The following is a 288,358-nucleotide window of genomic DNA, read 5'->3' as shown; positions in this document are numbered from 1 at the left end:
GACAACAAGAAACTAATAGACCATTGACTGCCCAGCAGCAGCAAGCTACTGCACGACAACAAGAAACCAGTAGGCTGTTGGTTTCCACATCAGAAGAAACCAGTAGACTGCTGCCTGCTCAGCTGGTTGAACACTGAGTCAGCAGAGAGAGACCAACAGGGACCATTAGGTCCACACAGGCCTTAGCAAAAGTGCAGAAGCAGCTGTCAGCCCGGACCACAAATGTTTCCACTATTTCCCCTGGTGACACCATTTTAGGCACTTTTGAGAGGACTGCTGAAGGGCAAGCCTGGCCTAAGGACCACTGGGCTGCACTTGTTGCTCCACTGTTTGTCGGAGATGCCCAAAAGTTGACTTGACCTCTGATGATGCCAAAGACTATGACAAATTAAAAGATGAGATCTTGTGACATCTAGGAGTCACAACCTCAGTGAGGACTCCATTTTTATTAACCAACTTTTTCTTTTTCACAAATATACAAATACCAGTATCCAAAAATTAATACAAAATACATTCATTCCCCGCTCCCAAAAAAAGAAACCCCCCAACCCCAGGTTATAATACACTAATATCATACCAGACACTTATTACCATTTTTCCCACAAAAACCAAGGAAAGAAAAAGATTACATTATCTAAAGTTTGCAGAACCAGATATCAGTCTATGGGCCTCCACCCATAATTCCATATCTTTTCAAATTTACCCCCCCCCCCATCCTTTCCTTACATAAGTAAGCTTTTCCCTAATTAGAACATTGCTTATCGCTCTCAGCCAATCTGCATGCGAAGGCTAGAGGGAAGCCATCCATTTCTAGGCAATTAGCTTTCTGGCATGATACAAACACCAAGATACTGCTTTCTGTATTGAAGGAGGGACCATGCACCCAAACACACACAACTTAAGCTCTGCCAGTAAAGTTGCTCAAAAGACTGTGTTTATCGTATCTACCACCTCCTCCAAATATCTATATAATTTGGGGCATCTCTAAATCATATGGCTAAAGCTTCCAAATGGATCCCCACACCTAGGGCATGATGTATATGAAACGTCTCTCAAACAGGAATGATTTCCTGGAGCGTGTAATATATCATGTGGATAATAAATATCTGTGTCAATTTTTGTGATGGTGACAAAGATGTTAAATCCACTGATTTTAAAACACAGCTCCAATGATCATCCGTAAGCTTTCCCACATCTTCTTCCCACTTTATATTACATGGAAGATCCAAGTATTTTTCCAATGCCACTAAGTATATATTGGTAAGCATTTTTATATGAACCCGTTAGTGGTTTTTACTATCATTTTTAATAAAGGGGTGCTACTACATTCTACCCTGCTACTTTGAACTGAGCTGTCAGTGCATGTCTAATTTGTAAATATTGATAAAACCACTTGTTCAAAAGTGCAAATTCTTTTCTCTGGAAAGTTTTCATTACTCTAGAAGAGTATAGTTGTAATAAACGTGCAACTCTCTTGTTTCCAGTTGTTAGTTTTTCAGCTCCTGAAGCTCCGGTAGATTTTTATTATCCCATATAGGGGCATATTCCGTAAACCCTGTGTGGCCAAGTAATGAACGTATTGTATGCCACAGTTTTGATATTAGGTGAATTGTGTGGCACTGCCCCTCAACCTTCAATAACCCTGCCTTCAGTGCTTCAACTAATGTGGAGTACGGTGTGCAGGACAGTAATGCACATGTATTATAGTAAATAATATCATCCTACATTGCCCTGCCTCGCAAATGCCGTAACTGTACTGCCAAGAAATAACTCCAAGGGTGTGGTACAGCCAGACCGCCGCTGTCTCTTGGCAACTGTACCACATGGATAATGGACACCCCTGCCTTGTTCCCCGAGCCAAAGAAAAATAATCTGACAAGCCATTGTTAATCTTCACTCTTGCCTTAGGGGCAGTCACTAATATCATACCAGACACTTATTACATTTTTCTCACAAAAACAAAGGAAAGAAAAAAAGATGACATTATCTAAAGTTTACAGAACCAGATACCAGTTTAAGTTCCATTTATTTTTCCAATACCACTAAGTGTATATTGGTAAACATTTTATGTTAACCCTTTAGTGGAGGTGGCTTTTACTGTCATTTTTAATAGAAGGGTGCTACTCCATTCTACTCTGCTACTTTCAACTGAGTTGTCAGTGCGTGTCTAATCTGTAAATATTGATAAAACCCCTTTAAACATAATGTTAAAGATAATGCTGTTGGGTGATCACTGTTGAAAATGTATCTCTTTCCCTAGCTGTCTTTGCAGGTGAACTGGAGGTGGCCCCAAAGACGCTTGAGATCCCTGTTGTGCCAGAGCTAGAGGTCTCTTGGGACAACTTTGGAACTACTCAGTTACATACCCTACTCCTGCTAAAGCCTGTGAAAATCTAAAGCCAAGCAATAGGAGCCTGGTAGCTCCATGGCTTGAGAATGTGTTCCCTCATATTGCCACCTGTTGTGTTGTAAACAAGGAGTTCACAATCAAGAAATTGACAGTAGAATATCAGCACTCTGCACCATTTTTTCACTTATTGGACTGAATTTATTTAATTTGTTTTATTTCATTCTGTTTATTACTTTATACAATTTATGTTAATTTTTGCACTTATTATGCATGGTCCATATGGTTATTTATTTATTAGTTTGTGTTTATAAGTTCACAATTCAGGACTGCTGCAAGTGATTATTGGGAATATTTGATACATCCACAAGCACATTATCACCTTTTTTTTCACTGGGTAGCATAGACCATAACCACTAGGATGTACTGATGGTCTCTAGCATACTTAACTACTAGCCCTATCAAATCCATTGCTATTCATTTAAAAGGGACCACAATCACAGGTAATGGATCCAGCAGGCTATGGAAATGGGCATAGGGGCTGACTTTTGATGCTTTGGACAAGGTGCACAGTAGTTTTTCAAATCTGTACATACAGCAGGCCAAAAGAAACTGTGTAATATACATTCTTTGGACTTTTCATATGCCAGGTGACCCCTCCCCGGGGGATGCGTATGGGCCAAATCCAACACCATCCTCCTATAAGGGTCTGGCACCACAAGTTGTTCCAAAACTTCACTCCGAATTTTGTGAATCTAATACAACAGGTTATGATGAACTGCAATATGAGAGTAACAGATACAGCTCACTTGGAGGAAAAGTGGTTACCATTAGCAACACTGTTTCACTGGGATAGTCCCAAAAGCGCAAATGACCATCCTAGAGATAGGTGGTCATTAGATGATGGTGAGTGTCAGTCCATGTGGGGCACTATTCTGACCACAGTGGTGCACCTGTTGTGCTGTAAAAGGAGTTCACAATCAAGAAATTGACAGTAGAATATTAGCACTCTGCACCATTTTCACATATTAGGACTGAATTTATATCATTCAATTTATTTCATTCTGTTTATTACTTTATACAATTTATGTTGATTTTTGCACTTATTATGCGTGAACCATATGGTTATTTATTTATGGTCTATGCTACCCAATATCCCAAGTCTGTTCCTTTAAAGGGTAAGTTCACCTTTAAAGAAAAAAAAAATGCACTTTTTTTTGCAGGTAAAAAAATGTGTATTTAATATATATATATATTTTTTTTTAGGAGCCTGGAAAGCATTGCACCACCATACGGTCAGGTAGTTACACAGTTATGGGAAGAATCAATTAACTACTAGAGCGCTCAACAGCACTGTTGTAGTTCATTAGGAACTACAAGCTGACAGCTACAATGGATGTTTTTGTGAATGAGTGACGTGTGTCCATGCGGGCCACGCTAAAAAATGGAACATATCACCTGTTCCCAAAGGTGAACATATCCTTTAAGAAACATTTTCTTGAAAACCATCGAGAGAGTAGAAAGTTATTCCACATGTGTACCCGCACAGGAATCCCATGAGAAGTCATAACAGACCAAGGGACTCCCTTTATGTTGAGGGTAATGAACAAATTGTGCAAATTGTTGAACATTAAGCGCTTGCATACCTTAGTTTACCACCCTCAGACAGATAGTTTAGTAGTATGGTTTAACAAAACCCTCAAATTGTCTTCTTCTGCCCTTTTTTTGTTTGCAGTTAAAGAGTTCCCACAGTCTTTCACCCTTTGAAGGCATCCCCAAGGATTGCTAGATATTGAAAAGAAACCTGGGAGACTGAAACCACTTCCTACTGAAGTGTCTTAGAGCATATCTCATTTTATTTCCCACAGTGAAAAGTAAGTTCTTAGTTAAGTGGCAAGGACCCTATCAGGGGCGGACTTACAACTCATGGGGCCCCCCGAGCAATAGGGGATCATGGGGCCCCTGTGTCCTTGCCCAAACTCAAAAAAGCCTATGAAAAATGTACCAGGGGCATCTCATGGGGCCCCCTACTGACCCTGGGCCCTCGGGCAGTGCCCGAGTTTCCAAATGGTCAGTCCGCCCCTGGACCATATACATTACTAGAAAAGGTTGAGGGGGTGAAGTATAATGTTTACCAACCAAAGAAGTGGAAACAGTAACAGATCTATTATGTAAATGTAATCAAAGCCCAGAAAGATAAACAAATCCCCTGTAGGCCTGGGTTGGTAAGCCCCAAAGAAAGAAGAAGGCATAAGGAAAGTTTTTATACCTGAGTCTGTAGTGCAACGGCAAGCTGTAAGAAAATTTCTACAGTGAAATAAAGATTTCTTTTCAGAGTTGCCAGGTTGCAGAAATATAATTAAACATAATATTGTCACCAGCCCCAAGGTTTTGAGTTCAGCTTAAGCCTTATCGTATTCTAGAGGCCCAAAGACAGGCAGTAGCTGAAGAAGTACAGAGGATGTTAGGCTTTGGGGTTATAGAGAAGTCTAAGAAGGAAAGTCTTATAGTCTTGGTTCCAAAGCCAGATGGTTCTTTAAGATTTTGTAATGATATCCAGAAACTGATTGAAGTGTTACAACTTGACACTTACCCATGCCCGAGGTTGATGAACTAATTGAGAGGTTGGATCCAGCCAGGTATATAACCACTATTGATCTCACTAAAGGATATTGACAGGCTCCATGACAGATGAAGCAAAGTAAAAGACAGCCTTGGCGGAACCCAGCCAGTTTGTGGCAGTATGTCCGGATGCTCTTTGGGCTAAACTATGCCCCTACAGAAAAACAGTGAAAACAATTTGCACAGTTAATAATGAAGGTCCATAAACACATGAAAAAAAGTATAAAATAAACGCATGAAAATAAAATAAAGCTAAAAAATCTAAAATGATTTCTGCTAACACATCAATTTGTGCTTTTCACCACACTTCAACACAATATATAACGTCCTCCCTGATGCAGCGCTATCCCATCAAATAATGTGACAGTCCTTAATTGAAAAAATATAATAGTTCTTCGATATCCAATAAAGCTGTATTTCCTCCACCACCCTGATGTGATTTATCCTTGCTCTTTTCACAAGCTATGTGATATATGCAAACACCCAGTGATAATATGCGCTCACCTGGTGCAATGAACCTCAATACAGATCAAGGTCATAACACACTTGTTGCCCCACCTTGAGCATATGTGGCATCAGCTATTCCTCTTGAATAAAAATAATATTGGTGCAGTGCAATTCAAAAACCAACACTTATGATCTCACAATACAAATTTGAAAGTGAATACAAAAAATAATGTGAGTAATACATGTGACTGATAAATAGTACCATTAATTCCAATCAGGGTATTAACACCAAAAGCTCAGTGTTCTCAAAAAATATTTGTATGTCCCTTATAACAACTCGAATACAAAAATATATCAAATATAAATGATAATAAATATTTAATTAAAAAAAGTAATGTAAATAACATTCAGGCTGAGATCAGTTCTTCATATTAAAACCTCCACCGCTGTGAATCAAAATGCATATCCTTCTCCACCACCTGTGTGAAGTAGCTGCTTACCTAAAGGATAGACCCATACTCTCATATAGGTCAAAAATGCATGAATGTCAGACACCTCAGACTGTTAGGATGATGTCACTCCATATTTCTCCTGCAGGGTCCTTCTGTACTTTCCCTTGATGTTAGGACATGCTCATTAGGGAGAAACAGGGAAACCGCCCATAGTGTAGTAATTTAAATAATTTATTCAAATGAAAAAGAATACCGCTTACATTAAAAAATAACAAAGACAGCTTATCAGTGATCCAGTCGCGGTATAACACCGTACTTCTGGTTTCGGCAGTAACTGGAACTGACACTGGCTCCATCCTCTGACACGTTGCGTCACAGATAATGTGACTTGCTTATCCCTTCCTCATTCTGGGAAGCATCACTTGAGAGATAACGAACAGGAGGAAGGAGATCCTAATTCCACTATGTAGGTCTTTAGAATAAACATTTAGAATCCAGAGACTGGCAACAAAAATGGATTGAATACAGAGATGGACAACAAAAATGGTGGAAGGTCTGAGGAACAAAACATATCAGGAAAGACTTCTAGGACCACTTAAGGACTAGGCCTATTCTGACACTTCTTTCCTACATTGGGGTTTTTTGCTAGAAAATTACTTAGATCCCCAAACATTATATATTTTTTGTAGCAGAGGCCCTAGAGAATAAAATGGCTGTCATTGCAATTTTTTATGTCAAACGGTATTTGCCCAGTAGTTTTTCAAACACAATTTAAAGAAAAAATAAAAAACACTATAATGAATTTTAAAAAAAGACAATATATAACCCAATTTTTTGTAAAATATGAAAGATGATGTTACACTGCGTATATAGATACCTAAAATATTATGCTTTAAAACTGTGCACTCTCATGTAATGCTGCCAAACTACAGTACTTAAAAATCTCCATAGGTGACAATTTAACATTTTTTACAAGTTACCAGTTTAGAATCACAGAGGAGGTCAAGTGATAGAATTATTGCTCTCAGTCTGACGGTCACTGCGATATGTCACATGTGTGATGTGAACACAGTTTACATATGTGGGCATGACCTACGTACGTATGAATTCACCCCTGCGCATGAGCATGGGTGGATGAAGGAGCTTTACATATTTTTTTTAATTATTATTTATTTTATTACTTTTTTATTTTTACACTGTCCCTTTAAAAAAAAATTTTGATCACTTTTATTCCTATCACAAGGAATGTAAACATCTCTTGTGATAGAAATAAGTAGTGAGAGGTCCTCTTTATGGAGAGATCTAGGGTCAATGAGACTCCACTTCTCTCTTCTACAATATAAAGCATTAGATTAGAATAATTGATCTAGTGCTTTAAAAAAAATGGCCTCCGATCCCCCTAGGCCATAGAGATGAGCAGAGGCCATCTTTCCTCAGCTCATCTCTATGACCAGCCACATCCAGCGCCGGATCAGTTCTTGGGCTCACCAATCATCCAGGTAAGCGCAAGAACCATCCCACTGCTTCTAAAAGAGATCCAGCAGATAATCAGCCTCTTGGATCACTTTTATCCAAAAAACCGGCACCTGAGGTAAAATTTAATACCAGAATTATAGCATCTAGCTGCTGCCATAATCCCAGTATTAAACATCAAAATCATGATGTAGTTTACCTTTTAGGCAGTCGGTAAGTGGTTTAATATGTACAGCCTCCAGACAAGGAGGAAAAAGCGGGACGTGACTGAAACCTGTATATAAGATATTTACAGTATATACCTCCATATAAGATGTTTACGGTTCAGGAGAGCCATATTTTCATTACAACATTGAGATAAAGCAGGGGTCCTCAAACTGCGGCCCGCCAAGGACATTTATCCAGCCCGCTGGCAGGGGCGTATTTGCCACAAGGAAGGGACACTAAGTGTCAGGAATGGACTGGCCAGCAATGGTGGGACTCACCTGCCTTATGGGCTGCAGTACCAGGGCTGGCCAGCAGGTGCTCCCAGCAATCAGAGACTCAACCCTGCAGCCAGCCAACACCTGAAACTGCTTATGCAGGTGTATTTAAGGGATGGCCAGACCTGCAGACTCTGCCTTGGTGTGTGTTTTTCCTGGGCTCTGTATCTTGTTCCTGCATCCTGTTCCTGTTCCTGTCTTGTTGCTGACCCTGCTTGATCTGGACCTCTGCTGACTTCTCCTGTTCTGATCCCTGGCTTGTGACCCCGACCATTCTCTGCCTGACCCCCTGTACCTAGCTGCCTGTTAGTTGCTGTACCCGGCTCGTGACCTGACTACTCTTTGCCTGCTCCTCCTGTTCCTACCTGCCCATTTGTTATTGACCCGGCCTGCCTGACGACGCTTGCATTGTATGTATTGTTATCTGTGGGTGGTTTGGTTCGTTTGCACTGTGTTATGTTTTAGTATTGCACTGCGTTTATGTTTGTATTGTTAGTCTTTAATAAATTATATTGTTTATAACTTATCTGAAGCCTGCGTTTCCCTGCGTCAGTCACATACCTCTGGTCATACCCTGGAGCCCTGACACTAAGTACAGGGGTGGGCAGGGGGCTGCTGTATCTTATCTGGCTCCGTGTCCCAGTCCCACATCGATCCAGTCCAGGAAACGCTGCTCCTTCATTCACTCCGGCCACTCCCTCACTCGATGTTCACGCTGCCGCTCGGCTCTGCCTCCTCACTGGTGATTTGGCGCCAGAACTGTAGCTCAGGGAAGGCACACAGGCGGCCAATCACCTGCGAGTAAGGCAGAGCTGAGCGGCCCCGCAAACATCGAGTGAGGGAGAGGCCGGAGTGAAGAAGGACAGCTGACAGGTAAGTGTGCCGTGCAGATGGTGCTGCTGCAACCAGGTATGCTGGCTGCAGCAGCACCATGCTGGAGCAGGGGTCTGCAAATGAAGTGTCATTGGGAGGAATCCCATCCCCATCATTGGTGTCACTGATACTAATGATGGGGCATTATTCCTCCCACTGACACCAATGATGGGGCACTATTCCTCCCCCCACTGACACCAACGATGGGGCACTATTCCTCCCCCCCACTGAAACCAATGATGGGGCACTATTCCTCCCCCCCAATGACACCAACGATGGGGCACTATTCCACCCCCCACTGACACCAACAATGGAACACTATTCCTTCCCCCACTGACACCAATGATGGGGTGCTATTCCTCCCACTGACACCAATGTTGGAACACTATCCCCCCCGCACTGACAGCAATGATGGGGCATTATTCCCCCCCACTGACACCAATGACGTACTATTCCTCCCATTGACAACAAAGACGGGGCACTATTCCCATTGACACCATTGTTGGGACACTATCCCCTTCCCCCAATGACACCAATGACGGGGCACTATCCCCCCCCACACTGACACCAATGATGGGGCAGTATTCCTCCCCCCACTGACACCAACAATGGGGCACTATTCCTCCCACTGACACCAATGATGGGGCACTATTCCTCCCACTGACACCAATGATGGGGCACGTTTCTTCCCACTGACACCAATGATGGGGCATGTTTCTTCCCACTGACACCAATGATGGGGCATTATTCCTCCCACTGACACTAATGATGGGGCACGATTCTTCCCACTGACACCAATGATGGGGCACTATTTTGCTCCATAAGACACATTTGGGGGGAAATGTCTGTGCGTCTTATGGAGCGGCCGGCCCAGTATTCTCGCCGCTGTTGCATGTCCGCAGTCTCTGGAAATCTCCTGTACTGTGTCCGCAGTCTCTGGTCATCTCCTGTACTGTGTCCGCAGTCTATGATCATCTCCTGTACTGTGTCCGCAGTCTATGATCATCTCCTGTACTGTGTCCGCAGTCTCTGGTCATTTCCTGTACTGTGTCCGCAGTCTATGATCATCTCCTGTACTGTGTCCACAGTCTCTGGTCATCTCCTGTACTGTCTGCAGTCTCTGGTCATCCCCTGTACTGTGTCCGCAGTCTCTGGTCATCTCCTGTACTGTGTCCGCAGTCTCTGGTCATCTCCTGTACTATGTCTGCAGTCTCTGGTCATCTCCTGTACTGTCCGCAGTCTCTGGTCATCTCCTGTACTGTGTCCACAGTCTCCGGTCATCTCCTGTACTGTGTCCGCAGTCTCCGGTCATCTCCTGTACTATGTCCGCAGTCTCTGGTCATCTCCTGTACTGTCCGCAGTCTCTGGTCATCTCCTATACTGTGTCCGCAGTCTCCGGTCATCTCCTGTACTGTGTCCGCAGTCTCTGGTCATCTCCTGTACTATGTCCGCAGTCTCTGGTCATCTCCTGTACTGTGTCCGCAGTCTCTGGTCATCTCCTGTACTGTGTCCGCAGTCTCTGGTCATCTCCTGTACTGTGTCCGCATTTGTTCATAGTTTTTTTTTTAAAACTATAGTCCGGCCCTCCAACGGTCTGAGGGACAGTGAACTGGCCCCCTGTTTAAAAAGTTTGAGGACCCCTGAGATAAAGAATATGGGACATGACTTCAGGCTAGCAGGTGCAAGGTTTATAGAATTATCTTAACTGTTAGGCTCCTTTCACACAGGCCGGATCCATTTTTCTTCTGTCCACTAATCCTGTGCTGAGCTGAGCGGAGCGGCCAGATGACAGGTCCATGTCCACTCTGCTTATACAGAGCGGATAGAGTCTGCTCTGTTTTATGGCAGTCGGATGTACTGTAAATGGACAGGCTGTCTGTTTACACCCGACTGCCCTCTAATTCGGTCCAACCAGACAGGGATTTGTACTATGAGGGGGGATTTAGTAAAGGATTTATGCTAGGAGTGGAGATTTGGAAGGAAAGAGGATGTGTGCTAGGAGGTGTGATTTTTGGGGTGTGGAAGATTTGTTAAGGATTGGGGGGATTTGAGCTGGAAGGTGAGATTGGGGAGCAAAGATTTGTGCTGGAAGGGGGGTTTGACTGTGAGGATGGGACATTTTTGCATTTTTGTTTGGGTAGAATTTGGGCTTGCAGAAGGGATTTATACTTAGGGGTGAGCGTGTTGATTAGTGTTGTTTATTTTTGTTTGTTTTTTGTCACCTTCACCTTGAATGCTGGATGACCTTGTCCTGGCACTGCCCACAAGACACTCAACAGATCTTTTCCTCATCACACAACAAATATAGCTGCTGCAAAGAGAGCCATACAGGGGATCAGTTCCAGTAATTGCCCCATGCTGCACCCATCACCCTCCCTATGCACCATACATTTCCCCCTGCTGCCCCGGCCCCTCTGTGTTCCCATACCTCTGCAGTGCTGCTGGCTTCCCTCCTCTCCTTCCCACTGCCAGTTTCAAGAACACAATAGGATCCTTCAGGATGGAGAATGGGGGTAGGGCATGGTAAATATGTTGTGGTTTCTAGTAGCAGCCCTGGATCCACCTCAGCAATGAAGGAGTAATTTGGATGGACCTCTTACCACTTCCATGGTGTGCCATTTTTCCAGGCCTCCTTAGTGCAATAGGAAAATTCCCTCACTTTCATTCATAATGAAATACATTATCTAATGGGAAACATTGTAGCTAATACACTGTATTTCCTATTGCCTAATTCAGCGTTTTTCAACCACTGTGCCGCGGCACACTAGTGTGCCGTGAGATATTGTCTGGTGTGCCGTGGGAAAAATTCCAATTTCATCTGTAACATGTGGCTTCGGCTCACAAATAGACCAATCATTAGAATCTAATGATTCAGTGGTCGGCAAGCCGCGGCTCGCGAGCCACATGCGGCTCTTTACCCAGTCTAATGCGGCTCTTCTGTGTGCCGGGCGCCTGCTCCCCTCCCTCCTCTCGGTCGGCCGCTCCCCTGCCTCCTCTCGGTTGGCAGCCCCAAAAGTCCGCGCGGACCTTTTAATCCGGCTTGCGGATGTGGCTGTCAGGATGTGTGTAGGCGGGGCAGCGTGCCGAACGTGAGGGGAGGGGAGCTAGGCTCCTCTCACAGTCCGCCCTGAAGACCCGAACGGCGCGGGAAGACAGCGAGAGGAACGCAAAAGGTAAGTGAATTGACACGGGGGACTTGGCTTACTAGAAGGGGGGGGGGGGAATAGTACTGTGGGGGATGAAATACTATATGAGGGATGAATTACTTTATGAGGGATGAAATACTATATGGGGGGATGAAATACTATATGGGGGATGAATTACTATATCAGGGATGAATTACTATATGAGGGATGAAATACTATATGGGGGGATGAAATACTATATGGGGGGATGAAATACTATATGGGGGGATGAATTACTATATGAGGGATGAAATACTATATGGGGGGATGAAATACTATATGAGGGATGAAATACTATATGGGGGATGAATTACTATATGAGGGATGAATTACTGTATGAGGGATGAAATACTATATGGGGGGATGAAATACTATATGAGGGATGAAATACTATATGAGGGGATGAAATACTATATGGGGGGATGAAATACTATATGGGGGATGAAATACTATATGAGGGATGAAATACTATATGAGGGATGAATTACTATATGAGGGATGAAATACTATATGGGGGGATGAAATACTATATGGGGGGATGAAATACTATATGGGGGGATGAAATACTATATGAGGGATGAATTACTATGGGGGATGAATTACTATATGGAGGATGAATTACTATATGGGGGATTAATTACTATGCTTACTATGGGGGAATATTACTATACTTACTATGGATGACACATACACATCATTCATCTACTCTTGGTCCGGCCCCCGGGTCCAATTATAAAATACTTTATTATTTCATAATAAAGTAATTATAAAATAATTTCTTTGTGTTTGATTCCTATTCAAGAGAATTACTTTATATATAGTCAATATAGGCACAGAGGTAAATTTTTTTAACATTTTCTAATGGTGGTGTGCCTCGTGATTTTTTTCATGAAAAAAGTGTGCCTTTGCACAAAAAAGGTTGAAAAACACTGGCCTAATTCATGTTCCTATGAATCCCAAATGAGCACTCTTGAAACAGAAAGTTTATCACAAATCCCATAAATAAAGTATGTAACCATTACCTTAGGATAATGGGTGGAACCATGCAAATAATTCCTTTTTGCTCTCAGGTTAGCTGTACATTGACAACTGCTGGTTTGTAGCACATATAAAGCATGCATAGAGTTTAATATAATTGTTAACCATCCCTGGTGCAGTGCATTAAAATAATTGCTTCTTTGAGGTATGAAAAAGAATCACTGGGCAGGTCATGGTATGCTTTGCACTGGTTCAGTAAAGGGTCCAACTCACTTAACCTTTCTTATTATACTTTCTCATGATTGTTAATAATAGCATGGAAATCCCTCAGGATGTTTTGCTGATAAAAGGTTGGCAATGTATGTTCTCTTCTATATCATGCAGCATTTGAAAAGAAACACAATCATTTTAAAGTGTATATGTAGACTTTGAGTCTTGGGTAGTTTGGGGAAGAATTAGAATCTTTGTCAAGTTTTTGTTTCTTTTTGTGTTCCCACTAGGTAAATCCACCCTTCTGTTTAGTCCAGGCTATCACTGTCACAGAGACCAATAGTAATAGGAAATCCAATATTTAAGGCTGGCCCTACATGAGTAATTGTTTTTCGTTCAACCAGCGGGTTGAATGAAAGAAAATTACTTGATTTCCCCACTAATGCAGTGTGAGACTTGTAATTCGCACAGGAATTTCTGTGCGAATTACATGCAATGTCTATGCTGTGCAATTTGAGCCATACATTTTGTATGTCTGAAAATGCATTGCATCCACACCAAAATGGTGCAGGACCCTTTTTTTAATCCGCACCCGAATCACATCATATGGGTGTTCTCGCCCATGTGATCTGATTTCTGCCAATCATTTTGCGATCTGTTTCGGGGTGTCATTAATTTATCATTCACACCTGCACCAGATCGCATGAATGCCATGCAATTGCAGTGCAGTATGGGAAACGCACAGGGTTCACATTGTTTCCCACACCACATTAGTGTGAACCCGGGTTCAATGTGGATAGGGGAATTCTTCCTACTGAGCTATTGTTTTCTGACAGTGGAGACACTTCCCCTCCCTCAGAATACACTGATCAATAACGCAAGCTATAGCCTTTGGCGCTGATTGAAAGAACAATTTCCAACAGGTTGGTTGTATACAAGTCGATCAACAGATCGACTTGTGTACAACCAGCCTACCCAAACACAGATCAAAATTCAGCCAGTTGCTGCTGAACCAGCTGAATTTCGATTCACGTATGGCAGGCTTTGGAGTTTTCACCAGAACAATAAGAAAAGGCAAATATTTCAATAGGGCCACCTTTTCCAGTGAAAACTGAGAAGGAAAATCCTCTCCTTTCTTAAGATTTCACTTTCTGTTGCATCTTCATAACAGAAAGTAAATAGGAATCTTCCCAATTGGAAATAGTCAGAAGAAAATAGACCGACTGGTGTTTTAACCCTTCCTTACTATATCAAAACCAAAAAAAAAAAAAAGTTTGGGCTACACATAAAATGTAGTTAAATAATTTATTGGGCTAAAAATAACAATTATGCTGAATACACATAATTCTTTACATAGCCCCCAAACTCCCAACAGGGTGTTTTACCTTGGTTAAGAACAATTCTGTTTTTAACTATTGAAGTTACTACTGACTTAGAAAGCTCCTGTCTACTGTATTGGGCAGGATTGATGTTACCATCTGTGCTTGTTGACCTAGGTTATTCTATCAGTCCGTGTACTTTCTCATACAGTATGTAACTGTTTGCTGGAATAATTTTCATGTTGCGTTTCTTTGAACTTCACAGAATTTACATGGTGGGAATGACAATATTTGTTCTTAAGGCATGAAATATTCAAATAGTTAAACATAGGAACATTTTAGCTTTCAAACACAGCAGAACTGTTTTATTTGTTTTCTCGATGATGCAGAGAGGTGAACATTGCCTCTTTGTTGTTGAGGTGAGGAGAGTGGAATTAAAAGTGTAAGTCCTTGGAATTTTCCATTTCTCTTTGTCTAACATAAACATTACATGTGCAGATTTCAACAAAGACCATCAAACATGAATGAATTTTATATTTGTTTAACAGACTTGAAGGGGATCTTATTTCATATTTATGAAGTCAATTAAAATTGATTGTCTTTGGTCTCACTAGTTGCCCCAAATAACCACCTTGGGCTAGATGCTCTAGACTAGGGTTTCTCAATCAGGGTTCCCCCAGTGGTTACAAGGGGTTCCTTGAGAAATGAGCAATTTCTGCCTCACAGATAAGTTCCCACTGACACTATTGATCTTTTTAGATATCTGTAAGGGGGTAATTCTTCCTAATGACCACAAGTATGAGCAGCATTCTTCCCACTGTCAATCACACTAATGTATTATGTAGCTACAGTCCTTTTTAGCAGGGATTCCATGAGATTGGAAAGTTCTTTCAAGGGTTCCTTTGTGTTAAAAAGGTTGAGAAAGGCTGCTTTAGACTGATATGTAAAGGTCTCCCTACAAACATTTTATTCACATTGGTTCACTACTTAATGGAAACCCATACTAAGAAAATATGGAAGTCACCTTTGCTCCTCCTGTGGATCAATCCATCTGATCTAGAAGGAATTGCTCTTAGGGTTTTCTCTTTAGTTAAGAATTCAGAAATGATATTGAAGTTTAGGAGCAGAGGTCACAGCTTTCGTACCTAATGTATGACTAACCGCAGGACAGTTAAAAAACAAACCAAAAAAAAAACACAACTCTGAAGAACTTTTAGCAAGATATCACAGTTAGCTTAATACTAAGAAAAAGGATAACCATAGTACAAGGAGAACAAAGAGGTTCAATCATGCATTGTAAGAGGACTGTCTGGAGATCCCCATTAGGAACTACTGAGACATTAAGGGTATTCCTTACAGCATCTTATTTGGTATGCTGTTTTTTGCCTGTTTAAGTGACTTTTGTTAGTATTTACTTTGCACACCTTTGCTGAAGCTGCTAATGTGAATACAATAAAAGAACTTACTGAGACTGTAAAATCTTATAGTCTGACTCTAACCAATGTGGACATGTTAAACAGTTGTGCTCAAAAGTCTGCATACCCTTGCAGAAATCATGACATGTTTGCATTGATATTGAAAATATCACTAGCCATGCCAAAAAACTGTCTGTTATTTAACCACTTGCCTATCGGGCACTTTTACCCTCTTCCTTCCCAGGCCAATTTTCACCTTTCATTGCTGTTGCACTTTAAATGACAATTGCGCGATCATGCAACACTGTACCCATTTGAAATTTTTCAAATTTTTTTCACACACATAGGTTTATTTTGGTGGTATAAACAAAAAAAGACTGCAAATGTTGAAAAATGGTTATCTTTCTTTCTGTTGTAACATTTTGTAAATAAATAATCTTTCTACACAAATTTAAGCCAAAATGTATTCTGCTACAAATCAAGTAACCCAAAAAACTCAAAGCAGTGTTTATTATTTAGTTGATAGGAAAGTTATAGAGTCCACAAACTATGGTAGATATCTAAAAATTGATAAATCCTGATGTACTAATGGCTGATCTTGTTTCTTGAGGCCCAAAAACACCAGGAAAGTACAAATACCCTCCAAATCACCGCGTTTCAGAAAGTAGACAGTTTGAGGTATTTAGTAAGAGTCATGGTGAGTTTTTTTAAAGTTGTCATTTTTTTGTCATAATTTTGTGCAAAATGAAGAAATGAAAACATTTTTCACAATTTTTTTTTTATTTACATATTGTCGCCAATGCAGTACAGCATCATCAAATAACTGGTGAGGTGGTGATCAGGGACACTGACTGGTGTCAGTATGTAATAAATAAATAAATATTTTTCTAATTTTTAAAAAAAATTTCTTTCAATATTTTTAAAACTTGTATTACATTTTTAAATAAAAAAAAGTTTTTGTTTTCCAACTCCTGTGACCAGAGTAATACAATGTTACTATAGTCTATTTGTCTCTATGACAAAATCTCAGCCCTGTCCTGACCCAGCCTGGCCACTTCTGTATACAACAGTTCACGGTCATCCACCGTGGACACATTGGCCCCCCTCACTACACACAAAATTAGGCCCTGACTGCTACAGCCTTGGCAAACAGACAATACCAGATGCCACAAAAAACGTAGCCATGCTCTTTAGTGACACACTGCCAAACAGACCTATTTTATCACTCTCAATAACAATCTTTCACGCAATCCCTGTCAACTCATTTCTACCTTTAACTCTCTACTTCGTCCTTCTTTACCTCCACCCACTAACTCACTCACTGCCCAGGAGATCGCTAATCACTTCAAAAATAAGATTGATGCTATCCGTTAAGAGATCTTCACTGTACAGATATCTCCTTCACCCTGCACTCTATGTCCACCTGCACAATCTATACTTCCCCTTTTTAACCCAGCTACTATAGAGGAGGTTGGTAAACTTTTTTCTAAAGCCCACCTAACCACCTGTCCCCTGGACCCTGTTCCCTCGCAAGTACTATGATCACCCTCTGGCTCTATTCTTCACTCTTTAACTCATATCTTCAATCTCTCCCTTTTACTGGCATCTTCCCCAACTCTCTAAATCATGCGTTAGTCACCCCAATACTTAAAAAGGCCTCACTGGACCCCGCCAATCTTAGTAACCTAAGACACATCTCCTTACTCCATTTTGCCTCCAAACTCCTTGAATGTCTAGACTACAACTGGCTGAGCTGCCACCTTATTGAGAATAACCTTTTTGATCCCCTTCAGTCTGGATTTCGCCCACAACACTCTGCAGAAACTGCTGTCCTAAAACTCACAAACAACTTACTAACCACTAAAACCAATAGTCACTATTCTATACTCTTACTCTTGTCCGCTGCCTTTGACACAGTTGACCAGCCCTTCCTTCTCAAAAAACTCTTTACTTGGTCTCCATGACTGTACTCTCCATTGGTTCAAATCTCACTGCACCTTCAGTGTCATGGGGAACAGAAATGAACTGTCAAAAGACCTGTGTAACAAGGTAATGGAACTTTATAAACATGCAAAAGGATATAAAAAGATGTCCAAAGACTTGAATATGCCAGTCAGTACTGTTCTATTGCCTACTGTATTAAGAAATGAAAAATTTGGGGATCTCTTGATACCAACCCAAGGTCAGGCAGACCAAGAAAGATTGCAGCCACGACTGCCAGAAGAATTGTTCGGGATACAAAGAAAAAAACACAGGTAACCTCAGCAGAAATACAGGCTGCTTTGAGAAAAAGTAACATAAAAAGCCCTGTTACAATATACCCAACAACACTTTGACACGCCTCACAGCTTCTGGCACACTGTAATCTGCAGTGACGAGACCAAAATAGAGCTTTATGGTCAGAACCATAAGTGCTATGTTTGGAGAGAAAAGAATACTATCCTCACTGTGAAGGATTGTGGTAGCTTACTGATGTTTTTGGGGTGTGTAAGCTCTTGTGAAAATAGATTGTAAGATGAATGCAGCATATTGTCATAAAATACTGGCAGACAATTTGCATTCTTCTGCATGAAAGCTGTGCATGGGATGCTCTTGGATATTGCTGGAATATGACATTGACCCAAAGCACAAGGCCAAGTTGAACCTCCAGTGGGTACAGCTGAAAATGTGAAGGTTCTGGAGTGGCCATCACAGTCTTCTGACCTCTCAAACACATGGTTCATGCAAGTCAACCAAAGACTTTGCACGACTTAGAGGCATTTTGCCAAGATGATTGGGCAGCTATACCACCTGCAAGAATTCAGGGCCTCATAGACAACTATTACAAAAGACTGCATGCTGTCATTGATGCTAAAGGGGGCAATTAACAGTATTAAGAACTAAGCACAACTGTTTAACATGTCCACATTGGTTAGAGTCAGACTATAAGATTTTACAGTCTCAGTAAGTTCTTTTATTGTATTCACATTAGCAGCTTCAGCAAAGGTGTGCAAACTTTTGAACAAGAATAATTTCATTTGTTTACTTGTTGCCATGTTTGCTACAGTTGAATATGAATCCCGTAAGAAATGAAAGAAATGTAATTTGCCTGCTAACTCATATTTTCTTTGGTTAATAATGTAAGCATTCTCCAAGCATATGCAACCTTTTGAGCACAACTGTAAGTGTCTACAGGGGTTGTGTCGACTCTCATGTGTCAGACTTAGCTAAGAAAAAAGTGACAGGTTTAAGTGAATTGTTACTTTTCTTTTGAATAAATGCTACATAACAGCCAGATAATTTGTGAATGTTCTTCAGAACTGGCAACATATCCATACTTAGTAGTAGCACACTAATTTATTTTGTAATAAGACACTTGGTTTCAGTCTCACACCATCAGAGCACTCATTTGTTAACTTGTATAGACCAGTTTAACTGCTCATCCTTTGCATGTCATTGCCATTACAATTATGCTTTGTAGGACATTTCTTTATTTTTGGATGCACTTTTAGCTCATGGTTATTAACAATAGCATGGAAATCCCTCAGGATTGTCTGCTGTTAAAGTGTTTCTAAAGACTCAAGGTTTTTTTACCTTAACCCTTTGAGGACCAAGGGACGTATTTTTCCCATGTTTTTAATTGCATGTATCATCTGATTAAGAACTTAAAACTCTTTTTTTTTTTTGGTTTGAGTATTAGTTCTTATCAACAAACAACAAATGGATCTACCTTTTTGCCAATTATTTCATGAAATGGCTCAGTTACAGCAACTGAAGTGTACGAACTTTAAAAACAAAAAAATTGATTCTTTTGGCATTCCAAAATCTTACTGTCCTCAAAGGGTTAATGCAGAGAAAACCTATGCCACAAGATCCCCCCACCCAAACACTACCCAGCGCTGTGCTCAAGAGCAGCAGCACTCTCTGCAGCAGCACTCTCTTCCTACTTACAGGACAGATTAAAAGCAGCGTGAGCTTTTGACTCCTGCTGCTGCCAGTCAAATCCTGTAACAAGGAAGCAAGGGGTTGGGCCAAGCCATGCTTTCTGTGCCTATAGACACAGATTGATCAAGTGGCTTCCTATGGTGGCACATACACAAGAGGGGGTGGTGGGGGCAGAAGAGGAGGATCAAAACCTTTGCACAGAGCAGGTAAATAGGATGTGTTAAAAAAAATGAAGGTTTAGACTCACTTTAAAGGTTAGTAGAGTATGCCAATGGTTATATTACATCCATGTTCTCTTCTATATCATGCAGCATTTGAAAAGAAACAAAATACATTTAAAGTGTATTTAGGGAATTTTTTCTTGCTTTTAGTTTTGGATAGCTTTGCGACTAAGTAAATTCACCCCTGCTCTTTTGTCCAGGTGATCACTGTCACAGAAACAGAAAGTAAAAGGAAATTCAATATTTTAGAGTTGTCACCAGAACAATATGTGAGAGCAAATATTTGAAAAGGATCACCTGCTCCAGTGACAACTGTCGGAGAGATATTCCCTTCCTTTTTTTTCCGATTTCCCCTCATTTTCTGCATCTTCATCACATAAAGAAAATAGAATTCTCCCAAACAGGACATAGTCAGTAAAACAAACTGACTAGGGTTTTAACCCTTCCCTACTCTATCAAACTTAAAAAAGTTTTGGCTACACAGAAAATACATTTAATTTTTTTCGCTTGGGCTAAGAATAACAGTTATGTTATTCTTTACATGGCCTCCAAACTCCCATATTAAAGTTTGGGAACAGAGCTCACAGCTATTGTACCTGTATTGTATGCTTTGTAGGACATTTCTTTGTTTATTGGTGCACATATAGATCATGATTATGTAGTTTATACTTGTATCATGCTTCTTCTTTTGCACTTCAGTTTTTGGTTAATGTCTATGGTGAAACTAATGGGCATTGGGTGCAAATCACTTCAATGGTGTTTTTGCATACATTATTATTACCTACCACAATACCCATATATTTGTAAAGCTATAAAGTTACTACTAGGTGTATTTCCCCCTCCATGTCTCCCCATGACTCTAGCCATATCAAAATATAAAGAGAAATGCTAATGAAGATTTATGATATTTACCATTGCAGTGGGAGATGACTCTTATCTTTGCTGTCTTGCAAAGATAAGTCATCCCAAAAAATTGTCTGCATTTGACAAACTTCTGTTGTATGTGAATGTCCTTTCTCTGCTCCATGTGATTCCAGCCCCTGGCCATTATGTTACTACTGTGTTCTCTAGTGATATAGTGCCCAGTAGATGGAACAAAAGTGTGCACTGTTGGACCAGGCATTCAAGACAACAAGAAAGGTGTCAGTTGTAGAGGATTCCTGAACTGTTTTATTTTCGCAAGAGAGTGAAGACAGGAGTCAATGCCCACCATTCTGGTATGTTTTATTAACCTTTTGCGTGGTACTTTTTATAGTTTTCCAGGAACTTACTTTTGCTTAATGGATGGTGGATGAATTACCTGTTGGGTAAACATGGTTCCAAGGTGTGTGCTCCTAGGTGTTCTCCTACCACGTATTTTAGAACATTCATGATCACATATTACTATGCAATTTTTAACAATTATTCCACCTTCTAAGCATAGTGACCTGGGTTATGGTAAATTACTTTCAAAGATGGTGCAATTTGTGCCTAGGAAAGGTCTCCCCTTTAATCTTTTCATTTCCTTGGTCTTCATTCTCACTTTATTCCACCAGACAAATACAGATTTACTTTCTGCTGTAGGAGAGCCATTTGTCCTTTAAGACTATATATGAGACCCCTCCCAGTAGCATACCAGACCCAGTCTCATAGACTGATGGAGTATATGAACAAACATTTAGGATGCTGACAGCTGCATTTAAAAAAAAAAAAAAGTAACAAATTGCTGAAAAAAGCAACAAATGTGACTGACTGGGAGGGGACTAAATTGCCCTACTACATGCTCAGTTCCTAGCAAAGATTAGGAAAATTATTCCCACAGAGGACTTCCTGTAAAGGAATGATTACACCTCATATCTCAGGTGGTAGCTCCCCTTCATCACCTCCCACAAATACCGAAGTGCTGACTAGGCAGGATGATGTATGGTTAATTTAAAATGTGGATAATGCAAAAGGTAAAGCAGATTTGCATGGTCAATTTTTAACTTGGAATTTCAGAGTTCTTGGATTAAACAAGCAATTTTAGTTCTGCTTTAAAGCGTATTTCCACTTTTGCAGTCAAATTTGAGAAAACCCCACTATATGTTTAAAGTGTTCTCATTTACACATCATACTTAAAAAAAATTCTTTGCCATTAGATGTTTATCAGGAGTAGGTGTCATGGCTGACTGCAAGGTTTTTTGAAATGTTAGAGTGAGCAAGTCCTAAATCTGTTCTCATTAACATAAAATGCAAAAAAGTCCAGCCACACTTTTAATTCTTTGTCAGGACAGACAGTGTTCACATCTAGTAAAAAGTTATAATGAAGTGATCTACCTGCACAGTACAGACAGGAATAAAGTTCACCTTTTGGAACAAAACAGCCTTTTACGTGACTCCGCTTTTGTTAAGAAAAAACTATCTCCTCTGGGTGATCAATGTATATTGCAAGGATTTAGAAAAAAAACTTTGTTGGAGATTCCTGTTTCTCCTCTGAAAAAAGGCTGTTTGTTCTTTATGTTTTTTGAATACTGATTCTTAGTGCAGACTTCTGGGAAAATCAGCTAGCCAATGACACAAGCAGGAAATAACATTTCTGCGGGCAATATGTACACCAACTGTGAACTGAACACCTTCACGTTGCCATATTGCATTGAATTTTACAGAAAACTACTGCACTGCAGATTGAAAAGGAAAAAAATGCAAATTTTTCCAGTGAAAGTGAAGTTACCCGTAAAGCAAACAATAACCGGAGACTACATACCAACCATGTGGTGTGCTACCCCTTTAACCACCTCAATACCGGGCACTTTTACCCCCTTCCTGCCCAGACCAATTTTCAGCTTTCACTGCTCTCACACTTTGAATGATAATTACTCAGTCATGCAGCACTATATCCAAAGGAAATGTTTGTCCTTTTTTTTCCACAAATAGAGCTTTCTTTTTTTTAATCAGCAGTGGTTTTTTTATTTTTTGCGCTGTAAATTAAAAAAAGACAGAAAAAAAAATTCTTTGATTCTGTTATAAAATTTTGCAAATAAGTAATTTTTCTTCATAAATTTGGGCCAAAATGTATACTGCTACATTGCTTTGGTAAAAATAATCCCAATCAGTGCATATTACTTGGTCTGTGTGGAAGTTATAGAGTCTACAAGCCATGGTACCAATCGTTGAAAATTGAACACACCTGATCAAACCTGATGTACTGACGGCGTATCTAATTTCCTGAGACACTAACAAGCCAGGACAGTACAAATACCCCCCAAATGACCCCTTTTTGGAAAGTAGACATTCCAAGGTATTTAGTAAGATGCATGGTGAGTTTTTTTAACCTGTAATTTGTTTCCTACAATTCTTTGGAAAATGAAGAAAGTAAATAAACTTTGTTTTTTTTCCACACAACTGTTATATTAACAGGTTGTTCCTCTCACACAGCATATGCATACTTGCAACTTCACCCCAAAATACATTCTGCTACTCCTTCTGAGTATGGGGATACCATATGTGTAAGACTTTTCCACAGCCTGGCCACATACAGAGGCCCAACATCCAAGTAGGACCTACAGGCATTCTGGAGGCATAAATTACACATCTCAATTCCTAACTACCTATCACAATTTTGAAGGCCCCACCAGGACAATGGATTTACCCTTGGATGCCTGCCTGATGTCTTCTGGGAGTCCTGAGCTGCTTGTATTCACCACAGCGCTGCTGGTGGATGCCTGCTCCTCCTCAGATCTCCTGAACACTTTGTTTGGACTCTCTCCTCCTCAGAATCTGTTGCTGACTTACTGCTTTCAATTGGCTCATAGTCAAAATCTGAGTCTGACAAAGAGTTCCCCACTACTCCCGTCCGTCATACTCAGTGTCTGGAAAGCCTCCTCGCTGGTATATAATTTTTTAGACATTTTGATGTTCACTGGTACAGATGTTTATCACTGGTATAGATGTTGATTTGACACTGGTACACTGTTACAGAAGTGGATGAGCACTGGTACACTGTGACAGATGTGGATCACTGGTACAGATGTTAATTTTACACTGGTACACCATGACAGATGTGGATCACTGGTACAGATGTGGATGACCACTGGTACACTGTGATGGATGTGGATCACTGATATTGTGTGACAGATGTTGATCACTGGTACTGTGACAGATGTGGATCACGGGTACTGTGACAGATGTGAATCATTGGCACTGTGACAGATGTGGATCACAGATGTGGATCACGGGTACGGTGACAGATGTGGATCACGGGTATGGTGACAGATGTAGATCACGGGTACAGTGACAGATGTGGATCACTGGCACCGTGACAGATGTGGATCACTGATACTGTGACAGATGTGGATAATGGGTACTGTGACAGATGTGGATCACAGATGTGGATAACGGGTACTGTGACAGATGTGGATAAAGGGTGCTGTGACAGATGTGAACAATGGGTACAGTGACAGATGTGGATCACTGGCACTGTCACAGATGTGGATAACAGGTACTGTGACAGAGTGGATCACTGGCACTGTGACAGATGTGGATAACGGGTACAGTGACAGATGTGGATCACTGGCACTGTCACAGATGTGGATAACAGGTACTGTGACAGAGTGGATCACTGGCACTGTGACAGATGTGGATAACGGGTACAGTGACAGATGTGGTTTATGAGTACTGTGACAGATGTGGATCACGGGTATGGTGACAGATGTGGATAATGGGTACGGTGACAGATGTGGCTCATGGGCACTGTGACAGATGGGGATCACTGGCACTGTAACAGATGTGGATCTCAGATGTGGTTCACGGGTACTGTAACAGATGTGGATCATGAGTTTTGTGACAGATGTGGATCACGGGTAATGTGACAGATGTGGATCACAAGTACTGTGAGAGATGTGGATGACTGGCACTGTAACAGATGTGGATCACTGGCACTGTAGCAGATGTGGATCACTTGCACTGGGACAGATGTGGATCACAGGCACTGGGACAGATGTGGATCATATATGTGGATTACTGGCAATGGTACCGTGACAAATGTGGATCACTGGTACTGTGACAGATGTGGATCACGGGCACTGTGACATATGTGAAACACGGGCACTGGGACAGATGTGGATCACAGATGTGGATCACTGGTAATGGTACAGTGACAGATGTGGATCACTGGTACTGTGACAGATGTGGATCATGAGTACTGTGACAGATGTGGATCACGGGTACGGTGACAGATGTGGATCACGGGCACTGTGACATATGTGGATCACAGATGTGGATCACTGGCAATGGTACAGTGACAAATGTGGATCACGGGCACTGTGACAGATGTGAAACACTGGCACTGGGACAGATGTGAAACACGGGAACTGAGACAGATGTGGATCACTGGCACTGTGACAGATGTGGATCACTAGAAATGGTACAGTGACAGATGTGGATCACTGGTACTGTGACAGATGTGGATCACTGGTACTATGACAGATGTGGATCACGGGCACTGTGACAGATGTGGATCACATATGTGGATCACTGGCACTGTGACAGATGTGGATCACTGGTATTGTGACAGATGTGGATTAGAGATGATCCACATCTGTCACAGTACCAGTGATCCACATCTTTCACAGTACCAGTGATCCACATCTGTCACAGTACCAGTGATCCACATCTTTCACAGTACCAGTGATCCACATCTGTCACAGTACCAGTGACAGATACTGGTACTGTAATAGGGTGATGTGTGTGCAATGTGCTTGTGTGTACTCGCTGATCAGCTTTGCTTCTCGTCACTCACGGGCTCTGTGTGAGGAGAGGCAGAGCCATTCAACTGAATGGCGGCTTTGTTGTCATCACATGATGGCTGTGATTGGACACAGCCATTATGTGATCAGAAGGGCCAATCAGAAGGCCCTTCTGCAAAGCTCTGTTGCGCTGTGTGGCACACCAAGAGCGTGTAGCTGTGTGGCCACAAAGCCGCACTTGTGCGCATGTTCTGAAGCACGTTCCTGAACGACGAAGCTCCCACCTCGCCATTTATGTGCAGTGGCCAGGTGGGAAGCTGTTAAATCTCTCGATTAAAAAAAAAAAAAATAATAATAATAATAATATATATCTATAAAAAAAACTTAAGTGATTACATATGTCCATTAGTAAATACTAAAAAAGTCCATATTGGTTTATATAGTCCATAATCACAAATTTGGCAAATAACGTGATGTCCCTCGTTGGGTGAAAAATGTTCTCACCTTGTGATTAAACCTACAAATCAATATACTGTAGGCAGTGGTGTATTTAGGTTTTGTGCTGCCCTAGGCAACACAAAAATCTGCGCTCCCCCCCGCAGAGAGAGCCTGACACTGACCAACAACACCCCTGCGCCCCACCAGAGAGAGCCTATCACTACCACTGCCCCCCAACACCAGCCACCACCCTCATAGCGAGAGAGAGACACTCACTTTCACAGCTCTGGACATCCCCAGGAACGAGAGTCAGGCTGTGCATACACCGTCATGAAACCTGCAGCCTCTCTCGGAACCCACCAGGTCCCCATGTTGTGTGTGTCCCTTCTTTCGTCCTTTCTTCCAAGGGGCAGTGCTGCCCCCCCCCCCTGAAAAATGCCACCCTAGGCAAATGCCTTGTTTGCCTTGTGGTAAATACACCCCTGATTGTAGGTCTAATGCACTGTGTTAATCAGTAATATTAATTCAGATGAGTATAGGCTAAAAAGGAGAAAGGATAATTCATAGTGCAACCCTCTATACACATAAAATCATTTATTAAAGTAAAATATCACACTCACAGAGTAAAAACCAAAAGGAAAGCTGATTCCCTTTATGGAAGTGGCTCCTGCAGTACCACTTCCAGTTTCCGCGGTACTGGAAGTGATGTCACTAGGCTCCTCCTGGCGCATTGCATCACTGGTCACGTGACTTTCTCCCTTTGAGCCTATACTCATCTGGGTGGATACAGCAAGATATCGGTCCCTTAAAAGGGACAGGAGGAGAGAAGTAGCTGCAAAGAGGTGGAAACTAATACACCAAGAGGGATGAATTTCAAGTAATTGTGACCTATGATTATATGGGTCTAATGAGAAGGTGAGCGTGCATTGCACCTAGTGGTGACGGGGTATTGAGCAGGCTTTGTTGTTTGAGAAACGCCACCATTCACAAGAGAGGATATTTTGGCTGGATGAGCACATTTTTACTACATTTTTATGTGAGTGCACTTATTAAGGTTATTCATATTATAGTAGTCATACGGTGTTGCATTACGAAATATATGTTTTTTGCGTGAGCGCATTCTCCACATGTTTGGAGCCATCAAGGAGAGTCCAGATAGAAGAGTTGGTCTGAATTAATATCACTGATTAACACAGCGCATTTGACCTATATTGATTTGTAGGTGATTTGTCTAATCACAAGGTGAGCAAGTTTTTTACTCAAAACGGGGATAGCACATTATTTGTTTGCACAGCACCGAATTTAAACTCTTTTAGTATTTACTAACGGACATATTAATCACTTAAGGTTTATATTATATATATATATATATTTTTTTTTTTTTCTTGATCAAGAGATTTAAAGGGGTAGCGCACCACATGGCTGGTATGTATTCATGTTAGGTGTGTTAGATGACACATTATTAGTGGTAGCAGCATCCCTGGTTTTGTTATTTATCACTTTTTTGTATATTTTGTTTTATTTTTTATATTCTCCTCACATTATTCCATATATAGGAATTGGGTGGGGACCATAGTTGCACACCAAGCACTGATACCCCTACTACGTACTACAATAATGGCAGACTCACACCCAACTTCTGCTGGCAGATGTTCAGTATTGTAGCAGTTCAGCATATTGATATGAGCAAGGCTTCACTGTGTTTGGGAAGCCACTTTTACTACTACTGTGATCTGTGATTCTGGTTTTAAATTGACTTATCTGTTGCTGTCCTCCTGCTCCTACCACTTGTTATATTTCCCAAAGCCCCGTACACACGATGAGAAGATCAGACGAATGATTGTCCATTCTATTTTTCATGCTTGTCTCATACTGAAAGTGTAGAGGTGACTAAAGCCTAGTACACATGATCAGAAAATCATACAAAAAATACACTTTTTGAACTAATTGTAGGATAATCTAATTGTTCGTACACAGCTTTTGTCTGAAATTATTAGCAGGGACAAGCACGAAAATTTTTCTCATGCAAAAGCAGATTGTATGATTTTCGTTTAATCAGTACATATTTCGTCCAAAAATACAATACAAATACATTACATCACTTTCAAATTTTTATTCTGTCATACAAGAATTTTCGGAGCTTTAGTAACCTCTTCACTTTCGCTTTGAGACTAGCATGCAAAAAAAAAAATGGCCGATCATTCGTCCAATATTTTCATCACATACAGGGCTTTAAGTTACAAAAAATGCTTGTACAACAGAATAAAATTTTGAAAGTGATGTAATGTATTTGTATTATATTTTTGAATGAAAACTGTATTGATTAAATGAAAATCATACAATCTGGTATCATACGGCAACATTTTTGTGCTTGTCTCTTTGAATAATTTTGGATGAAAGCTTTGCTGTAACAATCAGATTATCGTATGATCACTTTGAAAGCGGTAATTTTCATATGATTTTCTGACTGTGTGTACTAGGCTTTAGGGCTGATTGATAGGCTGCTCGGGCTTTTGCCTTGGTGCTCCACTAGGTACTCCACTAATGGTCTTCTGTTACTTTATATCCTGTGGTCCACAGTCTAAGTTGTCCTTCAGTAAATTCCATCACCACCATCGGGAGTTCTGTTGTGTGTCAGGCAATGCTAGAGCATGTGTGTTGGTGGGAAACTTTCACAACCCACAAAAAGTTAACTTCACCCATATGTTTTGTTAACACTGTCCTGGAATGGGGGAAGCAAGTCAGATGAAAAATATGACATGCTGCATTTACCAGAACATAGTAAAAGCAAGTAAACAGTGGTCTATATGTCAAATCAAATTAATTTTCAAACACTGTGTTCTACATTAATCCGAACTGAAACTTGAAGACACTAAAAAATGATAGTGTCAAATTCTCAATAAGTTGCATTTAAACAAAATGTATTGTATTGTACAGGACCTCCTACTCTCTAGCTCCCTGGTCTCCTCCTCCCACGCTTGATTGCAGGACTTCTCCAGGACTTCCCCCATCCTCTGGAACTCCCTACCCCAATCCATGAGACTGTCGCCTACCCTCCTCACCTTCAGGCGCACCCTGAAAACCCTCCTCCTCAGGGAAGCCTACCCCAACCTCACCTAACACCCGACCTCACCTAACAACTAACCTCCTCCACTCCTCCCGCCACTCCATCCCCCACAGCCATCCCCTCCTGTGCCACCTTCCCCTCCCTCCTAGATTGTAAGCTCGAAAGAGCAGGGCCCTCGAACCCCTCGTGTATTGTATTGTTACTGTCTTGTCTCATGTTCTGTCCCCCCTGCTACTGTACAGCGCTGAGCATACCCATTGGCGCTATATAAATACTGTATAATAATAATAATAATAATAATAATAATATTGTACTCAGAAAATTACTTGATGCATATCTCATAAAATGCATAAAAATGGAGGCTCCTCAAATAAGCCCATCCAGTCATGACCTGGCGGAACCTCACAGCCCACCTAGATGCTGCCTCAGTTGAAAATGTTACACTATGCTGTTGCGCTCATTTTTAGAGTACTCTCACACTATAAAATTAACCTGGAAGGCTGTTCTAGTTAAAAACACATATTAATAATACATTTGTTATTGGAAAGAGAATGCTTAAGGCATGCATGTGTTTTTCTTTGAGAAATTGTTGTTTTTAATATCTTGTTAAATCTTTGTGTATCAGTAAGAAATAGGGAGATCTCATGTGCTGCCAAAAACTCAAATAAAGGGGCAATTCATTTGTTTGGGGCAGAATTGTACTGATTAAACTGAAAATGAAAGGCAGGCTGCAGGATAATGTTTCATCCAAAAAGGGTATGAGAAGACCTTTATTGAAAATGGGATTAAGGAAATTGGAAAATATTATAAAACTGATTGAGGATAGAGCGGGAGACAAAGAATTTAGAGATTAATTACTCATCATTCTGGATTACAGCACACAACACAGAAATGTTAAGATTTTTAAAAATCATTGGCCAATTTTAAAATCAGATAGGCATAATCTGCAAACGCTGCTACCTTATGTTCCACTTCGCCTATCTTATTTATTATTTTATTTTATTTCAGGTACTTATACAGCGCCGTCAATTTACGCAGTGCTTTACATACATATATATTGTACATTGACATCAGTCCCTAACCCTCAAGGGGTGTACAATCTAAGGTCCCTAACTTACATTCATACATACACATACTAGGGCCAATTTAGACAGGAGCCAATTAACCTACCAGCATGTCTTTGGAGTGTGGGAGGAAACCAGAGTACCCGGAGGAAACCCACGCAGGCACAGGGAGAACATGCAAACTCCAGGCAGGTGGTGCCGTGGCTGGGATTCGAACCAATGACCCTAGTACTGCCAGGCGGAAGTGCTAACCATTTAGCCACTGTGCTGCCTTAATTCCTATTATATTTACACTCTCTTACCATCATTAGTAATGGTTCCACAAATATTACAAATAACAAAGGGGAGAGTGAATATTCCTATCTTGTACCGTTATGCATTTTTAAAAAAACATGAAAGGAACCTGTTAACCTTTACAGCAGCTATTATACAGTTCTTTTATCCACTTTAACATTTTGGGCCCTAATCCTAAAGCCTCTAACGTATCTATCATAAATCCCCAGTCTACCCTGTCAAAAGCTTTTTCAGCATCAAATCGATAGGATTATTGTCGGCAACTTCTCTCTCCTTGCTTTTTGTAGAAAGAGCAATGATCTTAGACCATTGTCCTTCCCTTCTCTACCAGGAATGAATCCCAGTTGATCCAAGTATATCCATTCCAGCATCAGCTCTTTCAATGATTCTTCTCTCATTTCCATTCCCTCTCCTAACGCATTCATATATATGCATATTTTAGGAACCAATAATTATTTAAATTTCTTATAATAACCCACATTATATCCGTCAGGGCCTGGACTCTTTCCTGCTGCCATACTCTTCAATACCAATCTAATTTCCTCCTGGGATATAGCTCTCTCTAGGGTCTCTATTTTTTCTTCTGATATTCTTGGCAAACCAATCTCATTTAAGTATTTCTGCCTTTCCCTTTTTTTTATCCTCTGTTTCTTTCTGGTTCCTAGAATTTACATCATACAACCTGCTAGAATATTTTTGAAACGTATTAGCGATGTCAGTGGTGCAGTACACCATTTCTCCTCTTTCATCTTTAATTTTTTCTATAAAATTCTTTGATTTCTTTTCCCTTAATCTTTTCATTAAATATTTTCCTGGTCTATTCCCCCACTGATATCTTTCTTTTGAGACCCTATTAAAGATCCTCCTCATTTGCTGTTCCATAAAATCTTTTAGCTCTTCTTTTTTGAGAGTTATCTTCTGATGTGTGTCTAAATCCAGTTTCTTTTTATGTAACTGTTCTAATTTATATAACTCCTCCATCACAAGCCTTAATTTTTTCTCCCGATCTTTCTTTTTTCCGCCCCTATCGAAATCAGGATTCCCCTGATATATGCCTTATGTGCCTCCCATACTGTAGCAACAGATACCTCCTCAGTCTCGTTAGATACAAAAAATTACTCTATTTCCTTCCTTAGCATTTTGTCAGGGCAGGGGCCGAGGAACGGACAGGCAGGCCTAACAATGTAACGCACTGGCTGACGACAACCACTACCCACAGACCAAAGTCCCTCAGGGCGCGGAGTCTAAGCCCCAGGCTGCCCTTCACCAGGGCCCCTGATGGTGGGGATGGACTTGACGCAGCCAGGAACCAGGTCGTGGCCCCCGAGACACCTCAGCTGCGGTAATGGTCGCCGCCAATGGCGTGTAGCTGGTGGAAGAGACAAAAGAGTAGTCAGACAAGCCGGGTCAACAACAACAGGACAAAACAGTACAGGACAGCAGACGAGAATCACAGGTCACGAGCCGGGTTCAGCAACAGAGGGTCAGATCAAGGGAGAATACAAAGAATAGTCAAGTCACAAGCCGAATCAGATACCAGGAGAGTCACGAGAGTCAGAACAGAGTAATAGCAACACAAAGACACAAGACACAAGTGCAAAGAGCCTGTGCGGGCCACAGGCTTATATGTCATCAGCCACACCCCTCTGGGGGATGGACCACAGAGACCTGAAGGCATAAAAGGATTCCCATCATGCACAGCAGAATCCAAGATGGACGCCAGCACATGGAGTAACATAACCTCAGGGAAAAGGTAGGACCTTGACACATTTTCTCTATGTCAGGGTCTTGTATAAGCATCTCATTTAATCTCCACATAGTTATTTTTTTCCACACCCCTCCTACACATAGTCTCATTGTGACAGGTGCATGACCAGATATAGATATAACTTCTATGTTAGATTTAACCAACTATTCCAATTGTCTATGCTCGATAATGATATAATCCAGTCGTGAATACATTCTATGCTCTGGAGAGAAGAAGGTATAATCTCTTTCTCTTGGATGTTTCACTCTCCACATGTCAATCAACTGACATTGATATAGCATCTTTTTCACTGATTTGAATTTTCTACCACCCTCTCTGTGCATACTTGATGACGTATCCATCCATTGATTAAAACAAAAATTAAAATCTCCTGCCACAATCAGACTGCCCCTTTTGAAATCAGTGAGTTTTCTAACACGCCCTCAACTGGGTTTTTATTCAGGCAGTAAATGTTAACTAATGTACATTCAAGTCCTTGTAATTTTCCTCCCAGAAATAGAAACCGACCTTCGAAGTCCACCAGTCTACTCCTTTGGCCCTTTTTATTGGTGAGTCAGCATAATACCAGGTTGGATAATACCTCGAGTATAACTTAGCATTTGCATCGTGGGATATATATGTCTCTTGTAAAAACACTACATCTATAGAGTATTGGTGAATTCCCCTAAGTATCTTGTGTCTTTTGGTTGGAGAGTTTAATCCTTTCACGTTATAAGTAATAAAATTGATCAAACTAATTTCTAATACGATTTCACTTCTCCTGTGGATTTCCATTCAGAGGGATAGAAATATAGATGATTTAGAACATGGACATACCCCAACATCTAACCCTCCCCCACTCTTCCCACCCTCCCTTCCTCTTTCCTATGTTACAGAAGTCACTTAATTCTTCTGGGAATCTCAGCCTTGACGATTTCCCAACTTTCCACCCAAACATGCTGGAAAACTCCAGTTGTATCGAACTTTTTTCTCCCTCATCTTTTCCAACAACGGTTTCAAGGATCTTCTTCTGGCTAATGTCACAGGTGCAATGTCAGCAAAAATTAGCAACTTTATTTCTCCATATTTTATTTCAGTGGTCTCACTGAATTTTTTTCATATTCTTTCTTTATCCTCATAATGATAGAATCGAACTATCACATCTCTGGGGGTTTCTGGAGTCACTACTTGCAGATGCCTAGACCTATATACTCTCTCAATTTTCAAGTGTTCTGTTGCTGGTGTGCTTATCATTGGGTTGAACACTCTCTTTATTTTATCCCATAAGTCTTCTCCTTAAAATTTTTCTGGTAGACCCTGAATCCTTAAATTATTTCTTCTATCCCTATTTTCTTGATCTTCCAGTTTAAATGAGAGCTTTCTCTGCTCTCTTTACATCTCTTCCATCTGCGTTTTTAATTTATAATCAAATGAGCATGTGTCTCCATTTTCCCCTCTACTTCTTCCACTCGTGTTAACATTTGTCTTAGGTTATTGCATATTACCACCATTTAATTTTTCATGGACATCTCCAATTTCACAAACATTTCTGACATCTCACTTTTTGTAGGTATTTGTGACTCCCTGTTGTTCAGTGATACTTTGTTCTATTACACTGTCCACACTAATCGATTCATTAGTCTGGTTTCCTTCCCGTGTCCCAAATGACAATCTAGATTGATCTCCATCATATTTTCTATTTCCTTCCTGTTGTTTCTCCAGGGTTTGGTTCTCCGGGCTTTTCTCCTGCAGGGGCATATAGTTTTTTTATTGTGCTGGTGTTTGCGTTTGATTGGGGGGTTTTGATGCCCCCTTAAGCCGATCTGCTCTTCATACCTTTAGGTTTTGACGCTGATTTTCTATTAGTGCGCAAGTGCAATTTTATCGTCCCCAAGAAAGTCCCTTTTCCTTTACTTCTAGTGACCTTTAAGACCCCTACTACTATGTTACATTGGGAGCAAGAGTGATTTAACAGTTCCACCAACCTCTGAGATCACCCAGCAATATAATCTTCCATCCCCCCCAATGCTCAGGTACAGTATACAGTGATTTACATTGGATACAACAGAAACGTAAGTGTCTTGCTGTTACCCACGGCAACTCACCATCGCCTTCTGTGCCCGAAGTACGGGACCCCTCCGTTCCTGCCTGTTCACTCTTCTGTCCCAGCCAGGACCTCAGATCCAGGTTTCCAGGTGTACCAGTGGGGGGGGGGGGTCTCTAGATGTCCAGTGTCTCACGAGATTGGTGCCTCACTAAGGGGAGAAACACCTCCACCTGCACTGCCTCCTCTACATCCGCAGAGCCTCCCCACTCTCCTGGACCTGTTGGACTTCTGATTACCGTCACATGGGCATTCACCTGAGTATTCCCTGTGTCCCTCTATGCTTGGATGCCACCGCCTCTTGCTCCAGGTCTGCCAGGGTCTTGGGACTCCACCGCCAACCACCAGCGCGCCGAGGGCTCTGCTCTGGCACAAATATGCCTCCTCCTCCTGCCTGATTCTCCCACTACTGCCATCCGCCACGAGGGCCCTCAATACACGGAGGTACCACAGGCACACACCACTTCACAAGTCAGAGTTTCAGATGGGAGTCTAGGCAACTCTCATCTAAATCCAATGGCGGGAGTCTGGAGCTCCTACTACATGCAGCCTAATGTTCAGGCCTTTCCCCCTAATTTATTTAGTTCCTGATGCATTATCTTCTATTGGTGAGAATTTATTTTATTTTTATAGCTAGCTTTTGAGTTATAATGTGGCTATTTTAGTATCTACAGTACATGTATTAATTCACATTTTAGTATTTTTGATAGATTTTGTTTTTGTGCCCTATGATTGGATCTTTTGATTCCTTTTTAATGGTAGTCTTAAAAATAATATTCTTACATTGTAATTTGTATTTCTGATCTTTGTGATTTGCAGCTATATCTTTTAGTAATTTATGATCACTTGCGATTTCTTGTCCATTTATTTATTTCTTTTCTTTTTTATTTATGATTATTTTATATGTAAAATGATTATCTGTCTGTTCTATAAATATGGTGGCCGTTATGCTTTAGATTGGGTTAGTAATTGGATTCAGCAGGGCGTTTTATCATTCATTTTGCCATGGTTGAGCGGTGAGCTGGTCTCCATTAAAATGGCTGCCATTAGTTCATTAGTCTCCATGGAAACAAGCATACAAACCTTTTGATATAAGCCTGCCTATCGCCACCTGCGTCCTATCCCTGAGGAAGTCATATGATGCGAGAAGTAATGCATTTGACGGAAGTGTGGTGATGTCACTTCTGGAAACCACCATCTTGGTACACCCTATCTCGGTTTACATGCTGTTTATGGGCTTTTTGAGCCCTGTTCTTATGTGAGTGTAATTTTATTGCTTCTGTATGATTTATTAGACATTCTTTACTATGGAAAGCATCTTGTTTTTCATTCCTTGAGTTACATCTGCCTGGATACATAGTGAAGTGAACCTGTATCTTACTCCATTGGGATCAGCATGTCACCATAGAAATAATTGTGGACACTGACAGAGCACATATTGACCTGTAGACTATATAGGTCAACACAAGGAGGTGAGCGTGCATGCCTGGTGGTGGTTGACATGGTGGTACATCCAGCTGAAGATTCACAGGCATATTTACAGATTCATTTTATATTTCTGGATGAAGAGGGATTGTGTTGGAAGTTCACAATCATCAATTGGACTGGTCTTGAAGTTCACATTCTTTGATTATGACTTTAACGACTAACGTCCGGGTATTTATTTCTGTTGGATTTTCATTATTTGATGTTTTATTAGTATTGGTATTTTTTGTTTAATACATTTCATTGTGTGTCTCGTGTATTACTATATTCACTAGTGGGTGTTTACACATCCTTTTTATTGATAAACAATCTAGATTTTTGGGTAGACCTGTTTGTATTTATTACTAGATATATTTACATATTTAATTGACTTGTGTATTAGATATTATTTGTTTTTTTTTAATTTGTTTATTACACTTGATTTATTGATTATTTATTTTTATTATGATATTAACACTATATTTTCTTTTACTTTTGTGTATCAGTACTGCTTGGACCTTGAAGAAAAGAGATATATCCTGTTTAAGTGTGTTCATGCAAATTAAAAAAAATGTATCACAGATAGTTCTCAACTGTGTTGTTGCAAACAGGAAGAAAGAGAATTGGATTCTTGACTCTTAGGCTGAGGTGGGACCTTCCAAACCCGGTGTAATCTGCTAGGGCACTTTTAGGCTGCACACGGGCTGACTGGGAGAACACCAAAATACATTATTGGTTCGATTCACCAAGGGTTTAGCAAATCCTGTTGTAAATTTGGCAAACCTGAACTTTGCGGCAAAATCCGTTAAAGTCTACAGAGGCAGTTCCTGGTAATAAATTCTGGCCATTTTAAAGAATGATAGGCAAAATAGTATCATTAAGGCATGGGAAGCTGGCCACTGCCATGTGGGATATGTACAAATGTATAAAACAAAAAAAAAATTCTATACAGCAGTGAGTGGAATGCAGTGCATGAGAGTACACCTAGAAACTGCATTGAAACACACATGACTGGTAAGTATTCCAGACATCATCTTCTCAGCATGGCTATTTCACATAGAATAATTACCTGAGTTTGCCATCTAGTGGAAATTGAAGAATATACAGTTTAAATTTTAAATCACACATAGTAAAAATATTTGCACAAAATGTCTCAGTGATCTAATAGAGGCCAAGTGCAACATAATCCTTTTTTTCATAGATAAAGAGCCATCACAAAAAATTTTATATAATTAAATTAACACATTTTGACGAATCCCATAATCAGATAATGCAGATACACAATTTAATACACTAACAGATGGTTCTATTTTTATTACACTGTGTTACAGCTCCCCATTGTGGGCATTTGATGTCTGTGTACTTATTAAAACATTAATTAAATATATCTGGCATGGTAAATTGAAGTCAGACAACCAGCCACTTATTTTGTATGATTTCCTTTTATCAAGTGTAATCCATATAAGAGAGAGTACTGCCTACATTGCAACAATGTTATGCATTGCTCTACCTGGAACTAAAATGTGGCCTATGTATGGAACACAGGTTAGGAGAATAAAATGTAATATCAGATTCCAAACAAACAAAAAAAGTGAAAATCTAATCCGTTCCTTTTAAATGTTATTCATTTCCTTAAGAATTATTTCACTAAATTAATGTTTTCTCTCTAGCTGTGCATGAGACAGCTACATTCATGGATTACAACAGAAAAATAAGCAAAAGAAAGTCTTTGTGTCAATGGAATTACCTCCATGTTCAAAGCTTTGCTCCAAAACAAATTCTTTGCAAATTTGGAGTGCTAGTTGGGAAAGAGGGGTGGGGTGGAATTCTTGATGTTACCATCAGATGTGGGTGTTTTACTCTCTGCTGTCACCATTGGCGGGGTCTGTATGGAGTGCATGGATTTTGATACAATTCCAGAACCAGTGATTCTGAAGGCCAGCTTTGATGCTGATTTGGAAAGAGTATTCCAATCCCAGCCCCTATTACACCAAAGGAACCATTGTCAGAGGTGGTTATCATTTAGAAGCATACTCACACATAAATCCATTTCTACGTGTTAGCCTAGTACAGACAACTGAACTCTGAAGAAGTTAGATTTTTTTTTCTGCCATTGTAGGTTATAGAAAGAAACAATCAGTTTTTAACGCTATTGGTACAGCTCACAGAATTGTTAATAAAATCTGCAAGGGCAATAGGGCCATTGAATAAAAGCAAACCTTTCCTTTGCAAATGTTTCCAGAAACCACAACCTCAACCAATTTATAGGTTTTTAAGTATCTACCTAATCCGCACATGTTGGGGAAATAAGGCGTGTTTGGCTGATGGAGCAGATGTACCATTATGTTTACACAGTGGAAACAAAAGATAGCAGATGACAAACCAATACAGTGTAAGAAAACAAATATTATTGCCCCAGTATACAGTATTCCCCATTGTAGAACTTCTCCACAAGTCTGCAGAAATGATGCGCAATGACTAGACACTTTTCTTTTCTAAACTTTTTTTAATAAAAAAAAGAAAAACTTGGTACTGTTAGAAAATCAGTAACTTGAACCAAACATGGAAAAACTGAATGGCAGATACTTACCGTAATTTTCCTTTCCTGACAAGTTCCATGTCACAGCTGGGTATGGGCCTTGCCCCCCTCCCCCCATGCTTCCAAGACCTAATTCATAAATTTGAGCCCACCTGTAGCCTCAGCGTTCTGTAACTAGCCTTACCAAGTTGGGTGAGAATTGTGCTGACATGGAGCTAGTCAGGAAAGGAAAATTATGGTAGGTATTTGTCATTCAATTTTCTGTTTTCCTGACAGCTCCAAGTCAGCACAGCTGAGAACTAGCTAGCTACACAGGGGAGGGATAATGCTACACACTCCTCTATTCTGACTAAAAGCAGAAGCCAGGATGCCTCTGCCAAACTCAACTGTAATTAAGACTGCTTCTATACAGTAAGGAGCCATGAACATATATTTATTGACCCCCACGTAGCTGCCTTGCAGATAGTGCCCGGGATACACTCAGCCTCCTGCCGCTCACAAGGTCGAGACCTTTCAGGTGGACAGTGATGTGATCCCCCTGACACAGCCAACCCTTTCAATTTGTGGGCCAAGGAGATGAGCTTCACCAACCAGGAGGCAACATTTTGTTGGAAGCCGTGAAATCATTACACGCTCTACCTGGAATGACAAACATGTGCTCCAACTTTGTGATGCCAGATGTCACCTTGAAATATTTTAGAGCTTGGCCTACATCTAATGGGCTAACTTCTTGGGTACTCCCCAAGAGGGACGTAGGAAGGACAACTTTTTGTGTGATATGGACTCTGAAGGCCACTTAAGCACGATCTTGAGCATCAACATGAATAGCACCCCATCCGGGATGAATGCAAGAAAAGGTTCTTTAAACCCCAGGGCTGCTGGTTGATGGAACTGCCCCCAGGAAAGCAGTTTTTAGCGAGAGGTACCACAGGGGACAATTTTGATTGGAGGCATCTGATACAAACAAGTCCAACACCAATGGGAGATTTCACTTCATAAACAACAATCCCTTAGGTAGGTTTCAACCAAGTTGAAGAACAGTATAATTGAATTTTGGATGCTCACTGCGTGCCGGTGAAGGCAGAGATAGCTGAAATGTGGGCCCATAGCATACTTACGCATAAATCTAAATCAAGCCTCACTCGCAGAAACTTCAGAATGTGACAGATTTGTGGAGATCCCAGTGTAAATGTTTATCAGCAGCAATTCTACTGTAGGCACTGTTAGTGCTGTTCTTCTTTGCTTTCATAAGAGTATTCACAACCTTTACAGAGCACATGAGATCTATTAGGCTCCGCCTCTCAAGACCCAAGCCATGAGTTTGAGCTTGTCAGGTGTTGGATGAATGGGATTTTGGAGAAGATCCAATCTTACCAGCAGAGGGAGTGGATCCTTGACACTCATTAGGAGGGGCAAAGGCCACCAAGGCCCCTTCTACAATCTGGCATCACCACCAGAACTATCACCTTCCCTTGCCACAGCCTCAGCAGGAAGCTGAGAATCAGAGGGAGAGGCAGAAAGGCATAAGCTGTTCTGGAAATCCACTCTGCAATCAGCACCTCCACCCTGATTGCTTTTAGTTGCTGGACCCTGGAATAGAACATCAGCAACTTGGTGCTGATTGGGGATGTGAACAGGTCTACCTCTGGAAGAGATTACAAGCCTGTTTGTTCTCAAAAGACTTACAGGAGTCTGGACCATTCATTTTCATCCAGGGTTGACCTGGACAAATTGTTTGCCTAAAGATTCTTCGACTGGGCACAAGGCCACAGATAACTGCAGGATATTGACTTGGGCCAACTCTAGAATTGGAGAAACCTCCTTAAGGAAGGAGACACTGAGGGGTTTATTTACTAAACCTGGTTGACTCAGAATCTTGGGCACCTGTGCATGGCAGCCAATCAGCTTCTAACCTCAGCATGTTCAGTTAAGCTTCAGCAATAAAACCTGGAAGCTGATTGGTTTTTATGCAGAAGTGGACAAGATTCTGAGTCAACCAGGTTTAGTAAATAAACCCCTGAGTGTCCCCTTGTTTCCAGATGTAGGCCACAGTTGACATGCTGTCTGACTTCACCAGGACAAGTCCACATTGGATGAGGTATCTGAAGGCTAGGAGAGCCTGAAATTCCGTTCTTAACTCCAGGATGTTGGACACGATCTTGGACCTTTAAAAAAGGCAATTGGTCCTGAGCCCATTGCTCCTGAATTAGGGCTCTTCAAGTATTTTGCTGGTGTCTTTCTGCATCACCAGCCACTAGGTCATCAGATGGGAATGACACCGCAGAAAATTCTGCTTCTCCAATCACAAGTTTAGGCTCACTTTCATACAGGGCATAATCCATATCTTCTGACCTAGGCCCCCTGACTGCTAGCAGTCCAGAAACCCGACTTGAAATGGGATGAGAGTTCAGCCCAATCTGAGACATGAAGGATAAAAGATCTCCCAAATATTTCCTGAAATGCATGCCTTGAGTGACCATGTGTCCATCACCAAAGCTGTACCTATGTCCAAAGAGGAGCCACTAAGTGCCCATAATACGTGTATAGATAGCACAATGCACAAAATACCAGAAAGCATACTGACATTGTCACGTACCTGGATAGTGAACCTGACTTGATAAAGAATGAGAGTGCAGCGCTAACCCAAATAGCGATTAAACATATGATAGACCACATATGATAGTGGATCAGTAAAATGTCAGTGTAAGTTCATCAGATGTGCTGAAAATGCATACAGTCTCCAATATGTAAAAAACCAAAAGTAGTGACTTTCAGAAATGATAATAGCCAAATAATGCACTAACCAGATAGCGCATATTAAAGCGCATGGAGCATTTAAGACCTGCCCCTGGTGCTCAGCCACTGTATCACTGGAGCCAGGAGATGTCATCTATAGGGTGACCACTAGATGTCATCTATCCGGATGGAAGCTGAGTCCAGCCACTGTATTAGAGGATCAGGCGGATGTCATCTATAGGGCGACCACTAGATGTCATCCGTTCCAGGAGGAGCTGTGTCATGGATCCAGGGATGTCACTTGCAGATGTGTCCTTTGCTCAGCACAGCCCCAGGACCTTCAGAATTACAGGCTCCCCAGGAATAAAGAGCCCGTGGAAAAAGGTCTCAAATAGTGTGATATCGTTTATTAAAGTAGGTAAATAATCAGAAAAGAACTTACTTAACAACGGTTCAGCTGCTCATAAACGGCCAGACCAGAGGTACATGTACACAGTGGCTGAGCACCAGGGGCAGGTCTTAAATGCTCCATGCGCTTTAATATGCGCTATCTGGTTAGTGCATTATTTGGCTATTATCATTTCTGAAAGTCACTACTTTTGTTTTTTTACATATTGGAGACTGTATGCATTTTCAGCACATCTGATGAACTTACACTGACATTTTACTGATCCACTATCATATGTGGTCTATCATATGTTTAATCGCTATTTGGGTTAGCGCTGCAGTCTCATTCTTTATCAATTACTTTGGAGGTTCCCGAGGTGCCTTTTTGTGCAAGCAGCTACCGTACTTACACCTATACACTGCGCTCGATTTTATATATAGATTTTATATATAAGTTTATTTTATTAGTGAACCTGACTTGAAGAGGCAGACCTCCCATACAACTCTGGCTCAAGGACCGCTGATGGTGGGACAGCGGTCGCAGGGGCACGATGGGGTATGAGTGCCTGTGATCAGTCCAGTAATAGCGGATGAGCTGATGAGTTGTAGGCAGGGAGCAGGGTTCTGATGTAGCTGTGCTGGATGGATACTCGAGAGCAGCATGCTGAGGATGCAGGGTCAGACGAGCCAGGTTCGGTATTGGTCAGGCAGATCAGGCTTAAAGTGGCAGGAGGAAGAGTAGTCAGGTCACAGGCCAGGTCAGCAATGGAAGATCAATCAGACAGGAGCAGAGACAGAAGAATAATCCAAGACAAGCCAGAGGTCAGGGCAGGAAGCGATCAAGTGGAGGTCAGGAACAAGCTGGTTCGGTATCAGGGGACAATCACAGGAGTCAGGGAACACGAGCAGGGATAAGACCATACGGCAATGTGACAACTACTGCAGCCAATTTAAATAGTCCTTTTGGCGCCACCATTAGTGACAGGCGCACACCCGTATGTGCCTATGTCCAAGTGCCTGCACATCTGTTCAGCTCTTAAGGACTCTGCGCATGCGCATATTTATGCGCCGTGGAACTTCACCTGCACTATGGGCAGGCCTTTCCTGACATTGCCTCCTCCCTATGGGCAGCCTCCGGATGCCCAATTGGCTCCTTTTTTGTGGGTGACTGAGAAAAAACTCACAAACGAAGTTCGTAGCATGCACGTTCTGTGCAGGTTCTCATGAATTTTTAGCAAAAAATGGAGATTTTTTGGTGGCAGAATGGCTGGAGTTATTGTATGCGAACTCTGCCAGTGGCAGGAGCGACACCCAATCATCTTGGACAAAAGAAGTATAACACCGGATGTACTGCTCCAATGGTCTGATTAGTCCATTCAGTCTGTCCGTTGGTTTGTGGGTGATAGGCTGAAGAAAAAGACAGTTTGATTTTCAAGGTTTCACATAGTGCCCTCCAGAATCTTGATGTGAACTGCACCCCTCTGTCTGAAACAATGTTTACAGGAATTCCATGGAGCCTGACAATTTCTTTAATAAAGACCCGAGCAGTTTCAAAAGCGGAGGGTGTATTTTTCAGGTGCAAAAAATGGGCCATCTTTGATAGTCGGTCTACTACCACGAAGATGGCGGTACATCCTTCTGAAGGTGGGAGCTCCACTACAAAATCCATCAATATCATCTTCCATGGTCTATCAGGTACAGGCAGAGGTCTGAACAATCCCCAGGCTTTATTTCGGGTACTCTTATTTTGGGTACAGATGGTACATGCCTTTACATAAGCTTTACAGTCCTTTCCCATATCTGGCCACCAGAATGTGCATTGTGCTAGCTCTACTGTCTTGGAGACCCCGAAGTGACCCGCTAAAGGGTGGTCATGGCAATACCCAAGAACAAGGGTCTGCATTTCTTTGGGTACCAAAATTTGTTCACCTCTCAATAGAAGTCCATCCTTGCTTTTTACTGTAACTCCGGGTGGGCTAGATGCTCCTACTGATGCCTGCTGTAGTTGGGTTAATAGGCTGGTCTGTAGTAGCAGAAAGTTCCCTGCTGGCAAGATGGTGTCTGGTATTGGGGTTTCTTTTGGATCCTCAAACATGCGTGATAGTGCGTCGGGTTTTTTGTTCTTACACCCAGGCCTATAGGTAATGTGAAAGGTAAATCTCAAAAAGAATAATGCCCATCGGGCCTGACGTGGTTTAAGGCATTTAGCAGTCCTTAAGTACTCAAGATTTTTGTGATCAGTATATATTAAAATCGGATGTGTGGCTCCTTCTAGCAGGTATCTCCATTCTTCCAGGGCTACTATAATTGCCAGAAGCTCCTGGTCCCCTACGTCGTAGTTCCGTTCAGCCGAAGAGAGCTTCTGTGAGAAAAATGCTATTGGATGCATTAATTCCTTGAGTCCTTTCTGTTGGGAAAGAACTGCCCCAACTGCGTTTTCTGATGCATCTACCTCTAGGATATAAGGCAGTGTAGCGTCTGGATGGCTTAGAATAGAAGCAGTTGTGAATAGTTCCTTCAGGGTTTCGAAGGTGGCATGTGCTTCAGGGGTCCAGTGGAAACGGACCCCTAGTTTGGTGAGCTGGGTAATGGGTGAGATGAGGGCTGAGAAGTTTTTAATAAATTTTCTGTAAAAGTTGGCGAAGCCTACGAACCGTTAGATTCCCTTTTTATCTGAGGGGACTGGCCAGTCCAGGATTGCTGAGACGTTTTGTGGATCCATTTTAATTCCAGCTGTGGAAATGATCAGTCTGAGAAATGGAATACTTTGTTGTTCGAAATTGCATTTCTCGGCCTTGGCGTACAGTCCGTGCTGACAAAGTCATCCTAAGACATTCTTGACATGTCCTCGATGGATCTCCAAGGATGTGGAAAATATTAGGATGTCATCTAGATAGACTATGACAAAGATGTCAAGATAATTTTTGAAAATATCATTGATGAAATGCTGGAAGGTAGCAGGTGCGTTGCACAATCCGAATGGCATGACCAAATACTCGGAGTGGCCAAATCGGGTACGAAAAGCAGTTTTCCCGGATGCGGATCAAGTTATAGGCTCCTCTTAAGTCTAATTTCGTAAAGATGACTGCCGTTTTGAGTCTTTGAAAAAGTATGGGAACCAAGGGAAGGGGGTAACGGTTCTTTACCGTAATTTTGTTTAGTTCCCGATAATCCACACAAGGCCGTAAGGATTGGTCCTTCTTTTCCACAAAGAATATTCCCACCCCTGCCATGGATGTAGAGGGGCGAATGAATTCCTTTTGAAGGTTCTCCTCAATATATCCCTTCAATACCCCTAATTCATGTTCAGATAAGGGAAAGATGCGCCCAAAGGAAATTTCAGATCTTGGAAGTAGATCAATCGGGCAATCGTAAGGTCGGTGAGGAGGAAGGGTATCTGCTCCTCATTTGCTAAAGACATCCAAGTATCCATGGTAGGCTTGTGGGACTACTTGGGCAAGTTCAGCATCAGAGTCCATGCAAAGTAGTGTGGAGGTGGGTGAAGGTGCTATGGGTAGGCAGTGTTTTTTGCAGTATGGGGATGAAAACTGAATTTTCTCGGCCTTCCAGTCAATCTGTGGGTTGTGAGCCTGTAGCCATGGTAGGCCCAGAATGACAGGAAAGAAGGGAGAGGCAATTGCGTCTAGGCGTAATAGTTCCTGATGGTGAGTGGTTATGGTAGTCAGAAGTGGTGGGGTCTCTTTATTTACCAGTCCGGATTTAATACAAGACCCATCAGATAGAAATATGTTAAGCCCTTGTTCCTTTAGCTGCAGTGGGATGTGTTGCCGGGCTGCAAAGGATAGATCAATGAAGCAGCTGCAAGCTCCAGAATCAATAATTGCGGTCACCGATACGATTCTTCCGAGAAGCTGGAAGGAAATAGGGACAGCCATGTGAGTTGAGCTGGTAGGTAATGATGAATGATTGGCTGAAGAGAAGGAGATGCACTTACGCAGCTTGGCTGGGCAGGAATGCACATAATTGCCAGTTTCTCCACAGTACAGGCAGAAATTGTTTACTCGGCAGAGTTGGCGTTCCTCAGGAGTTAATGATGGACGAATCAAACAAAGCTGCATGGGTTCAGGTGCGTCTGATGTCTCAGGATCAGAATTTCTAGATAGCGGACTAGGCTGGACCGAAATCTTGGGTAGCATCCATGTAGGCCAAGGAACTTGGTTGGACCTTTCTAACCTGCGTTCACGTAGGCGACAATCAATCTGAATAGATAGGGTGATCAAATCCTCCAGAGAATTTGGTATGCCAACTCGGGCAAGTTAGTCTTTGAGGCCCTCAGCCAGACCGAAGCGGAACTGGTGACGCAGGGCAGCGTCGTTCCAATTAGTGTCTGCACTCCAACGTCTAGAGTCCGTGATGTAGTCCTCGGCTGCTCGGCGACCCTGTTGGAGTGCATGTAATGCTGCTTCTGCTGTGGCGGTCTGTTAAGGATCATCATACAGCTGGGCCATTGAGTCAAAGAAAGTGGACATAGTATTCAGATGTGCGTGACGATTTTCTAGCAGATGATGGGCCCAAGCTTGTGGTTCACCTTGAAGCAGAGAAATAATAAACCCCACTTTAACAGTTTCTGTGGAGAAGGTTCTTGGCTGGAGGATGAAGTAAAGCTGGCATGCGTTGCGGAACGCTCTAAACTTGCTTCAGACTCCAGTGAATCACTCAGGAGTGGGTACACAGGGTTCAGGAGGCGGAATCATGCCAACAGCATTAGCGAGAGATTCCGTGGGAGCCCCGGCTGTGGCTGGGGCAGCGGGAGTCACAGACACAGGAGCAGGTGTAGCCAGGGTTTGCATGCGTTCCTCCAGATGCACATATCCTTCCTGCAGAGTCTTGACTGCTTGGGTGAGTGCTGTCAGGTGTTGACATATTTCATCTAGAGGCAAATGTCCTCTTGCAGGTTCAGACATGGCCATATGGTACTGTCACGTACCTGGATAGTGAGCCTGACGTGAAGAGGCAGGCCTCCTGTACAACTCCGGCTCAAGGACCGCTGATGGTGGGACAGCGGTTGCAGGGTGGGGTATGAGTGCCTGTGATCAGTCCAGTAATAACGGATGAGCTGATGAGTTGTAGGCAGGGAGCAGGGTTCTGATGTAGCTGTGCTGGATGGATGGATACTCGAGAGCAGCGTGCTGAGGATGCAGGGTCAGACGAGCCGGGTTCCGTATCGGTCAGGCAGATCAGGCTTAAAGCAGCAGGAGGAAGAGTAGTCAGGTCACAGGCCAGGTCAGCAATGGAAGATCAATCAGACAGGAGCAGAGACAGAAGGGTAAATCCAAGGCAAGCCAGAGGTCAGGGCAGGAAGCGATCAAGCGGAGGTCAGGAACAAGCTGGTTCGGTATCAGAAGACAATCACAGGAATCAGGGAACATGAGCAGGGATAAGACCATACAGCAATGGGACAACTACTGCAGCCAGTTTAAATAGCCCTTTTGGCGCCATCATTAGTGACAGGCATGCTCCCGTATGCACGAGTGCGCATGTGTGCCTATGTCCAAGTGCCTGCACATCTGTTCGGCTCATAAGGACTCTGCGCATGTGCATATTTGTGCGCCGTGGAACTTCACCTGCACTATGGGCAGGCCTTTCCTGACAGACACGAAGCTCTTTGCTGAATTCTTGGATTATGTGCTTTTTTCTTTGACTCCCAGCCAGAAATGAAGAAGCTACCCTCTCTGGAGTGAGAGTGGAAACTGACTCTTTAACTTCAGTCTCATTTAATTCAACAGATGTTCACCTTGAGGCAGGAAGCCAAACTGACCACTAATTATTTAGGCTTCACCTTTTAAGATCAAGAACAAATGGTAAAGTGATGTATCTGGCCAGTCCCATAAGGGACACACCTACTAATAGGGTGATTGAAACCCCTTGACATTCTTCTGTGACAACATGCTCCAATCTTAAAGAATGAGCACTTGATTCAGGCACCATAAGAGAATTGTCAAGCAGTCCTCTGGAGGCACTTGAAATAATTCCACAGCTATGCTTCTATTTAAAGGCATTTCATTAACCTTAAAAAAGGAGGAATCAAAAACCTGGACAAAGGTCACCCTAATCTTCTTGTTCAGAAGGGACTGAAGATAATTGATTGGCTTGAGAAGGCTCTGAGACCAGTTATAATGGCCCTAAAAGGAAGTCTGGACATTTCCAGAATAGATGTCCCTTGCAGGAGATGAATTTAGCAATTCCTTTAGAGTGTCTTGATCGCATGAATAATTAATTGTGACAACTTTGTAACTATCATCCTAATCACGGTCTATTTGAACAAAGCAGGAATCATACAGTCATGTTCATCCACATGTTCTTAGGATGAATCTGGCAAGGGTTGATTTAACTGAGAAGGTCCTGAGACTACTGATTGGCAGAATAGTTGACCTCTTCACAAGGTGAGTGGAAGCAACTCTTTTAAAATGTTTTGATCACATGGTCAGTGAATGTGATAACTTGTTAGGTGTCAACTTCTTTATCCTGGCTGCTTGAACCAGCAGGGCTCATACAGTCATGCTCATCCAATTCTCCTTTTGGAAAAGTCTGAAGATGATTGTTTGCCAATGTTCATTGATAACATAGATAACCCCTTCACAGTGTGAGTGGAAACACTCCTTTAGAGTGTATTATCCTCAAGTGACAACCTGTTAGGTGTCATCATCTTTATCTTTGGTTGCTTGAACAAATCAGTATTCATGCAGTCATGTCCAACAGCATCATCCTCTTTGGAAACTCTTAAGAGGGCTGTTTTGCCTGGGAAGGCTAGGTCACTTCTCATTGCCAAAGCAGATAACCCTTTAAAAGGGTAAGTGGAAACCACTCCTTTAGAGTGTATTGACAATATGTTTATTTAATGTGACATCCTGTTAGGTGCGATATCTAGTGATGGGCTGAACACCCCCCTGTTCAGTTCACAGTCGAACATTTGAACCTACAGAATGTTCGACCGTGAACTTCAAACACAAGCAATTTACTGAGCGGTATCTTACCATCATCTGAGTATGCGTTAAGATACCGCTCAGTTACTAAAATACCGCATGAGTTATATTATTAAGTCATGTGGTATTTAAGTAGTGAAACATTCATTAATGTTTCAGCTGTTAGCAGGGTTCCTTGCTGATAGCTGATTGTAAAAAGAATTGTCGGCATTACCTGACAATTAAAAACATTTTTAAAAAATGGCATGGGGTCCCCCTACCATCCATACCAAGCCCTTTGGGTCTGTTATGGATTTTGGGGGGATCCCCATGCCATTTTGAATTTTGGTGTGGGGGTCCCCCCAAAATCCATACCAGACCTTTATCTGAGCATGCAGCCTAGCAGGTCAGGAAAGGGGAGGGGGATGAGAGAGTGCCCCCCCCCTCCTGAACCATACCAGACCACATGCCTTCAACATGGGGGGGTGCTTTGGGGCAGGAGGGCTCTCCTCCAAAGCACCTTGTCCCCTATTGATGGAGACAAGGGCCTCCTCCCCACAACCCTGGGCTGTGGTTGTGGGGGTCTGCGGTCGTTGGGCTTATTGGAATCTGGAAGCCTTCTTTCACAAGGGGTCCCCCAGATTCCGGTCCCCCCATGTGAATGAGTATGCAGTACATAGTATCGCTACCCATTCACAATAAAAAGTGTAGTGTAAAAAACACAGGAAACAGTCTTTGACAAGCAGGGGCGGACTGACAACTCATGGGGCCCCCGGGCAATAGGGGATCATGGGGCCCCTGTGTCCTTGCCCAAACAAAAAAGCCAATGAAAAAGGGCCCCCTACTCACTCTGGGCCCTCGGGCAGTGCCCTAGTTTCCAAATGGACAGTCTGCCCCTGTTGACAAGTCCTTTATTAAAAATAAAAGTAAAAAAAAAATGTCTCCTGAAGTAGATTACGATGCCTGCTGCCACCTGAAAAAAGAAAGAGAAAAAAACCCGCTCCGCTCGCAACGCCTGCTCCCAGCTGTCTGACAGTTGCGCCCTGATGACAGTTCTTCAATACTGTCATGATGCCACAAGGGGATGGGTTCACCCTGCCTCCTTGTGACATCATCCTGTGCTGTGATTGGCCAAAGCATTGCACCTGACCTGTGGTCAGGTGCATTGCTTTGACCAATCATAATGCACGGTCAGGGCGCAGTGCATTATGGGGCACTGTAGGTGAACAGCCCGCCGAATGCCCATGCCATTCATGTGTTCAGTAAACGGTCTATGTTCGAGTTGAACTTAGGTTCAACTTGAACATAGAGCCCAACACCAGTCATCTCTAGTCACGGCTGCTTAAACCATGCCTGTCCACATCTTCCTGTTCATAGTGTCGAGGAGGCTGTCTTGCCTGGCACAGCTATCAGACTTCTAATTGCCAGAACAGTCATATTTATCTGTGTCTTCTTTCTGAAAAGACTGAAGAGGGTTGCTTTGCTTGGGAAAGCTCTGAGACTGCTCATTGCCAGACTAGATAATCCTTCCACAGGGTTTTGTCTGCCACTTAACTAGCAGCTAAAGAAAAATAATAATACAGTCATGAAGTAGAAAATAGTTTGCTTAGTAACCAACCCTAAAGGGTTAACAACTGCTAGATGGAGGTTTATACTACAGCTTCCAACCACAGCCAGATTTCACCAGGTGGTTAATGAACCAAACTTTGCCCTGCCAGAGTGTAGGCTGTGTACCGGGGTGGGCTCCCCAGAATACAGTAAAATCACAAACGAGGAAAGCAACCCCAACACCAGCTTTTGTCACAACAGAATTTTACTTAGATGTGGCAAATAAACACAACCACAAATGCTGGAAACATACAATAAATTTACATACACCCAGCCCAAAGGCTGAGACCCTTGTGCTGCACAGCACGGCGCCTTCTGATGGATGAAGGTAGAAAGTGAAGTAATTTACCTACTGGCGGGCACAACTAAGCTGCCACACCTTACCTGTTATTACAAGAGATGAGCGAATCGAAGTATCCGAAGTGGAATTCGAGTCGAATCCGAAAAATAGCCTAATTCGGACGCGCGAATCGAAATTTTTCAGAAAATGGCGGCTGACATGTGCGGCGACGGAGCGGGGATGTCTGGGAAGGCGCGCAGACAAGGCGCGCTGACCCATAATGCATTCCTCAACTACATGTGATCGCATCAGCCTATCAGCAGCCAGCCAGCCAGCACTGTGTAATGGTCGAGCTATAAATAGCGGCCATTTTGGAATTCTTCATTTGCCTGCAGTTATTGAACAGAGGCAGACCGCTCTGTACTAGGGACAGGGACAGAGTTAGGGCCACAGAAACGATAATTGGGGACAGAGAAAAGTTACTTAGGGACAGAGAACCATTACTCAGGGACACAGACTTGTTAATGAGGGCCACAGAATCGTTATTTAGGGACAAAGAAACGCTAGTTAGGGCCACAGAATTCATAATCAGGGACAGACAGAATTGTTACTCAGTGCCAGAGAATTGTTACTTAGGGCCACAGAAACGTTATTAGGGCCACAGAATTGTTACTCAGGGACAGACAGAATTGTTACTGAGTGCCAGAGAATTGTTACTCAGGGACAGACAGAATTGTTACTGAGTGCCAGAGAATTGTTACTTAGGGCCACAGAAACTTTAATTAGGGCCACAGAATTTTTACTCAGGGACAGACAGAATTGTTACTGAGTGCCAGAGAATTGTTACTCAGGGACAGACAGAATTGTTACTGAGTGCCAGAGAATTGTTACTCAGGGCCACAGAAACTTTACTTAGGGCCACAGAATTTTTACTCAGGGACAGACAGAATTGTTACTGAGTGCCAGAGAATTGTTACTCAGGGACAGACAGAATTGTTACTGAGTGCCAGAGAATTGTTACTTAGGGCCACAGAAACTTTACTTAGGGCCACAGAATTGTTACTCGCACAGACACAGAATTGTTACTCGCACAGACACAGAATTGTTACTGAAGGCCACAGAACTGTTACTTAGGGCCACAGAATTGTTACTCGCACAGACACAGAATTGTTACTCACACAGACACAGAACTGTTACTGAGGGCCACAGAACTGTTACTTAGGGACAAAGAAACGCTAGTTAGGGCCACAGAATTCATACTCAGGGACAGACAGAATTGTTACGGAGTGCCAGAGAATTGTTACTCAGGGACAGACAGAATTGTTACGGAGTGCCAGAGAATTGTTACTCAGGGACAGACAGAATTGTTACTGAGTGCCAGAGAATTGTTACTTAGGGCCACAGAAACTTTAATTAGGGCCACAGAATTTTTACTCAGGGACAGACAGAATTGTTACTGAGTGCCAGAGAATTGTTACTCAGGGACAGACAGAATTGTTACCGAGTGCCAGAGAATTGTTACTCAGGGACAGACAGAATTGTTACTGAGTGCCAGAGAATTGTTACTTAGGGCCACAGAAACTTTAATTAGGGCCACAGAATTTTTACTCAGGGACAGACAGAATTGTTACTGAGTGCCAGAGAATTGTTACTCAGGGACAGACAGAATTGTTACCGAGTGCCAGAGAATTGTTACTCAGGGACAGACAGAATTGTTACTGAGTGCCAGAGAATTGTTACTTAGGGCCACAGAAACTTTAATTAGGGCCACAGAATTTTTACTCAGGGACAGACAGAATTGTTACTGAGTGCCAGAGAATTGTTACTCAGGGACAGACAGAATTGTTACTGAGTGCCAGAGAATTGTTACTTAGGGCCACAGAAACTTTAATTAGGGCCACAGAATTTTTACTCAGGGACAGACAGAATTGTTACTGAGTGCCAGAGAATTGTTACTCAGGGACAGACAGAATTGTTATTGAGTGCCAGAGAATTGTTACTCAGGGACAGACAGAATTGTTACTGAGTGCCAGAGAATTGTTACTTAGGGCCACAGAAACTTTAATTAGGGCCACAGAATTTTTACTCAGGGACAGACAGAATTGTTACTGAGTGCCAGAGAATTGTTACTCAGGGACAGACAGAATTGTTACCGAGTGCCAGAGAATTGTTACTCAGGGACAGACAGAATTGTTACTGAGTGCCAGAGAATTGTTACTTAGGGCCACAGAAACTTTAATTAGGGCCACAGAATTGTTACTCGCACAGACACAGAATTGTTACTCGCACAGACACAGAACTGTTACTGAGGGCCACAGAACTGTTACTTAGGGACAAAGAAACGCTAGTTAGGGCCACAGAATTCATACTCAGGGACAGACAGAATTGTTACGGAGTGCCAGAGAATTGTTACTCAGGGACAGACAGAATTGTTACGGAGTGCCAGAGAATTGTTACTCAGGGACAGACAGAATTGTTACCGAGTGCCAGAGAATTGTTACTCAGGGACAGACAGAATTGTTACTGAGTGCCAGAGAATTGTTACTTAGGGCCACAGAAACTTTAATTAGGGCCACAGAATTTTTACTCAGGGACAGACAGAATTGTTACTGAGTGCCAGAGAATTGTTACTCAGGGACAGACAGAATTGTTACCGAGTGCCAGAGAATTGTTACTCAGGGACAGACAGAATTGTTACTGAGTGCCAGAGAATTGTTACTTAGGGCCACAGAAACTTTAATTAGGGCCACAGAATTGTTACTCGCACAGACACAGAATTGTTACTCGCACAGACACAGAACTGTTACTGAGGGCCACAGAACTGTTACTTAGGGACAAAGAAACGCTAGTTAGGGCCACAGAATTCATACTCAGGGACAGACAGAATTGTTACGGAGTGCCAGAGAATTGTTACTCAGGGACAGACAGAATTGTTACGGAGTGCCAGAGAATTGTTACTCAGGGACAGACAGAATTGTTACTGAGTGCCAGAGAATTGTTACTTAGGGCCACAGAAACTTTAATTAGGGCCACAGAATTTTTACTCAGGGACAGACAGAATTGTTACTGAGTGCCAGAGAATTGTTACTCAGGGACAGACAGAATTGTTACCGAGTGCCAGAGAATTGTTACTCAGGGACAGACAGAATTGTTACTGAGTGCCAGAGAATTGTTACTTAGGGCCACAGAAACTTTAATTAGGGCCACAGAATTTTTACTCAGGGACAGACAGAATTGTTACTGAGTGCCAGAGAATTGTTACTCAGGGACAGACAGAATTGTTACCGAGTGCCAGAGAATTGTTACTCAGGGACAGACAGAATTGTTACTGAGTGCCAGAGAATTGTTACTTAGGGCCACAGAAACTTTAATTAGGGCCACAGAATTTTTACTCAGGGACAGACAGAATTGTTACTGAGTGCCAGAGAATTGTTACTCAGGGACAGACAGAATTGTTACTGAGTGCCAGAGAATTGTTACTTAGGGCCACAGAAACTTTAATTAGGGCCACAGAATTTTTACTCAGGGACAGACAGAATTGTTACTGAGTGCCAGAGAATTGTTACTCAGGGACAGACAGAATTGTTACGGAGTGCCAGAGAATTGTTACTCAGGGCCACAGAAACTTTACTTAGGGCCACAGAATTTTTACTCAGGGACAGACAGAATTGTTACTGAGTGCCAGAGAATTGTTACTCAGGGACAGACAGAATTGTTACTGAGTGCCAGAGAATTGTTACTCAGGGACAGACAGAATTGTTACTGAGTGCCAGATAATTGTTACTCAGGGCCCCAGAAACTTTACTTAGGGCCACAGAATTTTTACTCAGGGACAGACAGAATTGTTACTGAGTGCCAGAGAATTGTTACTCAGGGACAGACAGAATTGTTACTGAGTGCCAGAGAATTGTTACTTAGGGCCACAGAAACTTTAATTAGGGCCACAGAATTTTTACTCAGGGACAGACAGAATTGTTACTGAGTGCCAGAGAATTGTTACTCAGGGACAGACAGAATTGTTACGGAGTGCCAGAGAATTGTTACTCAGGGACAGACAGAATTGTTACTGAGTGCCAGAGAATTGTTACTTAGGGCCACAGAAACTTTAATTAGGGCCACAGAATTTTTACTCAGGGACAGACAGAATTGTTACTGAGTGCCAGAGAATTGTTACTCAGGGACAGACAGAATTGTTACCGAGTGCCAGAGAATTGTTACTCAGGGACAGACAGAATTGTTACTGAGTGCCAGAGAATTGTTACTTAGGGCCACAGAAACTTTAATTAGGGCCACAGAATTTTTACTCAGGGACAGACAGAATTGTTACTGAGTGCCAGAGAATTGTTACTCAGGGACAGACAGAATTGTTACGGAGTGCCAGAGAATTGTTACTCAGGGCCACAGAAACTTTACTTAGGGCCACAGAATTTTTACTCAGGGACAGACAGAATTGTTACTGAGTGCCAGAGAATTGTTACTCAGGGACAGACAGAATTGTTACGGAGTGCCAGAGAATTGTTACTCAGGGACAGACAGAATTGTTACTGAGTGCCAGAGAATTGTTACTTAGGGCCACAGAAACTTTAATTAGGGCCACAGAATTTTTACTCAGGGACAGACAGAATTGTTACTGAGTGCCAGAGAATTGTTACTCAGGGACAGACAGAATTGTTACCGAGTGCCAGAGAATTGTTACTCAAGGACAGACAGAATTGTTACTGAGTGCCAGAGAATTGTTACTTAGGGCCACAGAAACTTTAATTAGGGCCACAGAATTTTTACTCAGGGACAGACAGAATTGTTACTGAGTGCCAGAGAATTGTTACTCAGGGACAGACAGAATTGTTACGGAGTGCCAGAGAATTGTTACTCAGGGCCACAGAAACTTTACTTAGGGCCAGAGAATTTTTACTCAGGGACAGACAGAATTGTTACTGAGTGCCAGAGAATTGTTACTCAGGGACAGACAGAATTGTTACGGAGTGCCAGATAATTGTTACTCAGGGCCCCAGAAACTTTACTTAGGGCCACAGAATTTTTACTCAGGGACAGACAGAATTGTTACTGAGTGCCAGAGAATTGTTACTCAGGGACAGACAGAATTGTTACTGAGTGCCAGAGAATTGTTACTTAGGGCCACAGAAACTTTACTTAGGGCCACAGAATTGTTACTCGCACAGACACAGAATTGTTACTCGCACAGACACAGAATTGTTACTGAGGGCCACAGAACTGTTACTTGGGGCCACAGAAACGTTAATCAGGGACACAGAATTGTTACTGAGGGCCACAGAACTGTTACTTAGGGCCACAGAATTGTTACTCGCACAGACACAGAATTGTTACTCAGGGACACAGAATTGTTACTCAGGGACACATAATCGTTTAATTAAAGAGTATGTCAGACAACATGCAGAGGAGTGGCAGAGGAGGCAATGTTTTAGGAGCGAGCAGACGTGGCAGCAGAGGAAGGGGTCGAGGCAGCACTATTCGCAGCCAGAGGCCAGTGCTCCCGGTGTCATCCAGCGGTCGTGTCTCCACCGACAACCCTGCCGTCGTCGATTGGTTGGCTCGGTCGTCTTCCTCTTCCCAGGTCACCTCTGACACCTACAGCCAACGGTCGGTGGGTACGTCAGACACAACCGTTAGTTGGCATGGCCCGGGACCAAGCCCACTGAAATCACGTGTCCTCTACCTGCCCCTGTCCTTTGGTGTTCCCTCACCAAGCGAAGTATCGCATGCTGTGGGCTCAGCCCCACTGTACAGTGAGGAAGAGCTAACAGAGGGCGGTCAGGAACGGGGGGAGACATCCGCCTTTTCAGCAGCCAGGCGAAGAAGTAGTGGCGAGGAGAGTGGCTCGGTAGCCGGTCTAGAGACAGGTCTGTCTCCTGACCCAGACGCAGCCGAGGGGGCTAGTAGTGAGGCGGAGACCCTACTTGATGATGAGGAGGTTGATCGCACTTGGCAGCCTCGTCGTCATCAGGCAATTTCTTCCGCATCATCAGGAGAAGAGGGTGGCAGCTTGGCAGCGAGCAAAACAGTCGGTGGGTTGCCCAGGAGACAGCAGCAGGGTCGCAGCAGTGTCAGTGGAGCCAAACGTCCACGGAGTAGAGCACCAGCTCCACTGCAGCCTACCACCACGGCCAGTAGTGGTGCCGGTGTGCACGGAGGAAGCAGCAGTCAGCCAGTGAGGAGTATCGGGGGCAAAGTTTCCTACTCGGCGGTGTGGCAATTTTTCGTCAAGCCGCCCGAGGAAGTAAACGTAGCCGTATGTCGACTATGTGGCCAGAAAGTCAAGCGTGGCCAGGGGGCCCATGTTGGGACTACAGCGTTGCGGCAGCATATGCAGCGTCGCCATTTGGTGGCCTGGGAAAACCGTGATAAAGATACGGCGGTTCTGCCCGCCCCAGCCCCCGCTCCATCACCCGCTCCGTTACTTGCTCCGTCACCCGACGTCAATCGCCCTCCATCAGCCAGTCAAGGCTCCAACACCTCTGCTGAGGGGAGTTGTCGCTCGTTGGCATCTTCCGCTCGTTCAGATGCTCCTTCTCCTGCTACTCCTCTTCACGGATTCCGTCAGCAGTCTTTCTTGGAATCCGTTTCCAAGAGACAACAGTTTGCGAGCACGCACCCGACGGTGCAAAAGCTGAACGTCCTCCTGTCCAAGTTGCTGGTGCTGCAGTCCCTCCCTTTCCAAGTGGTGGACTCAGCACCTTTCAGAGAAATGATGGCTTGTGCCGCGCCGCGGTGGAGAGTGCCAAGCCGTCATTTCTTCGCCAAAAAGGCAGTGCCAGCCCTGCATTCACATGTAGAAGACATGGTGGGCCAGTCTTTGAGCATGTCGGTCTCTGCCAAAGTGCACGGCAGCGCCGACGTGTGGAGCTGTAACTACGGTCAGGGACAGTACATGTCATTTACGGCCCACTGGGTGAACGTGGTGCCGTCACAGCCGCACCAGCAACTTGGACAGGTCACGCCGCTTTTGCCTCCACGTTTGCACGTCCTTGGTCCGGCAAAGATGTCCGCCTCTACCACCTCTTCTTCCGCCGTGTCCTCAGCCGCCACCCCCGTGCCAAGTCCCATTACCCGACCGGCATATCACATGTGCAGGGCGCAACGGTGTCACGCTGTTCTGCACCTGGTATGCCTTGGCGAACGTAGTCACACAGGGGAGGAACTTCTGAGTGTAATGAACAGAGAAATCGACAGATGGCTGTCTCCGCGCAAACTGAAAATCGGAACCATGTTGACCGACAACGGAAAGAACATGGTGTCTGCTCTGCGTCAAGGAAGGTTGTGCCATGCGCCATGCATGGCTCACGTGTTCAATCTGGTTGTCAAGCGGTTCTTAAAATCCACCATCCCACTGCAAGACATCCTTAAAATGTCACGTAAACATTGCATGCATTTCAGCCATTCCTACACCGCAAAGCACACCCTCCTTGAGCTGCAGCGGCAGAACGGAATTCCACAGCATCGCCTGATCTGCGACGTTGCAACAAGGTGGAATTCAACCCTACACATGTTAGACCGCCTTTACGAACAGCGAAAGGCCATCACCGATTTCCTGATGTTACAAGCGGATAAAGGTACTCCCCTGTGTAACTTCGATGTCAGCCATTGGCAGCTCATGCGTGACACCTGCCGCTTGCTCAGGCCCTTTGAGGAGGCCACGCTATTCGTGAGTCGGCAGGACTATGGGATGAACGACGTCATTCCTCTGTTGCACGTCCTTGAACAAATGCTGTTAACAATGGCTGGTCAGGGTGCGGTAGACGTGGCGCACAGATCTCAACGCCACATGACCCCTGTGGGGGCAGGACAGGAAGAAGAGGAGGAGGTAGAGGAGGACATTTGTGCTCAGGAATTATTGAGTGAAATGGGTGGTTTTTCCACTCAGCGGACAGGAGTGGAGGAGCAGGAGCATCTGGTAGAGGAGGAGGAGGAGGAGACAGAGGACCCAGACGCACCGTGGCAGTATGCTGTGGAGATGGAGGCAGGGAGTCCCTCGCATTCCTTGGCACAAATGGCCCATAGCATGCTCGGTTGCTTGCGTAGCGACAGCCGAATAATAACCATCAGACAGAGGGATGACTTTTGGCTGTCCACCTTGTTGGACCCTCGCTACCGTTCCAAAATGGTGGCCTTTTTCACACCTGCTGAGAGGGAGGCCAAAATAACGTACTATAAAAACCACCTATGTAGTCAGTTGGTCTCTGCCTTTGTGCGCCAACGTCCATCCTCAGACACTGTGGGCCCTGTGCGCTCGCGTTCCGCTGCCATGGCAGCAGGGGAGGGGTGGGGTGGTAGGAGCAGTGGCAGCTCCACCAGCAGCAGCTGCCTCAGTCTGCAGTCGATGATGAGTAGCTTTCTTCACCAGCGCAGTGAGGAAACTACTAACCAGCCGCAGCAGCAGCATCAGGTGGACCTGGAGCAGGACCTCAAACAACAGGCTTGGGCCTACTTGGACAGCACCCTGCCAACCGAGGTAGACAATCCCCTTGACTACTGGGCAACGAAACTTGACCTTTGGCCCCAACTAGCTGAATTTGCCCTTGAAAGGCTGTCATGCCCAGCCAGTAGCGTGGCATCGGAGCGCGTGTTTAGTGCGGCAGGAGGTATTGTAACTCCGCGGAGGACACGACTGTCCACCCAAAGTGTGGAGAGACTCACGTTTGTGAAAATGAATCAGGCGTGGATTAGTCTGGATTTCAAACCACCAGTTCCTGACACAACTGACTAAATCCGCCATGAATCATGCCTCAAACATGTGCCACTTTGAGGTCTCCTCACACACTGCTGGTGTGTAGAATTTTTTGACATAGGGTGCTGGCAGATTATGGGCCTCCTATAGCTGCTGCCAGGCCCCTAATCTGCCATAGGCCCCTATATACCGCTTCCTCATGCTGCTGCCAGGTCCAGAGTCTCTCATGCCATGTGCCACTTTCAGGTCTCCTCACACTGCTGGTGTGTAGAATTTTTTGACATAGGGTGCTGGCAGATTACGGGCCTCCCATAGCTGCTGCCAGGCCCCTAATCTGCCATAGGCCCCTATATACCGCCTCCTCATGCTGCTGCCAGGTCCAGAGTCTGTCATGGGTCCCTGTACGGCCTCCCATTGCTGCTGTCTCCATCGCCACACTCTGCCATGTGCCACTTTCAGGTCTCCTCACACTGCTGGTGTGTTGAATTTTTTGACATAGGGTGCTGGCAGATTATGGGCCTCCTATAGCTGCTGCCAGGCCCCTAATCTGCCATAGGCCCCTATATACCGCTTCCTCATGCTGCTGCCAGGTCCAGAGTCTCTCATGCCATGTGCCACTTTCAGGTCTCCTCACACTGCTGGTGTGTAGAATTTTTTTGACATAGGGTGCTGGCAGATTAAGGGCCTCCCATAGCTGCTGCCAGGCCCCTAATCTGCCATGGGCCCCTATATACCGCCTCCTCATGCTGCTGCCAGGTCCAGAGTCTGTCATGGGTCCCTGTACGGCCTCCCATTGCTGCTGTCTCCATCGCCACACTCTGCCATGTGCCACTTTCAGGTCTCCTCACACACTGCTGGTGTGTAGAATTTTTTGACATAGGGTGCTGGCAGATTATGGGCCTCCCATTGCTGCTGCCAGGCCCCTAATCTGCCATAGGCCCCTATATACCGCTTCCTCATGCTGCTGCCAGGTCCAGAGTCTCTCATGCCATGTGCCACTTTCAGGTCTCCTCACACTGCTGGTGTGTAGAATTTTTTGACATAGGGTGCTGGCAGATTAAGGGCCTCCCATAGCTGCTGCCAGGCCCCTAATCTGCCATAGGCCCCTATATACCGCCTCCTCATGCTGCTGCCAGGTCCAGAGTCTGTCATGGGTCCCTGTACGGCCTCCCATTGCTGCTGTCTCCATCGCCACACTCTGCCATGTGCCACTTTCAGGTCTCCTCACACTGCTGGTGTGTTGAATTTTTTGACATAGGGTGCTGGCAGATTATGGGCCTCCTATAGCTGCTGCCAGGCCCCTAATCTGCCATAGGCCCCTATATACCGCTTCCTCATGCTGCTGCCAGGTCCAGAGTCTCTCATGCCATGTGCCACTTTCAGGTCTCCTCACACTGCTGGTGTGTAGAATTTTTTTGACATAGGGTGCTGGCAGATTATGGGCCTCCTATAGCTGCTGCCAGGCCCCTAATCTGCCATAGGCCCCTATATACCGCTTCCTCATGCTGCTGCCAGGTCCAGAGTCTCTCATGCCATGTGCCACTTTCAGGTCTCCTCACACTGCTGGTGTGTAGAATTTTTTGACATAGGGTGCTGGCAGATTACGGGCCTCCCATAGCTGCTGCCAGGCCCCTAATCTGCCATAGGCCCCTATATACCGCCTCCTCATGCTGCTGCCAGGTCCAGAGTCTGTCATGGGTCCCTGTACGGCCTCCCATTGCTGCTGTCTCCATCGCCACACTCTGCCATGTGCCACTTTCAGGTCTCCTCACACTGCTGGTGTGTTGAATTTTTTGACATAGGGTGCTGGCAGATTATGGGCCTCCTATAGCTGCTGCCAGGCCCCTAATCTGCCATAGGCCCCTATATACCGCTTCCTCATGCTGCTGCCAGGTCCAGAGTCTCTCATGCCATGTGCCACTTTCAGGTCTCCTCACACTGCTGGTGTGTAGAATTTTTTTGACATAGGGTGCTGGCAGATTAAGGGCCTCCCATAGCTGCTGCCAGGCCCCTAATCTGCCATGGGCCCCTATATACCGCCTCCTCATGCTGCTGCCAGGTCCAGAGTCTGTCATGGGTCCCTGTACGGCCTCCCATTGCTGCTGTCTCCATCGCCACACTCTGCCATGTGCCACTTTCAGGTCTCCTCACACACTGCTGGTGTGTAGAATTTTTTGACATAGGGTGCTGGCAGATTAAGGGCCTCCCATAGCTGCTGCCAGGCCCCTAATCTGCCATGGGCCCCTATATACCGCCTCCTCATGCTGCTGCCAGGTCCAGAGTCTGTCATGGGTCCCTGTACGGCCTCCCATTGCTGCTGTCTCCATCGCCACACTCTGCCATGTGCCACTTTCAGGTCTCCTCACACACTGCTGGTGTGTAGAATTTTTTGACATAGGGTGCTGGCAGATTATGGGCCTCCCATTGCTGCTGCCAGGCCCCTAATCTGCCATAGGCCCCTATATACCGCTTCCTCATGCTGCTGCCAGGTCCAGAGTCTCTCATGCCATGTGCCACTTTCAGGTCTCCTCACACTGCTGGTGTGTAGAATTTTTTGACATAGGGTGCTGGCAGATTAAGGGCCTCCCATAGCTGCTGCCAGGCCCCTAATCTGCCATAGGCCCCTATATACCGCCTCCTCATGCTGCTGCCAGGTCCAGAGTCTGTCATGGGTCCCTGTACGGCCTCCCATTGCTGCTGTCTCCATCGCCACACTCTGCCATGTGCCACTTTCAGGTCTCCTCACACTGCTGGTGTGTTGAATTTTTTGACATAGGGTGCTGGCAGATTATGGGCCTCCTATAGCTGCTGCCAGGCCCCTAATCTGCCATAGGCCCCTATATACCGCTTCCTCATGCTGCTGCCAGGTCCAGAGTCTCTCATGCCATGTGCCACTTTCAGGTCTCCTCACACTGCTGGTGTGTAGAATTTTTTTGACATAGGGTGCTGGCAGATTATGGGCCTCCTATAGCTGCTGCCAGGCCCCTAATCTGCCATAGGCCCCTATATACCGCCTCCTCATGCTGCTGCCAGGTCCAGAGTCTGTCATGGGTCCCTGTACGGCCTCCCATTGCTGCTGTCTCCATCGCCACACTCTGCCATGTGCCACTTTCAGGTCTCCTCACACACTGCTGGTGTGTAGAATTTTTTGACATAGGGTGCTGGCAGATTACGGGCCTCCCATAGCTGCTGCCAGGCCCCTAATCTGCCATGGGCCCCTATACCGACTCCTCATGCTGTGACGTTGCAACAAGGTGGAATTCAACCCTACATATGTTAGACCGCCTTTACGAACAGCAAAAGGCCATCACAGATTTCCTGATGTTAAAAGCGGATAAAGGTATTCCCTGTGTAACTTAGATGTCAGCCATTGGCAGCTCATGCGTGACACCTGCGCTTGCTCAGGCCCTTTGAGGAGGCCACGCTATTCGTGAGTCGGCAGGACTATGGGATGAACGACGTCATTCCTCTGTTGCACGTCCTGGAACAAATGCTGTTAACAATGGCTGGTCAGGGTGCGGTAGACGTGGCGCACAGATCTCAACGCCACATGACCCCTGTGGGGGCAGGACAGGAAGAAGAGGAGGAGGTAGAGGAGGACATTGGTGCTCAGGAATTATTGAGTGAAATGGGTGGTTTTTCCACTCAGCGGACAGGAGTGGAGGAGCAGGAGCATCTGGTAGAGGAGGAGGAGGAGGAGGAGACAGAGGACCCAGACGCACCGTGGCAGTATGCTGTGGAGATGGAGGCAGGGAGTCCCTCGCATTCCTTGGCACAAATGGCCCATAGCATGCTCGGTTGCTTGCGTAGCGACAGCCGAATAATAACCATCAGACAGAGGGATGACTTTTGGCTGTCCACCTTGTTGGACCCTCGCTACCGTTCCAAAATGGTGGCCTTTTTCACACCTGCTGAGAGGGAGGCCAAAATAACGTACTATAAAAACCACCTATGTAGTCAGCTGGTCTCTGCCTGTCTGCGCCAACGTCCATCCTCAGACACTGTGGGCCCTGTGTGCTCGCGTTCCGCTGCCATGGCAGCAGGGGAGGGGTGGGGTGGTAGGAGCAGTGGCAGCTCCACCAGCAGCGGCTGCCTCAGTCTGCAGTCGATGATGAGTAGCTTTCTTCACCAGCGCAGTGAGGAAACTACTAACCAGCCGCAGCAGCAGCAGCAGCATCAGGTGGACCTGGAGCAGGACCTCAAACAACAGGCTTAGGCCTACTTGGACAGCACCCTGCCAACCGAGGTAGACAATCCCCTTGACTACTGGGCAACGAAACTTGACCTTTGGCCCCAACTAGCTGAATTTGCCCTTGAAAGGCTGTCATGCCCGGCCAGTAGCGTGGCATCGGAGCGCGTGTTTAGTGCGGCAGGAGGTATTGCAACTCCGCGGAGGACACGACTGTCCACCCAAAGTGTGGAGAGACTGACGTTTGTGAAAGTGAATCAGGCGTGGATTAGTCTGGATTTCAAACCACCAGTTCCTGACACAACTGACTAAATCCGCCATGAATCATGCCCCAAACATGTGCCACTTTCAGGTCTCCTCACACTGCTGGTGTGTTCCATTTTTTGTCATAGGGTGCTGGCAGATTACGGGCCTCCCATAGCTGCTGCCAGGCCCCTAATCTGCCATGGGCCCCTATACCGCCTCCTCATGCTGCTGCCAAGTCCAGAGTCTCTCATGGGTCCCTGTACGGCCTCCCATTGCTGCTGTCTCCATCGCCACACTCTGCCATGTGCCACTTTCAGGTCTCCTCACACTGCTGGTGTATTCCATTTTTTGTCATAGGGTGCTGGCAGATTACGGGCCTCCCATAGCTGCTGCCAGGCCCCTAATCTGCCATGGGCCCCTATACCGCCTCCTCATGCTGCTGCCAGGTCCAGAGTGTGTCATGGGTCCCTGTACGGCCTCCCATTGCTGCTGTCTCCATCGCCACACTCTGCCATGTGCCACTTTCAGGTCTCCTCACACTGCTGGTGGGTTCCATTTTTTGTCATAGGGTGCTGGCAGATTACGGGCCTCCCATAGCTGCTGCCAGGCCCCTAATCTGCCATGGGCCCCCGTACCGACTCCTCATGCTGCTGCCAGGCCCGTAATCTGTCATGGGCCCCTGTTGTCGCTTGTTGGCATATTCCGCTCGTTCAGATGCTCCTTCTCCTGCTACTCCTCTTCACGGATTCCGTCAGCAGTCTTTCTTGGAATCCGTTTCCAAGAGACAACAGTTTGCGAGCACGCACCAGACGGTGCAGAAACTGAACGTCCTCCTGTCCAAGTTGCTGCTGCCAGGCTCGTAATCTGTCATGCGCCCCTGTACCGCCTCCTCATGCTGCTGCCAGGTCCAGAGTGTGTCATGGGCCCCCGTACCGACTCCAAATGCTGCTGCCAGGCGCGTAATCTGTCATGGGCCCCTGTACCGCCTCCCCATGCTGCTGCCAGGTCCAGATTGTGTCATGGGTCCCTGTACGGCCTCCCATTGCTGCTGCCAGGCCTGTAATCTGCCATGGGCCCCCCTACCGACTCCTCATGCTGCTGCCAGGCCCGTAATCTGCCATGGGCCCCTGTACCGCCTCCTCATGCTGCTGCCAGGTCCAGAGTGTGTCATGGGTCCCTGTACGGCCTCCCATTGCTGCTGTCTCTATCGCCACACTCTGCCATGTGCCACTTTCAGGTCTCCTCACACTGCTGGTGGTTTCCATTTTTGTCATAGGGTGCTGCATGGCCTCCCATTGCTGCTGCCTCCACCGCCACACTGTGGCTCCACACTCTGGTTTTGGCCCCGTGACTGGCCAAATGAGTGAAGTGTGCGGTGATTCTAAGATCGACGGCACTCATCTGCATGTCATACTGCCTGACAGTATTATTTCTCTTCCCCAGCAGACTCCAAGGGCATTTAAATTAAAGGTACAGTGTTCAGCACTAATATTAAGTCTCTCTGAAGCCTAGAAACACCCTTTTTTAAGTTAAATTCACAGCGAATATATTCGACTCGAATCAAAATTTTTCTACGAATTCGCCGAATCAGTCGAATCGAATTTTTGAATACTTCGCTCATCTCTAGTTATTACCCTAAAAGAGCAGGAATCAGTGTATGGGTGTATGGTATGGGCTAGGCTGCGGTGCAGCACAACAGCTTACAATCTTACACAAATCTACAGTATTCCCCCTCCCATAACTGGTCCTGTAGCACGTGCCTGAGTATTCCTTCTGAGCAAAACGCCAGTCTGGCTTGAGTCTGTAGGATTTTATCAGCTCTCCAATGTGAAATGTCGCTTAAAGTTATGAAGTCCTTCCAATGATCAGTAACAACACTTGTGGCCTGACACAAACAGAGATCCTAACTAACTAACTATAGGCCTGGACTCAAGGCGCCAACACTGAAATGAGGTGCGTGCACGATCTTCCCGACCCGGGTCTGCTTTTCATGCGCTGGTGATTCTGAACAGAACAAATGTCTCTCCAACAAGCATGCGGTCTCGCCGTATATGTTGCTTAGTTACTCTGCTCTCATCAGCATTCCTGGCAGCAATCTCATCAGCATTCCTGGCAGCAATCTCATCAGCTTCACTTAGCTGCAGCTCTGGTTACGGAGGGATGCTCTCACACCTGGATGTCATCAGATTCTCAGCTCACACGGCCCCCCTCATTCACCATTCTCCAGAACATGGCTGCTCTCTCTTCTTCCTGTTCTCTCTCAACTCTGAAGAGGTGGACAAAACTCCACCTCTTCATGAATATAGAAATATCTATGCAGTCTGAGGCTGTGTTAGAAAAACAATGACATCTTGTGGCTAAACTGCAGAATGTCAGTCAAAACATTTAATTTACTCCACACAAGCAGTATTCAAACAATGAGAGCTGTTTCCCCATCTCACAAGAGAGCAGGAGATCATGAAAATGTTTTGCAACAAAAAGGTAGGAATATGCAACAGAATTACAATAATATTTTGCAATGTACACAGACCATCCAAGGACATTTGTGGCATCATAAAAACCTTCTCTTTTTTTTTTTCTTTGAGAAACTGGAGAGCACAAACAAAATATAAAAGGATTTCCTATATTCCAACAGGCAATGCTGGCTACAGTAGTTATCCACAGGCGAGTCCTCTACCTTCTCTAGGAATGCTGGTCTTTTGAGAGGGTTAGCATAATGGCATAACAGTAAAGCAGACATAAGAAGCCACCAACAGGTTAATGCCATGTGTAAACAGACTACCTCTGGAGGAGCTCAGGGTATGCAGAGCGGCTGCAGGGAGCAAGGCACAACAATACCCGGCAATGCAGCATTCATTTGGATACAAAGCATTTTTACATTTAGCTCACCAAACTTTCGCCATCCGACTGTAAACTCTGGCACTGCGCAGGTGTGCGTGCCAAGGGGAGAGTCTGCTGACACCACTGCCCAGTTCACATGGACCCAGCGGACCCCATACAAGGCTGTTCGCCATGATAAAAGCCACCCCGAGGACCAGCAACAGGGCTCCCTGGATTATGGGTCATTTAACTAGTACACCAGGGATGGTACATCCAGTTGAAACCCACATGTATGAAAGGACAGCCAGCCGTTAAGACCAGCCAGGTAGAGGATCACACCTAGGTCCTGCACATGGGAGGAAAAAAGAGGAACGCCGAGGCTGCAGGTGGGCTCAAATTTATGAGTTAGATCCCGAGAGTATGGGGGGGGGACCCTTACCCAGCTGTGCTGACATGGGGGGGGGGGGGGGGGCGAGGCTCTTACTCAGCTATGCTGACATGGAGATGTCAGGAAACAGCTTTTTTTTTTTTTCAGTTTTGTGTGAACGGTTGTTTAAGCCTTGGTTCACACCTATGCGTTTTTTTGGTGCTTTTTACAGAAACACACTACAGTCCATTTAACTTGGTTTCCTATAGGACACATTCACATCTATGCTTTTTCAATCGCTGTTTTTGGAAAGGGTCAGGTACTTCTTAGAAAATAAAAAATGGTGCATTTTTTTTGGTTCATTATACTTCAAATGGAGACGCTACAGAAAAACAAGTAGTGTATTTATGAAGCATTTTGCATTTTTAATCTGCCTAACCTCAAACTGGACAGAAAAGAGCATACAAAATGCATCAAAAAAGTGTGAAAATGCATCAAAAACGCACCACAAACAGCCCTGTAGAAATGGATCAAAAACAAGCTGCATAGGTGTGAACCAGGCCTTAGAGTGAAAGATGGCTTTCATCAATAAAAACTGAATTGTTCTTTAATAGGCTCATGGTTTACCATTACCCATATGAAAAACATAACAGTTGTAGTCTCCAGAGCTTTCGCTGATGTATTTGATAACCAAGATATAATTATCATAAAAACCTTTGTTGGGATTCTGTAGGGACAAACACACCTAATGTGATCACTGTGTTTGGGAAAACACACTTCTGTAATTGTTCTTCCAATCTGCAGACAATTGCATTTTGTATCCCAAGGTCTGATGCAGCACTTTTCTTTGAATGAATCCACTTATATGAGTGAAATAGTTGATAACTATTATTATATATATAATTATTATGCCAACAGTTTGCACAGTGCTTTACAAAATGAAGGTAGACATTACAGTTACAATACAATTTGGTACAAGAGGAAACAGAGGGACCTGCTCGTTAGAGCTTACAATATAGCAGGAAGGGTTGAGTGATATAAAAGATAATAGCTGTGGGGGATGAGCTGATGGAGGAAATAAATGGCAGTTAACTAGAAGCAGGATAGGCTTCTTTAACCGCCTCCCACCCACCATATAAGGAAATGATGGATGGACGGTGGTTCTCTTGTTCTGGGAGGACGTCCTATGACGTCCTCCCACTCTAACCGTGTGTGCCCCCGGGGGCGTGCAGCGCGGCTATCGATGGTGCACTGTGTCCCTGGGACACAGCAGATCACCGATCAGTGAAAAGAGCTGATGACTTTGGCTCTGTCATGTGATGAGCTGTGTCCAATCACACCTCAGAGGGGACATCTACACTGATCATCAGAGCACTGATGATCAGTGCCCTGATGATCAGTGTAGCCCCATCAGCTACACCTGTCAGTGTCCATCAATGTCACCTGTCAGTGCCCATCAGTGCCACATCAAATCCACATATCAGTGCCTACTACTGCACATCAATGCCACATATCAGTGCCCATCTAAGCTGCATTTCAGTGCCAACTATTAGTGCCAGTCAGTGCCACCTATACGTGATGCCAGTTAGTGCCACCTATCAGTTCCCGTCAGTGCCGCCTAACAGTTCCAGTCAGTGCCGCCTAACAGTGCCAGTCAGTCCCACCTATATGTGCCAGCCAGTGCTGCCTATCAGTGCCGCCTATCAGTGCCATACATGAGTACTGCCTTTCAGTGCCCATCCGTGATGTCTGTCAATGCCCACCAGTGATGCCTGTCAATGCCCATCAATGCCACCTACCAGTGCCTTCTCATTAGTGCCCATCACTGCCACCTATCAGTGCCCATCACTGCAGCCTCATTAGCACACATCAGTGAAGGAGAAAAATCACTCATTTACAAAATTTTATAACAGAAACTAAGAAAAAAAAGTGTTTCAAAATTTTTAGTTGTTTTTGGTTTATGTATCAAAAAATAAAAACCCAGTGGTGATTAAATACCACCAAAAGAAAGCTCTATCTGTCTCAAAAAATGAAAGCTGAAAATTGGCCTGGGCAGGAAGGGGGTGAAAGTGCCCAGTAGGCAAGTGGTTAAAGAGAAGGGTTTTCAGGGATTGTCTAAAGGTGGATCATCTGATGGTAGATATAGTTAACTTGTAATTCAAAAAATATGGATAGCGCCACAAAAATTAAACACTATAGTGAAAAAATATAAGCTACACAACCTAACCTTAGAAGGTGCATATATCAGTGGAAAAACAGGTTTGCGCTCATATTAACAACCCAATTATAAATATATCCACAATATATAATCATATTACCTGTAATAATAAAAATAATTAATAGTGTCCAAATAAATTGTGAAAAAAATATATGTATGTATATGTGCCAAAAAAATCCAAACACCAATAAAAGACTATCTTTTTCTTTGTGTCTTAAACGATTTTCACTTTCAAATTAATATCTCTGTGTCCAACCAAATTCACCGTGCAATAATCCACCACCAGATAAATTAAATGAACTCACCAGAGCAATATGCTGATCAAGTTATAAATCAGCATAAGCGCTTTGTTCTCTGGGAGCAATACTCTGCAGGAGAATAATCAGCAATGTGGAGTAATTCCGTATGGTCCCCGCCTCTTCATATGCTCAGAATGGTACTCGGAAGTCAAGAGAGGAAAAGCTCATGGTGCAGTATCATAAAAACAATTTTTTATTTAAAATCAACATTACACTCACAATCAACAGTGTCTAAGCCGACACCAGCACAAAACAGCGTTCTCAGTATCAAACGAACCCAACCTCCTCAGGCATCCACGAACGCCGACAGCTCAGGGAACGTCATGACGTCACATCCACTATCTCCGCACATATATATATATACATATATTTTTTTCACAATTTATTTGGACACTATTAATTATTTTTATTATTAATATGATTATATATTGTGGATAGATTTATAATTGGGTTGTTAATATGATCGCAAACCTGTTTTTTCACTGATAGTTAACTTGTGTCTGTAAAAGAAAAGAATAGCAAAAATTGTCCTTCACAGAATGCGAGGCTATAATTTACACCTGTTAATCTTGGTGTGGATCAATGTAACCACTGCTTTTTGCTGAATAACTACCTTACTGACTATTGCTGTGACAAAGACAGTTACAAATCTGGAAAGTGCAACTACATGGCCATATTCCTGTAATTTAAAACAACAGGACTCCACTTTATCCTTCGTACATGATGTGGACAGATTTACAGTATGATTGATTTGAGGTTAGTAAATCTCTCCATAGGTCTGATGTAAAGAAAACAATGCATTACTTAAAGTGGCCCAGTCACTGCAGGGGTGTTTGTACATAATGAAGACCCTGTAAAAGACAAAGCAGTATACCTATCTTTGCAGAGGCCCATGTGTTAAAACACTGCTGTTCTGCTTTGCACCATCCACAGCAGGCATTCCACATTTCTGGGTTTGTAGATTACTTGCTCCCCTGCCACGCACTGTGGTTCCTCTCACCAGTTTATACATCACTACAGGACATATGAGACCTCCACCCGAGAAGGAGGGAGAATCAATATGCAACATTTCAACACACTTTTTTTAGCGCCACATACACTTTTTTTTTAGCTAAGCATATTTTTAAAAGCACTTATGAATGTAACCCTGGGCCACTGTTAGAAATCCCAGGTGCGATTCCTCCACTAAGCAATCTTGTGGTCTGCGGCAATTGCAAAAATTTTCCTGGGCCCCATTTGTTCAGCTGGGGGCTGGGGCAGAATGGTGCTATTTAATGTTTTTCAGGCACAGGGGGAGTAATACTTGTGCTGGAAACCACAGCACAAGGATCACTCCACCTGAACCAAAAATCATGAAACAGTGGAGTAATGCTTGCGAACGGTGGAGAAATCCTTGTGCTGTGGTTCCCGGCAATTAAATTAAAGTTCTGAGGCCTTGACTTTATTTTAATTGTCGGAACTGCAGCACAAGGATTACTCCACCTGTGTTCAAAAAACATTAGTTCTGTACTTTACTCCGGCCCCAATTTGGACAATTGGGGCCTAGAGAAGTTCTTTTGTTAAGCAAGCTGTCCTTTGCCAACATACATACAAGTCTTTAACTGCTCCCCCCCTGCCCACTGTACATAAACAACTGGGTGGGACAAGTGCTGTTCTCACAAGATGTACCCGTATGTCCTCTCAAACCAGACTCTGGGGCCGTGCAGTGGCATGATCCTGTGATGGCTGTGCCCCTCAGACACAAATTGGAACATGGGCTCTCTTGACTGGCCCTCAGGATCATGTGATGGCTGTGTCCAATCACAGCCATCACACATTGTAAACAGAGGCACATGCCTTTGTATCAGCTTTCCTTGTGACAGCTCAGTGAGGAGAGGGAAAGCAGATTGCTGCAGCTTGTCAGTGATCTATGTGTTGCTGATGTTTCTTTGCAGCTACACAAAGATCACACACAGTGCAACCATCCCACACCAGTGCACTAAGCACCATCTATCCCTGTCTGAGTGCACATCAACATCTGCACCAGTGTCCCATCAACATTTGTCACAGTGTACCAGTGTCCCATCAACATCTGTCACAGTGTACTAGTGCACATCAGCATCTGCAATAGTGTCCCATTGCAACATCAACATCTGTCAGTGTCCCATTGCAACATTGACATCTGTTGGTGTCCCTAGTGGACCATCAACATCTGTCACAGTGTACCTTTCCAGAAAAACATCTGTCAGCATACCAGTGTCCTATCATTGTCTGTCACAGTGTACCAGTGTCCCATCAACATCTGTAACAGTGTTCTATTGTATCAACATCTGTCAGTTTCCCTATTGAACCATCAACATCTGTCGGTGTCCCTAGTGGACCATCAACAGCTGTCAGTGTCCCTAGTGGACCTTCAACATCTGTCAATGTCCTTAGTGGACTGTCAACATGTGTCAATGTCCCTAGTGGACTGTCAAAATCTGTTAGTGTCCCAGGTCAGGTATAAGTAGTGGGGTGCCAGGTCCACCTCAAAGAATTAGGGTCCATACCACATGTATTATCATCATACTCAGGAGGAATAGCAGAATGTGTTTTGAGGTGTAATTCTAAGTATGCCTGTGACAACTTTTCACATTTCCCATAAGCTTGTGGCAAAAAAATGACATGTTCAAAGACTCAATATGCCTCATAGAAAATACGCTGGGGTTTTTGCTTTCCATAATGTGGTCAGTTTGTGGGTGTTTCCACGATCTGGGTGCTACAGGGCCTCCAAAAATGTGATAGGTAGTCAGAAAATTGGATGCGTAATTTATGCCCCTATAATGCCTGAAGGTGAAACTTGGATTTTGGGCCTCCCTATGTGGCTAGGCTGTGAAAAAGTCTCACACATGTGGTATCACCATACTCAGGAGTAGCAGAATATATTTTTGGGTGTATCTCTTAGTATGTCCACGCTATGTGTTAGAAATATCTTATAAATTGACAACTTTGTGTAAAAAAACAAGTTTTTATTTTCCTTCCACATTTTCTAAAAATTTATGGCCAAAAAAATTACATGTTCAAAAGACTCAATATGCCTCATAGAAAAAACATTGGGGTGTTTGATTTCCAAAAGGTGGTCATTTTGTGGGTGTTTTCATTGTGCTGGTGCACCAGAGCCTTCAAAAGTGTAATAGGTAGTCAGGAAGATGAGTAATTTAGGCTCCTTGAAAGCCCAAAGGTGCTTCTTGGATTTTGGGCCCCTCTATGTGGCTAGGCTGTGAAAAACTCCCACATGTGGTATCCACTTACTTGAGAGAAGTAGCAGAATGTGTTTTGAGGTGTAATTGCAAGTAAACCACCCAGCAGTGATTAAATACCACCAAAACAAAGCTATATTTGTCTCAAACAATTATACAAATTTTCATTTGGGTACAGTGTTGCATGACTAAGTAAATATCATTCAAAATGTGTGAGCTGAAAACTGAGAATTGGGGTGAAAGTGTCCAGTATTAGGGTGGTTAAAAGGCTCTTGACATCTGTATTGTGATCTACCAAATGAAGAGGCAGAGGACTGCTTTGAAATGCACTGCATTACTTGTACATCAATAAACAGAATCTTTCCCTAAATGCTCCTGAATGTGATTGTCCGAGAGAACATCCACAGATGGGTATTGAATATAGTCAGGGCTTTCAAGTGGAATATGTATCCATCTTGGCCAAAGGACATCAATGGCAGCATTTGACATCCTTGGCACCTGCACTGGACATGATCTAGAATGTATTGCTGTAATACATTAAAAGGAGTTGCTCAGCATTTGTACAAGGTGAGCACATAATGGTTACTATATTAGAACTTGCACAGTGTTCTTAAATGCGCCCTCTCATTGAGGCACCACTCCACCACCTGCAGGGAATTTTCATTTTGGGAATACTTTCCTTTTACTTCAGTTCATCTCCCCAACTGCAGGAGTGGGTGTGACTTTCTTAAGAGACTAGATCTAAATGGGTATGTGTCATCCATGGGACAGACACAGCGATCACCAGCGGCACCAGGTGCGTGCCGCTGGGGGCACACAGGGGGCATGTTCTAGAATGATGTCCATGGACGTTGTCCCAGAACTAGACAACCGCGCTGTAGCCGTCCTTCGGCCATAGCGCGGTAGGGAAGAAGTTCAAGGAAAATTCACCTTTCATAACATGTGACACCCATATTCAGCCCCTGCACCCCCGATCCATGTTGTGGCAGTTAGCAGGGGATCTTCTTCCCCTGCTAGTGGTCACAATTTTAAAAAAATAACATGTCTGTTCTGTGAATGGGAAACTACAAATCCCAACAGCCTATACAGCTTTTGGCTTGTAGTTCTCAATGAACTACCAGGGCACTGTTGACCTCTCTAGGTAGTTCATTGTCTCTTCCTGTCAGTGTGTATCTGCTTGCCTGTATGAGGTACAAACAGTTTACACTGACAATGCTTTCCAGGATCCTAAAACAAAATATTGCAAATGCACATTTTTATCTGCAAAATTGTATTATTTTTTGTTAAAAGCTGAACTTATCCTTTAAAGGAAAAGCACACCCATACATTTGTATAACTATTTTGTTGTCATTTACCCAGGCATTGTAGTTTCTCTATTTGAAGTTTATTTATGAAACTATATTTTATTTATTGTTCACATTTATTTGGTTTCACTATTTTACACTGAGCTCAGGAGGAGTCATTTTTACATATAGATTTTACACATATATATATATATGTCAGCAGGGAGATATACCTCATTCTGTGTCATCAAAGTGCCCATCTACATGCTGACACACATACACTATATTGCCAAAAGTATTGGGACACCCCTCCAAATCATTGGATTCAGGTGTTCCAATTACATCCATGACCACAGGTGTATACAATCAAGCACCTAGGCATGCAGACTGCTTCTACAAACATTTGTGAAAGTATGGGTTACTCTCAAGAGCTCAGTGAATTCAAGCGTGGTACAGTGATAGGTTGCCACCTGTGCAAGTCCATCCATGAAATTTCCTTGCTACTAAATATTCCACGGTCAACTGTTAGTGGTATTATAACAAAGCGGAAGCAACTGGGAGCAAAAGCAACTTAGCCAAGAAGTGGTAGGCTACGTAAAATGACAGAGCGGGGGTGAGGGTATGCTGAAGCGCACAGTGCACAGAATCGCCAATTGTCTGCAGAGTCAAAAACTAAAGACCTCCAAAGTTTTTTGTGGCCTTCAGATTAGCACAACAGTTCGTAGAGACCTTCATGGAATGGGTATCCATGGCTGAGCAGCTGCATCCAAGTACATCACCAAGTGCAATGCAAAGCATCTGATGCAGTGGAGTAAAGCACGCCACTACTGGACTCCAGAGCAGTGGAGACGTGTTCTCTGGAATGACAAATCATGCTTCTCTGTCTGGCAATCCGATGGATGTGTCTGGGTTTGGCGGTTGCCAAGAGAACGGTAGTTGCCTGAATGCATTGTTCCAAGTGTAAAGTTTGATAGAGGGGGGATTATGGTGTGGGGTTCTTTTTCAGGGGCTGGGCTTGGCCCCTTAGTTCCAGTGAAGGGAACTCTTAAGGCATCAGCATACCAAGGTATTTTGGACAATTTTACGCTCCCGACTTTGTGGGAAGAGTTTGGGGATGACCCCTTCCTGTTCCAACATCACTGTGCACAAAGAAATGTCCATAAAGACATGGATGAGCAAGTATGGGGTGGAGGAACTTGACTGGCCTGCACAGAGTCCTGATCTAAACCCTATAGAACACTTTTAGGATGAATTAGAGCAGAGACTGTTAGCCAGGCCTTTTCGTCCAACATCAGTGCCTGACCTCACAAATGCTCTTCTGGCAAAAGGGCCAAACATTCCCATAGACACACTCCTAAACCTTGTGGATAGCTTTCCCAGAAGAATTGAAACTCTTATAGTTGCAAAGGGTGGGCCAACTCAATGATGAACCCTATGGACTAAGAATGGGATGCCATTAAAGTTCATGTGTGTGTAAAGGCAGGAGTCCTGATACTTTTGGCAATAGGTATGTGTATGTGTTTCCTAGGCTGTCAACCATTCTCCATCTCCCAACCGCCTCCACTCCATTGCTCTCCTTGTTCTGAATATATGAATGGGCAGCATAGTCACCATAGAACTGTACTACATAACACCCTTCATTTACATCAAATTCATTAATAGGCTTGTTCCTGTAGATTGCAGAGAAAACTGATAACATTACTTGAGATCAATTCACCTCACTTTTTTTTATTGTTTTAGATAAAACAGGTATCAAATTGTTGCTCAGATGCAGAGCTCATCTTCAATATATTATTTTTTCTATATAGGTTTATAAGGTTATACACTTATAGGGATGTAATGATACGGGGCAGCACAGTAGCTAAATGGTTAGCACATCCGCCTGGCAGTGCTAGGGTCATTGGTTTGAATCCCAGCCAAGGCACCACCTGCCTGGAGTTAGCATGTTCTCCCTGTGCCTGTGTGGGTTTCCTCCGGGTACTCCGGTTTCCTCTCACACTCCAAAAACATGCCGGTAGGTTAGTTGGTTCCTGTCTAAATTGGCAGTAGTGTATGTATGAATGGGAGTTAGGGACCTTAGTTTGTACGCCCCTTGAAGGTTAGGGACTGATGTGAATGTTCAATATATACAGGTGAAACTCAAAAAATTTGAATATCGTGCAAAAGTTCATTTATTTCAGTAATGCAACTTAAAAGGTGAAACTAATATATGAGATAGACTCATTACATGCAAAGCAAGATAGTTCAAGCCATGATTTGTCACAATTGTGATGATTATGGCTTACAGCTCATGAAAACCCCAAATCCACAATCTCAGAAAATTAGAATATTGTGAAAAGGTACAATATTCTAGGCTCAAAGTGTCCCACTCTAATCAGCTAATTAAGCCATAACACATGCAAAAGGTTCCTGAGCCTTTAAGTGGTCTCTCAGTCTGGTTCAGTAGGAATCACAATCATGGGAAAGACTGCTGACCTGACAGTTGTGCAGAAAACCATCACTGACACCCTCCATAAGGAGGGAAAGCCTAAAAAGGTAATTGCAAAAGAAGTTGGATGTTCCCAAAGTGCTGAATCAAAGCACATTAATAGAAAGTTATGTGGAAGGGAAAAGTGTGGAAGAAAAAGATGCACAAGCAGCAGGAATGACTGCAGCCTGGAGAGGATTGTCAGGAAAAGGCCATTCAAAAGTGTTGGGGACTTTCACAAGGAGTGGACTGAGGCTGGAGTCTGTGCATCAAGAGCCAACACACACAGACGGATCCTGGACATGGGCTTCAAATGTCGTATTCCTCTTGTCAAGCTGCTTCTGAACAACAAACAATGTCAGAAGTGTCTTACCTGGGCTAAAGATAAACAGACCTGGTCTGTTGCTCAGTGGTCCAAAGTCCTCTTTTCTGATGAGAGCAAGTTTTGCATCTCATTTGGAAACCAAGGACCCAGAGTATGGAGAAAGAATGGAGAGGCACACACTGCAAGATGCTTGAAGTCCAGTGTGAAGTTTCCACAGTCTGTGTTTATTTAGGGAGCCATGTCATCTGCTGGTGTTGGTCCACTGTGCTTCATTAAGTCCAGAGTCAACGCAGCCGTCTACCAGGAGATTTTGGAGCACTTCATGCTTCCTTCCACAGATGAGCTTTATGGGGATGCTGACTTCATTTGCCAGCAGGACTTGGCACCTGCCCACACTGCCAAAAGCACCAAAATCTGGTTTAATGACCGTGGGATTACTGTGCTTGATTGGCCAGCAAACTCGCCTGACCTGAACCCCATAGAGAATCTATGGGGCATTGCCAAGAGAAAGATGAGAGACATGAGACCGAACAAAGCAGAAGAGCTGAAGGCCACTATTGAAGCATCCTGGTCTTCCATAACACCTCAGCAGTGCCACAGGCTGATAGCTTCCATGCCACGCCGCATTGAGGCAGTAATTGCTGCAAAAGGGGCCCAAACCAAGTACTGAGTACACATGCCTGCTTATACTTTTCAGAGGTCCGATATTGTTGTATGTACAATCCTTGTTTTATTGATTGCATGTAATATTCTAATTTTCTGAGATTGTGGATTTGGGGTTTTCATGAGCTGTAAGCCATAATCATCACAATTATGACAAATCACAGCTTGAACTATCCTGCTTTGCATTTAATAAGTCTATCTCATATATTAGTTTTACCTTTTAAGTTGCATTACTGAAATAAACGAACTTTTGCACGATATTCTAATTTTTCGAGTTTCACCTGTATATGTAAATTGATGGCACTATATAAGTACCTGAAATAAATAAATATGTATTTTGCCTGTTGCATACTCTCCACTGGGTTCTCTTTTCACCTATACATTGCTGCCACTCGTAGCTTGCTGTTGGAAAGATGAACATTTGGAAATTTATGTGCCATGTCAAAAAAAGATATAAAATTCCCACAAATTGCTACATTTACCTTACCTTTTGATGGACATACGTGTGTAGATTAAACATTTGTCAGGATGAGACTGCAGATCATGGTAAAGGGTCCTTTTTCTCTCTTTCTGTGACCTGCGGATGTACTCAGTAACAACTTCTCTGATGAGCACATTGTCTTAGCATTGTGATGGCAAGAACGAATATAAAAGTTTTGCCTTTAGTTCTCCTTTAATTTAGGACTGATTACGATTAATGGAAGTTACACAGAAACAAATGTTATACAAATTACCTGTAAGGTTTTGCAATTATTTCATAGAGGAGCCCCTGCATGCGCTCCTGATTATATCAACAAATAGTCTTAGAGCGGGAGAAGCATTAAAGTGTACAGTGTTCGTCCAAGGTACTGATGTTTTTTCTGCATAACACTGCCATACTTTAACTTAAAAAATGTACCTGAACCTCTATAACTGGAAATAGCCTCAGATCAGCCAAAAGGTTTCTGTTGCTGCGGATCAGACCTCTGCAGTAGTTAGGAAGTGTTTTGGCCAATTTTTGTATTCAACTAATTAATTTTCTGTTTATTTTGGGGATGTTTTGCTGAAACATATTAAAGGAATTGAAGTACGAACTCTAGGGTGGGCTATTCTAAAATACATTATTTCTTCTGTTTCATCATTCTATTGTTCATTTATATATGTATAGTATAAGTATTTGTATATGTTTGGATTGCTGTTATGCTACATGACCCAACTTTATCTGAGATTTAGATCATAGCGTAGCCTGATGCTTAGCTGGCTAGGAAGAAGCATCTACAGAGACACGGTACTGCAGCTGCTCTATGTATTCACCAAAATTATCTTCAAGGAAGACAAACCATTCAATGAAAGGGCAGACAGATTCCATTGGGAGATTTGGAAGGTCTTTGCAAACAGTTGTCGGAATTAAAGAGAACGAGTGTCATTTGAGAGTCATGGAGCCCTTATGCTTCTGTCATAGTTGTGGTGTGAAATAAGAACGGTTTCCTGAGAACTATCCCTGACCGTTGCACCACCCTACAGATAGAAGATGCCCTACAATGCCTGTCAGGGGCAAAGTGTTTCAGTGTGTTGGACTTAAAGAGTGGATACTATCAGATTCCCATGCACCCAGAAGATAGAGAGAAGATGGCCTTTATCTGCCCACTGGGGTTCTAAGAGTGGCATGAAGAGCGCCTGGAGAAAGTCTTGAAGAGACTTCATGACGAGAGGTTGAAGTTGTCTCTAGAGAAGTGCCAGTTCTACCATCCTTCTGTCACATACCTTGCACACATTAACTCTGCTGTGGGAGTGGCCAGTGACCCCATGAAGCTAGAAGCTGTGCCCTCCTGGCCAAGATTAAGTAACGTGACTGAAATTGTGTGTGAGAATGTAGAAGATAACTCAGAATTGCTGAGACAAGCCAGTAAAGGAGATTTTGAGTATCAATACAAAGCCAATGGACCAATCAGTGTAAGCAGGCCTTTCATCAGCTGATGAGAAATTTGAGAAATGCCCCCATCCTAGCTTATGCTGATCCAACCTGAAATGTAATGTTCTCAACTTTTCTCATTTGTTAGGAAACATTATTCTAGTAGTTCCAGCACACACTTGGATTGCAGCAAACATGGGATTGAAATTTTTTTTGAGGGCTTCTTTAGGGTCAATAACTGAATCCAGTTGTTACCAAGCATAAGAGATGCCTTTAGAGACTTACAGTAGCTGTCACAATAAACATACAAGAGATGTTGAATAATCAGGTATGATAAAGCATCTTCTGGAATGTGCTTTGGCTGTTCCTTTATTGACATGAAAGATATTATGAATGTGTTTCATCCTGTAAGTGCACGTGAAATCCAGTACTAATAGTGTAAAACCACATTTTGCCACCTTTCTACTAGGTGATATCATACGTGCTTGAATAAGATTGCTAGATGTGGATGATAAAAGACAATATTTTATTCCAGTTTTACAGCCTAGCAACTTTGCATTTGTGTTCTTACTATTTGTCTTACACTCACCAATGTGCCAGCATTCATATTAATTACAGTGCCAGGGAAGGAAAATTTCTGGGCAGGAATTGCCACTTCTACTGACAGGAGTCAATGGAAAAATCTCCATGTCCATGGAAATACTACATGCACATGATGACAGTTTCATATAGGCAATAGAAGAATGTCTACAAGCTTTAAGCTTACATCAAGGAATGCTCATGCAGACTTTTGCTTTTCTTTTTGGTTTGCCTCTGTTACAGGCTTCCAAGTAGGCAAAATATGAATGTCATTAAATCTAGCAGGAAGAAATTGGCCAGATTTTCTACACAAGGTTATAATGCATTTTGCTCATGTCTGTTGAAGGAGAGATGAATTAAAAGGCTTTATGAAATCTGATCCTACAGCAGCTTATATATCGTTGGCTAATCTCTACAGAACAGAGTTCAGCAACCTAAGGAACGTGTGCCACAGTGAGCATGCTAAGCCATTTTCACTGGCTCTTGGTAAATTGATAGTCACATTACTACAAAAATATATACTTCGCATTAAAATTTAAAGTGGTTTTATAGGTTGAAGGTTTTTTTTACCTTCATGCATTCTATGCATGAAGATAAAAAACCTTCTGTGTGTAGCAGCTCCCCCAGCCCCTCAATACTTACCTGAGCCTCATCGCAATCCAGCGATGTGAATGACAGCCTCAGCTGTCCTGGGTCTGTGTCTCCTCATTGGCTGAGACAGCAAGTGGGTTCCCGCTGCTATCAATCAGAGCCAGTCAGCCAATGAGTAGAGAGAGGGGGCAAGGCCAAGTCATGCCCGTGTATGAATGGACACACGAGCAGTGGGTGCTCCCATAGCAAGCTGCTTGCTGTGGGGGCACCCAACAAACAGTAGGAGCCAGGAGAGCCTGCGGGGGACCTGAGGAGGATCCAGGCTGCTCTGTGCAAAACCACTGCACACAGCAGGTACGTATAGACATGTTTGTTATTTTACCAAAAAAAATAGAATCTTTAGAATCGCTTTAAGTGTAGTAAAGTTTACAAAATCTTTTCTATTCTGTAATATAGTTTGTTTACCAGACAAATTCTTATGTTTGAAAAAGGTGGCCTTTACAATTATCTCTGCATTTAGATCCCAATGATTAAAGGATAAGCTCACCTTTTTGAGCAGCATTTCACTTTTCATATTAACTAGAAGCATTTTCCAATGTCATTTCTAGCCCAGCCATCCCATTGTGCTTTTTTCTCACTTACCTCATCCATAGGACATTTAATTTTTGTCAGTTTCTGTGAGATTTTGAATGGATTTTCAGGTTGCATCATTTCCTGTCAATGGTCTCTCAGCATTTACTTCCTGTAGGCCACTTCCCAGAAGCCTTCACTTCCTTGTTGCATTACAGAAGAGGGTTCACCACTCTGGACCACACCTCCCTCATTACAATACTAACTTCTTCCCATCGGCCTGTCTGATTTGATACCAGTTGAATAGATTGTTCAGGTGTGTCCTCCTATTCCATAGTTCTAGTAAGTCTAAAGGAAATTGTACAATCAGATGGCACAGTGTATGGCCAGCTTTATAAGTACATAGGAGGGAGTGGATGGAGACATTCAGTTGTAAATTCTCATTCACGTCTCCAAGTAGCGAGGACTCACATTTTGCATGCGTTTGTTTTGGGCGTTTTCACTCGTCATGCATAGGGCAGCCCATTCACTTGAATTCACTTGAATGGGCTGCCATACATGCAACAATCACCCGTGAAAAGCTCCAGAACTTTTTTTGGAGCGGAACATGGTGTGTTACCGCAGTGTTTGGTGTGTTTGCCGCACTTGGGGTGCCTTTAATATGTAATGACAACACAAACATGATGCACATTTGCAGTGTGTTTCTGAAACGCATGGCAAAGCGTGCCTTTTGTGTGCAGATTGCCATGCATTCAGAAACACACAGATGTAAATGGAGCCTCATTATTCTGTGTGAATGCACCAATTTCACTTTCAGGCCCCATTGACATGCATAGGAAAGCCCATTGATTTCAATGGGCTACGCTACATGCAAAGTAGCTCATGGAACATTTCAGTGTGATGCCTGTTGCACATTTTTTACTTCCTGTTTTGCTGCATTTGTCACCCATGGAAAAATGTGTGCTTGTTTCTGTGTTTTGTTGTGCCGTCAACAGTTAATTACAACTGGTAATAGGTAATTTTAGTTTTATAAAGGCGGCCATACGCTACACAATCTGATTGTAAAATCTCTGTACGAACTCCTTTAGATTTACCAAAACTATATCATAGGAGGACACAACATCTATCCAATCACTCGGCCTGAGCTTGTCTGTAGAGATTCTGAGGTTGCCAGGCAAATGCATGTGGGGAAAGATCCCGGGGATGTTGTGAAAAATAGTTGATGGGTGAAGGGTGTGTACTAATGAGGTCAGTGCAGGATGGGTGTGCTAATGAGATCAGCTGGTAATCTGCTTCTGGGGTCCTACTGGCTCCTCTGTCCTCTATCTACATTCCAGGAACTGAAAAAGCTTTCTAGGAAATTTACCAGAGGCTAAGGTAAGGCCTTGCTCTCCAGATCAAAGAGCTTGAATATTTATGCGACTGAGGTACATTAATGGTACATTGGTGCATAGGGGAGCTGGATTGTAAAAATAAAATAAAAAAAGGGAACTTAGCCTTTCAGTCCTTACAACATATAACTCAGAAGTACTGTATGTGTGAAGCTAAAATTAACATGCTACAGGCCAGGCCTAGCACCAATGAGACATGCATATAAATGTGGTGTTATAGTGGAGCTAAATTAATAATAAAGTGATATAATGAATACCACAAAATAAATGTTAACAATAAAATAAATTTACCACAAAAATAATATGAAATAAAACTGTAGTGATCCAAAGTCCATAAAACGTATTTCTTTTCCTTTAAATTCACCAAGTGCTTTTAACTGATAACAGAGTGCTTCACAAAAATCCCCCACATGGATGTACACTCTCCACAGATACTTGCCTTCCACTCTCGTGGTTGGCAAACAAGCTTCCTGGGATAATCTTCCCAATTATAAACGATGCTTATACATTGCCTAAGAATGAAACGCCACTGCCACGAGATATACCCTGCAGTCTCCTGAACACGCAGATCCTGCCGCCAAAAAGTCCCTCCTGAACAAGAATAGGAAGCTCACAATGTGCAGTGAAATCAGTGAAGGCAATTTCGGTACAGGAGAGGAGCCTGTACAATCGTGAAAAACTGAAATAAAACTTGAGCACAACTTTAATCCTTTCCAAACTCCTGAGAATGTTTAGCTATCATAGATAGAGGGTACTTTAGATAAATATTTGGACATTTTGTTTTCCATACCCCCCCCCCTTTTTTTTCTTTAAAGAATACACTTAAAAAAGGGCTACAACTGAACATATGGTTTATTGATATATCATAGTTACAAATATAATAAATATGTTATATATCATGTAAAAACATAAATATGTATATAGTGTTTATATTTCATTTACATGACTATTTAAAAAATAACAGTCTTTTCAGGTGCAGAGTGAAACTCAACCAAATGCCATTATTTGCCTATTTTTTCTGCATACTCCTTGATGGCAGATGTCATTCACCTGGAGTCTCTCCCCTTCAGCAAAGCATATTCTTCTACAAGTCTCTTTTTCTCACTGAGCTTACTTCTGACAAGGTCCATTAGGCATGACACAAAGGGAACCTGCAACACAGAAGAAAAACTGACTATTGAATTTGGCTTGGACCCACTTGCCTTCTTATTTCTCTTGGATGCTTTATCGCTGGAGTTTTTTAGGGCTCTCCATTCTTAAATTAAATTTGTTCTCACAGAATATGGATGCCCTCATTGCTGATATCTCCTCCTGAAATTGCTGCTTGCATGGCCTCCATGTTGATGCAATGACCAATAGTTTTTGGGTGACTGACCTGAACCAAGTATGCAAACTAGGGATCCCGACTTCACTCTGACTTTTTAATTTGCATTCGTGTTTCAGGTCAGTGGCTCCTGGTATTAAAACCAAAGACAGATGGGGAACAAATATTTTCTGCTGGAAGTCTGCAATGGCAGCCTCCATATTTCTATTAGTGCAGGTTCCTTTTAAAGGAATGTATGGTCTTTATTAACATTTTAATTAAATAGGTCAGCCTGGTGTAATTTCATATGCATTCATGTTTTATAAATCTTAACAGCTGTTGACTGAATCTGGGTCACAGAAATGCAAAAATAAGTGCACTCCTGTGACCCAGCAGAGACGTATGAACAATAAGCTTTGGCCATACTCCTCTTTTAAGGGAAGGAATGTGTTGAGGTAGCCCATTCCTCCTTACATGAACAGGTACACACCAAAAGCCCAGCACAGCATATTGGCAGCTGAAGACCACGGTTCTTGCACCAAATCCAGCAAGCAAAGAAATGACAACGGTTCTAATTCATTTATAACTAGCTTTTTTTAAAGTCAGGTGCACATGGACAGATCATTTCTCAGAAAAATATATATCTTGACTTATTTATTTATTACAGGTACTTATAAAGCGCCATCATTTTATGCAGCACATTACATATATATATATTGCACATTCACATCAGTCCCTCAAGGGGTGTACAATCTAAAGGGACATACAACGAATAAATTAATTGCTATATGTGTCACAAGATGAGAGCTCTGTTAGGGACCACACCCTATATGCACAAGGCATTGTGGCTTCCACGTATATAGCTGATAGGAGAGATGGTAAATGTTTGTATTGTATTTTACACTGCAAATAGATGACACATTGAGAGCAGTACACTCCTTGCCTTGACATTTAATAACAAATGTTAAGACTGAAAAACAGCTATTGCACTGACCCACTAAAACCTCTACGTTTAATAAAATAAAAGCTCATAACGCCTAGCTTGTAAACATGTAAAAGTCCTATCAAAACTTACTTTAAAAAGTAAACAGTCATTAAAGCCAGCCATACATGGATTGCAATTCAGCTGGTTCAGCAAGGATTGGCAAAATTTCGATCCATATATGGGCAGGGAAGTTGTACAAATCCACCAATTGACTTTTGTACAACCGCAGTGTCAGATTTACCCTGCTCGATCAGTGCCAGCATATATGGCCGGCAGTGCTGATCAGTGTATTCATCAGAATACAAAGGCTCAGCTGAGAGGATTCTCTTATCCATATTAAATTTGTGGATGGGGGAATTGAGTCATTGTACAGTAAGTATACCATGTTTGTTCATTTAAAAAAAATGCTTTTAATATCGCTTTAACTGGGCTTTTTTTTTTTTTCAAGCTTTCTCATATGGATACTGAACAGCTGCAAAGGTAAAATATTGCAGGTATCCCACAGTTCAGCTTCAAATACTATTCTAGTCACAAACCTAGGTAAGTCAATGTAGGCATAAGGTTTAAAAATGCATGGAAGTTCTGATCAGTGAAAATCAATGTAAAAACAATCAATCATTCAGTAGAAGCAGAGATCCATGCAAATCGTGTCTTCATATAAACTAAACTAAACTTGACCCTTGAAGCCTCTCAACTACTAAATGGGGCTGCCCATCACATTACAGAAATAATATGGAGGCTTAGAGGTAGCAGGAGGTTTGACTGACTGTTAAAGGAATTCAAAATTTAATTACATAATTGCATTCTATTGATGCATTTTCTCATGGCATGCTGTGTCTAAATTGCCCAGCTTTGACTGCCATATTGTAACACTAGTGTCTATGTTGCAGTCTTCACCAGCATTAAGGATGAGTTGCTGGTCAATGCTGTTAGGCCTGGTTCACACTTAGTGCTTTTTGCAGAAACTCACTACAGTCCAATTAACATGGTTTCCTATGGGACACGTTCACATGTATGCGTTTTTGAGCCACTGTTTTTGGAAAGGATCAGGGACTTATTTTAAAGGAAAATTACTTCAAAGGAAATGCTGTAGAGAATGCATGTAGTGCATTTTTGATGTGTTTTGCATTTTTAATCTTCCCAGCAACAACTTGAACTCCCCCCAAAAACAAATAAGCATAAAAAGCCCAAAAAGCATGTGCAAAAATGCAAAACGCACTGCAGAAAAGGACAAAATGAAAACTACATTGGTGTTTACCAGGCCTTAGGCTCCATTCACACTACGGTTTTTCAAACCCTAGCCAAAGGTTCCAGAATCTTTTTTGGGTGTTGTATGTCCCACAATTTTGTTTGCGCAATTGCAGCATTTGCCATGCAGAAAAAAGCATCACAATCGCGGCAAAAACACCCTGAGTTTTCAGATGCCATTGAAATGAATTGCACCTGAACATGCGATTGCGTGTTTTCACTTTACAGCGCGTTTTCAAATCGTGGGCAGAATCGCAGAATCATAGGGTTGAAAAACTCTAGTGTGAATGGAGCCTTACTGTTGGTTCACACTGAATCCGTCTTTAAAAATTAAAGCATGTCAGTATGACTTTGGGTGCGACTTGGATGACATCTGTGCTACTTCATGCACAGATGTCTATGCAAGTTGCACCTGAAATTACAAAAAATAGTGCAGGAACCTTTTTTTCAAATCAGTGCAGCACTGCAAAATCAGATTCGCATCAATTTGAACGGTTCCATTGCAATAGGGACAATACGGTGCGACTTGTCATGCATTTTGAAACTGTCAAATTGCATGACAAGGTGCACAAGTGTGAACCAGGGCTTAGGGTTCCTTCACATAACAAGTAAAATGCAAATATTCAGAAAGTAGCATATCACTTCTCAATCTGAGAACAAAAAATATCTTGCAATCACGAATACTGACCACTAAATTTATATAATACAACTTTCAGTAATACTGGTCCTTCCACCTTTATATATCCTTTGTTATATTTATAGCACCCTTTATTTGTTTTTAAGTCATGTGCCCTCATGAATCTGTATGGGGAATATGTTCTTGTCCAATCAGAAGCGAGGAAGTATTAATATTGGGCTAACAATTTAGTGTGGTTTAGTAACATTTGAAATTTCAAAGAGCAGCAAGGAAGGATAAAGAAGAGTACTGGGATCAACAATGCAGAAAATTAGAAGAAGACGGCAAAAAAGGCCATACCAGAAATCTTTTTGCACAGGTAAAGAAAGCTCGAATTCCGTTTTCTGCTCGCAAAGGAGTAATAAAAGACAAGAATGGGAAAATCCTGATTGATCAGCAAGGCATCAAATGCAGATCGAAGGAATATGCAGAAGAGCTGTTGGCAGCCAATGATAACGTGGAACCAGTACTTGGGGACCCAGTAGAGTTAGAGCCAGCTATACTTAATGAGGAAGTAGTATGGGCACTGAAGAAGCTACCAAACAACAAAGCTACCAAACAACAAAGCTCCTGGAATTGATTATATTCCAGCTAAATTGCTAAAACTCATCCCATCAATAGTGATAAAAGAAATCTGCCAGAAAATCTGGGAGACTATGAAGTGGCCAAAAGAGTGAAAAAGATCAGTTTTTATTCCTTTACCAAAGAAAGGTGATTCACAAGACTGCAACAATTACTGCACAATTGCATTGATTCCTCACATAAGCAAAATCTTGCTAAAAATTATTCAACAGCGCCTAAGACCAGTCATTGAAAGAGAATTACCTGACTCACAAGCTGGTTTCCAAAGAGGTCGAGGTACACGTGATCAGATTGCTAATCTACGTTGGATTATGGAAACATGTAATGAATATCAAAAAAGCATCTACATGTGTTTCATTGATTACACCAAGGCATTCGACTGTGTTGTACATGACAAGCTATGGAAAGCATTGCAAGAAATGGGAGTGCCAATGCACCTTGTACAGTTAATAAGGTCACTTTATATCAACCAAGAAGCTACTGTTCGGACACAATATGGCGACACTGAGTGGTTTAAAATTGGAAAAGGTGTACGAAAAGGTTGTATTCTCCCCTTTTCTTTTCAATCTGTATGCAGAGGTCATCATCAGGAAACTAGATCTAGAAGAATCTGAAATTGGGGTGAAGATAGGTGGTAGGAATATTAATAACCTTCGATATGCTGATGATACAACTTTACTGGCAGAAACAGAAGAGGACCTGGAACACCTGATAGCAAAAACACAGGAGGAGAGTGCAAAAATGGGACTCCGTTTTAACATCAAAAAAACAAAAATCATGACAACATCTAAAACTCGAACAACCAAAATACACATTGATGAAGAGGAAATAGAATGTGTTCAGGAGTTCTGTTTTCTAGGATCTATGATAAACCAAACAGGAGATTGCGCTCCTGAAATTAAAAAACGGATCGCATTAGGTCGAAACTCCATGCTAAGTATGCAAAAATTGTGGAAAAGTAAGGATATCAGCCTCATCACCAAATGCAAGCTGGTAAACACAATAGTTTTCCCTATAGTAACATACGGGTGTGAAAGCTGGGTTATGAAAAGAGCTGATAGAAAGAAGATTGATGCATTCGAATCATGGTGCTGGAGAAGGCTATTGAGGATACCCTGGACAGCAAAGATTACCAACAGAGATGTTGTAGAGCAAGTTAAACCAGGAATAACTTTAGAAGGAAAGATAGTCAAATTACAGCTGACTTATTTTGGGCATGTGATGCGATCTGATTCCTTAGAGAAGGCAACATTACTTGGTACGGTCAGTGGGGGGGAGAAAGAGAGGAAGGCCGACAACATGCTGGTTGGATGCTATGAAATTTAACACTGGCCTAAACATGTATCAGCTAATAAGAAAGGTGCAAGACCGGAAAGAGTGGAGAGTGACGGCCCATGCAATCGCCAAGAGTCGGACACGACTGAATGGATAGAGAGAGAGAGTAACATTAGTGCTCGGAAGTGTTTGTTAGGAGAATTCCACTTACTACCACTGTTCTATAATTCAGATCAGTATAATGTTCCTAAACACAGCTATTTACTGTGTACTGCATAAGAACACAATATTTTTTTCCCTTGAAAGTTGTAAATGGCTGCCTTAGTATTTCTTTTAAATGCTATTTGATATGTTTACCAGAAGGTGGGGGTAGTGGATCATTTTTGAAGTGAATGAATGTCATGTCAGCTATTCGGCTTTCCATAAAGCAGAAGAATGTATATGAAATATTTATATGCTGGAAGTATATGAACTATAGACAACAGTAAAGAAACACACACCTATAGATGTATGCTTGCCTGACTAATGTTCTGTCTCTTTACCAAAGTATGCAAGTGAAGTAGAGAAGAATAAAAATGAAAATAAGACTGTCGGATTTTTTTTATTTCCTTTTGATTATGTATGAAAGCTAAATGTGTTCCACATCTAATAAAACAACCTTGAATGTAATAGTGTAAGGTTTAGCAGGTTGCACCTCCTAAAAAAATATTTTTTACAAAGTGGGAATCTTGAAAGGTTCCCCCAGACTTTATATAGTGGAACCAGTGATGACAAAAAAAAAAAACAAATCTAAGCAAAATATGGACCTACTATTGATTTCTAACCATACCATGACCACAGTACAACTATGTTAAGAAAAGCTATAATTTTTACCCCAGGAGTCAATGCTTGCAGTGCGTGATTGATTTTTGAGACCACAGTACAAACATATTGCATCCAGTAATATCTATGTGCCAAACCATGAGGATCCTAGTTGTGGTGAAATATGTTTGGTAAAAAAAGCTTGCTGCTGTATCTAGTCATGTTCTATCAGATTTTGTCGAAGAATTAGGGATGCTTTTTATCACTTTTGTTGCACACATAGATTTGTTTTTTTTATATAGAAGAAGAAAATTTATATCAGACGGCCCAACACATGTACATTTTTTCAGAGAACTACAAAAACTCTTTTAGAATATAGTAGGATTAGAAATGCTATCTTAACAATACAAAAAGTTTAATAAGGTAGACTTAAACAATTTCATCAACATTTTGAAACTGCCACTCTTAACATAGGCAACTACATTTTGGACAATATTTTCCCTGGTGGTCAGTAAGATGAAACATTTTCAATTTCTAGCTCTCTTGATCTCCTCCTTATTCAACATCATCTTCTATAAAACTTTCCCCTTCTTTATATCCTGTAAAACACTTTAATATAGGTCTCTAATATACATCTGAATGCAGCCAAACGAATTTAGATCCAAACTATAGAAATGACGGCTGCAAAGTTGGGAACACTGCCATGCAACCAAAATGGCTTACAATGTGCTAAAAACTGCTAACCTCTTGTTCTGCTGAGTGCTAGACAGTCACAGATGGCTGTGGTTGCCTGTTTATGACCCTGCACAACTACAGCACTGTTTGAACAGTTCTATAGTATTTAGACTAAGGGACTGTTCACACCAGCCACAGCGGCCAGCTTTGCCTAACACAGTCCCAATGCACAGAAAAGGCAGATGTCTTATGTCCCATTGTTTCAGTTTGCACCTCAAAGCTCTGCATTGGTTTGTGCTAAAAATTAGTAGGATTACACTGCATCACAACACAATGTGGTACCCAGAGTTGTGACATTAAAAAAGAAAAAAACTGTAAACAACGCATGACACAACCCTTACACAGCGCACCGCAGTGACACACATTATACATGAGCCTGCTGGTGTGAATGGGCCCTAAAACTAAATTGTTAAATGATTTCAATGACTATTCTTGTCAGTCCACATCATCTATAGCAGTCTTTCCCTACTAGGGGCTCCTCCAGATCAGGGTTTCTCAATCAGGGTTCCATGGAACTCTAGGGTTCCTCCAGAGGTTGCTAGGGGTTCCTTGAGCAATTTCTGCCTCTTTTTAGCTACTGTATCTGTAAGAGGGTAATTTTTCCCAATGACCACAAGTGTAGTGCAGGCCATACATGGGTCGAATTCAGAATTTTCTTTAGAAAATCATAAATTTAGTGCATTTTGTAATTCGATGGTGCCACCATTGATTTCAAAATTTGACCAACCAAACCTTTCATTTCATCTCATGTTGCTATTGAAAAGAAATTTTGCAGCTGGGAATCTTCTTTTCTTTCCAGGTCACAGCTCATGTTCATTTCTTGTTCGATTATATTTCTCACATGATTCTCCCATCATTGATTAGAAATTAGTTTTTCAAAACAATTCCAACATGCCCGATCACTCAAATTCGATGGCCGCATGAAAATCGGCTGATGCTGCTGCCCACTAAGGCTGCAAAATTTGAATGAAAATTCTTAGTTACGTTTTTCGAATTAAATCTTTTTCGGAATTTGACCCATGTATGGCCTGCATAAGGAGCATTCTTCCCCTAAAGCAGGGATGTCACACTGGCGGCCCTCCAGCTGTTGTGAAACTACAAGTCCCATCATGTCTCTGCCTTTGGGAGTCATGCTTGTAACTGTCAATCTTGCAATACCTCATGGGACTTGTAGTTTGGCAACAGCTGGAGGCTGCCAGTTTGACACCCATGCCCTAGAGCATTACAGTAATGTGTCATGAGTTAGAGAAAAAACATTGTTTAGCAGGGGGTTCCCCGAGACCAGAAAGTTATTTCAAGGGTTCCTCTGCGTTAAAAAAGGTTGAAAAAGGCTGCTCCAGAGGTTGCTAGGGTTTTCTTTGAGCAGTTAGCAATTTCTACCTTTCAGATAAACGAATAATGTTCTTTTCAGCTATATAGAAGGTTGGCATTCTTTGTACTGAGCACCAATATAAGGAGCATTCTTACTACAGACCACCTATGTACTAGGGCTCTTTAATGACCAGCAGTGTAAGGTGAAATCTCTCCCAATGACTATCAATGTAAGAGGCCGCTTTACTGACCACCAATTGTAAGGAGCACTAATATTTTTACTGTTTGTATTTCTTTTCTAGCCATTATTACAAGAGTTCTCCAAAAAGTTTCTCTGTGTGTGTATACATATATATAAAAAAAACGAACTCGTAATATTTGCATAATTTAATTAAAAATAATATTTTTGTGTATAAGGCAGACATGGATGTCAAAAAAGTCAAGTACTCCACATTCCTTAATCTTTTTGTATTCTACAACTCATTGTTTACGCTAATGTCTTGTTAGCTTTAGATATATTATTAACAGGGGTTCCATGAAACTTGAAAATAATTTGAAGGGTTCCTCTGTGTTGCTCTGGGAAAGCTGTATGCACTTTTTCTAAGATATAGAAAAAAACATGAAAATAAAATATCTTCCATCACTGGCTACAATATACAGTAGCCACACATTTGACTGATAACTTACTACCTAGGTTTAACAACTACTTTAAGAAAACCTTTTTTCCCCAACATGGGAACACCTCAGTTTTCACCTTATTTGTTTTCCCATGATGTATTCCTGTGGAAGTCTTTGTCCACCTCACAAGTTAGCAGTAACGTTGTTTGATCTGCTTGACATTGCTGTTCCCAGAGTGTATTCACATAAGAACGCAGCATATTTATAAGTCAAAGCAGAACAAACAGTGCTGAGACAATAAATCAGTTGTTGAGTTAGAATACACTGTAAGGAGGATTTCTCGAGCAAGATGTCTACAGGTCAGGTACCTATCTAGTGGAAATCAGCCTGGCTCTCATTTAGCAAAGGATTTGTTAGCTTATGACCCCACAACTTAGGTTTTTTTTTTCTTACCTACATTTGTGAAGTATCTTGGATTGATTTGGAAGTCAAGGTTTACATCTTAAACTATATTTTATGGAGAAGTGTTCTCTTGTTTACTGTTGCAACAGCTTTACGTTTCTACAATTGCAGCACACTTTATTCTGTTACATCTGAACTCATTTTTTTTTTCAGTTATACTAGTCAATGTAAATGCAGGTCAAGAATATCTTAAAAGAATCTCAAACTCCTCTCCAACTGAAACCTTTACTGGGAGAAGTAAGTAGACTGCCATAGCTGACCTTATGATAGTAATGCTTATTTTGTTGTCTCTGGTTTGAGTACATTCCAGCATACAGATCAGGAAAGTCTGCGAAAAGTCAGAAGTTGACCAACATAATTGTTCTAACTTAGTGATTCCAAAAATACTAAATCGATTAAAAATGCATGAAGCCATGGAACTAGCATTTTTTTAAGGAGCTCCACAAAGGCTGCCTGTATGCTTTCACAGTGCTGTTAAGCCATTTTTCCATGAAAGCATGCTGCAGTTGACTTGCCTCCAAGCTTCTGGCCTGCATGCATTTAAAGCAGTATTAAACCCCAAACCAAAAATGTATTATATTGCAGCTTACAAATCATAAGATGTGGGGGCTGCATCTATTTTCTTTTATTTGGCTTTTTCCCTCTGTTATCACCTGATGGTCTGGCCAGTAACACAACTCCTGCATTAGCGAGACATTAGTTTGGAGGAATGAGCCAGGACACAACAGATAGCAGCATTGTCAGTCTAGAGGGAGGGAGGTAGGATTTTACTACAAATATCAAATTGAGGCCAAACCCCAGCTACTTCTTAGTAATGAGTTACAGCAAACAGTTTTTTTTATACCTTGGGGATAAAGGTTTACATGAATAAATAAAAGCTGATCTTTTTCATCACCCCTGACAGTGGTAAATGGATGGTCTCATCCATGTAAGCTGATACATTCTGCTGGAGAGCTTGAACTTCTGAAAAAAAGCAAAGTTGCTGGCTGAATCACCAGATGAAAAAAAGAAGACAGAAAAAAAAGAAAACTAATACAGCCATCATATCTAAAAATGAGTAAGCTGCAATAGAATAAATGTTTGCTTTTGGGTTTAATACTGCTTTAATGTAGTGTTAGAGTTAAAAACCAGGCGGATATGAAAACGCATCAATAACGCAGTTCTGTGTTTGTTGTAAAATAATTGCATTAATTTTCAAATGAGTGCAAAATATACACTGTTACAGCATATAGATATCTGCTCCTAAAAAGCATGCCTACAGGAGGCAAGATCAGAGTAATAAACTCATCAGTATGCTGATCCCTTATTGTCCAATCACAAGCTGAGGTCAGGGAGGGGATCAAGCTATATTGCCTAACAGCAGCTGTAAAGTAAGCTCTCCAAAATACACAAAGAAAAAGCAAACTTGACACTTCAGTGCTCAGAAACCGTAGGGAAGACAGCTACTTGAAGACAAGTAACAAGGCCTCTGTGCATCCTGGGCTGTGCAGCCCTTCTCAGATCAGGGAATTCAACACTGCATAAACAACAAATAGGGTGCAAATTAGTGCATAGTCACCAGCAGTTTAATACGGGATATAAACTTACGTTATGCTCGCAAGCAAAGAAGGATAATTGGCATAAAACAGACCCTTGAAACGCGTCAGTTTATTTGGTCATCCAAAAATTCATTAAAAACTTGGACAGCAGACTTCTGGGTTATGTGTTTTATATTTATTGTATTATTTTTATATTACGTAACAAAGTGCTGGAGATAATGAGCTAGGCGTTTGCACCCTCTTTGTTGTTTATGCAAAGCTCTCCAAAATGGCTGTGCTGTGTGGTAGAGCTGTGTAACTCTCAGGATTGGTATAATAAAATGCTACTTTTAGAAAGCAGATTAGTTCCCGATATAACTATTTTATATGTATGTATTCAATGACTGGTAAAACATTCTTGAGTGAGGTGAACCTGCAGTGTTTGTGTGGAAATGATGGTATATCACTGCAACCGTTAATGGGCTCTCCTCTTTTAACAAAAGATCAGAAATTTTGAAGGAAAAATTTGCACATTGCTTGAATATGTAGGTTGTGCAAGTTTAACTGTTTTTTCAACCATTTTAGGGACAGGTAAAACTGATGCATTTTGCAATTTGTTATGTTGGTCTTAAGGCCTCATGCACACTGGACAATTGGCCATCTCTCCATGGCACCTTTCCTTCTGGCAGCAATGGTTTGGCAGAAAAAACCCTTGTAAATGCATGTAATGCATGTAACGCGTTTAGGCACGTCAAGCTTTAATTCATTTCATTGCCCAGAATAATAATTTATTCTTGCCATTGAAACAAATTAATGCTCAGGCACTAAATGCACCTAGCGTTAATGCATGTTTACACACATCACATGTTTTCTGACAAAATGCTGTTGCTCTTGGACACGCTGGCAGGGTTTATTTTTCTGCCTCTACACTCCTCTAAATGCCTGTGTGAATAAACACAAAGGATAACATGCAAAGGCATTTAGAGGCAGGAAAGTAAAATAAAAATTGCTAGATGCCCCTAACAGCAGCATTAAAAATGTGCAGTGTGCATGAAGCCTAAAATTTACTGAACATTAAAAAAAAAAGTGCACCTTTCTGTGTGTTTGTGACAACTACTGTGTTCCATAATAATTTATATTTTTTACATTTAAAGCAGAACTTCACTCTCTCAATCCACACGGACTAGTTTTAATCCTTATGCTGCTGGCATTAGCAAATAGATAGGACAATATGTCATATTTACTTGTTTTAGACTTTATTTTTTACTTTTTTTCTGTTACATCCTGGTTTCCAGGCAAAGAAAAATGCTGTAATATCTCCTGCCTGCATGCCTGAGCTAAGGGCAGATGGATTCTAGGAAGTAAATGCTACATGAATCATCTGCCCTCACTCAAGATGAACATTGCCAGAAATGCTAGGAGGTGTTTTTCAAACAGATGTCTTAGCAAAATAAAGCATAGAGTCATGGATTGATGGGGGCGTTTGTTTTGCATGCTTAAAATTAATTAACCACTTAAGGACCACCCTATAGCAGATATACTATTACAGGGCAGCACTTGTGTGCAGAATCACGTATATATATATATATGATTTAGTATTTCAGGGTAGGGTTCGCGCATGCCCTACCCAGCCACCAATCGCGGCTGCGGATGTCAATCACCGGGTCCTGGACAGTAATTACCAGCTGGTGCCCAGTGATTACCGAGCATCTCCGACGGGGAGGAAGATTGTATTGTTTACAAACAATCTTCCTCACTGTCAGCTCGAGCACACTGCTCGGAATGACTGTGCACAGTACAGCCATCCCGATCAGTGTGTTTACAGTGAAGAACAGCCCCCCGCCCCCTAGTAAAAAAACTCCCAGCACACAGTTAACCCTTTGATTGCCCCTCACATTAACCCCTTCCTGCCCAATGCAAATAGTACATATATATTTCAGGTAAACCAAATAATTTACACGTATTCGGATTTTTTTTAGCGAAGACATGGAGAAGAATACATTTTGGCGTAAATTTATAACGAAATTTGATTTTTAAAATTTTTTTACTGGACATGTTTAATAGCAAAACGTCCTTTTTTTTGCTTATAGCACAAAAAATAAATGCACAGGCAATCAAATACCACCAAAAGAAAGCTCAACTTGTGGGAAAAAAAAGGATGTAAATTTCATTTGGGTGCAGCATTGCATAACCGCGCAATTGTCAGCTGAAGTAATGCAGCACCGTAACACAAAAAATGGCCTGGTCATGAAGGGGATAAATCCTCAGGAGGGCAAGTGGTTAAATAGAGTTTTTGGCTTATGGTGCTCAGATGCAGTGTAGTTCATATCAGTTGAATTCATGCCTGAATGCTAAAAATTTGCTTTATCTCATTCAATGTAAAAAGAAATCTGCTCAGCTGGTACACCATCTTCTTATCCTCAATACACAAAATACATTCTTTTTTGTCCAAATTTGCCATAAAACTGTAGGTTTTAAAATGTGATCTAACCTGTGATACACAAGAAGAAATTTATAATCTGACAATCAGAGTTACTGCACAAAGAGATATATATATTATACATTTTAAAGTAGTTAGACACTAAAGTTATATTTTTGACCATTAAAACATTTGGTTAACCAGTCCAGACATTACAAATATTTAAATGCACTATATAACTAATGTCTAATATGGTCTACATCACACTTCATAATCCTCTTTTCCAGTTTTGTGCAATTAAAATGACACGATTTAGGGCATACTTTGTTAGCGTAATCTCATACAACTGTCAATCACAGAGAACAATAATTTATATCTGATGTTTTTCTATTTCACTTACTGAAACAAACTGATTTAAGTAATACTAATAATCCTAAATCCGTTCACTAAATGCAGTTAGCAGGAATGTGAGTCTGAAACATTTTTATTATTATTATTATACAGGATTTATATAGCGCCAACGGTTTACTCAGCGCTTTACATTATAGTGGGAGACAATACAGTAACAATACAAGACGGATTCTGAAACATGAATTTAAATAATTTTGGGTACTTGCAACAAAATTTTTTTTTTTGCCTATGTATTTGTCCAGATAGGTAGAATACGTTGAATGAAGAATAATACAGCCATACTGATGCAGTACTGACTCTGATATGCACACAGGCTATAGATCCTGAAGTGGTGAACACAGTGTAATCTGTCATGGGATTCCTCCCATAATAATACTTGAACGAGCAATGGTTAACCTGTGCAACAGAAGATCTTCTCTCGCTGCTGTACTGCCTGATAACTACTCGCTAGTGTTTCAATCTCGACGCATTCTAGAATGCACATTTTTAATATTAATGGCAAGCTGTGTGTATGGTGAGCCCTTAACACATAAAACAAATGTGAAAAAAATTCTAATTAAAGGAGAAATAAACCTCTTCAATTAAAGAGTTCACATTTAAAGTACTATGCGATCCCCCCCCAAAATAAATCTTAATGGAAGGTAACAATAAATGAACTAATGGTTCACTGAAGGTTGCAGACTCCCTGCAGTTAAATTGTAAAGAGCAATTACGGATTAGTAAATGGGAACTTCCCACTCCCCGTCTTTTATTTCACCCTAAACTCAAAGAATGAGTTGTAAAAAAATAAATAAAAAAAAAGACTCTTTAAACATTACTGTTCTGTCATAGAGGAATAAAATGAGCTTGAAATGATCTAAAGGGATATGATGCAGTTCATTATGTTAAACTGCAACTGCAGTGGTTTCCTAGTGTTCATAAAGACTAGTCTATTAAATTTACCTCCAGTCAATAATTAGGAGTCCACAAATAAACTCAGGCAATTAAATCAATACTACTGGACAATTATATTCCATAGTCCTCACTCGCAAAGACACCATATTTTACACAGCAGCATTAAATGGTCTGGTGCAACAACCAACATTCGTATAGTTATCATTAACAGATGTACAGAAGTCAGAGGAAGGCTCCCATCTATTGAGAATCTATGGTCTGCACCAGGAGAAACATAAGCCGTATTATAGGTGGTGCAATTTAGGACAATAACATTTTAACACCGAGTGGGGGATCCAATTTTCACCTTTGAGATGTTCCAACAGGCAGTTTTTGACACGTTAAGATTTTGCATCTGAAACCAATATTTGTTTAATAGTTTACATAAAGATATTAACAAATTAATTCCAGTACAGCATGGGATAGTCCCAGGTGCCTTTAGGCCCTAGGAAAACAATAAATTGCCTATAGCTTGGTGAGAGTTGATGAAATGAAATTTGATGGATATGTTAATATGGGTGTATGATATGACGACGATAGTTCATCTTGACACAAAAATGTTATGAACTTCATTACTGCAGTTAGAAAGGCTTGTGTAAATGAACAAAGCATAGGAATCAATACTTTTATGTTTATAGAAAAAATAAAATGCTAGTTTACGCTGAATATATCAAAGCCTTTCAGAATAGTCTAGGATCCATCTGCGATTTTTAAAGCACCTATCCTGACATTGGTAAATGTTAGCAACCTGGCTATGTCTAAGTGACTGACCTAAAGCAAGCATATGGTAAATTAAAGTCAGAGTCAGTGACCTGGAAAGTGCTGAAGGCCAATGCAATACCATAACAGACATGAAACTAGGATTTTGGGAGAAGGGATCATGATCAATGACAGGGTATTTCTCCTGAAAAATGTTTTTGTTTTATAGGTGAATATGACTTCTGGGAATGCATATAGTTCTGAAAAAAAGCACAGCACAGAATTAATGCTGTAACTATTACCATTAGCTTCCAAGAATATAGCAAATCAGTACACATACACTAGTGACATCATTGTTAGTAACAAACATTGCAAATAATGACAAGACTTTTTTGGTATAGACACCCAGTCATAAACAAGAATGATTCAAATAACTAAACAGCTAATAAAAAGTACAACTTTAAAGTAGTATAAAACAGTTGCCTTGCAGAGAGCCCTAATGATTTACAGTAGGCATATGACATCCACTGCGTAATGTTCCCTTCTCAGCAGCAGCATGTATGATGATTACATACAGTATCAAATATTTCAATAGACTTCAAACTATGTAGGATTATTTCACAGACGGAGAAAACTTGCATGAAACAGAAGAAAAGTTTCATGAATTCTTGTAAATGATGTCAAAACAAAAGCAAATCTATGGCTTGAGAAGCAGGGCTCTCACCTGCCAATAAACTGCCCTTGATCACTTGCAAGAGGGGATCCTCCCAGCTGACTAGATGCGTGCAGAAAAAGAGATACTTGAAAGGGAAGAAAAAGTATCACACAGGTCACAGCAGCAGTCTCAACCGAACCCTCCGGGATTTCAACTAGTCTCGGCCTTGTCATCCTCTATGCAGCTTTCCACTCTGCCCAGAAAATGTCGATAGGAAAATGTTTGAGGGGCCTCTGGTGGAAATTTTTTCATTCTTTCTGCATCGACAGGATGCCAAATCAATATTTAGTTCCCACTAACAAGCTGCTCGAGGTCTCAGTAGAAAATATTGCAGAGAGTGCGGGAAGACACAGTAATAAACAGCTGTCTGACTGTGAGGAAAACATGAATTGACTGGAAGCCGGTCCATAGTAAAAGGTCACTGAAACCCATGAACTCTTCAGGTGTCCCTATCAACTACTGACTTTAAAGAAAAGCCTGCTCCTGAGAGGGAGGAAAGAATAGATCCTTGTTTTCAGTACAAGACAGTGTGTACGCCAGGCAGATAATTAAATTAGTCAATTTGCTAAGACTCTATATGCCTTTCCTCTCTTTTATTGTTTCTTTAACCGTTGCATGGCAGTAGCATCCTGGTGAAATTCTAGATCTGTGCCACAGCTCTTGCTGTTACAGCAAAATGTATGCGTACAGCTGATCAAAACTAAAGCAACTTTCCAGTGTGGGTGTAGGTGGTGGTCCTCTTCTCTTTATTGCCCATAGTGCTGGTTTTCCACTCCACAGGTAGGAACTCTGCTGCAATCATCAAGCAGCATGTGTAAAAACATCAAGATGAATTACCATTTGTGAAAAGAACACAAGCATTCTTTTTTTATCCACATTCTGGCATTTTGTTTTTACTTAAAAAAATACTATATGTCTAACCTGCCCAATGCATTTTTTTTTATTTGACATGAAAAAGTTTGAAAACAATATTTGCTTAGATTTTTCTGATACAGATTGAATAGGGTGTGGGCACCATTAGAGTTGCTTTAGGACCAGAGTTGAAGCAAACCTGTAGCGAGGTAAAGGATTGTAAATTGGCAGCTAATTTCACAGCACTAACCTACTGCGTTTACACTAACTAAAATCTCTATTAAGAAAATGTGGATTTTAACTAGGAATTCAGTGCTTTTGTTACAGGATTATTGATGATCTGAGTGCGAGGTACGACAAAGATGCAGCATGCAGTATCTGTATTTAAAGAGGAGACAGAAAACATGTGTTGCTCACTTGCATTCTGAGTTTAACCAGTTCCCGACCACGCTATACCCGAAAGATGGCTACAGCGCAGTCAGCTAGTTTTGGGAGGGCGTCCATGGACGTCCTCCCAAAACCGCGCTACCTGGGGAATGCACTATGCGCGATCTTTGATCGCTGTGTCCTTCGGACATAGCTGATCACACGGCTACAGAATGGGCCAATCACAGTTGCTTTTACCATGTTACCAGCTGTGTCCAATCACAGCTGACCACCGGGTGAATAGGAAATGCCGGTTATCGGCAGTCCTCTTCTCACGCGCTGTCAGCAGTCAGTCAGGAGAGACGGTAAGCAGCATTTTGCAGGGGGACATCTACACTGATCATCAGTGTCCTGGTGATCAGTGTAGCCACATCAGGGCAGCCAATAGTGCCCATCTGTGCTGGTAAACAGTGCAACCTATCAGTACCGCTTAACAGTGCCCATCAGTCTGCCTAACAGTGCAGCCTATTAGTGCCCATCAGTGACTCCTCATCAGTGAAGGAGAAAAATTATTTTTTTGCAAAACTTTATACTTTTACTATATAACATCAGTTCTGCTCATCAGTGCCGCCTCATCAGTGCAGCCTATCAGTGTCCATCAGTGAAGGAGAAAAATTATTTATTTACAAAACTTTATAACAGAAACTAAGAAAAACTTTTTTTTTCAAAATGTTTGGTCTTTTTTAGTTTGTTTAGCAAAAAATTAAAACTCCAGTGGTGATCAAATACCACCAAAAGAAAGCTCTGTTTGACTCAAAAAATGATAAAACTTTAGTTTGGGTACAGTGTTGCATGACCGCGCAATTGTCATTCAAAGTATGAGAGTGCTGAAAGCTGAAAATTTGACCGGGCAGGAAGGGGGTAAATGTGCCAAGTAGGCAAGTGATTAGTATGTTAAACAGATAATTACTTTCTTTATTGTGGCAGAGCAGGCCACATGGAAAAGCACATCAATTTGTATTAGAGAATTATCATTACTAACTTATAGGATACTAAACAGAATGTGAGTGTCAGAACAAACACAAAACTGAACTAAGACAGCATAAACAAAGTGTGAATAACCTGTATTTAAAGAGGAGACAAAAAACACATGTTGCTCACTTTCATTCCAAGTTTAATGTGGATTTGTTGGTATAGTCTCCTGAAGTCACACTACAAATCATTAGAGCTCCCTCTAGCTGCAGCCTAGTAATAGCATTACTGGGAGGTTTATTGATTTACTTGATACAATTTGACTAGCCATCATGAGACCTTTAGTAAATGTGATGGATTACCTCACTGATTAACCACTTGTCTACCGGGTACTTATACCCCCTTCCTGCCCAGGCCAATATTCAGCTTTCAGCGCTGTCACACTTTGAATGACAATTGCGCGGTCATGCAACACTGTACCCATATGATATTTTTATCATTCGTTTTCACACAAATAGAGCTTTCTTTTGGTTGTATTTAATCGTCCCTGGGTGTTTTATTTTTTGTGCTATAAACAAAAAAACTGCAAAAAAATTTGAAAAAGTTTTTCTTTGTTTCTATTATAACATTTTGCAAACAGGTAATTTTGCTCCTTCACTGATGTGCGTTGATGAGGCTGCACTGATAGGCAGCACTGATAGGCGGCACTGACGAGGTGGCACATATAGGCAACACTGATATGCAACAATGATGGGCACTGATGGGTGGCACTCACTGGCAGCACTGCTGGGCACTGATGGGTGGCAATGCTGGGCAGCACTGATGGGGGGCACTGCTGAGCACAGGTGGGTGGCACTGCTGGGCACTGATCATCAGTGCCCTGATGATCGGTGCCGATCCGTCCTCTGACAATCGGTGGTTATCGGCAGTACTTTCCTCACGCTGTGACAGCGTGAGGAAAGAGTAGCCGATAACCGGCAACTGCATTTACCGGTGATCTGCTGTGTCATTGGACACTGTTGTTCACGTGGAAAAAGGCAGCTGTGATTGGCATTTTACCACATCACGTGATCAGCTGTGTCTGTAGTACACAGCAATCACGGAGATCGCCTGGGCGCGCAGGAGGGTGCATGCTAGGAGGACGTCATATGACGCCCTCCCAGGACTGGACAACTGCGCTGTAGCCATCATTTGGCTATAGCGCGGTTGGCAAGTGGTTAATAGACTAAACAATACTAAGGTGCGGCCAATGTATCATTTGCAAAAGGTAAATTTTTTTCATTTTTGGAAAACAACATGCTATACTTCCCTACTGTGTGCAGTGATTTTGCACAAAGCAGCCTGGATTCTCATCTTCTTGGATCCCCCACAGGCTTTCCTGGCTCTTCGCTCCTGTCGGGTGTCCCCACAGCAAGCAGCAGCTTGGCCCTGCCTGATGGGTGGCAATGCTGGGCAGCACTGATGGGGGGCACTGCTGAGCACAGGTGGGAAGCCAATGAGGGTCTCTCTCATTGGCTGATTGGCTGTGATTGACAGAAGCAGGAGCTAATGGCTCCTGTTTGCTGTCTCAGCCAATGAGGAGGCAGAGACCCGGGACAGCCGAGGCTGTTGTTCACATCGCTGGATCGCGATGAACCTCAGGTAAGTATTGAGGGGGCTGGGGGCACTGCTGCACACAGAGGGTTTTTTTACCTTCATGCATAGAATTCATGAAGGTAAAAACCTTAAGCCTTTACAACCATTTTAAAGTGGTTGTAAAGGCAAAAGGTTTATTTCTTACCTTCATGCATTCTTCTAAAAACCTTCTACATGCAGCATCCCTCACACCCCCCCCCCCCTCGGAGTCCTATCTCGATCCAGTTCCGACATGCCATGGGAGCCACTGGCTCCCACAGCTGTAAATCGCAGCCAATGAGGAGAGAGTGGGGGGCTGATAGACACACTGAGCCTGCTTGAGCGTGAACACACATAGGTGTACCACCATAGAAAGTAGCTTCCTATGGTGGCACACTGAGAAGAGGATCGGGGCTGCTCTGTGCAAAACCATTGCACAAAGCAGGTAAGGATAAGCTGTTTATTATATTTAAAATATAAAATATTATATTTAAAATATAAAATATAAAAAGTTAAGGTTTACAACCACTTTAAATTCTTGGTTGAAGTTGATTTTTGTAAACCTTAACTTTTTATATTTTAAAAATAATAAACAGGTTATCCTTACCTGCTTTGTGCAACCTGGAGGCTTTCTATACACAGTTGGTGTTATGGAACACCCCCAAAAATGTCATTCCTTGCTTGTGTGATTGGCTCAATAATTTTCCCAGAAATCTGCACTAAGATCTCAGTCAGATTTTAGGCATCCTCTGCAACAAAAATTCATTTTTGGTGAGATACCCCCAAAGGGTAAAATACTTCTAAGGGGGTGCAGATGCTGCAACTGTCCTCATTAGAATACTACAAGTGCATAAACTAATTATTAATGAAAACGTCACTCCAAATCAAATTCACTTTATACTTCGACATAATCAAACACCACCATGTTCTTCATAGCAGACACAGGTAAGAATCAGCAACAAAGTTTAGTTAAAATCCCTACAATGTCCATTGATCACCCAGAGGGGATTCTTTTTTTTTCTTAATAAAAGTGGAGTTACTCTTTAAAGCTATGCCAATGAGAGGAACCAGTATGTATTGAACAGTCTATACTGGTCATAAAAAAGGATGCCACAAGGATATAAAATGGTTTGGGAACATATCATCATGTGTATGATAAAGTTTACAGTAAAATATTGATGAAGCGTTAATGTATCTAAAAAACTCTGACACAAAGTTTCTGTTGGTATACACCTATTCTTATTACATAATATACATTAGCTACAATAAATACTAATTTCAAGTTTAACATGAAAAAAACAACAACTTTGAAGTCAACTTTCTTTAATTCAGCAGGTTTCTATTTTAAGTCTCCTAAAACAAGACACAGCTATTAGTCTACTTTAGCCTGAGGTATGACTCTTCCTCTGCATACTCCAGAGAACCAGACAGAAATTTACAGTATTTTATTTTTTGCAGCTTGGTTTGACTAAAAGACACAGCTGTCCCCCTGCACTCCAGACATTTGTCAACACTGGGTAGACAAGGTTAAATCAGTAATCAAGTAAAGATATGGACATGAATATTGCAATGGTTGTTAGCTGACACTACAAGGCCTTTGTGCTGAACAGCTTCATTACAGATGTACTGAACCACTACAGTTTTGTTGGTCTACCCAAAGCACGGCTACGTAGCATGGGCAAATGCAGTACAGAGTTTTATACCAACTGCAAGTCTATTAGTATAGATATTTTAATAGAAATTACAGTTAAAATATCTGTCAGCTCAGCTTTGCTCCAAGTCAAAAAATAGTATTTTATTATGAAAAGACAAGCAAACCAGGTAGAAAATAATGCTCAGATAGAAAAAAAATACATTATTAATTATATTTTATGCAAAGTTAAGTAACAAACAGTCACTCCCACTCACCTCTCATATTCAGTACTCATGAAAACACAAGATATGAATTTCAGTAAGATAGAACTAGTGAAATTGAAATCAACACTCTTAAAGTGGTCCTAAAGACTGCAGGTTTATTTACCTGCATGCATTCTATGCAAGAAGGTAGCTCCTCCTTTCCCTGATCCAGTGCTGTGCATGGGAGCAGTGGCTCTCTCGGATCGCTCTCCTCATTGGCTGAGACACAGCAGTGGTAGTCATTGGCTCCCACTACAGTCAATCACAGCCAGTGGGAAGAGAGTGGGGGTAGGGCCAATGAGCACCCTGTGTGTCTTATAGATATACAGAGCCAGCTCAGGAGCAAACACACACGAGTGCCCCCAGAGTACTCGGCAGGGGGGAGGGTCCAAGAATGGTGGCAGGTGACCTAAGAAGAGGAGGATCGGGATTGCTCTGTGCAAAATCCTTGCACAGAGCAGGTACGTATGATGTGTGTTATTTAAAAAAAAAAAAAAATTCTGTACCTTTACAATCACGTTAAGGCGGCCATACATGGATCAATAGTAAGCATAACAGTTCAGTCAATCCATTGATGTATATCCTACACCAGTGATGAGCCAACGCAATCAGCAGTAAGGGCATGCCAGTTATTTCCACTGTGCCAACTACTACATCAGCCAATACTTAAAAGAATAATCCAGGTGTTTCTCCTCTGATTCCTCCAGGTCCAAAAGGACCCTCTCCCTAAGGATGCCCCAGATGCACAAAAAGGATTGCAAGACAGCAGCAGATCACCAGGGCAGCAGTGTAAATATATCAACCAAAGTAGTTATACAAAGTGGTATCAAAAAGTTTTCAGACTGGCTCTGTATAGAGAAATTACTTTATTTAGCTATGTTTACACACCATCACATTCAAAATAGTCCCCTTTGCACACCAATACAGTGCTCCCTGCATTCCTGCCACTTCTGTAATGTTCCTGGAAGTCTTCTTTTTGAATCATGTCAAGCACCTTCTGCTATTCGTGCTGGATCTCCACAATGTTGTAAAAACGGCAGCCTTTAAGCTGGATCTTCATCTTTGGGAAGAGGGCAAAGTCCACAAGAGTGGAGTCTGGCGAATAGGGTGGGTGTGGAAGTGAGATCATTGCAGCCTGGGGACATACTTGGCAGCAACACAACGCATGTTCAAAATCACACGTGATGATTCCCTGGATTGTTCTGTATAACACACCGACAATGGCAGCAATGTTGTGGATTGTTCTCGGATGATCATCATGCACAACATTTCAACATTTTCTGGGGTTGAGCTCGTTGAAGGTTTTCCTGATCTCGTCATCTTCCAGTGATGTTCTTCCGCTCTTGAAGCACTTCTGCAACTCAAAACAACTCGAACGGCTCATTGCAGCATCGCTGTAAACTTGCAGATTTTCTAAGTTTCATGCAGAATTTCATGTTTGGTTAACACCAATTACTACCTCAAGTAATTTTGAGTATGATGCTACAAGCTTGGCACACCTATTTTTGGGTAATTTCTCCCATTCTTCTTTGCAGTACCTCTCAAGCTCCATCAGGTTGGATGGGGAGTGTCTGTGCACAGCCATTTTCAGATCTCTTTAGAGATGTTCAATCGGGTTCAAGTCTGGGCTCTGGCTGGGCCACTCCAGGACATTCACAGAGTTGGCCCGTAGCCACTCCTTTGTTATGTGGGCTGTGTGCTTAGGGTCGTTGTCCTGTTGAAAGATGAACCGTTGCCCCAGTCTAAGGTCCAGAGTGCTCTGGAACAGGTTTTCATCAAGGATGTCTCTGTACATTACTGCATTCATCTTTCCTTCGATCCTGACTAGTCTTCCAGTTCCTGCCGCTGAAAAACATCTCCAGAGCATGATGATGCTGCCGCCACCATGCTTCACTGTAAGGATGGTATTGGCCAGGTGGTGCCTGGTTTTCTCAAGACATAATGCTTGGCATTCAGGCCAAAGAGTTCAATCTTTGTTTCATCAGACCAGAGAGTTTTGTTTCTCATGGTCTGAAAGTCCCTCAGGTGCCTTTTGGCAAACTCCAGGCAAATTGCCATTTGCCTTTTACTGAGGAGTGGCTTCCGTCTGGCAACTCTACCATACAGGCCTGATTGGTGGAGTGCTGCAGAGATGGTTGTTCTTCTGGAAGGATTCTCCTCTCTCCACAGAGAAATGCTGGAGCTCTTTCAGAGCAGGGGTGGACTGACCATTCGAACACTCAGGCACTGCCCAAGGTCAGTAGGCGCCCCATGAGATGCCCCTGGTACCTTTCATAGGCTTTTTTGGGAGTGGTTTGAGTGTGGGCGAGGACACAGGGGCCCATGATCCCCATGAGTTGTCAGTCCGTCCCTGTTTCAGAGTGCCCATTAGGTGCTTGGTTACCTCCCTGGCTAAGGCCCTTCTCCCTCGGTCGCTCATTTTGGCCGGGCGGCCTGCTCTAGGAAGATTCCTGGTGGTTCCAAACTTCTTCCATTTACGGATAATGGAGGCTACTGTGCTCATTGGGACCTGCAATGCTTCAGAAATGTTTCTGTACCCTTCCCCAGATCTGTGCCTTGATACAATCCTGTCTTGGAGGTCTACAGACAATCCCTTGGATTTCATGGCTTGGTTTGTGCTCTGACATGCACTGTTGACTGTGGGACCTTATATAGACAGGTTTATGCCTTTCCTAATCATGTCCAATCAACTGAATTTCCCACAGGTGGACTCCAATTAAGTTGTGGAAAAATCTCAAGGATGATCAGTGGGAACAGGGTGCACCAGAGTTCAATTTTGAGTGTCATGGCAAAGGCTGTGAATACTTATGTACATTTGTTTTTTTTATTTATTTATTTTTAATAAATTGCAAAGATTTCCAAACAAACTTCTTTTACGTTGTTAAATTAATTTAATCCATTTGGAATAAGGCTGTAACATAACAAAATATTGCAAAAGTTAAGAACTGTGAATACTTTCTGGATGCACTGTATGTGTGTATGTGTGTGTGTGTGTATATATATATATATATATATATATATATATATACACACACATACACACCTAAATGTGTGAAACCATCAATACTTTTTCCTTAAGGTCTATGAAGAATCAGACATGGATGGTGGGGAGAGTTGAGTGCCGCTTCTATTTTTTTGGTGCATAGAGCAATTACTATATGTAAAGATCTCCACATAAGCAGGATTAAACAAATACATTTCCTTAGCCATTCAAAATAGCAGACAAGGCCCAGGTGCTTCCAAGGACAAAACCAGAGGGGTCTGAAATGGTAGATGCATCTTCCATTTTTAAGATCTGTTAGCTACTTGGTTTCTGGGAAGTACCCTGCCTTGCACTTCATCTGCTGAACCCTAGGCAAACAGAAAAACACACCAATGACACACATCAAAAATCAGAACTTTTTTACCTGGCGAAAAAAATTTGTATTTCCATCCATCCAGTCCTAAGATATACACAGCCCTGCCAGACAGTACAGCGGGCTGGTGACAGGCCTGTTTTCATGTGTACTTAAAAGTACCCTGTCATAAAAGAATCAAAGAGGCTGCCATACACAACATAACTTCTAAAAATGCTACCTGTCTGGCTATCCTACTGATGCATCACCTTCAGTGCTTCCTAAATAATCAGCAATATCTAAAGAAACACAGAATTTTAACACTTTCAACACATTCTTTTTTTAGCATGCATGTTCTGGGACTGAACCTCTAGACATAGCCAAGCAACAAGCATCTGTTAAGAACTGACTCTAGACCCAGCCAGGCAGCAAACATCTTTATTAGGAGACCAGCAAATTCAGTTCTTGTACTTCCCATATAATAAAGTCACTTTAAGCAATAAAGTTCGGTTTTCTTTCCGCCCCCAGTCTGCAACACTCTACTTTACCATCCTGTCACCATGTTTCTTTTTAGCACATCTGTATGGCTCTTAAACTGGACATACATTAGCAGATTTTCAAATTAACATTAATATGAACAAAAATCTAATGTAGTCAGATTTACAATGCTATAACATAAACCTATAAAGGGGATAACAAGAGGCTGACTCCAAGTCAAATACAGGCATTTATGCTAGCTGAATTTAAAAATACATTTCAAGCCCAACCTTTTTTTATTTAGGTTGTGGGTGGGGTGAGAATTGTTTATACTCTTGTCAGGTTTTTAATGCTGTCTGCAATTCTGATTCACAGATTCACCCTATCTCATTATGCTTTACCATTATCTCCAGTACAGAAAGTGATAGAAAATTCAAGATTCTAAAGTGGTCACACGAGTAGGTAGAAATCTTCCGATGGAGACACCTGTTCAGATTATAACGGTCTAAAGCTGGGTTCACAGTGTTGTTATGTTAGGGCACCAAACTGCACCAAAAAAAGGTTTCATTTTTGTAATAGCACACTGCAATGCATGTCCGTTAGTGAGGATCTTAATAGCACTGCAGCACGCCAGCGTGCAACACAAGCAATTTTGACATGGCCAGATGGATTAGAAGGCATGTGTGCAGCAGAAGATGGCGGCCACTTGACTCCGCTGCTCCACCGCACACTGGCCATTAGCTGCTGCTAACTACAGCCGGGGGGGACCCAGCCACCTGAAACCGCCTCTAGCGATAGTGGCATCACCCCTATGGAGAAGGGGAAACACAAATCAGCGCCGGTGCATCTCCAGGAGGCTTGATTCTCAGACCAAGCCGAATCCAACATGGCCACTGCGACTCAGCTGCCAGCTTCTGACACGTGGCAGGTTGTAGCCCAGAGTACTGCATCTTTGGACTTCTCTTCTCCCAGTCAGGGTGAGCATGATCTCCCACTCTCCCCTTCTGAGGATGATTGTCTGGGTGGAGGTTTTCTGCATTCCACTAGCTCCTCGCTAGACAGGGCCATGGGAGAAATTTTTAACAGCCAAAGTCATAATATTGCTAGCCCTGAGTTACAGGCCCTTTCTTCTCAACTTTCACAGTAGCCCCAGCCTGAATATTTGGGTGACCATATCATACTGGTAGAGGTTCTCATCGTCTCAGGACCATGGCCTAGAGAAGGCGAGTAAACGTATTACCACTGAGCTTAAGCAAGAATTCAAAGATCTTGGTGATCGTATCAATACCATAGAAACTAAGCTGGATGCCACGGTATCCAGAACCAATCAGAATACTGATCAGATTTCTCAATTACATGTACAGCTGGAGGAAGCCCTGGCAAAAAGTGATGAGTTGGAGAACAGGTCTCGCAGATACAACTTTCGAATTAGAGGCCTTCCGGAGTCTTGTACCGATACCCATGCAGTGGTTATGGAGCTGATGAGCTCCTTGCTTCCTGATGTGCAGGATTCTCAGCTTGAGCTGGATCAGGCCCATCAAGCTCTAATCGCCCCTCGTCCCATTGGGCCTCCTAGGGACATTATTGTGAAGCCCCATTTTTTTGGGATTAAGGCCAGAGAAAATCTCAATATTCAAATCAGTGGCCATGACGTCCAAATCTTTGCTGACATCTCACAGGCCACTGTACAGAATCAACAAGAATTTAAACCATTGTTGAAGCCGCTCCAAGATCAGAACATTAAATATCGTTGGATGTTCCCTTTCCGGTTAGCATTCATTTATAGGGGAAAATCATATTCATTGGCTACTTTCACTGAGGGAGAATCCTTACTGCTGCACCTGGGTTTGATAACTACAGCTCCATCTATGACGCCACAACACCAGTCACCTTTCCTGGAAGATAAAAACCGACCGAGAACCAACGCTCCTCTGTCACCATTATGGCACAACACTAGAAGCTGCTTCAAGGAAATGTCCCGATCTCCTTGATCTGGTGGACTGCATCTCTTGGTCTCTGCTAAAGTTAACTGTTTGCTTTAGATATGGGTCCCCCACCCTTTCTTATCTCAGGTCTTTAGTTTTGTCATGGTGGGATTCTGTTCCCCGTGCACAGTTGTCCTGTTATACAGTATATTCATTATTTTGTTTGTTTTCTTTGCTACTGACCTGCGGTATTGTTGGAGGACTAGTGTTCTCCATCAGTTTTGCTGTTTGAACGAGAACAGGCACATGCCTTGTGTGTGAATACTGCACCTCACTCTGTTTCCACTTCTGCCTCTAATTGTGGCTGACGTGGACACAGACCTTTTTTAACGACTTGTGGAACATACTTAGTTTTAGTTTGGTGGTCTCTGCGGCGTGTCCACATTTGTTCTGCTTTTCTCTCTTCCTGCTTGCAGGTTCTTTAGTTTTTCCTCATTTAACTGTAATAATTTTCTTCTCTTTTAGTGTTTTTCTTTTTCATAGCCAGCCATGTAGCTTATGTCTCTCCCTAGCACTGGCATCTGGATTGGCGCCTGGTAATTGTCTCTCTGGGGTAAGTCAGCTCTTTTTGGACCTTTCTCATGGCCTCTGATAATACACCCAAACCCCTTGTGGTTCTTTCTCATAATGCTCAGGGTCTGAACTCGCCAGTGAAATGTAGAAAAGCTTTCCATTACTATCACTCGGTGGGTGCGGAAATAGTTCTGTTACAAGAGACTCATTTCCCTATTGCATTCCAGCCCCCATTTTTGCATGGCCATTATCCCCTATTTTTTATGGCTAATGTGCCAGACAAGACACGGGGTGTTGCAGTTTGTATATCCAAACGGTTCTCCTTTTCACCCCTTGATGTAGTTCGGGATCCTGATGGTAGATACCACCTGGTGACGAGAGAGAGAGGGGGAACAGGTGACTTTTCTCACGTACTATGCACCCAACACCGAGCAGTTAGCCTTTTTCCGGTCCCTTCTCCAGACGCTGTCTCCACACTTTATGGGAACCGAATATGGCTCTGGATTCGGTCTTAAATAAGATGAGAGCCCTAGGAGCCCGCCATTTACGACCATCCACAGTGAGAACGAAGCTGGCGAAGTTGCTTCACCAGTTTGATTTGGTTGATGTTTGGCAGGAACTTCACACTTATACTCGTGACTTCACATATTACTCCAATGTTCATTTAACCTATTCTAGGATAGACCACATCTTTACCCCCTCTCGAAGTGTGCCGTTGTTTAATTCCTTCAAAATTCTGGAGGATGCGTGGTCTGATCATTCGCCTGTTATGGCCACCCTCATTTCTATTCGCAAAGTTGCCTTAGTTTATTCTTGGCGTCTTAATAAATCGCTCCTCAGCAACCCCTCTGTTTGTCTTGATGTTGAGATGCACCTTAAAGAGTTCTTTACCATTAACGATTCAATACAAACCTCATCTCAAATTAACTGGGCTGCCCATAAAGTCTCTGTACGGGGTATCCTCATTCAGTTAGCTTCCAGATTTAAGAAGACCTCTGACGCTCTAATACGCCAAAAAGAGTCTGAACTGACCACCCTTCTTAAAGAGCACAAGCAAAATCCTCATCTAGACCTCCAAAATAAAATAGCGGCCACGCGTATTGAATTGAACATTTGCCTTACCACTAGAGCGGAGAAACACCTTAGGTGGTCTCAAGCTAAACTTTATCAGCACTCCGACCGTCCTCGGAAGCTTTTGGCGCAGAAACTGACTCCTAGACCGCAACTAACGTCAAACCCTAAGCTTAGAATGGCAGATGGCTCCTTGACCCAGAACCCAGTAACGGTGCTTCAGGAATTCCACAAATATTATTGTAATTTATATACCCATTCACATACCGCTTTGTCAGACGATTTTGAGGAGTTCGTAGCCCGTCTCCCCTTACCTGTTCTTTCGGAGTCCCGTAGGGAGGCTTTAGATGGGGAAATTAGATCGGCAGAGGTTCTCAGGGCCATCAAGGAGTTGAAGCAGGCTAAGGCTCCAGGACCTGATGGCTTCACAGCCTTTTACTACAAAACATTTGCCCACCTTCTGGTCCCACATTTAGTGACTTATTTTAATTCTCTCCAACAGGGGGAACTGATGGATAAGGATTCTAATAGAGCTTTTATATGTCTTATCCCCAAACCTAATAAAGACCATAGCGATGTCTCTAATTATAGGCCAATTTCTTTGATTAATACGGACTTGAAACTTTTTGCAAAAATTTACGCTACCAGACTAAATAGCTTTATTGCTAATTACAATCATAAGGATCAGGTTGAGTTTATACCTGAGAGGCAGGCCTTGGATGAAATAAGAAGAGGTAGCTAGCTCATGGAGAGGTATGTTGCTCTCATATTTTTGGAAAGCATTTGACTCCATTTCTTGTAAGTACCTATTTCGAATTCTCTCGAGATGGTGCTTCGGGCCCAGATTTCTGACTTTCCTTCATGTACTGTATAGCAATCCTTCGGCACAACTGAGGTTGCGGGGGTATCTCTCGGATCCTATTTCAATTGCATCTGGCACCCATCAAGGCTGGCCTTTTTCGCCGTTATTATTTGTCATTGCGATCGAAACCTTAGCGGTGGCCATTAGGTCCCTGATATCCTGGGTATAGACGGTGGGCATAGACAAAACAAATGCGTGCTTTTCACGGACTATATACTCCTTTTCCTTATGTCCCCACACACTTCCCTACCATCTCTCATTGATCTTCTGGCTCGATTTCATAGCATCTCTGGCCTGGCCGTGAACTGGAAGAAGTCTGAGGCTCTCAACATCAATTTACCGGGGGATACTGTTCAGAGCCTACAGAACCACTTTATAGCAACGCTTTACAAGGCAAATTATTCACCTTTATGGGCACACTTATTGAGGAGCATTGAACAGTGGTCATCTTTTGCATCTTTGTCTTGGATGCGTAGAATTGTGTCGGTTAAGATGGTTGTACTGCCTAAAATACTTTATTATTTTCGCACCTTACCCATAGTTGTTCCGGCAGCCGACCTTCGTAGATTCCAGAATAAATTGATACACTTTATCTGGGAAGCTAGAAGCCATAGATTGCAACGGCGAACGCTATATGTCTTACGAGCTTCTGGAGGGTTGGGAGTGCCGGACCTTAGGAAATATTATTGGGCAGCTCAGATAACTCAATTGTTGCAAATTTATGCTACCTTCTATCAACCGGATTGGCTGGCACTGGAAGCACAAGCTTGTGAGCCTCTCCCCTTTGGCCTTTTAATGTGGATCTCCCCTAAGCAAAGGCAAGAAATCCTTTGCCCCATGCTATCCCATTCCCTGCAGATGTCTACGAGTCGAGGTTCAGAGGGGGGGGCACCTCAAGTCTGTATAAGTTGTTTGTGTCTTACTCGGGTAGATTATCCTATATGCTTGCCTAGGAGAGGGATATAGGCAAGGTGATAGAGGAGAAGGATTGGAAGTATTGGTCACTTAGAGTACACAGAGGCATTAGGAATGTTTCCCTTGTGGAGGTGGGTTATAAGGTCCTCTCTCGCTGGTATTTAGTCACGTATCGATTATCTAGAATGTATGCTGGCTCTTCCCCGTTCTGTTTTTCGAGGATGTGATCAAGTAGGCACGATATTCCATACTTGGCGGAGGTGCCCTAAAGTTAGAAGATTCTGGATTCGAATTCACTCCCTGATCTTCACGGTGACCAGGATTAATGTTATTAGGAACCACAGAGCTGCTCTGCTTAATGAACCTAAAATTGGCATCTCCAGGTCCGCTCAGACCTTAATTTATTTTATGTTCCTAGCAGCTAAAATCACAATTGCTACTGCTTGGAAGGGCCCACTGGTTGACTTGATGTTGATGAAACAAACTCTCCTGGATTATGGTTAATGAGAAAATGGTCAGCATACTGCGGGACACTTCTGCTAAGTTTGAGCAGGTCTGGAATCCATGGATTGATTACCTGCAAACTGGGTCCTAATATTGATATATGATTTGTTTAGGTTCAGTTGGGCTGGTGGCATGGGTAGCCTCTATCCTCTTTTATAAATCTCTTTGCTTTTTTCTACCTTTTTCCCAGTCTATTATTGTTTTCTGATCACTTGGCCCTCTGATGGCTTGTGGTCTTATTGCAAGCTAAAATTACATTGTATGGTATGGTGTTTTCTTTTATACCTGATGTAGGGGATTATAGCTTGTAAGCTTTGGCACCCTAGGATTGTTTCCATGGTTCCAACCTTTCTACCTCTTTGAGTCTGCTGAAGACCCGTTTCACGGTTTCCTATTGCATGGTGGACTGAGCTACAGGAACGTTTTTTAATCCCTTCTTCCACTGTCATTATATATGATTTGCTTGTATACGATATGAACTTCGCCTGCGTTGCTCGGTTGTACTGTAAGGCTTTAGAGAGCCAAACCGCTATTGTTGTATACTTGTTCCTTTGTTATGCCTTAATAACAAAAAAAATATTGAAACAGAAGGCTAATAAGGCGACTATAAGGGAACCTTTGGATAAAACAATCCCCTTACTATAAAAGGAGGGGTACAAAGCAGCAAAATTGTCAGTGTATGGGAAGCTGCTATATAAATTAAACCTAGGCATTTAATTCATATACCAAAACCCCCCCCCCCCCCAAAATACTAGAACAACAAGACAACCTAAAATAGAAGTAATTTTCTTTAGTCTTGTTTGGATGATACAGCGCGGTGCTGTGATTAAAAGGAGCTTACAAACTATACCATTAAGCTGTTGTGCTACTGGCCAATCCAAACTATACCCATTTAATCTGTAATTTTTTTTTAGGAAGATGCCTTCCTATGGCTTTCAGATCTGTTGCAGCTGCTTTTTTTGTCAGTTAAAACAGACTTCATACTGTACCTGATTAAAAAAAAAAAGCATGTTGCTGCTAAAACTACCTGAAAGAAAGCCTTTTTAAGGAGAGTGGAGTGCTGCTACTGTATTAAGCAAAACTACTTCTAAATGAAACAATTCAGCTCCACAGCAAAATATGCTTCTATAGCCTCAGTCTGTTCTGGAACAAAATCACCTTCCAGCGATACGGCAGTTACTCCCCTCACCGGCAGCTGTCATCTTCTTCCCAGGCTACTTCCAGGTGCCAGGTTCGACCTCTTGGTTGGCTGGCGGGGAAATTATGTAATTCCCTGTATGCGCACAGGAAACAGTCAATCCAGCACAGCTGGAATGTCCCGGGAATGCACGCTGAGCTACGCATGCACAGCTCAGTATACATTCAACATAAGACTGTGAACAGGCAGGTAAGTATATCTTATTGCAGAAGAGACATAGTATGAAAGCTAGAAGCTGATTAGTTGGCACAAACAACTGCTCCAGATTCTGGCTGTTCCAGTCTCAGTAAATTCCCCTAACTGGCTCTGAGGTGGTCTGACAATATGTTGTTTCGTAACACCAGCATCCCTCAAGCATATCCTTTAAATGGTTTGTGCATTTTCAATGTAGCCTCATGATAAATTTTTTTTGGCATTGGTACAGATCCCCCATGACAGGGTGAAGCTCACCACACCTTTCACTTGACAATATTTTTCCTATTAGCTCTACAAATGGCCATAATTGGCCCTTATAGACTTAAATGGCCAACTGCCACAAAGTTTGTGAACTTCGAGCAAAATTCACAAAACAGATCCACTTGTCCCTAATAGAAAATAAAGGGAAATCTACTTTTTAAATGTATTTTACTATTTGTTAACCATTCCCTATTCTATCCGAAAAATACATTACTGCACCAACAGTTATATTTGCCTGGAGTAATATAGCTACTCTAGCTGAAAGTAAAAATATAAAATACAGTGTAAAAAAATATAACATAGCCATCTTCATACTAAACACAGTCTTATGTTGTTGAAGATGGATAATGTATGCCAATATCTCAAATCCTGATTGGTGAGTGTTAAGTCAGGACAGATTATCAAGTAAATGCTATTTGCCCTCCTGGCTGTGATGTCATTCATTTTCTCATTATCTAGGACTGACAACAGGCTTGGAGAAACATTTCCCATGATAATTGGGAACTGTTAGTGTTATGAAGTATGGTATGTTCCCAGACAAGCCGGCATCAATGAAATCCTTTGTTAATAAGGGAAGTGATTCTCTGCTGCATTAGCATAATGTGTCCTGTGGAACCATAAACTTTAAAGCAGATGCTCCCAAATGTATATAATTCACAAACAACTCTAGTGCCTACATAGCATTTGTTGTTCAATACTTACATGCTTTAATATGTGCTATTCAGTGATTTTAGTTGATTTATCTACAGTATGATTGTGTGGCTAATTTAGCCTGTGGTATTATCCCCTCAGTATTAAAATAATTAAAAACACTAAACATTTAAAGAGAGTCCCTTGCACTGCACGTGATTAAAATACTGTCATCACTATAACGGGCAGACTGACAACTATTAGAAAAACCAAGGTCTTCCAGCTACCAGACTAGAAGTCAAAGCTAATTCCTGGATACAATGGGTAAAGAAGAGTAGAGAATGCAGATTTCCGGGAGTTTTCAGAGATAGTCAAGAACTAGTTTACAGGTAACATGGTAACTGTTTTTGTTGAGTAAACTGGTATTTCAAAAGCATCTGCAGTCATAGATTGCACCCAATAAGTAAAAAAAAGACTGCAGCTTGTTTTAAAAGCAATTTCATGCTGTTGATGTTGGTTTAAGAGCCCGGACTGGAAAGTCTTATATTGTTTGTTTCATGTAAATTCTTCATTATGTAAATGGTTTAAAATGAGAAATGCTCAGTGGAATATTACCAATACCTGTCCTTCAAGCAGCTTCATTATGTGGTTCATCCATTCTTTATCATATTCTACTGACCGCTTTGCATTTGCTATTTCCTAATGGGAGGAAAGGAGACACGATAATTTATGACAGGTTTATGAAAGCATTATGGACACAGAATAAAAAAGCGCATTGCATTTAAAACACCTTGCATCAGAAGTGACCAGAGTGCTTCATGGATACATTACATATCCCTATTTTGCTAATAACAAGGAACAATCAATATCCCTGTATCTTCCATAAATGCATGAAATGGCTGTATGGACCTGGTCCAGGATTACCCTGGCTACATAGAGGTCGCCGAAGCTTGTTCTGACAGCTGCTGAGCCATCTATCTTTCCATTACATTAACTACACACAAACAGTGAAAACTAATTCTGCTCCTCCTATTCACATCTATAACGATCTTCGTTCATAAAAAAAACTCACGGAGGTGCTGTAGCCTGAATTACTTTATTCATGCAAAGAACAAAGAAAATGATTGTGTTTTCCAGATAGCATAATAAGTTGTCCTCTTTGTAATATTCTTTTTATAACCCATCAGCTAAATCCCAAAAGTGGAAATTGCATACATGAGGTATAAAGGTTAAATGTATTGGTGAGTCTTCAATGACTTTCCAATGTAGTTTTGTAATAATTAAAGTGTAATGGGGCGCTTCCTCCCTCTCCATCACAACAAATAGCAAAAGATATATCATACACTTTACAGACAATGGTCAAAAGGCTGTCAGCACCAAGGTTCCAAATTGAACTCTATAACTTTTTACTTATATTCACAGTGATATCCTGTCCTCTGTGTAAATGCATTGATTTTAGATTGGTCATAGACCAGGAAATCTTGCATCGTTATATTTTTTGAGAAATAAGACACCACTACTTTTTGTGTAATGAAATAAATAGATAAGTACAACAAACACTGAAATACTGCAGATATATACCACATCACATGTCTGCAAATACAACAGCAGAGGATGCATAGTATTAGTAGAGCACAAAGGTATATAAAGTTAATCCTGAGCCAAATTTGTACAAAAAAAATATACATAGCAATAGAGCAGTAAACATGGTGGCAACGTTTTGGGGATAAAGAGCACCCTTTATTAAGTCATTCTAACCTGATTATTGCACCGCACATGCTCCTTTTAAATGCACCAAACACTACCCCGCCCAGGCAGCCATTTGGAATGTCACTTCAGATCTGGGGCACCATATCTTCATTTAGGGCTTGTTCACACCAAGGTGCAGAGACGTCAGTTTTTCTGCACGCATTTTGCAAGGGCACAACAAAATCAATTGTTCTCTATGTGTCCTGCTCACAGCACAACATTAGTATCAGGTGCAGATTTTTTTCTGCACAGTAATTTACAATGTGTATAAAACTCATTGAAGAGAGCTTAAAAACTGATGTAAACTGAAGTCCCTGCAAGTGAAATCTGTGCGTCAGTTGCCATCAGTTTTTCTGCACGTATGGTGTGAACAAAGCCTTACTCTGCACTACGTACCCAAACGTTCCAACCATTGGAGGCAGATGAATGCACACTTCTGCCAACCACACTCCACAATCTGCACATCCCATATGGGGGAGTGGCACTCAGGACACAGGTAGAGGAATGTGATTTAAGTATTCCTGCACTCATGTGACCTAAAGAAAATAGTTTGCACACTAAACACCATATAAAAACATATCTATACACTATAAACATGGTAAAATAATCAGGAAATGGAAGGGTTCTTACCAATAGGTTGATAGATCACATAGTGACCAGCTGGACATTTTACAGTTAAATCATGTTCCTCATTTGGTCCTTTTGGTTGTAACATACCTAACTGTCAGTATCAGCAGATCTTTTTCTCTTTTAGAATCTTTCCACATCCTCAATCACAGTAAAGCACAGTAGTGAGCTCCTATGATTCTCCTCCCAAAGCGTCTCACAGATGGTGAAAAGAAATGTGCTGGTGTTCCACAGGATGCTTCAACTGGAGTCTGTCCAACATACCCAAGGCCACCATGCTATTGTATTTACCGACATGTGATGTGTTGTGATAGTTTGCATCTAATATGTAGCATTGTACAATTGTGGGCACAGTTGGATACATGTAATTATGTAAAAATCTTCTGCTGCAATATTTAACATTTTGTGCTGTGCTGATTCAATTATTTTGAGCTATTGGGATCCATGAGGCAGGACTTGTTCAGATTTCCAGCATACTGGAAGATCTTTGCAATTAACAGCTTCCACTAAATACAGTGCTTTATGATTACTAATAAAGCTCAGCCAGGCTGCACAGACTGTCGTAGCAACTCAAGATTTTTTTTACCCTTATGAATGGCGGGCTTTCCAGTTGTGTCATCTGTTACCTTCAATTATGTTGCTACAAAGAGAACTTAAAAATTGGAGTCTGCATCTGATAAAGAGCAAAGGAAAACTCTTCAACTAATCTTGAAAAGCTAGAGAGTATGTAGTTAACTGTCAGCATCTCTATTACAACCAACAAAATTGGCACAAATTAAGCTGCGGTTTGCCAAACAATGCATAGTGTATGAGCAAGAATTCTGTGTGAATCAGGGGCATGACTTGTCAGAGCATGACGATATCCCAATTGCATGTGTATGAACTTATTAGAGTAACACTACGGGTTTGATTTACTAAAACTGGAGAGTGCAAAATCTGGTGCAGATCTGCATAGAAACTAATCAGCTTCCAGGTTTTATTGTCAAAGCTTAATTGAACAAGCTGACATTAGAAGCTGATTGGCTACCATGCACAGCTGCACCAGATTTTGCACTCTCCAGTTTTAGTAAATCAACCCCAATGTAACTTAACCACTTGCCCTCCAGAAGATTTTCCTCCCTTCCTGATCAGGCCATTTTTTTTTATATGGTACTGCATTACTTTAACTGATAATTGCGCGGTCATGAAATGCTGCATCCAAATTAAATGTATGTCCTTTTTTTCCCACAGATTGAGTTTTCTTTTGGTGGTATTTGATTATTGTTTGTGCTATAAACAAAAAAAGACTGACAATTTTGAAAAAAAAAAAACAAAACAAAATTTTTGACTTTTTGCCTTTAAAACATATCCAGTAAAAAATAAAATTTCTTCATAAATTTAGGCCAAAATGTATTCTGCTACGTTTTTGCTAAAAAAAAATCCTAATAAGTGTATATTAATTGTTTTACGGGAAAGTTATAGAGTCTACAAATGGCGGTATATATCCTGGAATTTTAATTTTTTTTTACTAGTAATGGTGGCAACCAGCGACTTATAGCTGGGCTGCAGCAGGCATTCTGACACTTGGTGGCAACTAACTGCCACTGATATCTCCAGTGACACTAATACAGTGATCAGCGCTAATAAAAAGCCCTGACACTGTACTAATGATACTGGGCAGGAAGGGGTTAACATCGGGGCAATCAAAGGGTGTTTTTGCTATGTGTGTTTTACTATGTGTGATGTGTTGTTTTACTTGGGAGACATGCTGCTTTGTATCTCTCTGCTGTACAGAGAGATACAAAGCAGCATTTCCATGCTGACAGGAGAGAGATCGGTGTTGTTTACACATAGATCTCTCCCCTCTCAGCCCTGCCAACGATCACTGAGTCCCGGCCGAGAATCGCTGTCTGGGACCCGGTGATTAACATATCCATAGCCTATAGCGGCACGGGTAGGGTGGCGTCTGCATCCCCTACCTGGAAATGCAAAATCACATATATATGTGATTTTGCACAGCGGAGCTGCCTTGTAGCAGTATATGCTCTGGGGCAGCTCTTAAGTGGTTAAACTATACAAAGGTAAAGTATTCAGAATTCAGTGATTTACCTCTTCATCGGGAATCTCTAGAATATCATTAAGGTCAGAATGTGAGATGTTTAGAATTGAAGCTGCCAGGGACTGTGCTTTGTGTACAGAATGTCTGGATGGACCACTGCCGGCTTCTTGCAATAGCTTGGCTTGTCTAATGTGGGTTCTCATTTCACACACCTCTTTATGAAGCTCTGTAGCCAAATTCTATGCAGAGGGAAAAGAACACAATTTCAATATCAAAACACAGATAAGGAGAATTACAACATGCAATTGTAATTCAGAGTTTTCATACTCTACAATGCAACAAACATTGGCAGTACACAATTAATGTTTATTACAACTGCATTAAACAGGAATGCTTAGCATCTGGGTCAGTAATATAACATTAATATTGTGGTAGGCATGCATAAATATTCCAATTTAGCTAATGCACTAGAACTCAACATGCAAAAAATGTTTGCACTAGCTTATCTTGTTTACATCACATAAATATTAAACAGTATCAAATAAATATTACCAGCAACTGGTATGATATTTGTATACAGTGCACCATTTTTGGGGGTTATACCACTGCCAGTCCATGTCCTACCTGCAGGCAGCGCACATTTTACACATTAGCTGGTCAAAGCTGGAGATAGAGCACCCCAGCAAAATGGACAGCACCAGCAGAGTGGAAGTAGTTGTGTCTAAGAGCGCCAGAGGCCATTTTGAAAGGATGGCGTCTTGATTTGACAATAGTTGTAATGCAGCCATGTCCATGGAAATGAAAGCAATAATCACATGGTCAAGTTCCAGTAAAGAAGGTGTATAACCAGCAGATGTACCTTCTCATGTCTGGAAAATAACAAAGTTACCCACATAATGTAGATAAAAATATGAACTACGATGGTGCAGGTTGTTCCTATACTATAAACGGTTGCAAAAATAATGATGTTAACCGAAAACACTCATACCTTTAGGCTTGGTTCACACTACTGTGACCCGATTCTGATGCGACATTCATGATCATGTAGTGCGACCTTGATGCGCCTTCGGATGTGGCTAGCATATTCTATGACGCTACTCTGCACTGAAATTGCATCAAAGTTGCATAGGAATCTTTTCCAAAAGCACACTGCACAGAGTTGCACTGATGTGAACTGGCACCATTGAACAAACTCCAAAAGAAGATCCTCTGATATCCAAATTAGCACATGTGGGTAAAGAAAGAACTCGCCATAGTGTAATATTATCCAACAGATTTATTGTAAAAATCCCCCCTTAAAATCACACTCACAATAAGCAAGTAAAAGTAAAGCATTTGTTACATCAGAGCTCAGAGCCCTGTATCCAGCGTCTCACCAGCCTGCCTGCACTCAAGATGGCGATAGTGCGATCACGTGATCCGGACACATGCGTCGGCGTGCGTGGTGATGTCACCGACTAACCACAACGCGTTTTGTCCAATGACTTCTTCCGAACTTGGATATGAGAGGATCTTCTTTTGGAGTTTGTTTGGTGGAATACCGGATATATATTGATATGCTGATTGATTACCAACACATCAGGATCTTCTCTTGGAGTCTGTTTGGTGAATGCTGGATATATACTAATATGCTGGTTAATTACTAGCACATGGTGAGTGTGCATTTTGATGGGGTGTTCTGAGCACTGAATATCACATTTGATGAAGGAGGATCTCAGTACTTCATTGATTAAGGATCATTGATATATGGACTTTTTTTGAATGGACTATATTGAGATCCCTTATTTATGTTATTGCACTATTAACTTGCACATATTTGGTGGCAGTTATATATATTTGTGCAATTTAATTTATTGATTTAATTTAGGATTGCGCTATTATTTGTGGTTATCACAATTTATTAATATTTAGATAACACACTGTTTTCCCAGTTTAGAATTGTGATTTTAAAAGCTCTGTATTTTTAGGGAAGAAGTCATAACTAAGGCCTAACTTTGTAATAAAAATATGTTTACGCTTTTTGGCTGTCATTGTCCATCAACTATTTATATTTACTGAAATTACAAGGCTTGGGTCTTTGGGACAGACTGATGTTTCCAAACAATTGAATAATCAGTGTTCTGCCCATTAAAGAATTCACTATATATTATGTGGTTCACCCAATGAACACATCAGTAGCCATATACAAAAATGTGAACACCGATCTGCTGATTTCATTCATTAAAATCCACATTGTTTATTTATTCAGTTTACTGCCTAATATTCACTGTCATTGTCCGGACTTCTGATTCAATTTGCCTAAATCCCAGCTGCAAAGTAATCCTGATGGAGATTAAGTTAATTTATCGCCAGTATCTCTCCTGAACTATCATCTGTTTGTGTTTTGTAATGAAAATGTTGTCTCTGCTTCATAAAGGTGACACTCATGTTTGAAGAAATTATGAAATGAAGGAAGGCCTGTGCTTATGCTCTCTCTCTCTTTTTAATAGTAGATACATTTGCAAGATTCTATTTAGTGTATTTTATACTGGGATACCCACAATGCTACTCATACATTTTCCAATCACAACTTGAAATTTGAACTTGCTACCTCGGTGACTGTAACTGAAATATAAGATATTGTCTTTTTTTAGCCAGGTCAATAGCTCAAGCTATTCGAACAAGTGATTCATCCCCCTCATTAACTTTGTTCATATTTAAAAATGATAACAAACCTATAAAAGTGTACATCAAAACTGAACCAAGAACATTATAGTTTCCCTTTAAAATAAATCTGTTACTACAGAAAAGAAGACACATAGTTCTAAACATATAAAGTTAGGTATTTAAATACATTGTTATAAACATGTATAACCAAGTACTTATAGGTGCCTTCATGCACCTTTTATTATTTTCCAAAACACGAGTTGCCTTATCCCTCATGCAACTTGACGTTTTTACAGCTGCTGTTTTTGGCTTTTGATGTTTTTTTCTACAGCCAGTAAACTCCCTGGCATGTTATCTTATGTGTCCATGCACACATAGACTTTAATCAGCGTTTTTTTGGCTGGGACGTTTTTGGGCTGGAAAAAAAAAACAGGACTAGTGGGTTTCTAGAGGAGTTTTTTAGCTGTAAAAACGCTCTAACACTGAAAAATGCGACAAACCGCAGTAAAAAGCTGCAAACCGGCATTTGTGGAAGTTTTTTGACCAAACTAAATTTTTTTTGTTAAAAAACGCTACAAAACGCAAACATGAAAAAACGCTGCTGATCACGGCAAAATGCCGCTAAACGCTAATGCAAAAATGCTAAAAAAAAGCTGGACAACTCACGGTTTTAATGTGACTTTACACAGCTAACGTTACCAGCATTAAAACGCCCAGTATGCATGAGGGCTTAATTCTGAGATATTTAATATACAAGTATCAACTTTCAACTCTTACAGGTCAAGTTTTGTAATCTTGGCTTTTGCTATAAATAAGTTTGTTTTCAATGCGCAGTGATAAAGTATGATTACCCTGTAACACTACAGATGAAGGGCCACTCCTGGTGAAGGGGCAGTTATACATTATACTACAGAACATGTGAAGTTTTGAATTAAATTAGCTGTAAAAAAATGGTTAAACTACAAATCCCATGATGCCAGTCTATATTCTGTCAGTGAATGAGTACTGGAACTTTTTTGAACAGCTGCAAGTTGCCAAGAGTACTGCTGATCTACGTGGAACATATATCATCCAGGCCAAGTAATGGATAATTAGTCTAATTTTCACACGCAGCCCTTTACACAGAATGTAAAGTGATTCTAAAGAAAGCTATTGGCTCCTGCTGCTGTCAATAAAATGGAGTGAGGAGGAAGTGGGGGCAAGGCTAAGACCAACTGTGTGCGTCTTTGGAGCGTGGCTCCATAGACATACAGCTTGGAAGCGAGCACGCACCGTGTGCCCCCACAGCAGACGGCTTGCTATGGGGACATACGAAGAAGAGGAAGAGCCAAGATCGCCAACCAGGGACCTGAGAAAAGGAGGATCAGGGATGCTCTGTGCAATACCATGGCACAATGCAGGTGAGTATAATGTTGTTATTTTAATTTTTAAAATAATTTACCTTTAGTAACACTTTAGGCCATCAGCTCATCAACTGACATGTAAACACTGAGCACTTATAGTTTCATTTCTGTTCAGTTATTATTGTTTTTTCCCCTTTAGTCATCATAGCAATGACAAGACTTCTATTGTCAAATACTAAAGCTTGGTACACACGGGCCAAATATTGGCCGGTTCAACAGAAGCCCAGCCCGTGTGTACAGCAGCCTGTCCGACTTCTGTAGAACGGGCATGCTAGAAAAACATCTCCCGATTGCATCTGATGACCGGTGTGTTCTGGTTGGGGGGGGCACTCCCCCTAACAGAACACAACAGCTCAGCAGGGAGAAAGCTGTACTAACATTGCACAGTTAATACAGAGGCTGCCTTGTGAACTCCTCAGTTTTTTAAAATAAAAAACTCATAAAAATAAAATAAAACACTCATAGTGTATACCAAGGCATTAGATGTGCTGGAATCTCACTGGCTAAAAACAGCCATATTATCTGACTGATGAATCATCCATACCCTACAGGCTAGGTTAGGGCAATTTTAGGATCTATCTCCAAACTGACAAACACTGTACATAACTAGAAAGCACCTGCCGCAAAGCCTCCTCAATATCACACCACTATTTCTCAGCACAACCTGTCAAATACTCACTGAGAGTTTATGAAACCACAGCAAAGAAGACCTAAACAAAATGCCTTTTTTTTAATTTATTTTTTGTTTGTAGGCATCTTTTTCCTTTGCTAGAATTAGCTCTACGGTGTGCTTCTACAGGGGTATAGTAAAAGTCAGCAGCAATATTACTATGAATATATTTCCCATTGATTTGGGTATTCCAAGCTGCAATGCAGCAGATGCATATCTTCTCTGCACTGCAAATGTTTTACCCATTGTTGTAAACAGAGAGCAATGATATTTATGCACTAGATGCATGAAAAGCAAAAACAGTGCCTTTTTCATATAATTCAAGGCTGAACACTCAAGGGTTCGCTAGCTTCAGGGCACTGAGGTGGATAGTCACAGTTTACTGATAAAGTAAAATGTGAGATGTCTCCAGGGCCTGAGAGATGTCATGTTGAATAATGCCAGTGATAACACAGCATAGATGAGTGGCTCTGTCATGTCTAACAACTGCAAGATAAAATATTTTATATGACTGAAGGAGACATCCCCTTATCTCCTATAAATTACACAAATGTTCTTATTATTACAGAGAAAGTGTCTAAAATTCATCAAAGCACAGTGGACCGATGACTGATATCTCAGATCCTTTGAGGCCTATAGGACTATTTGCAAACTCTCTCTCTACAAGAAAATACTTTTAAAACTGCATATCAAACTAATTCAGAAATTATTTGCCTAGAAAGCAAAAGTATAGACCAGTTGGCTTCCATATTGTAAAGAATCACTTCCAGCAGTTTTTGTATTCATGAACACTAAGCCCTCAAGGGCATGTAGTGATTCACATGCCAGTTTGCATTTATGCACCTAATATTTTCTATGCTAATAATCCTGTCTATGCCTCTCTATTAACCTTGTTGTAATATGTCAGTGATCTAACTGTATAAAACACTGGCAGTAATAATGCTGAAGAAACAAAGTTGTTCCCAGTCAAAGAGTGGGATGGCAAGGAGTAGAATGAGTGTGCCTGGCGTGCAACAGTCAATCATATTTATATACAACCTCCCAGCCAGAGATTTCATAGTACTGATACCTCCAGTACATCAACCTGGACAGCTCACTTGTTCTGTAGCATCCAACTTTGAGTGATTTAAAACAATAGGAATATAAATATAATTAAAAAACATAAGGTTAAATAAAACTGCCCTCGAAGCACTTGCAGAAAATTTATTTCTCAGTTTAACTGCACCATTTATACAGGGACTGCTACATTCAATAAAAACACTATGCTACCAAATTGCATACTTTATTTTAGTGCTTGAGGCCATTTACTAACTTCAGTGATACTAAAGGTGTAATGTTAAATTTCATTTTGGGTGGAGATGACTAGCATTGATGTGATCCACTGCTGGGATGTTTGCTGACTACTCATGTAGCTACTTCTATGTGATCTGTTTTAGAGAAATGTTTGTTCCATGTTATTGGGAGTGAGTACAGACTGATAGCTTGAGAAGCAAAGGAAGGAGAGAACACCTGATCAGCAGTAGAACAAGAAGCAAGGAAGGAACATCTTTGCATAGTTCAGTTTTTCCTCTGCAAAAACAGTTGCAACTGACTACAGTTTTCTTTCTTTTTTTTCTTTTGTTTCTTATAGCCCAAAGGTTGGAATGTTAAATGAAAATAGTTATGAGGCATGTCTGTGATTAGTTTTTTTTCTACACAATTGAATGAACATTTTCCAAGAGTGTTGATTCCATACTTTTTGCCAGGGGTTGCAAGTAGCTTTAAAACACCATTGCTGTATTTATCATACATAAATGCATATATAAGTCCAATTTTCTAGTAGTAAGAATGCTGCATTTTTTAAAGTGGCCCTGTCAACAGATCAACAAAGTTACGAAAACATCAACTGAGAAGAAAGCAGCAAAATGCATACAATATCTGTGCATCAACCTGTTTGCGAAAACCTCTCCACCTCAATCCTATCCCACACTTCTGAGCGCATGTTCCCTGCTGGGTGCTATGGTTCCTCCCGCCATCCCATACATCACGTTTTTTGACCAAACTGATTAGTCGAATTGGATCAGCTTTAGGGGCTCTCCTACAGGGTGATGTTTTAACAAAAAAGACAGCAAGAAGGTATGTATAAATCAGCTTTCTTCTCGGGTTAGTACCTTTGTAGCTATGCTGAACTCCTGAGAGGGTCACTTTAAAGTTTCTACTGTACACATATACACCTGTTACAGATATTTTATTAGTAATGGTGTGGTGGTAATAAATTAGTTCAGTTTCTTCAAAGAGCAGCAGTGTGAGCAAACATTAACTATGGTGGTGTGGTTGCAAACTGGCTGCATTTAGGCCACTTTTTTTTTTTTTTAGATTTTACACTTGGTAAATACATATTTTACGCCTGAATATTATTTACCCCTCCATACATTAAACATTTTTGGAAAACAGAGACTCTGCAGAATAGAATGTTGCTAGTTGCAATTTTTTATGTCATATAAGATCAAATGCAAATGTTTATTAAATGTGTAAGTCCAGTAAAAAAAAAAAATGCATATGCTAATTTTAATGCACAAAAACAATATATTATCCAAGGTTTTTGATACAATATAAAAGATGAGGTTGTGACAAGTAAATAGATATCAAACACATCAAGCTTTAAAACTGCTTGTGCTCATGAAATGGCGACAAACTTCAGCACCCAGAATTATCCATAGGAGGAGCTTTAAAAGTCTTTACAGGTTATCAGTTTACCATGAATGATGGTCCTATAATTATTGCTTTCACGCCAACATTTGTGGTGATATGTAACTTTTTTGTACAATGAGCTTCATGAGTTTATGTTCACTCACCGGAGGAAAGATCAGCAAACAGATGTTTTCTGATATCCCTCCATTTCACCTACTGACACCCATCATGCCACTGCCAGGACCGCAGGTGGAACAGTGGAGCCCAGAATACATATCAGAGACAGTCAGGTCAGGTGTTTGGTACCCCTCGGATGATTGTGGAAGTGATTGGTTGGCTTTAATCCACTGAAATAACTTTCAACTGAAAGCCTATTGCCAGCTAAACAAATTTAAATGACACTCCTCATTGCTATAGCAAACAGGACAGTGTATAAAATCCAGTTCTACAAGCCACCATTTATACTCCAAAAAATCAGATCTCAATGGGGAAAAATCTCATGCTGGATATCTATACTGATATGGACTGGGTAATGTGTTAGGAACGTAAGGATGCCCCATCGTTTGACTGGAAATGAAAATTATCAATCTACAGAGGATTAATTTCAAAGACACTCTGAAAATCAAAGTGAAAAAATGATGCAGCAGGCTAGTCCATTTTGCTGAAATTTCATTGCAGCAACTCGAAATGGTACTCTGTAGTTTGTATGGCCCCCACGTGTTTGTATGCATGCTTGACAATATCAGGGCATGCTCCTACTGAGATGACGGATGGTGTCCTGGGGTATTTCCTCCCAGATCTGGACCAGGGCATCACTGAGCTCCTGGACAGTCTGAGGTGCAACCTGGCAGCGTTGATGGATGGAAACATGATATCCATTCAATGGTATCAATTCCTTCATCCTCCAGGAACTGCCTGAATACTCTTGCCACATGAGGCCAGATATTGTCATGCACCAGGAGGAACTCAGAACCCACTACACCAGTGTAGGGTCTGACAATGGGTCCAAGGATTTCTATACTCTGATTAAAAAGTGTTCCTGTAAGTTTTTTGAGCAGCGCAGATGGTGCTGGTAGATAGGTGGTAAAATCAAACACCTGTGAATTAATCAAGGGCAGAGAATATTCAGATGTAAGTGAAAAGCAAGGTGCAAAACTGCCTTGGATGCTTCTAAAATTCTTGACAATGTTTTTGAAAAAAAGAAAAAAAAAGAAAAAGTTCCTGACAACAGCAGACAAAACACACATGAAAATCAATTAGCAGTGTAAACAGAACAGGCAACGTACTGCAAAATTATCTAAGCAACAGAAGTGCTGCCTTGAAAACAGCCCATGTGCCATCATGGTCTCTAACAAATATACAGTAATTTCTTTCTGGCTATTGTGGTTGTTTCTGAAACCCAGCCACATAAAAATATAAGATTTATTTTGAATAACTGGCAATAAGGCTGTCCATTAAAACACAAAAAATACTCCCAAACTTCAGCACAGCCCTTACCATTTGGTTGGTGTGAATAATATGTCAATTCTGTAAACCTCCTCTCCAGGGACCAGAAAAGAAGGCTGTATTTGCAGGTAGGGGCTCCCGTTTGACATGGAAACCCCTAAGAATACTGAGGGGTCAAGTTTCTGAAAGCCAGCGACTCTGGCACATCAGATTTGACATGCACTTGACTGTGCAAGCAAATTGTACCCTGCATGGAACCGAAGATTGTACAAACTTGTAAAATGTTTTTTTTCATTGTTATTCACATTTACTTTGCTGTTGCTTATTGTCTGGTTTGTAATATTTTTTATGTAACTAATTTCTTGTACGGTTTTTCTTTTCTTTTAATAAAATAACATCTAAAAAACATTTTGCCTAATCTCTCAGTGCCCTGAACAGAAATGAATTTTTGTCAATGAAGGGCTACTGTAGTTAAAAAGTCTATTACATTCCTCTCTTGGTGTAGCAGCAAGTGTTACAGACATTACTTAAAGTGTCACTAAACCCACAACAGTAAAGTCAGTCTGTATATGCAGTAAAGCATGCTTGATATACTCACTGTGGAACCTAAGGGGTTAATTCTCTGAAATGTGTAAAAATGCTGTTTGATCCTGACTTCTCTGATCCTTCCCTTCTTCCAGTGCACCCCTCTTATCTCTTGATAAAACATATTGTGTTGAGTCACTCTCCACATGCTCAGTTTGGTGTGAACTGCTAGAGCGTTTTTTTTTTTTTTGGAAGGGTGCATGTGATCAGCACAGGGCCAATCAACACTATCCAGACAGAGGTCAGGGGTCCTACATCCTCCTAGAGCAGAAAGAAAACTCCTCCTGCAAGCTTTAACCAGTGCTCGGGTGAACACTGATAGAAGTCACAAGACTGCTCTAACTGCTGATGAGAAAAGGTATTTAGCAGTTTATATTTACTAAGATAATTGAATTTCCATGTTCTGTGTACTGTGGGAGGCCAGATAGAGAGAACACTTTAAAGGAATGCAGTACTGAATGCTGTGATTTGTGCGTGTCCCTGCTCCAGTGATAATGATCACTCTCAGTCTGCTGGTGCTTAATTCATGTCCTAAATCTGAAAAATCTCTGCACAGGATGGAATCTGGGCGTGTAAAGCTTCCTACACACACAATGAGAATATCGGACGAATGATCGGCCATCTTGTTTTCATGCATGCTAGTCTCATATCAAAAACGCGGAATTACTAGAGTTACCAAAATTCTCATAAGACAGAATACAACTCCCATGATGATGTAATGTATTGTATTGTAATGTATTCCTTTGTTTCCAAGCATGCGCGGTCTTGGTCACTCATTTTTTTTATGGACAAATACTGTACTAATTAAACAAAAATCATTCGTTCTGTTATCATGAGAAAGGTTTTCATGCTTGTCCCTTCAGATAATTTTGCATTGTCATGATAGACTCTCGGAAGCTGTGTACTAACAATCAGATTATTGGACAATCAATCTGAAATCGATATGTTTCGTCTGATTTTCTCATTGTGTGTACTAGGCTTTATTGTCACAATTTTTTCTATAAATGTTAAAGATACTTCTATTTAATGACGACATAAGCTTCAATTCCAGTCAATAAAACCATTGGGCTTGTGTAAAAACTCAGCACAAGAAATCTGGGGAAAACTCATGAAAAAGAACATATACTTTTCCCAGTTCTGATGTACTGTATCTGACGCACAATTCTAAAAACTGTTATGTCTTTAAGAAACAACAAAAAAAAAAACAAAAAAACAAGCAATGCATTTCTATAAAACATTTACCTTTATAAATGTTATGAATTCCTCAATCTTCTTATTGCCATGTAACAATTTATTCTGTACTACCTCCAAGGCTTGTTCACTCTGCATTGCTAAGTTGTGAAGTTGTTGTTTAGCAGTAATTTCCAGTTCAGACATGGCACGTTCAGCTTCAACCATTTTTCCTTCCAAGTCGCTGACTTTTACATTCTGTAACACACAAGTTAGTTTAAACCCCATTTTTCTTTAAAATGCACTTCAGTCTTATTTCAGTGCTGACTTTAGAAAACTTTATATTTATGAATTTCTAAATATTTTTCTATCTTTATGTAACTGAACAGAATGCTTTTTAGCGTGTCCTAAAAGTGATTTCATAAAAGTTTAATGAAGAACAGGGATTGAGATACAAAAAGTAAGCACCTCTGTGCAAAATAAACCTTAGTTCACGTAAATAGCACTGTTCTGAGACTGTGATTAGATTGAATCATCCAAAGTAAAGGGTTATTTTGCCAGCTACCAGCTATGTGTAGATGAGAAAAAAACTGAAGTATACAGTAGCTAATAAAGTACAGAAAAGAAAAGACTAAATCCAAATAGTTTTTTAGAATAAAATGAGCATTCCTTTTGTGTAAGCAACATCATTTTCATTCAACCAAACAATGAAAAATAAGTTATTTCCTCTATTTTGTTTGTTTGTGTTATAGGTTTTCAGTCCTTCTTGGCTATCAGTCCTCTCTCAAAGCAATCAATACCCAAGTATCTGCCTGAACAGTAATGCCCCGTACACATACATCAGAAAAAAGAAACTGATAGATCGCTGTACTGACACAAGCAGTATTAGTACAGCGATCTCTCCAATGTGCTGTTGTGTTCTGACGGGGACATCTCCCCCACCAGAACACAGCGGTTTCAGCCATTGGCTTAGAGCGTTGATTGGAAGCCAATCGGCAGACCTGTTTTGGTCATGCCCCTTCAACAGAAACCAGTCAGGTGCCATACACACAGGCTGAATGCCGCCTGATATTAGGCCCGTGTGTACAGGGCTTACCTCAGATCTGCAGTCCCCTAGATTTTCAACCTGTTGACCTCAGCAAGCAGCAAGTAAAGATGTTGACACTGTTAAGATACGGTCATCATAAGCAAGGTCATCACCTAATCTCACTGTATGAATGGTCTTCTTAAGCAAAGATAGTAAACTACATTCAAAGAGTTAAATACCTTTTTCTCCAGGTCTTCCTTTATCTTGTAATATATTTGCTCATAATGTGACTTCTCCTTGGTTACTACATTTAATCTCTGTTTTAAAGAATCAAGTGATGTCTTCTTGTGAGAACATTCTTCTGCCATTGTTTTTACCTGCAGGAGAGCAAAATAAAAATAAGCATGATTGGGTGAGTAGATATAATGTGCCCATTAATTAGAATAAACATGCTGTTGCAAAACTATGGGCAGCACAGTGGCTAAGTGGTTAGCACTTCTGCCTGGCAGTACTAGGGTCGCCGGTTTGAATCCCAACCTTGACACCACCTGCCTGGAGTTTGCATGTTCTCCCTGTGCTTGCATGGGTTTCCTCCAGGTACTCCAGTTTCCTCTCACACTCCAAAGACATGCTGGTAAGTTAATTGGCTCCTGTCTAAATTGGCCCTAGTATGTGTATGTATGAATGTAAGTTAGGGACCTTAGATTGTATGCCCCTTGAGGGTTAGGGACTGATGTGAATGTACAATATATATGTAAAAGCACTGCATAAATTGACGGCACTATACAAGTACCTGAAATAAATAAATAAAACGTTCATCATCAAGCTATAGATTGTATATGGTACAGGACATGAGGTGTAGAAACACTGCCAGAGCAGTACAGCTCACCCATGGGGCTGCAGTGTGAACTTGCATCAAAAAGAGAACCTAGAACATTTTAGTTTCAAAGACTGTGCAGTACCCGGCAGGGTAGAACAGTGAGGATCGCTAGAACAGAGGAAGGCAATTATTATACTAAGGTAGGCTGCACTCATTGGGGTGGGGAATAAATTAAATAACTCTACTGCAGTAGTCCTTTCAGGTTCTGCAATAGTTTTCAGTATCCCAGAAGAAAGAAATATGTAGGCAGCCATTTATGAAATGCTAAACCTCTGACTTCAATGTTTTTGAGTGAAGAACCTGCAATAAACATGCTGAAAATGAAAGAAAGAATTCTTTATCTCTATACTTGTTACAGATCAGCGTTTAAAAGAAAATGCAACTAATTTAAGAAGGAGGTCAGCAACAACAGTATTCTTTTTATTCAGTAAAATCTTTGGGTAGATTCTTCGGCAGCCCATATAATATTAATTTTTTTTGTTTAACCAGGGGGTCTGCAGAGTTCCCCGTTGCTGCACTGTAAGGGGCAATCCTGCAAACTCTCATGTAAAGGGGAACTTTGGAGGCCCTGATGTAAGGGGGGCTCTGGAAACTCTGATGTAAGGGGAAACTCTGTGAACCAGGCCCACGCTGCTCTTAATCCAGCCTTGCCCAGGAGAGAGAAATGTGATATGGGAAGAAGAAATTCAGACTGAAGAGAAAATGCAATTAAAGAAGCACTTGAAAAACTGTAGTGTCATGCTCTCCTCCTGGCCTTTTGTGAAATTAGTATAGCAGGAGAGAAAACACTCTACCAAAGCTTGCTATTTTTTCCTATTGACACTGCTCCCACCTATAACAAGCAAGCCCTCACAATAGACTGGGTCATGCAGCATAACAATCATAGATCTATGGATGTGTTTGTGACATTCCAGGCGCTGAATCATGAGATAATACAGGGGGGTGAGCAAGAGTAATAACCAATATTATCAACTGCTTCAGTAAGACAGATGAAATAAGTATACACAAACCAAGATTCCTTGCTTATGCTGCAAAGTTTACTAGAAGTGTATTTGAGTATACAACAGTGTGCAGAGGGTTAATGGAGAATATTCTCTAAATTATTAAATGTAGTGAGAGCTTTGTATTACAATGTAAATTATTGGTCACAAACTGGACATAAGAGTGCAAGCTACCTATGAAGTAGCATAGGGGATAGTTAAACTAGTAATACTACTTCCTGGAGTTCTTCTTAAAATATTTAACTATATGCAAATGCAGAGTAAACTGCTTGGTTAGATATGAACATTATTGTTTATGCGCTACCTATACTGTTCCACAAATTACTGTATGCCAAGAAATGCAGCTATTTTATTTTTAACATGATCGTGCATAGAACAACAGTTTTCTGAACCTTATTATGTGTTATTTTGCTATCAAGTAAATGCCTGTCATGGGAAGATGTTAGCTGACCTCTGGGGTATTATTAAGCTGCACGTGCATTGCACTGTACTACATTCCAAGGTGATTTAGTGAATAATAGGCTTGGGGAATAAGTATACAGAGTACATTACCTTTCTTTCAAGATTTTCTAACATTTCTTTGCTGGGTCTTTCATTTTCCTGGTAGATTTTCAGACGGGTTTTCAGATCCTCTATCAAATGCCTTTTCATGTTGACATCCCTTTCCATCCGAGCCACCCTAGAGAGCGAAGGTCCATGTTACTACTATACAATTCAGATTTATACTCCTCTCAAAGAAACAGGTACTATGAGGTTTTCATGCACTCAAAACGTGTCCAAAAGGAGACATCACGCTGAATCACATTATTGGAATCGTATGGGTTTCTAATAACCACTAACAATATTACTGATCATCCATTTCCTTGGCTGAATGAGTATTCAAATACATGTTATTCCGAATCATCTGTAATTAATTTTATACATGTTATCATGCAAATTCCTTTATTTTGCTCTGTGAATTCAAAATAAACATTTCTGCTAAAGTATATCAGATAAACTGCAGAAGAAATGTTAAATAAGTGCAAAAAGTAACACAGTATGCAGAAGGATGTGGACAGCATAAAAACAGATTTCTGCAAACTGAAGTTCAGCTTTAAAGAATAAAAACAAATGTCAGGCAGAAAAAAATTGAAAAGGGTGAATTTTGGCTTTAAAGTAAAGTTCTAACGTATGCCCTTATTAAGTACAGATCCTATAATCAGGACACTAAATTATTTATTACAGGTTCCTTTTATACAGCCATCAATTTACGTAGCGCTTTACATATATATTATACATTCACATCAGTGCCTAGTCCTCAAGGAGCATACACTCTAAGGTCCCTTATCTCACATTCATACACACACTAGGCCAATTTAGACATGAGCCAATAAACCTACACGCATCTCTCTTTGGAGTGTGTGAGGAAACCGGAGTAGCCGGAGGAAACCCACGCAAGTACTGGGAGAAAATGAAAACTCCAGGCAGCTAGTGCCATGGTGGGGATTTGAACCGACAACCCTAGTGCTGCTAGGCGGGAGTTCTAACCACTTAGCCACTCTGCTGCCCACATACTGCTAATTTTTTCTTTATCAAGAATATCTATAAGAAGTTGGAAATGTTGTTTTTATACCAGTATTGTCATATATTTGTCAATAACCAGCATCTTGGGATTACACAAACTTGTAGATCTACATGCAAGCAGTTTTCATGCCTGCAACCATGATTGTTGCACCTCCTTAATGTGGGCATCAGTATGGGGCAATGTATCAGAAGGCTTTTGCATCTGAGAGATGCAGTTTGTTTCCTATACAAACAATTCACATGCCCTTTAGAAAATTGCCCTGCAATTTAAAAAATGTACATGATCTGATCAATAGGCTCTCTAAAAACCCTGGAATTGTTTATTAATGTAGCAAAGTGAGCATTGAGCCTGCATGTGTACTAAGCAATCTCATTAACAGATTAAGATCTACAAACCTGATTACTAGATACACTGTATATTTTTTCTGTAGCCTGTAGCATACATGTTGTGTAAGACCTATGACTAGATGCTTGCATAGCAGTTTATGAAAGAAGATAAATAGTGTTTGTTTTATATATCATTTCAGCTTAAATGTATATAGAGTATTTAATATAAAAATGATACCATAAATTGCTACTTTCCTCATACAGGGAAGACAAATAGCACCAAGTTAAAAAAAAACCCCAAAACAAAACAAAAACATAATAAAAAAAAGACAAAGAACAGAAATTCTTAGTAACAAATGAGTGCATGAACTTAGGGGCAAAATGTTTAGCATTAAAACGGCTACATTTTACACAGATTAGTAAACTATTTTCTCTTGGAATACAATTTAATATATAAAAAATGCCTGGAATTCTCATATAAAATCTAAAATCTAAACAAACATATAAAATCTGTCACCATCATTTCTATAGGGTTCAGCTCTCACATAAATCATAATTATAACCATTCTGGGAATTACAGTAGTTTTTATTGACAGAGTAGGAGACTTCCACCCAATGAGGCACTATTAAGTTTAGCTGTCCTGCAATTAACTAAATCAGCTGAAGAGTGAGAATATTAATTGCAAAATGTTTAAAGTGTATGTAAACCCAAGAACAAAAATTTTGATTGCCAGTCCATATCCCTCTCCCCATCTCCATAACATAAAGACAAAGTGTTCTGTATTTCGCACAGAAAGAAAAAGGAACAGTGCTAACTAATAGGCAGCAGAGGCAGAAAGCACAGGAAGTGATCTGCTTACTAGTTTTCTGTCAGGATCAACATAAATTTTTGGCACTTATCAAAGGGTTATAACAAAATTTTTTTGTTTGTATCTTTAACAGACCAATGGTGAGCAAATAAAAGACATTAATTGTTAAGTTTAACACACACTTTAAAGTAGTTCTGTAAATAAGATGGCCACTGTAAATGAAGCCAGCCTGTAAGCTGATGGATACTTACCTTTCTGGTGGCCCAAATCATAAAACTCCTTGAATGTGTTGCAGATTTCCAGTTGCTGCAAGTATTTGACACAGTTGTAGCAAATATTTGCATCTGCTCACTGTTCTGTGGTTCCTCCTGCCGGCTCCTACATTAAGGGCTCCTTCACACCAGCTTCTGCATTGCAGTGCAGTGGGGCAGAGATCAGTGTCGTGATGATGTGCTGAGCACAGCACATTGAGTTGTTTCTTTTCTTTTTTTTTAAACATACTTTATTGAGATATCACACAGACAGCCCATAAAGTTCAATTGCTGGCCACGCGGTGTGCTGCAATGAATTGGCTCACACTGCGCTTCGCTGCAAAAAATAAAAAGTACTGCATGCAACAGTTTTTTTCAGCTCACCATGCCCGCACACCACCACAATGCAATGGTGTGAACTGGGCACGTAGAAGACAAGGTATTTTGCCTTGTCTATGCAGTGGAATTGCTATGGAATAGACACCCAACACAGTACCACCAGTAATGTAAACATAAGTAATACAGGACATGGTACATACAGGACAGGGGCTGGCAGAAAGAACCACAGAAAGTGCTTGTTGTGGACCTGGAAATTCAGAAAAATCTCTAATAAGGACGAAGGTGTAAATTAAAACGTTTATTTAGGGAGATAGTTTATTATAGTAATAATACATTTTAGGCTATGAGTAAATTGTACTTTACCACTGAAAGAAAAGGGCCATTAGTCCACAATTAATGCAGCTTCACACTGCCCCACTGCTTTTGTTAAAGTGCAGTTAACCCACAGGTTTCATGCAGGCTAGCTGTGCTTTCCTATAGACTTGTATAAGGTCCTGTGGTTTTGGTGTGTTTTCAGAAATTGCACCAAAACTCCTACATTTTTGAAACCGCACCAAAACCGTGGGACATCATAGAAGTCTATGGGAAAGCACTGCTAAATACCAATGGGTTAGCTGTGCTTTGCCCAAAGCATAGCAGGACCACACCAGACAGTGTTAAGCTGCAAAAAGTCAACTTTTCACAAACCTGAGCAATTGAACAAGAGCAAATAATGATAGAATGAATAAGCAAATTACCTGAAAATTAAGTGTAAATACACTACTCTTCTCCTTTCCCACAGTCTTTGCTGCTGTAACTAGTAACTGATAATAGAATGATACAATCTTACAGTTTCCAGTAATAGTCAAACTTGGCCTAGTCTTTACCACCTCTGAAGCCTGTTCACTGTTTAATGAGCCCCCCACCCCCCAATTTCATTAAAGAACCAGTAGTGAGCCTTGAAGGCAAGAAAGGTATGAGCAAAGCACGACTTTTTCAGGAAAAGTCAAGATTTACATTGATCTTCCACAGCCTATATCTATGAATCTACATGAATCTATGGGTCAATAGGACATGCTCCTTTCCTTAAATTAAATCTCTATTTATAAATTGTTGTTTATCATATGCTCTGCTTAAATGTAACTAATTTAACTTAAAATTAGTTTAATGCAGGACAGGTATATGGCTCTAAAAGAAGCTAGGTATAAAGCAGAACATTATTGTTTTTATAAATGATTTAAATAGCGCCAACAGTTAGAACACTACTCTTTAATAATGATAGCAACCACAAGAGTAATTTGTACAGATTTTTAGTATTTATATAGGTTAGGAACCAAGGGCCTGTCCAGTCTCTCATGTACAAACATGATATATTTAAAGATATTATATTTTTTTATTGGTCCACATTAATGCAAATTGTTAATCTAAATGAATTATTGAAGTTAATTAATACCTGAATGAGTGACTAATATCTGGAAGCAACAAAACTAATACGACATCCTAGGGAATGTAATCATCTTTATGGAATGTCTATGCATTATCTAGGAAAGTGTGGTGAGAATTATATTTCTTTAGGTCTATTCTAGACTGTTTAACAAGTGGTATTTTGGAACCTAGCGGAACCTAACGAATGTACATACTGCAATTTTTCATTATCACATATCTTGTACAATCATAGATATGCATTAGAGCAACACATTAGAAAATAGATAATCCAGTTAAACCAAAAAAAAACAAAACAAAAAACCTTTATAATAAAATATAAATTACAAGAATATTAAGATATTCCTATAGAGAGCCACAACTGTAGGCACTTATGCATGCATGTCTACAGATATGTGTGTGGAATGTTTCCTAAAGCAGTACTAACAGAAATATTCTTTTTTTTTTTTTATGATTTTTTTTCTTCTTAGAGTTACTAACAGATATATAAGCACATGAATACTATTTTACATCTATAGAGTCATTGACAGTCTTATACTGGGTATACACTATGAGAAAATCTGATGACCAGTCCTCCGATGTTCCACAAAGGTGCCTATCATGATGGATTAATGCTATTGATGTATGATGTAATGGTATTAACTTGTATGGAAATTTTCAAACAAAAAAGCCAAATGTTTTTTTCATTGCAACTTTTTTCTGGGTCTTTTCTTTCCTTCTGATCATGCTTGTTTTTCTCTCAGCTATTTCCATACAATTACTGTACACATTGAGTGAAAAACGGACATTGTGTTCACATATGAAAACATTTTTGGAGTTTGTCTCCTCTGAACTTTTTGTTTGCAAAGTCTGAATCGGATGTCCAAAGTCTTGTACACACTGTACAAAAATCAAATGACTGTTTTTCCTATGGAATTCTTATAGTGTGTACCGAGCTTTATCTTAATTGCTAAGGCCCACTGTATCATTTAAAAAAATGTGAGAGTGGCATGTCTATGTTTCCCAACGTACGTAAGCATGGTAACTGACACAAAAGAAGTAAAGCTATTCTGATACAAGAAGTAAAGCTATTCAATGATTATAGCACAATAAACACTGTCCAGAAAGGTATTAAAAAAGCACACTTATATCTTCCTTGCTGAAGTGATTTATTTTACCTCTTCGTTAGTCAAGCAAAAATGAAATGTGAGTAAAGCAAAAATGAACTATTAAATTAAAGGAAAGATGATCTTTTATATTCAAAATCTTTGGACATTTTTTCAGATGACCTCACCCAGGATTAACTTAGCATATTCATAAACCAGGACAAGAAAATGTAATTAGTAATCTACAATTAGGATAATGGAAAGCACAAAACCATATATAAAATAAAATAGAAAATTCTTGAAGGGGATGGCTGTAAAAGCAATTAGCATTTAAGTCCCGTAACAGGAAGAAATAAAAAAAAAAGGTGAAAGCTATAATTTGTAAACTATTACAGTGCTCTTGAATTCTTCTTTTTAAAAAAGACTCCAATCAATTCAAGTCTAAACAAACAAAACTGTCCTTTTGCACTTGTTATACATATAAGCTTTGGTGCTTAATCCAGTTTAAGCAGCTAAACCTTGACATGTCTCTCAGCCCCCAGGCAAAGAATTACAGTATCTGAAAGATTCCTCTGCACTTCGCTCTGATTTGAATTTAAATCAAGGGTGATTAAGTCCACTCTGGGGTCTCAATCTAACTTTGGTTACTCCATCAAATCATTTATGAGTTCACACAATTTGTGACCTTCAGCTGCACTTCCCAGCTTTCTTGTGAAAGCAGAAAATCCATCTGTGATATTAAACTTAAAACAGAGAAACGAAAAACAAATGTAGAGAATTAGCACCTCCAACTCTCCGCCTTCCCCTGACCCAAAAATATGTAGGCATGACATTCTGTGAGAACATTCAAAAGATAAAAAAAAATCAATGCTAGCCACATGGTGGCGACAAACACAATGGATGATTGCACAGTAACTAGAAAAAGAAATGAAACACTACCTTTCCTGTAGTTCCCGTATCCGTTCTTCCTTTTCCAGGACTTCATTTTTCATGGCTTTAATTGTTGTGGACTGTTTTGCCATTTCAACAGTCATATTCTAAATTGAGGATAAGGAAAAATTAACTATACAGTTCTGGAAGTCAGTTTAATCTATCTGGGAGGTCCTCAAAGTATAACACGCTGCCTGCCTTCCAGTACAAGAAGGTTTAAATATACAATCACTTCATAAAGCATTACTGCAAACACACGGAAAGAAGGGATAACATTACAAACAATAACAAACGCGAACATATCGAGCTTCAGTTTAAGCCAAAAGTAGAAAAAACATGCTTCCAGTTAGAATATAAGGATGCAGTCTTAATAAATTAAACTTTTTTTTTCCATTATGTAGTCTGGCAATATTTGTTTAAAACTGTTACAGCGTAAACTGTCATTACTATAAGTGGCTATGTCTAATACGAGAAGTTCATGGTTTATTATTTAACCACATCTCCACTGGGCTAATTCTGGTATTACTCTCCTACATGTACATCTGCATTTTCTGCTAGAAAATGACTTAGAACCCCCAAACATTTATTTTTTTTAAGCAGATTTACCTATTTAGCCACTTGGATTGCTTTTAGGTTATTCAGCATCACTTCAAGGTAAATTGCAAGGTAAGTAGGACTGTGTAATCAAAAGCACTTACTACATTTATATGGGGGCAGATTTTCTCTAGCCTTAGTGTAGGAAGTAAGGCCCTTACAGAGTACCTGTGACTTAACAAAAATATATATTTGAAAGGAAAACAAACATTACTTAGACCCAAAGACTAATTAAGATCTCCTGCACAAGGACATAATAATTGACTGATGTTTATACGTAGGTTAATATTGGTTCATGGTTTACATACGGAGTACGATTATTTTATGCTTTTTTTTTTTTTAAGAACGTTTCTCTCATCTCCAATCCTTTTTCTGAATGACAAATGAATAGAGGGTCTGTTGTTTTTTTTTTTTTGGTACGTTCATTTTCCTTCTGTCCATCCCACATCTGCTATTTGTTTAGTTTCACTTTATTTCTGGTCTCTTATATTATGATATGCAAAACGGCTGTTGGGCTTTAGGGTTCCATTTGCTTAGACCACTTCTCGGGGCTCCCTGTCACGTCAGAGATATTTTGGCCTCTTCTTCCCTTGCATTCCATTTCCTCTTCCCCCTGGTTTTTGGAGAAACCTCCTCAGTGTATGGCACCATCTCACATTTACATGGTATATGCAAGGTGTCAATGTAAGTTTCAGGAGTCTGCTGTGCTTTATTAGGTGTCACATATCGTGTTTGTAATTGTATTGTTTTATTTTACCCACTACTAGTTTCCTGCTCTCCTGATGAAGCTTCTCTTTGTGAAACGCATTGAGATACAACCTCACATCCCTCAATAACCCATTCCTACCTCAGAAGACATCACGAAGAATCAGAAATGAAGTTCTTATATTTGTGTTGTTAGAAAAAGCTATTGAGTGACCTGGGAAGTTTCGAGGTTATATGCAGGGTATTTTGTTTATGGGGACATACGCTATTTTTATGTACTGCACGTTGAGGTGCATTTTAAAGAGACGTTCCAGGCTCCCACCCAAAAATTAAGTCAGCAGTTACAAATACTGTAGCTGCTGACTTTTAATATAAGGACACTTCCCTGTCCAGGGGTCCAGCGTCGTCGTCACCCGCGCTAGTTCTTCACTAGTTTCCGGGTTTCTGGCGCTGGCATCTTCAGTAAGGGAAACCTGGAGTGAAGCCTTGCGGCTTCACAGCCGGTTTCCTACTGTGCAAGATGCCCTGCACCTTGCGATTGGTCTCCTAGTCTTCTGGGACCTGTGAAGCCTTCCAGAAGACTGCGGGGGGAAGGAGGGGGGTCCAAACTCACTGAGCCAGAAGTGAGTACCTGTTAAAACCAGGTACCCGCTCCCCCCTCCCCAACAAAAAGTGCCAAATATGGCCGGGGGGGAGTGTAAACAAGTGGAGTTTCCCCTTTTGGGTGGAGCTCTGCTTTAACATTGATATAATAAATTATTGTTATACCATCTGCTTCAGTTATTTTCCCTCTAAGTGATTAGCACCTACAAAGTCCCATTCCTTGCCTTTTTTCATATACACAGGATCTTGTTTGCAGAAAAACCCTGAGTAAAAAACATATAATGTTCTGGAAAGACCTTGTGCATTTGCCTATACACATGTAAAATTCTTCTTCATCCAAAGTGTGCATTATTTTACAAAAAGGAGCAGTGCAAGTTAATCAGTTGAAGAAACTGAAATGCATAGAAAGGTTTATGACAAAAGTCTGTAAAGGTGATCTAACCCGTTAAAGACTAAGTTCACCGTATATGAAAAATAATAACAATAATAAAACATAATATGGGAAATGGGAAACATAATAAGGCACATATTTTTGCAGAAAAAAAAAATGTGCATTTATTATTTTTTTTCATACAGGAGCTGCAAAGCATTGCAACCACGATCAGTGGATCAGAGGTGCAATGTCAGGTCCCTGCAGTATTCAGTCCATACCTCCATTACGAGCTGGCTGTTTACAAGCTGCAGGGCTTGCAAACAAGCTATGAGAACGCTCCTCAGCACTCGCACAGTTAATTGAGAATTACAAGCCATTAGCCACAATGGCTGATAGTATTTCTCATTCACAGAACTCAGTGAATGAACTGACAAGGCTGTGTGGGTAAAGACCAGCACAGCAGCGCTATTTTCAAAATGTGACAGTGGATGCAGGGAGAAGACTCCGCGCTTACTGTCACAGGGGAAACTGGGGGCGCAGGTCTGGAAACGTGAACTTAACCTTTAAATCTGGTTGTTGCTGGTTAAACATATTACACAAAATATCACCAAATGGAAGGAGCACTGCATGGCAATATACAGAGGATACAATAATGCATAGGGAGGTTTGTGGCAAAAGCCAGTAAAACTGAGCTAACCCTTTATGCTTACAGTAGATAAATAGGGGGAAAAAAAAATCAAAGTTTACTAGCTGTTAAGTTATTTATTTGCACAAAGTCGTTGAAAATGGTACTTACTAATAAAGTACAAAAGTAGTCTAAATTCCTTTGTACCTATGCAACCTAAAGTGTAAGTAAACTCAAAAACAAAGATTGAATATACCAAATCTTACCGGTACCTAGATGTGATGACCACATTTGTTTTCATTAGTTTTCCTTTTATTTTCATCTGGTAATCCTGCCAATACAACATTTCCTGTTCTAGAATAACAATGCTCACTCACTGTGTATATCTATGAAAGAGCAGCCTTGTCACCCAAGGACAGGAAATTTTAAGGGCTACACCTTCCCCTCTCCTCATCTCTATAATATGGCGGGGAGTGTTCTGTAGTCCACAGAGAAAAATGGGGATTACATTGTATGAGATCACACATGCAGAATGCCCAGAACACTGGACAGCACTTTGAATTGCATATTTAACAGACCAAAAGAGATAAGACAATTTTTGCTCATTGTTAGGGTTTACATACATGTTGTTAAACAAATGGCATGTAAAGACACAAAGGTTTACAACACTATGGAATCATTGTAGTACATTGCCCAGGTAGGCTAAAAATAAATACGTGCAGAAAATGTTAGCACTTGTCTATCTAAGATAGATTCACATGTAAACTACAAAAAGTTACATGGTGTGATACCTTTTTACAATATCCTTTGATCAAGAATTCTTTATAAACCAGCCGCCCCCTCCCTCAAAAGGAAATCCTCCATCACATTTTAAAGAGTTCTAATATATCCAAAATACTAATATGAATCACACTAATAAGGTATTTCTGTGAGAAGAAAGAGCTGTTTAGAGCCAACTTTTAAATTGTCAAAGTTTATAAGAAATACTCTTGCATGATAGTTCCCATTTACAGTTTATAGTGGATCCTGCCTGCAAAACATGTGCAGCTGTTATTTTATTTCCACTTAAAGCTGACCTTGAGGCAAACTGGTAAATACACAGATGAAAAGCATATACGAGAGCTGGTTTACCTGCCGAAAGGATTTGTATTCCTGTTATTCTAGTCCTGAAATGCATTCAGCTCTGCAACAAAGCACAGCCTTGCCTAGCAGGGGAGGGGACCTAATCTTTCTTTGCTGCAGTTTCACTTTCCTATCTGCCCAAACCATGTGAAACAGACAAGAAAGCAGAAAGGAGTAACAGTACACTGATGAGCTCATCTCTTGGTCATTCTGTTTTCTCCTCCTATCAGCGTGCATCTTGCGGATTGGCACCTTGTGCTGACTTTTTTGAGCACTGCTGTACAAAAACTTCAAGAGGCTGATATCAAGGTAAATTAAAGCATTTACACTACTTACAATAAAAAAAAAAATAATTTATCACAAAGCTGCTATTTTTTTTTTATAGCTGCCTAGATTTCGGCTTTAACTTCAACTACTGCACACACCTGCGGTAGGATCAAACCACCTGCAAAGAGACAGGTGCGTTTTTTTCACATGTTTAACCCCTCACTTCCCTGAGTATCAGATATCTTTACATAGTACCATAGGATGTAAGGGTAATATGAGAAAACTTCGTATAGAGAAATAGTGTGGGAGAAATTACCACATGCTGTGATGGAGATCATGGATGAAAATATAATTATCAGTAAATGTGGGGAAATGTGGGACCACTGCACGATGGCACACTTACTACAATTTGTTGCTTCCTGGCCTGTATGGACAATGCAGGGAAAAGAGAGCTGAAGAGGATTGTATTTGGTTGCTGCCACAGCCTAGAGGCAAAGTTCACCTCTAGCATTAGACGCAGATGTCCTGCTGTGTTTGAGACCCCTTCCCTACCGAACAGATTGGCCCAGAGAGGACAGCAGGGTGTTCGCATTTCTGGATGAGTCAGGAGCCCAGGGGAAGTGTCCCCTTGGCAGGGATCAAGGGAGAAAACAAGACGGTGGCCTGCAGTCACGTGTTTGCAGATTTCACTAAGCCCCAAGGAGACTCAGGACTAAGCCTGTTGTGAGAACAGCCAGGAGCCTGTGCATAGGGCTCGCGGCTTCTGTGAATGATCATGCAGTTGGCTGCAATGACCAGAGAGGAATGAGAGCATGCTTTGTAGATAAGGAGCAGACTATCAAGAGACCACAAGGCTACTGTTGTGCTTTGCACTGTGAAATGTTCCATCTAAAGAAAGACTGCAGAGAGATTTTCAGTGGCAAAGAAATGTAGGGCAACGCCATAGGAAGAGAATCATCGAGGAGCACAGGCTTGAGAGGGAGGCCAAGAGCTGCAGGCTGCCTTTCATCTGACTTTAGCCAGAAGCTGCTGCCTAGCTTAAATCTACATCTATACTGTCTGTAGGATTGTCTGATGGGGAACTGTCAGCACCTTGAGGGGCATCATTGGAGTTCCTGTGTGGTGAGAGGTCTTTCAACTACACTTGGTGTCTAATTGGCTGTGCTTTGTTGGGATTCACAGGGAAGAATTTGTTGAGGGAGTGCTCCATTGAGAGAGTTAAAGGGCCCCAACACCAGCAGGGCTGTAACTATTCTCAACTAGCCATTGGCTAGTAAGGGACTGAGAGGCATAGATAGGTTGCTTAACAAATTGTACTGTTGTCTGACATTGTCTGTAATTTTAGTTGGACTGTTCTAACCCTGTCTTTACTGAATGGAAGTTACTCTAACCAAAATTCTCTTTCAGGGCTTTTGCCTGTTTAATAAAGCCCATTTTAAAATCACAGGTGTATCAATTAAATTGAATACAGACAGGGAAGATCATCACAGGGAAGAACAGAAAGACACATTGACACCCCGGTCACATCAAGCCACGACTTTGAAATCGTGCGACTTACAGTGAAGTCGCACGATTTCACAGTCGGGGTACATGCCGATTTCAGGTGCGATTTGTAAGACATCTGACACAGGTGTCTATGCAAATCGCACCAAAAGTAGTATATGTATATACTATATGTATATACAGTTGTGTTCAAAATAATAGCAGTGTGCTGAAAAAAGTGAATAAAGCTCAAAATCCTTCTAATAGCTTTTATTTCCATACACACAAATGCATTGGAAACACTACACATTCTATTCCAAATCAAAACATGAAGAAAAATATATCAAATTTGTGTTGTTCCTCTAAAAAAAAATGAAGAAAAGTGAAAATTAGACTGTTCAAAAAAAATAGCAGTGTTTGTATTCTTCTTTACAAACTCAAACATTGACTATATAAACTGAAAAATGTTTGAAGATTTTGCTTTCCTTTGAATCACTTAATGAATATTTAGTTGTATAAGCACTGTTTCTGAGAACTGCTGTACATCTGTGTTGCATGGAGTCAACCAACTTCTGGCACCTGTGAACAGGTATTCCAGCCCAGGATGATTGGACTACATTCCACAGTTCTTCTCTATTTCTTGGTTTTGCCTCAGAAACTGTATTTTTGATGTCACCCCACAAGTTTTCTATTGGATTAAGATCCGGGGATTGGGCTGGCCACTCCATAACGTCAATCTTGTTGGTCTGGAACCAAGATTTTGCACGTTTACTGGTGTGTTTGGGGTCATTGTCTTGTTGGAACACCCATTTCAAGGGCATTTCCTCTTCAGCATAAGGTAGCATGACCTTTTCAAGTATTCTGATGTATTCAAACTGATCCATGATCCCTGGTATGCGATAAATGGGCCCAACACCATAGTATGAGAAACATCTTCATATCATGATGCTTGCACAACCATGCTTCACTGTCTTCACAGTGTACTGTGGCTTGAATTTAGTGTTTGGGGGTCATCTGACAAACTGTTTCCGGCCACTAGACCCAAAAAGAACAATCTTACTTTCATCAGTCCACAAAATGTTGCGCCATTTCTCTTTAGGCCAGTGAATGTGCTCTTTGGCAAATTGTAACCTCTTCAGCACATCTTTTTTTCAACAGTGGGACTTTGCGGGGGCTTCTTGCAGATAGCTTGGCTTCACATAATTGTAACAGTACTCATAGGTAACTTTAGACCTTCTTTGATCTTCCTGAAGCTGATTGTTGGCTGAGTCTTTGCCATTTTGGCTATTCTTCTATCCATTCGAATGGTAGTTTTTCGCTTTCTTCCACGTCTTTCAGGTTTTGGTTGCCATTTTAAAGCATTTGCGATCATTTTAGCTGAGCAGCCTATCATTTTCTGCACTTCTTTATATGTTTTCCCCTCTCCAATCAACTTTTTAATCAAGGTACGCTGTTCTTCTGAACAATGTCTGGAACGACCCATTTTCCTCAGAATTTCAGAGAGAAATGCATGTACCAGCATGTACAACATTTGCTGCCTTCCTTCCTTAAGTAAGGGCAATAATTGCCACCTGTTTTTCAAAGAATGAATGACCTCACTAATAGAACTCCACACTGCTATTATTTTGAACATGCCCCTTTCAAATAGTGATTCAATTACACAGAATCAGCAGCATGCATGTCATGACTGTTGGGTCTGTTGGATTTCTATTACTCTACTACACCTGCTAGTAAATTGTTTGCCATGTAGAAATATTATTTCTACCAAAAACAGTGATTGATCAAGTTAGTGATGTCTGACTGCTATTATTTTGAACACAACTGTAAGTACTCTTTGACCCCTGTAATTGCGGACAATAGGGTGCGACTTGGCATAAGATTTGCAAGTCACATGGCATGCAAATTGCATGCGCCAAGTCACACCCAATGTGATTGGGGTGTTAGCCTACTGTTCCTCCAGAAGATTTGCTACAGATATATCATATATTTACCTTTAGTAAAGAAAAAAGCTGTGTCCAAGCTATCCACAATCAAGAATGTATAGCTTACATTCTTAACAAGCAGTAAAAAGAACCTTAACTTTTTACTCCTGGTCTGATTTTTTCATTTTTGTACACACATTAAATGCACAATTTTGGCCTGAAGAATACTTGTAACCCCTCCAACATTATATACAGTATTTTCTGAAAGCAGAAAACCTATGGAATAAAATGATGGTAGTTGCAAATGTGTATGCCATGCAACAAATGCACAACAATTAGCAAACCTATATTTTCACAAAAAAGTGCATAATTTTATTGTACACAACCGCAATATAATCCTCATTTTTTTTGTAAAATATAATAAATGAGATTATGTCTATGTGCTAACAAATATGTCAGGCCTGAAAATTCTGTGACAAACTACAATACTCAAAATTTTACACTGCTGATGCTTTATAAACCCTTGTCTATATTCCAATCGCACACGTTCCTGGAAGCAGGGCTCATCAATAGCAGGTGCTGTAGCAACTACCAGCTGGACCTGGAAACATCGCAGGCAAATGTACATATTTGCCAGCACACCATGGATCTCCAAATATGGTCCAAAGAAGTTTTTATTGCAGAAGGATCACATCACAGAAAAAAGTGCAACGTTTCGGAGCCATGCAGCACCACTTCATCATGCATCACAGTCTTTGGACCATATTTGGAGATTCATGGTGTGCTGGCGAATATGTACGTTTACTTTATAAACCCTAACAGCTCATCAGTTTTGAATTAATCATAAATGATGGCCCTAGAATTATTCCTCTCACTACGTGTGCTTGGCGATCTTATGTGTTTCACAACTGGATTTTATGTACACATTAGTGCTTCTTTTTACCATTATTTATCATTTATGTATACTGTATGTACTGCCATTACAAGAGGGCTTACAAGCTCTTGATGAGATAGCATTGTGCAGGTGACAAGCATTGTATTCCCTGCATTGTTCCTAAGCAAATCAGGCACTAGCAGTACTTCATCTGCTGTTTTCCTGATAATTTAACAGTTGTGAGACCAGAAAAGCTTTACAACCACCCTAATCACTTCTTCACTAGAACCAAGAGCCTGCTGACAAATTAAAAAAAGCTCCTGGCTGCTAATGCAGCCACTTCCAAAGAAAGTACAGTTGTTCTGCCTTCAGCAGTTATAAGAGCAATGCAATTGCATCTATGTGTATTTCCTACATTTGTGACCAACCTAACCACTTCAGCTCCAGAAGATTTTACTCCCCTTCAATAATGAGCCATTTTTTACTATTTAGACCTGTGCTACTTTAATAATTGTGTGGTCATGCAACACTGTACCCAAATGAAATTTATATAATTTTTTTTCACACAAATAGAGCTTTATTTTGGTGGTTTTTGATCAGCATTCGTTTAATTTTTCATTATATAAACAAAAAAAGACCAAAAATGTTGAAAAACAAATACATTTTTGTTACTTTCTGTTATAAAACATATCCTATTAAAAAAATAAAAAATCACATTTCTTCATAAATTTAGACCAAAATGTATTCTGATACGTCTTTTGTAAAAATAGAAATCCTAATAAGTGTATATTAATTGGATTGTGTGAAGGTTATAGCATCTACAAATGATGGTATCTATACTGGAATTTTTATCTATTTATTTTTTTTATACTAGTAATGGCAGGTATGATCGATTTATAATGAGACTGTGATAGTGTGGCAGGCAATCTGACACTGCCACTTTCTGGGAACTAGCTGGCACTGACATCTTCAGTGACACTAATACAGTGATCAGTGCTTATAATATATATTGTCACTGTACTAATGACACTGGCTGTGAAAGGGATTAACATGTAGAAGAAAAGGGTTAACTGTATGCTTAACAATGTTTTCTGTGTGTACTGTTTTTCTAAGCAATGTGCAAGTATTTATTCCCTGCTTTGAATGGAGAAAAAAAACAAGGCACATCGCTTCTGTCTGTAGAGAGCCCTATGTTGCTTACCAACACAGAGCTCTCTTCTGTCATTCGCTCACCCAATCAGCGGGTCCCAGCCCTAAATCATTGAAGAGGAGAGCTGCCAGCCCGCAGTATATCTGTATGGGCCAGTCAGCAAGCAGTTGTTTATGCTTCCCCCTGTGGTCATTGCTTTAACTACAGTCAATTCTCTGTGTATTTGCCCTTCTATATGATGTAAGTTCCTTCCCTTCTAATTGTGAGTTACTTTCTTGTTCCTGCCAAACACACATTGAGGTTCAGAAAGAAACATTCCTTTTGACCTTACAGTGCAAATGCCAACATCTACTGCATCATATTGTCTGCCTTAACCCTTGTACATGCAACAGAGACATTTGAGGTTGTTAAGCATTTGGTAAGTTCAGCTATCTGATGAAGAGTGTTTGCAGTGATCATCTCTACTACATTCAGGCTAGGCATAGATTTCTCAGGAAAGGATAAGTCTCCAAAAACTAGAGTCAGAATAATGAGAACGCATTTATATGAAAAGTTCCATCTATACAAATTACTTTGGCAACAGAAAACAGTTTAATACATGCAATGTATAGAGGCAGGGTCAGAAGCTTAAATTCCAAATAAATAAATAAGATAAATTAAATATAAATACATAAATGTCCCACAACCTAATAAATGTCCCAAAATACTTTCATAATCCAAAAAATATCTGTGTGAATATTCCAATTTGATTTGTATATAATCCAGTGTAGACTTTTCAAACTCTTCGTGAACCTCAGAACAAAAAAATGTAAAATAGTGTATTACCCTTTGACTTCTAAGTAATAAAGTGATAACAAGTGTATCATGCAAAATCCATAGCGTGCACACTACACACATGGAAGGAAGAAAAAAATAAATAAATAAATATACATAAAATAAATAAATAAATCAATATAATATTTCTAATAGTGAAAATAACAAATCCCCCAAAAATAGCAATACTGCACGCGATACCTCCACGTACTGAAGGCTAATAGTGAATACTTCAAACAAAATACTGAAAAGTAATAGTGAACACTTCAAACAAAGTGACAAATCAAGTGTTATGCTCCACTGGCGAAAGGTGGATAATTACCCTTATGAACAATAGGCTATAAACATAGGATAGTGGCAATCTCCAATGCTTCTATTTCTCCTCTTGTTTTTACTCTTCCATATCCTCTTAGAGCAAGAAGGAGAGATTCAGCGGTATGCAGTATATAAAAGAACACTTTAATACGATTTCTTACATTAAAATTGGTGACATTCAGCTTCCAATCCTCAGAACAGTGAAGGTGTAGTCCCTGGTATGAAAACCAGCATGTTTCCCACTTTCAAAATGGCCGCGGTCGCACTTCCGGTTTGCATGAGTGCATCACACGTCACGTGTTCCGACGCGTTTCGTCACTTCCTGGACTTTTTCTCAAAGGATCCCTAATCTTATTTATTTATTTGGAATTTATCTTATTTATTTATTTGTATTTTGGGTGAGGTATTGAGATTACTTCAAAAAGTTTACATATTATTTACATACTTTCAAAGGTGAAAGGTTTGCTTTTCTATTTTGGGTATTTAGTGACTATTGGAGTAGGAAGTGCACGAATTTGTGTTTCTTTTGAGGGTCAGAAGCTTCCCCCATGGCTCCATGCTGTCATTGTCACTATGGTTGAGTCTATGGCTACAGAAAAATGGACATAAAATGGCACCGTAAGTGAAGTCCCTCAGCTCCCATCTTTTCGGTGTACCTTATTTACTAGAACACTATGCAAAGCGGTGTTAGATTGTTGAAGGAAATACCTTCAAGCTGGCATAACTTTACTTACCAGCCACCATACAGTGAGTGGTAAGGGAGACAGGAAACATATCTAGAAGATCATGCCATCTTTTCCAGTCTGAGCATCATATTTTCTTTGGTGGTTTATTTATTTTTAATTGTGCCAATAATTTGGCACTTTCTAACAATTTTTCTAATTATTATTATACAGGATTTATATAGCGCCAACAGTTTGCTCAGCGCTTTACATTATAGTGGGAGACAATACAGTAACAATACAGTTCAATACAAGAGGGATTTGAGGGCCCTGCTCCTTGGAGCTTACAATCTAGGAGGGAGGGGTGAATAGTATAGTAGGTAGTCACTGTGGGGGATGGAGTGGTTGGAGTGTAGGATTCCAGAAAGGAGCAGAGGGCGGGATAGGCTTCCCTGAAGAGAAAGGTTTTCAGTGATCACCGAAAGGCAAGTAAAGTAGATGATAGTCTGATAGATTGGGGTAGGGAGTTCCAGAGGATGGGAGACACCCTGGAGAAGTCTTGGAGACGGGCATGGGAGGAGGAGATAAGGGAGCTAGAGAGTAAGAGGTCTTGCGAGGAGCGGAGTGTACGGTTTGGGAGATATTTGGAGATAAGATCAGATATGTAAATTGGGGCAGTGTTGTGGATGGCTTTATATGTCATTGTTAGAGTTTTGAATTTTATCCGTTGGGCAACTGGGAGTCAGTGGAGGGATTGGCAGAGAGGGGTGGCTGATATAGAACGATTAGTGAGGTGGATGAGTGGCAGCAGCAGAATTATGTGTCAACAGCATATTATTATTGCCATTGCTGTAGTATTTATCACTGTGACAGTGCACGTTTCACCTGAGGATATGGGTTAGATTTCAGGCTAATAATTAATATTAAAGTTAAGGGTCAGACTGCGTTGAAGGGTCATTGCCTATTTTTCAGATGTAATTACTGCATAACCCATTTGATGAATTCTTGCATCAAAAAGAAAAGAAGCAGTTTCATAAGCTTAAAATGCATGCATTGGTCAGACAGTTTAAAATAATCATATCACAGGACAGGTTTTGCCAGGAAACACAGTGAGGAAGACACCTGGGTTTTTCGGTAAAGCTCCTAATAGATACACCTGAAACTTGCATTGACAAGAATTGTATGTATAAACTGATAGTAAATGTAAGTTCAATCTCAAAAGCCACTTGCAGATGTTTTTATTTTCAGTGTCTGTTTAAAAGAGCTTATGAATTCAGGTGACCTGAGGACATTATTTTGTACCTTATCAGAATTTCATAGGTATGAAGCAGGAGACAAAGATTTCCCTGAAGCCAATCATTGGTGTAAGTTAAAGTGGAGCTCCACCCAAAATGGGAAGTTCTGCTTTAAGGCCTCAGCCCCCGTTCCCCATTAAGGATTGGCACCTTTGGGGAACAGGTACACGATTTTGACAAGTACCTGCTCCCACTTTCACTGCGATCACCCAGGCGATCAGAAGCAGAAGTTCTCCCCCCCCTCCTCCAGTCATCCGGGACACGGGACAGTGGGCACCTGGCTGTGAAGCTGCAAGCTTCCGGGGACACAGGACAGCCGGTGAACCCGGATGAGGTGAAGACACAGTTTTTGTAGCTGCTAACTTTTATTTTTTTCACTGGAGACTGGAGCTCTGCTTTAATTCAAAATCCCTGCCTCTCAGTGATGATGTTCCAGTCAACCTGTTCACCCAAAAATAGACAAGAACCTGCTTGCTAATTTTAAACTGCTCTTCTCCTTTCCCTTCACAGGTAGGTAAATCATCTCCAAGGTATGTTCTGTCAGACTGCAGGTTAGAATACTGCATGTGTTCCTACATACTGTTTATTGGATTTATTTAGCGTTATAGTTATATATTTTTTAAGATTTTAACTACTCATATTAATAAATGTATATTAAGAAAATTATTTTAGAGATGGCTATAGATGAAATATTTTTACAAAAATTTAATATTTATTTGCTGTAGCTAGAAATAATGTCTGTGAAAAAAATCTAATTTTCTACAATACTGGTACATTATGTTAAGAAAGAGATTGAAACAAAAATAGAAATGTTCAAATCCTCCCTAAACCTTTTAATAATATTTCACTCTGTAACAAGATCATTTTTAATAAAGATTTAAATCCTAAAACTTTGCACTGTAAAAGTGACAAGCGAGTTGCCTTTGCACTGTGACTTTTAACTATGATAATTACATGAATAAATGATCTGCAGCAGTCTGACATGTAGTCAACTACACTGCCGGGGCAATTTGGCACAATTCAGAAAAAGACGTAAAAAGACAGGGTATGCTTTAATAATAACGAGAACAGATGTTTAAAGGGACAAAAGTAACAGAGATCATGTGTGTTGGAACAATCAATGAGCCAACTTGAGATCAAAACTAGACATGAAAGAATCTGAAACCTGAAAGCTTTAGCAGTAAGAAAAGAAGGGAAAAAAACACTAGATCAAAACTTCACCCTTACTAATGACCCAACCACATGTATGAGCCGCTGTCCAATTTCTCCATTCACATAGGCGTTCTTTTCTATTGTTGTCAGCTGTTCTGCAAAGCCTTTAGTCCTGGTTAGCAGAGTCAGTGAACAACTCCTTTGGAAAATGCGGGACTTGAGATCATAGTTTGTATAGTAGCCTGTTCAACGTGAGTACTTAAAACCTGTACACCCTCCATTCTGAGCCTAATGTCCTGGCTTTGCTACCATGGTCTTGAGTTCTCTGATCATGTACTGCTTCACAAAGGCAAGAGTTCAACTCTACTTTAGGAATGTTGTCTCCCTGACTTTTTTTCTCTGCACTTTATCTACAATGCATCATTTTCCTTAACAAATGAGTTCTTTAACACTGGAGAAGCTGCCTATGATTATTGTAATCATAGCTAAGGGGAGAAAGCTGTGCACAATAATTTGACCAATCTGGCCCTCAGACCTCTTTATACTTAAATAGTGTCTGATAAATGTTTAAAAAGAAAGTATTATAGTTCTGATAACCTTTAAAGTTTTTATAATTTCGATCCTGTGCAAAAAATGACAGATGGAATCTGATTTGTTATCATGCAAAACACTTTTTCAGGTAGTTTTATACTCCTAACAATGAATAATTTAAGTTTCTGTCTTTGGGGAACAAGTGCCTGGAAAGCATGATACAGTTACTATGCATCTCAACACACACTCTAGGACCTACAAGTCAAACATTTATATGATTATGTCATGCAGTTGGACCTTTTAGAGTTTGCAAAGCCTGGCATAGAAACAGTTTCCTCAGTAACTCAATCTCTACTTTTACCTTTAGTTTACTCTGGAGCTGCTTTGCTTCCACATCTGTGCTTTTAGATGGTGTTAATTGAGTCAATGTAGGTTGATCCAAGGTCACAGGGCTCACCATTTCTAGTGACCTCTTGGCTTGGGCCAGCTGCTCAGTCATCTGCTCCATGTTTCTCTCCAAATTCTCCTTTTCATGCTGATGTTCAGTAAGGTCTGAAGACAACTTCTAATGTGCATAAAAGAAAAAAAAAAAACAACAACAACCTGATTTAGATTTAATCAAAGAGCAGTAAGTAACTGTAAAAAAAGCAATGAAATTCTATTTCCAAATCCACGGTAAAACTATTATATAAGTTATGAAATTTTGAAATGCTGGATAAAAAATGTTAGGCAGCAAATGAGTAAAAAAAAAAAATCAGTCCAGCAAATGATACTGGAACGTTAAAGTTCATGTAAACCAAATACTAAAGTTGTACAAAAATCTCAATTTGTTTGCTTTGTAAATGCACAGTAGTTGTGTAATGTGATTAAATGTTCCATAAATACCTGCTTTTCCTGCCATGTTCTGCTTTCACTCTGAGGTGTTTTTTTTTCCCTTTTTTTCTCATGGACACGGTGACCACCAGATCCTGACTCTGTGGGACAGTGGTATCTATCTAATTTGCTGCAGTAAATGCCCCCTTTGCTAATCAGCTGTTCTGACCATTTAACAGGTGGGACATGGACTACAGCCTGGCCTGTTACAGTTATGGATAAATAACAGATCTACTTGTAGGCTCAACATATGAGTCTTTTTTTTTTTTCAGTTTTGCTTAAATTTGCACATATGCACACTGGATGAACACATATATATGCATTTTAACACTACACCATTTATACAATAATTCAATATAAATACAGTATTTTTTACTTTATAGAAAACCAGTTCTAAGAGAAGTACATGGGGTCTTGCATTTGCTAATCTTTCCAAAAATGCTAATTTCCTCGCTGTGATACCGATTAATGCAACACTCTCATACTGACTTGAAATATACTGCCAATAAGTAGTTATAAGTAGGCTCTGCATTTTTGGTGCAAATTAGTTCTAGGTCAATGAGTCAAAGTAATGAAGACAGATATTACTATTACAGCCAGGCAACTAGCATTCAGAACGTCAGCAATGGCAACCTCCATATTTTACTCAATAAAGTTTTGTTTAATGTTATTAGATATAAATTTAGAGTCTAAATTAACTAAAGGAGTCATTTTACACTCAAAAACAAGTATTAACTGCAAACATCAACTCAGCAGCTTATTATTATTATAATACAGGATTAATATAGGCGCCAACAGTTAGTACAGCATGCAGTTCAATACAGAAGGATTAGGATGGTCCTGCTCATGGAGCTTACATTCTAAAGGGAGAGGAAAATAATACAAAAGGTAAAAACTGCTGGGGATGATCTGATGGAGGTGGCCAAAGTACAGTTTTTAGGTGGAGGTAGGGTAGACTTCCCTAAATAAATGAGTTTTCAAGGATCACCTAAAGGCAGACAGGGTAGGAGCTAACCAGACATACTGGGGTAAGGAGTTCCAGAGGATGGAAGAGGTTGTGGAGGAGTCAAGCATGGGAAGAGGTAACAAGAAGCTAGAGAGCAAGATGTCTTGGGAGGAGCGGAGAGGAAGCAGATGAGGATGGTGAGGGGCAGTGTTGTGGATAGCTTTCTATGTTGTGGTTAGTATTTTGAATTTTATACAGCTAGCAGAATCCAGTGAAGGGATTGTCAGAGCTGGGCAGTAGCCATGGATCGGTTAGTAAGGTGTATAAGACTAGCAGCAGCATTCATGATAGACTGAAGGGAGAATATGTAAAGATAGGCCAGTGAGAAGGGAGTTGCAGTAGTCAAGGCAACAGATAACCAGGGATTGTATATGTTTTTTGTGGTGTCCTTAGTTAAGAAAGGGCAAATTTTGGAACTGTTGCAGAGGTTAAGGTGTCAAGATTTAGCCAGTGATTGGATGTGGGGCCTGAGGGAAAGATCAGAGTCTAGGATTAAACCTAACACCCTGATATGTGTGGAGGGACCAATAATTGTGCTATTGATCCAAATGGTAAAGTCATGAGGGGGGATCGGTGAGGAGGAAACATAACAAGCACATTTTTTTGTTTGAGGAAATGGTGTGACACCTATACTGATATATCACTCAGTATAATTGGTAATGCGTGAAGAGATTAAGGGGGTGAGTTGGGGAATACAAAGATAGACCTGGGTTTCGCTGGAGTAGAGGTGTTCTTGAAAGCTGTGGGAGGTTATCAACTGGTCCAGACAAGAGGTGTAGAGAGAGTACGGAGAGGCCCAAGGACAGAGCCTTGGGAAATACCAACAGAAAGAGGAACAGAGGATATAAAGTTGTATGTGACACTGAAGGTGGGCTGAGATAGGATGGAGGAGAACCAGGAAAGAGCACAGTTGTAGAGGTCAATGGGAGTGAACTTTATTGAGCAGGAGGAGTGAGTAGTCGACTGCATCGGAGGCAGCGGGAAGGTTTAAAAGTATGAGCATGGCATAATGGCCAGTGGTTTTATAAGTTAGTAGGTTATTAGTGAGTTTTAGTAGGGTAGTGTCAGTGGAATGTTGTGGACGGAAACCAGACTGTAGGGGGTCGAGAAGCTTGTTATCTGTGAAGTAGCAACTCATATGGTTGTGGACAAGGTGTTCAAGAAGCTTGGAGGCAAACAGGAGCAGAGAAATGGGTTTTAAAATGTTCAAACAGGTGAGGCCAAGTGAAAGTTTTTTAAGCAAGGGGGTAACCAGTGCAAGTTAGAGAGGAGAGGGAAAGGTGCCATTGGAGAGGGGGATATTGAAGATGTGGGATAGAGCAGGAAGAGAATAGAGCTGCTTTTCTTTTAAAAACAAGTTAGAATATTACAGTGAACAAAACTGGCTGCTTTAACAGAGTGCAGTTTTGTAAGTAAGAATTGTAGTCTCTCAAGGTCTCTCTAAAAGACATTTAGAAATAATGCATATTTTAAGGTGACTATTTAATGACTAACTTCACCTGAAACTGATATTTTCATTTTGAGTGATTAATGGCAAATTAAAATTTTTATTTTGTTAATTTTACTCTCTCAAACTCCTGTGGCGAGATAATCCAACTAGAATTATATAATGCAAAGCTAAATGATGGCATCATTTTATTCTGACGGATTTTCTACAGTATGCAATAAACAAATGGTAATGGATAGTGAAACGTTTATCATGTATTTATTATACACAGAGATACAAAAAAGTAAGGAAATGTAACCAGTGAGATCCCTGACAAGAGTAGAGAGTAAGCAGGAGATTCAATGTGCCAGTGCCTATTAAAAATCAAAACAAAAAAAGCTAAAACACTTACTTTGGGTGCAGCTGACCTTTAATTAACCATTGGCACACTTATGCAACATACACACAATGAGAATATTGGATGAATGATTGTCCGTTTCTTTTTTGCATGCTAATCTCATATCGAAAGTGAATATCTTACTATAGTTACGAAAATTCTTGTATGACAGAAAGAAAATTTGGAAGTGATGTAATTTGTATTTTTGGATGAAAACTGTACTGATTAAATAAAAATTGTATAATCCCGTATCGCACGAGAAAAGTTTTTGTGCTTGTCCCTTCAAATAATTTGGGATGAAAGCTGTGTACTAACGATCAGATTATCGTACGATCATTTGGAAAGCAGTTTTTTTCATATGATTTTCTGAACGTGTGTACTAGGTTTTACAAACCAGATCCACTACTATGTAGCACACATACATATAGACCTATAAAGATAATTTGCACAAAGCCTTTTCAGGATAAACACACCTGTGTCTTTACTTGAAAATATGGGACAATGGCTTTGACAGAATAGAGTTGTTCTGAAAGAGTGGTTTTGCCGTTAAAAATGCCAGAATGCCTTCATGGTTATATTTTAGGATGGAAAGTATACTTTAGACCACGTAATAGCAGTCAATGGAAATACTTACTGAAATCTATTACAAATAAATACTGTATTAAAATAATTTTGTAGGTCTTCTGGAGGATAAATAAATTGGAGCAGCTGTTGTGAGTAATATTTTGTTGGATGATCTTAGGTTGTGTTTTGTGTTTCATCTCCTGTGTACACATCATAGCCAGTGAACCTCACTCTACATAACCTTGACTGGGGATTGATGTATGTAAAAGGTAAAAGCCAAGCTGGAAAGGGATACAATAACAGATGCTCGTTGTTTATCTCCACTGAGTAGGACTTACCAACTTCAACAGCAGCCAAAGTACTTCTCTTCCATTTGCACAAATGCTGTGTTCAGAGACCACTTTATTAGAAATATAATTAAAATAGCTACAAACTGCTAATTACTGTCAACTGGTGCCCAATCGACATGGAAAGGATATGTCACCACACAGTTATTCAACAGACTAGATTCAGCATTCAAATGAGGAAAGCATTGTTAATTAACGCATATAATGTGGAAAAAAGTGAAATTGCACTATAACACTCACATTATATTAGCAAGCATTTGATGTTGATGGTGGGGAGAAGCACATTCAATAAATATGAGTACTTTACAAACACACTTGTATGTTTAATATATCCAGACAAATCTTAACACTTTTGAAAGCTGTACTAGAATCCTCAATTGTCCTGCTGTTTTCTTATTAAGTCATAGCAATTTTTTCCTTCTTACCAATTTAAATTATTGCATTTTCTTGTTCTCCCCCCCCAAAAAAAAAATTCAACATATTGTGTAAGTCTGTCCATAAGTGACAACTTGCTTTTGAGTAAAAGTGGGCATGATTGATCACCTTCTATATAAGGTCTGCAGACTTTGGCAGGGAGATCAGGCCAGCCATAACAAACACAAATAGCTGGGAAAAAAAAGAAAATAATACTTAGTACATCTTTGCAATACATGCATAATTTCCCATGTTTTATCCTTTTATAAATGCTACAAGTTCAGAAATAAATCAGCTGATCCTGCCAGAAAGGGGAACGCCTAACATCCTGTTCTGCTGCATTCAAATGTAAATTAGTGTTGTCAGCCCTCTGCTGCCAGACTACAGAACACCTACCCTTATGTTAGGGTGATGAGCAGAGGGGGAGAAGTTCTTAAATCCAGCAGGGGACCCAGCTCACTGCAGTAAGTGTGGAGCTCACTGGATTTCTAGAAGATACGATTGTATTTCTTTTCTGCACATGCAGTATTTGTAAAGGGATAAAACATATAAGAAGTGTGCATGTATTAAATATGTTTTATTTACTTAACTTTCAGACATACACTTTAACACACACATTATATATATATATACAGTGGGGATCGAAAGTTTGGGCACCCCAGCTAAAAATTTGTATTAATGTGCATAAAGAAGCCAAGGAAAGATGGAAAAATCTCCAAAAGGCATCAAATTACAGATTAGACATTCTTATAATATGTCAACAAAAGTTAGATTTTATTTCCATCATTTACACTTTCAAAATAACAGAAAACAAAAAAATGGCGTCTGCAAAAGTTTGTGCACCCTGCAGAGTTAATATCTTGTACTGCCCCCTTTGGCAAGTATCACAGCTTGTAAACGCTTTTTGTAGCCAGCCAAGAGTCTTTCAATTCTTGTTTGAGGTATCTTTGCCCATTCTTCCTTACAAAAGTCTTCCAGTTCTTTGAGATTTCTGGGCTGTCTGTCACGCACTGCTCTTTTAAGGTCTATCCACAGATTTTCAATTATGTTGAGGTCAGGAGATTGTGAAGGCCATGGCAAAACCTTCAGTTTACGCCTCTTGATGTAATTTCCCGTAGATTTTGAGGTGTGTTTAGGATCATTATCCATTTGTAGAAGCCATCCTCTCTTTAACTTCAGCTTTTTCACAGATGGCATCAAGTTACCATCCAAAATTTGCTGAAATTTTATTGAATCCATTTTTCCTTCTACTCGTGACATGTTCCCTGTGCCACTGGCTGCAACACAACCCCAAAGCATGATTGATCCAATCCCATGCTTAACAGTTGGACAGAGGTTCTTTTCATTAAATTCTGTGCCCCTTTATAGTGGAATAGTGTACCACAACTCCAGTGTCTGCCAGATCTTTCTGGAGGGATCGTGCAGTCAAACGTGGGTTTTGAATTGTTTTTCTCACAATCCTGCGAGCTGTTCTGTCTGATATTTTTCTTGGTCTTCCAGGTCTTGCTTTAACTTCCACTGTTCCTGATGACTGCCATTTCTTAATTACATTCCGAACAGAGGATATTGACATCTGAAAACGCTTTGCTATCTTCTTATAGCCTTCTCCAGCTTTGTGAGCGTCAACTATTTTCAGTTTTCTAGACAATTGCTTAGAAGAACCCATGGTGCTAATTGTTGGGGCAAGGTCAGATGAGTCTGGGCATTTAAAACCTTTGAGATTGACATAACCTGGTCTTCCCAGACGATGATTGAGAACAATCCATGACACTGGCAGGTCTCAGCTTTGCAAAGGGGGCAGTGCATGCTATAAATTCTGCAGGGTGCCCAAACTTTTGCAGATGCCATTTTTTTGTTTTCTGTTATTGTGAAAGTGTAAGTGATGGAAATAAAATCTAAATTTTGTTGACATATTATAAGAATGTCTAATCTGTAATTTGATGCCTTTTGGAGATTTTTCCATCTTTCCTTGGCTTCTTTATGCACATTAATACAAATTTTTAGCTGGGGTGCCCAAACTTTCGATCCCCACTGTATATATAATACAGCTCGATAAAATTAACACTTTGAACAAACATCAGATCTTGATGGGGAAAAAAATCATGCTGGATATCTATACTGATATGGTCTGGGTGATGTGTCAGGTACGTAATCATGTCCCATTGTTCGATGGAGATGAAAATTATCAACCTACTGAGGACTGATTTCAAAGACACCCTGAAGATTAAAGTGAAAAAAAATTATGCAGTAGGCTAGTCCATTTTGCTGAAATTTCATTGAAGCAACTCAAAATGTTACTCAGTAGTTTGTATGGCCCCCAACTGCTTGTATGCATGCCTGACAATTTCAGGGCATGCTCCTATTGAGACGACCGATGGTGTCCTGGGGTATTTCCTCCCAAATCTGGACCAGGGCATCACTGAGCTCCTGGACAATCTGAGGTGCAACCTGGAGGCGTCGGATGGACTGAAACATGATATCCCAGAGGTGTTTTATTGGATTTAGGTCAAGCGAGCGTGGGGGCCATTCAATTGTATCAATTCTTTCATCCTCCAGGAACTGCCTGCATACTCTCGCCACATGAGGCTGGGCATTGTTGTGCACCTTGAGGAACCCAGAACCCACTGCACCAGTGTAGGGTCTGACAATGGGTCCAAGGATTTTATCCCGATACCTAATGGCAGTCAGGGTGCTATTGTCTAGCCCAGTGGTGGGCAACCTTTTTTTTCAACTGAGCCAAATCTCGCCAAAACCACGATTGAAATTTATTTTGAGAGCCACATTTTTAAAACTGAAAATACATCTCCCATATAGTAATTCATCCCCCATAGTAATTCATCCCCCATATAGTAATTCATCCCCCATATAGTAATTCATCCCCCATAGTAATTCATCCCCCATATAGTAATTCATCCCCCATATAGTAATTCATCCCCCATATAGTAATTCATCCCCCATAGTAATTCATCCCCCATATAGTAATTCATCCCCCATATAGTAATTCATCCCCCATAGTAATTCATCCCCCATAGTAATTCATCCCCCATAGTAATTCATCCCCCATAGTAATTCATCCCCCCCATAGTAATTCATCTCCCATATAGTAATTCATCCCCCATATAGTAAGTCCCCCCCCATATAGTCAGTCCCCCCCCATATAGTAAGTCCCCCCCCATATAGTAAGTCCCCCCCCATATAGTAATTAATCCCCCATATAGTAATTCATCCCCCATATAGTAAGTCCCCCCATATAGTAAGTCCCCCATATAGTAATTCATCCCCCATATAGTAAGTCCCCCCTGTGTCAATTCACTTACCTTTGCTCCGCGCGTTCCTCTCGCCGTGCTTCCCGCGCCGTTCTGGTCTTCAGGGCGGACTGTGAGAGGAGAGGAGTTCGTCACGCTGCCCCGCCTACATCCTGGCTGCCCCGCCTACATCCTGACAGCTGCAGAGTCCTGACTTTTGGGGCGGCCGCCCGAGAGGAGGGAGGGGAGCGGGCGGCCGTCCGAGAGGAGGGAGGGGAGGGGAGGGGAGGGGGCGGCCACCCTGCACACGCCCGTCCGAGAGGAGGGAGGGGAGCGGGCGCCCGGCACACAGAAGAGCCGCATTTAAGCTTGTAAAGAGCCGCATGTGGCTCGCGAGCCGCGGCTTGCCAACCACTGGTCTAGCCTGTAGAGGTCTGTGCGTCCCTCCATGGATATGCCTCCCCAGACCATCACTAACTCACCACCAAAATGGTCATGTTGAATGATGTTACAGGCAGCATAATGTTCTCCACGGATTCTCCAGACCTGCTCTCATCTGTGAAAAGCACAGGGTGCCATTGGTGGACTTGCCAATTCTGGTGTTCAATGGCAAATGCCAATCGAGCTCTATGGTGCCGGGCAGTGAGCAAAGGGCCCACTAGAGGATGCTGGGCCCTCAGGCCATCCTCATGAAGTCTGTTTTTGATTGTTTGGTCAGAGACATTCACACCAGTGGCTTGCTGGAGGTAATTTTGTAGGGCTTTGGCAGTGCTCATTCTGTTCCTCCTTGCACACAGGAGCAGATACCAGTCCTGCTGATGGGTTAAGGACCTTCTATGGCCCTGTCCAGCTTTCTTAGAGTAACTGCCTGTCTCTTGGAATCTCCTCCGTGCTCTTGAAACTGTGCTGGGAGACACAGCAAACCTTCTGGCAATGGCACATATTGGTGTGTCGTCCTGGAGGAGTTGGAGTGCCTGTGCAACCTCTGTAGGGTCCAGGTATTGCCTCATGCTACCAGTAGTGGCACGGACCCTAACCAACTGCAAAACTAGTGAAAAAAGTGAGAAAAGATGAGTTGGTGGCATCCACCTGTAAAACCATTCCTGTTTTGGGGGCTGTCTCATTGTTGCCCATCTAGTGCACCTGTTGTTAATTTAATTAACACCAAAGCAACTGAAACTGATTAACAACCCCCTCTGCTACTTAACTGACCTGATCAATATCCCAGGAGTTTAATTGATGTGATGCTATAATCTGCTTAAGCGCGCGCGCGCACACACACACACACCTCAGCATAAGTGAGTACACCCCTTTTGAAAAGTAAGATTTTAATCAATATCTCAATGAACACTTCCTAATAATCAATATCTCAAAGAACAATTTCCCAAATTTTGACAAAACTGAGTTTTATGGAACATTTGTTTAGCTCATTGCTTTAAAGTAAGGTTAATAACTTAAATCTTCAGTTTTACGCATATTAGTTGATGCAAAAAATGAATATACCCCACAACAAAAACTACTACATCTAGTATTTTGTATGACCTCCATGATTTGTAAGGACAGCACCAAGTCTTCTAGACATAGAATGAACAAGTTGACGACATATTGCAACATCTATCTTTTTCCATTCTTCAAGAATGACCTCTTTTGGAGCCTGGATGCTGGATTGAGAGTGATGCTCTCTTCAGAATTCCCCATAGGTGTTTGACTGGGTTCAGATCAGGAGACATACTTGGCCACTGAATCACTTTCTTCAGAAATGCAACAGTGGCCTTAGATGTGTGTTTTGGATCATTGTTATGTTGGAAAATTGCATGACGACCATGGGGAAGGAGTTATGGTAGCATCTTCTCTTTCAATATAGAGCAGTACATCTGTGAATTCATGATACCATCAATGAAATGCAGCTCCCTGACAAGCAGCACTCATGCAGCTCCACAAGAGGACTTCATGTTTCACTGTGGACACCACGCATTTTTCTTTGTACTCCTCACCTTTAGTTGCCATACAGTATTGAAGCCATTAGCTCCAAAAACATTTATCTTTTCTCATCACTCCAGAGTACAGAATCCCAGTAGTCTTCTTTTTCAGCATGGGCCCTGGCAAATTCTAGGTGGTCCTTTTTAGTGCATGGGCTTTAGGAGAGGCTTCTTTCGTGGACGACACCCATGCATGCCATTCCTCTGCAGTGTACGCCATATTGTGTCACGGGAAACAATCACCTTAGTTTATCTTTCAATTTCTTTAACTAACCGCAGTGAAATTGCATGGTGATTTTCAACCCTTCTCATCAGAAGATGCTCCTGTCGAGGTGTTAACTTCCATGGACGGCCTGGTCATCTCTGTGAGATGGTTGCAGTTCTATCTTTGTAAACTTTTTGTATCACTTTTGCTACAGTATTCTGACTGATAAGTAAAGCTTTCCTGATCTTCTTGTAGCCGTTACCTTTCTTGTGTAAAGAAAATATTTCCTTTCTCAGGTCTTGTGACATTTTTCTTCCATGTGGTGCCATTGCTGACAGCATGAAATGGGAAGGGGTTTTCTTTGTTAAGTGATGTCCTTGTATAATCAACTGTCTGCTGGGCACCTGTTTAATGAATAATTAGACTCACCTGTAGTTGAATTCTTGTTAATTAGGATTTTCTTGTCTAAAATTTAGCTTTGCTCCTAATGCAGGCCATAGATGGGTCGAAAATCGGCCGATTTTTCGGCCGAAAATAAAATCGGCCGATTTTCGGATCATTAGTGGGCGATTTGGTCGGCCGATTTTCGGTATTTTGGCCGTTTTTTTTTTTCGGTAAAGTTGGAAAAAAATCGGCCGATTTTGCCGATCGGCCGATTTTCGCGGCAATTAGTGGGCGAATCGGCCGATTTTTTACCGATAAAAAAACTGCGCATGAGCAGTGACCTGCAAAAGGAAGATAAAAAGAAGAAAAAGAAGAAGAGGAAGAGGATGAAGAAGAGGATGAAGAAGAGGAAGAAGAAGAGGATGAAGAAGAAGAGGATGAGGATGAAGAAGAAGAGGATGAGGATGAAGAAGAAGAGGATGAGGATGATGAAGAAGAAGAAGAAGAAGAGGATGAGGATGAAGAAGAAGAAGAGGATGAAGAAGAAGAAGAGGATGAGGATGATGAAGAAGAGGATGAGGATGAAGAAGAGGATGAGGATGATGAAGAAGAGGAGGAGGATGAGGATGATGATGAAGAAGAAGAGGATGAGGATGATGAAGAGGAAGAAGAAGAAGAGGATGAGCAAGAAGAAGATGAGGATGAAGAAGAAGAGGATGAGGATGAAGAAGAAGAGGATGAGGATGAAGAAGAAGAAGAGGATGAGGATGAAGAAGAAGAAGAAGAAGAAGAGGATGATGATGAAGAAGAAGAGGATGATGATGAAGAAGAGGATGAGGATGAAGAAGAGGATGAGGATGAAAAAGAAGAAGAAGAGGATGAAGAAGAAGAGGATGAGGATGAAGAAGAAGAAGATGAGGATGAAGAAGAGGATGAGGATGAAGAAGAGGATGAGGATGAAGAAGAAGAAGAAGAAGTAGGATGAAAATAAGAATAATTCCAGTCCAGCAAAAAGTGTCTCTGCAGAGAGCTCCGCTATTTCTGACAGTTCTCTGACAGTTCCTTGACATTTACAGCGGTTGAAACATTGTATCTATTTGTTTCCGAATAAAAACATCTGTATCCTAAATGGAAATAAATAGATACAATGTTTCAACCGCTGTAAATGTCAAGGAACTGTCAGAAATAGCAGAGCTCTCTTCAGGGACACTTTTTGCTGGCTGTAGAAGGGATGAAAATCGGCCGATTTTTTTTACCATTGATGGCAACGTCGGCCGCTTGAACGACCGAATTTTCGTTTTTTAAAAGAAAAATCTGCCGTTTTTCTCCCCATCTATGGCCTGCATAAGACTTCAATTGGGGTGTATTCATTTTTGTAATATGGTCTTGAATTAAGTTGTTAGGAAAAATATTTTTTCGTGTTTGCAAGTTAACAAATCTTGTTTGCGATCAATGCCCGCATTTGTGGGAGTATTTTGTAGTATAGTTGCCCATAGAAAATGTTGATTCTGAAAGGAAAGGTTCTTTGACAAATCTGTTGGGGTGTACTCATATATGATGAGCTCTGTGTGTATATATATATATATATAAATATATATATATATATAGGAATGCAGTCCAATAAGTTTTGGATCCATGAAGATCCTTTCTCAATTACATAAAACACAGGTAAAACACACAGATGTACAGTATATTTATACACACACCTATATACTGTACATACTTGTATACATATAAAAAGAAACACAGAGAGGCAGGAGAAAAACTGATATAGCAGATAGCATTATGCAATATATAGAAAATGCAGAGCACAATTAGAATGGACAGATTTGTGAAGCCTTTATATCCATGCCTAGGTATGCCAAAAATACTTTTATAAATGTAATGAATTTATAAGTTTACGGATCCTTAACAAGAAATAGCATTGACAAATTGGCAATTGTTAAAATGCAGTCAGGACTATTATTCATTCACTGCCAGGCTTGCCTACAGATTGAAGGACTTTTCCCAATCACTCATGTAAAAGCTGCTCTCTGTCAAACAAACTTATTGCAATCCTGAAGTCTCTTCTGCCAAAATGTTAAGCAATTGACAGCATTATAAAAGAGTTCCAACCAAAGAGATAACTACTTATTAGAGTTGAGTACCCTGTGGAGACCATTGAGAACCTTCTGACTAATTGGACATTGGTAGATTAATTCTCTTTTTACTTTAAAAGCGGAATTTTAACACCCTTTGCACTCTGTCAGCACAGTATATGAATGACACAATAATACTAAGCATGCATAATAAGGAGAAATAAAAAAAAGTTAAATTAGAACTTCATGTCATACAAAAGTGTCAGGCCAAGAACAATTTTTAACCACAGACATTGAACATTTATCTTAAACAATCTGATGTTGACACCTTATTGATGTGAAGCTTCCTAATTATAGCTAATTGCATATCAAATATATATTTTAATATCTGAATTGCCGACGTCTAATAGAGATGAGGGTAACTTTGGGGCTTTTTTTGCTTGAGACCAACATGACAAATGAGTCGGACAGCACTATTATGAGGTCACCTTGAAAATGGGTTGCAATTAGCACAGACACTTACGAAGATGTCCAAAAATCTGACAATATCAGACTGCCATGGGGCAGTTTTATTTCTTCCCTGAAGTACAAAATGATAATAGTTTTCTGCTTAATAGTCTAAAACCTCTAACATACTGTATGGTAAAGTAAGGATGAGCAAATCTGCCCTGTTTACAAGAAATTTGTCGAACACAGCTTGAAGTCTGCAAACCCCGAACTTCGCGTTAAACCCAAATAAAGTCTATAGGAGAGGAATCTTGGGACTAAATTCTGACCATATTTAAGGCAAAAAAGGCAGATTTTGGCAAAAAGGGGCATGGGAAGCTGGGCAATGCAAAAACAAATAAAAATTACTTTACACTGGGAGAAGTTATTTTCATGTAGCTTTAGGGGCAACAATGGAAACACACAATTCCTTTAATAAAAACATGCTTGGGGAATGCCTTAGGGCTCGTTCACACCAAGAGGTTCATCCAAGCACAGGCACTTTTTTGCACGTTACCATATGTCGTGTTTTAGGGCAGCATATTAATTTCAAAGGGCTGTATAGGAGTGAGAAACACACAAAAAAGGTGCCGATACCAAACCACATGGCACTGTGGTACAATGCATTTTGGTTGACACATTTGCTACATGCATGGAGGTGCTATTAAAAATGAATGGCACCTGAATATGTCTGGAAAAGGGCAGACAGTTTTTGTGAAGTGTAGGAAATCGCTTGATTTTGCATGCATTTGTGTACCACAAATGGTGTGAATGAGCCCTTAAACTGCAAGCGGTGTTACCGAACAGAGAGGGGTTTTTTTTTGGAGGGGGAATGCCTCTTTTCCACATTTGTTGCCCAATTAGGAGGTGGGGGTAAAATAGGGGTGATTTATTGTGAAATATGGAAGAATCATTTATATATAGACAGCATGGAATTCATGAAAGACAGAAGTTGTCAAACAAATCTGATTTATTTTAATGAGGAGGTGAGCAAAAGGGGTGGTGGTGGACATGGTATACTTGGATCTTGGAAAAGCAATTGACAGAGTTCCCCACACAAGGCTAATGTGTAAGGTAAAGTCTATGGGCTTGGAAAAATCTGTATGTAAATGGATAGAAAACTGGCTAAAAGATTGTATTCAGAGTAGTGGTTAATGATTCATACTCTGAATGGTCAAGGGTTGTCAGTGGTGTACCCCAAGGTTCAGTGTTGGGACCCTTACTTTTTAAAATATTTATAAACAATATAGGGTCTGGGATTAAAAATACCATTTCAGTCTTTGTAGATGACACCAAGCTGTGCAGTGAAATAACAGGATTTCTTCAACTTACAAGCTGACCTTAATGCACTGTTTAATTGGGCAACTATGTGGCAAATGAGTGTTGATAAATGTAAGGTTATGCACTTGGAGGCTAAGAATATGCATACATCATACATACTAGGGGGGGTACAACTGGGGGAATCAATGGTGGAAAAGGATTTGGGAGTTCTGGTAGATCACAGTCTTATTAATGGCATGCAATGCCAAGCTGTGGTTTCTAAAGCGAGCAAAATCCTCTCTTGTATTAAAAGAGGTATAGACTCCAGAAAGAGAGATATATCATTTTACCCCTCTACAAATCATTAGTAAGACCTCTTCTGGAATATGCAGTTCAGTTTTGGGCACCAATTCACAAAAAGAACATTGGGGAACTGGAGAAAGTACAGAGAAGGGCAACCAAACTGATACGAGGCATGGAGGAGCTCAGCTATGAGGAAAGATTAGAGGAACTGAATTTATTCTCTCTTGAGAAGAGGAGATTAAGGGGAGATATGATCAACATGTATAAATACATCAGTGGTTCATATAGTGAACTCAGTGTAGAGCTATTCACCCTGAGGTCATCAGAGGACAAGGGGGCACTCTTTACGTCTGGAGGAAAATAAATATAATCTCCAAACACGGAAAGGTTTCTTCACAGTGAGAGCTGTGAAAATGTGGAATAGACTCCCTCAAGAGTTGGTTCTGGCCAGCTCAATGGATTGCTTTAAAAAGGCCTGGATTATTCCTTAGATATACAGAATATAACTGGATACTAATATTTATAGGTAAAGTTGATCCAGGGAATATCCGCTTGCCTCTTGGGGGATCAGGAAGGATTTTTTTCCCTGCAGTAGCAAATTTAATCATGCTTTGCTGGCCATACATTCCATACCCTGGATACACCACTGTTTATATAGCACCTAATGTGCTATTATGTGCTCAAGCATGGGAAAACTCTGTTGCTTTCCAACTTCATATAGTACTCTAGTGGATTTTTTGCAGTAAAATACTGAAAGGCATAGTTTTCGTGCATAGTTGAGTCACTTAGCCTTGTTTCCACATCCTATGCATGAAATCATAGGAACTGGGATGCAGACAAATGGCTGTAGCAGGAGGCAAGTTGTTCGTGAAGGACTGGAGAGTTGTACAATAATGAGTGTCTGCGGGCAAAAGTATAGCATAATGGTGGTTCTTTGCAAGTTTGGGGCTGCATTTCTGCAAATAAATTTCAACATTTGGTCAGGATCAATGGTGTCCTCAATAGTGAGAAATACAGGCAGATACTTATCCATCACACCATACCATCAGACCCCAAATTCCTTCTGCAGCAGGACACTGACCCCAAACATACAGTCAATAGCCAATATCATTAAGAACTATCTTCAGTGTAAAGAACAAGGAGTCCTTAAAGTGATGGTTTTTTCCCCCACAGAGCCCTGATGTCAACATCATTAAAGCAGAGTTCCAGCTGAAAAAAATAAATAAATACAAATCAGAAGCTACAAAAATTGAAGCTGCTGACTTTTAAAATACAGACACTTGTCTTCGCCAGCGCTGGTTTCACCGGCTGTCTTCTCTCCCTGGTGCTGGCATCTTCAGTGTGGGCACCTGGCTGTGACAGCTTGTGGCTTCACAGCCGGGTGCCCACTGCGCATGAGTGAGAAGCGCTGCACTTTCTAAATGACCCTGTAGTCTTCTGGGACCTGTCACGTAGCCCAGAAGACTACGGGGAGGGAGGACAACTTCAGCTTCCAATCGTCTAGGCGATTGCAGCGGAAGTGGGAGCGGGTACCTGTCAAATTCATGTACCCATTCCCCAAAGGTGCCAATCCTTAATGGAGAGCGGAACTTTCTCTTTTGGGTGGAGCTCCACTTTAAGTCTGTCTGGGATTACATGAAGAGACAGGATTTGAGGCAGCCTACATCCACAGGAAATCCATGGATGGTTTCCCAAGATGTTTGGAACAACCTACCAGCTTAGTTCCTTCAAACACTGTGAGCAAGTGTACCTAAAACAATTGATGCTATTTTAAAGGCAAAGGGTGGTCACACCTAATATTGATCTGATATGGATTTCTCTTCTGTTTATTTACTTTACATCCTGTTAACTGATACAAATAAACTATTAACACTGCTATTTCTGAAAGCATTACTAATTTGCAGCATTTTTCACTGCTGCCTACAACTTTTGCACAGCACTGTGTATATGTGTGTGTGTATGTGTATACATATATATATATATATATATATATATATATATATATATATATATATTCCCCCCCCCCCGACTCTATGTAATCCATAGAAAAAATGGTAACAAAACTAAGAATGCTTTTTTCTAATTTTGATCAGTGTTGGCTCAAAAATATTTTTACTATAGTTAACAATTATGGATTGTATTCTATAGTTTGTTCTGTTCAAAAGGACACTAAAATTATTATTCTGTATATTCAGAGATGTAGGGTTATGCAGCTATTTTCAGGAGATTGGATACTGACAAACAAAGCTGTGGGATAGCCCAACAAAACATCTCACACTCCCATCATGATTCATTTTTGAAGTAGTAGGAATGGATCATATTAGAGGGGTAGGATCTGTATCCCTAATGAACTCCAAGATAAGGATCTAAAGGTAAGCAAAAAGTATATTTTCTAAATTGTTCATTGGGGGGCACAGGTGGAATATTCAGAAATGTAGGAACCTGACAAAGTAATCTAAATGAGGGCTTGGCAACAAAGTAAGACACTAACAGGCCCAAAATCAACAACGTGTTAACAGAAAAGACTTAACAGCATTCATAGGGCTGCTTGGAGAAGCTTGTGAATCACCTGTTAAAACTTAGCAGACGTGTGAACAGAGGACCAAATGGCAACCACGCAGATCTGAGAAAGATGTGCCTGGTGCTGGAGAGCCCAAGAAGCACTAACTGAAATAGAAGAATGTACTCTGACAGAGAAATGTGGAACCTTGTCCTTAAAGGATAAGTTCACCTTTGGGAACATACTACATGTTCCACCCATTTTTAGGGTAGAACATGTAACAGGTTCCCATAGCCGCAGCAACTGCCTGCCGCCTCCCCCTTCGACAGATAATATGGGGAGATGTCTCCTCGTGCTATTTATCAAATTTGAAAACAGTGTGGCCATTCGGCGCTCCGCGCACATGGATTCATTCCGTGAATGAATGAATGTCAAGTCCCGGCAGCCTTAGCGGCTGTGGTTTTGTAGTTTTTAATGAACTACCACAGAGTGCTGTGGCAGTTCATTGAAGCTTCCTGTCAGAATATCTGCTTGGTCGTACATCCTGTACAGCAAGCAGATATTCTGACAGGTCTGCAGGAGACCTGCATGGCATCAGAGATCTGCTGCTCACTGGTGCAATGCTTAACAGGCTCCTGCAGACAAAAATAATAAATGCATATTTTTTTACCGGCAAAAAAAATGTGCATTTATATTTATTTCTAAAAAGTGAACTTATACTTTAAGCTTAAATGAAGAGCAGTTGAATCCATCTAGCTAGAGCGGAATAAGGAGCTGTAGCTGGCAGATAAACAGCTCACACCGAACTCAACTCTATATCTTTTAACAAACCTACTAGAGTACATGCTATGCATCGACTTGCCACCTCTAATTGTCAGATGCAATCAACCAGGGGCCGATTTTGCACATGTAGTTTGGACCTACCTGATAATCATTTGATATTGGAGGCAGGTGGTGGACCTACTTTACTCTGTAATCTCCACCCCTGTCCCATTGACCCCCAAAGTCTGTTTACTGGGTTTACTAGAGGAAAAACCTCTGGCCCAGAGATATTAGAATTCTTCTACGGTAAGCACTATTTTTAGCCTGTAAATAATTGCTCTTAAAGGATAAATTCACGTTTTTCTAAAAAATAAATACACATTGTTTTTCAGGTAAAAAAAATCCAAGTTAAACTTACCGGTAACTTGTTTTCTAGTAGCCTTTCAGGACAGCACACGAGAATGCAGCTCCTCCGCTCGCAGGAAAAACACACCCACATAGATTTTAAATTGTAGGCCTCTCTCCACAGTCCTCAAACAAAGAATACCTCCGGCTCATCTGAAAAACATGAGCACGATAACAGACAATATCAGGGTGTGCAGATATTGCTGTTCTGAAAGACTACTAGAAAACAAGTTACCAGTAAGTCTAACTTGGATTATCTCAAAACGTCTTTCAGGACAGCACATGAGAGGATAAACAAAAACATATATCTTTGGGCCAGACCACAGCTTGCAAGATCTTCCTACGGAAGGCCTGCTCTCCAGCTGACAATAAATCCAGTCTGTAATGGCGTACAAAGGTGGACATGCTTGACCAAGTCGCCGCCCTACAAATTTATTTTGGGGTGGCACCGGACTTCTCTGCCTATGTGGCTGCCAGAGCTCTTGTGGAATAAGCGTGAATGACCAGCGGTGGAACAAGATCAGAAAGTTCATAAGCTGATTTGATTGCCATCCTTAACCATCTGGCAATAGATCCTTTAGTGGCTTTTTGCTCTTTTTTAGTCCCAGCAAACAAAATGAAAAAAGATTCAGAACTCCTGAAATCATTAGTTACCTCGAAATAACATAAAATGATTCTTCTCATGCCTACAGAATGAAAATGTCTTTCCTTCTCCCCTGATGAGTTAGGACAGAAGGTGGCAAAATAATGTCTTGAGAACAGTGATAAACAGATGCAACCTTTGGGAGGAAGGCTGGAACAGTTTTCATGACAATCCTATCTGGATAGATCCTCAGAATGGGCTTTCTGACTGACAACTCCTGTAGATCACTAATTCTGCATGCAGAGGTGACTGCAATTAATAGCGTGACATACTGCAAGGTTGCAGACTCCAAATGTTCAAGGGAGACTTGGTTAGAGCTTTTAAAACTAGTGAACAATCCCATTTAGGAAAGGCTTTAGTTTTAACAGGCTCAAGATAAAGCCTTGAAGAATCTGATAACTAAGGGATCTGAAGAGATCGAGAGCTCCAGAAAGAGCCCTAAAACTGCAACCTGGACTGTTCACTTCTTGTCAGTTCCTTGATGAAGAAACTCCAGGACCTTCCCATAAATAGTTATCGTGACCCCCTTACGACTTGCCAGGAGAGTGTCTACTAAGCATTTTGAGAAGCCTTTCTTTTCTAGCAGTTGCCTTTCATAAACCATGCCATAAGGCATAGATTCTCCACTTTCGGATAACACAGAGGATCCTGTAGCAGCAGGTCCTTCCTGAGCGCAAGCAACTGATGGTCTGATTGATAACCGGAGGACTGTTCCAAACCACAACCTTTTCAGCCAGAAGGTGACCGATGCTCTGTTTGCAGCTTCTTCAGAGCCTGAGGAATTAGTTGGAAGGGGGAAAAAGTGTTACACAGCTGGAAGCTTCATCTCTGAGTGAGAGCATCTATACCTACTGCTCCATCTTCTTTGTTCAGGGACAAGAACTGACAAGTTTTGGTATTCTGATAATTCGCAAACAGATCTATTTGCGGCTGACCCCATTCCTGAACTAAGCTGAGGAAAACTTCCTGATTTAGGCACCATTCACCCTCCTTCAGCTGGTGCCTGCTCAGGAAGTCAGCTACCAAGTTCAGCAAAACTTTGAGATGGACTGCTGACAAGGATGCCAAATTGACTTCTGCCCAAGTCAAATTTTCTTCCACTAGACTTTGAAGACTTTTGCTTCTTGTGCCGCCTTGTCTGTTTACATAGGCTACCGCTGTGGCGTTGTCCGTGAAGACCTGCATGTGCTGACCCTGGAGCTCCTGAGAGAAAGCCAAGGGAGCCAAAGCAATCACCTTTAATTCTCTCCAGTTTGAGGAGTTTGACCTTTGTGGCCTTGGCCACTGCCCCTGTGTGAGCTAACCTCCCAGGTGCACTCCCCAGCCCCAGGAGCTAAAATCTGTGGTGAGGGACCTGTCCACTGAAAAGGACCAGATTAGACCTTTGGAGGGAACCTCCTGCCTCTTCCACCACCAGAGGGATCTCTTCACCCTGCAGGGAACCCTAACCTTCTTGTCCAGAGATGCCAAATCCCTGTTCCAAGCTTTCAAGATGAAAAGCTGAAGGGGCCTGAATTGTATTCTTGCCAACTGGACTACCAGGATAGAGGCTGTTAACAGGCCAAGAGCTGACATCAGAAATATGATTGACACCTGGTGGTTGCCCTGAAGAAGAATCAAAGCTGCTTGTATTTTTTGCATTTGTTCTCTTTTCTTCTGGCAAAATAATTTTCTGTTCCGCAAAACAAATGCAAAACCCCAGAAACAAAACCTTCTTGGACGGGATTAGGTTGCATTTTTGAACATTTATGATCCAGCCCAGACTTCCAGATGGCTGTGTGTTGCCCAAAGGTCCTTCCTCAACTGTTCTTCTGAGTTTGCTAAGAGCAAAAGGGCGTCTAGGTAGGAAATTACCATAACACCTCCGAGCCTCAAGGGAGCCAAGTCAGTGCCCTGAATTGCAGGTGCTGAACCTCTAGTCTTGACTTCAAGGTCAGCCTCAAGAATCTTTGGGAGTGCCCTCTGATTGGGATGTGCAGATAGACGTCCCTTAGATCGACTGATGCCATAAAGAAATCTGGAAACAGAAGGTCTCTGACCGAAAAGATCGAGTCCATTCGGAACCTCTTGTATTGCACTGCTTTGTTCAAGGGTTTTAGGTTGAGGATTAAACGATATTTGCCTGAAGGTTTTCCCACCAAAAATATATGGGGATAAAACCCCATCTGTTCTTCACCTGACGGGATCGTGAACCAGGTTCTTCATGGCCACAGCTTTTACTGGATTTTTCGAAATATCCGTGACAAAATACCTTCTTGGGGGAACCTCTGCAAACTCTAATTCGTAACCCCTGCTGATCAGATTTCAGATATACAGACTCAACGTTATCTTCTCCCGTTGTGGTAGAAATGCCTGTAGTCTAAGGCTGGCCATACATTATACAATTATCTGCAGATTTTCTGCCCAATTTCCTTTAGATTTACCTTCAACTATGTAGTGCAAGGGCCTGCCTAATTGGATACAACTGAAAGTGTTGTTTAGGTTTGTCCTCCTATTATATGGTTTTTGGTAAATCTAAACCAAAAATCTGCAGATAATTGTATAATGTATGGCCAGCCTTACTCCCACTGGAAGTAGCGGGTTGTTGGGATTTTTTTGTGCATTGCAGGAGTACGGAAAAGGACCCCTCCCTTTTCTTTCTTTCTGTGATTCCCAACCCTTCTTCTTCCCCTTTGGGGTCCCCGCATTGATATGCGCCTTTAGCTGGTTCAGCCAATGCTCCAGATTTCTTGCTACGTGTGTGACTGCTATAGCTGGCTTCAAATTCTCCATTGTAGAGTGCCATGCTCTCTTCAGCAGCAGATCCATTTTATCTATTGCCTTTTTCAGGTTCCCTATGTCTTCAAAAGCTAAGTCTGTGCTTTTTTAAAACTTGGGAAAAAGCAGTGTCTAACTTAGGCACTTTGTTCCACACTGACGAGGCATCTTCTTCAAAGGGGAACTGTCTCTTGTGAGATCTAGAAAAAAATGGTTTCTTTTCTGGATCCTGACATTTCTCATTTTATTATGTCTGAGATGACTGAATGTACAAGAAAACATCTCCCTTTTGCTTCACGAAGGCCCAGGTACATTTAACCATGGAGGGAGAGATCCCTTTCCTCCTTTTTAATGACTAAGGTGGCACGAATCACTTTAAGAAGATACTCCACATCCTCCAGCGACAGCTTTTACTTAGATACTAAGGAATCTTCCACCTCTTCCCCATCATATTCTGATCTCCCTCTGACCATAGAGGACAGTTCGCAACCTGTGCAGAAAGTACCCCTGACCCTACATCAAAGGAAGCTGATGACTGCGGTCTGGGGGTGGGCTCAGAAGCACTCAGGGAAGAAGACGCCAACATATTCCTGAATGACTGCAGAGTCGCACTCCACTCAGCCTTCATGGAAGCCACTAAAGCAAAAATACACTCCTTGCATATAGACTTTTTCCAGGCATCTTACAGTTTACTCTTGCATGAAGGACATCTTCTCTTGCTAGATTCGTTTTCACTGCTCTTAGCCTAAGACAAAGCACAAAGAAATATAACTGCTTAGCCACTGACTGACCCTACACACCACAAAACACATCCAGAGCCCAAACTTCCACACCGCCAGTGCACTGACCCCACCCAAAAAAGGATCCAGAGCACAAGACAAGCCATCCATGGGGATGTGACACAACAGTGCCCAGACAAAGAAGCAGCATAGTAAAGTTGCTCATAGGAAGCTCTCTCCTACCTGGGCTTTGCTGGTGCCTCAGCTTGTCGCTAAAACTGTAGTTGTTCCTGACTCCTCCAGAGCCTGCAGCAGTCCACGTGGCTGTGTCTCCTGGTCCTGGCATCCTGGAAGCCATTGGCCTGGAAATAGTGACTGGCTGGGTCCAGCCCCCTCCCCCTGCATCCGGAACTGACGCCACACACCGGACTGGAAGCTCCGCCCCTGCCCAGACGTGACCTCACGGGCATACTCCGATGCCGTTGGTCACCAAAAACATGGCCACCACTGCCCACAGAGGGCCATTAGGGCTACAGCTCCCAGGGAGTATTGGCTCTCCTTGAGCACTGAAAAGGGAGAGTGGATCCATAAACAGCCCCCCCCCCACCTGGGACTCTGCCTGGAGGACCCCTGCTGCAAAAAAAAAAAAAGGTAAAAGAAGAATCAGAGACCTCTCTCAGGCAGAATCTGAGAGAATGCAGTCCCCACAGTTTCTATGTGTTCCTACCTGGCCGGAGGAAACACGATAGCTAAGGACTGTGGGTAGAGGCCTCCAATCTAAAGTCTATGTGGGTGTGTGTTCCCTGCAAGAAGAGGCGGAGCTGTGTTCTCATTGCTGTCCTGAAAGACATTTTGAGAAAATGTGCATTTATTATTTTTTGTTACACCATTGCACCAGAGATCAGCAGATTACTGGTGTCAAGCAGGTCTCCTGTAGACCTGTCAGTATATCTGCTTGCGCGTACGGGATGTATGGGCAAGCAGATATACTGACAGAAAGAATCAACGAACTACCACAGCACTTCACAGCGCCGTGGTAGTTCATTGAGAACTACAAGCTGACAGCCGCTAAGGCTGTCGGGACTTGTAGTTTCTCATTCACAAAGGACTGTGAATGAGTGACGCGGCCAGAGCCCCACAAGGTTGCTCTTAAAAGTTTTTTTTTACAGCGAGCGGGAGAAGAAGATCTCCATCTACTCATAACATGTTACAAGTTATGAAAGGTGAACTTATCCTTTCAATGAATGCAACCTTCTACACCTTCGGGCAGTTAACCAAGTTATACCATACGAAAAGGCCATTTACGAAAATAGAGGCTGCCCTTGTAAACACAATAAAATCTGGGATGTCTGGTGAGAATCCGCTCTCATGTTGACAAACTCTGGGAATTAGCCCTGTGTCTTAGGTTCTATGCTATGTTAGGAACGAGTCTGCCCTATGCATGTACTATATAGGAATGTAATTTTAGGACACTATAATGAACTTAAGAAACAATTTGTTGTTTAATGGTACTTCTGTTTATCGAATTATTACTGAACATGGTACATTGAATCTGTGAATTGCATGTCATCTAATTGTCACATGATTGGATGCTCTGTCACTGTACCATTTCTGCAATAAACAATTAAAAAAACCACTCACACCACATCCAGATATTGGAGGGAAAACACCCCATGATGTTTTGGAGAAGAGGTAATACTGGAGAGCAATGACCTGGTTAAGGTGGGAGGAGAAAAACAACAGGAAAAGAAGCCCAAGGGCTCAAACCAACCTTGTTTTATGTAGCACAAAGAAGGACTCTTTACAAACTAAAGCTGACAACTCAGACACATGCCTTGCCAAGGTTATGTTGATGAGAAAGGCTACCTTGAGAGTAAGAGTAAGTTGGAATATTTCCAATATCTTCAAACAACAGTTTCTGAATAACTGAAAGAATCAAGTTGAGGTCCCACAATATCACAAGCGAAATGTGAGCGACACCCTCTACAAAGCCCTTTCTTTAGGAGTTAGAGGCAATCTGTCTTTGATGGTGCTCCAAGGACAGACACTACTCAAGACCAGACTGGAGAAAAGACAGGATTAATTCCACTATTTCCTGGGATGGAACTTCTTAGACTTGGCTGGCTTTCTTGCTTGAAGGTGGTCTCCCATGCTATCTTGGACATTTCTACAGTTCAATTAAACAAGTGCACAGGTCCTGTGGGACTTGTGACATCTTTACCATAAAACGAGGAATACTCCAGTTTATTGTGCTCATTGGCTATGCCCTACATATGAGGGATATAGAGGGTGATTTGGCGTTCTGTTGCCGTCAGCAATACGAGATGGATATCTGACTACCTTTGTCCTTCCGATGGTTCATGCCATTAAAATCTTGGATCATGCAGCCTCATCTCAGATATTAGTATTTTATGATTGCTCTGGTCAATATTGATTATTTATTCCCTTAAATTCTCCTTGTATTAATGCCCTCTGAAGAAGATCAAAACGTGGAATGATCAAAACGCGTTTGAATAACTTTTTGGAATTTTGTTATAATGTGAATGAAATATCTTTGGACTTACATACTTTTTCCTCCCTGCACTGTGAATGTTTACATGTTATGTGCAATTAAACCATGGCAACATCTAATGTTTGTGTAGTATTATGTTCAGCAGACTGTGTTCTTCTATTGTTGTGACTTAGATGACGTTCAGAGGACATTTTATGCCCAATTCATGCAAAACTCCACGTAATCCCAAGGGGTTCACATATTTTTTCTTGCAACTGTATATAGGACCCATGAAGTAAAGCGAGGGCATCTATTTCACCAAATGAAGTTGTTGATCACTCTTTGAAAGCAATCTAAGAACGATTTAGGGACCGACAATGGAAGTGCTCAGAATAAAGAGAGGAGTTTAGGTTAAATATTAATTTTTACAGCCGTGATTCTGCCCACAAATGAGATAGGGTACCCATGCCAGATCTTAAGCAAAGTGCAAAGACGAGACACACATGTTGGGTAATTAGCTGCAAATAGCTCAGAATATTTGGGTGTGAAATAAATGCCCAGGTATAGAATCCGGTCAATGTTCCACCAAAACGGAAAAGAACCATGGAGGGATTTCTCTAAAGATTCAGTAACATTAATAGGCATCAGTACAGATTTAGTAAAATTCACAGAGTCCTGATATGGATGCAAAATCATTCAACAGTGTGCATAAATTAGGGAGGGATACTAATGGGTTGGTAAGAAAGAGCATAACATCATCAGCATATATACATTACTTAAATTGTGATACTAAGAGTGGGTACCCTGAGATATCAGGATGTGACCTCCTTATACCCAAGGGTTCCAAAACAAGCGCAAACAGAAGGGGCGAGAGTGGACAATCCTGACGGGTGCCACTGCCCAGAGTAAAAAGTCAGAATTGCATCCTGGGAGTCTAATTCTCATTTGAGGCAAGTTATACAGGGCCCTTACAACGGTAAGAAACTCATCACCAAAACCCAATTTCTGCAACAACGAAAACAGATATGGTCATAGGACATTATCAAAGGCTTTACTGATGTCCAGGCTCAATAACAATACTTCCGTAGAGTGCAAATTGGAATCCTGTATGACATTTAACGAGACGTATATTGTCCGTGATAAGCTTGTCAGGAATAAAACCCGACTGATCAGGTGAGACCATGGCGGAGATAATAGGGGCCAACCTATCTGCCAAAATACGGCTAAAAATCTTTAAATCTTTATTCATTACAGAAATGGGCCTATAGTTTTGTGGTAAAAGGTGTTCCTTTAGGGTTTTGGGCAACAGGGACATGTTGGCCAAAAGCATTTCATCAGGAACCTCACTGAACATAGATATCAAAGAAGGGGCTAAAAGAGGGGAAAAGTGTTGTATAATTAGCCGTGAACCCATCTGGGCCCGGTGCTGTGGATTTCTTCATCGTGCGAATTATCTGTGTAACTTCCTCAATGGTACAAGGGACATTAAGGGATGAAATCTGAGAGCAAAAGGGTAGGAAGAGGTAAGGAATCAATCCAAGAGAGTTCCCGGGGAGGGGAAACTGCCCGAGGGGGAGCCAACAGGGAGGAATAAAATGCCCGAAAGATATCCAACACTTCGTGGGGTAGGAAGGAAACCTTAAAATGCTTATTACACAATTTATAAATATGCATGGGGCGAATTGAGGGATTACATTTCTGAGCAAACATAGTCGATGCCGAGTTACTATGCAATAAAAAGGATGCTCTAAACCAACGTAGGGATTTTTCCGTTTTATGTGATAGTAAAGAATTTAATTCCAACTCTTCTGTGAAATCAGGTTCCTATTCAAACGGGATGGGTTACCTACATGTGTTCTATAATGCATTTCCAATTCTCTAGTGAGTTTCTGAATTTATTTCCAACGATTCCTATTCCTGGCGACCGCCAGAGATATAAGGTGGCCATGAAGAACCACCTTTTGGGCCACCCACTGCATAGCCGAGGAAATATCAGGAGTTTTGTTCAGTTGAAAATACTCTTGGATTGAGGTAGATACTTCTTGGCGGGATTTAACATCTGTGAGCATAGAATCATTCAACCTCCAGGAGTAGGGAGTAGTCGCTAGGCCTATAAAGCTAATGGACAATTCCACAATATTAGGATCCAACCAGGAACACATCCGTATCCCTGCTGTAGTGGAATTTGCCAGGAGGATCGGAGAGCAATATATGTAGTCTAGCCTAGCATAAGAATCATGTGGATCAGAATAAAATGTATAATCCCTAGCACCTACATTATGTGCCCTCCAGAAGTCGACTAACTGAAGAGACTCTAAATGTTTAGTAAGAGATTTAGGGAATTCCAGAGAGGTAATTGAGGAACTTCTATCCAACAATGGATTGGCTACCAAGTTAAAATCACTGCCTACCAACAGATGGGGGGACAGCAACTTATCAAGGAAAGCAAAAAAATTTGAAAAAAAAGGTTGCTTGAGCTGAATTTGGTGCATAAACGTTGGCTATGGTAAGCTCACGGCCCAACAGTGTGCCCTTAGTGATAATAAACCTGCTCTCAGGATCACGATATACCTGTTGTACTTCCAGAGGAAACGAGTTGTGTAGAAAAATTGCCACACCCATACTTTTAGTAGAATGTAAGGTGTAAAACCCCCTGCTTATATGATTTGTGAAAAACCGTAGGATGTTTAGCTGATGCAAAATGGGTCTCTTGCAGTAAGAGAATCTTTGCCCCAAGCTGCCTATATTGGAGGAATGCTGTCTAGCGCTTATTCGGAGAATTAAAACCCTGGACATTATGTGAAAGGCACTGTATCACCATATGTACTTACAGATGAAAGCGCAAATAACCACCATATCGTACTGACAAGATCTATATCCAGATAAAGTGATATATAAAATTCAGTACCCAATAATTCCACCAAAAGGGTGAAGTTTGACCCTGTCATTGGATGGAATATCCAAGCTCCAACTGGGAAGCAAAGAGAGCCACATAATCTTTTATGACTACGATCATGTACTAACATAAACAAAGCAAACACATAAAGCAATAGAGATAGGACACAAATAGCCCCGATTAAAAAAGAGATCAAGACAAACAATGGATCAGGTGGGCAAGCTGCCTCACCTGAAAAAAAAGAGACCCATACTTTTAAGGGGCCAACAAGGCCAAAACCTTGCCGCCACCATACATGGAGAGCAGAGAGGACACTCCACCACCAAACAGTGACAACTCTGACCATGTCTGGCAACAGGGTGGGGTAGCACAACCGTGACCCACGCAGAAGCAGCCTGCCTGCCAATGGCCAGGGCCTAATCACTCAATTAAACTTGCAGCATGTCATGTTATTAGGGGTGTATGCCCCAGATTGACTGACACAACTAATAACAGGCATCAGTGGCATGTCCCAGTGCATAAACAAAATAGGGGAGAGGAACCTAAAGCAGAATTCCCCTTCATCCTGCTTCCTGTCCAACTCTCCTCCTCTCCCACCCTGGAGATGGTGTGTTCCAAATAGGAGATATGTGGGGAGTGGAAGGTGGACGTTGAGGCGTGGGAGCGTCTGCTAGACCCAATTTCACCAGGATTTCTTGTCCTTCAAGAGGAGTGGTAGCCATATATGTGTTTCCATTGTGTGGGTTAATCAGTTTAAAGGGAAAGCCCCATTTATAGCGGATATGAGCCAAGGCTAGGGCTGACATGACCTCTTTCACCTTTCGACGTTTCTCCAATGTGGCCTGAGAGACATATAACAAGTTGCAAATTGGGACTTTCCAAGGGCAAATCGTTCACTATCCACTCACTGGAAGTGGGTCTCAAATTACTGAAGGACCGGCATATTCTGTCACCTGATGCCCCTTTACCTAATAGAAGACTCCCACAATGTCTCCCAGTGGAATGGAACTAACGTTAAAACCAGCGACTGTGAATCAGGATGGTAAACCGATCCCCGCGACAGAAGATCTGAACAATCTGGAAGGGCCAACTGAGAGTATGCCAAGAATCTGACAAGGTCTGAGTACCATGTCTGCCTGGTCCAGTTTGCTGCGGTGAGAATCACTTCAGTGTCCTCCATCTTAAGCCTGCAGAGTTGATGAGGAAGGGGTATCATAGAAGGAAAGGGGTAGATAAGCTTGAACTGATCCAACAACGACTGGCATCCACTGAAAGATCCCTTGACAAACAAACTTGGAACGTTTGATGTGAAATCTTGAGAACAGGAGGTCCATATCCAGCACCCCCACCTAGAACATTGTTCTTAACAAAGCTCCAGGTGAGGAGACTATTTCTGTGACTCGAAGCATTGTTGACTGAAGACACCCCCTGCCCTTAAAGGCCCAGAATGTGTATATTGGACAAAACTGGAACACAAAGTTCTGCCCAAGCCAGAATGTGCTTGGCTTCCCTTAGAGCTACAATACTTTTAGTTCCTTTCTGGTGGCTGATGTAAGTCACTGCTACTGTATGTCAGAATGAATCCGGATTGGATGACCTTGTAGTCGAAATGTCCAGTGTTGAAGAGTAGAGATGAGCGAATCGAACTTGGCGAAGTGGAATTCGTTTCGAATATTAGGAAAAATTCGATTCGCATCGAATCCGAATTTTAGCAAACTTCGGATGCACGAATCGAATTTTCCCCGATCAGCCGGCAAAAGTGTCACTGCAGAGAGCTCCGCTATTTCTGACAGTTCTCTGACAGTTCTGACAGTTCATTTACAGCGGTTGAAACATTGTATCTATTTGTTTCCATTTAGGATACAGATGTTTTTATTCGGAAATAAATAGATACAATGTTTCAACCGCTGTAAATGTGAAGGAACTGTCAGAGAACTGTCAGAAATAGCGGAGCTCTCTGCAGATACACTTTTTGCTGTACTGGAATTCTTCTTCTTTTCATTCTTCTTCTTCTTTTCATTCTTCTTCTTCTTCTTTTCATTCTTCTTCTTCTTCTTTTCATTCTTCTTCTTCTTCTTTTCATTCTTCTTCTTCTTCTTTTCATTCTTCTTTTCATTCTTCTTCTTTTCATTCTTCTTCTTCTTTTCATTCATCTTCTTCTTTTCATTCTTCTTCTTCTTTTCATTCTTCTTCTTCTTTCCATTCTTCTTCTTCTTCTTTTCATTCTTCTTCTTTTCATTCTTCTTTTAATTCTTCTTTTCATTCTTCTTTTCATTCTTCTTCTTCTTCTTTTCATTCTTCTTCTTCTTTTCATTCTTCTTTTCATTCTTCTTCTTTTCATTCTTATTTTCATTCTTCTTCTTTTCATTCTTCTTCTTTTCATTCTTCTTCTTCTTCTTCTTTTCATTCTTCTTCTTCTTCTTTTCATTCTTCTTCTTCTTCTTCTTCTCATTCTTCTTTTCATTCTTCTTCTTCTTCTTTTCATTCTTCTTCTTCTTTTCATTCTTCTTCTTCTTCTTTTCATTCTTCTTCTTCTTCTTTTCATTCTTCTTCTCATTCTTCTTTTCATTCTTCTTCTCATTCTTCTTTTCATTCTTCTTCTTCTTTTCATTCTTCTTCTTTTCATTCTTCTTCTTTTCATTCTTCTTCTTCTTCTTTTCATTCTTCTTCTTCTTCTTTTTCTTCTTTTCATTCTTCTTCTTCTTCTTTTCATTCTTCTTTTCATTCTTCTTCTTCTTCTTTTCATTCTTCTTCTTCTTTTCATTCTTCTTCTTGTTTTCATTCTTCTTCTTTTCATTCTTCTTCTTCTTTTCATTCTTCTTCTTCTTCTTTTCATTCTTCTTTTCATTCTTCTTCTTCTTCTTTTCATTCTTCTTCTTCTTCTTCGTCGTCGTGCCCCGTGACTGCCCAAATGAGTGAAGTGTGCGGTGATTCTAAGATCGACGGCACTCATCTGCATGTCATACTGACTGACAGTATTATTTCTCTTCCCCAGCAGACTCCAAGGGCATTTAAATTAAAGGTACAGTGTTCTGCACTAATATAAAGGCTCTCTGAAGCCTAGAAACCCTTTTAATAAGTTAAATTCGCGGCGAATAAATTCGCATCGAATCGAATTTCTCCCGCAAATTCGGCGAATCAGCCGAATCGAATTTTTGAATAATTCGCTCATCTCTATTGAAGAGATAACCAAATCACTCATCGTTCCAGAATTTAAAATAAAGAAAAATTGTTTATTTTGAATTTTAACAATAAATGTGGTGTGCTGACTGAGTAGGCCAGCTTAAATGTTTATATTGTAGTTCCAGAATGTTGTTTAGGAGACAAGCTTCCACCAGTAACCAAGTTCCTTGCACAGTCAGGGTGTCCAGGACTCCACCCAGCCAGCAAGAACCTTCCAAGCCAAAGAAGAGATTTCCTTTACTCCAGAGCTGGATCCTAAAGCCATCAGGGCAGAATGAATCTGGCCTCTGGCATCAGATGAATGCTACAATCCAGAGAATGAGCCTTGTTGTCCCACACAGACAGAATCTTGGGTTACAATGGCACGGAGTGTAATTAAGCAAATGAGAGGTCACCATCAAGCCCAGGACCCCCATGCAAACCTGAAGGGCAGGCAGTCTCCTGCACTGTAGAGTCCTAACATTGAAGCATAGAGCTTGGAGTTTATCCAGGGTAAGGCAAACCTTTTTTCCCCATCGAAGGGAAACCCTGGACAGGGCAGTATTCAAAAGAACACTTCCACATGAAACGCTGTAGGGTTTGAACAGTTTGTTGGGCATTGGCTGAAACTTGTTAGTACTGCGTCAATAAGAAAAAAAGTGGCATCCTTAAACTTAGATGTTATTTCAGCAGACTGGGACTCCTCATATACTAACTTATACCTCATCATCAGCATCCTGCATCATCTGCCTGTGCAAACAGGGCTAAAACGTTTTCCATAAACACAGGCATATTTGCAGAGAATTTCTCCCTGGACAAACAGTGGACGTTGAGCAACAACTGAAGGCTCTGAGGAAAGCGTTGATTCAAGCAAGGGTTATATGTCTAGGCTGTCAGTGTCTGACCCTTTTGAGGGGTACCTTTCAGGCCACCCCAATGCTGTAAGTGGATCCTAAGATGGCAAGACCAATGGAACTGCTACTTTTGTGCTTATGATCCACCATCTCGTAATGCAAGTGAGGGTTGTCCCAGATGGGGTACTCACAAATAGCTGTGAAGCAAAGTAAAAGGGAAAACAAAGGTCTAACAGCCTTTGTGTTACTCCTGAAACATAATAATTTAGGTTTACCCGTATTCTATATCAATATTATAGTAACATCCTTTAATATAATTTTGCAGCTTACTGTGGTTTCAGAAAAGTCATCATGAAATAAACAAAAAATAAATAAAATAAAAAAGATACTGGTTATTTCTACTATGCTAGCATCACTTTATGCATATAAAAAACTGGGGTAAGCCTGCTTATCTTAATTTGTATTTAAAACCAAAAACAAACATGCTTACCAGTTAGTAGATATAATGGCTGTATTCATTTTCTTTTACCTGGCTTTTATTATCTTTATTTTCACCTGCTGATCCTGCCAGTGACACATTTCCTGCACTAGGATGATAAAGCTTACTCACTGTATCATACCTATGGAGGAGCAAGGCTGTCACCATAAACTGCTTGTTCCAAATTTGGACTACATAGCATCTTCCTCTCTTCTCATCCTCACAACTTAGAATGAGGTCTTCTGGGCAGGGTGGATAACCATACTCAACATTTCAGTTCCACAGAGTTCGCAGAAAGTAAGAAGCTTGCTGAATGTGTGACAGGATCAACAGGTAGATTTTTTTGCAATTGAACAGCTAAAAGAAAACACTTTTAAATATATGTATAACAGCCCCCCCAAAAAAATAAAAAAAAATAAGTGAAGCTTATTGTTAGGGTTTACACACACTATGTACAATTGATTACTCTGAAAGCAATATTACACCCAAAACCAAAAATGTAATATAAATACAGCATACCAATTATTAGATATGGTGGCTTCATTAGATTTCTTTTTTCTGCTTTTTTTCCCCCCATCTGTTCCACCTGGTGATCTGGCCAGTAACACACATCCTATATTAGAATGCCCCCACTCTGGATGAATGAGCACAGCAGACAGCAGCATTGTCAGTTTTGGGGGAGGCAATTGTTTAATATACCAGCAGATTTAAATACACTAATAAATTGAAGACAAACTCCAGATAACACTTTATAATTAGTTACAGCAAGGTATATCTTTCCTATTAGGATAAAGGTTTTAGTATAATAAATAAAACCTGAACATTGTAAGCACCCCTGCCAGAGTTAAATGGTTTGTCTCATCCCTGTAAACTGATACATCTGAAAGATAACTTCTTATGGAAAACAACAGATTTACTGGTCAGGTCACCAGATGAAAATAGAAGAAAGGAAGCCTAAAAAAGAAAACTAATGCAGCCATTAGATTTAAGAATTGGTAAGCTGCAATATAATAAATGTTTGCTTATGTGTTTAATACTGCTTTAACTGTTAATTATTAATTTTTTTTAAAATGTTTAAATAACTGAAAACTAGTTTTTATTGCTTTGGAATATATTGATATAACTACTTTTTCTTTGAAAGTCAAATCCTACACTACTGAAAAGGAAGGTAAGTATGAGAGTACAGAATATCAATTTGTTATACTTTTAGAGAACTTAAGTGGTAAAGCGAGCACCCAAAATTGCCCCTCAGTAGCAATACAGTCAGGTTATGGATGTGGTTTGAAAGTCCTGACATAGCATGACAGTCTGAGTGCTTATAATGCTTTTCTCTCAGGATCTAGCAAAATGCATTGACATTCCATTAACAAATAACCTTGTCTTGGCAAGATGATAGGATGCAGGATTAGGGCAGTCACGTCCTTCTCCATGTGGATACAGCGCACACAACCTGTTTTGTGCACAGTTTACCCTGTGAACATGATCCGAGTGACATTTCACAAATTCCTGGATAAATGTTGCTACACTCTGCCAGCAGAGACAGGCTGTGTCATGCACAGATCAATAATAGTACTGTGTTTCATCAGCCTCAATACACAAGGAATGTATAGTCTGGCAAAAGCCACGGCCCTAGAGGATCAGACATATATAAATTAAATGACCTATAAAATCTGTCTGTTACACAGCCCAGGTAAGTCAGAAGATAGAAAAAAAACATATTTGTATCATAATATACAGCAGTTAAGAGGTATATTGTGTGTGTACTGTAAGTATATAATTTATTTAGAGAGAGACTGACAGGCAGAGATCACAGATAGTTTTCATTATGGAGGAACTGAGACAGTACAACTTACCAAACAATAGATACTGCCATGACTTTAACTAATATTGAATATTCATCAAGGCCATGGATATGATAGACTTATGCACACTTATATTTATTAACTTGTGCATCATTCTTTTACGGCTATTAGGGACGAGCTTGGGTGTGTTTTAATTTTGATCTGAACCCATGCAAGGCAGCATGCCAAGAAGCTGTCACTATACTGGTCCTATCATCTGCAAGTCATATTTCACTTCACAGCCACATGTATGCATGACCCTAACATGACATACTTCACTCTTTTACTGATTCATCCCTATGTGTTGGACCAATGTCACACTGCCTGAACCAGTTTCTTTAGCGTTTCAGATCACCATGTTTGACATTTTCTCCTCCCTGCTTTTGTTCCTTCTATTCTCTTTATTTTTTAATTTTTGTACCTATCGCCATACCCAAAATACCTGCTAATGTTTGTAAATATATATCTATATATCTATAGATATATATCTATATATATATATGACACATTTAATAGAATATTTATTATTTAGATACAAGACTTTAACAGGTTATATCAAATTCCGAAACACAAATACATGTCCCTTTGATGAAGATTATATTTTTACCCTTGATGAGTTAATGTTCCTCTAGTCTATAGCAATTGTTATTGTACTCAAAAATTTTAAAAATCAATTTTAATTTTCAGATTACTTTGTTATACCATCTCAAAACTATTTTTAAGTTTTGCAAACCAGTTAATTGGAACATTCCAAAGGGGGTTAAACAATTTCTTTATATGATTAGACCACTTCTGTATATGCATCAGAAGCATTCTAAGTTGCTCTGAGACGTACTATTTAAAGCATTGAGACTACTGAAATAAATATACACTTCCATCCTATTTAAATACAGAGTTTTGCATGTTAAATCTTCTGTCTCTTCTCAAAGTCATACGGTTCAAGATTTCTGAGTAGGCCAATTACAAGATCCAAAGCCTAGACAAAATGTGGCAGGCAGAGAAAAGTAAGAGATTAGCAAGTAAAGAAAGAAAGGGGATAGAGCTGATCAAGTAAAGCCTGCTCTGAATTCTTACACTTTACCAAATGCATCATTAGACTGATTTGCAGAAATTCCATAAAATGTTTCTTCCTGAAGTTAGTTAACCATTACAAGTAACTAAAGGCCTGTTAAGATGACCATCATAATTTCTAAGAACAGAAACAAATGAGCTAATTTCCACTACTAGTTTGGCAGAGTGGGAAGGTATGGTATGTGGACAGGGTAGCTGGAAGATTAAAAGAATGGGAATCAGTTTGCTTTAGCTGTGTAAATAGTGAAATGTTTGCACTAAAGCCGGCAACCAGAGGTTCAATAAAGTGTATGGTAAAATTATATTTCATGAATGTGTCAGTGTTTTTATTTGTTTTTAGTTAATCTCGCCTGCTCTTTTCTTTTTTTTTTTTCCAGTCACTCAGTAATGCCCAGTGATCCTGCCATTGCCTCTTCTTCACTTTTTCATTACCTGGAAGCAGACTGGTTCTGGTTCAGTCAGTTTGCATTGCTTCCCCTAATTTGGGAGTTACAGGAGGCATGGATTGTCTGTAGTTCCAAATTCAGATTCTAGCTGCCACACTCTGCCCCTTCCCTTTCCCCCGGATAAGCCCTCCACAGTTTTACTGCCAGCAGCAGGAGCTGTGCTATCTTCACAGCATCTCATTTCCATGGCACCAGCGGTCTCATCTCCTTGAGTGATGGCACTTTCTGCAGGTTCTGCTTCAGCAATCCAATATGTGGGATAGAAGGTGGATGAGCAGTCATGTGGTCAGGGCAAGCTATAAACTAAAAACTATAATTTTTTTTTTAAGAAAGTAAGGCTAGATGTTAATTAACAATGCCTAGTGTCTTATTACATGATTTGCATTTACATACAATTTTAGTGAATGTTGTATCACTATTAAAAGGGATTTGGAGGTATAGCCCTTTTGTTGGTGCACTACTAATGAGTATAAAAGTTGTTGCAGGCAACTAGTCTATTTTTGTTTCAGTGTTTTTGTAACTCTGCTTGCATTGTAAACCTACTAGTGGAGTTAAAGACAATTTGTTTGTTCTCCAATATAAAAAAGAAGTTATACTTACCTGCTTTATGCAATGGTATTGTACAAAGAGGTCTCTTACCTCCTGTCCATAGGCACACGCTGTATGGTTCAGCTCTCCTCACAGGATTTGATTGACAGCAGCAGGAGCCAATGGCTCCCACTGCTGCCTCTATATTCTATGAGCAGAGAAAGAAGGGGGAGCGCCGCTGCCGATGGGCACAGCGTTGCATCAAGAAAGGACTCAAGTAACTGTTTAGGGAGGTGGGGGGGGCCAATATAACTACTGGGACATTTAGTCCTGACTAAAACCAGTTTAAGTGCAAACAAATAGAAAGATGGAAAATCTTTAACAATATGTACTTTTATTAATCTAAACTATAAAAAAAACACAAACATATATATATATATATATATATATATATATACACACAGTGGGGCAAAAAAGTATTTAGTCAGCCACCAATTGTGCAAGTTCTCCCACTTAAAAAGATGAGAGAGGCCTGTAATTGGCATCATAGGTAGACCTCAACTATGAGAGACAAAAAGAGAAAAAAAATCCAGACAATCACATTGGCTGATTTGGAAAGAATTTATTTGCAAATTTGGTCAGTATCAAAAGTTCATCTCAATACTTTGTTATATATCCTTTGTTGGCAATGACAGAGGTCAAACGTTTCCTGTAAGTCTTCACAAGGTTGGCACACACTGTTGCTGGTATGTTGGCCCATTCCTCCATGCAGATCTCCTCTAGAGTAGTGATGTTTTGGGGCTGTCACTGGGCAACACGGACTTTCAACTCCCTCCAAAGGTTTTCTATGGGGTTGAGATCTGGAGACTGGCTAGGCCACTCCAGGACCTTGAAATGCTTCTTACGAAGCCACTCCTTCGTTGCCCGGGCGGTATCTTTGGGATCATTGTCATGTTGGAAGACCCAGCCACGTTTCATCTTCAATGCCCTTGCTGATGGAAGGAGGTTTGCACTCAAAAGCTCACGATACATGGCCCCATTCATTCTGTCCTGTACATGGATCAGTCATCCTGGTCCCTTTGCGGAGAAACAGCCCCAAAGCATGATGTTGCCACCCCCATGCTTCACAGTAGGTATGGTGTTCTTTGGATGCAACTTAGCATTCTCTCTCCTCCAAACACGACGAGTTGTGTTTCTACCAAACAGTTCTATTTTGGTTTCATCTGACCATATGACATTCTCCCAATCCTCTTCTGGATCATCCAAATGCTCTCTAGCAAACTTCAGACGGGCCTGGACATGTACTGGCTTAAGCAGGGGGACACGTCTGTCACTGCAGGATCTGAGTCCCTGGCGGTGTAGTGTGTTACTGATGGTAGCCTTTGTTACGTTGGTCCCAGCTCTCTACAGGTCATTCACTAGGTCCCCCCGTGTGGTCCTGGGATTTTTGCTCACTGTTCTTGTGATCATTTTGACCCCACGGGGAGAGATCTTGCGTGGAGCCCCAGATTGAGTGAGATTATCAGTGGTCTTGTATGTCTTCCATTTTCTAATTATTGCTCCCACAGTTGATTTGTTCACACCAAGCTGCTTGCCTATGCAAGATTCAGTCTTCCCAGCCTGGTGCAGGTCTACAATTTTGTTTCTGGTGTCCTTCGACAGCTCTTTGGTCTTCACCATAGTGGAGTTTGGAGTGTGACTGTTTGAGGTTGTGGACAGGTGTCTTTTATACTGATAACAAGTTCAAACAGGTGCCATTGATACAGGTAATGAGTGCAGGACAGTGGAACATCTTAAAGAAGAAGGTACAGGTCTGTGAGAGCCAGAAATCTTGCTTGTTTGTAGGTGACCAAATACTTATTTTCCACCATAAATTGCAAATAAATTCTTTCCAAATCAGCCTGTCTGGATTTTTTTTCTCATTTTGTCTCTCATAGTTGAGGTCTACCTATGATGCCAATTACAGGCCTCTCTCATCTTTTTAAGTGGGAGAACTTGCACAATTGGTGGCTGGCTAAATACTTTTTTGCCCCACTGTATATATATACACACTATATTGCCCCAAACGTATTGGGCCACCCCTCCAAATCATTGGATTCAGGTGTTCCAATTACCTCCATGGTCACAGGTGTATAAAATCAAGCACCCAGGCATGCAGACTGCTTCTACAAACATTTGTGAAGAATGGGTCGCTCTCAGCAGCTCAGTGAATTTAAGCATGGTACCAAGATAGGTTGCGACCTGTGCATTAAGTCCATCTGTGAACTTTTCTTGCTACTAAATATTCTATGATCAACTTTTAGTGGTATTATAACAAAATGGAAGCAACTGGGAACAACAGCAATTCAGCCACAAAGTGGGAGGCCACGTAAAATCACAGAGCAGGGTCAGCGCATGCTGATGCACGCAGTGTGTAAAAGTCGTCAATAGAGTCAATAGCTAAAGACCTCCAAACTTTGTGTGGCCCTCATATTAGCACAACAACAGTAAATAGAGAGCTTCATGGAATGGGTTTCCATGGCTGAGCAACTGCATCCAAGCCTTACATCACCAAGTGCAATGAAAAGCGTCAGCTGCAGTAGTGTAAAGCACGCCGCCACTGGACTCTAGAGCAGTGGAGACGTGTTCTCTGGAGTGACTAATCCCACTTCTCTGTCTGGAAATCCGATGGACGTGTCTGGGTTTGGTTGTTACCAGGAGAACAGTAGTTGTCTGATTACATTGTGCCAAGTGTAAAGTTTGGTGGAGGGGGGATTATGTTGTGGGGTTGTTTTTCAAGAATTGGGCTTGGCCCCTTTGTTCCAGTGAAGGGAACTCTTAAGGAGTCAGCATACCAAGACATTTTGGACAATTTCATGCTCCCAACTTTGTGGGAACAGTTTGGGGATGGCCCCTTCCTGTTCCAACATGACTACGTACCAGTGCACAAAGCAAGGTCCCATGACACGACATGGAGGAGCGAGTTTGGGGTGGAGGAACTTGACTGGCCTGCGCAGAGTCTTGACCTCAACCCGAACACCTTTAGGATGAATCTGAGTGGAGACTGCGAGCCAGGTCTTCTCGTTCTACATCAGTGTCTGACCTCACAAATGAGCTTGTAGAAGAATGGTCAAACATTCCCATAGACACACTCCTAAACCTTGTGGACAGCCTTCACAGAAGAGTTGAAGCTGTTATAGCTGCAAAGGGTGGGCCAACTCAATTTCGAACCCTACGGACTATGACTGGGATGTTACTAAAGTTCATGTGTGTGTAAAGGCAGGCATCCCAATACTTTTGGAAAATTAGTGTATATATATATACGTATATATACACACACACCTCTTTCTGCCCAGGCCAATTTCCAGCTTTCAGCGCTGTTGCACTTTGAATGACAATTGCGCGGTCATGCAACACTGTACCCATATGAAATTTTTATTATTTTTTTGGGACAGATAGAGCTTTATTTTGGTGGTATTTAATCACCTCTGGGTTTTTTAATTTTTTCTTAGTTTTTGTTATAAAATGTTGTAAATAAGTGATTGTTCTCCTTCACTGATGTGCGCTAATGAGGGTGCACTGATGGGCACTGATAGGCTGCACTGATGGACACTGATAGGTGGCACTGATGAGGAGGCACTGGTAGGTGGCTCTGATGGGCATTCACAGGCATCACTGATGGGAACTGAAAGGCAGCACTCATATATGGCACTGATGGGTGGCACTGATAGGCGGCACTGACTGGCACTGTTAGGTGGCACTGATAGTACTGACGGGCACTGATAGGCGGCACTGACTGGTACTGATAGGCGGCACTGACTGGCACTGATAGGCAACACTGACTGACACTGATTGGCAACACTGATAGGTGCCACTGACTGGCATTGATAGGTGGCACTGACTGGCACTGATGGGTGGCACTGAAAGGCAGCTCAGATGGGCACTGATATGTGGCATTGATGTGGCACTGATGGGCACTGAAATGTGGCACTGGCAGGTGGCATGGATGAGCACTGAGAGCTGGCACTGATGGACACTAACAGGTGGCGCTGCTGGGGCTACACAGATCATCAGGGCACACTTATTAGTGCCCTGATGATCTGTGTACATGTCCCCTCCGAGGAATGCCAATTACTGGCTCTGCGCTCCTCACGAGCTGTCAGCGTGACAGCTTGTGGGGAGAGAAATGCCGATAACCGGCATTTCCCTGTTTACATGTGATCAGCTGTGATTGGACACAGCTGATCACATGACCGAGCCTACATCTTCAGCTCTTTCCGTGGATCAGTGATCCACGGTGTCTGAGGGACACAGCGCACCGCCGATCGCCGCGCTGCGTGCTCCAGGAGCCACGCATGTGCAGTTAGAATAGGAGGACGTCATATGACGTCCTCCCAGAATGAGACAACCACCTTGCGTCCGTCATATTACTATATGGCGGGTGGGAGGTGATTAAAGTGCATATCTGTCAAAACAATTGTATACATTGATAAAGCTGGGGATTTTGTGATGTTGTTAAATTAGCTTCTTGTTAAGCATTATTGGGCCACATGTTGCGAAAAGTATCTTTAGCACCCAGTATTCTCTCTTGACTGCACTATTTTTTATTAACTTTCTGGCTTTTGTTCAATTGGTTTCTGACCATGATATCTGCTTTTTATTTGTCAGTACTTAAGTATGTTTTTATATTTATTATATAGTACTTCTCATATATTATGAATCTGTCAACCTACTGAGCCTCACTGCTAGTTGATATAATATCCAATTAGTCTGGGCAACAAGGCTTACGACAAAGGATGTCAAATCTTTAGGTAAGAAGGTAGCACACCTCTGAAATATCTGAAATGTACCTTGGTAAGCTATGTTAAATGCATTACTATTTACTGTATGACCAGTTTGTTTCACTTATCTAGCACAGATAACAGCACTTTTCACATTATTCTTGCACTTTGCACCAGCTAACTGAATAAAGTCAAAACTGCAGAGATCTTTGAAAGTCACAATGATCAATCAACACCAAAACATCAGTTTACGCTTGCCATCTAAAGAAGAACACCAAACAGCTTAAAAAAAGCACTCCAGGTAAAAACTGTTTTTATTTTTGTTAAAGAATTTTAACACTGTTTAGCCATTCCGGCAAGTTTGTCAAACCTGCCACGCTGTACAGCTAGGAAGGTGACTTTTCTTGGTTCAAATATGCTGTTTCTATTTGAAACTGCCACCCCCATCTTTTGCACTAAACAATAAATCATCATCACATCAAAGGTTTCATGTTCAGTAAGCATACAGATGTCACAGGAAGATGTAAAACTGAATCCTAAAAAAGTTGAATCACCTTTCTGAATAAACAGTACGGCAATATGGCAAGAGAGTTTGGGTGACTTTAAAGAATTGCAAGACAAAAATAAAAACCTTTACATATGTACTTTCACTGGGTATTTAGACATTTGCCTGGAATTCTGCTTTAAGCCTTGTATTTCTTGATGCTAGCAACCAGTGCATACATTAGTAAATTGTGAATATCAGTCTGGGTGAGGATAGCTGGATTACAAGACATACAAGATTTAAATCATATGCACCAAAAAGGAAAGCAAAAACAAACCATGTAATTTTATGAAACTGCAGCAGTTTTTCAGTGACATGCAATTTTCATCTTCCTTATCATATTTTCTACTTAAAGAATTAAGTCTACATTCTTATCATTGCCAGTTAGTTCAGCTGATTCCAATCTATTCTCCCCACAAGTATCCAATAAACATGAACTATCATTAACATGTACTCACAGTACAATCTTACATTTCTTTTCTAGATAAAAAAAAAGAACATTTATAGAGCAGAGTTCATAAACAGTGTTTTAGACATACATCTATACCCAAAATAAGAAAGAAATGCTTGTCAAATGTTCCTTCATTATATGACACAAGGGACTGAGAATATCAGTTTAAATTAATACATTTAGTAAATATGCACAAGGCATTCAAGCATTTAATTTAATTCTGGGCCAGCTGAAAGCACTCCCCTGTAAAGAGTTCAAATGTTTCCTCCAGAAAGACAAAATTCTGAGCTCACCTTGTTAGCAGCATCTGTAGCCCTTTTAGTGCTCAAGGATGAGTCAGTAAGTAGCAGGGTGGATAAAAATCAATGATTTTTAAAAAAAAATAAAAAAAATAAGATTTATTTTATTTAAATCAGATTTTTTTAAATAAAATGCTTTTTGAGGAAAATATATTACTATCCAAAGGTTATTCCATCATGAAATAAAGATTAGTTTTTTAATTATGTAGAATAAGGCTGTATATGTTTAATTTTTTTGGTAAATAAATTCCATTAATCCATTCACAATGTCATGCTCTTCCAGAGGTTTTTGTAAGATTATTGGGCAGTTTCTCTGCCTACAAGATATTATCACAGATGCTTGGTTTACTTTTGCAGTTCTCAAAACTGAATTTGACTCAGTGGAGATCACATGCCTCTTCTTCACAGCAAAAATGTTATAACATGAACAGAGTTAAGAAAAAGACCTTAATCCTAACTTCTACAAACCTATGAATACAGAATCAACCCCTTCAGTGCTAAGTTTCAAGAAGTTCAGTGAATAGAATAGAAACAATATTTTTCTGATTGTTTGGAGTGGAATAGATCTGCACAAGAAGAAAGTGAAACTAAGTGTGAGGAGGAAGGGGCTGACAGTCTAAGTTTCTTAAAATATATATATTTTGTTTAGCCAAATTAGTTAACAAACATGGATGTTTGTTTAAGCAAATAACATATGCTGGAATGATATTGTTTCAGTTGAATAAATCTATTTAAATTATTATTAAAGGTAATGATTATTTTTCTCCTTCCTAAGTACAACAGAAAAGTTGTCCAAATATGAATGATTAACCTATCAATCTGGGGATAAAAAAACTAATATGAAAAGTTGTTATTCTAAAAATCTTCATCTACTTGCATATTAAAGTTATACCAGCAAGAATTAGTCTTTATGTAGAAAACTAGGATTTAAATCGAGCCTTACTGACTAGTGATTTAAATCGTGATTTAAATCAAATCCACCCTGGTAAGTAGTCATCCTTACAGTTCTCACAGAAATCAACTTTGGATATTTTGGATATTCATGTTTTGTTCATATATGCTTATCTATTCTGTATATAATGCTGCCATGTTGTGAATAGCAACTTAAAGTTGCAGCAGTGTTAACACTCCACTATTGCCAGTAGGATCAATTATTGTGCATTTCCAATGCCAACATGCAAATCCATTCCAAAGTTCCAGTTGTCAATACACATTTCAAAGATTTGCTAAAATAGTTACCGCCCTTGCACTCAATGGAAGAAACTTTTCATTTCAATTAACCTTGGTCAGTGGTAGTGCTCTTGTACTCACTTTTTCCAAGGCCAGATATGAGGTGTATCTGTAACAGTGCTAGGACAAGGTCATCCAGTACCCAGGGTGAAAATGTCAAACTGTGCACATTCCACAGACGGAGCAAAGTGCATGGCTTATAGCAGCGTGCTAAGCAAACACATATGCAATGGCTACAACATGTGCTCAATAAGTGCCAGTGGTTGTGGCACACCGCAGTGAACTAAAGAATTTAATAGCGTCACACATTCTGTCCCACAGTAAAGTATGGGGCTAACATTTGTGAAGGAAAAAATGCCCCACCATAAGTGTGAGGAAAAAATTCCTGTGTCGGTGGTGTCACTGGAAGGAAAAAAAAATGCCCGTGTCAGTGTTGTCTCACTGCATTAGTGTTGGAGGGAAACAAAATGCCGCTATGTTGGTGTCAGCAAGAGGAAAAAAAGCTGCTGCGCCAATGGTGCCAGTCTAAGAAGGATTGATTTGGCATCTGTGTCAGTGGGATGAAGGAGAGGATAAATTAAATTACTAAAACTACTATTATGTTACTAATACTACTAAAACTTACTATTATATTATGTATAATATCACATGATGCAACAAAAGTAATGTATTCATTGGTTTTACAATGACATATTAACATAATAATAGGCGTTGTAAGTGGCAGAACAGAGATAGTATAAAACCAGAAACAGTTTGTTGGTCAGAGATGTCATATGAACATATAGGAACGAGGCAAATAGAAGAGCAGATTACAGAGAAGGAAACTAACTAGTATAGAAAAATACTAGCATATGAAAAGAATTGGGACTGCTTTTTGGTGATGCTTCTGTTTGCTATACATCCAGTATATAAGGCCTCTACAGAGTTTTCATCCTGTGAATTGGTGTATGGATAGACAGACCTTGGGAATACATGGCCTACTGAAGAAAAATGGGAAAGTAAGTCCACCCCTCCAAAATGTGTTTTAGAATATGCCTCCCAAATGCAAGAATGGATCACAAAGGTGATGTCAGTGGTCAAGGAACATATGCCAATAACCCAGCATTGGGTTTATATTAAGATAACTAAAATCAGGCACTTCTAGATGGGGGACCGAGTTGTGATGCTGATTCCAACAGTGGAATGCAAGTTTCTGGCCAGGTAGTAAGGTCCAATTGAAATCAGGGCACATGTGAATTACAGAGTTTACCAGCCAGGCAAGAGGAAGCCCTATTAGCTGTATCACATAACTTTATTGAAGCCCTACAATAATAGAGGTGGTGACTGCCTTGGCAGGTGCCAGACTTCGGCCTCCAGTTGGTGTGGACAGTGCATAGGTAGCAAATACACTTTCAAAAGCCTAAACCCAGGCAGCACAGGAATTTTGGAAAAGAAGCAAAAAGAGATTTTCCTGATTTACCAAAGCTCACTGATGTTCTTGAGCATAATATCACTGATATCATTGCTGAGCCCAGTCAGGCTGTACTGCATCCAAGAGACTCAAAGGAAGGCTGTCTCAGATGATGTGAAGAAGATGCTGGCTCTGGGAATGATTTAGGCATTGTAGTGTGAGTGGTTGAGCATGATTTTCTTGGTTCCCAAGACAAACAGCAATACTGCAGTTCTGCAATAAGTCCCAGAAGTGTAAACAGAATTTGAAAATTGAACACTTAACCCATGCAATGGATTGATAAGCTGATTAAAAGACTAGGCCCAGCCTGCTACATCAGAATGAAGAAGAATGTGGGAAATTGAGTGTGGTTGAGTTGAGTGTTGGGTGAACTGCTACTTGCTGCAGCTGTGTAAGGCTGGCTACACCACTCATGGGAGAATGCTCCACTGATAACTGGGCCATGTGGTGTCACTGTGTTTGTTCTGGTAAGGTTTTCTGGATGAAGTAAACTCATTTCCTTTCTGTTACTGGGACTAGATTTACCTGAAAAAGGGCATTTGTTTTCTGGTTTGTTTATGTGGACCTTTTATTTGTTGCCTCAACACCTAGCAGGTATCACAAGAAATGAATTCTGTAACAGACCCAACCGGGGCAAGGTCTTTTGGAGGGGACTGCAGGCTAACCTCTTGCCTACTGACCATGGACCCTGTCATCTGAGGGGGCTCTATTCTGTGTGAGGTGTGTGCTTGGGAGACCTTTTGGAGTAGTTTTACTTTGGATTCAAGTCCATGTCTCCCCAAAACACACATACTCTGAGAACTGGAGGACCAGGATACAAATTTGGGGTCTCTGTGCTCAAACTAGCATTGACTGCTTCAACCCCCCCTCCTAGCCTCAGAAACTCTAAGCAGATGTTAATATAATCAGCTCAAAACAACCTGATGCTGAAGACTTTTGCTGTTGTTCATTAAGTTGTGTGATTACCATTGTGCATTTGTCCCATTGTTAATTGAGTTAATTGAATCACCTATTGTTTGGTCCTCCTGGAGGTCCTACATGATGGGATTAGTCTGGCGTCAACTTGACCTCTCTCCTAATCAGTGTGGGATGCTTATCCCAATGTGTAATCTTTGTTTTTATTGTACATGTGGGGACTTCCCCCATTCTGAAGTATATAAAAACCCGTATTTCTGTTCAATAAAGAGTTCCAGTTTTTGCACCTAAGCTAGTGTCACCTAGTCTTGGGTGCAATGCCCAGCTATAATACCTTGGTCCTGTGTCCCAGCGGCAAGGAAGCAGTTCTCTGACGGAATCACCCAATCGGGGTGACAGGAGGTTCATCACAAATTCCTTCTATCAAACAGAGACCTAGTTATCTAAGTCGATCTCAATACCAAGCTTTACATAAAGTGCAAAAAAAGCAATCAATCACTATAACACTCTTTGAAAAGGGGGGTAAGGTAAATTTCATAATGTCCATAATTTATTAATGTAACAAAAGCATTCCAAATCCGTTTGTTGTGAGTTTTTTGTACTATTGAAGCCAATATTGGAACAATACCATTCTGTGTTAAAAAGTTCCTTGTAAAACATCTGTTCATATTGTGAGTCCATTATCACTGTATTAAAATCACATAGTACAGGACACATATTCATAGATAATTGGGACACCCAAAAGCAAAATAAAAGAAAAAAATGATGCTGAAAGGCACAAGAAACTCTCACAAACCTAGTGGAGTGGGCCTTAACAGGAAAGGCAGGAAGCTAAAGCTGTTGGGAACAGACATAAACAATGACCTCACAAATCCATCTAGGATCAGAAAGTCTAAGGCAGGCTGTAGCTGACAGGTAAACAAGTACAGCAGGAACCACATCCAAGTAGTGAAGAGGGGATGCTTAGGAGCCTGACAAAAAAGATGTCAGAACAACATCCTGGTTAAGGTGAAAGGAGGAGACCACCTGGGGCAGAAAAAAAGCTTTAGGTCCCAGGAAAAACTTATTCTCGTGCAACACCAGAAAAGGTTCCTTAAAAGACAACGCCGCCAACTCAGATACTTATCTAGTGGAAGTGACAGCGACAGGAAAAACTACCCTGCGAGTGAGCTCAGCTATGGGAATATCCTGAAGAGGTTAGAAGGAAGGCTTTTAAGACCCGTAAGTAACAAAATGAGATCCCACAGTGTCACCAGAGAGTGTCTAGGAGAAGCTAAATGGGGCATCCCCCACTCAAAAGCCTTGGCCATGGAGTGAGAGGCTTAAGGACAGTGGAACAGCATAACTAATGCTGAAATTTGTCCCCTGAAGGTACTCAAGGCCAGATGATGAACTAAACCCAACTGAAGATGGCTACGACTAAGGCTAATTGCCAAAATAAGTAAGCCAGTTTAAGTGCACATTTTACTCGCTCAATTATTTTTCGGGAAGATGAGTGCCAGTTATACTCATTATTCAACTGAAGATAAGCCAAGATAAATCCTATGAAGTATTACCTAGGATGAAACATTCTCTGTTCACATCATTCAATGTAAGCCTTCCAGGTGCAATAATATACTTTACTATTTTATGGAAAGTTGACTTCCTACCGTGGAGAAGTAATGGTATAACCGAGTCCAACAAGCCCCTGTCCCTCAGGACCTGAGCTTCACCAGCCAGGCCATCAAAGCCAGACAGAGAAGTAGAATAGTAGACTGGGCCTTGAGACAGAAGGTCTATGAACTCCAGCCAAGAGGCCAAAGGGAGTCTGCCAGAAGTCAGAGTATGTCGGAGTGCCAAACCCTTCTGAGCCAGCCTGGTGCCACAACAATAACTGGAATGTCCCCCAAGTTGATTCTGCTGAGCAGTCACAGAAGCTCCAGTGGAACAAAACATAGATCAGGCTAAACTAATCCCACAGAGTCACCAGATTCTGCCTGCGAAAGCTTGAGTATCTTTGGACCTGAAGAGGAAACTGTTCAATTTCTTGTTGAACCAGGTTACTAACAGGTCTACATCCGGAGTCTGCAGTGAAGACTTCTGAGGATTGAAGATCTACTTGAAATTCTGTAGTTTGCACAGTCCGTTGCATGTTGGCATTCAAAGTTTGGATGGAACAATCCTTCAGTAGCAGGTCATCCAGGTAGTGGACACCTTGAGAGCAGAGAAGAACCAACACAGGGGGCCAAACTTTTGTGAATACCCAAGCAGCAGTGGTTAGGCCAAACTGCAGGTCCACAAACTGAAAATGACGGTCTCAAATCACCGAAAATAAAAAAAGGTGGTGTGTAGGGAAAACAGGAATGTGCAGAAAGGTATCTTTGATGTGACTGACCTGGCTGATTTAAAAAAAAAAGAAACTTTTGGATCCAAAGGAAGACACATTCAGGCAATTCAACTCCAGTATAGGACAAATACTGCTCTTGGCTTTTGCAATCATGAACAGATTGGAGTAAAAAAAAAAAACGAAACCTCTCTCCTGCTGACATGGGAACAATTACCTGCAAAGAGAGCAATTGCTGAAGAGCAGTATGAAGATCCTCCAGCCTCTGTGAATGAAGGAGGCAGATTTGAAGGCATGAATTGGGGAGGAGGTGGAAAGCGAAACTCCAGGTCGTGCCCCCTGGAGAGGACATCCCTGACCCAGAGATTTGGAATGTCTTCGAATCCAAGCATCAGAGAAACTGACAAGCGTCCTTCCACTTGAAGAACTGCACTGCTGCACTGTATGATAAAAAAAAATGACAATTTATAAAAAAAAAAAACAACAATGAATGTTCTCTTGTGCAGCATTTGACATACTGTCACCTCAAACATTCTTCATTAATTATTTTTTGCTCTCGTTATATGCAATTGGGATGTGCTGTTGTGATATGTTGCATGGGGACTACAGGATAACTGAATGCTTAAATGCATTAAAAAATATGCAGATGTGTGGTAATAGGGAACTCATATACTGTAATATAAAACTCCACAGATTTATTATGCACTTTGCTGCTGTTAATAATTGAGTGCAAAAAAAAGCACAGCATAAAAAGGGGAGGGACTATACCTGATGAGGTAAAATAGCAAAATGCTTTAAAGCAGACCTTTTCCTCACTGAAACAAAAACAATCACCTCAGCATGCAGCTTTGCATGTTGATATGAAATCATCTTATGTAACTTTTAATATGCCACCCCAATTAGGGGATGGCTTGCGTTAATACTTCTCTTGTATTTTACTGTTTGACCAATGTGCTGACAAGATATAGTATCTTTCACTATTTTTATTTCACGTTAATGCTTTTCCTGTAAATGTTGAAACTCTAATAAAAATTATAATAATAAAGTTAAAAAAAATGATACGTCTACATACAATTACTGTTTTTCCACTTCCTAATTTAGTGAGGCACAGGTGATGTAACCAGTGCCTCACAGCTGCATCCAAGGAAGTTTCTTTCACATGTTCCAGGAGGCAAACCCAAACTTCTAGGAAGAATTCCAAGAAGTAAATAAGGTGGATTCATCTGCCCTTTGTGAAAATAGTCACTGTAAAAAGAATGGAACAGAAAAATAAGGCCCGCAAAGAATAAAAAAGCCTGTAATTACCTATAGGTATCTGTTTGTCATTTCCATCACTAAACATTTCTAAAGGTGTCTTTGTTGTTATTTTTACTGTATTGATCCAGTGCTGTGCCTGGCTTCAGTTCTTCTCTCCAGGCTCTCAGACTTTGCTGAGAAGGGGGCAGAGCTGAGCACAAACAACCCAGGCAGGGCTGTTTTTGAGCACACACAGCCCGGCTTGGGAGTGAACCTGCCTGTCTTCCCCTCTAGCACGCGGTTGCTAGAGGGGCAGACACAGAGGAGGAGAAACAGACAGCACCAGATGGAGACCCTAGAAGAGGAGGTTACAGGCTGCCCTGCACAAAATAATTGTATAGAGCAGGTAAGTATACATGTATGTTATTTTAATTTAATTAAAAAAAAAATAATAACCACCTTTACAACTACTTTAAGAACTCTCATGACTAGAAAATAATGGAAGGTAAATCTGATTGGTAACTCTGGGACAGTACATAATACTCAACACTACCATTCATTAAATAGTAGTCACAAACCAGAATGAGGAAAAGGAAGCAAATGCTCACGATACCTTTTCATTCTGTGCTTGTGGAAAAGTACACTGCTCAAAAAAAATTAAAGGAACACTTTTTAATCAGAGTATAGCATCAAGTCAATTAAACTCCCGGGATATTGATCTGGTCAGTTAAGTAGCAGAGGGGGTTGTTAATCAGTTTCAGCTGCTTTGGTGGTAATAAAATTAACAACAGGTGCACTAGATGGGCAACAATAAGATGACCTCCAAACCAAAACAGGAATGGTTTTACAGGTGGAGGCCACTGACATTTTTTCCCTACTCATCTTTTCTGACTGTTTTTCACTACTTTTGTATTTTCCATTGCCGGAAGGTTTGTTGTGTCTCCCAGCACAGTGTCAAGAGCATGGAGGAGATTCCAGGAGACAGGAGGTTACTCTAGGAGAGCTGGATAGGGCCGTAGAAGGTCCTTAACCCATCAGCAGGATCGGTATCTGTGCAAGGAGGAACAGGATGAGCACTGCCAGAGCCCTACAAAATGACCTCCAGCAGGCCACTGATGTGAATGTCTCTGACCAAACAATCAGAAACAGACTTCATAAGGGTGGACTGAGGGCCTGGCAACCTCTAATGAGCTCCGTGCTACACTGCCCGCCACCACAGAGCTCGATTGGCATTTGCCATTGCACACCAGAATTGGCAGGTCCGCCACTGGCGCTTTTCACAGATAAGAGCAGGTTCACCATGAGCACATGTGACAGACGTGAAAGGGTCTGGAGATGCCATGGAGAATGTTATGCTGACTGTAACATCGTTCAGCATGACCGTTTTGATGGTGGGTCAGTGATGGTCTTGGGAGGCATATCCATGGAGGGACACACAGACCTCTACAGGCAAGACAATAGCACCCTGACTGCCAATTAGGTACTGGGATGAAATCCTTGGACCCATTGTCAGACCCTACACCGGTGCAGTGGGTCCTGGGTTCCTCCTGGTGCACGACAATGCCCGGCCTCATGTGGTGAGAGTATGCAGGAAGTTCCTAGAGGATGAAGGAATTGATACCGTTGAATGGCCCCCACGCTCGCCTGACCTAAATTCAATAGAATATCTCTGGGATATCATGCTTTGGTTCAATCGACGCTGCCAGGTGGCACCTCAAACAGTCCAGGAGCTCAGTGATGTCCTGGTCCAGATCTGGGAGGAAATACCCCAGGACACCATCCGTCGTCTCATTAGGAGCATGTTCCAAAGTTGTCAGGCATGTATACCAGCATGTGAAAGCCATACAAACTACTGACTACCATTTTGAGTTGCTGTAATAACATTTCAGCAAAATGGACTAGCCTGGTGCATAATTTTTCACTTTGATTTTCGGGGTGTCTTTGAATTCAGTCCTTTGTAGGTTGATAATTTTAATTTCCATCAAACGATGGGGCATCCTTACCTGCCTAACATATTACTCAGTCCAAATTAGTATACATATATGATATTTTTCCCCATTGAGATTTGATGTGTTTTCAAAGTGTTCCTTTAATTTTTTTGAGCAGTGTACTATGTAGGTTCCTTTATACTCTCTGTTCACTCTTGGTATTATGTCAACATTCACTCATTCATATATTGCAGAACTATAAAAAAAAGTCTTAAGGTAACATTACTTACTTCAGTGCATGATAATGCTGCTTGCGATCTAGAAAAATGAAATTTTGATGGTTCTAATAAAGTGTTAACATTCTTTACCTGCAAATTATTAAAGCCTGATTATTTCCCCTATGATATTAGCACATAATAAGTGTTTTATATTATGCAACAAAAATACAAATTAGTTGTTAAGCAGAACCTGGTAAAATGTTCGTTTTGGTCAGTATAAATGGAAACAGTTCGTTAAAATATTTATCACAAATGTTTCCATTCAACTACATTAATCAGTGGATCTGCTAGGATCCTATGCTTTGGTATTTCATAGTGAAGATAACAACAGAATAAGCAGAATCTAAAGAAGCAAGACAATCCCTAATGGATTGTTGGCAATTTTTTTTTTAATAAGGCTATAAACAAGAGAGTGAGAGGTCTCTTGTTACAATGTTTTTTCCCCAGTTTCTACTTACAATTTCAAGGACCCCAATACCAATTCACTGGACCAGAGGTTCCTCAGCTCAGACAGGTAAGCTGCACATACTTATTCTTATTCCATATTCTCCAAAAAATGTGCACCTCCTGCTGAGGTACTCAAATACAACTTTAGTGCCTGTCACTAACAGTATTATGTAAAACAAACACAAGCGCAATTCCTATGATGACAAATAAAACTCAACAAAATCAGAATAGTAGAACTGAAGGATATTAGGTACCAGATGCTGCCCATCAGTCAGGTTGAATAAACTACAAAATCTGCTTCAAAACTTATGTAATATTTATAAAGCTCTCATCTACATGTGATTTTACCCACTGGGACTTTTAGTGGATTAAAAAGTACGGACTGCAAAAACATCTGTCTCTGTCTGTAGTATTCCAGTTTCTGCCAACAAAACTATCTTGTGGGGATCATTGAGAGATTTGGATATGAAGGAAGCGTATGCTGTTACAAATTAACAAGTGTGCCATGGACCATGGAAAGGTCTATTCCCTATGGCACAGAAAAATATGTTTAAGTAAGTTCCATTGTATACAAGTCCCATTTTATATATGAAACAAAACCATACACACAAGATGTAGCAACCTATAAAATGGGAAATTAAATTAACAATTTTGATAAGCAAAGAATTTTTAGTAAGACGCACATTAGAACAGTAATAACCTTTTATAATAAACTGCACTGATGCTTCTGCAGTCATGATAAAAAAAAAAAATATCATGACTTTGGATGATACATGCCCAAAGGTTTGATGTTGTCAAACGTTTAAGTAACCAATAGTGGATTAAGCATATTTGGGTCCTGGGTAGTTTCCAGTTCTGGGCAAGTAACCCCAGGAATGCTGCTTATATGTCCCAGTAAACCCAAAATGCAGCAGATTGGAAGCTTAAAAAATTTTCTCCAACATCGATAACTGTCAAAAAGCGAAGCGTTAAAGAGGAACCTGATACTTATCATAAAAACGACAAAAAAGGATTTTTAGAGAGGTTTAATAATTGCAATCTACAAACAGATACTTAAAGATAATTGCAGGCTTTTTAATCTTTGCAACCTTAATATTCTATTCCTCCCCATCGTTCTCATCGTGGCCATTTTCACTAAGGGTGGATTGTCACGATCGCGGTGTCAGACCCCAGACCTTCTCACCAAACTCGTGACCGAAGGGATAACCGATCTACAACTGCGATGTGACGTGCGTAACAATGCCACACCCAGCTGCACCCTGCACAACGATTTTCCAGATAATGGATACCGATCGATGTGCCAGCAGCCTGAATCGATTGTTACTGGGTCAGGTTAATTACGCAATTAACCCCTTCACACTGCCACCACCTCCTTTTTGATCAGAGAAAGAGGAAACTCGGCGTTCCGCTATAACACTATGATGGTTGATATAATTGACTGCATAACCTGATCATAATACAGGCCTGTTATACAGAGGGTAAAAACAAACAGTAGCATCTCTTTAAAGGCAGGGATTCGTAAATTGCAATTAAGAGCTATAGAAACAGTTCAACGCTTTCAGAAAGAGAGATTTATTACTAAAATGGTCAAACAGGTGCAATAAGAATATTTACAGAAAAAAGATGTAACTAGGATATATATAAATACACAGAGCACAACAGCACAGCAAAGAGATAACAAAGAGAGGTTAAAGGGTTAAGGTACTTGCCATTAAGCCTTGGGTGTAAGCAGATCACGTTTCTGAGCAGAAGGGTGCTTTTTGATCTCCCTATGGTAAAGATGGTAAAGATGGGAGAATTCTTCAACTACCACTCTTAGGCTTGACAGCCTGCTTTAAAGTTTCCCAGCAGGGGATGGTCCTGAAGTAAAAGACCAATCCCCTGTTTAGGGATGGATCGTCAGGCGGAACCCTAAACTGGAGCCCACATCTTTCATAATTCAGATTCTGGTCCATAACTTTCCATCTGCACAAGCGACAGTCCACCCACAGGTGTATTATTATGCAGACAAGTCTGAGGATTATTTAGATATGAATTATGAAATTATATATTGCACGGTTCACGAGTTCTCTGTTTCGGCTTCCCTGATGGTCCGATCTAAGCGAGTGACCCATCAAACTGTTCGCCTGCTCATTGGCCATCTGACGAGGTGTCTGGTTTTTATGTAAGTCTCTCATATTCCAAGATATGAGACATAGGGGAAGATTTGATTTGAGAAGTGTTTATCTAATTCTGTCATCTACGCTGAGCTAGGTTTATTAGCTCAGAGTCCCTTTCAAGGCTCAGCTATCCCTTCACGAGGCGTGCAATTACACAGGTACTTTGGCCAGTGAGACTCCAGCTCTCTTGGGAAAGCTGGTCCTATCTCTTTCTAGGTGAGAAAAGATACAGCTTTCACAGACAGCTCGGCACCTAACTAGAGATGCCTTGGCTGGCCAGTGACCCATAAACATTACACACACAGGCCAGATGTCTCCTGTCACTGAGAGGGAGGGGTGGGTGAGGATAAGGGAGAAATATATGTGTCAGGACAGTTAACCCCTTGGCCAAGATGGAGGTTGAAACCAAAATGGTTGAACTGCGTCCATCTCTGGGTATACGCTGTTACATGGATAAATCCATCTTTCACTTCCCAGAACTCTGTTTAGAACTCTGCGTCTGCCTCCTGGAACATGTGACAGAAACTTCCCAGGATGCATCTGTGATGCCAGGGTTACATCAGCAGTTCCTTTCTAAACCAGGAATTGGAGGGGGGAAAGGTCCACTTTAAACTTTGCACTGCAGTAATAACATGTCATTAAACTAGCCCCTATTTTAGGTTACACCCTCCTATTTTATGCCCTACGCTGTCACATTCATTAGCTTCTCTGGGATAGAGTATGTCATCGGGTTCCCTTATCTTCACCGATCGGTGTATGCGTCTCTCACTGAACCAATATCTAAACTTCCTTATATGACTAAATGGGAACGAGAATTGAGTATCACATTTGATTTGCCTGAATGGCAGGATACAGCCTATGCTTTATCCAAAATATCTATTAATATGCCGTTGATAGAAGCTAATTATAAAACGCACTTACGTTGGTATTTGGTTCCCACACGAGTAGCAAAAATGCATTTCACTGCATCACCCCACTGTTTTCGGAGTTGTAAGCAATTGGGAACGATGTACTATATCATGTGGCAATGTCCTGTGGTCACTGGATTCTGGATACGGATGCTTACTTTTATTTATTCAGTGATGGGTGTGAATATCCGCAGATCTCCGAAAGTGGCGCTTTTTCAGAAATTCCCTGATAAGGTTCCTAAAAATTCGATGAAGTTGATCTACAGTTGTGTTCAAAATAATAGCAGTCAGACATCACTAACCTGATCAATCACTGTTTTTGGTAGAAATGATATTTCTACATGGCAAATAATTTACTAGCAGGTGTAGTAGAGTAATAGAAATCCAACAGACCCAACAGTCATGACATGCATGCTGCTGATTCTGTGTAATTGAATCACAAATTGAAAGGGGCATGTTCAAAATAATAGCAGTGTGGAGTTCTATTAGTGAGGTCATTCATTCTTAGAAAAACAGGTGGCAATTATTGCCCTTATTTAAGGAAGGAAGGCAGCAAATGTTGTACATGCTGGTTACAGTGCATTTCTCTCTGAAATTCTGAGGAAAATGGGTCGTTCCAGACATTGTTCAGAAGAACAGCGTGCCTTGATTAAAAAGTTGATTGGAGAGGGGAAAACATATAAAGAAGTGCAGAAAATGATAGGCTGCTCAGCTAAAATGATCGCAAATGCTTTAAAATGGCAACCAAAACCTGAAAGACGTGGAAGAAAGCGAAAAACTACCATTCGAATGGATAGAAGAATAGACAAAATGGAAAGGACTCAGCCAACAATCAGCTCCAGGAAGATCAAAGAAGGTCTAAAGTTACCTGTGAGCACTGTTACAATTAGAAGACGCCTATGTGAAGCCAAGCTATCTGCAAGAAGCCCCCGCAAAGTCCCACTGTTGAAAAAAAGATATGTGCTGAAGAGGTTACAATTTGCCAAAGAGCACATTGACTGGTCTAAAGAGAAATGGCGCAACATTTTGTGGACTGATGAAAGTAAGATTGTTCTTTTTGGGTCTAGTGGCCGGAGATAGTTTGTCAGACGACCCCCAAACACTGAATTCAAGCCACAGTACACTGCGAAGACAGTGAAGCATGGTTGCGCAAGCATCATGATATGGGGATGTTTCTCATACTATGGTGTTGGGTCTATATATCGCATACCAGGGATCATGGATCAGTTTGAATACATCAGAATACTTGAAGAGGTCATGCTGCCTTATGCTGAAGAGGAAATGCCCTTGAAATGGGTGTTCCAACAAGACAACGACCCCAAACACACCAGTAAATGTGCAACATCTTGGTTCCAGACCAACAAGATTGACGTTATGGAGTGGCCAGCCCAATCTCCGAATCTTAATCCAATAGAAAACATGTGGGGTGACATCAAAAATGCAGTTTCTGAGGCAAAACCAAGAAATGGAGAAGAACTGTGGAATGTAGTCCAATCATCCTGGGCTGGAATACCTGTTCACAGGTGCCAGAAGTTGGTTGACTCCATGCAACACAGATGTACAGCAGTTCTCAGAAACAGTGCTTATACAACAAAATATGAATTAAGTGATTCAAATGAAAGCAAAATCTTCAAACATTTTTCAGTTTATATAGTGAATGTTTGAGTTTGTAAAGAAGAATACAAACACTGCTATTTTTTTGAACAGTCTAATATTCACTTTTCTTCAATTTTTTTAGAGGAACAACACAAATTTGATATATTTTTCTTCATGTTTTGATTTGGAATAGAATGTGTAGTGTTCTTAATGCATTTGTGTGTATGGAAATAAAAGCTATTAGAAGGATTTTGAGCTTTATTCACTTTTTTCAACACACTGCTATTATTTTGAACACAACTGTATATGTTTTTGGCTGCAAGAATCACTATAGCCAAATATTGGAATCAGTCAGTAGTTCTGCTTGATTATGTCAAGGTTAAACTAAATTGGATTATGGTCAATGATAGACTCACCTGCATTCTTCATAATAATACTGGGAAATTTGACAGGACCTGGGATCCGTGGATCCGCTATGTCATGTTCCTTAGGCGCCTTGAGTATACCCTCCTCATTTATACCCTTTTTTTTTCTTTCCTTTTTCCTATTTTTACCTTCATTCTTCTTTTCTTACATAGTACAGAAATTGAAAGCGGAGGTCCCTGGTACTTCTTATGGCTTATGGCCCACTTATGATCTCAGAACACTTTCCCAAAAGCACAGTTGTTACTACAGTCTTTTATTTTGTTATTGATACATGATGCCTTATTATTATCAGGTTAACTTTATGTTTGGTCTTTAATGGGCTAGGTTAGTCCTTTTGCATTTACAGTTGATTGTCATTACTTTCAATAATGATATGATCTGCATCTGAATCCATAAGTATCTTTCCTGTTTGTATATTTCAGGCATCACTAAATGATGCACCGCGGTCCAGATCCAGACCCAGAAACATTACTTTCTGGACCACAGCCTACCGAAATAGTTGCCTGAGTGTCCTCTCCCCACCGCTACCACTATTATCCTCAAGGAAGGGTGCAACATTGAATGCATTGCAGGTCAGTCTCTTTCATTACATCACAACACTCCCCCTTTCCCCCCTCCCCACACTGTCCTACCAGTTCACACAAGACAGGAAGCATGGCAGGTCTGGACAAAGGGTGGGACTTTACAAGTTAAGAAGTGGGTTTTTGGTTGCTAGGCAGTAGAGCGGTCCAAACAATCATTCACCTGCCTTTAACATTAAATGTCCCACCCTATGTTCAGACCTGCCCTGCTTCCCATTTTGTGTGTACATTGTAGGACAGTGTGGGGAGGGGGAAGGAAGGGGGGAGTTCTGTGATGTTATGAATGGGACAGGTGTCCGTAATATGCAAGGAGGACTGTGATGGGGGGGGTCTGTGATGAGGGGCGTCTGTGATTGGGGGGGTCTGTGATTGAGGGGATGGGGGGGGTCTGTGGTGAAGGGGATCTGTGATGAGGGGGGGTCTGTGATGAGGGGGGTCATGATAAGGGATCTGTGATGGAGGGAATCTGTGATGAGGGGTCTGTGATGAGGATCTGCGATGAGGGGGTTTAGTGATGAAGGATCTGTGATGGGGGGGTCTGTACTGAAGGGTCTGTTATGGAGGGGATCTGTAATGGGGGGACTGTGATGGGGCAGTCTGTGATGGAGCAGTTGGTGATGGGGGGTGTCTGTGATGGGATGTCAGTGATGGAGGGTCTGTGATGGGTCAGTCTGTGATTTAAAAGGGGTGGGGATGGAAGGAGGAACTGTGACATGCATGAGAGGCTGTGATGTGAAGGATCTGGGTGATAGCACCAACAACACACTCGGCTCTCCGCTCAAGAAATTGTTTACTGACTGGTCCCCGTGAATTTTAATTCAGTACCCCTGGTAAATTTGATAATGGGTCATGTCCTATTTGCCACTTGGATATGGAATTCTGCGTTACTGTTATACCAGTTATTTGTATATTGACATTAGCCAGTGTGTTGTAATTGTTCTTTTGCACTTTCCTAATAAAACATTGACATAAACTATCCCCTATTTAAATTAAAAAGAAAATTATGTTTCTGGTACAAAGTGTGACAACGTTATTTACCTCACTCACTGCTTACGAGATTGCAAATCATTTCAAAAACAAGATTGATGCAATTCGTAGGGGCATCTCCACTGCACAGACATCCATACATAGCATACCTTATACTAAACCTCCCTCAACACTTTCCTCTTTTGACCTTGCTACTACCAAAGAGGTCACTAAGGTTTTCTCAGAAGCCCGTCTCACTACCTGCCCCCTGGATCCTGCCCCCTCACAACTACTACGGTCACCCTCTTCTTCCATCCTATGCTCCCTCACTCACATCTTCAATCTCTCCCTCTCTAACGGTGCCTTCCCATCCCCTCTAAAGCATGCACACATCACTCCCATACTTAAAAAGCCCTCCCTGGACCCCATCAACCTCAACAACTTAAGACCCATCTCCCTGTTCCCGTTTACCTCGAAACTCTTAGAATGCTTAGTCTAAAATCGCCTGAGCAACTTCTTCACTGACAACAACCTTTTTGACTCTTTACAGTCTGGCTTTCGCTCACTCCACTAAAACTACCCTACTAAAACTCACTAATGATCTACTAACTGCTAAAACCAATGACCACTACTCTGTACTCTTACTACTTGACCTCTCTGCAGCCTTGGATACTGTTCACCATCCCCTCCTCCTCAAAATACTCCACTCTCTTGGCCTCCAAGACTCTGCTCTCTCCTGGTTCTCCTCCTACCTATCGCAGCGCTCCTTCAGCTTTACCTATAACTTTGGCTCCTCCTCTCCACTCCCTGTGTCAGGAATGGACTAGCCAGCAATGGTGGGACTCACCTGCCTTTTGATCTGCAGTACCAGGGCTGGCCAGCGGGTGCTTCCAGCAATCAGAGACTCAACTTTGCAGCCAGCTAACACCTGGAACTGATTATGCTGGGGTATTTAAGGGATGGCCAGACTTGCAGACTCTGCCTTGGTGTTGTGTTTCTCTTGGGCCCTGTATCCTGTTCCTGCTCTCTGTTCCTGTCTGATTCTCTGCTGACCCTGCTCTGATCCCTGGCTTGTCTGACCATCCCTCTGCCTGACCCTCTGTACTACGCTGCCTGCTACCTATTCTGATCCCTGGCTTGTGACCCTGACCATCCCTCTGCCTGACCCTCTGTACTACGCTGCTAGCTACCTGCTGAACCTGGCCTGTGACCCCGACCAATCTCCGCTTGCTCCCCCTGTACCTACCTCCCCAATTGATATTGACCCGGCCTGCCTGACGACGCTTGCTTGTATGTACTGTTATCTGTGGGTGGTTGGTTTGGTTTGTTTGCACTGTATTATGTTTAGTATTGCACTGCGTTTATGTTTGTATTGTTAGTGTTAATAAATTATATTGTTTATCACATATCTGAAGTCTGCGTTTCCCTGCGTCAGTCACACACCTCTGGTCACACCTGGGAGCCCTGACATTACACCAAGGCCAATCCTGACCAGAAGTGGCTGCACAGGGAAGCCATCTTGGCTTGTTGCTGGGAAGGATGGATCTGGATGAGGTTGTGTATTTATCTCTGCTAGTGTTTGATGACAGGGAGTATGCTTATCAAACTCTGAAGGAGTATCCCAGGGATCAACTACTAGAATGTATACGGCTCGCTCATGTTCTAGTAGATCAGGGCACAGAGTTCTCTGAGGTGCAGCCTTTGATTGAGGTTTGTGCTGAGTTGGTTTCATCTGGTTCCCCCAAATGCAGGGATGAATTTTTGCCACCATTTAGTGCAGACCAGGTAGAGTCCCTGGTGTGGTTATTAGAGGATGATGTGGGTTACTTTCTGGAGCGTTATTCCACATGTTCACCACAGACACTAAGAGATTGTATAAACGCAGTGCAGTCATTGACCAGACAGGCTTTGTGTAAGCTCAGCTTTGTTCAACCCCTACTGCAGACATGGACAGACTTGTTGCACCCAGCCTCAGTCAGCTTACAAAAACCCAGTCCTGCTTCTAACTCTACTCCTGTATTCCCACCAGCTCCTCCAGTTACAGCCCAGTATACTTGGCTATCTACCGCATGTCAGTACCCTGTTCCCACTCGCTGCACCTATCCTGCCTTTAACCCTGTAAAAAAGCCCTCTGTAGCAACTGCTCCCTCTCCTGTTCCATCCTCCAGTTTTTCTCTGTCTCCAGCTGCTCCATTCGTTTGCAGACCTGCGTTTACTTGCAGTGCTCCAGTAGTTAAAACCAGAAAAAAGCGAAAATTCTTTCCAACCAATACCATCCTGCCAGTATCCAAACCGGTGAACCTGCCTTCCGTGACTCAGCCTGAAGCCTCTACTCAGCCTGAAGCCTCTCTTCGGCCTGATGCCTCTCTTCGGCCTGATGCCTCTCTTCGGCCGGATGCCTCTCTTCGGCCTGATGCCTCTCTTCGGCCTGATGCCTCTCTTCGGCCTGATGCCTCTACTCGGCCTGAAGCCTCTACTCGGCCTGAAGCCTCTACTCGGCCTGATGCCTGCATTCAGCCTGATGCCACTACTCAGCATGATGAACTGATCCAGCCCGACGATCCTATTAGGCCAGTTGACTCGATGCCCGCTGTTGATCCAGATGATCCGGTACCTGATCCAGTGCCCGCTGTCGTGCCAATTGACTCACAGCCCGCTGTCATACCTGGTGACCCGGTGCCCACTACCTTGCCAGATGACGCGGTGCCCGCTGGCAAGCCAAATGACCTGATGCCTGGTGACCCAGTGCCCGCTGTCATACCTGGTAACCCGATGCCCGCTGTCGAGCCAGACAATCCGATACCTGATGACCCGGTGCCCACTGTCGTGCCTGTTGACTCGGAGCCCACTGTCTTGCCAGACGACTCGGTGCCCGCTGTTCCGCCAGTCGACTCGGTGCCCGCAGTCTTGCCAGACGACTCGGTGCCCGCAGTCTTGCCAGACGACTCGGTGCCCGCAGTCTTGCCAGACGACTCGGTGCCCGCAGTCTTGCCAGACGACTCGGTGCCCGCAGTCTTGCCAGTTGACTCGATGCCCGCTGTTCCGCCAGACGACTCGGTGCCCGCAGTCTTGACAGACGACTCGGTGCCCGCAGTCTTGCCAGTTGACTCGATGCCCGCTGTTCCGCCAGTTGACTCGATGCCCGCCGTTCCGCCAGTTGACTCGGTGCCCGCAGTCTTGCCAGACGACTCGGTGCCCGCAGTCTTGCCAGACGACTCGGTGCCCGCAGTCTTGCCAGACGACTCGGTGCCCGCAGTCTTGCCAGACGACTCGGTGCCCGCTGTTCCGCCAGTTGACTCGATGCCCGCAGTCTTGCCAGACGACTCGGTGCCCGCAGTCTTGCCAGACGACTCGGTGCCCGCAGTCTTGCCAGTTGACTCGATGCCCGCTGTTCCGCCAGACGACTCGGTGCCCGCAGTCTTGACAGACGACTCGGTGCCCGCAGTCTTGCCAGTTGACTCGATGCCCGCTGTTCCGCCAGTTGACTCGATGCCCGCTGTTCCGCCAGTTGACTCGGTGCCCGCAGTCTTGCCAGACGACTCGGTGCCCGCAGTCTTGCCAGACGACTCGGTGCCCGCAGTCTTGCCAGACGACTCGGTGCCCGCTGTTCCGCCAGTTGACTCGATGCCCGCAGTCTTGCCAGACGACTCGGTGCCCGCAGTCTTGCCAGACGACTCGGTGCCCGCAGTCTTGCCAGACGACTCGATGCCCGCTGTTCCGCCAGACGACTCGGTGCCCGCAGTCTTGCCAGAAGACTCGGTGCCCGCAGTCCCGCCAGTTGACTCGATGCCCGCTGTTCCGCCAGTTGACTCGATGCCCGCTGTTCCGCCAGTTGACTCGGTGCCCGCAGTCTTGCCAGAGGACTCGGTGCCCGCAGTCTTGCCAGACGACTCGGTGCCCGCAGTCTTGCCAGACGACTCGGTGCCCGCAGTCTTGCCAGACGACTCGGTGCCCGCAGTCTTGCCAGACGACTCGGTGCCCGCAGTTCCACCAGTTGACTCGATGCCCGCTGTTCCGCCAGTTGACTCGGTGCCCGCAGTCTTGCCAGACGACTCGGTGCCCGCAGTCTTGCCAGACGACTCGGTGCCCGCAGTCTTGCCAGACGACTCGGTGCCCACTGTCGTGCCTGGTGACTAGGTGCCCGCCGCTTCGTCTGGGGGCCCGAGACCTGTTGCTCCGCCCGGGGGCCCGAGACCTGTCGCTCCACCTGGGGGTCCGGCGCCCGCCGCTCCGCCTGAGGGCCCGAGACCTGTTGCTCCACCTGGGGGTCCGGCGCCCGCCGCTCCGCCTGAGGGCCCGAGACCTGTCGCTCCATCTGGGGGTCCGGCGCCCGCCGCTCCGCCTGAGGGCCCGAGACCTGTCGCTCCGCCTGGGGGCCCGAGACCTGTCGCTCCACCTGGGGGTCCGGCGCCCGCCGCTCCGCCTGAGGGCCCGAGACCTGTCGCTCCACCTGGGGGTCCGGCGCCCGCCGCTCCGCCTGAGGGCCCGAGACCTGTCGCTCCACCTGGGGGTCCGGCGCCCGCCGCTCCGCCTGAGGGCCCGAGACCTGTCGCTCCACCTGGGGGTCCGGCGCCCGCCACTCCGCCTGAGAGCCCGAGACCTGTCGCTCCGCCTGGGGGCCCGAGACCTGTCGCTCCACTTGGGGGTCCGGCGCCCGCCGCTCCGCCTGGGGGCCCGAGACCTGTCGCTCCATCTGGGGGTCCGGCGCCCGCCGCTCCGCCTGAGGGCCCGAGACCTGTTGCTCTGCCTGGGGGCCCGAGACCTGTCACTCCATCTGAGGGTCCGGCGCCCGCCGCTCCGCCTGAGGGCCCGAGACCTGTCGCTCCGCCTGGGGGCCTGATGCCTGTCGCCCCTCCTGGGGGCCCGATGCCTGTCGCCCCGCCTGGGGGCCCAATGCCTGTCGCCCCGCCTGGGGGCCCGATGCCTGTCGCCCCTCCTGGGGGCCCGGCGCCCGCCGCTCTGCCTGGGGGCCTGGCGCCCACCCCGCCCGGGGACCCGATGCCGGTCGGCCCGCCCGGGGGCCCGATGCCTGTCGCCCCGCCCGGGGGCCCGGTGCCTGCCGCCCCGCCCGGGGGCCCGGTGCCTGCCGCTCCGCCCGGGGGCCCGGCGCCTGCCGCTCCGCCCGGGGGCCCGGTGCCTGCCGCTCCGCCCGGGGGCCCGGTGCCTGCCGCCCCGCCCGGGGGCCCGGTGCCTGCTGCTTCGCCTGGTAATCCGATGTGCCTCTGCCCGGACTCCAGCCCGATGTGCCTCTGCCCGGTGTGCCCTTGCCCAATGTGCCTCTGCCCGGTGTGCCCCTGCCCGGTGTGCCGCTGCCCGGAGTCCTGCCCGGTGTGCCGCTGCCCGGAGTCCTGCCCGGTGTGCCAGTCTTTGATATCCCGCCAGTTACCAGACCCGGGCGGTGGAACATTTTGCCCAGCTAGGACTGTTTGGAGCGTCCTGAGGCCGCTCCTTGAGGGGGGGGTACTGTCAGGAATGGACTAGCCAGCAATGGTGGGACTCACCTGCCTTTTGATCTGCAGTACCAGGGCTGGCCAGCGGGTGCTCCCAGCAATCAGAGACTCAACTTTGCAGCCAGCTAACACCTGGAACTGATTATGCTGGGGTATTTAAGGGATGGCCAGACTTGCAGACTCTGCCTTGGTGTTGTGTTTCTCTTGGGCCCTGTATCCTGTTCCTGCTCTCTGTTCCTGTCTGATTCTCTGCTGACCCTGCTCTGATCCCTGGCTTGTCTGACCATCCCTCTGCCTGACCCTCTGTACTACGCTGCCTGCTACCTGTTCTGATCCCTGGCTTGTGACCCTGACCATCCCTCTGCCTGACCCTCTGTACTACGCTGCTAGCTACCTGCTGAACCTGGCCTGTGACCCCGACCAATCTCCGCTTGCTCCCCCTGTACCTACCTGCCCAATTGATATTGACCCGGCCTGCCTGACGACGCTTGCTTGTATGTACTGTTATCTGTGGGTGGTTGGTTTGGTTTGTTTGCACTGTATTATGTTTAGTATTGCACTGCGTTTATGTTTGTATTGTTAGTGTTAATAAATTATATTGTTTATCACATATCTGAAGTCTGCGTTTCCCTGCGTCAGTCACACACCTCTGGTCACACCTGGGAGCCCTGACACCCTGTTTCTGTAGGGATCTCTCAAGGTTCTGCCCTTGGACCCTTAATCTTCTCCATTTACACCTCCTCCCTTGGTCACTTGATAAACTCCCATGGCTTTAAGTACCATCTCTATGCTGATGACACACAAATTATTATTATTACTATAATACAGGATTTATATAGGGCCAACAGTTTGCGCAGCACTTTACAATATAAAGGAGACAGAACAATTACAATACATTTCAGTACAGAAGGAATAGGAGGGCCCTGCTCGTGAAGCTTACAATCTAAAGGAAGGGGGAGATGATACAAAAGGTGATAGCTGCGGGGGATGATCTGGCGGAGGTGATTCAAGTACAGTTCTTAGGTGGAGGTGGGGTAAGGTGGGGTAGGCTTCCCTGAAGAAGTGAGTTTTCAAAGATCGCCTAAAGGCAGACAGGGTGGGGGCTGACAGGACATGATGTGGTAGGGAGTTCCAGAGGATGGGAGAGGCTCTGGAGAAGTCCTGGAGGCGAGCGAGGGAGGAGGTGATGAGGGAGCTAGAGAGGAGGATATCATGGGAGGAGTGGGCGATTTGGGCGGTATTTGTGGATGAGGTTAGTGATGTAGCTAGTGGCAGTGTCGTGGATGGCTTTGTAAGCTGTGGTTAGTATTTTGAATTTTATACGTTGGGTTAGTGGAAGGCAGTGGAGGGATTGGCAGAGAGGGGCAGCAGTCGCTGATCGGTTGGTAAGGTGTATGAGTCTAGCAGCAGCATTCATAATAGACTGAAGGTGGGCTAGCCTGTGTAACGATAGACCAGTGAGGAGGGAGTTGCAGTAATTGAGGCGGGATATAACCAAGGCGTGGATAAGTTGTTTTGTGGTGTCATTGGTCAGGAAGGGGTGGATTTTGGAAATGTTCCAGAAGTTGAGGCGGCAGAAGTGGGTGGATGTGGGGCCCAAAGGAGAGGTCAGAGTCTAGGATTACGCCTAGCACCCTGGCATGAGGGGAAGGACCAATGGTTGTGCTGTTGATCTTAATGGTAAAGTCGTAAGTGGGGGATCGGGGAGGAGGAAATATTACAAGCTCACTTTTTGAAATATTGAGTTTAAGGTAGTGATGTGACATCCATGCTGATATGTCGCTTAGTAGATTTGTGATATATGAGGAGATTGAGGGGGTGAGCTGGGGAGTGGAGAGATAGATCTGGGTGTCATCAGCATAGAGGTGGTATTGGAAGCCATGGGAGGTTATCAGTTGGCCCAGGGAGGAGGTATAGAGAGAGAAAAGGAGGGGTCCAAGAACAGAACCTTGGGGTACCCCAACAAAAAGAGGAAGCAGAGGAGGAGGAGTTGTATGTGACACTGAAAGTGCACTGAGAAAGGTAAGAGGAGAACCAGGAGAGAGCAGAGTTATGGAGGCCGATGGAGTGGAGTTTACTGCGGAGGAGCGGGTGTTCAACTGTGTCAAAGGCAGCGGAAAGGTCAAGGAGTATGAGTATTGAGTAATGGTCGTTGGTTTTAGAAGTTAGTAGTAATCTATATTTCTACGCTTCACCTCACCCCTTCAGTCTCTTCTCTCATTACCAACCTACTAAGTGACATATCGGTATGGATGTCACTCCACTTCCTCAAACTCAATCTTTCCAAAACTGAGCTCTTACTATTCCCTCCAGCCCATGCCCCCTCCTATGACTTCTCTATCAAGATCAATAACACAACCATCAGTCCCTCCCCTCATGCCAGGGTACTAGGTGTAATCCTAGACTACCATCTGTCCTTTCAGCCCCAAATCCAATAGCTGTCCAAATCTTGTAGACATCACCTCCGTAACATCTCCAAGATACTCCCGTTCTTAACCACGGAAACTACTAAGCAACTTAATCACTCCCTTGTTATCTCTTGCCTTGACTATTGTAACTCCCTCCTCATTGGCCAACCTAATCGCAGGCTATCCCGTCTTCAGTCTATCATGCTGCTGCCAGGCTCATCCACTTTACTATCCGTTCCGTATCTGCCACCCCTCTCTGCCAATCCCTTTACTGGCTTCCCATTGCCCAACGGATACAATTCAAAGCATTAACAATAAAATATAAAGCCGCCCCAAATTACATCACCAATCTTGTCTCCAAATATCACCCAAACTGTACTCTCTGCTCCTCGCACGACCTCCTGCTCTCTAGCTCCCTTGTCTCCTCCTCCCATGCTCGTCTCCACGACTTCTCCAGAGCCTCCCCCATCCTCTGGAACTCTCTACCCCAATTTATCAGACGATCGCCTACTCTGCTCACTTTTAGGTGATCTCTGAAAACCTATCTCTTCAGGGAAGCCTATCCTGCCCTCAGCTACCGTATTTTTCGCTCCATAAGACGCACCTGACCATAAGACGCACCTAGGTTTTAGAGGAGGAAAACAAGAAAAAAAATATTCTGAACCAATGGACTGCAGACACAGTACAGGAGATGACCAGAGACTGCAGACACAGTACAGGAGATGACCAGAGACTGCGGACACAGTACAGGAGATGACCAGAGACTGCGGACACAGTACAGGAGATGACCAGAGACTGCGGACACAGTACAGGAGATGACCAGAGACTGCAGACACAGTACAGGAGATGACCAGAGACTGCGGACACAGTACAGGGGATGACCAGAGGCTGCGGACACAGTAAACAAACACTTTACTCCTGCGCTAGGAAAGGATTCAGTAGACCCAATAGGAATGTTCTGGAATTTTCTGGAATATGCACTGCTTGCTGCCCTCAACAGACCGGGGTGGTCCGAATACACTGGATACAAATGGAGAAACAGAAAAAGGGCGCACTGACCTAGTGCATTATCGTTTAAAATAATTTATTAAAGAAACAAAAATAGGTATCATACTCACAATGGACATAATAACACAGGCATGTCAACCTAAACAAGGTGTATGATCCAAACAACATCTGAGTCCATACGATGGAACCCTGGATGACCAACTGGCTAACGCGTTTCGAGGACACAACCTCTTCCTCAGAGGTTGTGTCCTCGAAACGCGTTAGCCAGTTGGTCATCCAGGGTTCCATCGTATGGACTCAGATGTTGTTTGGATCATACACCTTGTTCAGTTTGATATGCCTGTGTTATGTCCATTGTGAGTATGATACCTATTTTTGTTTCTTTAATAAATTATTTTAAACGATAATGCACTAGGTCGGTGCGCCCTTTTTCTGTTTCTCCATTTGTATCCTGCGGACACAGTACAGGGGATGACCAGAGACTGCGGACAGTACAGGAGATGACCAGAGACTACGAACATAGTACAGGAGATGACCAGAGACTGCGGACAGTGCAGGAGATGACCAGAGACTGCGGACAGTGCAGGAGATGACCAGAGACTGCGGACAGTACAGGAGATGACCAGAGACTGCGGACATAGTACAGGAGATGACCAGAGACTGCGGACATAGTACAGGAGATGACCAGAGACTGAGGACATAGTACAGCAGATGACCAGAGACTGCGGACAGTACAGGGGATGACCAAGAGACTACGGACAGTACAGGGGATGACCAGAGACTGCGGACAGTACAGGGGATGACCAAGAGACTGCGGACAATACAGGGGATGACCAAGAGACTGTAGACAGTACAGGGGATGACCAAGAGACTGTAGACAGTACAGGGGATGACCAAGAGACTGCAGACAGTACAGGGGATGAACAAGAGACTGCAGACAGTACAGGGGATGACCAAGAGACTGCAGACAGAACAGGGGATGACCAAGAGACTGCATACAGTACAGGGGATGACCAGAGACTGCAGACAGTACAGGGGATGACCAGAGACTGCAGACAGTACAGGGGATGACCAGAGACTGCAGACAGTACAGGGGATGACCAAGAGACTGCGGACAGTACAGGAGATGACCAGAGACTGCGGACATAGTACAGGAGATGACCAGAGACTGCGGACATAGTACAGGAGATGACCAGAGACTGAGGACATAGTACAGCAGATGACCAGAGACTGCGGACAGTACAGGGGATGACCAAGAGACTACGGACAGTACAGGGGATGACCAAGAGACTGTAGACAGTACAGGGGATGACCAAGAGACTGTAGACAGTACAGGGGATGACCAAGAGACTGCAGACAGTACAGGGGATGAACAAGAGACTGCAGACAGTACAGGGGATGACCAAGAGACTGCAGACAGAACAGGGGATGACCAAGAGACTGCATACAGTACAGGGGATGACCAGAGACTGCAGACAGTACAGGGGATGACCAGAGACTGCAGACAGTACAGGGGATGACCAGAGACTGCAGACAGTACAGGGGATGACCAAGAGACTGCAGACAGTACAGGGGATGACCAAGAGACTGCAGACAGTACAGGGGATGACCAGAGATTGCAGACAGTACAGGGGATGACCAAGAGACTGCGGACAGTACAGGAGATGACCAGAGACTGCGGACAGTACAGGAGATGACCAGAGACTGCGAACATAGTACAGGAGATGACCAGGGACTGCAGACAGTGCAGGAGATGACCAAGAGACTGCAGACAGTACAGGGGATGACCAGAGACTGCAGACAGTACAGGGGATGACCAGAGACTGCAGACAGTACAGGGGATGACCAAGAGACTGTGGACCTTTGGGGAGGGAGGGGTAGCGGGTACCTGAATTTGACAGGTACCCGCTCCCACTTCCGTGGAGTTGTTCTCCCTTTAGTGTGAGCACCCGGCTGACAGCCAGGTGGCCATTGCGCATGAGTGAGAAGCGCTGCGCTTTGTGATTGGTCCGGAGTCTTCTGGGACCTGTCATGTGTCCCAGAAGACGCCATACCATTCACAAAGCGCAGCGCTTCTCGCGCATGCGCAGTTGGCACCCAGCTGTCACAGCCAGGTGCCCACACTAAAGATGCCGGCGCTGGAAGACTGTACAGTGCTGGACCGAGGAACAGGTAAGTTTCTGCTGCATTGAAGAAACGAGTGGCCGGCCCAGTATTCTGACATGGTGACGGCGGCAGAAATACCGGACCGGCTGCTCCATATTCGCTCCATAAGACGCACTGACATTTTCCCCCCTTTTTTTGGGGGAAAAAATTGCGTCTTATGGAGCAAAAAATACGGTAATAATGGAATTTTCTACTCCTCCCATCAGTCCATCCCCCACAGTTACTAACGTTTGTATTACTAGCCCCTCCCTCTTAGATTGTAAGCTCCAAGGAGCAGGGCCCTCCTAACCCTCTTGTATTGAACTGTATTGTTGCTGTATTGTCTCCCGTTATATTGTAAAGCACTGAGCAAACTGTTGGCGCTATATAAATCCTGTATAATAATAATAATAATTTATCAAAATTCATGAACAAAATAAATGTAAAAGCACAGAAAAAAAAGTTTATATTTGAATGGTACAGCAAAATGAATAAAAATAAAATAATAAAACAATGTGTAAATGCAGACTGGAAACATTGTTAGCTGATTAAAATCTGCATAGTACTCAATGTCTGAACTCCTGCAACACAGAAAAGGACCCAGCTGTCACTGACAGTCAGTTCAAAGAATTTTGCCTGGCAGTATAGAAAGCACATACAAGGTATGCCCCAGGTAAATAACAAATGGTACAGACAGGAATAGACCCCAGGAGGCCACCAAAAATCACCCCAATGGGGATCTGTCACTGTTGGAACTAAAGGTGTTAATTAATAATTAGTGAAAATTCTTCTTGTTCAATATGTTTTTAGGTTGTTACAGAGTAATAGATACAAATTGACAGTAAACTGAGGATTAAAAGGATGACTCAAGATTTAACAGGAAGAATAGAAGCAGTAGAAAGGTATCACTGAGCAGATTCGGTTTTTGGTTTTGGTTATAGAATAAGTGATTTCCAGGCTTTTGCAAATGTATGCTTGGTGGCTGTCAGGACATGAAGGAGAAGATTAAAGCTATTTTTGGAAGGGCAGGAGGTTTAAGATTTAGTAAGGAGTAGTGGATCAAAAGAGGGTTCAAGGAATCTAATAGCTCAGAGATCAGTTGGAGTACTTATAGCCAAAATAGGTACAATATAGGGCATGTCCATCATGTATGGAGAAAAATTCCCACTTAGGCACACCCCTAAATCAGAGCAGTTTAATCTAGGCACCTAATGTACAATTTTTGAGGACACTAAGTAACAGTGTGTTGGAATTATAATTAGTTTCAACTGCCAAAAGATTTCAGAAATAAGATTTGGTGGTTTACCATATCTGGGACCATTCTTGTACATCCAAGTCTAGACCTAGGTCTCAGTTCCAGGTCTGCGTATTGGTAGGAATCTGATGAGATGAAAGCGAAAAGAGTATGAAGCAGAGTATATAGATCATTCCTGGTGCAAGAGGGTCAGAGTCACATTTACACTCAAAAGAAAAGTGTAATCTGTCTTTGGTAAGAAAGTGTCTAACTTTAGTCAGATTTCTTAGTTTCCAATGTTTAAAGGACAGAGGAGAGTGGAATATGCAGAGGAAGGCAGGGTTGTGAGTAAGACACATTAGGGCTTACTGGGAGATTGCAGGTTCACCGAATATTTAACAACATCCCATGTTTGAAATGTAAATTTAGTTATAGGGTTTGAGAGGTCATGTTTGTCGGTAGCGTTAAGCCAAAAGAGGTTATGTATCTCAAGGGGATCGCAGTCAGTTGCCTCAATTGCTACCCATAATGGGGTCTAGTATGTAGTATTGTATTTAGGAATTTGAGTGATTTGGGCAGCATAGAAATATTTTAAAAGGTATAGTAAAGTAGGACCTCCAGAGTATGTGTTAAGCTCAAAGGCATTTCTATTAAGTATGGATATAGTGTTATGCTATAGGAAGGTAACAATGCAGATTTGGAGCATTCTTAGGGTATGAGTAGGGATAGAAACAGGTAGGACCAGGGAATAGTATAGAATTTTGGGAAGAAACATCATTTTGATGGCAGCAATTCTGCCGAGCCAGGATATAAGATGTTTATCCCATTTATGTAGAAGTGATGTCAGCCTCCTTATAAGCAAGGGATAGTCAGCAAAGTATAAACTATCATAGTTAGTGGGTAGATGGATCCCTAAGTAAGGGAGGGACAGGTGGTGCCACCGAAAATTGAAGTTCAGTCTTGTAGCTAGAATTCATGCTAAAATGTTAATATCTACATTTAAAAGGGAAACTGGTTGGACCAAGAGGTATGATCAGTAGAAGGCTTCACTATAATGGAGATGGTTGTGGAGAGGGTGTCTCATCCCAATCTACATTCTTTCAGAATGATACTGAAAGCAGTAGGTAGGAGGGGAGAGCAAAGGTCCATAAACGTATTATAATAAGTGGCAGAAAAGCAGTCAGGTCCAGGTTTTTTATTAGGTTTATGCTGCTTGATGACCTGTAGAATTTCCTCAAATGAAATGGGGAGGTCTGGAGAGGTTCTATCACTAAGGAAAAGGGAGAGGAGCAAGCTGTTAGAGCAGGGCTTGAAATTTCCACTCGCCTGCTCGCCAATGGCGAGAGGAAATTATGGTGGGGACAAGTGTGTCCCCCAGGGCCGTCTTGCTGAGCAGGTTCGGAGCTCAGGCCGGATCTGTCATTGGCACTGGGAGCCGTCAGACTGCTCAATAGCTGAGCGCAGTGAAAGCAAAGGAAGGAGTGTGTGCTGTGCTCTCTGCCTCCCCCTAGGGTGCAGTACCTGGATCTGTGAGTGAACAACGAAGTACTGCAACTTTTTATTGGGGTGTGTGTGTACATGTGTGTGTGTGTTTGTGTGTATGCATGTACAATTGTACAAGTGTCTGTGTGTATGTACATGTATGTGTGTGTGTACATGTGTCTGTGTGTATGTACATGTGTCTGTGTGTGTGCATGTACATGTGTCTGTGTGTGTGTGCGCATGTACATGTGTCTGTGTGTGTATGTACATACATGTGTCTGTCTGTGTGTGTATGTACATGTGTCTGTGTGTATGTACGTGTCCGTGCGTGTGTATTTCTGTGTATGTACATGTATCTGTGTGTATGCGCGTCTGTATGTGCCTGTGTGTGTATACATGTGTCTGTATGTGTGTGTGTACATGTGTCTCTGTTCATGTGTGTACATGTTTCTGTGTGTGTATGTATGTACGTACATGTCTGTGTGTGTGTACAGGTGTCTCTGTGTGTGTTTGTTGGTGGCAAGTAACTCTAATGCCTGGCTAGTAGCTCAGGACTTGAAATTTTAAGCCCTGTGTTAGAGAACAGATGATCAACTAATTCTGTAGGGAATGTGTCCATAGCTGAGTAAAGTTTGGAGAGTTTTAGAATTTTGACAAGACAAGAAGTTACTGATCTTCAGGTTAAAGGGCTTATATTGAGTCTGAGGGCTAATTGAGCATCTTGGTTCATTCCTTTAGTGTAATAGGTATGTTTGGTTCTATGGATTGGCTCTGTATTCAAGTTTGTCAGGAGGGTGCGGAGTTGGGAGGCAAGCTTACTCCATAGCATGATTTGTCACTGTGGGATGCGTTTGAAAGGTCAGGATGTGTTGTTGAAAGGCTGCTTTAAGTTTGCGATGAAAGAGTTGTTTAGCTTTTTTAGTCTGAGTAGCACGTTGCAATGGCCTGTGATGGTGGGCTTATGTGCGTCCCATACTGTGGTTGGGGATAATGGAGAAAGCAACTGATGGGTCAAACAGGAGGGATTCATTGAGTGACCGAGAGTGTTTTGAGGATATTCTCAAGAGTAAGGATAGGTGAAATATGACTACATTATGATCTGTCCAAGAAACATGGTGGATCTCAGAATGTCTGACGAGAAGAATGGAGACTTGAGAAATAAAAATGTGGTCATTCCTACCAAAGAAATTGTATGGTTGCGAATGGAATGTATATTCACGTCTAGTAGGATTGAACTCTTGCCATATACCGGTACCTACAAATCGATATTGATTGAGGAGGGACTGAAACTTAGAAGCTGTGGTAAGGTGTTGCTGTGGTTTTATCTAGGTTGGGTGCAGGGTAAGATCAGAATCTCCACAGATGATGAGCGTTCCCTTCAAGTGCTGATCTATTACCCATAGTAAGTGGAAGAAGAAAGGGATCTATGTATGTTAGGGGCATAGTAACACACTACAGAATATAAATTCTGCAGCATGATATCAAATTTCTATAGCAGCTGCTGCTGGAATTGAACCTGTAAGTTGTCACCTTAAGAGGGAAGGGGGTTAAAGTCCTCTGTGTGTTTGGAAGTTGGGAGATGCAGGACAAGCTTCTGGAGGAGTTGTCATTGAAACCTGTGACAAACACGGGTCAGACCACTGCCCTTTTCACCAACTTGTGAAAATGACTGGTCAACCTCACACGATCCTGTCACTGATTTGCAACAATGACACTCTCAGCCTCATCCTACACAAAGACTTTCCAACCTGCAGAACCACAATCTACTTGCCAACAGGCAACCATGAAGTAGGAAACTTTCCCAATGTAAGCAATAGCAAGTATGATTTTAGAATACCCATCTGTAACACACACTGTCACCACAGACAGGTATATTCAGAAATTTACACTACAGTAGCACTCTTCAAGAGAAATGGATTCTTTGAGTTTGCATTAGTGCATTAAAGATAGTTTTAACACTTTTCAAACCAGAGCTTAATAACAAAAAAGTCAAAATGGTGCAAATAAAATATTTACAAAACAAAAAGGTATGACAAAGAAACTAAGAGACAACAATGCAACAGAGATAAAAAAGGAGTTGAGGGTGAGAATACCTAACAATGTCCAGGTTCAGCAGAGTCTAATCAATCAAGCAAGATGGTACATTGGCTCTCATACAAACTGACAGGTGTTCCTTGGTTTGATGTTACACAAGAGCTGTCAAATGTGGTTGCAGTCAACTTTTCTTTGACATCCAGGGGATGCTGACCATCTGACCAATTAGGCGGGTGAGGAGTGGCCATGGGATGTCACTGTGTTTGTTACTGTATCCCAAATACAGTTTTATATAAGTATTAATATCTTTGAATACCTACAGGTTATAGTCTGCTAACTTGCATATTACTGTCCAGCATTGAATCACCATAAAGAATGAATATAGATATGACAGGTCTCGGATGCCCAGTTCTCCTAGAAGAGGAATTGAGCCGGTTGTGCTCTCAGTACTCCTACGGTAACGATGTTTGGACTCAAAACGCCACAAATTAACTGAGGGTGGTAAATTTGTCCTTATTCTGGCTGTACTGTGGTTATTTCAGAAGTTATAAAATACACTGGGAATATGGATTCTACCAAGGGAGAGAAACAGCAGTGTGTATTGCTAATTCAACTAAGGTATTTATGACTGTTATATGACTGATGTGTCTGGGACCAGACCAAGAATGTGTTAAAACTCTAGTTACTCAAGCAAAGAAGTCAGACATTTTAATTAGGGTTTCCAGACTGAAGTGTGCAATGGCTAATAGGCATGAGAGGGTCTGCATCTGTCCTCTCGAGGATCTGATAAGGAGGTTCTGGCATCAGCTAACAGTTTGTGTATTGTATGAACTGAAGGAGGAGGGAGGGGGAAGGCCACTTATGACAAAATGGCTGCAACACAAACAGTACTTAGAGGGGAGTTTGACCACCACATCTTGGATAATCTGATCACCGCATGTTGGATAGACTTTAGCTTCTGTTTAGTGTTGACCACTGCTGCAGTACTGGTGAAGCCAGTACTGGGAGCTGTCAGGATCGCTGGAGTGGGTTGTGTATGCTATATTATAAAGGTGCCTGTGTGCAGGAGGCATAAAGAGGCTTCAAAGCACGTCCACCATGGGCAATCTCATGCATGTTCCCTCAAACAGCACAAGTTCTTAAATGCAGTAACTAATAAAAAAAAACAGTTGGAATCCATGATAAATCAGCCTAACTTCAGAAGCACAGATTATGAAGCACCACTAACACAAACATGCAGACAATACAAACTATTTATAATAATCACAGCACAGCTTGTCCAAAACCACAGACATTTTAAACACTACATATGCGTCTGTTTCATTTCAAACAAAATATAAATTATTACCATTTAGAAACCTTAAATACTGTTAAAAGAAAAAACACTTTCACCTAATATTGACCTCCTGCTGGCCTACTGTATGCTGATTATGCATATAATGTGAGCCATGACACTTAAGTGACTAATTGGTGAGGTCTAAAGTTGCTAATAAAATTGCAAACTCAGCTCAGCATTGATAAACAGAACAGCTGCCCACTAGAACATTCTTGCCTTGGGAAGAAATCTATGCAGCAGTGAAGACATGCCTGTGACCAGGTGGGAGCAGGTAGGTGGAAGAAAGCAAATGCTCAAAGTATATAAATTAGAAAAAAAATGCAAAAGTGCCCATTTTCTTTCCACTTACGACAGAAAAGGCAAAAAACACAGATGTGACATTATGAATGCAGAGTAAAAAAAACATTATTGATGAGCTTGGTGTCTTATTTGAGAACTGCAATTATTTCACTGATTTTCCTGCTACATGCAAAGCAAAGAACATTCCTTACCTTTACCATCTGCTTGCTGATTTGAAGTCTTTGGTGTGCCAGCTGCAGTTCAGCTGCTAGTTTTATTTTTTCTTCATTCAACTTGCTCACAGAGACTGTGGCAGCCTGTTTCCCTTTCTGCAATACAGATACTTGGTGTTGTAAGGATGCAACTCTTTCCAGTAACGATGTTGAAGCAGTGCAAGAGCATCTCTTTTTTTTATGGCCTTTTCGTGCTAAATATAAGAACATTTAAAAAATATATTTTTATGACAATACTATACAATATTTTATTCCAGTACCAAATTAATTGAAATGAGCCTGGTGCAACAGAATGAAGAAAGAGTATTTCAAGACAAGATATATGGAGTCAGCAATGCCATGCTGAGGGTCTTTTGGTGAGTTAAACATCTTATGAACCTGTGTGTGCAGATATCCAGCCATAGTGTGTGTCTGTTTGTAAAAATGTGGTCGAAATTGACTGGACATATGTACTTTTTACAATACTCCACTTGCATTTGCTTCTAGCTGCCAGGTGTGATAAGTAGTAGCAAAACTGTGTTTTTTTTTTTTTTTTAAAGCAGTCACGTTTGGATATGAAATCCCACTCTGCAACCACTGTAAAAAAAAATCACCTTAATAGCCTACAAATTACAGTGCAGAATGCCATGGAAACTGTAATGTTCATGCCTAATAAACAATAACCAGGTTCTTCCATATGCTGAACCACTATTTTAAAAAATCTACTCAAGAAGACAGTGTAGTTTGAAATACAAAAAACTAACACTTTGACAGAAAATGGCATACCTTTTTTTGCAGATGTGTCACACTTCACTCTTAATTGACATCTTTTTAAATGGCCTGCTTTGTTTGAACTTACATTCCAAAATTCATTCTGCAGAAAAGTTACAAGAAATTCTTACTATGAAAACAAATTGTAAATTCAGCCATTAGAGACCATTTCTATCAGTATGGCAATCCTGCCATAATACTCTAGGCTGTCTTGCCCCTGAAACATACCCCTTACAGAATATTAAAGCGCATGTTTACTGAAGATATATGGAGACTACCATTGCTGACCTTCTTGGCTGTCATGTTGATCTTGTTATACTTTTTCAGAGATCAGGATCACCATTTTTACTTTTTGGCATACTTTTGGATTTTGGGTCAGTGACCTTGAGAGTACAGATGCCAGAGATAGGCAGACAAATACTGCTTTCGTATAGATATCTGCAATTATTTTGAAACCCATTAAAGTTTTATGTTGCTATTTTAAAAAAAGCGAAAAGGCCTCCTTGGAAAGAAATGAATTAACGCTTACAGGTATTTTTGCCACTGGTTACACAGGTTAAAAAAGAAAAGAAAAGGGAAACTTTAAAAAGTATTACACTCACACCCTTGCACAGAAAGCATGTCAAAATGCATAGCTGCTAAGTTCCCATGCAGGGACATTAAGCAGGAAAAATACATGGGATTTGGTGAAAAGGTGGCACGCCAGCACTGGATCAGACACCCTCTCCTTCCAGGGCAGGCTATCCATAATAAGTTCAAATGGCAGTTTCTGAAGAACCGTCAGAACTTGGTTGAGATCCCATACAGATGTCCTCCCTCTCGATTCTGCAGAGCAGACATGGAAAGAGTTTTAGGAAGAGGAAATGTGTAGAATGTAGATGAGTTTAACCTGATCCCATGGACATCCCAGAGTATTTACTGTGAAGGCTAGAAGATTCTTAGGCTTGGAGACAGACCTGCTCAAATTGTTGTTGAACCTGGAAGCCAAGAGGTCAACACAGTCTGAAGCAGATTGGCTTGACAGAATCTGACATGTCTGCTCCCTCAGGAGGACACCAAGCCAACTCATTGTGTAGATGTTGTGGGAGTGTGGCAGAGCAAACACAGGGTATAGCACTTTGGTGAATACCTGAGGTATAGTGGACAGGCCAAAGAGGGAAGCAACAAATTGGTAATGTTGTGTGCCCACACCAAAACACAGGTAGCATGGATGTGTTGGTAAGATGGGGACATGCAAGTAGGCATCTTTAATGTCTACAAAATGCCAGAAGGTCTCTCAGATGTACAGAAGCAATGACTGACCTGGCAGATTTCATGCAGAATTTTTGGACCCGTAGGAAGGAGTTAGGAACCTTTGAATTAAGTTTGGGACAGATGCCAACCTTTTGCTTTGGGAACCATAAAAAGGTTGCAAAAGAAACCTTAAAACCTCTCCTTTTCCAAGACAATGGCTATGACCTTTTGGGAGAGGAGCTGCACCAGGACAGGGTGAGTCATCAATCTATGTAGGGATACTGGCAAGTTTGACAATGCAAAACAGGGAGGAGTCAGAGACCAACACTTCAACTTGTAGCTTCTGGATACAGCATTCTGGACCCAAACGTCTGAAATGTCTTGAGACCAGATGGATGCAAATACCACAAGGCCCCTCCCCCCCACGCTGAAAAGTGGGACCGCCCTCATTGTGAGCAGGACTTGCTTATGGATTTGGAGGATTGAGTTCCATGCTCTGTCTTGGAGTCTTGACAGAGAAGAAAGGAACTTTTTCCTGGATGGAGATTTTGCCTACTTTTTCTGAGATCACTCTTCCCCTTGTGACTTCCTTTGTGAAGTTATCCAGTTATTTGCCAATAGGCATTTCTTATCAAATAGCATATGCAAGAGGTGTTTCTTGCACTGATGCTCCGTGGACCAACATTTGAGCCAAAGGATTCTTGACGTGTACTTTTGTACATTCTGGGTATTTGGCATATAATATCAGCTTTCTTGTCAACAGGAATGTCAGTGCAGTCCTGAAAGGTGAGTATACCTCTAACCAGACTAGTGGTAATCCTGTTAAGGTGGGTGAAACAACACTTGTAAATCTAAAGCAATGGCAGGAGGCTGTGATGCCTTAAAAACCATTACATTACAGACAGGTTGTTGTGAATATAAGCCAAAGACAGTGGCAGGGCCAAAGGCTTGGTGTGATTTAAAGTGATACTAAACAATATTCTTATTCTCCAAAAATAATTCATACACATGCACTACTTAATGGACCTGTAATCTACAGTCAGGTCCATAAATATTGGGACATCGACACAATTCTAACATTTTTGGCTCTATACACCACCACAATGGATTTGAAATGAAACGAACAAGACGTGCTTTAACTGCAGACTATCAGCTTTAATTTGAGGGTATTTACATCCAAATCAGGTGAACGGTGTAGGAATTACAACAGTTTGCATATGTGCCTCCCACTTGTTAAGGGACCAAAAGTAATGGGACAATTGGCTTCTCAGCTGTTCCATGGCCAGGTGTGTGTTATTCCCTCATTATCCCAATTACAATGAGCAGATAAAAGGTCCAGAGTTCATTTCAAGTGTGCTATTTGCATTTGGAATCTGTTGCTGTCAACTCTCAAGATGAGATCCAAAGAGCTGTCACTATCAGTGAAGCAAGCCATCATTAGGCTGAAAAAAACAAAACAAACCCATCAGAGAGATAGCAAAAATATTAGGCGTGGCCAAAACAACTGTTTGGAACATTCTTAAAAAGAAGGAACGCACCGGTGAGCTCAGCAACACCAAAAGACCCGGAAGACCATGGAAAACAACTGTGGTGGATGACCGAAGAATTCTTTCCCTGGTGAAGAAAACACCCTTCACAACAGTTGGCCAGATCAAGAACACTCTCCAGGAGGTAGCTGTATGTGTGTCAAAGTCAACAATCAAGAGAAGATTTCACCAGAGTGAATACAGAGGGTTCACCACAAGATGTAAACCATTGGTGAGCCTCAAAAAGAGGAAGGCCAGATTAGAGTTTGCCAAACGATATCTAAAAAAGCCTTCACAGTTCTGGAACAAAATCCTATGGAAAGATGAGACCAAGATCAACTTGCACCAGAGTGATGGGAAGAGAAGAGTATGGAGAAGGAAAAGAACTGCTAATGATCCTAAGCATACCACCTCATCAGTGAAGCATGGTGGTGGTAGTGTCATGGCGTGGGCATGTATGGCTGCCAATGGAACTGTTTCTCTTGTATTTATTGATGATGTGACTGCTGACAAAAGCAGCAGGATGAATTCTGAAGTGTTTCGGGCAATATTATCTGCTCATATTCAGTCAAATGCTTCAGAACTCATTGGACGCGGCTTCACAGTGCAGATGGACAATGACCCAAAGCATACTGCAAAAGCAACCAAAGAGTTTTTAAGGGAAAGAAATGGAATGTTATGCAATGGCCAAGTCAATCACCTGACCTGAATCTGATTGAGCATGCATTTCACTTGCTGAAGACAAAACTGAAGGGAAAATACCCAAAGAACAAGCAGGAACTGAAGACAGTTGCAGTAGAGGTCTGGCAGAGCATCACCAGGGATGAAACCCAGCGTCTGGTGATGTCTATGCGTTCCAGACTTCAGGCTGTAATTGACTGCAAAGGATTTGCAACCAAGTATTAAAAAGTGAAAGTTTGATTTATGATTATTATTCTGTCCCATTACTTTTGGTCCCTTAACAAGTGGGAGGCACATATGCAAACTGTTGTAATTCCTACACCGTTCACCTGATTTGGATGTAAATACCCTCAAATTAAAGCTGACAGTCTGCAGTTAAAGCACATCTTGTTCGTTTAATTTCAAATCCATTGTGGTGGTGTATAGAGCCAAAAATGTTAGAATTGTGTCGATGTCCCAATATTTATGGACCTGACTGTATTTTTCATGAAATGGTTACTTACTGTGTTTTCCTCACTCCATGTAATATCCTTTGTGAGTTCCCGAACCTTGCCTTTTACCCTCACTCTGGTTTGTTGTGAACAAGTAATGCACATTAGTTGCGGTCATGTGCACTGCTTTATTTACACTACACAACCCATAGTCCATCTTGGGAGCAGCAGAGCAAGAGAGGGTAGCTACGTTCCCACATACAGTGGAATCATGGAGAATGAACACATCCAGCCTCTAACAGGAAGTCAGGTCACAGCAGCAAAATAAAAAACAAAAGAATTTAGATTTGGGGGTGTCCAAGAGCAATAGGATGTACTTTATTGTCTCTGGGGACTCAAGAATGGCGCCAAAGTGCACTTAAACCCCTGTGGCCAGACTGCCCTATTAACTGAACACAAAAAGTTAAGAAATTCTGAAAACATGGAGGTGGAACTGATATATTAAATCACTGCTTCATTTGGGTACACAAGTAGTTCAAACATGAAGTAGAGTAAGACTGTATGAACGTAACATACCATATGTACTCAGTCATTTATATCTTGCATGTAATAAAAAGTGTGTCAAGTATGAAGTGATGCAAGTGAACTTTTTTTTTTTTTACGTTTTAGCAGATAAACTGGAACAGTGGTCTAGTTTACATTCAAGATAATATGACTTGTTTGCCATTAGCAGAAAATGTAATTGAGGGGCACAAATAAATTCAAATTAAATATACTTCCAGTAACCAATTATATAAATCTGATGTGGTAATTCAGAATTGTAATACAGATCCAGTTAGAAATAAACTAACCATAGCAGATCATGAATAAGGCTATTGAATTTATCATCACAAGGGCATTTCATTTAATTTAGGAGCTCCTGTGCAAATGCCACACAGATAAGTATTGCTGTTGTGTGCATAAAATAATAATGAGCATTTCAGGAATATTCAGAAATATCTGTTATGATGAAAACATTGGGATTAAAGCAGTCTCTAAATGTGCACCAATTATGAAAAATATCTTTGAGGTGAATGCTGAACATAACTATGATAAAATATACTAAGATAATAAAATTTAGTTAGCATTCAAATATGCTGAAACGAAAAATGCTCAGTAAAAGAAAATTATGGATTTTAAAGCCAACTAAAGATACAATATGCCTGTTTTGATAAACAAATATGCCTGTTTAATCAACACGTGCACAAATGGTTTTGCGTTTTAATTAGAAATACACCTTTGGGCTCTATCACATAGATCAAAGTGTACAAGTCTTGAATTCCTATTATGTGGCAGACCATTGCTTTGGAAAAAGAACGCAGCATGGCTCAGATCTGGGACTAGCTCAGTGGATTGGCTTGGTTCGACTGGGTGCAGGCATTAGCAAGTGAAAAACTTGAGAAAGCACGTTTGAATTATGAGGTCTTCATTTAACACTGGTCAGTATGAAATTCATGAACTAGATGTCACCTCATGCACACGCAAGCAGTATGTAAGTTAGAAGAGTGCTTTAAACCTGTATAGCAGAAACGTGAAGGCTGTCCCTGCTTACTACTAAAATCTAGTTGCCTATTCAGCTTTAATACTTAGGCCATAGACTGGATACATTTCGTTTTGGCTCTGCTCTACCCACAAGAGTAGCATTTTTTTTCTAGGTCTGGTCAGCTCTCCCTAAGCCTGGTTGTTAATTACTCATTTTGAAGTAAAACAAGAAGAAGCGCACCAACCTTGCGCATTACCTCAGTAACCATATTTATTTAGTAAAAGAATGGTACTCACAAACAGCGAATAAAAACAGGCATGTAAGTCCTCCCAGGGACTTCAAAGGCAAGAGGCCTTCCTCTGAGGAAGAAGGCATGACCTTCGAAACGCGTCAGCTGTACTGAGTGTCCACCCCCATGATGGGATTCGCGCTGGCCTCTTGCCTTTGAAGTCCCTGGGAGGACTTACATGCCTGTTTTTATTTGCTGTTTGTGAGTACCATTCTTTTACTAAATAAATTTGGTTACTGAGGTAATGCGCAAGGTTGGTGCGCTTCTTCTTGTTTTACTTCACAGTTCTGTTCGGGCTTCCCCAGCGTTGGTTTGGAGCTGCACAACCTTGTATGCCCCGGTGGTTGTTTTGTTGGGATTTGATCTACTCACCACCGGCCTGGGTCCAGGAGCGCAGGAGAAATTGTATTTAGTCCTTTGTTAATTACTCATGCCTGCCTATGAAAAAAGCTTCCAGAAATCAAGTAGGAGGATCAGCCACTGGGTTATGAATTTTTATCTGACCTCAACCACTCCTTGGGAGGTAGTCCCAGAATGTGTGTGGGAGGGACTGTTCAGAGCTCTCTCTCCTGGGGCCTCTTCCCTGAAAAGCAGCCTGTGTTACGGAAGAGACGTTGCCGTTAGGCCTCATCATGTGCTCGGCTGATGGCCCGATGAGCCTGGATTAAAGAGAATATGCTGGAGGACACTACTTTAAGAGGCTGGGCTGTAGAATTACCCCTTTCACTGAAGAATGTCGCAGAGAGCTGGTTGGAGAGCTTTCTATGAACATTGTTGGCAGGACCTATTGTTTAGAGCTCCAGGTGTGCCTCTGGTTTGAAGCTTAGACACCAGAGGTTGTTACAAGCACTGTGACTGCTCCTACAGAGTCTCAGACTGGAAGGCTGTCCCCATCTACCTCCAGTAATACTTAAAGTGTTACTAAACCCTCAACAGTAAAATCAGTCTTCGTATGCAGTAAAGCATGCTTGTTATACTCACTGTGGATCCTAAGGGGTTAATCCTGTGAATTATGTAAAAGCCTGTTTGATCCTGACTTCTATGATCCTCCCCTTCCTCCAGTGTCCCCCTCTTATCACCTGATAAGACATATGGTGTGGACACACTCTGAATATTTTGTTTGGTGTGTATTGCTAGAGAGGTTTTTTCTTGGGAGAGTGCACGTGATCAGCAAAGGGCCAATCAGCACTAACCAGACAGAGGTCAGGGTTTTGCATCCTCCTAGAGCAGAATGAAAACTCCTCCTACAAGATGTAACCAGTGTTCTGCTGGACACTGATAGAAGTCACAAGACTGCTCTAACTGCTGATAAGAAAAGGTATTTAGCAGTTTATATTTACTAAAATAATTGCATTTCCATGGTCCGTGTACTGTGGGAGACCAGATATAGTGAATGCAGGGTCCTGAGTTTAGTGACACTTTAAGGCTGCTACTGAAGGACTTTACCTGCAGTGTGAACAGGCATACAGCAAACTGTTTTTAATGTAGCTTAGCAGTGACCTGCATTTATCCACTGCAGAAAAATACAGGTCACTGCAAATCGTGTGAACAAGCCCTTAGGTTAGGGCCCACTCACACTGGATGAAGTGGGATTAGTTTTTAAGAATGAATGTTAGATAATGAACATAGTTCCCACGATTTTACTGTGTTGTAGTTAAAGTAAAGCAAGCTGCATTTTTTCTCAAAGCACATGTGCATAAACAAATGTAAATTTGTCTGAACGCAACGCAAACACGTACATGAGACTTTGGGAAGAAAAATACAAGTTGATTATCCTTTCCCATGCTAAAAATGCTTTGGAAAAATGCACTGCAAATGCATGTCAAAAACATGTAAATGCATATGTGGAAATGCTTCAGAAGAATAGTTTCTGGTGTGACTGGGCCGTAAGGGTCCTTTTACACCATAAAGCACTTAAAAATGCACTACAACACACTGAAAATGCATATGCATTAGCATGCAAGTTTTGCACATTGTGTTTCTTTTTTTGTGCGTTGTATTCCATTTATATGAGTTACATGTAGTGTTATTTCCCTTAGTGTCATTTCCAGCTCCCTGGAAAGAAGGATTAGAATAATAAAAAAAAATGAAATATATATATACAGTCAGGTCCATAAATATTGGGACATGGACACAATTCTAACATTTTTGGCTCTATACACCACCACAATGGATTTGAAATGAAACAAACAAGATGTGCTTTAACTCCAGACTGTCCGCTTTAATTTGAGGGTATTTACATCCAAATCAGGTGAACAGTGTAGGAATTACAACAGTTTGCATATGTGCCTCCCACTTGTTAAGGGACCAAAAGTAATGGGACAGTATAATAATCATAAATCAAACTTTCACTTTTTAATACTTGGTTGCAAATCCTTTGCAGACAATTACAGCCTGAAGTCTGGAACGCATAGACATCACCAGACGCTGGGTTTCATCCCTGGTGATGCTCTGCCAGACCTCTACTGCAACTGTCTTCAGTTCCTGTTTGTTCTTTGGGCATTTTCCCTTCAGTTTTGTCTTCAGCAAGTGAAATGCATGCTCAGTCGGATTCAGGTCAGGTGATTGAATTGGCCATTGCATAACATTCCACTTCTTTCCCTTAAAAAACTCTTTGGTTGCTTTTGCAGTCTGCTTTGGGTCATTGTCCATCTGCACTGTGAAGCGGCGCCCAATGAGTTCTGAAGCATTTGGCTGAATATGAGCAGATAATATTGCCCGAAACACTTCAGAATTCATCCTGCTGCTTTTGTCAGCAGTCACATCATCAATAAATACATGAGAACCAGTTCCATTGGCAGCCATACATGCCCACGCCATGACACTACCACCACCATGCTTCACTGATGAGGTGGTATGCTTAGGATCATGAGCAGTTCCTTTCCTTCTCCATACTCTTCTCTTCCCATTACTCTGGTACAAGTTGATCTTGGTCTCATCTGTCCATAGGATGTTGTTCCAGAACTGTGAAGGCTTTTTTAGATGTCGTTTGGCAAACTCTAATCTGGCCTTCCTGTTTTTGAGGCTCACCAATGGTTTACATATTGTGGTGAACCCTCTGTATTCACTCTGGTGAGGTCTTCTCTTGATTGTTGACTTTGACACACATACACCTACCTCCTGGAGAGTGTTCTTGATCTGGCCAACTGTTGTGAAGGGTGTTTTCTTCGCCAGGGAAAGAATTCTTCGGTCATCCACCACAGTTGTTTTCCGTGGTCTTACGGGTCTTTTGGTGTTGCTGAGCTCACCGGTGCGTTCTTTCTTTTTAAGAATGTTCCAAACAGTTGTTTTGGCCACGCCTAATGTTTTTGCTATCTCTCTGATGAGTTTGTTTTGTTTTTTCAGCCTAATGATGGCTTGCTTCACTGATAGTGACAGCTCTTTGGATCTCATCTTGAGAGTTGACAGCAACAGATTCCAAATGCAAATAGCACACTTGAAATGAACTCTGGACCTTTTATCTGCTCATAGTAATTGGGATAATGAGGGAATACCACACACCTGGCCATGGAACAGCTGAGAAGCCAATTGTCCCATTACTTTTGGTCCCTTAACAAATGGGAGGCACATATGCAAACTGTTGTAATTCCTACACCGTTCACCTGATTTGGATGTAAATACCCTCAAATTAAAGCTGACAGTCTGCAGTTAAAGCACATCTTGTTTGTTTCATTTCAAATCCATTGTGGTGGTGTATAGAGCCAAAAATGTTAGAATTGTGTCCATGTCCCAATATTTATGGACCTGACTGTATATATATATATATATATATATACACACACACACACATACACATTTTCACACACTTAAGTTGAGCTGACATGCGTTACGTGCGTTGCATTAAAATGCATACATTTTGCTTTTAACACAACACACTGTTGTGTTAAAGTTGTGATGTGAATGAGGCACACAGAAAATCATTGCTTACTATGTACCACACCACTGACTTTCATTTAGGCAGTGCAGAAAAATGCAGGCCACTGGGAAAGTGTGAATAAGCCCTAAACAGGGGGTGAACTGACCATTTGGACATTGACCAAGGGCAAGGAGACAGTAGGGGGTCCGGTGAGAGGCTCACTGGGCACAATTCACTAAGTGGTATCTTACTGCATCCGAGTATGTGTTAGGATACCCCATAGCATAAAAAAAAAAAAAAAAGTTTGAATTCACCAAAAACGCAACTAAAATACTGCATGAGTTATTTTATCAAGCCATGTAGCATTTTAATAGTGAAAGCCATGCGTTAATGTTTTAGCTGTCAGTGGGGCTCCCGGCTGACAGCTGAATGTAAAAGAAAGAATTGCCGGCAATTAAAAAAATAATTAAAAAACAGTGAGGGGTCCCTCCTCCATCCATACCAAGCCCTTGGGGTCTGGTATGGATTTTGAGGAGAACCTCCACGCCAAAATAAAAAAAAAAACACTGGTGCGGAGCCCCCCCAAAAATCCATATCAGACCCTTATCTGAGCATGCAGCCCGACAGGTCAGGAAAGGGGGGGCGAGCCCCCCCCCCCTCCTGAACCATACCAGGCCACATGCCCTCAACATGGGGGGTGCCCCCCAAAGCACCTTGTCCCCCTGGATCTACTTCGGGGGACATTCTTTTATTTTTCTTCTTTTAATAAAGGACTTGTCAAAGACTGTCTCCTGGCTTTTTTTCACACACTTTTGTTTTTTGTGAACCATGCGGTACCATGTACCCCATACTCATTCACATTGGGGTGGGATCTGGTGGCCCCCTTGCTAAAGGGAGCTTCCAGATTCTGATAAGCCCCCTGTCTGCAGACCCCCACAACCACAGGCCAGGGTTGAAGGGAAGAGGCCCTTGTAAATCCGAAGGGCTTGGTATGAATGGAGGGGGGACCCCACGACATTGTTTTATTATTTTTTTAAATTATTTTTAATGCCCTTTCTATGCAGCTGAGCTGCAATATGTAGGTGGGGTGGGGTGTTGTGTGGGTGTGGCTTTGGCTTGAGTGTAGGCAGAGACACAGGGGGCCCCATTATCTCTTATTGCCCGGGGGCCCTAAGAGTTGTCAGTCCGCTCTGAGCCCTAAATTAATGGATTTAATAAGCATGTAAGCAAAGGTGAGCACAAGCTGTAGCTGTTTTTTAAATCTGAACTCAAACTTACCCTATGAATATATTTTTTATCCCTGCCCATTCTCTTGTATTCATCTTGAAGTTCGTCATCATCATTACATTCTTCCACAGCACTAGTTTCATCTGTCAATTTACCACTAGTATGTACAATCGCATGTCCCAGACTCTCAGATGATTCACTTTCAACATCGCTAGGATACAAAACATATATTTTTTTAAATTATTGTCCAATTTAAACCGGATTAAAAAAACAGACCAACACTACAGATATAATAACACGTATAGCAATGTACAACATGTGAAAGTGATTTGTTTTATTAAATTAATAAATTTATGTAAAAAAAAGTTTTTCATGATTTATGTTAATATATGGGCTGGCCATATTTGCTAACTTCATATACAGGCTTGCTTCCTTTGTGCCTTTCTAGTCCTCTATTTTTGCCACAGTTTCTAACAAATGGTAGGCAGATAATTTAAAATCTAGGCAGCCTAGGGCTATGAGATGGAAAGCAGCAGTCTTTTTCTTATTTTTGGCAGCCAAAATGGGCTTTTGCACTAACAATATGGCTTCACAATTCTAGCATGTGTCCTTCTGATCCAAAGAAAATGTGAATTTTAATATTCAAATTCAAGTTCAAATTTATTTTATATGATTTCTGATTAAATTTAATAAGTTGGTTTGTGTAATTTCTTTCTCCTATGTTCCATTCATCTAAATTGATCAAACTTAATAACTAAAGGCAAACATTTTTGTTAGTTTTGGATAGAGTGGAAAAGGTTTAAAACACCTATCAGATTTGTATTGCTGTCTGTGCCCCCTGAGAGGAAAATGCATTATCTCTATTTGTCCTGCTTATCGTACCGATTACCGAAAGTGAAAGAAAATCCCACATTTTGGGCTGTCCCCAGAACAAGAATAGAGGGGAAATTTGCCAATTGGGACACTAGTTATGATGACATGGGATATGAAGTAGAGGGGGATCTCCCCAGTGGGACATAGTAACCCTCCATTATTTTATCCAAAATAGGGGAAAAAAAAGTTTTACCTTTAGTTTTACTTTAACTTATGGATTGAGGAGGTATTGTTATAAAGCTCTTACAAAATTTTATTCTTGTCTTCCTTTCCATTTATGAAATATTCACTCAAAATTTTCCCAAATAGCAGCTGAAAAGTAGCTGTGTGGAAGGGGGAAAGGAAGCAATGGAAAAACCAAAATATGACAGATCAAAGAAAATATCTAAATGGGATCACCCTGTTGGATAACAAGAGCGAGCGTCCCTGCTGCGCTGGATGACATACATGTACATCATCCAGCATTTTCGGGTATAGGATGTGTGCTGTCTGTGCTGTGATTTGGTATAGCACAAGTTGGTCAGCAGGTCCCAGCCAATGATTTATGGCCGGGACCTGCTGATTGGCATAATGAATCACAGCACAAAGCCCTGTGTTTACAAACAACAACACATGGCTCTGTACACTGAGCAGCAATGTGGCTGTTTTTTCTCCCTGCAAAACAGACACATCTATTAGTAAAAGCAGCACATATTACACACATTAAACATTGTTAGGCACACAGTTAACCCTTTGATTGCCCCTAGATAACTCCTTCCCAGCCAGTGTCATTAGTACAGTGACAGCGTACAGTATTAGCACTGATCACTGTCACTATTGATGTCATTGTCAGTTCCCTTCTAGCTAGTGTCAGATTGCCCCCCACACTATCACAGTCCCACTATAAGTTGATGGTCATAGTCATTACCTGTATAGTGTCATAGCTGCATAAATTCCAATAAACATACCATAGTTTGTAGACACAATAACATTTGCACAAGTAAATGAATATACACTTTTTTGTTTTACCAAAGACATGTAGCAGAATACACTTTGGACTAAATTTATGAAGAAATTAAAAAATTTTTTAATTTTTTTGTTGGACAAATTTTAGAATAAAGTAGAGAATATTTTTGTTTATATAATAAAAAATAAAAAACAAGTGGTGATCAAATACCACCAAAAGAAAGCTCTATTTGTGTAAAAAACTGATTTAAATTTAATTTGGGTACAGAGCTGCATGACTGAGCAATTGGCAGTAGCACAGTGCCGAATAGCAAAAAATCCTCTGGTCATGAAGGGGGTAAAACCTTCTGGAGCCTAAGTGGATAAGGATCATCATAGTAAGTTGCAGCTAGTTTACATGAACTGTATACTCAAACTTTTCTTTGCTAAACTGCCCTTGTCCATCCTTCTATAAGCAAATATATAATTAAAGTAGCAATGATTAGACAAACATAAGGATTAACAAAAATAATAATAGCTTACATGGGAAATAACCCAAAAAGACTAAAGCTTTTGAAATAAGAGGATGATTTTTTTATGCAGTGTTCAATTAAATTTTGTACAATGACTATGCATAAAACATACATGAAATAATTAGTGTGGATGGGTCTTAATTTAAAGGATGTTAAACAGCTTGTAGACATCTGGTAGCAAGCTGAAATGGGTCATTTAAAATTTATCTAACTAAATGAAAGAGGTTGGGGGGGGCAGCTTTTCCTCCAGGATCGGCATGTCACAAGATAACTAAATGGACTTAGTAGACTTGCCTGGGAATCCTTAGCTGTCAGTGGTGAATATGCAAAGGGCCAGTAAATTAAATCAACCTGCCAAACTGTCAATTTCAAGCCTCATGACTGCATGAAAATAGCATCACTGGAAGAAATCAAGCATTGCCTTCTTTTGGGTTTCCTGGCACCTATTCAACTGCTCGTACAGTTGTGGCTAATTTTGCATGCAAATTTCAGTCAATAAGCTCAGAACAAGACCTCCCAAGATATTTCAAAGGATCTGACAGCTTTTTTTTCCTGAATACCAAATCAACAGTAGTTGAAATTCAATCTCCATTTGCCTGTGCTTTGCATATGCACAATGTCCCCTCCATAGAGAAGACTTAATGAGCGCCGTACCTGTCTTCGTTCACATCCTCCCAGCCGTCTTTGCTGAAGTTCTCAAACACGCCGCTCATAACCTTGATGGATTGATTAAGAAAAGCTTGGTGACGTCTCAGTGAGATCTTCCTGGCTGCATTCTGTTTAACCTTGGTTGCTGCTTCTTTCCTGCGGCCTTGCTTGTTTAATTCCTGTGAGGAAAGTGGGACTGTGGTCTTTTCCAGTGTACATCGCAAGATATGAACCTGTCTCAGCAAGTCACGATTTCCATTCCTTAGTTTGTCACAGTCTGCCACAAGTCTTTTTAGAGAGGCAACTTCTCTGTTCAGTTCGCCCTTTTCCTTCTCTAGGGTCTCTTTCGTCTGGTTTACCTCTAAAATTTCCATATGCATTTGCTGCATTTTTTTATCCCTTAAATCTGAATCTTTTTGAAGGAACTTAATAGATGTCTTCAGTGAGTTATTTTGTTTTGTTAACTCATCTTTACTTTCCTTTAGTCTTTTTGTGTCCACTTCTAACTCAAACAGCCTCTTTTCCAGATAGTTTATCTAGTACAAATAAGATAAAATAGAACATTTTATAATTTGTCTAAAATGGAAGCATTTTGAGAAAACATGTATACATTTATACAGGATACTGTTATATATTTAAAGTGGTTGTAAAGGTAAAAGGCTTTTTATATTAACCAGTTACCGACCGCAGATAGCCGAATGACGGCTACACTGCGGCCGGCCAGTTCTGGGAGGGCGTCATATGACGTTCTCCCAGAACGCGCTCTTCTGCGCGCCCCCGGAGGCGCGAACCCGGCGATCTCCGTGATCGTTGTGTCCTACGGACACAGCTGATCACGTGACGTGGTAAAAAAACAATCACAGCGGCCTTTTACCACGTGATCAGCCGTGTCCAATGACACGCTGATCACAGGGAAATGCAATTGCCGGTTCTCGGCTGCACTTTCCTCACGTTGTCAGATCGTGAGGAAAGTACTGCTGAGAACCGGCAGTTGTTAGAGCAGGGATCGGCACTGATCATCAGGACACTGATGATCAGTGCCCTGATGATCGGTGCCCAGCAGTGCCACCCACCAGTTCTGCCTACTTGTGCCCAGCAGTGCAACCACCTGTGCCCAGCAGTGCCACACACCTGTGCCCAGCAGTGCCATCCAGAAGTGCCACCTACCTGTGCCCAGCAGTGCCACCCACCTGTGCCCACCAGTGCCACCCACCTGTGTCCACCAGTGCCACCCACTAGTGCAGCCGAGCAGTGCTGCCAGTCAGTGCCCAGCGGTTGTGCCAGTCAGTGCCCAGCAGTTGCGCCAGCAATGCCTAACAGTGCCGCCAGTCAATACCTAGCAGTGCCGCTAGTCAGTGTCCAGAAGTGATGCCAGTCAGTGCCACCTATCAGTGCTGTCTATCAGTACCCATCATCAGTGCTGCCTATCAGTGCCACCTATCAGTGCCGCCTATCTGTGCCACCTTATTAGTGCTGCCTATCAGTGCCACCTATCAGTGCCGCCTATCAGTGCCCATCAGTGCTGCCTATCAGTGCCGCCTCATCAATGCACATCAGTGAAGGAGAAAAATTACCTGTTTGCAAAATTTTATAATAGAAACAAAGAAACTTTTACTTTTTGCGCTATAAACAAAAAAAGTGCAAAAAAAAAAAACAGAGACAATTAAATACCACCAAAAGAAAGCTCTATTTGTGAGAAAAAAATGATAAAAATTTCATATGGGTACAATCTGAAATCTGAAAATTGGCCTGGTAAAGAAGGGGGTATAAGTGCCCGGTAGGCAAGTGGTTAATGCATTCTATGAACTAAGGTAACAAACCTTTCAAAAGCTGCCCCCACCCCCCTTAAACACTTACCTGAGCCTGATCTTGATCCAGCACTGTGCCTGTCTGCTGCAGCTCTTCTTCCCCCTCTCTCTTCTCTCAGGAGAAGTGGCAGGAGTGGGAGCCATTGGCTCCTGCTTTTGCCAGTAAAAGCATGTGAGGAGGGAGAGGTGGGTGGGGCAGAACTGTGCTGTGTGTGCTATAGACGCACATAGCCTTGCTCAGGATTGAACGCCGGTGAGGGACCCCAGAAGAGGAGGTTCAGGGACACTCTGTGCAAAACCACTGCACAAAACAGGTAAGCAGCACAGTGGCTAAATGGTTAGCACTTCCGCCTGGCAGCAGTACTAGGGTTGTTGGTTCGAATCCCAACCACAGCACCATCTGCCTGGAGTTTGCATGTTCTCCCTGTGTCTGCATGGGTTTCCTCCAGGTACTCCGGTTTCCTCCCACACTCCAAAGACATGCTGATAAGTTCATTGGATCCTATCTAAATTGGTCCTAGTGTGTGTATGTATGAATGTAAGTTAGGGACTTTAGATTGTACACCCCTTGAGGGTTAGGGACTGATGTTAATGTACAACATATATGTAAAGCGCTGCGTAAATTGACGGTGCCATATAAGTACCTGTAATAAAAATAAAATAAAATGTTTGTTTGAAAAAAAAAAAGCCTTTACAATCACTTTCAATTGCACAGATACCTTTGCCTTAGACTAGGATCCAAAAAAAAATTATGTGGACATTATTATCCAGCATTTTTGTTAACCAAGAAATATTTGTAGTCACTCATAAAGAAACCAGAGGAATAAAACTATACTTTTATTTAGCTACTTTTGTTACAACACCTATGACACAAATTAAAAATTAAAATGAGTAAATCAATAAACAAATAACTGAATGATTAAAGAATAATCCTTCTGCAGCGGTCATGAACACCTGGCACAGTCAAGGTTCTCATCCATTGCTGAGGACCACCATTTACCAGACTGTCAAAAGCAGTGCTACTTCTACTTCTGTGTTTAAATCCTAACGTCTCACAGCCAGAATACAGAAGAATTCCAGCCTTTTTTTAAGATTTGGAAAGTATGGGAATTGTTTAGAGTTTCTGTAAGATTTCAAATTCTTTATGTAACCTAATTGAGTGATTTTCCTTCAGTTCTTGCTCTAACTGACACTAGTCACAGGGAGCAAATGAATTAAAATCTCATCACAAAGAAACAGAGAGCAATCTTAACCTATCAGAAGCTCAATTCCTTCTCAACAATGCTAAAAAAAAGTCAACCCTTTACACTTATTTTTAAGGCTAGAACTGTCAGACAAGACAAGTACATGTCTGCTGAGGTACCATGGTTAAAATTATCAGAAGAAGTCACCACGACAAAATACAATTGAAAGCATTTACGCAAAGACATGCATGTTGTATAAGCTAACACTTCTAAGCCATAGGACCACTTTCTCAAGGTGATAGAAACCCTGTAGGGATTATGCCATTATCTACCACAACACGCAGTAATGGAATTAAGTCCCACTGGTGACACAGTGGTAAAAACCCAACAGAGATTCTGACACGTACCTACTATATTTAAAATGGAAAAGTGGTTTTGCCTAGACTTTCATAAGCATGTCATGCCTACTTGTTGTGATTACTGACACTTTAGAGAGATCTCTTCTTGCTTCTTGTTGTAACTTGGACAGGAAGTCAAGGGAAATCTCCCCAATGGGACACAGACACAAAAACCGACAGGTGCCTTTAGCATTTCCTATTCTGTCCCAAAAAAATAGGAATTTTACTTTATCAGTGAAGTTCCTTATCTTAGATAGGTATATGTATATCAAGAGTTATATACTGCTATCTAGGCACAGAGAGGAGGCACACAAGTCCTGTACTGCACTCCAAGATAAAGTGTCACTAAAGGCAAAACTTTTTTTTTTAATTTTGGTAGAGTGGACAGGGTTTAGAACACCTGTCAGATTTGAATTGCTCTCTATGCCCCCATTAAAAATATTTATCCTCTCTATTTGTTCTGTTTACAGTTATCATCACAAGTGAAAGTAAAAGGAAATCCAAAATTTTGGGTTGGCTCCAGAACAGTTCTAGAAGGGAAATCTTCCAATAGGACACTAGCTTTGGTGACAACCCAGGATTCCCTCACTTTCTATTTTGGATTTAGGAAAGAAAAGAAATCCCCTACGGAACACAGTTAAAAAAAGAAAAGAACTGAGAGGTTAGTACAAATCCTATTATCTTATTCATACTGTACAGGACACTGGACTGGTATTCATAAACTATGGGCTCTACCCAACCAATAAAGGAGTGAGAAGTGGGCATCAACAGCAACCTGCAACTGCAAACAGGCCCAAAAAAAACAAGGGTTCAAAGAACCTAAACAAATTACTCAGATAATAGCTTTAAGCACCTTGCTTATCAAAATGTCCACCTGATAGAACTTGGAAAACATGTAAACCCATGACCAGGTGGCAGTCTTGCAAATCTGGGATTCAGATGCTTGATGTTTAAAAGTCCAGGAGACACCAACGGTCCTTATGGAATGAGCTCTGAGGGGAAGGGGGGAATCTTTTCCTTAAGGACGTAGGCCCTTGAGATGAGTTGGCAATGATAAAGCAGGGTGTCCACTAGGAGGACCTCAAGGTAGAACAAAAAGATTCTGGCCTTCGAGAAGAAGCTATGGCTGTCAAGACTCTGACAACTCTAACCATATCCAAACAATGTTAGGCAATTTTCTCGTCCATGCTTTCAGTCAGGACATTGGAAAGAAAAGACAACACCCACCGAGGTGGAAGGAGGAGGCCACCTTAGGTAAAAAGGAAGTTTGGGGTCTCAAAACTATTTTATCCCTGTACAAAATGAGAAAAGGCTCATTACAAGATAGAGTTGATAACTCAGAAACATGCCAAATATGCGTAGTGACACCCAGAAAGGCAACCTCAAAGGTTTTCCAATTGGATGTTTCTAATCTGTTCAAAGGGGGGAGCAGCTTCTAAAAGCAGAAAGCACCAAGTTAAGATCCCAAGGTGAAATAGGAGGTGGAATTGGGGGAATTATATGAGCACCAAAAATATTATACAAGCTTCTGCACTGCCCACTTCTAGCTACTTTTACAAATAATCAATAGCTTGTTCACACCAATAAGTGTTTCACTCAAAGTATACATATGAATAAATAAGTACAATAATACTCTGTATAAACCAAAACTGTGCCTTCAAATTACAATCCACACGTAAAAAATACAGTGTATGTCCATCCATCACATGCTGTTTATGCAAACAGAAAAACCTCAAAACCACAGTCCATAATAAATACATAAATTGTCTAACGTGCTGAAAACTATTTGTGCATTTGTTTTTCTGTTTCCTTTATTTAAATGTTCGGTGTCTGTATATGTATTACACCTCATCACCCAGTGATCCACAGTAGTTGTGTTCTCACGTTTTACTTTTAATATGACCTGCACATTAAAGAGGTCAAATCAAGCACTTTTCCCCACAGGGGAAGTTTAAGTTGTTGTAGGGAAAAGCACATGTGGTCTCTTTTTGCTTTGTCCTGAGCTAAACTTGCATTCGAGATAAGGAGAGATGCGTGAAAAGTGGCTGGTACCTCTGAATCTTACAAAGCTGTAGAGGCTTGTGTAGAAACCTTGGAACTGTTTTGAAGGAACTGGTAAAACCATCCATTGTGACTAAAGTTGGTGCAAAATGGTCATCAAATCTGCCTTTCTTTAGTATGAAGCTGGCAGACTGCAAGAAAAAGTGGGGAGAGGCAGGGATAGACACTTTGAGAATTGTTTACACCTTTGAGATGATAGATTGGACCCACAGGTCCAGGATGTGTTTCAGATTCAGACTGGCACAAAGGCCAACAGACGCCCAACCTACTCTGAGGAGTAGGGGCGTGCTTTTATTGTAAGGAGGGCTTATGGGAAGGCTTGGCGGGCCAGATCTATGTGAAAGGAAGTGTTAAGCTTTGGTTAAGAGAAGGATGCCTGATGAGAACAGAAATAATCCTTTATTTGAGTGGAAGTAGAAGCTTTAGAAGTGTATGATTTAGGGTAGAAGCACCTCTGCACCAGTGAATTTGTCAAGAGATTCCCAAAAAAGAATTCACTATTAAAAGGCATACAGAGCAGATGTTTTTTGCAAACAAGTTCAGCAGATAAAACTTTTAGCCACAAAATCATATGCAGAGATAAGAGATATTCTTGAGACTTATCAAATGACATTCTGAAGAGTTTTAACACAAAAAAGGGCTGAAGGCAACAGATGTAATTGCTCTAGGAGTGCAGGGTCTTCAAAGACGGGTTCTTGATCTCTGCTCATGCATCTTGACCAGTTAGTTACTGGCAAATAGACATGGCAGCAATTATCAGCTGGACTTGCAAGAGCAATTATGGCATGTAAGCGGGCTTCAAAATGCTTATTAGGAGAATCCATAAAGGAGGGAAAACCCTCAATAGGAACTGAGCTGTTATTACAAACAGAATTGGCAGGATCCACTACCAATCCAAACCATTTATCTTTAAAATTCTTATCTATAGCATAAATATTAGCAAATGTTTAGTAGGAGTACAAACCTTTTTAGGGCATTGCCAATCTCAAAGACCATAATCAATCTGCGCGTATATGAGCAAAGTCTTTTTAGGCTTAGCCACTCTCTTAGTACTCATAAGAGGTCTGTTTTGGCTGTGGTGAATAAGATGCTGTTAGATAAAAAATAGTGCACGTTGCATCAATTAGCATTTCCACAATGGAAAAAAATTGGAATAAAGCCAAAGCTTGTACTTCATAAGCTTCAGGGAGTGAAAATCCTTCACTAAAAAAAAAAAAAAAAAAAATCATTGTCCTGAACACTTTTCTCCATATCTTTAAGTATAAGGTTCCGTTTCTCATTCCTAAACAGGGTTAGGGAAAAAGGGAACATGTTGAGTTTTTTGGCCTCCGGAAACAAAAGGTTCTAGAAGTGCTGACATTTTTCAAAAGAATTCAGACATAGTGACAGAGAAATATGCTTTTGTCAGACTGGTCACATGGTGTGTGTCTGAGAGGGAGCCTGAGTCAAATGGGGGAACTGTGTTAATACAGGACATTGCTCTGGGACAAGGGAAGAGCCATCAATCTGAGCGGTGTTCTGTGCTTGCGTCCATCTGCAGAATGCATGTTATTAAAACCCTTTTGTCTCAGGTTCCTTGTGCTTGTGATCTGCCATTGATAGTGAAGGGATCTGCAGTTGGGTACTCACTTTTCAGGAGTGTGGAATGGTTGGGGTTTTGCATGTACAGAGAAGGAGCCAATATGACTCATGCAGTGACCGAGTTTCTGTGGCTGTGTGTCTGTAGAAGATGGCTGCAGGAGTGCAACACACTGTGAGCATTCTTGGTAAAAGAGGCAGGTGGAAACATGTCATCTGGGGGGTGAATTGCAGTTACCTCCTCCTTCGAGGACTAAGTTAAGATAGGAGCTAAAACTGACAATTTTAAAATTGCTCACTAGGAAGAGTTAGAAACAAAATGGCAGGAACTGCCACATTAAAATAAACACCACCCAAATCCTCTGCTCACTAAATCTCATACTGGGCTATGCTATGGAATAATTAAATTAAAGCCAGAAATTGGACTACATATATAAGGAAACTGTGTCTTACCTTAAACATGAAATTGGACCTATTAAAGCAGAGCTGCACCCAAAAGGGGAAGTTCCGCTTTAAGGACTGGTCTCCCGCTCATCATTAAGGATTGGTACCTTTGGGGAGCGGGGGGGAGGGGGTACCCGAAATTGACAGGTACCCACTCCCACTTCTGCTGCGATCGCCTAGGCGGTTGGAAACAGAAGTTGTCCCCCCCCCTCCCTCCCGTAGTCTCTTGAGACATGTGACAGGTCCCAGATAATTACAGGACCATTCAGAAAACACATTGCTACTCGCTCATGCACAGTGGGCACCCATTTTTTGAAGCTGCTGACTTATTTTTTTACAGTTTCACTGGAAATATGCTTTAAGGTGCAGACTTCATTCATCATGGCGGACATACCCCTGAAGGGGACTTCAGGGTCAGGGAACCATAATTCTAGATCTTGGTCCTGGACCTGTGCAGCTCCCTGCAGCTAACCTCACATATTGAACTTTGCGCAAGGCGAGCATCTAACAAAAAATCCAGTGTCTCAGGCAAAAAGAGGGTGACTTTCATGCAATGAGGTCCAGGTACAGTTCCCAAAGTACACACTGAGGGTAGCCAATCTAGAAAATGCTAGATAATGCAACACAATAATTAGTTAGATGTTGATAGAAGATTCAGATGAAAAAACATCAATGGTTTAAAAAGGAAAAAAAAATTCTGCAGAGGAAAACTGGTTCAGCTAAGCACATCAGCAAAAAAAAAAAAAAAACCTGGATCCTCATGAAGAGGGAGGGGTTTATACTTATATGCTCTGGGGTAGGCCCTAGCAAACGTTTTTGACAGTGTCCCATCACCTGACGGTAGTAGTATGTAATCCATTATCTATGAATACCAGCCCTGTACCATAGGATTAAGAGAAGTGTTTTTTCCTTTAAAGTAGAATTCCAGCTAAAATCTAACTAGGCTTAAAAATGCTCCCTCCCCCTTCTAACACCTATACTACCTAAAAGTAAAAAATGATGTATATAGTTACCTTTTTTTTAGCCCACTTTGGTCTGGTCATGTGATACCCTGTGGCAGCCAGCAGAGGCTGCAAGGGAATGGAGAGAGTGCCCAGCAATGGATATGAAGGCCAGGAGTGATGATGACACCCATAGGCTCCCATGCGGCAGCCACTGCCATTGGTCCCTTCTCTCCCTTGCAGTTGCCACTATCTGACGTGGAGAGCCAGACCACCAAAGCAGGCTGAAATAGCTAAGTATACACATTACACATACACACAGGTTAGTTAGTATAGTATAGTGTATAGTGTTAGGAGGGTAGTGGAAGCATTTTTAATACTAGCTAGGTTTTAGCAGAATTCTATTTTAATAATCAACTTTAATGTTGCCAATATCCACCACAATAAAGACAGGTACTACCAGTGCATCCCAATATCATCATAAAAATAGGTATTTTGACATATGCACCATGAAATACCAATGTGTGTTTAAGAAAATTCACTGTGTCACATGTTATGACAAAGGGCAGATTGTTTTTAAATGTGTGAGCATTGCATGTCGCAATTGTCAAATTAAAGTCTGTTTTTATGAGGATGTATGGTTGCGCTAGTAATATTGGTCTTTATAGAAATGGATATAGATACAATGCAAGGCACAATTTGTGCACTCACTACACCACGGGGATTTTCTATCGATGCAACGCCTGAGCTGTCTATTTGGATTTCTTTGATGGCATCCACCTCTGTTGTTAGGTGTGAGGCTAAAAAGCTATGAAAGTCATTTATTGAATAAAAATAATGATTTACTGTTGGTGTGCAAAAGACATCATGATAGGCAAGATCTTTCTAACTGCCAAGGTAGGAAAAATGTAGACACTGTGAAAGTTTAATTACGGTGAAAAAATATCATTCAAAAGTCAGATCAGCAGCAATTAGCTCCACATCGTGACAATGGTAGTTCCCTGTGTGGGACTATTAGTCTATTTCTATATGAATTGTTAGTATTTTTGTTACAATACTTCCATTAGAAATTGATCTAATATTGGATGATGGGGACAGGCTCCCTTCATAACATGTACAGAGCTATATTCAGGCTTTGGCAGGACCGTGGAAAGTATGCAGGTATGTTTTTTTTTCTTCTTAAAAATCAAATAAATAAATACTACTAGTATATTACTGCAGGGCTAACTACTGATGAAGCCAAAAAACACATGTACTAATTTACTTTGTGTTGGAAATATTTGATTTATTTAAAAAATATACTGAAAGGTAGTGAGATTTAAATTAGATATGTCTCTAGCTTTTCATTAAACACAGACTTGGGTCAGATACATACAATATTTGTTTTGCAAATAGTCATTTAATACATGAGAAAGTAGTAGCAGAACACCAACAGTTTTCTAAAGGGAAAGCACTGCAAAACGCTACATTTGAATAAAACTTGGGGCTGTGTCACGGTTATCAGTCACTGCTCTGACTCCTTACCTTATTTGTGTAAATGTAAACTAGAACTATTGAGATTTGTATACAAGTACAACTTGAAATTAGAATAAACTTCAAAAATTAAGCAGGTAGGTGAATTAGGCACTGCTAGAAGTGAAGAGGGCTATGACGTGCACGGCTGGAGGGAGCTGTGCTAAGGAACTGCGGGAAGTTCAGTTCAGAGGCACATTGAAAGTGAATGAAAAATAATTTATAGGACAGAAAAATACTGCACGTAAGTGTTTAAAATACTTTGTTTCTCTTTATCTCTACCTGCAACTTCTTGAGTTGGTGACAGGGTCTCTTTAAGCAGTACATGTTCATTTTTGGGAAAAAAAGCACGCACACAAAATAAAAAAAATATATTTTTGCTAACACCTTCATACCTCTACATTCTGTAGAAAATGTCAAAATAAGAGTCAAATGTGCATATAATTTATTGAAAGATCTTTGAAATGTGTGTTAAATGTAAAAAAAAAAATTGCACTGCATAAAGACATAATATAAGCATCTGTTATTACAAAGTGAAATAAGCAAAATAAGAAATATAAGAATATGATGCCTTGTTTGGTGTGTGTTATATTTAGGTTAAGGACAAAGAATGAAAAGTTAGATGTTAAAAAAGAAGCATTATGCCCCTGAAATATATTCTGATATTTCATCTCCCTTGAAATCATGTGACAGCATATTCTTCAAAACTAACACAATCGTTAGTGCACAGTATTGTCCCCTTAAGCTATTGGTATTTTAAATTCGTATGAATGTTTTCCTTATCTATGTGCATAATGTTATACACTGCAAGTTAGTCAAGATGATTAAAAGGAAATAGAACATGCCTTCTGGGCTTAAACCCGATCTTAGCAATGCAGCACTTTACATCTGCAGAGATGAAAATTTATACCTGGCAAATAAAATTAGAGTTAGGATATAAAGATGATAACTTAGAACAAACCGGGTGACATTCCAAACTGCAGTACTCAAATAATTCCAATTACTCACTCCACCTTTACATAAATGAAAGTGAGCATTTCCTGTTCAGTATGTTATTATGCTAACATGATGTTTGTCATTCCATAATAACAAGATGACAGCATTCATTACCTGGCCATATGGCATTTGTTAGGAGTACAAGCAATCAAATCATTTGCTCTAAATTGCTGTACTTCTTCCACGACATTATCTGTAAATAAACGGAAGACACTACACGGGCTCTAGATATGTAATTACTGCCTGGGTTTAGTGTGAAATAACACAGTTTTCTTTACAATCTTTGATAAAAAGTTCTTAAGCTGCGAAACATTACAGAGAAATCTACTACTGATAGATAAACTCTATGCTAAGATACATACAGTATAAAGTTTTGAATGTCCAGTGACAGATGTTTTTTTTTTATTTTTTTATAGCAGATCTCTAAAAATGATAGACAGACAGATAGACAGACAGAATAAGATAATGCAAGATAAGATAAATAGATAATCACCAAGGACACCTGAGAAGTACCTATGGCAGTGGTTCCCAACATCAATCCTCGTGCCTCGAACAGGTAATGTTTTCAGGATTTCCTTTACCTTGCCCAGGTGCTTTAAATTAAGGTCAATGGATTAGGCTGGCCATACATTATACAATTATCTGGAGATTTTTGGTTTAGATTTACCAAAAACCATATAATAGGAGGACAAACCTAAACAACACTTTCAGTTGTATCCAATTAGGCAGGTCCTTGCACTACACAGTTGAAGGTAAATCTAAAGGAAATTGGGCAGAAAATTGGAAGATAATTGTATAATGTATGGCCAGCCTTAGAATTTATGACTGGTATAATATCAAAACATGGCCTCATGGGGAGTACTTGAGGAGTGACGTTGGAAGCCACTAACCTATGGCATCACTTAAAAGAAAAATGTAGGGCCAATTTTTTCTGAACATGTTGCTTATAAAATAAGCACACCACCAACATGATTTCCACCCATTCTCATCCCAGTCAACCCATTCAGTTTAAAACAAAAGTGGGTTAACCTGTTTTGGGTCAGCATGACTTATTGTACCATAGATGTATTAACAGGATTTTTTTGTTACTCACCGTAAAATTGCTTTCTCTGAGTTCACTGATGGACACAGCATCTTCCATTCTTGAACATAGGGTTTATAGCGCCACCTACAGGAGTAGGACACTAGGCAGAAAAAGAAACTCGGCACCGCCTATGGGCAGTCCTGGCTGATATAAACCCCCTCTCTGCATAGGCAATCGAGTTAGTAACAAGCAGTTTCAGAGAAAAAAAAATCATAGAGGGATGTGAGCTGTGTCCATCAATGAACTCAAAGAAAGCAATTTTACAGAACAAAAAAAATCCTGTTTTCTCTTTCGCTCATTGACAGACACAGTGTCTTCCATTCTTGACCATAGGGAAGTGCCAAACAGTGAGGGGTGGGAGAAACCAAGGCAGGAACCAGGCCAACAGGAGCTCAACAGGAACACAAGAGCCCAATCAAAAAAAAACATCCCCGAAGAGGGAACAGAAACCTTAAACAGCCACCTGCAATACTTTGTGGCCAAAACATGGGTCCAAAGATGCCAAGACATCACCTTGTAAAATTTTGTAAAATTGTGCACACAGACAACCAGGTAGCCGCCTTGCAAATTTTAGACATAGACGCCTGATGACGGAAGGCCAAAGAGGCACTAAGTGGCCTAGTAGAGTGCACTGTTACGGGAAAAGGAGGAAACTGACCTTTAATGGCATAACCTTTAACAAACGTCTGCTGAATTCATCTAGAAATGGTAGCAGAAGACGCTGCCCCAGCTTTTCACGGCCCATCCGTGATCACAAAAAGGGAATCTGACCTATGAAAGAACTCCATAACAAACAGATACACTTGAATTGCCTGAACCACATCCAAGGCGTGCAGAGCGAACTCCTTAGGATGCAATGGGTGAGTACATTGTAAGAGCACAGTAGGACATTATGCTCATTTAAATGAAAGTCAGAGACCACCTTAGGGAGAAAGGAAGGGCACAGACAAAGAATCTTTGTGCACCACCAAATAAGGAGACCTACAGGGCCAGGCCATCAGCTCCGACAATCTGTGGGCAGAAGTGATAGCCACTAAAAAGGCCACCTTCTGAAACAGATTTAGCAAGGGAATCGCCTTAATATTATCAAAAGGAGACTTTTGGAGAATAGAGAGAACCAGATTCCATGGCAGCAGCTGGGAGAACACAGGAGGTGCCACATGCCTAACCCCTTAAACGAAAGTATGGATCAAAGAGTGCAAGGCTAGATGACGTTGAAAAAAAAATGGCCATTGTGGAAACCGGGCCCTTGATGGTACTTACTGTCAGCTTCTTGTCAACACCCTGTTGCAGAAAAGACAAAATTCTAGCCACCGAAAAGGAACGCAGGCAGCTTCACACTAAGAAATGTATGCCTTCCAAGTGCGATGGTATATCTTCCTAGAACTAGATTTCCATGCCTTTAGAACCCTGTCTCTTAGAACCTGGCTTTCAATAGCAGCTGTTAATGCCAGCGGCCATAAAGCAGGGTGGAAGATCGGCTCTTGAGACAGAAGATCTGCTCTGAGCTGCAGACACCAAAGAACATCCGCAAACCAGCCACACCATGCCGGCATACCAAGGGTGACAAAGCCAATCAGGAGCCACCAAGATGACTGGAATGCTTCGGCCTCTATGCTCCTCAGCAGCCAGGGTAGAAGCTTGAGAGGAGGAAACGCATAGAAGAGATGATATTGGCTCCATGATGCACCTGGGCATCTGTTGCTTTTGCAAGCGGATCCCTCGTCCTGGCCATGAATCTCGGCACCTTCCTGTTGAACCGAGATGCCAGGAGATCCATGTCTGGAGTGCCCCACCAGAAGCAAATCTGATGCATCACATCTGGATGCATGGACCACTCGCCCTGGTCCAACATTTGAGGGCGGAGTTATTCCGCCTGCCAATTTTTCATACCAGGGATGTGCACGGCAGAGAGGTTCAGTACATGATGCTCTGCCCCCTGAGAATGCAGGAGGCCTCTAGCAACGCTTCACACTCCATGTCCCCCACTGGTGGTGGACATAGGCCACTACCGTGGCAACGTCCAGCTGGATCCTGACCAGGTGCCACCGAAGACATTCCGTCCACTCTTCCAGGCAGAGCCTTATCGCCCGAAGGTCCTAATCATCCTGGTCTTTTGACCTATACAAACCTGGGGAGTCTAAGGAGTCGGGGGACTTGTGCCACTTGGACAGGATTTTCCTCTGAAGGGTCCTTGTGTGGAACCTGGTGTTGAAAGTCAGGCCCAGATACTCCATCTTCCTGGTTGGGGTCAGAGTGGATTTCCGAACTTTCAGGATCCACCTGAACTCTTGCAAGGTGCTGATCACGATCGCCACGTCATCCCTTAAACAAACTTGAGGCCCTGGACCAGCTGGTCTGCCAATTCCATATAAGCTAGGCTTCCCCCCAGGCCATGGCGAAGGAGTTTTGCCCATTAGGTAAGGGTCTGGGACAATAGGGCAGTGGCCAAAACCGGTGGAAGAGCTGAGCCAGCAATAGTGAACATTGTGCGGACAACCGACTCCACCTTCCTGTCCACTGAATCTTTAGTGGAGACTCCTCGACAGGTATCACAGTCATTTTATTCAACCTGGAATTTGGAGGGTCCAAGACAGGCGGCACGCTCCACTTCTTCAGGAAAGATTCATGGAAAGTATAACACAACGGCAAACCATTTTGAGACCACAAAAGGGTCTCTTAGGATGTTCCCAATCCATGTAAACAAATTTGTCAAAATAAGGAGGATGAGAGAACACCTCCGCGACTGCCCCAGAAGCATCCTTTATTTTTAAGGTTTCTTGCACAGAGGTAATAAGTGCATCCACCAGCCCCTTTTCTTGTTCAACAGCAGCAGCAGAGGACTCATCATCACTATCAAAGGGGCCAGGGATCTTGTCAGCAGGACCTACAGGCAGGCCAGTATCCGGAGCCGCAGAGACGGTCTCAGGATCCTGAAGCAGGAGAGGGTGGAGGTCGCTTCTTGCTCGCCTTACGCCCTAACGCCACCTCCACCCAGGAAACAAAGGACACCAAGACTGCTGTCAGTGAGCCAATGGGAACAGAGGTCCCCTTGCAAAGGAAGCCAGTCGAGAAGCCACGTGGAGCACACATCCAGCACAGCAGGATGCCTGAGAACAGCCGCCCATGTGATCCACAAGGGCCAAAGGTAGCAAGTAGGCTGCCATGCAGCTACAAGAAAATGGCTGCCGAAACCCCGCCCACCAAAGCCCAGGCCCCTATTGGACAAAGCAGACACCAAAAACATGGCCAAGGGACTGTATGACAAGGCTGCCAGAGGAGGAGGAGGCAATTCAGACACCAAGACAATAGCCGCTGTAGCCCTGCCCTCTCGAGCCCAGGCACAGCAAGGCCCAATAGATTAGAACAGGCTGCCAACAGGCTACAAGAAAATGTCCACTGCTCATGGCAGCAAGGTCTTTGGGAAAATGGTTGTCAGGAAAGAGACACAATAAGCCAGCCGAACCAGCCACAGGACTGCCAGGCAACATCATCACATGGCTCCCACCACCACAGCAAGCCAGGCAGGCATCTCCACCCGCCAGAGCTGGAAGATAGCATAGCTCACAACCCCAAAGTAACTGCTAGTGCAAAGAAAGGTAGCCCAAACCAAGATTGTGGGATGAAGAGGGGGCGAGGGGTGAATCCGGCAATACGAGGGGTTTGGCAGGCCCCCCCGGTCCAAAATGGGGCACATCGTGGCCCGCCCAGCGCATGGCCAGGGTCGGCACATGGTCGCTGACCAGGCTGGGAGGACCACTGGATCTATATTATCCAGCCCATCACCCTGCCCAGCTGTTTGAAGATCTCCACAGGAACATCCCAGGAAAACTGAGAAATATTACTATGGAACCACAGGTCCCAGCAGGGAGCAAGGTCACTACTACTGAGCACTAAAAAAAACTGAAAAAAAAAAGGATTGCCAATGCAGAGAGGGGGTTTATATCAGCCAGGACTGCCCCTAGGTGGTGCCATGTTTCTTTTTCTGCTTAGTGTCATACTCCTCTAGGTGGTGCTATAAGCTTTATGGTGAAGAATGGAAGAAGCTGTGTCCATCAATGAACGAAAGAGAAAACATTTTACCCTAAAAAAGCACCCAAGTATGGAAGCTGACCAACGACTGTAACGCCACACACATTTGTCAATGTGTCTTTCAGTCTCTGTGTTCATTTAACATGGTCTGCATCAATTGAGCGGTTGAAAATGGTGGCTAGACAGAGGATAGTGCAACCTTCTGCAACAGTTTATATGGATATAAAGAGATAACTAAGGCTAGCCGTACATGTTTAGATTTCTGGATAGAGGAATCTTCCCTGATGGCTATTGTACTTGAACACCTGTGGATGTTAAAAACACCCAAATAGTGACTGCATCTAATAGGATGCAGTCACTGAGCAGCAAAACATTTTGAGCCATCTCCCTTGATTTTGCAATCAACTTTTTTTGAGTTGTGTGAGGCCAAAAGGGCCACCTATGGCTCAAATATCGGCTGATTAAGCAGGAATCAGATGAGATTCAAGCAGCGTATGGCCAGCTTTATCTGACTTTATAAAACCATCTAACTTCTCTTACATAAGTTTTTCTGCACTCAGATCTCTCTCAAAGGTTAAGTGTTCTATTATCTGTTAAAAAAAAAATATATATATATATATATATATATAATTTTTTTTTTTAAAGAAACCACCTACACCTACCACAGCATGTGAAGGCAGAAATTATCATTTAGTCTGAGGTCAGCAGAGCATAGCAAAGGAATGCTTTTTGAATCAGGGAATCCAATCAACATGGCAAGAAAAGAAGCTGGATCACACTTTTAAATGGAAAAACCCTCATATACAGCATGTTGGTCTCAACTTCCACACTATTTACAGGTAACATTACATATAGAAAATACAGAAACATTTTCTTTAAAGATCACCTTTGGGAGCATGTTATTTTAGGGTGTAAATTGTAACATGCTTCAGCAACCCTCCCCCTATGACAGTGAATGTGGGTTCCTTTTCCCGCACCCACTGTAACTTTATAAAAACAGAGCAGCTGAGCAGGGCTCCGCCCACACAGCAACATCATTCATACAGGAAGTATGGGCAGACAACTGTGTTGAGAGTCTTCAGGAGTCTAATATTACACCCACAATCTACTGATCACATGAACAATGTTCTGCAGGCTCCTGGAGAAAAAAGTAATAAAAGCACTTTTATTTTCTGCAGAAATATGTGTTTTTATTATTTTTCCCAAAAGGTGAATTTAGTCTTTAAAACTTTCTGAAGAACAAGGTAATCTGGGTGTTCCCTTTAAGTTTATGCATGATAAAAGTACCTTCTGCAATGTGTACTGTACAGTATTTCCTAAATTTTTCTTTGGCGTGCTGCTCCTGACATTTTCTTCTTTGCCAAGTCTTAAGAGCAACTCTGTAACAAAAATAAAAAGGAAACAAAAATTACATAAATAGAAATATAAAAAGTCACTTCACACAGAAGCCACAATGACAAGTTTGTTATGTCATCATAAAAACAATGAAAACTCTACCTATTCTGAATAAATTGATCTATTTTCTTGTCAAGTTTTTGGACAGTCTCTAAGCACTGACCTTTTTCAAAGTCTGGTGTCATACAATTACAAAGCCTTTGGAACATCATAGTTATTTCCTTTTTTTGTTATACTGTACGAACTTTACAAAGGTACAATGCATCTACAGGTTAAAGATACTGTACTTTTATTCCTGTTTTCATTCTTTTATAGACTGCACCGTCTTTTGCCTTGAAAGCAAAATTCATTGCCTTTTTATCTATAGTCTCAGACAGTTTTATTCTCCGGGTCTCGTCCCCCTGCTAGGAGGATCAGAGTGATTGGTGAACAAAGCAAATCGTAACAGAATTAGGATGGAGTAAAACTTTAAACCTCTTTTTTCCACACATTCAGCAGACGTTTATTTTACTTTGTAGGATAAAGCACATCGATTAAGAAATGTGTAACGTGAACTGTTTGGGTCAGAGCCTGTCCATCAACCAGCTTTGCTGTTTGAGAAGTGAATGAAACTACATAGCATAAATGTATCACAATTACTGGTAAAAACTATAAATGGAAAGAAAGTCAATTTCTAGCAAACACAAAAATACAAACACAGACTTGTGACAAAATTACCAGCCTCAGAACTGCATGGATAACATGACACTTTTTTTAATCTTCTAACAATGACAAAAATAAAACTGGTCAGTACAAGAAAAAAAAAAAACACGACTCACCTTTTTTCTATTAAGGCAGTACTATGAAGGGTGATGTGAAGAAGCTAGTAACCTATAAAAGCCATTCAGATATAATTTGCTATAGCCAGAATAGTGCTATAGTGCTATTCCAGTTAGCTGCTCTGAGTTACACTTTGCATGTTGCTATCACAATTGCTACATTGAAACACTCTTGTAAAAGGTAAGTACACCCCATGGAAATTGGTGTCCATTTCAAAATATGTCCCACCTGACATGCAGGTCCAGGACCCCCCAAGCTAGTAAGAACCTTGAGGTGATGAGGATTTTGTCACTTCCAGTATTTGCTGTCACTTTCCCTGGCCACTGTGGCTGGAGAAAAAGCTAATGGAGTGTTGCCTATGCTTCATTAGGTTCAGTGGAGTACAGGGGAGACATCAGAGGTCTAATAGACACCTGCGGTCTCATTTAAGAGAACATGTCACTCTAGGTTATGGTATCACATAGAGGGCTATTGGTCCCTAATGAGATAGCAATAAAGGCCAAAAAAAAAAGGGGAGATAATGGAAAAGGTATACTCAAGCACTTAAAACTCCCTCCATCACACACACACACACACACTTGTAGCCCTGGGAAATAACACTGTGAACTCATAGGTGCAAGATGTGTTGGGAGCAGAAAGCTGCAAAGACTAAAATATGTATCTCCACTCTGTGAAGAGGGGGCACCCTAACGATGGGAAGAAACCTTGGCACCAGACTTGACTGACTTGGAGGCTCATGTCTGCTTATGAAAGAAAATAACAGTCTTAGAATTTGCATTGGAAGACAGAAGAATGATGAGAAACATCAAGCATGGAAGACCTACTGGTACAGGAGCAAGCATTTTTCTTCTGGGGAAGGAGAGTACTCTTATCCCCTGTGATCTCCATAATGTCCTTGTCAAAGAAAAGACCAGACAAGAGTTTGCCCACAAAGAGTAGCTTCTTAAGGAATTTCTTGCACAGGATTACAGCCAAACAGCATTTTAGCCAGAGGATCCTGTGTATGTGAATAGAGAGAAGACCTATCTTGGAAATTTTGTAGATAGTATCAAACAAGGCATTCACACAGTAGCATAAGACTGTAGGAAAAAAGTCCCAGTTGAGTGTGGATAGGCATCTGTAAAGATGGTACCAGGGTCACAGGCCATGTGTTTAGTCCATACCATGATGGTCTGGTAGAAGCCCACTGAAGAAACTGCAGGATGTATGGTATGGCATGGCCTGACAGGGAGAAGGTGGCTTTAAAGACTACCTCTAAATGCTTATTTACCAGGTCTTTGAGCATGGGAGCATCCGCCAGGCAGAAAATGGCAGGGTTTGCCACAGGAAGTGCCCACATGCTCAACAGGCTTTCCTCTATAGGATACGGTTGAGTAAAATACTTGAAAGAAAAACATTTTTTTTCTGGACAGGCTCAACAAGCAAATGGACCAGGAAGGTCTTAGCTTGCTTTGGGTATTTTAGATAGCCCATACTGGACATCCTGTGCTGCTCCAACTATCTGCAAAAGCATACTACATCTATGAGTAGTTTCCTTTAGCTTTGAATAATACTCTGTACTAGAAGTACTATACTGTATGTGTCAACAGACTCCTGCACAAAATCACCCAGGTTTCTTATATCTTTATCTCATTGAACAGCTTCCTACACCATTAGTGTTCCACACACCTACTCACAATACTACAAAACCAATAATTATCCCATGTACTGGAAAATCTCTATTCAAATACAATATACCCACCAACACAAAAAAAGGAATATAATGTCAGTTATCAGATGCTACCAAATCAGCTCTGACACCACAAAAACAACCATCTATACTACCATGCACACATTATAAATTTTCCTTTATATTACTAAAACTATGTATCTACCTAAAAAATTTCTTCAATTTGTAACCAACCAAGCAGACTCTTGTCCTAGAGAACTATCCAGATCCAAAGGAGATTGCAACCTGTTACTAGCTTAGGGAAGACATTGAACAAAGATATATTATAGCCCATCAATAACTAATACTCAAATCCAGGAAGCATCCAGCAAACAAACTGAAAAAAAAAAAACAAAACCTTGTCCCAATGGCTACTACATTCCATGTCTAAAAGTTCTAATTTAGAAACAAAATTTACTCCAATTCCTCCTACGTACATATGGATGACAGACCAACATTTCCTAAACATCCTTTCTCTTCACATACTGTATTGGAAGCTGGCCAATCTGAAACGATTTGTGAGAAGTTTTCTAAAGCAAATTACTTCTTCTAGCAGATCCTCTATCTTGGTATACCTCATCATCTGTGTGAATTTCCTTACAGGATGCTATGTGAGACACACCCTATTCCAACAAGGCCTACAAACATTATGACTCTAGTTCTCCCACATCCAATTCTTCTGGACTCTATTTTTGCCTACCCTTGAGTATTCCATGTTATGTAGACACCAAGAAAACATGTAATGTTTAAATTCACACAGTGCATTCAATGCACAGTTTATTACAGGGCAATTCTTACCAAGTAGCCAGCTGAAAAAGTTGAGGGTCAGCAAAATACAGCTGGCTGTCAGAGAAATCAGTGTTTCCCAATGTAATCTGACAAATTTGCACACATTTACAACCACTTAGAATAGTGTGTGTGTGTGTAAATATAGCAGTAAAACAGACCCAGACAAATTCTGTTTAGTCTTGTTTTGTTCATTTACACACACTTTACTAAAGAAGAACTGCACACCCCCTTCTTATGCTTTCTGTTACACACGCATGTTACAGATCCATATGCTCTACCCCATAGATACAGTTAGGTCCATATATATTTGGACACAGGAACAATTTTCATACTTTGGCTCTGCATGTCACCAAAATAAATTAAAACAAAACAATCCAAATGAATTTGAAGTGCAGACTTTCAGCTTTAATTCAAGGGGTTGAACAAAGTAGAGTACAAATTTTAGGAACTGCAACCATTTATATACACAGTCCCTCCATTTTCAGGGGCTCAAATTTAATTGGACAAATTAATATAATCACAATTAAAATGTTCGTTTTTAATATTTTGTTGAGAATCCCTTACTGGCAATGACTGCCTGAAGTCTCGAACCCATGGACATTACCAAAGACTGGGTTTCCTCCTTTCTGATGCTTTGCCAGGATCTAATTGCAGCTGTCTTCAGATGTTCTTTGTGGGTCTTTCTGCCTTTAGTTTTGCCTTCAGCAAGTGAAATGCATGCTCAATTGGGTTGAGATCAGGTAACTGACTCGGCCATTGTAGAATATTCCACTTCTTTTCCTTCAAAAACTCCTGGGTTGCTTTTGCAGTGTGTTTTGGATCATTGTCCATCTGTACTGTGCAGCGCCGTCCAATCAACGTTGCTGCATTTGGCTGAATCTGGGCTGATATCTCTAAGCAGAATTCATCCGGCTGCTTCTGTCTTCTGTCACATCATCAATAAACACCAATGACCCAGTGCCACTGGAATCCAAGCATGCCCATGCCATCACACTGCCTCCACCATGTTTTACAGATGACGTTGTGTGCTTTGGATCATGAGCTGTTCCAAGCCTTCTCCACACTTTTTTTTACCATCATTCTGGTAGAGATTAATCTTAGTCTCATCCATCCAAAGAATGCTTTTCCAGAACTGGTCTGGGTTTTTAGATGTTTTTTTGGCAAAGTCTAATCTGGCTTTTCTATTCTTCAGGCTTATGAATGGTTTGTACATTGTGGTGAACCCTCTTTATTTGCTCTTGTGAAGTCTTCTCTTGATTGTAGACAGCGATATGCCCACCTCCTGGAGAGTGTCCTTCACTTGTCTGGATGTTGTGAATGGGTTTTTCTTTACCATAGAGAGGATCCTGCAATCATCCATCACTGTTGTCTTTCGTGGACATCCATGCCTTTTTATGTTGCTGAGCTCACCAGTGTGTTCTTCTTTCCTCAGACTGTATCAAAATGTTGATTTGGCCACTCCTAATGTTGCTGCTATCTCTCTGATGGATTTGTTTAGTTTTTGAAGCCTTACAATGGCCTGTTTCACTTGCATGGACAGCTCCTTTGAACACATGAAGTAGGTTCATAGCAATAGATTCCAAATGCAAATGCCACACTTAGAATCAACTCCAGACTTTTTACCTGCTTAATTGATGAAGAAGTAACAAAGGAGTACCCCAGACCTTGCCATGAAACAGCTTTTGATTCAATTGTCCAATTACTTTTGGTCCCTTAAGGAAGGGGGGATGGCTACTCTTTAAGAGCTGTAATTCTTAAACCCTTCCTTCAACTTGGATGTACATACCCTCAAATTAAACCTGAGAGTGTGCACTTTTAGCCCATATCCATGATATAACTATAGCTTGAATATGTTTTGGTAAATACCTGAAAAAAACTAAAATTGTGCCTGTGTCCAAATATATATAGACCTAACTGTATATAACTAATGCACAATATTCCCTGTGTACAGATGTGTACCTTATGCATAATATCCACTGCATACACACACACCTTAACAATGGAGGATACATTTTGTATTTTATCCTGATCTATATCAAGTTTTGCATGTGTCTCAGAAGTCGAGAATGCCATCAAGTCAGAACCAGGAGCTTCCGCTAGGAAGGCTTTGAGATACCACTCTTTTAGCCAAGAGCTGTTATCCATATCACACATTGAAGGCCATCCCTGAGGGGGAATTTTTTAGGACTAGACGCAATTGTTTGTCAGAGAAGGCTTTTTTGGAAGGATGTTCCACCATCAACAAATGATTGAGGGAATGCTTATATCCTAGGCTCCTATATTTAGGGGCCTCAGGATAGCATCTAAATATTCCCAAATGTCTTTGTTAGTAGACATTCTACCTAAAAAAACAGGGTAAACAGCGTAACTAGAGCCCCACTTTTGTTACACCATATTTTTTTTTTTTTAGCGTATAATGAAATAGTGGGAATTGTTAATAACCTTCCTATTCTCTTTTCAGATATGTCCATTTGTGAGATTCTGAAACGAGGATGCTACTTTGCAAGGTGTAATGCACCTTCTCTGGGATTTCTCTCAGTTTGTTTCAGACATTGGACAAATGGGGAAGGACCTTGCAATAGCATAGAGGCTCCTACAAATGTGAGGCAAATACTTGTTGATATTGTAAAGTACATTTAAAAAGATCAGCAGTACAATCTTTAGAGACAGGTGAAACCTATCCTATAAAAATGACATCAATTGTGGTACAACTGGTGTTATTTATACTATTTTGTGCATGGTTTGCTCCCTGCAATATGTGGACTGTACTAGCCATCCACTAAGAGTTAGAATAGGTGACCATTACACTGCAACAACTAACTTTAATGTAAAACAGTTATCTATGGTGTCCCGTCATTTCCGTGACACTCATGAAGGGGCTATGACGGACTTGAAACTTTATGGGATAGAAAGATTTGTGACACCAGTGAAAGGTGGAGACAGTCATTGAAAGCTGTTAGAATGGAAGCCATGGTGGATACACAAACCTAATACTTACATTCCTGATGGTCTGAATAAAAGATGGGATATCAGTTTATTTTTAAAATAGCAAGTTGTATCCACCATGCTTTTGTTTCTGTTCATTTGTTTTTTTGTTGTGTATTGTTGTCCAATTTTGTAAGATTTGTTTATCATATTGTTTTTTATACTTTGCATCTAACCTGTGGATTGCTCTGGGGGATATTTGCTACTTTATTTTGTATCTTTCCTACAAGCTTGTTGAAATATGTGGACAGGTGCTGATTGATTTTATTCTGTGAAAATTATGTAACTGCACTGAGTGCCAAAAAAATCCAAACAAATTGTGAACCATAAAACAAAACAGTGAAACAACAGCTGCACTCAAAAAATACCAATACAAAATAAGAATAAAAAGTGATATCCAGTTGTTGTTGCGCTATTGATAAAAAATATATTAATAGTGAGTCACTTATAGTTTAAATGTGCTCCTACCAATAATATTATTAAGTCAAAATGCTTAAAACACCAAACAATGAAAATGTCTTTTGATGACAAATCCCGATTATGATGAACAGCTGTGTCCACAATAATGCTCCACGTGTGTAATGAAATATTAGACTCTCGTGCCCACCACCACCAGAAAAAACACACTGCTCCTTACTGAATGGTTAGACCACAGAATATAGGTGGTCTAACAGAGCATGATGCTCAACATATCTTGCTAGTAACATCCTAGATGGAAAAGAGGTATCACAGACTTCGGTATCTCTCCTCCTCTCTTCCTCCCTTATTGTGATCCTCTGTGTACTTGGTCAAAAAGGATAATACTCCAGATAGTGTGATAATGTACAAATGATTTATTGAAATGCATTAAAACAACACTTACAAACTTCAAAGACAAATAAGCATGTACTGTAAGTCATAAACACCGCTGGTGCTGGCTCCAGACAGGCATGGGTGACGTCAGCACAATCTCCTCCCAGCCATGAGGTACGTTTTGTCTCAATAGACATTGTCAAGGGGATCAGGTGACTGTGCTGATGTGCATGCTGAGTTTAAATAGACACATGTGAGTTCTCAGTAACCACACCTACACTACAACTAGTATTAAACTCCAAATTGAAAAATTAACCAGTTCCCAACCGCGCTATAGCTGAAGGATGGCTACAGCGCGATTGTCTGGTTCTGAGATGACGTCCATGGACGTCATTCCAGAACACGCCCCCAGTGGGATCAGCACTGATGATCAGTGCCCAGCAGTGCCGCCCACCTGTGCCCAGCAGTGCCGCCCAATTGTACCCATCAGTGCTGCCCATCTGTACCTTGCAGTGCCACCCACCTGTGCCCATTAGTGCCATCCACCTGTGCCCTGCAGTGCCACCCACCTGTGTCCAGCAGTGCCACCCACCTCTGCCCAGCAGTGCCACCCACCTTTGCCCAGCAGTGCCACCCATCCGTTGTTGCCCAGCAGTGCCAACCATCAGTGCTGCCCAGCAGTGCCACACATCAGTGCCACCTATCAGTGCAGCATAATCAGTACCATCTCATCAGTGCCCATCAGTGCTGCCTATCCGTGCCATTCGAGCTGAGAGACCCCTCTGATCTTATTGCCTTCTCTGCAATTCAGTTCACACTTATCTATCCCTATAAACTTTAAACATGAAGGGTCCTTTTGATGGTGTAATGCAAAGTGTTTCGATAAACTATGGTACTGATCACCCTTTTTAATGTTGTCAAAATGTTCACCTATTCTAATATATAAATTCCTTTTCGTCCTACCCACATAGTGCTTACTGCACAAACAGCTCAACATGTATACTACATAAGTAGTAGAACATGTGATGAAATGTTTTATATTATACACCTTGTTTGAAACTTCAGATCTAAATAATTTTGTTCTTAAACAATTTATCCCCATTAGTTTGCAAACTTTAAATTTTTTTTATTTCTTTATTGTGAACAAACAGTATAACAACTTTTTCAAAAAGATGACATTCAAATGGAATGTAGATAAACTTGGCACAGCAATAGATACACAGTTATGTTTCCAAACAGACAACATATGAAGCCCTGAAGTATGTAATACAATTGGTACACACGAAGCTGATCCTTTTTTGCCACATCCCCGGAATGTACAATTTTTTCTTTCATTTTGTATATTTACCATTGCAAAAATAAAAAGAAAACAACATTCAACCCCAGTGGGAATAGATCAGAGAGAGGGGTGAATAAACAACACAAAGTTTAGAAAAAAAGAGAGAGAAAAAAGGGGAAAGGGAGGGGGAGCACACCTATCCTCCTGGCTTCATGCTCGGGTGATCCTGCTAGCCTACTGGCCAGTGTAAGGAGTTGCACGCCTGCCCTATTCAACTCATGATTGGGAGGCCAGCACGGTTTGATCCCTGTAGAAGAAATAGGGGGTCCAGATTTTCCAGTAGTTTTCTCCTTGCTCTTGAGCATCATGGTCATGTTTTCCATTTCTTGAATCCCATAGAATCGGACGAGTCAGTGTGTAGGGGGTAGAGTATTTTTCCACAATGCAGGCTTTCACCGCATTGAGAAGATGTTTTAGGAGAGAGTTCTTGTAATGGTTGTTGAAAGGGGTATGTCATGAAGGAGAAGGGATATTCCCGTTAATGTTTGTACTGTCTGTTCCACCATGGTCCAGAAGTCTCACAGCTTGGGACACTCCCAAAAAATGTGGAGTAGAGACCCCACAGAATTCTTGCACAACCAATATGAATTCGAGACCTGGGGGAAAATATGGTGAAGTGCCTCTGGTGTCCTGTACCATCTAGTGTGAAGTTTGTATCCCCCCTCCTGGTATCTACTGGCCAAGGAGGCTTTGTAGACAAAGAGTAAGATTCTGTCTTTTTGCTTTTGGGAAAAAGTAACGTTTAGGTCCCTTTCCTAACGCTGTAAGAATGGGAGCTCAGGTGGAGCCTAAGAAGCCATCAATGAGGCATACAAATCAGAAAGAAAGTGTCATAGGGATTCACCAGCCATACTTATACTCTTGAACGAGGACAGTTCCCGCAAACTGATAAACTGGGTGCGTAAAGAGTGTAAGTATGCCCCCCAGTTGTGCCCTCCTGAGAGAATCCAAAGACAAAGAAAAGGCTTGTTCTATCTCCTGGGAAAGAGACCTCTCTTGGAAAATGCTGTGAAAAGTGGGCCCTGAAGCCCAGGTAGGAATCCAGCTGCCCTTATTATGGGCATCATAGGGCTTGGGTGCGGGGAGAAATTACTGGCTTTAAAAATGGCCTTGGACATCTGTAGTGTTGCTCCTACTAATGGGTGCTGGCTGATTGATATTGGCAGAGAAGCCCACAGATGCCAGGGAAGGCCAACCAAGGGGAGGTCGACCGTAGTTTGTTCCAAGTGTAGCAAACTTTACATTTTCTACAGGGAAAGAAAACAAGCAAATTCCCAAACATGACCAGGGAACAGGATAATAGTAAATTTGAGTGGGCTTTCTCCACTACTTTTTCAATACAACATAAGATTAGAAAAACACTGAATAAACACTGGGATATTTTTAAGAATGATAGGATCATAGGTGATAAAATGCCAGATAAATCTCCCAATATAATTAAAAACGCGGTGGCTTTGAGACATTTTATAGCCCCCAGTGTGGTTCAGAAGTCTCAGAAAGTATTCATATTTGGGAATTTGGTCACACAGTCATGGATTGGTTGGAGAGAAATTGGATCTTGCAGTGACCTCCCAGTGTTATGATTAAGGCCTGCATGAGGCAGAAATGAGTGAACATGGAGGACACATTTTTGTATTTTACCCTGATCTAAATAAAAGTATTGCATGCGTCTCAGAAGTCAGTGCTGGATCTATCAATACACATGTAATTGATGCATAGTGTCCCCTCTGTGCACACACATTTAACTGAAAAACACATAGTAACAATTGCCTTGTGGTCAGACAACCACCCATACAAAGCCCTAAGTTTATAGCCATGCATCTCACTGATCCATAGGTCACAAACAGGTCACTAGGCTACAGACGTATTAGTCCTGCTGGTGCACAAAGTTATACACTAGGGCCACTAGCATGCACATGCTCATACTAGGACACTTGAGGTGTTGATCAACAGCAGCCATTTTTCTTTCAGACACCACATTAGTATACAAATATATAATTTTGGTATCCAAAAAAATTTATAGAGATTAATAATAAAAATCCTTAAAGCTGTGTAAATCAAAGTCCCACAAAACCTAAAAGAGAGTCCAAAAAAGTCACACTTTCACCCCTGAAAGTGAAAAATAAAATAAAAAGAACGTTTTTGTGCCAGTCAATAAATTGAAATGCAAAATAAAGTCCACAAAAATAATTACAAAAAATTCTTCTTCTGTGTCCAATTTGCACCTCCACATAAATCCAGGGTGTATCTCAAAAAAATAAATAAAATACTACATAGTGCATTACCTTTGATAACAGCTAGTATATACTTTAAACAAACAATAAGTATATACTAAACACAATTGCGTGCAAAAATAAACAAGATTCAAATCGTGAGCAAATCACTCCGTGTACACCTTAAATATATAAATAAATGTGAACAATCAGTGTACACTCAAAAGTATAAATAAATAAAATAAAAATAAACAAAATAATAAAATAAATAAATAAATAAAATAAATAGTGCACTTTCCGTGAACACTTCTAGAGCTGAAATGCATACAATTACCCTCTCAAAGTGATAACAAGCCTTGTAGAGTATACCCTGGGCTCTCACTCCAGTGTAGTAGTTACAGTGGGGATCGAAAGTTTGGGCACCCCAGCTAGAAATTTGTATTAATGTACATAAAGAAGCCAAGGAAAGATGGAAAAATCTCCAAAAGGCATCAAATTACAGATTAGACATTCTTATATGTCGACAAAAGTTAGATTTTATTTCCATCATTTACACTTTCAAAATAACAGAAAACAAAAAATGGCGTCTGCAAAAGTTTGGGCACCCTGCAGAATTTATAGCATGCACTGCCCCCTTTGCAAAGCTGAGACCTGCCAGTGTCATGGATTGTTCTCAATCATCATCTGGGAAGACCAGGTTATGTCAATCTCAAAGGTTTTAAATGCCCAGACTCATCTGACCTTGCCCCAACAATCAGCATCCTCTGTTCGGAATGTAATTAAGAAATGGCAGTCATCAGGAACAGTGGAAGTTAAAGCAACATCTGGAAGACCAAGAAAAATATCAGACAGAACAGCTCGCAGGATTGAGAGAAAAACAATTCAAAACCCACGTTTGACTGCCATCAGAAGAAAACCTCTTCTACGTCCTCACCACAAAAATCATCATTTGAACTTTGCCAATGAACATATAGACAAGCCTGATGCATTTTGGAAACAAGTTCTGTGGACCGATGAGGTTAAAATTTTACTTTTTGGCCGGAATGAGCAAAGCAAAGTTTGGAGAAGAAGGGGCACAGAATTTAATGAAAAGAACCTCTGTCCAACTGTTAAGCATGGGGTTGGATCAATCATGCTTTGGGGTTGTGTTGCAGCCAGTGGCACAGGGAACATCTCACGAGTAGAAGGAAAATGGATTCAATAAAATTTCAGCAAATTTTGGATGGTAACTTGATGCCATCTGTGAAAAAGCTGAAGTTAAAGAGAGGATGGCTTCTACAAATGGATAATGATCCTAAACACACCTCAAAATCCATGGGGGATTACATCAAGAGGCGTAAACTGAAGGTTTTGCCATGGCCTTCACAATCTCCTGACCTCAACATAATTGAAAATCTATGGATAGACCTTAAAAGAGCAGTGCGTGACAGACAGCCCAGAAATCTCAAAGAACTGGAAGACTTTTGTAAGGAAGAATGGGCAAAGATACCTCAAACAAGAATTGAAAGACTCTTGGCTGGCTACAAAAAGCGTTTACAAGCTGTGATACTTGCCAAAGGGGGCAGTACAAGATTTTAACTCTGCAGGGTGCCCAAACTTTTGCAGACGCCATTTTTTTGTTTTCTGTTATTTTGAAAGTGTAAATGATGGAAATAAAATCTAACTTTTGTTGACATATTATAAGAATGTCTAATCTGTAATTTGATGCCTTTTGGAGATTTTTCCATCTTTCCTTGGCTTCTTTATGCACATTAATAAAAATTTTTAGCTGGGGTGCCCAAACTTTCGATCCCCACTGTACTCCCTGGACTCTCACTCCAGTAAACACAGGTGGGGTTCCACTTTTAGGCAAGTATCTAGTGTCTCCTCATCCTCATAAAATAGAAAGGAAGCCCATGTAGTGGGCATCAAAGAGCATAAACATTTATTAAGTAAATCTTACATAGGAAACTTTATCTGTCAGCTGCACATATCACTGCCATAGCCTGAGCAGCTTCCTGGAACATCTTATGCTGTTTTCCAGTAGTAAAGATGGCTGCTCCACCACTTCCGGTTTGTGCCGTTACACCAGGCGTCACGTGCTCTGACACATTTTGTCACTTCTGGACTTCTTCTGAAGGACTCCGGACTTCTTCTGAAGGGATGAAATGTCTGTAACTGCCTGCCTCATGGAATCTCCTCCATGCTCTTGAGACTGTGCTGGAAGACACAGAAAACCTTCTGGCAATGGCTCGTATTGATGTGCCATCCTGGAGGAGTTGGACTGTCTGTGCAACCTCTGTAGGGTCCAGGTATCACCTCATGCTACCAGTAGTGACACTGACCCCAGCCAAATGCAAAACTAGTGAAAAACAGTCAGAATAGATGAGTAGGGAAAACAATGTCAGTGGCCTCCACCTGTAAAACCATTCCTGTTTTGGAGGTCATCTCATTGTTGCCCATCTAGTGCACCTGTTGTTAATTTCAATAACAGCAAAGCAGTTGAAACTGATTAACAACCCCCTCTGCTACTTAACTGACCAGATCAATATTCCAGGAGTTTAACTGACTTGATGCTATACTCTGATTAAAAAGTGTTTCTTTAATTTTTTTGAGCAGTGTACAATGGAAATACTAAGGCACACACTGAGATGCTGATGCCAATACATCCTTCATTCACATCAATGAAAACTTCGATTACATCAGTATCAATAATGCAGGTCTGCAAAATATGTCGATTCCACGGAGCTCAAGTTTCAGGTCACATAACCCAAAACTACTATGTTGGATCATGTGACCTGGAACTTAGGCGCCCACTTTTTACAGTTCTGAGATAGGAATCATTAACTAGCCTGCCTACCTGTTGTCCAGGCAGTACTGTATATTAAAGTGAAACTGTGTTTGTATAATGAGAGGCATTTAGGGTTGCAAATTATAGTAAAACCGCAGCGTAGACCAACAAAAAAAGAAAAATCATCAAAACAGTCCTTTTGTCCTGCTATTTATGAATGAAACCATTTGAGGAATAAGCTTCAATGTTCAGATCATAATACTGTTACAGTGTTTTTATTATGTCTGTATGTTATGCACTTTGCAAATATTGAAAAATGTTCCTATAAATTGTTCATTATTTGGCTTATAAGAATTTGAACACCTATTCGGACATATACGATAATTATTTAGGCTGCTTTTGAAAAACTTATTTATTATTATTCATGTTCCTCTAGTAATCTCAAATAATTTAAACCTTCATATTAGCCATTCATGGCCCCAAGGAGTACAGCGTCTTTATCAGTCTTGAGCTTATATACCATGTGAAAATCAAATTATCTGCTGGAGAACAGAGTAACTAAACTTATTAACCTCAGAAATAACTATTACAAGAATATATTATCTGGCCATCCTGGGTTTGCCCTCGCTAGCCCAAGGGCTCTTTGTGAATCCCATATCTACTTGAAAAACAGTAAACCCAAGTGTTCACAAGAATGGTATGCTGTAGGACAGGTTCAAAAGTTCAACCATTAACATTACTATTGGACACAATAGCCTTGAGATCAAGGACCACATGCATACTTTATATGTTTGCTTTTAAATGCTGTAAATGCTGAAGAATAAAGACAGCAAGAAACATATAGTGCGTATGTGCATACTATAAGTAAAACTACCACCTAAAAATCTGACAAGCTGTCTAGCATTTGTGATAGATTTCTACCTCTTGCGAATAACCCTTCCTACTACCAGCATGCCTAGGTTTAGTAGCAAACCAGTACCAAGAGCATGATTATAAACATAGAGGATTGGTACCTGTGGCCCCTTAAAGGACTCTAAAAAGAAAAAAAAAGGAATCTACAGTGAGTGCAAGAATCTTATTTTCTTTCTCATCCATTGAGGGACACAGGAAATCCTAAACCTTACAGATGTCCAAATGCAGTAAAAATGAGGGGTGAGCAACAAAGGCAAAAACAGCTGACAGGCCCAACAAGAACATGGGACTGCCTGCAGTTGAAAGAGCAGCCTGAAGAATCTTACACCTAAAGCTTGCATCTGAACACAAGAAAAACTGGCAGCCTTATGAACCTGGAAAATAGAGGCCCGATACCAAGACACCCAAGAAAAGCTAAGAGTGCTAGTGGAATAAGCTTTAACTGGAAGGGGGGGTCCAGATTGTTGAGACCATAAGCCACCTAGATATGGTGTGACAAGAGGCCAGAGTGCCCTTTCTGGAGCCATTTGGCATGACAAAATGAGAATCTGTAATACTGAAAGATTGTGTGGCTGTGAGAAACTCAGACTGCCCAGTCCACATTCAGACAATGAAGGGAGGTCTCCTTCTGTTGAACTGGAGCTCAGACCAAGGATAAGATGACACTTTTCTTGTTTAAGGTGACAGAGACCACCTTAGGAAGGAAAACATGTTTAAGCCTCCACACTACTTTGTAGGACCAAAAAGACTTCAAGTTTAGACACTCACCGAGCCAAAATGACAGCAAAAAGGAACATTACCTTGTGGCTCAGTGCACTGCGATAAATGTTTGATAGGTTCAAATGAAGCACCAAGATAACCAGATTTAAATCCCTCTGAAGCAAGTGATATTTGACTGGGAAAGTCACATGGGAGACCCCTACAAAAATGTCTTAATCGGAGAACAGAAAGCAAACTGTCTCTGCAATAAACTAGCAAATGCAAAGATCTGGCCCTTGAAGGCAGTAAGGACCAAATGTTGGTCAAGACACATTGCTGAGACATCACTCGGGAGATACAAAAGAGGAGGGCAGGTGGAGATCAGCGCACCAGATACTATCCAGAAGCTTTCCTGAGCTACTCTGCATGAGGAAAACCGCTACAGACCCCAGTATTGTTTCCTCCTGGCCCCCCTATACTGTTCCGTCCTGATCCTCTATAGTGTTCCCTCTTGTCCCCCTTTACTATTCCCTCCTGCCCCCCCCCCTGAACTGTGCTGTGCTCTTCTGCCCCCCTTCCTGTACAGTTTTCTCCTGCCCTCCCCCCCCCCCACTATTCCCTCCTGGATCCTTTGTGCTCTGCCCTGCTGACCTACTGTACACTGCTTATTTCAAGTTTGACCCAGAAATTGAGCATCTCTGCAAAAAAGCAAGCAAGTTTCACATTAAGGAGGTAAGTTTAAATATTATGTTGTTTAATGTGCTTTCTAAAAATAATTGTTACATTGTTACTGTTATAGCTACAGCTCAGCGATCACATCAATGCTCTGTGAGATGTACATACGAAAATTATTTCAGGGGTTCCCCGAGATGTCAGACTTTTTGCCAGGAGTTCCTCAAAAGGTAAAAAAGTTGTGAAATCCTGATCTTTAGTTTGGAAACATTTCCATGGTGTAATTTATGCTGAGGGAAAAGCTGCAATTTGGAGTGTAAAATTACTTTCAATTTCTAAGACTGCTCCACGTTTAATTTTTTTTTTGTTTCCAAAAATTTAAATTTTTTCTAAAAAAAAAAAAAAGTTTTTTCCCCATTGCTTTAAAATTTCCAGAAATTTTACATCTCCACACAGAGCCGCTAATGCCTCCACTATGTTCGCCAGCGTGTCCCTGGACCTTGGTCTCAAAGTGTCCAGTCCGTTTCTAAATTTGGGAACCAAATTTGGAAAACATGAGATCCACATCCAGCACTCCCCACCAATGACACAGTTTCTTATACATACACCTCTCGGTGAAGAGACCACTTTCCTGGGTCTAGGCGCTGTAGACCGAAAAAATCTGTCTGGCAACATTCCACATGAGTAATGTACACAGAGGAAAGAGTTGGAACATTATGTTTTGTCCAAGACAAGTTTTACTTTACCTCTTTTGCCGCAGCAAGACTTTTTTCCTTCCTAATGATTACACCACCTCAGTGACAATGATATTGCCCCACTAAATCTGGAGCAGACGAAGTGACAGCAAAGCCCCAAGCTCCAAGAATTTGCGTTTGTTTCTTAGAATTTTTCTGCTGGAGATGGAGAGTTATTGTTACTCCCAGCACCATCTTAAAAGATAGCTTCCAAAGTTAGTCCAGAGAGATGTTGTGTCTCGAAGGCCATGCAGAGTAACTGCTTCTTGCATGTCTCGCAGTCCAACACTTCAGCCAAAGCCCTGCGCAGGTACACTGACAGAAAACCACTGCTAGATAAAAGGTGGGAGGTGTCTTAGAAAAAAAAAATCACAGCTACATTTCAAATCCAGGGACTTCTTTTTTATGCAATCATTGATTAGTTGGTCAAAGACTGCATTAGTCAAATCATGACTCAGCCATAATCAGGCACAGGAAACCTACAGCCAGAACTGGGTGCAAGGCAGAGTCTACCAAAGAGAATATGGCCCTGTGGAGGGCTTCCAGCCTTTTATCCTTAAAGAAAGGGGCATCCTCCACAGGAACAGTAAGTGCCTTGTTAAGGCAGGAGATGGTTTTGTCCACAGGCAGGACAGACGACTACCGTGAGTGAAACATTTTTAATTAAGAGGCTACAGCACTAAACAAGGGTTTTGGAAGCAAAAAAGCCTGATAACTGTACTTCTCATCTTCATACAGAAACAACTCAAATACTGGGTGAGTGGGGAAGGTTTGGAGAACTCAAGGCTGGATACAGCACTGCTACAAGCAACTGGCTAATCTTCCAGTTTCAGAGGGTGATGCGCCACATCATTAATTGATCCATACATATCAGTCCCATGCAGGGGACTGTATGCATTTTTAGATGGGGCCCCACAACATTTTTTTTGTGGGGTACCCCATGAACATCTATATCAGACCCTCATCTAGGTTAAGTGTCTGGTATAGAAGTAGGGATTGGCCAGCCGTTTGTTTACAAATAGAAGGAAGTGACCGGGAGCTGTCAATTACTAGCAATTCAGACAGCATTTTTTCTTTCTTAGTAAATGTCAGTTTTGAGTAGCAGGTTGTATTTATTGTACAGATGTGCCACTTTAGCGGCATCCCCTAGGGATGTTATTTAAATTAACTTTGCATTTTTATTGTTTAACTAAATTGCTAAAATTGCTGCTCACAAAAAAGTTTTATTTCTTAATTTTTTTTGTTTTGGTACATGTCTTCCAGGGCACTGTCCAGCTCCCCATGGCCGGTGTATGTAAATCTCTTGACTAGAAAAGTGTCATTCTAATATTTGTTTCCCATTGATTTCAGTGGGGTTCAGATTTGGCATTTGAACTTGGGTAAAGTTCACTGAATGTACCCTGAACCAAACCCAGCTAAGTTTGGGTTTTCACTAGACAGCACTTAGTTCCACAGCATTAACCCCCTCTACAGGGGAAACCTGTGAAAATGGGGAAAATTTAAGGGCACCCAGCAACCTATATATTTGAAGCAGCTTAACATGCTTGGCCCGACTGATTTACTAAAACAATTAGTCTTTAGAGGCAGGCAAAGATCTGAAGCAATGCTAGTGGCCTTGGAAAGCACTCCAAAACTTACTTTTTACTACTAAGGAGTCTGAAAAGTGCACTACCTGAAAGTCATTTATAGGCTATTTCTGCAACATACAGTGCAGTGGGGTCCAAATGTGGCACTTTAAATGTCAGTCAGGACATTCACATTGCATAGCTGTGATCAAAAAGGCAAGCACTAGCAGTGATGTAGAGAAGAATCTTGACTGAAAAAGAAAAAAATCTTGAAAAGTGAGAAAAAAGGGTTGCACTGTTAGTCAGGCTTCAAAAAGAGACATGTCCATCTAGTTCAGTCACTAGAAAATAAATAAATAGAAAAAGACCATGTAGGGTCAATATTGGTTAGATAGCAAGCTTTGTTCATTATTTGCCGCCCATAATAAAACTACTGCAAAGGATTTATTTGCCCGCATAGAGGCTACTGGATTATCCCTTAACCTCTTACTGACCACACACGTGGAGAAAAGTCTGTACTGGTCATCGACTAAATTTTATATGCAGAAGATAGGATAGGCTCCATGCTCACCAGTAAGCTAACCCCTAAAACCCGCCAAATGGAGTTATTCAAAATTAGGTGTTTTGATGGAACATATTCTCAAGACCAGCAAAAACATTTCTATAGCAAATTATATAAAGCCACCCCCTCTGATGATCCAGATTGTGTGTCTTCCTTCCCCCAATCCCTCAATCTTCCCAAGTTATCTGCTTCACATACAGAGTTAATGGATTCACCCATCGCAATTAAAGAAATTCTTTAGGTCACCAAGCAAGCAAAATGCTCCTCTGACTCGGGGCCGGATGGTTTCCCAGTGGTATATTATCAAATATTTGAACTAACTTTGGCACCACATCTGGAGAGGTTCTTTAATTCTCTGAGGTCTGGACAACAATTAGACCCTGATATGAATACTGCCTTTATTTATATCATCTCCAAACTAGGCAAAGATCCAGGAGAGGTAGAGAACTATAGGCAAATATTATTGATCAATAACAATCTTAAATTGCTTACTAAAATTCTGGTCAATAGACTAGCCTCCTTTATTGTTAGATACATACACAAGGACCAAGTGGGATTCATCCCTAGTAGGCAAGGTCCGGATCAGATTACGAGGGCCATCAATCTCATATCCTTACTGCAATCCCAATGGGATAATGGGGCTCCCCAAGCAGCCATGTTACTATGTATAGATCTGCAAAAGGCCTTTGACTTAGTCTCATGGCCATATCTCTTCAAGCTTTAGGGATATGGAGCTTTGGACCCCGATTATTTTTGATCATGCAGGCATTATATGCTAACCTGAGAGCTAAGGTTAGACTGCATGGCTTCCGATCAGAGCCTATCCAAATTTTAAGGAGGACCAGACAGGGATGCCCTCTTTCCCCCCTTCATATTTGCCATAGCCATTCAATCCTTAGCTATTGCCATACAATCTGACTCTAATATTCAGGAGGTGACCTGTGGCAATCAATCCCATAAATGTGCCCTCTTCTTCTGACTACCTACTCCTATTTATATCTTCACCACTAATATCCTTACCCAATAAAATATTAAATAGGTTTGGGGATGTCTTGGGCCTTAAAATTAACATACACAAATCAGGTGCATTGAATATTAATCTTCCCCAGGCTGTGTTGCAGGCTGCATTTCCTTTTTCCTGGAGGACTGATTTTGTTCCGTGCTTAGAAGTCCGGCTTATATCCTCAATATCTACCTTATACAATATCTCCCTTATATAAAAAACTAGAGGAGGACCTTCAGGGGTGGGCAAACCATGGTCTGTACTGGTTGGGCATAATTCACTCTATCCTATTAAGATAACTTTGTTACCGCACCTACTTTATTGCTTTCGCTCCTTGCCTATATCAATCATGTGGTTGGATCTTGCTAGCTTTCAAGCCAAAATAATCCAATTTGTCTGGGGTGGTAAAGGCTACAGACTGCCCAAACTGGTTTTTTTTAGCACACAAGATGAAAGGCGGACTAGGTCTCCCACAGCTCGCCCTATGCTATGAAGCTGCCCAACTTGCACAGTTTGCGGCGGTTTACTCCCGCAATGATAAACCCGAATGGATAACTATGGAGAGAACAGCAGCACAATCGGTCCGCTTGAACTTTATTAAATGGCAACCTTCCAAGCGTAGACACATGCCTGATGAAGGGGTCCTGCGAGACTCCAAAATGTTGCCTTGCTGTAACTATGTGATTGTTCATTAAAACTTTTGGACCCATATTGGTGATCTTCGGTGTGCTGGTGACATTCTCCCTTGATGGCCCCGACACTGTCACATTCCTTGGCTGTGTGGGACAAAGTGCAGAACAATTGTAATCTTATATCGTCCTTTTTTCCATTGTCTCATATCTTTAATAAGTTGGCATTTCCTCCGGGGATGGACCCGGAAGCATTCCGCTGATGGCTCAATAAAGGCCTCTATAGGATAGGCCATTTTTTGTACCCCTAGGGGACCTTTTACCCTCCCACATTGTCAATCTAAACTGAAAATGCCCCCTTGGAGATCTTTTGGTTTCACCAACTTTCCCATTTTCTGAAATCATTAGGACCTGAGGTCCTCCATCATCCTAGAGTATCTCCTTAGGAACAGTGGTGCTAGCAAGACATGGGTCAGAGAGGTGGGATTTCAGTCATTTACAGGCTCTTATTAGATACTGCTGACAAAATGCCTTGTATGCAGGCCTGGGACCTAGACTTGTACTCAAAAAGGGATGTGGATCACTGGAATAATTGCTTCCATCATAGCCTTCAAGGGTGTCATGAATGTTTTGTTGGTGGAAGCAAGTGTAAAAGTTATGACTAGATGGTATATGGTTCCCTCCCGACTCTCGAGGATCTTTCCAGGCGCCTTGCCCCTATGCTTCCGTGGCTGCCATTCCACCGGCACCATGTACCATATTTGGTGCAAATGCCCCAAATTACGAGGTTTCTGGAATAAAATATTTGCCCTAATTAGAAGGTTCTCCGGCATACCATTTCCCCAGTTGCCACGAGTGGCCTTAGTGAACGAACCCGTGAAGGGGCAGACTCACTCGAGACAAAGGCTAGTCCTCTTTATGGTGCTGGCTTCTATACTTCGTATAGACCATTTGTGGAAAAATCCTCTTTATCGGTCTCAGAAACCAGCCGAAAGGTATCCTGGGTAATGCATAATGAGAAACTTACCTGCGATCTAAATGATACCACCAAAAATTTTGAACGCATTTTGAGCCCTTGGATGGAATATATCCAGGTTGAGCTATAGTGCACACTAAGTAAATTAGTACTTATCCTTTACTCAACGAGGCTTATATGATTTTGTTGCTGCTGCTCCAGGCCCTCCTCCTCCTCCTTTTTCCTTCTCCCCTCCTCTTCATGCTTCTCCAGAATCCGTTTTTCTCTTTAATGACTCCTCTCTTCTTTATTTATTTTTATGTTTCTCTCGTTGTTAAGGTGTCATAGTTCAGCTTTTCTACTTTATGTTAAGAGGGGGCAAGGGGCTCTAGGTTGGATCCCCTCTGCTCTAACTACAAAGCCATACGTAAGCTCTTCAACATACTTCTCATTACAGCAGGATCCTTCAAACCCCACACTCTAGTTAGCAGGTTTTGTAATCTTTTTTGCTACTCTACATTTGTACTTTTACAATAACATTAAGCTTATTGAGACCTGTCTTTGTAATGATTGGCCACAGTGTTGGCCTATTTTTGTATGTCTTTTACAATGTTATTCTTTGAAAACAATAAAATGTATTAAAAGTAAAAGACCATGTAAAGAATCCTATACCCCACAGCTAATCTAGAGGAAGGCAAAAAAGGCCCTATAAAGCATGGTCCAATTTGCTCAAGAGGGGGGAAAAATAAATTCCTTCCTTCCATGACATTTGCTTAGATAAAATTAAGTCGCTTGTTAATACTGACTCAAATTTAAAAAAAATCAAATCCTATGCAAACACACTAGGTGGGTGTGGAAAAAAAATTCTAAATTACGAAGAAAAGAAAGTATCACTATGCTCCACAGATTTGCTTTCCTCTGGGCATAAACAGTGACTTGTTTGTTAGACTGAATTAGAAATTTCTTTTGTCTCGGGATCATGTCAAGGCCAATTAAAAAATATGCATGTAAACTAAATTAAGTATTATTCAAAAGATGTTACCATCCAACACAGGTAAAACTTTAAACACACAGCAGGGTAGAAGAGTACTGTTACATTAATATCCTTTGTTTATCTCCAAGGTACTGTATTTTTTAGTCTAGCCCCATAGCTTAGAACTGCTGAATACATTTACATCTCACTTAGCGTAAGACACACAGCTGATGAAAATTCATTTCAGCTGTTAATTTTCCACAGCAGGAGTTTTCTTGCAGGCTTATTACTTAAATAAAACCTCAAATGATAGAGTTAAAAGAGCACTTTACCCCTATACAAAACACACAAATATGAAGAACTAAGAATTGAGTTGATCAAAATACAGTATATTGCCAATACATGGACAATGTCACGAAATTCTACTTATTTAAAAGAACTGGACTGTTCGTTTCATCATACTTTACATTATTGAAAAAAATCCTCCATTGGTAGCAATTGCAACTTAGTAGACCTTTACCATTCTGTCAGTATTTGAAGATGCTCAGGGGAAATTTCAGCCTATTCTGTAGCTCTTCCAAAAGATGAGACTGGCTTGTAAGGAATTTTTCTGTGCTCGTCATAAAACTTTCTTCTACACAAGATTGATAAGGTTGAGATATGGTGATGTCCATCAAAGATAGTACTCTCCAGTTTCCTGTTTCTTCACAAAATATTTTTTTGCACAGCTTAGATGTATGTTTCAGACGGTTATCTTGCTGTATGATGGAATTTGTACTAATCAAATGTTGACCACATGCAAAGGCATGAGATAAACAAAGAGGTATGTTTTGATTCATATGTCAGTATACTTTCATTTCCAAACACCTCAACCTTAAACTGGCCATACATGGATCGAAATTTTGATCCATGTGTGGCTACTTGGTTGAATAAAAGCCAATGTACCAACTGAGTTCTGTTCAACCGCCCTATCGGTATATTTCTATTTGATCAGCACCACAGGTAATAGGCTGCAGCGCTGATCTGAATATCCTGATGTCAGAATAGAACACAGCAGGGTGAATGGGAGAATCAGGCCAGTCTTCTTCGTTCAGCCTGCTGGTTGAGCACAAAAAATTGACCCATGCACTGCCATCATAACCTTTTTCTGTTGTCATCCTTCATCCAATATCAGTATTTTTTAGTTCTTTTATGTATAAGTTTCAAATATAGCATTTGCGCTTGAACTTTAAGAGAATACTGTAGCTTATATATATATATATATATATATATATATATAAAATTATTATAATACAGGATTTATAAAGCGCCAACAGTTTGCTCAGCACTTTACAACATAACAGGAGACGATACAGCAACAATACAGTTCAATACAAGAGGTTAGGAGGGCCCTGCTCCTTGGAGCTTACAATCTAACAGAATATATATATATATCTATATATAGGACACTGATATTTGGCATATAAAGGGCAAGGCAACAGGTTCAGTTTAAAGTGATATTAAACCCTTACATATACCCACTCAAGTAAATAGCCTCAGGTGATTCACAGTGAATTAAATCCTCCTACATAAGCTGTGCCTGTTTATCTGCGGCCCTTTTTCCTCCACAGCCTTCCATAGTACACAGATCAAAGGGTATTTCTCAGCTTGCAGGTGGTTTGGGATCTGATGGCACACACTGCACAGCACACAGCTGAGCGCAATCTAAATTCTTGAATTCTGAGGGGGGGAATGGACACACCCCCTCTTCACAATCTCATAGGGAAACATGCACATCTGAGGCTGTCAGTCACCTGCTGAGTGTTTGGGCTGGGAAGTGGACGGTCTCTAATGATTTCCTTGTGTTGGGAAAAATAGTTAGAAGTGGCTTATGCAGATAACAGAGGAAGGAGAGAGCAAACAAGAACCACACAAAAGACGGCTATAAATGGATCGAAATATAGGCGGTTCAGCAGGGATTGCTGAATTTCAATCCACGTATGGGCAGGGCAATTGTACAGAAGTCAACCTCCTTGTTGGCTATAGTCAGAATACAATAGTGCAGCAGGGAGGATTCCTCCATCCAATTCAAATATGTGGATGAGGGAATTGAGTCTTTTTTTTTTT

The 288,358-nt window shown here is 41.6% G+C and overlaps 1 protein-coding gene across 1 annotated transcript; it reads right to left on the bottom strand.

Moving 5' to 3' along the window:
- Positions 1-82,956: 82,956 nt before the first annotated feature.
- On the bottom strand, positions 82,957-264,117 carry LOC149448992 (centlein-like; the record flags this gene model as incomplete). The annotated part of the gene is made up of 13 exons (XM_089693971.1): positions 82,957-83,273; positions 117,080-117,157; positions 120,923-121,111; positions 131,535-131,720; positions 132,729-132,866; positions 134,923-135,049; positions 141,106-141,203; positions 155,943-156,146; positions 232,187-232,401; positions 232,973-233,060; positions 243,774-243,933; positions 246,707-247,236; positions 264,026-264,117. Coding segments are annotated over 13 exons (2,210 nt in total), but the record flags the coding sequence as incomplete, so codon positions are not given.
- Between the last annotated feature and the right edge of the window lie 24,241 nt (positions 264,118-288,358).

The sequence above is a fragment of the Staurois parvus genome, unplaced genomic scaffold, assembly GCF_062004578.1.
Source record: "Staurois parvus isolate SC_StPar_1 unplaced genomic scaffold, SC_StPar_1.0 ptg000644l, whole genome shotgun sequence".
Classification (NCBI taxonomy): Eukaryota; Metazoa; Chordata; class Amphibia; order Anura; family Ranidae; genus Staurois; species Staurois parvus.
This window is presented reverse-complemented; position numbering and strand designations above follow the sequence as displayed.